The 288358-nt window shown below is 37.9% G+C and overlaps 1 protein-coding gene across 1 annotated transcript; it reads right to left on the bottom strand.

The window, feature by feature from the left end:
- Positions 1-107129: 107129 nt before the first annotated feature.
- Positions 107130-230369, bottom strand: TUSC3 (tumor suppressor candidate 3). Its single transcript, XM_054565802.1, has 10 exons — positions 230137-230369; positions 196784-196953; positions 171727-171844; positions 167395-167535; positions 164319-164459; positions 164103-164192; positions 124016-124079; positions 116417-116491; positions 114991-115081; positions 107130-108301 (listed from the first exon to the last, which is right to left on the bottom strand). The coding sequence occupies exons 1-10, from the start codon at positions 230272-230274 to the stop codon at positions 108286-108288; spliced, it is 1044 nt and encodes a 347-aa protein (XP_054421777.1). The 5' UTR covers positions 230275-230369; the 3' UTR covers positions 107130-108285.
- Positions 230370-288358: the final 57989 nt, after the last annotated feature.

Here is a 288358-nt window from a genome sequence, read left to right as displayed (position 1 = left end):
CCATCCTGCTTATCTACAGAGGATTCTCAAACCTACTTCTCACCTCCCCCCTTAAAAAGGCACCCAAAGTAAGGGAGCAATCAGTAATGCTTGTTCAAAAGGAGTTACCACCAAAGTCTCCATCAATAGACATATCCAACCTACAGGAACAAGGCTCCCAGACTAAGGAGATAATAGGCTATTTGATGCCAGAATTTCTTGCTGTATGTACTCCACCGCCAACACAAAGCCATTTTGCATAGGAGTCTGTTGTCATTATTGTAGTCAGCTTATACGATCATATTAGATTGGTTCAGAAAAGAACATATTTCTGATCTTGGGCTCGAGGAAGTATCCAATAACACCCTGTTCAGGGTTCCTCTCAGAAGACTTCTGCCATGCCTGATTTTAATTTCATGTCTTTGTAGCCAAGGACAACCTCGTTACATATTCACATTCTTTTTTTGCTATTCTGCCTGTTCCTCTGTTAAGCGTTTAGGTGGACAATTTATATCTCCTTTTCTCCTGAAGACAGCCTCTTGCACTGTGTATGGAATTCTGAACTTAATTCTACCTCTGATTTCTGAAATTCTGTGTATTCAACCCTTATTAACTCTTGCCTTGAGACAGGCTGGGTCCTAGCCTGCTCGTTGTCCAGGTAACCCTGCATGAGCTCACACAGCCGCTGTCAGATAACCCTGCCGGGTTCCACGGTCTCCTCGCTCTCTCCTCTACCATGTGACCAGAGTATCCAAGGCTGAATTAGGAAAGACATTTTGTGGTCATCCAAGGAGAAGCTGCTGGACCTAAGACCAAGTGAGAGACATCAAAGGTGTTCTTTTGTTGTGGTTATTGTTTGTTTGTTTTGAGAGAGGACAAAAGAATAGCATCATGTGGCAGCTTTTTAAACAAAACAGCACTCACACTCTGGTAAGCATTTCCTGAACGCCGTGCCCGCAGACAGGCACTTTTATTTAGGGCTGTGCTTTTGCCCAGCTCAGTGATGAAATGGCATGAAGAGAGAGCCCTGCTTTCCAGTGGGCACCTTAGAATCACCAGTGAAGCTTTTGCAAACCCCATGTGTGGCCCTTTTTCTTCTGATGCCTCGGTGAAATGGACTCAGCTCATTGTTTGAAATCCTTGCACTAAGGAAAGACTTTCACTGCTGGGACTCCACAGGGTGCCTTCACGGAGGGGAGGAAGAGCCACATGTCAAAAAGACTATTCCTGAATGTGAATCAAACAGGAATTCTTTTTCAAAAGTGCTGTAAGAAGCAAATACCCAAAGTTTATATTTTGGTATACTGGAGAGGAATAAGATAAAACCAAAAGCTTTATTACATTATTTTTCACATAAATATAATTTTCTCCCATGTTTACTTCTTTCCTAAAGCCTTAGGTACAGATAAAATATTAAACTTTCCATCTCTCTGACTTCATGGAAACACATAGGTTTCTAATAGGTGAATTGGGAGAAGCCAATCTAACGCTGAGGTGCAAGTATTATTAAAAAGGCACTCGAATCCTTGGTCCTTTCCTCCAGGGTCAAACATAAAGAGTAAAAACAATGGAATCTTTTCCCAAATAATTTCAAAATTTTATTTAAATCATGTAAGGTACGATGTTTGCACTCTGCATTTTACAAAGCCATATATCTGTTTACCCTCAAAATAAAAGGGAAAAACATCTGCACCGAGTTGTGGATTGTTAGCCTGTACAGCTTGGTAATTCATCCTGTGTGAGTCGTTCAAAGTTTTATGGATTTACGAAAAGCCAGAAATATCCATCCCGACGATTCTAGTGTGTAAATTACCTCCTGGCCACGGATTAAGTGCACTGAGAGGAGCGCTCACTCCTCTGGCCGTGAGGGTGTCATCGAGGAAATGGCTGTTCCAGCAAAATCCATACAGCACCATCGGGACCCAGAGGCAGTAGTTCCCCCACTCGGGAGACGAAGTCCCTAATAGTAATTTAGGCAGACGGTGTTGCTATTTTGCATTTTAAAATGATCCTTTAGACAATACGTGTTTGCTGCGTTTTTCTTTTCTAATTTAAATGACAGTTTAAATTTGTAGTGTCTAGTCCAAACTGGCTTAAACTGGATGTAGAAAAACATTATTTTTTCCAGTCATTAATGTCTGTTATTAAATAAATTAAAAGTCATTTGTTGGTCAAATAAATTTGGTAAACAATGTTGTAAAAAGTTAAGCAAGTCTTTTTTTAATAGGCAAATTTGTACTATGTAGTAGAGTACAATGAACAGCAATTTCAGAAATGAAATGTATTATGTTCATGTCTCAGAGATGACCAAGTTATTTTTATTCTACTTAAAAAAATGCTCATTAACACCTTGTAGAATATTAGGTCTTAGGAAACAGCTAATCTTGTCTGTTACAAAATGTTGGTATTTTCAAATCACCTTCCATTTACAAAGGACTATCACAGAGCATTAGGCAGCCTGAGAGCAAGCACAGTGCTTCCTGTTTGCATTTCTGGTCAGAGATGGAGAAATTATCCTAACAAGTCTAATGACCAGACAAAAATCTGCACAAGCAAATAGGGAAAATAGAAGGATGGACTCCTGATTCCTAATGCCCTTAAGATAATTTGGTAACATGTTGTTTAATGCTTGCCTTCTATAATTTTGTCATTACTTTATAATCATGCAAGATAAAGTATTAGAGAGCTCATTTGTCTATCTTAAGATTCTACTTTAACTTCTATTTAATAAGCTCTGCTATGTCCAAAATCATGTATTTTAAGCTTAAATGAGTAAAAGGCATGAACATGTTGGAACTTTTTAATACAGAAATTAAAATAGAATCTCGAGATAGACAAAGGAGTCTTTTAAATATTTCATTGTACACAATTATAAAATAATAAAATTAAATAAGGCAAGTATTTAAACCATAAAGGAAATAGAGAACTGTACCTGTATTTGAGGGAATGTAAGTAATTATATTGGAAAGAATACAAATTTAAAAGTATAATTGTAAAGAACTAGAAAAATAAGTTATCTTTTATCAGCAAGTGTCCATTAAATGATAATTATTTACTAAATAAATGTTTACATAATGCTTTCATGACCCACTGCATTAAGTGTTGAAGGGACATAGAAAGAGACTGATGCTAGGTTCTCCTGACTTCTTGGACCTTTTTGTTTTATAAGAAAGATGATTCATGTATGTAAATGATTAAAAATATGAAAAATTAAGTGAATCATCAGGTTAAAAATTGTGCATTGTGATTCCGGAAATGGGGGTGCCACAGCTCAGCATTGGGATAGAGGGAAAGCTGAATTTAGGCAAGGCCTCGTCATTGGCCAGACACAGAAAATGAAGAGATAGAGGTGGTGGCTTGATTTTTAAGGTGCTCTTCTATTCTCTGGAAGAGGTATCGAAATCATGTGAAATTAAGATATCTGTTGCGGTTGGGTTAAAATCTCTGAATTAAAGTGGCCCCTAAAATGCGTTTATAGTTGAAGGAAATGTGAGGTTCTTTCCAGGTAGTGTGGCCAGAGAGAGCCTCGAAGGTCAATGTAGTATTTGAACTGAGCCTCAAGGAACTCATTGCTTTGGGGTAATCAAAGAGATAGGAACAGCATGTACTCATGCAATACATTTTTTCAGTACCTACTACTTTCCTGAACTATTTATCCATAAAAATACTGAACTGAACTGTTACAACACAGTCGCTGCCTTCAAAGAATCTCTAACGTATTAGAGGAGACAGAAGTACAACTAGAGGTTGGGAAATGCACATTTATTTAAGGGAATATCAATAATTAAAGAGGAAAGAATTCAAATAAAAGAGTACAGCTATAAAAGGCTGATATAGTAAGTTGTTTCAGACTTCATATTTCACGCTAGCAAGTTTAGAATAGAGGCTCTGAGAAGCCACTAAACATTTCTGAGTAGAAAATACTGGTAAACCTAGCAGAAACCTCCCTTTTCCTTCATTAATGGAGCAGGCTCAATAGACACAGCTCAAGCAGTCATTCTATCCCCACCGCTTTAGAGATAAGTAAAACATATTCTCCATTGTCAGAGTTTACCCTTCAGTAGGGAATTGACTACATGTACACAAGAAAAGCATCAAGAAAGTTGTAAGGGCGTTGGGTATAGATGAGGTTATACTTGAGATTATATCTGAGATCAGGAAAGAGTACATGGAGGAAGTGGAGTGTGAGAAAACCAGCAGATTTCAAGTCCAAAATGAGTGTTGTAAAGAAAGTACACCAAGCAGAGTTTATTACTGAAGTAAGGGCCCAAAGGAAAACCCAGAGTAGGTTCATGGAGCCGGGCGGTGCTAGAAGACAAGACCACCAGGGGACCCTGGACTATTATTGTAAAGGACTTTGAATTTTAAGTAAGTTTGTCTTTCTTTGTGATACTCCAGCCACTGAAGTTTTGTGATTGGAAAAGAAATATTGTAAGTACGTTTAAGAAGATTAGGAAGCCTAGAAGGATTGCTGTGAGGAATAAGAGACTTAAAACATATAAAAATCTCAGAACACAGCTCTGTATGTCAGATGTGCTATATGGTATCTAAAACCTTCTTATTTTTGGAAATGTTTTTCCAAGGATGTTTTTCTGTTATTTTTTTCTCCAAACTTCCATTTGTATGTAGGAAAATTCCATTTGTTCATAGGACTATTGTATCTGTCTCAATACAAACTTTACATTTAAATCTTTAAATAGGATAGAGAACTAGATTTATTTTCTTCCACATGGAGCCCGTGTTATGTCAGTATCATCATTACACGGCCTGTTTTATTCTCTCTGAATCAATGTAATGCTATTTTCATATGTTACATTCACTTTTAGGGGGACAGGTTGAATTGTCTATTCTAGTCTGTTGATCCAGTGCTATCCCTAGGTTAATAAAATATCGATTTCACTATAGCAGATTCATAGTTCTTTCAAATATCGAGTAATGAAAGTCATTTTTACTCTTCTTTCTTTACATGGTTCCCTTCACTATGGTTGAGCATTTATCCTTTTACAGGAAATTTAAAATAGTTTTGTCCAATTCTTAATCATTTTGGAGGTATTCTAATTGAATTTGCATTAAAAATTCAGATTCATTTTAGGATAAATAACATACTATAAGATTACTATTTTGTTCTGAGAACATATATCTCTAGTCCTTTCAGAATTTTATGTCAATATTATATATATGTTACATATGTGTGTGTGTATATATATAATATTTTATATATAAAGTTATTCCTTTCTCATTCTTAGCGCTGTTTTTGGTCCCTCTAAAGATTTTTTTTCTTCATCAGGGGCAGGTGTTATTGGGGAGCTGGAGCGCACCCCAAATGTGAGAAACAGACTTGTGCCCCATCTGGTCTCAGCCACTAAGGGAGGCTTATCATAACTTGAGGCCTACAAAGTGCAGGGTCCCCTGAGTCACATGGCTCTACCCCATTGACAAGCCTCTAATGACAACATTGCTGTCAGCTAGATTTTGATGTTTAAAACCACACCAAAACTTAGAAACATAAAGCAATAACCATGTGTTTTTTTATGATTCTGTAGGTTGGCAATTTAGGCTGAATGAGCTTGGCTGACTGGTTTTTTCTGCTGGGCTCAGCTGCGCTCACACACATGACTCCAGTCACCTCGGTCCCTCTGCGTCTGGGATGTGCCTGGGGAGGAGCTGTGGGGACAGGAGCAATCGGGTGACATCTTCTCACCGCCCAGCACACTTGCTAACACTCCATTTGCCAGTGCAAATCATCGAAGTCAGACAGTAGGGCGGGCACAATCAACGAGCACAAATGGAAGGGAAACGTTTGTGGCTGATGTTACAATCAACCACAGGGTGAGCCTTTAAAGGACAGATGAGTCAGAGGACCTGCGATTTTTTTTTTTTATCTTGGTCCATAAATCTTAGAACAAATAGCCAGGACCGTTTAGGGTCTAGATGGAGAATGTGCCCTTTTGTCACCTGCAATTAGAAAAAATCAGGAAGGAGAGAAGGACTGTGTCTCAGTACAATAGAGGAGAAGCAGTGGATGAGAAAAGAGCTGTCATTATTCTCACACAGCGGTCACTATGTATGTGGAGTTCTCGAGCCTCTAGGAAAATTAGAAGAATGGGAACCACCTACTCTTTTTAATTAACTTAGTTCTTGCCTGAGTTGTTTCAGAGGGCAGGAAAATTGAAAGGGAAGAAAGCATCCTCCCTTTTTAATGACCTCATCATGGGTCTCTGCTAGATTTTAAAAGGGAAGGCCCTTTTTTAGTAGCCTCAGCTTATTTGGTAGGGGCTTAAGAGTACGTCTCTGTGGAAACTTTGATGTGCAAGGTCAGATGAAGGGCACTGCAAGGTCACTGTGGCCTATGGAATGGCACATGAATCCATGAACTGAGGATTGGCTGTTAAGGAACACACAGAAACACACCAAAAAAAATGCCCTGGAAGTATGACCAGACTTGGGGCTCATGTATTAGGATTTTTCTCAAGTCTGTTTCTCTTAATGTGTATCTCACTTCCTTTGTAACTTGATGAACAATGTTAAGAAGCAGCTCTATGTATATAGCTTAAAAATTAGACATTGTGGTTTGCTTGAAAAATGAGATCTCAAGGATTTTTAAATGGTTAATTTCTATAGGAACCGCTGTTTTACATTAATATTGTTCTATTGTTAAAAGCACACGTTGTTTAAACTTTAAGCAATTTTAATATTTGTATGTGAATATTGTGATATACATTGGACTTGACCTTCTCTCAGATAACTCCTCCACACCTACCTACCCAGACCATGTGCTTTTGATAGAGATTGCCAATCGTAGTGGTTTATCCCAGCGCCACAAGGATTGTGGCACCCAGCGGATTACCCAATCCCTATGGCTGTGTGGCAGATGGTTCAAGGAAAGATGCGTTCCAAGGAAAGAGAGTGCAAGAGTGAATAGACTGAACCTATAGGTTTCAAAACCGTGTCCTTCTGCGGTCTTACAGGGAAGCCAGGGTATGACAGTGAAGCCAGGTGGGCAGGAGCGGCAGGTGGGAGACACTGGGAAAGTCTTCAGGTTGTTTGAGTCCTTGAATCAGGGGCTTATATCCAGACCTGCCCCCCCCCCCCCCCCCCGCTTTCTCTGTGGTCTGGCTTCTGCTTAGGTAAGACATTGAACTTCCCCATTTTGCTTAATTCATTCAAGTTGCATTTCTTTCATAGACAATGGAATCGGTAGCGCAGCATATGTGCCGGTATGCTTTAAATGTGGAAAAAGAAAAAGTTATGTATTTTTACTTTGAGGGGAGCTATTAGACTGTTCTTAAACCTATTTTTTTTTATTTGGAGGTTTCCCTTTCTAAACTGGGAAAGCGCTCCTGCCCTTGACCCTTCAGGGTCCCTTCGAGAGCCACGTTGTCCACACGGAGACCTGTGGGCCCGCTCAGAGTCTACCGCTGATGAGAACCTTCTGTAATACCTGCATGCAAAGGTGCTCGTTGACTGTGACTTTATCCTTTTTGCATAAGGCTGATACACACACAGCGTTGCCTTGGTGGGAGCTTACCCCTCTGTAGGAATTGGTTTTACTTGGCAGACTTTGTTTCTAGGAGACTTTTCCTCTCCAGATATATTGAAAGGATGAAGCAATTAGTAAAATCTGCCAAAACCCGGATTACAACGACTGAAGCTTCAAAGAGGCAGGCAGGGCAGTTCGTCAAATACTTAGAACTAGTGCTTTCTGTTTGGTTCATTGTCTGCTAAACAAATTCAAATAGGTTTCATTTTTTTTTGTTCTTTAAATAAATGGCCTATTTGCTTTAGGGACTTTAATTATTCACAATTTTGAAATGTTCTCACAAGTTATTAATTGGATCATAAATGCATCAAGTTATTTTGTGGCATTAAATCTAAGTGGCTGCATATTTTATTTCTTTATTGGTTGTGCAAATACAACTGGCTCCATACAGCATATACATTCATTAAAAAATAAGTGCCTTTTCTAAAGAAAGAGAGAACAATCTCTATTAATCAATTAGTGAATAAACTCATTCCCCAGTACAAAAATAAATAAAATCGGTGCCTTTTCACTAAAGCTAAAAATACCTAAAACTTTATGTGTTTCCTGTTTAAACAGCTCTGGAACTGTAACAAAAAAAAATAGCTGGAAAATGATTTAAAAGACACGAGGTACATAGTATGGCACCATAATTGGAACGCTATCCAGGGAACACAGATTGGTGACCCGTCTGTCTTTGGGCTGTTGTGATTCGTGCGGAGCCAGATTGTATGTCAAGATATCATAGGTCTCTTGTCATTGTCTCATAGAAGTTTCTGGATACAAATTATCCATTTGTAAATTCGATGGCTTTTTGATATTAGTTGATTCTTCTTCTTTACATTCTTGAGTGGCTTTGGGGAAGTAGAGAAAATATTAAATTGAATAATAGGTATTTCTACATATGCAAAGTTCTCTGAGAAAGTATAACAAAGTTAAAATATTAATCAGGAAATACTTCAGTACTAAAACTATCCTTTTGTCCCTGGTTTGATCTATTGTTTCCAAAAGTCAGTCTTTTTTATCTTAGTAGTTCTTTTGCTTCCCCAAGGAACAATCATTTTATTTTAGGACCTCCTTTCCCAGGAGGGGAAAAACCTTTCAACTGTTTCTTAGAAGGATTCCCTGAAGGATAAGTTGGCACAAATTTGGAGCCTGCATAAAACGACGTTGCCTGCACTACCCTGGCTGTACAATGCGCAGCTTGCCACTGGGATAGCCAGGTAGGGTTAATGGAGATCTCTGTGCACTATTAAGTGCAGCAGAAGGAATTAGCATTGGCACTGCCTGAAGCAATGAGCTGAGCAATGGCACAATGAGAAAAGGAAACAGATTACAACAAAAATAGGGCTCAGACAGAAGCACCTGAAGACCCAGAAGCCATACAGGGGAAAGGAGGTATGAGAAAACTTTGTAGACAAAAACTCTAAGGCCAGTATTTGTCTTGTTTTTCTCTTTTAGTCTCTTAAGTGAATAAATTTACTTGCGGTGCTAGGAGATTTATGCCTTTGATTTCTTTGGTGTTTCAATAAGAGGGAGAATGAAAATTATTTTTTTCAGTCTTAGATGCTATAGATCTATATTTAAATGGAGTCCGTTTAGCCAATATATTGAAGGCCCTACTTGTTCAGCAGTTCAAGGATGTCTGTGCTGATATCTCTGTAGTTCCTTGGCATTGCATCATGGTCACAGAGTGGCTGCCATGACCTCAGCCATCACTCCCACATTCTAAGCTGGAAGAGAGTACATTGGAATGAGTACATTTGGAAAACTGAGGTAATTTGGGAACTTTGAAAGAAAAATAAAAGCTTTCCCAGAACTTATACTCTCTGGCGGAGTTTCACCTACATTTATTGGCCAAAATTAGGTCATATTGCAGGCCCTAGCTGAAAAAAGGCTGGAGAAGTGGGTAACCTGAATGCATGACTCCCATACTCTGAGCAGAAAAAGCAGTGTGAAAAGTAGAAATCTGCTAAGGAGTGTGCACTACAATATGTCTATCATATAACATCATATACCCATGTATATAATATATACATATATTTATCTTAAGGTAGGACGTCTTGCAATAAATTAGCATCTGCTTGATGACTAACCTTGGTCCATTTTCCTCCCAGTATTCAAGTTGGAATGTCTTTTGGGACACAAACGCATCCCTAGGCCCGGGGTGGGCCAGCGTTTCCTTTAAGGACCCTATGGTAAATAATTTAGGCTTTGCAGCCACACTGTTTCTATTGCAGCTACTCAATTCTGTTGTTGTAGCGTGAAAGCAGCCACAGAAAAATATGAATAAATGAGTGTGCTATAATCAATGAAAAAAATCTCACTTCATTAATAGAATGAGATTTGAACTTCATATAAATTTTTGTGTGTTGTAAAACATGACTCTTTTGCATTTTTCAACCATTTAAAATGTACAAACTATTCTCAAGAGAGATTTATATCTTAAAACTATCATGTGTCCCATCTGCCCTTCCAGGGCCTGGGTTCCTTCCCTCGAAGCCACTTGTTTCCCCGAAAGTGCCCTCCCTCCAGTGCCCTTCCCACTAACGCTGTAGGTATGTAAGTCCTAACATCTAGCTGCCTCTTTGAGCTACATTCTCTGTGAGCTCCAGCCTGAATAGGTGAATAACTTTTGTCTTTTTCTTGCCAACTGGCCTTTTTTTTTTTTTTTTTTCCAGTTTAATTCACAGCCCCCAACCTGAGCCTCAGAGGGGAGAGGAAGAGGTTTCCCTCCCTCACAGCCCAGGACCACAGGAACCCTCACGGAAGGGCTGTGGTGCCGAGGTCTTGTAGCTCGGGGCTCTCTCCCAGCCAATTTTAGCATAAAACACTGGTTAATTCCTATGGTGCCCATTACGCAATGTGATCAATAAAATTTTCAAGATCATAGCAGCTTAAGGCCTCTGTTTTGTGGCAGCGTGGGGTTTCACATGATCAGTCACCCTAAGTGACAAGAATCTTCTGCCAGGGTCTCTGCAGTCTTACATCTCCAGCTCTATTTTCGACACCAGAGCTGTGGTGACCTTCTAAAAAGCAAAGTGCTCTTGTGTTAATGCCTTAAATGCCGCCCCACTGCCTGGGGGAAAATATCTCCAATTTTGTGGCTAAGAGCCTCCTCAATTGGGTCTAGCCTTAGAAATCTACGGATACTGTAAATCATAATGCAATCGTAATACTGCCTTTCTTTTCCTTTTTCCTAAAGTGTAACTTCAGGGTAGAGTTCTAGAAGTGGGATTGCTGGGTCAAAGGATTTTAAATGCATCTGTGAGTTCGTGAGATGCGGCCGCCAAATTCCCTCCACAGGGTTCCCTCCCACCCGCAATAGGTGAGTGCCAGTTTCTGCACGACTTCACCATCAAAATATTTCACCAATTGTTTTTGGCAATTGGACAGGTGAGAAAATTTGTTTGTACATTTCATTTGCACTTCTATTACAAGTGAAGTTGAAAATTTTTTAACCTTTATTTTCTAATGAACAATCAGCTTGTGTTTTTGCCAATTTTCTATAAGGTTCTTAATCTTACTGATTTTTAAATATTCTTTATGTATATCAGGAATTGGCCCTTTGTCTTATAAATTTAAAATATTTTGTCCCTTTTTATTATGTATCTTTTTGACTTTATGTTGTTTTTATCATTTATCTTTTTGATTTTATGTTGTTTCCATGCAAAAAAATTTATTCAATGTGTTAAACTTATCAATCTTTTTTCTTTTTCCTGCATTTTATTCATTATTATAAATACTCTCCCACTCAAAGATTATAAAGCAATTCACTTCTACTTTCTCCCAGAACTTGCATGATTTAGTTTTTGTCATATATGTCTTTGATTCATTGGATCACATTCTATCTACTCTGTGATATAATAACCAATTTTATACTTTTCCAAATGTTTACTGAGTTTTAAAACAAAATTTTCTTAAAAGCACAGCTTTTTTCCCCAATGCATTGAGGTGCCACCTTTATCATAAAATAATTTGTCATATGCAGTAGGGTCAATTCAGAAATTTCTTTTCTGCTTCGCTGGTCTATTCATTTTCATACCAATACCAGACTGTTGGGATTATCAAGGCTTTATGTTAGGATTTACTCTCTGGCAGGGTTGATCCCCTTTGCTCTTCGTTTACAGGATTTTCCTGAGTATTTTTGCTCATCTATGTTTTGCATTTGAGTTCTAAAATTAAGTTTTTGAACCCCCCAAATAAATGTATTGATGTTTTCCTTTGGGCTATGCTGAAATGATATATTAACTAAGAAGCCATTCTATTAAAAACTTAGAACGCTTTCCATTTCTCAAGTGCACTTTTGTGGTTTTTAGTAAAACCGTTTTTCAGTTTTCCTCACATAGGTTTGCCTATTTCTTATTAAGTTTATTCCTAGATTTTTTAACTTCTTTCTTTTACAAAGGGAATTTTTGTTTTCACTGTATCTTCTGTTTAGAGTTTATGTATCAAAGGACTAGTGATTCGTGTGCAGTGACTTAAGATCCAGTTACCTTACTGAACAACTTTAATGTTTACAGAAGTTTTTCTTACTGATTCTCTTGGGACTTCTAGGTATACCTTTGTGTTATCTGCATATAGAGATAGTTTTACTTTATTTCAATTCTTATCTCCAGCTTTTTAATTTGACTACATTGTTTAATGCCTCCGATACCAGTTACATAGTGACGTAATGATACTGCCACTGCCTCCTGGTTTCCCCATTAAAGAAGATGGTGGCTTCAAGATGACATAGAGAGATAGATGACAGACAGATGGACCTACAGATGGACTGATTGATTTCAAGGTATCATCCTTTTGCTACTATTAAGTTTTCCTTTGCATGAAGGGTGGTTGAATTATATGAAATCTCTTTTTAGTATAAATGAAGAAGATCAATTCATTTATTTAGATCCATTAGTATAATAAATTCTATAATAGATTTCCTACATTTCAAACATCCTTAGATTTCTGGGATATAGCTTACATCATCATGTTCTATTTCTACCTGTCATTGAATTCTGTTTGCTAACAATCTATTTAGGGTTTTTCATCAACATCTGCAAGTGAAATGAACCCATGTCTCTTTTATGTCAGTCTTTACCAGTTTTATGAATGAGTTTTACAAAATAGAAAAGGACTAATTCTGAGCAGTGATTGTAAACTATTACAAAGCATAAGGTTCTTCTTTTGCCTTTTCTCTGATGATACGATATAGTCCCTGAGCTTCACAGGAGGGGTATATATGTCCCTTTCCCACAGTTACTAGCAAGGCATGAAGCCAACAGTGAGATCACCTACTGTTTTGCAAACCATAACAACCTGCTTTTCCTAAGTTCCCCACGTCTCAGGTGGGCCATTAGAGTTGTGCTAGTAAGAGAGGTGTGTCTCTCACAAAATAATGTCACATGATATCAAAGGCTAGAACACATTTCATTCTAAGGCAAAAATATATCCAACATCTTGTGCTTAGTTTACAGGACTGAGGGTTTGGTGTTGGCCTTGATCTTCAGATATGCTTTGGTCATTGGATCTTGTTCCCTTCTGGGGATATGGAAATGGGACAGGGATATGCCTCTGTGTTAACATCCAGAATAAAAGCAAGATATTGGGCTTTGAGGAATTAGAGCCCTTGGTAATGTCACTTAAAATACCTTCTTTTCCCTAAATTGTTGTGACAACTAAATTTACAACAGCCTTCTCACAGACGTATTATTTTATATCAGTGGATTCCTTTAGGATATTCACTGATGAAATATATAAAACCTCATGCATGTTTTATCTTATTTAAATCTTAAAAATATAAGTTTCATATAGTTTACAAATGGTGTTTCTTTCTTTTCTCATGCTGAGCTGTTTTTTCAAGAATTCTTAGTTTAAAAGCTAAGTTTATAGTAATTGACTCATTGCATTTTGTACCACAGAGACAAAATGTAACTTTATTGTTTATACAGAGCTCTTTCTCAGCTGTGCTTGTGGTTAATGTCACAAAAACTGTCTGTAGGACGATCTTATAATATTCAACGATGTTTAGTAAGTGTTCAGTTTCAAATTTTATGTGGTAATAAAATCAATGAGGTGATTTAAAGAAGCAGAATTACTACCACTAATGTTTCCAAAGTTAGATGATATTAACCACAAATTGATATCTTTTTTCATCCTCTTAATATTGGCCATATGGTCAGAGAAAACAGACTGTTTGAACAAATGTAAGAACACAGATAGATGCAGATGAAGACAGATTTAGGAACATGCCTCCTTCCCTCCAGGACTGGCTGGTGCTACTGGTTGAAACGTATGTTGCCAGGACATCCCAGGGCCATTGACTGATCCTCAAAAGAACTTTTATCACAGAAAAGGTCAGAGAGCTGAGACAAGTCGATGTATCAAAGGACGCAGACCTCTGGCTCCTCCCAAGAAGCTCAACACAGGGAAACAACAATGGAGCCCAGCACATGTTGCTGATAAAGATTATCAATTAATGTTAACTTTTGTATTGGAAGACAAAGGGGGATAAAAGGATCTGGTTGATTTCATGAAAAACAAAGTTCAGTTACTTTTTAAACAAGTTTTAGATAGGTGTTCTAGGGAGTGTTTATTCCTAATATTAGTGAAAATTTTAAACAGACCAGTATTGGTATACAAGTGCATCCTAAATATATATAAAAATAGTGAGTGTATCATTCTCTGAGATACAAGGTTGTTTTTTTTAAAGTAATGAAAATCATGTTTCTATAGTTCAATAGTTGCTTGCCTCCCTTATTTCTTTGGGTGCTTGACTCCATCCCAGAAACCCGAAGTCACCCGGGAAGGACTCGCAGCCTCTGCCTTCCCCGCTCTGCCACCCCGACTCCCTCGGCGGCAACTCTGCCACTTGAATTAGACTTCCTGTCTTCACCCTTCCATCTCAGACTTGTTTCCCGTTTAACTTCACTTCCCTCCTAACCTTTCTGATCTATCTCCTCAACTACACCCTTCCGCACGCCCTGGTTTCCCTTGCGTTTCTGCTCCCTCTCTGGCGGGAAAACCTCTCCAGCCCCAGGCCAGCCCCACCCACCTGCGCTGCCCCCTCCCCAGACCTGGACCCGAGCTCTGCTAGACAGGGAGCAATCCGAGATCAGTCCGGTCGAAGCCAGCAACTCAAATCTCAGTCATGCCTTCCTCGCAGTTTACCAATCCTCCCGTAGGTCCCTACTCAACTCTCTCTCCAAAGCGGCTATTTCAAAACTGGTCTCCTTTCCTGGGGCACTCTTCCTTTATCAACACCTCCGATTTCCTGCTGCAAAGTCTCACTTCCTGTCTCCTTCCCCTTCCTATTAAACTATATCCACAAGCATCTTTTTCTCCTTCTCTCTGGTCGTAGTGGAAGAAACAGTCCAATCCTGTCCCTGAGTTCTGGACCTTGTACTTTTCCTAACTCCTCAGAGAATTCATTCATTCTAGCATAGCCCCCCTCATATTTTTTAAAGCTCTCTACCCCAAATATCCTCAGGCCTCTCTTGTCTTAAATCATACTACTGTTACCTGATGCACACCTCACATAAGTGTCTAGGACTTTTCCTTCACTTGTCAGTAAAACAGTATCATTCTCTGCATTTCCTTACCTTCCATGTACTTAGTCTTATGCACCCACCTTTCTAGTGAGTAGCCTTTGACAAAGAAGTTATTGATTGCCTTGTTGTAAAATCCCCAAAATCCGATGAAAATCGTCCTTTTTTTATTTCTTTATAATATTTCACATCATTGATCAAATCCTTCTTAAAATACTCTATTTTGTTTCTATGAATGTATACTTGTATAGTTTTCTTCACATGTGTTGTATTGTTCCTCTTCAATCTGCTAATGATTCTTTCTCTACATGTTCTTTAAACGTGTGTGTGTGTAGGTGTGTGTATGTGTATAGAGGGTGTGTGTGTGTGTGTGTGTGTGTGTGTGTGTGTGTGTAGAGTCCTGCCCTCTGCCTTCTAGGATTCTCATTTTGTCACACTAGCTGGTGCTGCATTCTACTGTCGGATATTAGTATGTAGTTAACATTGACACAATATTTACTTCTCCATGTCTGTGCCTCCAACTCAAATATTCCTTCTGAACTTCAGCCCAATATATCCAAATATTTACTGAATATTTGTCATTATACATTTAGATAACTCAATGGCCAAAATTAGTGTCGAAATTTTACCCACCTCAAAAATTGCTGCTATTTCTTGTCTCCCTCATGTAGAAAGATACCAGCATCTACCTCAATTGCCCCAGCCAGAAACCCTGGGGTGATCTTTAATATCTCCCTTCTCCTACCACCATATTCAGTTTATGTTCATAGCCTGTTGATACCTTCTAGGAACGTCTTCATTTTGACCATTTTTCATTGTACCCACTGCCCTTGGGTGGCATGGACCCTAATACTTTCTCATCTGTAGTAAAAGAACTTCCTAGCTGGCCGCGTTGCCTCCGGTCCTGCCTCCTGTCAGTCTTATTTCTAAGATGTAAGAGGGATCAGATTTAAAACCGTTCAGTGATTCATCATTGCTGTTGGGATATAATTCAACTTTTCTAGAATGTCAGGCTTTCACTAAGCTACACGCAGTCACCAGATGTGCCCTCCTTTGCTTCTCTCTTTCTTTTTGTGCCTTCAAGCCCCTGACATGCTGTCTCCTCTGCTTTAGGCTTCTCTGCTTCTGACCGACCGTGAAGCATCAGTGTCGTCAAGTGTCACACTGTTGGTCCCCTTCTCATTTCATTCTCTCCCCCCAGCATGATCTCCTGCTGTCCCTCTCTGCTTATGACTTCCACAGCCAACAGCTCTTTCCTGAAATCCCAGGACATGTGGTCCTTTTCTATGTAGAAGTCATATACTCTTTGATGAACCACAACATCTTTAATTCAACTTCTTTAAAACTAAATTTATTATCATCCCTCATAACCCCACACTGTTTTTCTCCTAAATTCTCTATCTCAGTGAGTTTTACGTGCTCAGACACTGGAAGAAAGAAAAATAAATAAAACTTGACATTAATTTTTGGCTTTTGCCTCTCTTTCATGATCCTGTAACTTTCCTCCCAAGTCGAATCTGCTTTTCCAACTTTCTTAATATTCTTCCAATGTGCTTCTGCATTCTCTCTTTATCCATGACCTCTTCATCTAGGAGAAATATTGCTTCCAGTGTCACTACTGCTAAGCAAGTCTTCACCCGCCTGTCAAGGCAGCTTTACCGGACCATAAATCGGACAAGGTCATATTCTTTCAAGTGCACTACGCAGTGCTGAAGATAAAAGTTGGCACACAAGGCTCACGGTCCAGTCTGACTACACACATCAGACGTCACGTTTCTCCATGCTCCCCCGTTCCTCGCTCTTCAACTGTACCGTGCCACCCCCCAAAAAATGCACAGCAAATCACACCAGACTTTTCACCCACCTACTCAGAGGTCATGCTGGACTTTGTTCAAGTGTGATGTTTATGTAGCTTGCTCTGGTCTTCCACCTTTTTTTTTATCCATTAGAGTAGAAATGCAACTCAATATTTACTAACCTTTCCCAGTAACTTCACTGACTCCTGCAGCTGTACTCAGTGACATCCCATGGAATAAAATGTTCCATTTTAGTGCTCTGAGCACATTTCTAATATAATATTTGCAATAAACTTCATTGTAATTTTCTATCTCCCAACAGATGAGAAGTTTCTTGAAATTGGAGGCTTTGATTTTCAATTCAGTGTTCATGATGTCAAATTCAATGATGGGCAGGTAACAGGTACTCTATAAATGCTTAGTAAATCAAGGCAACAAATCTCCTACCAGGAAATCTAACTTTCCATACTGTGTAGAATATGAGGAAGCAGCAAAGGGACCAATGTTTTATTTGAGCCTTTGTACTATTTTCCATAGAGAAATCCAAGGCTACTATAAGAAAGTGCCACTGGTACATTTGAGATTATTTATATTTTCAATAATCTTGCATGGACTACTTTGAGTTTGAAAACTAACCTACATATGATCAATAAGAGATATAGAAGGAACAGGCCTAGAAGAAAATAGCAGATAAGATGTAGAATTCTCTCAATCAAATTCTTTCTTATTCCTAATGGGCATATTGATTCATTCATTATTTACTTATTATTGAGCACCCATTATTATAATGACTTATAACATTATTGATTCACTCATTACTGATTTATTATTGAGCACTGACTATATGCCAGGTATTGGGGTAAATTCCAGGGTCACTAAGATGAGCATGACTTGCCCACTGCCACAAAGAAATTTATAGGTGGGGAGAATGCCCTTGAAACTAAGTATTAACCAAATAAGTATGAATTAATGGAGGCATATCCTCATTCTTCACCATCTTGTGAAAGTACAGAAAAGGGAGTACGCGACGCTGAGCAGACCAAGTAGCAATTAACTGTTCATGAAGTTGCCATGAGGGAAAGGATGTGAGCTTCTTTCCTTCTGCTTTTCTCTTCATTTTTTCTGCTTTCTCTTACAGACCCACTCAGTCAACATCCCCTATTCGCTCCTAATCTTCCAGTCATGTTTATATACTTTTGAATTTGTTAATTTTGTGTTTCCTTAATTAGTTTTCAAAAACACCTTAAATACAGGATTATATTTTCATAATCCTAATACTGAATTCTGTCCCTGTGGGTGCTTAATAAATACTTATTGATGCCCTGACTTTATGTTCCTAGCATCATTAAATTGTAAAAAACAGTTTTTATGTTTAGTAATTTTCACTGTTTTATTAATTTATGAAATGATGAATTATATTGTTTCAAAAGGTTCTCTAATTTGTTTTATTTTTTTGGTACATAATTATTCATTATAAATTACTTATCTCTTCCTTCTAATTTCAATCAGTTAAGGTTTCAGTATACAAATAGTATCATCAAACATAGCTTCTTAATTTGTTTCTTATGTCAAGGTCGTAGTAAATTGCAAAAAGATTTCTTAAATCCCAACAGGCTGTCAATGTAGAATACACTGTTATACTGTAAATCTTTACCTAGTATCCCTCACAACTTAGTAGGAATGATGAATAAACCAAAATGGACCATAGCATAATAATATCTAGGAACTGGGTAGTGAGACCAGGAAGAGCCAATTCAGGTGCTAGTACTTGCCTCTTCATGAGCTTGGAAAAGTTGTAGGAATTTTCTGAGTCTCAGTTTTCTCATCTGTAAAGCAGGATCGAAGTGAGGATCAGTAAACTAGTGAGCGTGAAGCACTTAGTAAAGTACCTGGGCATACACACGTTAATAGCTCATATATTAACATACACATTGATAGTAACTATTACTATTAGTGATGTTGTTTATCAGCTATCAATATGGTATAGCAATCACTGTTAAAGAAAATATAGAAAATATGGGTTGCAAACCCAACAGCACATGTACTATTTGCCTCATCATAAAACACTACTTTCACAATTTTAGCAAGATTATTTTCATTCCTCAAAAGAAAAAGAAAACTTTTGTTGCAAAGAGAAGACAACTTTAAAGAAGAAAGCACTTTTACCAGCAAGTGAACTATTTCCTCATTTTACACATTCTTCTTCTAATGAAAGTGGAATGTGATATGTAAACTGTCATTCAACAACCTGTGAATGATTGATTTGATAACACCATATTTGATTTAATCAGAATGAAAAAAATAGACACTATCTCAACAGATCATCTCTATAATTTTAATATGTTTATAGTAATAATATCTTCATGGATTATATCATTTTATTAGGGGAAATACAGAAAATCAATTTTAATTTCTTTTTAAAATCACTTTGTGTATCAGAATAAATCCCAACTTTGTGAGTGTTTAGAGAGCTCCCTAGAAATGAGGTATGGATTTACAGCCTCGGACAGAGATTCTGGTTCCTATTAATCTTTCCGGGTTAAAATAAGAAAACCTAAGCTCTCCCCTATATGTTTTCCCTGGGGAAATTACCTTTTAAGTTCTTAAAGATTACAGTTTCTTTTTATACTTTTAAACTTTAAAAAATATTTTTATAACCTTACTGAAAGGTTTGGTCTACTGATAAAAGATATCTTTAGAGATCTCTCATAACTAGAATATTCCATACCTAGACAGAAGTGTACATTATCAGGGGTCATTCAAACTTTTATATAACAGAGTTTTATTTGTTTGTTAGGATAAAAGTCTGTTCAGAAGCTGATAACTTTTTCATATACTTCCAGAGAATAATATATAATTATGTATTTATGGCAGATTCTTCTATTTCTTGTAAGCTATTTTAACTGCATATTACCTAATCTTTAAATTAGTTAATGTGGGATAAATGGGAAGTATTTAATTTCAATAAAGGTAATTTTAATTCAGTTACATCTTTACTTTTTCAAAGAATGCATTTAGCTCTATGAGTATCTGAATTATCATTGTTAAGGGGAAAATCCTGTTCTCCATTCTTAAGTCTTCACTAAAGAAGACTTCATTCCCAAATACTTCATTCCCAAATTACCAAATCATATCTACTATCAGTGATTAGTTAAGGTCAGGGCTAAAACCTTTATTTGCTGAGTATAAAATTATAGCTGTCCTCAGGGCCAGTTCCTCTTCAGACCAACATTTGTTAAGCATTTCTTCAGCATTTTTAGAAGGGAAAAACTGAGTCCTCCTGGAGGACCGGTGGGTGGTGGAGTGAATAACTAACGATAACCACACTCATCTTCTTTGGAACCCTGGCCACTCTGATTTTGCCCCCAGGCTTGAATAAACAGCTTAGCAAAACAAGGAGAAGTAAGCAGACCCGCACCTTACAAAGTTCAGCGAATATCTACCATTGTTTGAGACTCGCCCCAGCCTCTCGATCTGCCTGTGTATGCCCTAACCAAAGCCCTGGCAGACACACCTGTTCTGTGTCCAGTCTTCAGCGGTGTTGTCTTACATCAACAATGGTCTGGTGACGCTGACAGAATGGCTCCCTGAAACGCCGCTCAGCTAGCCCATGCTGTAATCCACTCTAGCTCCCCTGCTTACTGATTTCCTTGAACTTTACTTTGCCCACTGTGACTTCTTGTCTGACAACTTCTTTTAGGCACCACTGCCACTAATTTCTATTCCCATATCCTAAGTAAAATTTTAGGCAAACACCTGCACCCCGCCCCGTCCCAGGTAGACAGTCCCCAAAGATCTGGGGTCAACTCTCTTTACTTTCTCTCTCCTTCAGTAAACCTCACCTCTTCTCCTTTCCTTGGCTGTTATCAGTGCTTCCTTGATGTGCTTAGGCTATACGCCCACTATCCATTTTTCTGCTGGATTTTCAAACTTTCATACTCAGGAATGTCTCAATTTGAACATGTCAAAAAATAAATTCATACATTTTCTTCGAAAACTTGCTTCTTGTCTTACTCTGTTTCTGTGAGCGGCATCAGCACTCCTAGCAGACTCAGACCAGGGTGGTCTCTTGCCCCACACCCACCCTCTGACCTCCCTCACCTCTCCAAGCCTGAGGCATGCCGCCTTTCAGTGCCTCTACCAGTCCTCTAGCTCAGGACTTTGTTGGATGTTTCTACTTAACGACACTGTTGTCTGAACGGCTTCCTCCTATAGTTCCTTCTAGAATGCTGCCCAGTCTCCCTAAAGTAAGGCTCTTTCAGCCATGAATTCCCTGTTGTCTACAATTAAAGTCCACATCCCATAGCATTTACATCTCGTACTTCCTTAGTGTGGCTTTACCAGGATTTGCCATGACTGCTCAATGCATGACCTAGACTGAGCTTTGGAGATATCCCTGGGGTAGACTCTGCACAGTCCCTCCCATAGACACTCTCTTGTTTATGCCGAACTCAGTAGCAGGAACACTGTCCCCATCTCTGATGCCACATCGAGGCGTTTTTTGGTTATCCTTCCTTAACTAGCTCCAGCACAGCCATTCAGTTATTCTGCAAAACCTGACCCACGACTTGGTTCATTCATGGTTCTTTACAGTTTGAATTTTTAAATGAGGGTTAATAGGTTTATTCTCTAAGACTTTAACATTCAGTGGTAGGAATTAAGAGTTTTTGGGGTTTGTTTGCCTGCACAAGGAAGAAAACTGGGAAAAGATAAAAATGTGTATTGCAGTTCTACTATGTGCCAGGCATTGTGTTCATTGCAATGAAATGTTCTGGCTCTACTGTTTGGACTTCCAAATCATTTTTAATACAATATTTTAATGATCATTATATTGATGTCGATAAATTTTATTCAAAAGTCAATTTCTAGAAATAAGCTGCATTTAGCCTAGTTAATTTTTTATTAACTGATGCAAGTTTCTCAGATTATTTTTTATTTTTTATTACCTTACTAAATTATTTATGTTAGTTTCAATTTTTCTCCACTTAAAGTTTTGAACTAATATTAGATTTTTATTCAGTTTTTTTTACCATTGAAAAATTTTAAATATTAGCATGTCTGCTATTGTATATTTTCTTTTGTAGGCATTTTCTTCCACCACGCCTTAAATCCTCTAGGTCCCACTTGGCAGGAAACGTCGCCCCGATTATTTGCTCCCTCTATCTATTTCTTATGGATAACGAATTTTAAAACTTTCATTTTTTGCCATTTTCAGTGTCATTTTGTTGATTACTGCCATTAATGATATCTATTATGATTAGAAATAACTGATCATTTTATGTATCCATTAGGTAGTGTGTGAGAAAATTGTGATCACTTTGGTGGAAGAGGGCGAAGAAGGAGAGAAGAGTTTGGGGACACTGCCACTAGCCTCAGCTCTCCCCCGAGTGTCCTGTGGCCAGCCTGACCCCCAAAGAGGCTGCCCCGATGTGCCCGTCCACTGGTCACTCCCTTCCTCTCACTGCCCACCATCACTCTTTATTTCTTTATTCCACTTTTCTATGACATTTAATATATTCTGGAATTATACCACTTACGGTTTATTTACTGTGTTTTGTCTTCCTAACTAAAATGGAAGCTTCACAAAGGCAGGAAAGATGCCTGTTTTCGTCCCCATTTATCCTCAAAGCCTAAAAAATACTTGGTGTAGAGTGATGGCTTGATAAATATTCACTCAGCTGAGTGACAGTTTGTAGCCTGCTGCTTTGATAATATAGTAACAGAACTACGTCATCACCAGGAGGCTGACAATAACAAATTAAAGAAAGTCGCTGTTGGAAGCATATGTACATTATACAGAATGTGAGCAGTTTTGCATAAAACTGCATGAGAAAATTACAAAATGAAATGCAGCGGTTATTCAGTTTTATCTCACATTCTAGAAATCTGTGGGCTTCACTGCTTTGACAAGTTCTTTGATGTAGCACATGCGGCTTCTTCTCACGGGTACTTCAGGTCCCTGCAGGTCATTCTTCCAAGTTCAGTTTTGTAATAAGATAGAGTTGGTATATGTATTTCACCTGAAATGGCGGTGATACTGAACGTAAAGGCTACTGTTTTTGTTATCTTTTCCAACAGTCAGACGCTGTGATAAGCAATTGCTGCAGCTCGAAGCCTGTTTGTTCAACATTTTTTTCTTAAGCTGTTTAGAGTGTTTTGATAAGTGCTCTAACACATCTGTCCACCTCGCAGGCCTGCTGACTGCCGTGGGGGAGGACTTGGCGAGCAGGACAGGACTCGCTCTGCCCACCAAACAGCCTTCTGAATAAGCAAAAGGTAGGCCTGTCCTCGGTGCTCCTTAAAACACATCCTATTAAAATATAGTTTAGTGAACCTAAATTGCAAATGAAAAAAAACTTTTAATCTAAAATAAAATAAAATATTAGTTTTTACCTGTTCCTCATGAACAAAAAATAAGTAGTAGTTATTTCTCTCTACCTACACCTGAGGGAATGACTCACTGGGCTTAGATCATATTTAGCCAGAAAAATGCCTTTGATGCCTCAGGAAACAGCCGGTCCCAGAGGCAGAAAAAGAGAATGAATCACGTCTCCTTGGGGAGAGGGTGGGGGGGAAGCAGGACTGATCTGGAATATGGGGAACCTTCTGAGGATTAGTTCTTTTCTTAGAAAATCATTTTATGTTCCCCATTTTGTCCTTTGCTTGTGAATTTTTTTTATATTAAAAGCTGTTTAAAGGAAATATTTTCTTTTCTTCTCTCTCTTTTTTTTTTTAACCACATGAAGATTCTATATCGCTGCCCAGAGTAGGGTGCTATTGTGTCATTAGTAGGCCGTATGAGGTCTGAATAAATAAAAGCAACAAAGCCCAAGCTATATATGAATACGTAGGCAATAATGTGCATAAACCTGCTTGCAATCAAACAAACGTAAACAGGAAATGCAGCAGGAGAGAAACCAAAGGATGCACAGGGACAGCCACTCACGGTCAGTCTGCCACCCCCTACCCCCCTCTGCCACCCCCTACCCTCCTCCGCTAGGAGCTGATGGCAGCCAGGCCCTAGAATCAGGCCATGTCTTGTGCTCAAAAAACTAAAAAGAGCTCAGGGAGAATAAAGCACTGTCTTGCAGAAAGCACACGACAGTCTACTATACTATATATAGAGCGATTTTGTTCCTAAATATATGTGGAAGGGACCTGGGACTCGGATGACAGAATGAGACGTTGAGGCCTTTGAGCCGAGGGCCCGGTGCCCCCCTGAGCCGCAGCGGCCGGTCGCCCCCAGCGCGGTGCGAGCCGGCGTGCCGCACGGGCCGCCGCGGAGTGACCGCGAGCCTCTTCTTTAAATCGAGGATTCAAAAGTGCATCCAAATCCTCGCAGGTTGTTCACCGCTTAGGAAAAGTCTAGAAAAAAAAAAAATGGATGTTTTGGGCCAAATTCCTAAAGGGTGCCAGGAGGATGAGCCCTTAGAAAACCCTGGCATCTCCGTTTTGTTACCGACACAGAATTAGCCGTTATCTTTGACATAGCGACTAAATACAAATACTTTCTGACCTGAAATGACACTTCTGGGCACGTTGATGTCCCTATAACATATTTAGTTCCATACAAGTAGGAAATAGGAGATTCTCACTGTTTCCTTCTAGGCTGAATATTTTTCCTTTATAAAAACAATAGGCTGCATTTCTCCTTTGAATTACCTAGTATTTTAATTAGAGAACCGGGGAAAGTTCTCTCTTGCTAAACCTTCCCATCCTTGTTGAAAAGTAATGACTTGTTTCAGGCTGTCAGTATAGAAATGGTATTTGCAGCTGTGCCACTCACATGGGTGGTTCTTTTTCTCTCCCTCAAAGACAGATCCTTTTTATTTTTTGCTCTTAAGTGAGCAAATTAGGAGAAAGGTAAAATGAATACATCTTCATTACTTTCCAGGAAAGAAGATTATAATGTGCTTACCTAAACTCTACCAGGCAAATTAAACAGAAAGGAAGTCCCTGATACTCCAGAGGAAGGTAGGATGACTTTGTAACCATTGAGAAGTGTCCCTTCCTGTGTAAACACTCTCACTTCACTCCTAGCCCAAATGTCAGGAGCATCTACCTTTTACATTTGAAACATCGTTCTAACTGTAGAATGGAGTGGGTTGCCTTTGAAGTCAAGTTCTTAAATGAAACTTTTCAGGCTGCTTAAAATTCTGCTTTCTCGTGATACACATGAGCTTGCTCTCTTTCCTGCAAACTTTTCTCTTCACCCACGCTTCTCTGCCCAGTATATATTAAGTCAAATAGACGCAGTTTCCTAGGGGTATTTTTATTCCAAAACTTAAACTTACATAAATAGTCTGCCTGGCAATTTTTGGCCACAGCTGGTGGTCTGAAAGCTGGTGTATGACACAGAAAACAATGTTGGTAAGGTGGCTTGGGCTGCTGCGTCACGTTCTCCCAAATGAGTTCAACACACCTTCAGTTGTTCATGGCTATTGACTATTAGCATCTGAGGAGGCACATCTAAAGGCTCTCATTGCGTAAGTTATTTTTCATTCTCTCCCTCGGCTGGACCAGGTGTACTCAGCAAAACTTAGGAGGGCAACCCTTCTTCAGAAAACCTCAAATACATACACCCTGGGTATGCCACTGACATTCACCTTCATCCTCCTTATTATATTTAATATACTCAGATAAGAAGAGAATTTAGTGGAATTCAGATGTAATACAGTATATTTCATTCCACAGGATATTTTCCCCACATGATTTATATAAAAAAGTACATTAATCATGTGGTCCTTTAAAATATAACTTTATCTGTGTTTTCTATGGATTTTTTTTAATGTTTTCCCCCATGGGCATAATCATAGGCCATTTTGACTTATGCATTATACTTATGACAACATGTATTCATAGGGTAATGCTGGCTCAATTTTTAGCAACACATTAAATTTTAGAAATTGTAAAGAAAATTTAGTGGTAACCCCCATTGTTACTACTTTGTGTATGAATTCCTAGAGGCAGAACTTGGCTCATCAAATTGTTAAATGATGACATAGTATAATGAATCAAATAAAACCATTTAATGACACTTTATTTAAAATTACTCTTTCTTAAGATCTTCAAATATTTATATATCCCAATACTATTTACCCTACAATATATGGGTTATATTTTTTCTCAAAGATTAACAAGTTTGTGGTGTCTTATCATATCAGAAAATAACTAATATTGTAATATATAAAAGGAAAAACCTTCAAACTTCATCTTTTATATTCAGCTCCCATATAGCCAGTACAAATTTACCATAAATGTCATGGTGCTCTGGTTATTAGGGCACCCTCTTCTCTCTCTCTCTCTCTCTCTCTCTCTCTCTCCGATCTAACGCTACAGTGAGAGAAGCAATGTTCGCATATAGAACACAAAGACCAGGCCCCTCCCTGCCTTTGGCCTTGTTACCTTTTCCAGATTCTTCCTTCTCTCCCACTTCACCACTGTTCACCTTGTTAACAAACACCTACCCTGCAAGTACGTGAGCTGAGGCTCCACCTCCAAGCAGCACTTCTAGTGCAGGTATTGGTCAAAACCAAGGTGTTTTTTGTTGTTTTGTTTTTTTTCTTGGTTTATTTGTCCATTACTTTGTTTTGTATTGGTACTGTGAAACTTATTTTAGACAACTTCTCTTTTATTCAACTAACAAACAATATTTGTTACAACCGTATGTTTCAGCAAGGGAGATAAATAATAAACAAGAAGTATAATAAGGAAATTATCCCACACTTTTGGAGGTAAAAAGTCCTATAGAAGAAAAGGAAAGAGAAGAGCCAATTACAGGGAATCCAGACTTCAGGGTGGGAATGTTACAGTTTTTAATAAGGTGGTGAGGGAAGGTTATAATTTTTAATAAGGTGCCCTCATATGACATTTGAGCAAAGATGTCTTCTCAATTATAATTCATCAAAGAAGGCTAATTATAAGGTATGGTAAATACCTGCAAGAAAGCAAAACTGCCCAGTCAATTATCTGGGTAAAGCTAAATTACTGAGTATTTAGTATTCAGTGTGCAAAGACCTGATTTTTTGATATAGTATTACGGGGTACCATGAAGCCATAGCTAATACGTGTACATTTTTACTTCTCAACAATCTCAATTGACTAGAGCTAGCCACACACTTATTTTTGAGGAAGATAACTCACTAAGAGAGAAGTTAATATATTGGTTACAAACTGTAAATTTGAGAACTAACTCCTTCCTTTGGTAAACTCACACATTTGAAGGACACAAGCAGAATTTTTTCCCCCCATTTTGGCCTATCTGCCTATCTCTGAACACTCCTTTTCTGTACATTTAATATGATAGAATTAACACCTTCATCTCAAACCAGCCAGATTCAATGCTTGAAACGGTTACCATGGAGAAGCTTTCCTCCAAAATTGTTTGGTTCTTCAAGTTTTCTCCAATTAAAAATTCATATATTTGCTTACACATTATATTATTTTTTAGTAAGTATATTCAGTTGAGAGGAAAATAAAATAAGTTGCTGGAAATGGGCAGGTGAAGTGAACCTATCAGCAAATACCTTTCTAGAAATGCATGCTGTTTGGGATGAGTTATCGATTTAGGCTGTAAAGAGTCTCTGGGTAGCCTGTTTGTTTCATTTCTTAGTGCTAACAGCCTCATTTGTTAGAACCAGCATGCCACTTTTAAAAATGCATTTGGAAGTGACTTTTGAACACATATCTACCAGGTCTGTAAGTGTTTGGAACATTAACTACAGAACTCATAAGTTACTATGAATAGATTTTCTCCCTTATAGAAAAAGAGTCTATGGTCATACAACAAAACAAATAAAGCTATTGAAATACTGAAATCTGTGAAAATGCAGGGATGAGATTAAAAAAAAAAAAGAATCCTTTTACTCATCAAACCAGCCAACGTCATTCTCCTTTACCTTTGGTTGCTTCAACCCTTTGTCATCATTTTTACTCCCTGGCATGCCCTGGCATGAAATCTAATAAGGTAAATTTGGATTCCATTTATTTATTACTATGATTTTGGAAACACTGAAAATCAGTAACATGATCAAGAGTAGAGAAAAATTTTTCCACCTTTTGAAGCTTTCAGTACCTGGTTTGTGGAAGCATGCCCGTGCTGCATGGTTCTGGTGCCTTACGGCGTCTTACTCTGTAACCAGGTTGTGTTGCATCTAACCACGGAATATTATTTAAGACTTCTGGGAGTTCACAGCTCATGAGAAGTCACACACTATTTCTTGAGGAATCTGTTCCCATCACAGCATGTCATGAGGCTGTTAGGCTTCCATTGTTACAATTTTTAGTAGGGTGGTAAGGGAAGGCCTCAATGAAAAATAATATTTGAGCATATATACACTTATAGGTGTTCTGGTTTTCATGGATGGGATTGGTTAACTTTAAAATAGTCTATCTGTCTTTTAAAACTGCAAGTGTTCCTGACAATCAATGTTTACTTCCTTTGTGGTATCTAAAGACATTTATAGGCAATGCCTAGTAACATTCCAGAAATATGAATTGATGTTATTTCAGCAAGTCAGTACATTTAAGTAGGGTTTAGAGTATGTGTTAAACTCAAATACGTACACTCTTCATTAAGCATACTTGATGCCTAGAACATAGGAGCCAAGAAAAGTACCTTAACCCAGGCAGTATTTTTGTCTGTCTACAAACATTTTTGCCTCTGCTCTTTTTAAGAATGGAGCCTACAATTAGCTAAAGAAAAATTGTTTAAATTCACAATCTCAGGGAACAGTATTGTTCTAAAATCTAAAGGAATAGTCTCTGAGGAGGCAAACTAAGTACTGTGTGAAGAATTTATCTCTAGGGCAAATATTTACCATTTTCAGTTCCTTACAACTTAGCCCTCACCAATGAAGTTTCCTAATACTTTCATTTATAATCCAAACGCTATTTCTGACAGCATGTCTGCTCCCTCTGACTCCCACTCATTCCTGCCTCCCCATACACTGTGGGGTCATAGGTATTAGCATGAGCCCATGCAAAGCTTTCCCTGAATGTTGGACATATTATTATTAACTTTACCTCAATGAACAGGGTCTGGCACAAATAATGCCCCTTTTTAATTACAAACTCTTGTATTACAAAATCATAAGCATGTAATTCTGTAACATAATAATATTATACTCAAGCACACCATATGACATTTTAGGTGAAATGTTCAGATTAAAACTAAAAATTATTACACCCATATTATTACCCTACCAACTACACTCAACTTGGCATTACTTGTGCCAGACCTATATGTAGAGCAAGTAGAAAAAAATTATTCCTCCCTTAGGAATTTACTGTTCTCATTAACTTTTGAGCCTTCTTCAGAGTGCATGATACGGTTCTGTTGTGAGTTTCAATGCTGTGGCTTTTTAAGAACTTAGCAGTTGGATAGTTGCTTTAGAGGTTACCAAAGCACCATCACGTATGTTTTTTGGTGTGGATCACAGCTCTGGGAAGTAAGGGAGAAACCTATTTTATAGCTGATGGAGGTGAGTAGAAGAGAAACCTCCATCCTAAGGGTAGAGTTAGCATTAAAAGCTCATCCTTTTCACTCCACATTTTAAATGCTTTTTACTACTCAATATTCTCAGTTCTGATAACATATGGCTTATTTGATACAAACCAAAAGGCATTAAATCATAGACCGCAAAACAATTAATTTTCATGGACAAAAGGTCTCAATATGTAAACTCAATTTGTCGAAATTCGTTTCCTGAAATTGTTACTCTGGGAAAAGCCTAAGGCAAGGTATAATTATTTATTTCCAGTATCTCTTTAAAGGTGTCTTACCTATCACTGTCTAATTACAGTCACTAAAAACTAAAACAAACATAATTCACACAAGGCTAAATGATAAAAGAAAATACCTTTATGCTTACATATTAAATATCTGTATTCAGATACCTGTAAATATTAAATCTGTATTCAGAAATCAGAATACTTATTCATTTATTAAACCTGGCATTAGCACACTCAATGAACCTTATTTGGTACCCTTCATATTCCTGTGCAGAAGTTTCTGGAATAATATGAAATATAAGCATATTCTCAGCTAATGCAGAGTAAAACACTGGCTGCATTCTGATGTCACAGAGATGCAGCATTACCTCTGGTTGTAAGTAACCAGGGATTAGCTGGAATAGCTATGGAGTGGAGTGAAGGATGCAGGGAAGATTGATGGTAACGCCTTTTACCTTTTATTGCTTTATTGATTTTAAATCAAACCAGTACACACCCAAACTGTGATGTGATGTCTGAGTTTAGAGGAAGCAGGATGAGTGGACCAAGGACATAATGCTAGGGAGAAGGAGAAGAAAGAGGCACCTGGGTGAATGATGGGACAGGTAAGGTTGATCGACGTGTGAAAGAACTAATCTGAGTTTATTTCTCACACCCACTCATTCCACCATTTATACCCACTCTTGCCTGAGTGAAGCTCTCAGAACCCTTATTATCCTCAGTGGGGCTCATGACCCGAAGTTTGAAAACCTATTCACAGGAATAGCCAGATGCCAATTACTACACCACATTCTTTAAATATGTTATCACATTTAATCCTCACCACAGACTTTAGCTTCGTTGTTCATGAGGGATTTGAGCCAGAGAGGAGCCCAACTTCTACCGCTCCTAAAATGAGGAGCAGGGGAATGAACCCAGAAAGTCAGCCTCCCAAGGACAGAGTTCATGACCCCTCACCGCCATGCTGCTTCTACATTCTATGAAAAGCTTAGGGCTTCTCAGAAGTAAAGGTTCCATCACCCTCTAAGCTGTACTTTCCTTGGCTGTCCTGTTCTACAAGAATTTCCCAAGACTATTAGATTTATCACTTTCTTCAGTTATAAGCGTTGAGTAATTTTACCAGGGAAATGATTTCATGTGTCTTGCAGTAAAAGCAATGTATATTTTCATCTGCTTTCATTATCAGACAGAGCTTACCATACACTAAACGCAAGCATTTTTATACTAAATGGAACCACAGAAAAATAACAAAAACAGCGTTGTTTTCATTTAATTTTCAAGAAGCAAAAATTCTCATTATTCTAAATGGCAGGGTTCTGGGATTGGGCACAAAGTATAAAGGAGACTAAAGGCACCTATTACCTTTAAATAGAAAGAGCCGTGGGTGTACAGCTTTTATTCACAACATCATCGTTCACCAAAGAGCACTGTGAATGCTGGTGACGAGCTCTGTTCATTTACTTATGAACTAACTATCTACTAATGCCAGCAAGGAGACTGGACTCACACTGGAGAGGAAAGGAGGTTGGTAAGATGGACAGGTAGTACCACTGGAGAAAATGTTGGAATGAGCAGGGTATATTTTTAACAACTCCTACCTCTAAAACTTGGACTTCTCTCGTCACTTCTGGACACAGATTTGCCAAAGAAACACAACCAGAATTCGTCAAAATAATGAGTTTGAATCATTCCATTTGGATTGGAATAGAAAAGTGGTCTCAGAGATACACATTTGAGAAAGCATTCCAGATTTTTAGATATAACTAAATTGTGCAATGGATTTAATTCAGTCAAAACTTCTCACCCCAAATTGTCTGACTAGAGGCAGGTGTGTTATATAACTGACTCACTTATCCCAAAAGTCTGGTATTGTAAGACATTTCTTCAGTGACGATTATTACCGTCGTTACCAGTTTGTCATTGATAAATTTCTATTAAATTCTCAGCATTCTAAAATATGTATATGACATCACAATATACAAGCATTTTCAATAATAGTGCTGTTATATACTTATATTTATATTTATATATCTACACTGATCAAGGTTGAAATATAACTAGGAAAAGTGAATTTTAGTACTGAACTGAGCAATAATAATATAATAGGAAAGCTCTTTAAGAAAAATTTTAAATTTTACATGTCCTTTAAAATCTAATTTGCATTGTTATTCTGAAAATTAAAATTTTATCATGTACTTTTCTTCGCTTATATCATAATGCATAGTGTACATTTCCCCCTAAAACTCTATATTCTATTTACCTCATTTCAAAGACAAACATTTTAATACAAAACTAGACTTTAAATAATAGTTTTATGCTAGAGTGCTAGCATATAAATATACTAGAGAGAATATTGATCAAAAACAAATGAATACAATCCAGTGGCAATAAAATGTCAAGAAACTGGTACCATTGAGAAATGCTTAAGGAAGGGACGAACTCATTTTTTCTCCTGGAGCCAATAAAAAGATGCAGATTTTTCAGAGGGGAATATAGTTTTCACCAAGTACTCAAAGATTGTATTATCTGTTTCTTATTTGTCAAGCAAGAGCCAGAGACTTCATAATAGGCCCAAAGAAGTGAGAGTTTCAAATTGAGAAAAATCGCAGGGAAAGGAGTTCAGACAACAGGAATTAACCAAGTACCCAAAGACCTCATAGTGACTCTGGGCCTAATTGTGACTGCCAAGGGAAAAACTGGTTTTTGAAGAGTTTCCATAGGGACCACAAGGGAAGGGAGGCGAGGGTCTCCCAGTTGGCAAAAGCAAAGGATGGGACCTGGTCACTTGAGAGACCTATCATGTGGAAAGTTTGATCTCAAAGTTTGAAGGAAAAAAGACTGTAAACCTTGGCCAAAATCTCTGAAATAAGAATCCAGTAAGATTGGAAACATCTCAACAAGTTAATTTTAACTGAAGTTAAAAATAATCCTGAATAGGAAGGAAAGACAAGAACATCTAAAATAAAATATAATTGTATAAATGTTCTCTGACAGCCTCAGATTTTTAATGAATATGGGAAAAGTTTAAAGGCAAAAGCAACAATAAATATATGCCTAGAAAAGTCATAAAATACATTGGTGCTTATTTCTGTATGGTGGAGTTTGTATGCATGTTTTAATTTCTTAGGCTTTTCAATCTAAATTCTTTTCTGCAGGGACCTACATTGGCTTTAAAACTTGGAAATTAACAATAAATATTATTTTAAAATAGAAATATGAAATCATAATGAAAGCCAAATATAGAAAAGTGGCACAAACATGTAAGAAATGTAGGAGTGTTGGTAAGATCCAATATGAATTATTTTGGTGACAGGAAGGAAGGAAAGAAGGGAGGGAAGGTGGGTGGGAAAAATTAATCATAAGCCAAAAAAGAGAGGGGGCAGGAGAGAGGGGGAGAAAGAGAGGAGAAAAAGAGAAAAAAAGAAAAAGTCTTCACAAGATTGAGAGATAGGTATTTGTTGATAGAGAAAGAGACCTACTCAGTTCTTATTTTGTGTCTCTCTGTTTTCTCCTTTATTTGTTAACATGATTGTAAGTTTAAATTATTTCTTTTTTATTAAAGTATAGTTGATACAAAATAATATATTAGTTTCAGACACACAATGTAGTGACCTGACATTTATACACCTTACAGGTGGTCTCCATGAAAAGTCCAGTAACCATCTGTCACTATTACCCTTTAATCCAAAAAAAAAATTATGGCATTAATTATATGAACAGAACATTTAGTACGTGTGAGAGGTAACAGAATTACTTTAGTTAAGAGTAAGAATTAATGAATTAACAGGCCATTTTTAACCAAATATAACTTTTGAAATTTTAGAGAGCTATGTTTAAAATAGACCTTGCTTCACACTACCTAGAGAAATATATTTGAAAACGGGCAGATGAGAAAATGTTCAGAGGAGAACCACCAAGTGGGATAAAGGTGAAAACATCCTGGGAGACAAAAATATACTTGAATTTTGATTGTTTATCCTGGAGGAGACTCAGGAAGCTACCGCCACATATTCAAAGGACTGTAAGTACAGCAAGAATCAGACTTATTTTTATCAGAAATAATAACTGAGATTAGTAGGTAGAAGCAACACAGAAGAAAAAGGAAGGAAAGTCATTGCTTAAAGAGGAAGAGTTCTTTGGTGACTTTGGAGTCACCAAAGTTTTCAACTACAGACCAAGTAACAATTGGGCAAAGGCGTTATAGAGAGTATTCAGTTCTACAGCAGATACTGCCTGGTCTGCTCATCACTGGGGTCATCAGAGGGCCTTAAAAAATGAGGCTCTTGATATTCACTCTCACCTCCACTATCAGAATTTCCAGGGGTGGGAAGTATGTACATTTAAAAGCATCCTAGGTGATTCAGATGATCATCCAGGTTTGATGAACATGAGAAGTCTCTAAGGTCTTTTTCCTGGTCTGAGATTTCATGATGAAGGCAATCAAGGTTCTTGGCTACCATTAAAGTCTGTGGCAAAAACAAGCAAACAGAAACAATCAAACCATTAACAAGAATGAAAATGGGGATGATAAACATTATTTTACATCCAAGTTATCTTACGTAAGGTTTATATGGTACACAATCATGTTTTGAGAGGTTTTTTTCAAATCTGTTTAGTAATCAAGTTTGTCATATTTATGTTTCTTGCTAGATATATATGCTGATGTATATGTAAGTATGCATTTGTACTTTGAAAATCATGTTATTTTTTTTTAACTATAAAGACTTAAGAAAAATGTTCAAAGCCTCTATTGACATCTTAAAACAAACCAGTTTTAAAATGGGTTTTGTGGTCCATATATATTATTGCATTGACACAAATGTTTATGAAATTAAATGCTCTTCCATTGGAGTAAAATAAATCTGCAGCTGTAATTTTCAGTAAGCATTCAAAACAAATTGTTATTCAGCAATTTGAAATGAAAATTGTGAAGTTCATATTTATATAAGTAGTTTCATGAAATCATGCATGTCCTTAAAAGAAAAAATAGAAGTACAATCTAAAAGTTTAGTCGGGGAGACATGTTAAACTTACTTTAGGATATGATAGTTGTTTGAAATTTTTAAAAACACATTACAATATGCATTCAGTTTCCTTTGCTTAAAAAAAAAGTTACAGAATTCCAAACTGGCCAAAGTGCTTCTTTTGGATTTGTATCCCCACAGGCAAATCAAATGGTCAAGAGATGGGACACATTTATGGAGGGAATGGTGATAATTATAAAAACAATTCAAATGAACAAAGAAAAATCTCGAGAGCCCAGTAGCAGAAAAGCCACGTCTCCAGCCATGCAGCACTGTGGATACAAAAGGGCGCACTGCGGGTCACAGAGGGAGGTGACACCTCTGATTCTCTGTGAAAGCAGCAAGAGCAGGTGTCCCTGTGGGAAAATTAAATGCCCTTAGAATATACTGATGGCAAAAATAAGCATTTCAGGATGCAGAGTCAAAGATGTGAAGTCCAGTTTTTAAGGTTTCATGTTTGAGGATTTTAGTTAAGCATGGTGAACATTTTTATGGCAGGACAATTTTTGTATTGCCAAATCAGTAACAGTTGAAGAGAAGGGAGGAGAAAGAAGCTAAGTACCTACTGTATGTACCAACAACTCAAAATAAAAATATTATCCTTATCTTACAGATGAGGAAACTGAGAACACAGCAGACTCTAGGATTTAGTTTTCAATTCAGTCATAATGTTACAGGATTCCAATGAATTTTCCATTTTATCCATCACAATGGGATCCAACATAGCTGATGGCATGTTCTAGTCCATTTTAGATTCTCGATTAGTTCAAAGCATATGTAATTATGCTATAATTTTTAATTATAAAATTGTGGACATGAACAGCTAAACTCCTGTGCAGGAGTTTCCTTATCTCCAAATCAGGATAATATACTCATGTATATAAACTTCACTGATTTTTGCAGCCTTATAAAGCATGTGTATTTATTATCATTTGTTTAGGGTAAGGATACTCACACACAAGTGTTAGCAGCTGCCCAAGTTTACTCGGCTAGAGCAGCGGACCAGGCTTTGATTTTGAAAACGCGACCCAAGACGTTGCACTGAGAGCCACGCTAATACGCTGCCTCCCGGACCCTGAACGTGCCCACGGGTGACGTAAAGAAGAGAAGCTGCTCTCGAAAGAAAGCAGCTTTTCAAAACCATTTCTAAAGAGATGATTGAGTTGAATTCAGTGGATCATATCTTATTATGTCACCTACATATATACTGTATCCATATGGACACATCATAAGACTTCTAGTGATAAACTGATAATACAGTTATAACCAGCATGTACCTTCCTTGATGTTTCTGCTGCTTCCTTCTCCCCAGCTCCCTCCCTTACAGACATCCTTTTATTCTCATTCTCCTGCTCTGACATTTTCATTCTAAATAAGTAGACATGGCAACCAAACAGCTCGGGCAGAGCTGGGGCTTCAGAAAGCCCCTTGAGGGACCACCCGCCCACAGAGCAGGAGGATTCGCATCGAGGTCGAATGGGTGCAGGTGGCCCGAAGCTGTTGCAGAGTCCAGATGGACTGGATGGCTCGCAAGTAGAAATTGATTCAAAATTTAAGATCATTGGCTCAGATAAATTATTCTGAGGCTTTATCAATAACAGAAATGACTCTATGTAGACAACTATTTTATCTCCCTTCTTTCTCCTCTGCTAATGTTAGAAGATTAGCTGTTTATGGTCTCACCTAAATGCCAGTCTGCTAGGGCAGGGTTGCCATCTATACCTACTGAACACATAGTCCCTAGCATTTCAGTGCACGTAAAGGTTCAACCAAGCATCTTTACCTGCCAAAATGTAGGACCACAGAATCACTTGAAGCATCTGTTGCTCTGTGCTTTTCTACTGAATGCAATGGGAACACTAACGGACAAATCAAACTTTTTCACAGCCAAAATAATTTTCTGGTTCTTTCCTCTGAGACTAAAGAAGAAGAATGTGTTTTACTAGTGCCACTGCGTCTTAGAGTGTGTCCCTGTCTGTGAGTGGTCCCCAAGACAAGGAGCGGGACCACGGCCTCTTTACGGCTCCGCTCGTTGCCAGCCAGGAGGCCTCCACCCTTGGACAGGAGCAGGGGCAGGAACCGCACAGATGGGAGCGGTTGCCTCCGCGGGCAGGTCCAAGGGCACCCCTGCCCTGGCTGCCGCAGAGCTCCACCCCTACCGCAAGTCGTGAGACGTCTTCTTCATACAGGCTTTGGGAGCCCAAGGGGGCCGTTGGCTCAGCAGGAGGTGTGGCTTGTGAGGGCGACTGAGCAATCCTCTGCGAATATGCAATGGAAAACTTACGTGGAACTGTAGTCTCAAAAGAAAATCTAAACAGGAACCAAGACAATGAAAATGCCTCACGTTTATTTAATCAAACCAGCCAAACTCGCTAATTCAGTGAGGAGAAAAAAAATGCAACAAAAAAGTCCAAAAAACACCTGGCATAAACAAATTTAAACACCCATAAACTGAAATTGATTGACTTAAATAGGTACCTTTTTAAATTAAGTTTGTCAAAGATCTATAAATGTGAGCTAATAGCAAAGAAATACAAAATATTATCCCACGAAAATAATTAAATGACTCACAGTGGAAATATACAACACTACCTATAAAATCTTCTCTTCAAAAGATTGAAATTGACCAAGCATTTACATCTAACAGAAATACACACAGGACAGAGGACCATGTCAAAGGAGAGCATGGAGATGAATTAGCAAAATCAAGTTGTAGGAGCTTTTCCATCTCACACTTTACAACGGGAAACCAAACCAAGCAATTTCAATGCCTAAAACTTATTTGAACAACCTATAAAAAAATCTGATTAAGACATTGGGGATATGTTGACTGGATATTTGATGCTATTAAAACAATGACTAATGTTTTAGCATGTTAATCGTTTTCTTGGCTATCTTTTACTTTTCCTCTCTGATACTGCATTTTTCATTTGGAGCATTTCCATTCGGGTTTTTAAAAGATGCATAGTTTTGATCTTTGCCAAAACTGGCCACCTGTTCACGCATGTTGTTCACTCTCTTGTTTTACCATATTTATCATTTTCAAAGACCCTCTCTGATATTTCCAACATCTGGGCCATTTTAGGTCCAGTTATGTGGACCCTGTCTTGATGGTGGTCTCTTTTGATTGCTTCTTCATGGTGCCAATGTTTTACTGTATGTCCGACCTTATGTATAAAACATCAGCAAAAACTGAAGTCAAGGCACTCACCTTGTCCTGCTAAGTGCGAGCGAAGAGGGGTGGCGTGGCAGTGAGTCCACTTCCTCTGTTGTTGAACTGGGTCTGGGATGTGTTGGTACTAATTGGATTCAGTTCATCACGGGCTTCAGATGTTTGGTGGACAGGATCAGAACTTTCCTCTTAGCAGGACTTGAAATTTAATTGTCTGGAGAGTTTTTCTCAGTTCTTTTGCCTTGCTCTCAGCCTTGAGCAGAGCCAGGGCAGTTCAGAGGGGACCCTCGCAGCACTCCTGCTCGTCCCAGCCTGTGGCGACCTGTCACTCAAGCCTCAGATGCTCCCTGCAGTCCTCCTGCCCTGCCCCCGTCCTGGGCGTGAGTACCTGATGAGGAACCATGGGCAAGAGGTGTCAGGTGAGCCTGACTCTCCTTGGCTGGAGCTTCCAGGGATTCCAAACCATCAAGCCAGATCGTATGCAGCCTTTCACAATTTAGTGAAGTCATAAGCTGATTTCTTTTCACCAAATCTGTAGTATGTTTTTTTCTTCTTTTTCCTACTGCTTTGCCAAAAATGAAAGCAACCGTGGATGTCTGGGCCCCTAGCAGGGGTCTCCAACCTGTGGGCCGCCCAACACAGAGTCATTAATTTATTTAAAACATTATGAGAATTTTTTTGTGTGTGATTACATGTTGCAATGGATTTAATGCTTGGCCCAAGACAACTCTTCTTCCAGTATGGCTCAGAGATGCCAAACGATTGGACACCCCTGCAAGGGACCATTTTAGATTTTAATGTCATTACCATTTTCTAGATTTCATTTTATTTAGGATTCCTTGCATGCTTAGATATAATTTTAATGGTTTTATAGATAATGGTGGTAGTTGTTCATTTTAGAATGAGAGACACATTGCCTTACAACTTTCTACATCTTCTGTACCAGTGGAAGTTCCCTGGTGGAATCTTTATTTGTTAGAGATAGATACTGACAGACACGTTGCTAAAATGACATGATGCCTGGGAATTACTTCCAAATAGTCCAGTGAGGCAGGAGGTGGGCGGGATGTAGATGGAACGCATGTGGCAGCTGCTGGCATCATTGTTGACCTGAGTGTTAGGGAAGTGGACGTTCATGGTACCATCCCCTCTCCTTTTTATGTCTTTGAATATAGTTTTCATAATAAATAGCTTTTTCAAAATATTTACTATAATATTTTAATACCTTGCTGCTGGTGGGTCACAAAATTATCTCTCAGTTTTCTAGTGACAAGTACGAAAATAATCTAGTCAATCACAGAATTCAAACTGTCAATATAGAAATGGCGGGGAGGGGGGTAATTTTTAGAAGTCATTCTTTGTTTTAAGTCCAGACTGAAATCTTTCCTGAGGTCCCTATAAAGGAAACACTGGGTAATTTATTTAAAAAAAAATTCTATAACAACCTCCTCTTAACAGACAAAATGATGAATTTCTCAAAACTCTTATTATAGCATTTTCCAATAAACGTAGATGACATTCCACAGAAGTATAAGTCACCAAAGGTAATTTAGCAGATGACTTGTAAATTTGCTCCACTCATCCAGATTATCTGGGAAGACATGGAAAGCTTCTTTCCTTCTAATTTTTCTCCCTGAGCTCCTAACCAGAGGCGCTTAAATATTCTTCCAGCCCTCACCTCCCCCTCAAGCGAGATGGCATCTGGGCTCAGAGAGGCAGTCTAGGTAATGCTAGGGGCAGGTAGGCAGTGCATGGGGCCTCCTGCTTTCCTGGGGCTGCCATGGGATGGCTCCTTTCTTCCTGTCCTCCGCCCTAATGTAGTTTGTTTTCTTTTCTCAGGCAGTCATGATGATTGCTTTCCAGCACCTCAGCCCCTTTACCTCTCTTGCTGGTCCTGTAGCTTGAAACCCAGCAATCTCCTCAGTCTGGCCCTGGCATTTAGTGGTCAGATCTTTTGTTTTAAGTCCTCTGACTCCATATTGCTGACATCATCTGGGAAAACCGTTGACTCATTTCTCAGCCACTCTCTACCCCATTCAAAGAGCCCAGCAGCGTTATTGCATCTCTCTGTACCCTGAACCCAGGGAGCTCCAGCTGGAGAAAAGAGGTTGGTCCCATGGCTTCACTCTGATGGAGCCCCTCCTCACACCATTCTTGCTCATGCAAAGTTATGCCGGGATTTCTAGTACCATAGACGTTCCAGGAGAAGTGAGGCAGAGTTCTCTTTGTCCTCTTCTCTGTAGACACAGCACTAGAACAGCGTTAGCACCTTCTTTCACCCTGTAATTCAACTTTGTAAGGAGGCAGAGACAAAAATCCATTCAGAGTCATTCTTTTACATTTCTCTCTTGAAGGCTTTCCAATGACCCTGGCTGGGTTTTCATTGCATTCATGACCTTAATTCATATTCTGACTCTACTCTATGATTAACTTGGAAATCCTTTGCTTTAGTTCTCCAGGCCACGGCCCAGCCATTCAGCACTGAGTTTAAATGTCCTTAAGCCGATAAGGTTGACAAAGATTATATACATTTAATGCTGAAATTCTAAAGCATTCCAAATCTTCTAGATTGATAATGAAATACAAGGTGGTCATTATAATCAATTTATTCAGCATTATAGCAGTGTTCTGAATTAATAAGGAAAGGAAAGAAAAAGTAATAAAAACATAAGATTAGAAAGAAAGGAATAAAACTGTATTGCAGATGGTATTATTGTGTATGTAGAGATTCTCTTTTGTAGAATAACTATTAGAGTTTAATAAGATTGCGGATATTAGGCTGATATACAAAAATTAATTGCATTTTTAAGTCTAGAAACAAATGGAAAATAAAATTTTTAAAAAGTGAGCATTTAAAATATTTTCAAATATATCAGTTATCAATAAATCTAAAGAAGTGTGTCAGACCTCTTTGCAAAAAAAAAACAAACTATAAAACATTGAAAGAAATTAATATTCAAATAAATTGAGGGATAGTCTATACTTTGGCATTAAAAGTCCTAATATTTAAAGATATCAATTCTCTTCCAAATGTATTTATTGCAATCCCAATTTCCAACAAGATATTAATGAAAATAGACTAGCTAGTTCTAAAAATTCTGTGAAAATGCCTGTGGCAAGAAAAGCTAACACTCTTTAAAAAGAATAACAGGGTGTACAGGTTTGTTCTACTGGATATCAAAACACAATAAAGTTACAGAAATTAATGTTGCATTGTATTGATGGACGGATGGACAATTAGACAAATTTAATAGTGATCAGAAAAAACCCTATGCAGGTATTACCAATTCACGTATGGTAAAGGGGGCACTGCAGAGCAGTAAGGTAAGAGATGTCTGTTAAATAAATGATCCTGAGATAATTCAATATTCATAAGAGGGAAATCTGCAAATCAAGTCCTATTTTGTACAGTATACTAATATCAATCCCAGGTGAATTTTTGCTCTAAATAAGCATTATGCTAAGTGAAATATTCTAGTCAGAGAAAGACAAATACTATATGATTTCACTCATGCGTAGAATCTGATGAACTGAACCAGCAGGCAAAAGAGAGACAGACTCATAAAGAGCAGAATGTCAGCTAAGGGGGTGGGGGAGGTTAGAAGGTGGAGAAATTGAGCAAAAAAGGAAAAGGACTCACGGACATGGACAATATTGGGTTGATTGTGGGGGGGGGGGAGTTTAAGGGGACTAAATAGTCATGAAAAACAATTTAAAAAAAGAAACACATCATAAAAAGATCTTCATAAAATCAGCATGTTCCTTCTCAAAAGAAAGAAAAAATCAATAAACAAAATGGAAAATACTGTTAACTTTGACATATTAAAATTACAAGTGTTTATTCATCAAAAGAGTGCGATTTAAAGGGCAAGCTACATATAACTGAAGAGTGACCTACGTCCAGGAAAAGGCAGACAACCCAATCAAAGAGGCAAAAATCCAGTCATTTAGCAGTGGGTGTCCGAACAGTCTATAACATTTGAATAGATACTCACTTTTTTAGTTACTAGGGAAATGTGTGTTGAAAGTTTAATGAGAGAGCATCATACACACATCCCTATCCAGAATTAGTAAAAAGGAAAAGAATGACAGCAACAAATGTCAACAAGGATCTGGAGCTAGTGTTAATGTCCTACATTATTGGTGGGACTATTTAAATTAGTAGGTGAATTTTACAAAGTTGTTTGGCAGTATCTACGAAAGCTGAACATATGTATAGTTTAGAACCCAACAATTCTATTTACAAGTATATATTCAGCAAACTGCATGCCTGAAAAAGAATAATAAAAATTTTCATAATAGTATTATTTGTAAGCTAAAAACAAATTGGCCAAAATGTTCCAAGAAGTTCAGACTGTATAACTGGATGAATATATTGTGCTATGTTTATCAATAGAATATTAGAAGAAAACTGTGTATGAATGAGCAAACATTACACTGAACAAAATGAAAAGCTCTCACAATTATAATATTGGGAGCAAAAGAAGCCTGCTATAAAAGCTCAAGATCTCATATTATATAATTCCATTTAAACTATAGTATTTAGTGAAAATATTTGAGATAAAGCTTCCAAGAAAAGCAAGTATTGCGGTTACCTTTATTGGAAAATAATGAGAAGTGATTGGAAAGGGGCAGGAAAGGAGTTTATTTGATGTCCACAATATTTTCTTTTTGGATCTACAGTTGTAACACAAGTGTTTGCTTTGTGGTAAACTATCGAGCAATGTGTTTTTGTTTTGTGAACTTTTCTGTATGTGAGCAATATTACACATATACCCACACAAATGATTAACAGAAAATGAAATAGTTGAATGAGTCTTTTTATTTTGATGGAGAGTTTAGTAGTGGTAAATTGAGTGGAAATAATGAAATGAAAATAACACCACCATTTGTAGAAAAGTGTATAATCAATTAGCTGGAAGTTCAATGAAAACAACAAGCAAATCTTCTTTACCATATAGACTGCAATTTAGACTTGTTCAAGTATGAACATAGCAAATGTTATAGGTTAAGCTGATGTTACATATGTTGGTTTTATATATTAAAGAAATCAATGTTATAATGAAAGCAAGTATTAAAAGAAAGGAACAGTTAGCATTTTAACTTGGAGAATAGATTCTGTGTGGCCTTCATTCAGTGAAGGCCAATCCTTTAAGTAATTGCCAGTTGAGTCAGAAAGGATGGCTCCTGAACATAAATAGAAATGTGAAGTATAAGCCCCTGTCATCTTGGAGAAAAGAAAAGAAAGGGAATCAACAGCCACCGAAGACATTCAAAAGAAATAGAAGTGTTAAATGTGACGGAGCGTGCCTGAAGATTTTAGTCTCATCCAGGCTGAGATTATTTATAACCTGTGGGCAACAACAAAAAGAAGGTGGGAGAACACAGCAATAATATATTATTTTAAAAAGGAGTTTTTCAAGCAAATCCAGAACAACTGGTCAGGAAAAACATCAAGAAGCTAAATATTTATTGAGTATCTGCTCTCTACAAAGCACTTTGCTAAATACTAATGGATGGAGGGAGGGTGTGTGTGTGTGGGGGGCGGTGTGCGTGTATGTGTGTGTGTGTGTGTGTGTGTATGAGAGAGAGAGAACATAGCACCATCATAGAAGCCAGAATACAATTTATTCTATTGTAAATATAACAGAAATGTGCTTTCCTAGGGCTTATCTGAGGTAAGCAGAGAGAATTCTTGGAGGAAGTAAGATTTTGACAGGGACTTTAAGAGAAATAGTAGAAAAGGGGCAAAGCATGCAGGCAGAGAAGCACAAAATGTACTTGGCATTCAATAAAGGACCGGTTTTGCTAGAGCGTATATTTAATCTAGGAGATTGGAGAGAGATAAGATTGGAATAGTAAACTAGGAAAATGCATGAAATGAATTTAATGTCAGTTAAGCAGTTGTAACTTCTTTCTAGAGAAAGCCACTGAAGTTTTTGAATAGAACATTTTAAAATTCTTTTTGTTTTTTTAGTACTGAGACATACTTTTTTCTCTTTCTCTTATAATTTTTAAAAGGCCATACATTTAATTATAGTTACTTATGTATAAATAGCCGTCTCATCAATCTTGACTGTGAACTCTGTAAACAGAAATCGTCTTGCATGCCATAGAACCTAGCACAAAGTCTGTCTGGTTTGTTGCAGAATAACAAAACTGGTGATTTTATAACAGTTGGCAAAGGATCTGCATACAAGGGAGCCAGTGATGGAAGTTTCTAATTTTTTTCTAAACTTGAACTAGAGTTGTAGCCATTGGAGTAAGAAGTGATAGGCACTGTGAACATAGTCAGTCAGTCCCTGTATGCATGCAGCAAGATGTGATTCCAAAATGGAGAGCTTGGAGAAAATTGCAGTATCACTACACTATGATATTTTTCTTCTGTGAAAGGCAATTTGCATTAATAATGACATACCCAAGGTATATCAATAATTGGAAAAATAATGACATATCCCTGGTGCCTAAAACAGTTCTTGGCACCAGATGGTATTCAGTAAATAGTCATGTAATGAATGAATGCATGAGCAAATGCCAATTTCATTTTTCAATATTCCTTTCCTTTTATAGCTGATCAAATTCTTCAACTAGGCATATGTCATGGCTTATTTACATTATTGTAAACCAAACCAAAGTTCAAAGAACTAATATAAACATTTCTTTCTTTTTATATAAATAAAGCATAAACATTTCTTTTTCCTTATGGAATTAAACTCCTGCAGGGCATTTAATTCCAAGAAGGACAGTGGTAGTATTTATTTTTTCCCTGAAGAGCTAGGCCCAAGCTGAGTTGACCAGGAAATAATTATTTATTCATTCTGTCTTTAGTCTGTTTGTCTCAAACAAACAAAAACTCACCTAGTTTTTAAAGGTATCTTTACTTCACCAGTAACTAATCTGCCTGAGTTGCTACTCACACTAAAGAAACCTTAGGGACAAAGTCTACTCTTAGGGAAACGTGTGACGTGTACCCACCGGAAGGGTAAAGTGGTTGACAAGGAGACTAAAGAGAATGTTGGTGATGGGCAAGTCTTCATGTTGAATGACAGAGGAGAGAGGGATGCAGGAGACATCAGAGAAGGGCCAGGTGACAGAGATAGTCTGTCAAATTGCCAGGTGACAAATTCCTGATTGCTCCTCAGTTAACATAGCCTACCCACTGAACAGGGAAGTGAGACCCAGCAGTATCTTGACCACCCACTCACCCGTTCTGGTTTAGAAAATTTTACATGCTAGGCCTTGGGAATTCAGAAGCGAACAGGACCTGACTACCATCAAGTGGCTGTCACTCTACTGGTGGGTAGCAGGCATTAAATAAAAATCAGTGTAATGCGTAATACTAGTACTACATACTGAGCAGGACACTCTGCAGAAATATATGTGGACTGCGAGTTCTGGGTGAGGAGTGAGAACACTGAGAGCATTTTACTCTCACAAACGTCTTCTGTCTGTGGCATCTAATTCTTCTCCTTCTTTAACCTGAGCTCTTTCTGAAAGCCAAAATGCTAGAGAGATATTCTAAATAGAATTTATGATAGAATATCATATTTTATGGACAATGATGAAATGTCTGGGGCATTTCGAGATCATTGATGTAATTTCCCCCAAAATTAGTGTGCCTAAAAATGCTGTGACTGGCTAATTTCTGAAGAAGCCCTGTGGATTTTTTTAGGTGCCTTACGCATAAGTAAGCAGAATAGTTTTGCAGGAAACCACACTGTTCTGCGGGCTCTGAGCGTCAAATAAGTACACAGCTCAGCAGTATGGCCGGGTATGCTGGCTGTGGCCAGGAGTGAGGTTTTCATGTACCGACTGTCATCCCAGATTCAGCTCTATCCTGACCAGCAAAACACACGGGTGGGAAGGGAGAATGGGACAGAACTAGGCCTGCACATGCATCGTTGCCTTCGAACTCCACAGTGCCTGCACAGATTTGGTGTTGTTTCCACAACACTACAGAGAGGAAAACATCATTTGAGCAATTAAGTAAATTGAAAGTGACACAGATTAAATCAGGGACAAGGCAACATTGAAATTGAAAGCAAGGGAGTCCGAGGGAAAGTCTCTTCCCGGGACCTTTGCACCACGTTGCCTCCAAAGTGGCAGTAAATCCACATGAAGAGACCGATTCTGCAATGAATCTGTGAAATCTGGTGATAAATACAGGGTCTATTATCCACGTCATTGCCAAGCTTCTACATTGCCATGTATGTGTCTAGAGAAAAACTGCTGAGTAGGCTTTCCATTTTCCAGCAACGGTATACATTTTTCGTAGTACAGCCACCCACCTATCCATGAATACCTTGAGTGTTTCATACTAATAATACACCTTTGTAGCCTAACGAAGAGTAACATGTTCCTAAATTCTTTATCAGCAATTTAGATAAGGGTTGGAAAGATGAAACACCTTGTTTGAGATGACGTAGCCCCTAAGTGACAGAACCCACAAAATGTTAGATTCCAAAGTCTTTGTTGTTTCTACTATATTACATTCTCTCATTCACTACAGCAAAAATTCTACAGTTTAAGCTGGTCATCATAAACCATAGAACTGCTAATGGCAAATAAATTTGTATGTAGTTTTGAATAGTCCTTTTATTTTCCTTCTTTAATAATGATTTGCAGTTTATACACAAAAGACAATTTATTTTGTTCTGTTCCCATCACTAATCTGAGTAGGGACCACAGATTCAAAGCTCAGCACGTTCCAAAGGGTAAATTTTGGGACTCAGAGAGGTCGATGAAAGGAAAATTTTCATCCATAGAGCAGGTCATCCATATTCAACAACATGTGGGAGAGCACGTGTCTACGGACAGCGTAGGCTGTGAAGCCAAAGGATTGTGAGCTTCTCTAGCATCCAGCTGGTCTCTGGACTGCAGCCTGCTTGGCCTCCTCCTCACATCGAAGTAGGGCAATAAATCAAACAATGTTTGCCTTTGGGTTCTCACATAGCATTAAGGAACCTGAAGTAGTTGAATAACTTCATTTCTTTGAAAATTGTTTATATTTTAAGCTTGTTCTGAAGGATTTCCTTGAGCCAGTTTCATTGAGTGCCGTCTAAGAAGCAAAGACATGAGTGCTGGGTACAGCTTTTCTCAGGGACTGCAGTGGGAGGGGCAGTTAGGGACTTCTAACTGACAAATTTGCACTGCCACCCCCGTAAGGCAGATGATGTAGAGGGCGATATAAAGATGAGGTAAATCCCAGATTAATTTTCCTCCTGCTCTATATACAAGTGCCACAGAAATGTGTGATACAATGTGTAAAACAAAGTGGGGATGTTCACAAGCTCTTCATATGCTAAAGTTTAAAGCAACCTATTTTGTTGTAAAGTGATGTTTTCTGCAATCTTTTCACTATTATATAATCATGTGATTGCTTTAACTGATGATCATAGATAGCACCTAATAAAATCAATGACTACATATACTATTTTTTGTTGTTTTAGTTCAATGAGAAAATTTGTACTAAATTTGTGCATGTGTATTTCTTTTATAAAGGTAACATTAATATGAACTATTACTCTATTAAAGAGGGACGTTTTATTCAGGAGTAGAACTATATTATATATCTTTTTTTGCTTTAGCATATTCCAACAAAAGTATTTGATGTTTTCCAATTATACTCTTATGTTTTTTAAAAAGTAATAATTTTATTCAGCTATAAATATGTATGAACACAGTTATTTATTCCTCTCTGAGAAATAGGCATAGCTATACTCTTTTTTATTTTAAGGTCCTTTGTCACATTCTTATTTTCTTACTAAAACATCTATTATTAGATGACAATTGTTTGTTAACTACTTGAGAAAAAGAAGTGAAAATATTTTAAATGAATTTATACTTTTATACCCTAAAACAAAGAGGTGACCAATTATAATTTTGCTGAGAACACCTGTTTTACTTGTTTCTCTTTTCCTTCCCCTGCCAACTCAGATCATCTTGGGCACAGTAGGCACTAAAGGGGAGTTGGCCAAAATGGAATGACATGGAGTGTTTTCTATGCAGTAGTTTGAGAGAGAATTCAGAGTCTCACATACGCTTATTATTGTTGGTCTTTTTTTCAGTGAATGTGAGCACAGACTCTTACTCAACCCCCTAGTATCCAATGACCTCAGTTTGTGAAATGTTGGCCAAGTCAGAGGTGTAGGAGGGAGTCAGTGACTCACAGAGGAGGCATCTCTCAATAAAATCCAATAAGGGCTCAGCAAGGTTTATGGAAGGTCATCTGTGTCCAGAGTTCTGCATTGAGTTTTTGTTTGTTTTTCTTGTTCATTTGTTGCTCTCAGTTTATTTAAATGGAAAAGTAGGTCTGGGGGTAAATAGAAGAGAATGACTCTTCAGCGGCCAAGAAATGTGAAGAGTGGTTGTGATAAGATAGTAAGCAAAGAGAATGATCTTCTAGCTATGTGCTATTCAGGTTGACCTTTTATTCATGAGAGTCACACTTAAGTCTGGCTTGTAAAATTGTACAATTATTATTGTCTTATTATTATAAGACAAGTCACAATATAAACTGAGTTACATGATAAACTTTAAGACAAGACAGGCCACAGAAATCAATGTGAACCAGGATGGTTAAAGTGTTTTCCATGGAGGAATGGTGTATAAATCAGGTTTTAAGTAAAAGAATTTAGTATGTGCGAACCAGGCTCAAAAGGTAGGATTTTCATGTTGTATTTGCAAGGACCGAGAATGATAAACATTGAGCTGAAATTCTGAATGTGATGGTTGTTCAAGAAAAGATAGGAAAAGTAGATTGGGGTGACACTGAAGAGAACTTTGAATGCCAAGATGATGTTTTCTTTTTTATTTGAATTTATTGGGGTACATTGGTTAATAACATGATATACCTTTCAAGTGTACAATTCTATGATATATCATCTGTATATTGTATTGTGTGTTCACACCACCCAAAGTCTAGTCTTCTATCACCGTTCATCCCCCTTTACCTTCTTCTACCTCCCCCCACCCCCTTTTCCCTCTGCTAATCAACATACTATTCTGTTGAGATGAGTATGTATGAGTGTATGAGTTTTTGTTTATTTTTGCTTAAGCCCTTCACCCATTTCATCTTGTCCCCCACCACAGCAATCAGTCTGTTCTCTGTATCTATGAGTCTGTTTCTATCTCATTTGTTTATTTTATTCATTAGAGTCCACATATATATGAAATCATATGGTATTTGTCTTTCTCTGACTGGCTTATTTCACTTAGCATAATACTCTCCAGGTCAATCTAAGATGTTGCAAAAGGTAAACTTTTCTTCTTTTTAATGGCTGAGTAGTATTCCATTGTGTAAATGCACCATGGTTGTTTTATCCACTCATCTACTAATGGGTACTTGCACTGCTTCCAAATCTTAGCTACTGCTATAAATATAGGGGTCCATATATTCTTTCAAATTAGTGCTTTGGGTTTTTTAGATATATTCCTAGAGTTGGAATTGCTGGGTCAAAAAGCAGTCCTATTTTTAATTTTTTAAGGAAACACCATACTGCTTCTCACCATAGCTATACCAATCTACATTCCCACCAATAGTGGTCAAGGGTTTCCTTTTCTCTACATCTTCTCCAATACTTGTTGTTGGTTGATATAATGATGACAGCCATTCTGGCAGGTATGAGGTGATATGTACACAAAGGAAAATAGCTGCAATTTGAAGAAATCATAAATGCACTGCCTTGAAAATATTACCTTCATTGTAATGGGTAGTCTAGATCCAAAGCAGAAGATGCTAAAAATATGTGTAATGAGGGAGTAACCAGCAAGCTAATACTGGGATGCTAACTGTAAAAATGGAGGAGAGTCAGTCCAAAGTATCAGAGAAATGTAGAAATAAGGTCAGTTTACAAATGGAGAACTGGAGTTACAACCTCACGATCTGGAGTTCAGTCCCTGGTCCAGTGGCTCACTTGCCTGTTGTTCTTGGAAAATTATTTAAAACTGCATAAGCACAGTTTGCTTATCTGTAAAATGAGAATAATGTGCACCTCACAGTTTTATGTGTGTGTGTGAAACAAAGTAACATGTTAATGATTTCTTATAGTCTCTGATCCATATTACTTATTGTATATTATCTTTATTTCCCTGGAATGTAAGATCTGCAAGTGCAGGGATTCTTATTTGCTTTCTTCACTGGTGAACAAGGCTCCCAAACCCAGAATAATGTCAGGCTCATAAGAGATTCTCAATAAATAATGAGTTGAACAAATTCTCATTATGATTTTGACACTGGGAACTAGAATTCATCAAAATAAGAAGCTGAAAGAGGGAACCATTTTCCAGCTATTCCCAGATGTTCCCAGATGATGAAACATATTTTTAGATCATTGTGAGCTGTCATTGAAGTATCAGCCTTCCACACAGCACCAACCATTGCTTTCCACATGTTATACCTGTTTACCAGAAACAGTCCGTGAATGTACCATCATTACTAACATATACATATAACCATATAACATAGTCACCCCCAAATATTTCTATAGATGTGGAATAAATTACCAGTTTTAAAATCCCCCAACTGAATGTTTGAACCTAGACCAAATGGAATATCTTTTATTGTTAAGCCTCAGAGTATGTTACATAAATCTGAAATATTTTCTATTCCTCTTGCCAATCAAAAAATAAGGAGTTAAGCTCCTACTTCATTAAAGATTGTTCTCAGCATGCAAGGGATATAGAAATACCTTTCATAATCTCTGCCTATAAAAAGCTTTCCTTTGGGGTAAAGATATAAGACTCAAAATAAAATACTAGAAGACACTCTGTGAGGTTAAGTGCTAGGTAAGTTCTAGATTTTAAAACAGGGAGTGCCTTAGAAATCAAATAATTCTTGTTTTATGGGATGTAAATTTACTCTGGAGACATTTTCTCTGCATGAACCTGAAAACCTACTCAAACCAACACACTATCCTAACTCCAAGTGGAAGAGTCTCTACTGCAAACTCACTGTTGCACACAGCAGTGAGGTGTCAGAAGAATTGGTTTCCTGGGGTTGACTACAGACAGAGAACATGCTCTACCTTTGCTTGTGGAGGTGCTAAGAATGACAGGCAGCACAAGGCCAAGGTCGGCCCTGGAAAATAAGAGGAAGTGCCCAGCACTGGCCTACAGTGAACCGTGGGCAGGGGTAAGGAAGGGAAAAGCAAGTTAACACATGTTGTCTGTCCACAGTGTCCCACTGCCTTGATGGGTATCCATAATTTGTACGTAGCAATTAATAGTTGCTGAATGAAAGAATTGATAATTGCCTTTATTTCTTGCGACCATCCTGCAAGGCATGGTTATTTCTAGCTTCAAGGATATGGAGGCTATTCAGTCAGTCAGCAAACGTTCACTCCCAGCCTGCTGAGTACCAGGTCTTAGATTTGACACATTAGTATAGAGAGGCCCCAGTACCATTTTGATTAGAAAGTAGACAAACTGGAGATTGAACTTCAGGAATTGTACATGCACTTTGCCTCTGAGTTTTATTCCTATGAATTCAGAAAAGTTAGGTAACATTTTCAAAATTGCAGGGCTTAAAAATAAAAAAGTTAGCTCTCCAAGTCAGAGCTTTAAAAAAATACTTTAAAATTCCTTTTCTTTCCATTACAACTGACCACCCACCATGTGAGAGGCCCACTGGGATGATGGTGACATCCCAGTAAAACCAGTTTGGGTTAGAAAATGCCACTGAGAAGAGTGAGAGTCAAAGGGGATAGGAGCGCAGAGCACAGAGGACACCCTACATGCAGCCTGTGTTCAGGACGATGGCCATGGGACAGCTGTTTAAGTGGACACAGACCCAAGAACTTTTGAGTGAGGGATGTGCACTCAGAGAGACAAGGTTGGAAAATGGGAAGCATCTGGGAGAAGAACGGGTAGTCCATTCCAGCAGACCGAAAAGAATTAAAGAGTAATGAACTGAATGTACCGGAGACAATGTTTTCTTTACTGCAGAATTCATGTAAAAATTCACTGCCTTCTCCCCTGTCTCATATAGTCCCTCACATGCACCCAGGAACCCAGTGGTTCACAATTCTTCCTGTGCCGTGCCCCCACCTCCAATCCCCAGCAATCTATGCAAACCCATCCAGAGAGCTCTTTGAAATCCTGGGGACAGGAGGGAGGTATGAGGGTGTATCTAAGTTCAAAACTTGTGGGCCTTATTCTGGGTTTGGTGTGGACTCAGGCTTATGCTGAGGTGTCCCCAGAATTCCTCTTATGAGTCAGGGCCTTCTCTTGTGAGTCTGAGAGTTGGGCATGTATGTGCAGTGTGGTGAGCAAGAAATGCATATTATGGTATATGTTTTCTCAGGTTTAACTTTGTGGGTATTCAGCCCATCTGCTGGAGTTGAATAAGCTTAAGTGAAGCAGTCTTTTAAAAAAAAATCCCCCAAAACCCCCCAAAACAGAGGCATGTAAACTTGTGTGGGTTATGTAAATGCAAGATTCTCAATCTTTATGCCTAAAAGAATGACCATGAAAAAGTAGAATTGTCTGGAAGCAGGCATCTCTTAAACGTGGGGACTTCAAGACTAGCCTATAATGCTGGAATATACATCTACCTGTAGTGAAACGGAAAAGCATAAAGGGCTTGTGGTTATTGTGTTCACTTTTCCAGCCTCCTAGAGCAGAAGAAAAGACTGCTCCCCACTCAGAATATGACAGCTCAGGGCTTCAAATGGATCAGTTGTTTCAAGAGATCCAATTTACTCCAAACACTCTCTGTGCCCTGAGAAAATGTGACTCAAATATAAATTGTAAAAATCACAGAACCTTAAAGTATTGTCGACTGAGAGGCAATGTTAGAGACCAGCTAGTTCAGTGGTTATTAACCTTTTGGGAGGAGAAGAGAATCTGATATAATTTAGGAACTTGTTCTCTGAAAAAGACACTGAACATAAGCATAACTAGGAAGTCTGCATACAATTTTAGGGGGTTCAGAGATTTCTTTAGTCCTGGTTACCTGAGTAAGAACTCCTGAGCTAGTGGAACCCTCAGTTAAATCAGAAGTCCGTTTTTCAAAACATCAGCGCCTCCCCCAGGGTCGCATGGCTAACTGGAGTCGGAGCAGATCAAGGACCACATAGCCCAATAATTACTCCCTCTTTGATTAGAGTTTCCATCCAAGGAACAGGAAGCCATGATCGAAGTGACTTAAGATTACCTAATAAAGTTAACCATCAAGGATTGTTCTTGCTGTTGTAATTCAACATTATGTATGACCTATTGGAACCCCTAATAGCTTTCTAGATAAATTCAACTTAAAAGAAATTTTGGATTAGGTTGTACTATTTCCATTTCACAAGGTCCATTTTATGATCTGCTGTTTTCCTTGTATTTTTTACATGTTTTCTTGTTATTTTGAAATGTCAAGATAATACATATCTTTAAAGCGTGGTATGAAAAAAAGGTAAGAGCATGCATGATCATCCCAGGGATAGTTCTGAGTATCAGGTATTCACACTGCCCAATTGTTGCTCTAAAGTAAAATGAGTTTCTAGAACAAGTAGGTTTTAGAAGATCTGAGTCAGTATTACTCTTAATGAAATTCACAGGATGGTAATCTAAAGTAGGTGTCAGGTTTTCCGATGAGGTTGGCATGCTTATCTTAATACATGCGTCTAAAGAATGACTTTCCTAAGACTAGCAAGCAACTGGAGGTTATAATGTTATATATCATTGCAATAATGGAGAATTAAATAAAATATGTGACCATTATCTCTTTATTTTAGCAACATTCATGGGCAGAAAAAAAGTCACATGGTTCTGAGTTCTGGGCATGTGGCCTTTGCCTGACTTCACCTCTGTCTTCTCAGACAGCAATTGGGTTAGTCACACCTTTTTCTGTTTGTCCCTATCATGATGGATTCTGCTACATTAGAAAAAAGAAAAAAGAGGAGAGGGGAAATCACTGTTTTTTTAGAGATAGGATAATTCAGGAAGATGATAAACTTACAGATTTACTGAAGTTGATTAAGGCATTTGAGAGGGCATACCTAGTGGATTTTCCAGAAAGTAGATGTCTCTTCTGCCTTCCAATAAACCAAAGAGATTAATTAACTAAGAACAAATACTGTAAGTAGGGCTTAAGATAGAATCACCCTAGGACTTTGTGTAGTATTTATGAGATTTGGTTAATAGTTTAGAAGAGATCTTATGGATACATCAGATAGTCAAGGTCAATGTTATGTCTCTTAAGATATTTTTGTATTCTCAATATCGAGTACAATCTTACTAATAATATATGATATATGTACATTAAGGTATGTCTGGAAAAAGTCCAGCCATTCTTAATGTAATGAGAAAAGTTTGTATGACGTTAATGTAGTATGGCAGCCAAGGAGAGTGGCCTGGAATGCACATGCACGAACAGTGACAACACCACTGTACTAGTCAGTGGGGATGGTAGATGCCATTGAGTGAACGTGTGTACTGTGTGGCCATCACATTCAAAATGACTAAATGAGTAGAGCAACAAATCTGCATCCAATTTTGCATTAAACTTGAATGCAAAACTTCCTCCGTGGAAACCATTCAGATGACTCAGAAGGCTCTTGGGGATGGTGAAATGAGTGCAGCACAAATAAAAGCTCGGCACAAATGCTGCAAAGGCGATCAGGAATCTGTTGGAAGTGATCTGTGTCCTGGAAGGTCTTCACCAAGCAGAACCCCTGACAGTGTTGAACATGCATGGGCTACAATCAACAAAGACCAGCTACAGACAGTGTGAGAACTAGAAGCTGACCTGGGGATTCCAAAAACTACTGTGTCCAAGATTTTGATGCAGGATCTTGACATGAAACAGACCATGGCAAAATCTGTTCTGCAGAACCTCCTACCAGGGCAGAAGGAACATCATGCTGCAGTTGCTAATGACTTGATTCAAACTGTTACCAGTTAACCAGATTTCCTTAAGAAGATCATAACTGGAGATGAGTAGTCGGTCTACAGCCATGGCTATGGTCTGGAAATGAAGGCCCAGTTGTCCCAATGGAGGTCGCCTGGTTCTCCACACCCGAAGAAGCTGTGGTAAAGTCACAGCAAGAACAAGTTCGTGTTTTTTGATTGGGAAGTTGTCCATCATGAGTAAATTTCCCCATGCCAAACAATTAATAAGGAGTACTACCTCAGTGTTCTTCTTTGGTTGAGAGATGGAAATGGCCACAGCTATGGGCTCTGGTGATCAGCATCTTCATCAGGACAACATGCCTGCTGATATATCACATCTCATGCAGAGTTTTTTGATGAAACATCAAATCACCCAGGTGACTCAGCTCCCCTACAGCCCAGATTGGGCACCATGCAATTTCTGGCTTTTCCACAACCTAAAATCACCTATGAAAGGGAAGAGATTTCCAACTGTCAATGAGATTCAGGAAAATATGAAGGGGTAGCTGATGGAAATTTCAACAAAAGACTTTGCAGAGTGTTTTGAACAATGGAAGAGACACTGGGAGAAGTATGTGAGGTCCCAAGGTGCCTACTTTGAAGGGGTCTGAGGTGTTATTGTCCTATGTACAATGTTTCTTGTACCTTATATCTTCTTCAGTAAATGTCTTTATTTTTCGTAGTACATGGCTATATACTTCCTGGACAGAACTCGCACGTGTATACATAACTTTGTTAAATATCTTTAAGCTATATATCTTTATATGTATAGATATAGGTATAGATGTATAGATATAGATATAGATTTGTGTTGAACTGGTGTTTCACTATGTCAAGTGACTTTTGAGAGGTGCTAAGAAAGCCCTACAGTCTAATGTATCTATTCTGTGCAGCTGCCTGGGAATCTGAGACTCCATTGCTGTAATTCATTCCTTAAGTTTTGCTTCTTGCACTTGGAGTTTTTAAAACGAACTAAATTTCAACAAAGCTCCTTATAACATGTAGTATAGTTCTGTCTTGTGCCTTCCAGAGGCCTTTGCCTTTTCCAAAGTTATTTGACCTAGAGTCTTCTCTCAAGAAACTTGTTTTTTAACTCGTGTTGCACAGAATATCCAGTAGTAATAGATACTATGACTACTTCCCACTATTATATTATGGTTTTACTGCCATAGATAAAGTCCAGGAGAGCCCTACTGTGTGTAGAAAATCCATGATGAGATACTTGAAGTAGTTAAAGAAAAGGAAAGCAAAATAGGAGGACAAGTGTCATTGTTATGCAAAGGATGGGTCACTTCTCCAAGGCTCTCTCTCCTGGACATACACCCATGTTCCTATGCTGCATCTGTTGCTAATAATGTTTATGACAAGGTGCCTTAGTGGTTATGAATATTGTTGGAAAACAATGTGACAATGTGACTATTCTCCTGTTTCTGCATGGTCAGGGCTTTCTGGTCAAAAATTACTGGCAACCTGGCTGACAGAATAAGTTTATGTCAAGAGCCCTCAAAATTCAAGACAGTTAAATACTTCAGGGAGTTGCACAGGTTCCCCATCCCTCTCTCTCAGCCATTCATTTACCATTCAAAGGGTTGTAAACACATAAGGCCTTTTTTACTTTCTTCCTAGAGAGGGTTTGTTTACAGTCAAGAGCAGTTTTTCTCCCTTCTTAGGAGAGAAAGGGGCAACCATCTAGCTCCTGTATAATCTGAGGCTCCTAACTTCTGACTGTTCTGCTGGGTGCACATCCCGCATTTGCACACAGGGCATCTGCCCTCCTTGTGTTGCTCTGAGGGGAACAAGGACATGGGAACAATGCTGAGAGCACCAGGAAGGAAACCATCATTCTGCCTCTGGTCCAGAAACCTTGTAGTTAGTGTCAGGATGAGATAAATAAATACAGACATTGTGAATTATTATTTCTTCAAATAGGTTCTTAATCCCTTGCTCTGTCTCTTTGCTTTCTGGTATCCCTATGTTGCTGATATTATGCTTCATGTTGTCCCAAAGTTCCCTTAAACTATCCTCATTTTTTAAAATTATTCTTTCTTTTTGGTGCTGTGGTTGGGTGTTTTCTGCTACCGTGTCTTCCAAATTGCTGATTCAGTCCTCTGCTTCATCCAACCTACTGTTTATTCCTTCCGGTATATTCTTCATTTCAGATACTGTATTCTTTGTTTCAGATTGGTTTTTTAAAAAATGATTTCTACATCCTTTTTCATGCTGTTGAGCATCCTTACAACCATTACTTTGAACTCTATGATAAATTGCTTGCCTCCATTTCATTTTGCTCTTTTTCTGGAGATTTCTCCTATTCTTTCATTTGGGGCCTGTTTCTTTGTCTTTCCACTTTGGATGCCCCTTTGTGCTTATTTCTATGAATTAGGTAGATCTTCTATGACTCCCAGTCTTCATATTGTGGCCTTATGTTGTAGGTGTCCTGTGGAATCCGTGGCACAGTGTCCTTGATGACCTGAGCTGGGTGCTCTGAAATGTCCCTTATGTGGGTCATGTGGGCCATTCTTTTGTAACTGAGTCTTGAATGCTGTTGGCCCATTCATGTGTGGGGTCAATCCTCAGGCTGACTGACTGTGAAGTTCAACCCCAACCATGGCAAGCGAGCTGCCGTGCAGGATGAACAACACTTATATACAAATAGGATGAGGGAAAGATTTTGGCCTTGGGTAATAAATTTATTTACTATGTATTTCCATGTAATCCATGAATTACTACAATTAGTTGGGTTAACTATGTAATCTAATCCCTAGTCCAGTCAATCGATAGAATACTGAGTTTTGGAACCATATGTCTGGACATACTAAAACTGCAGCCAACGAATTTTTAAAATTTTAAATAAGATGTAGCTCTCTGCAATTTTAAGATTTATGGTAGCTGAAGAGCAGATAAACAATACATTTGGACACTCGTTACATGGCTGTGATAATCAATGCCAAACTAGGGAACAAGTTCAGCTAATGGAAAATACAAACAGAGGTTTTAATTGGACTAAAAGGACTCCTAGTGCTGTTAATAATGGATCTTGAAACACAAAATATGGGTCCTCTAGCAACCACTTTTAACAAAACAGAGGACCAAAAAGAATTTTTTGCTTCAAGGTAATCCATATATGCATAGTGCATTTGCCATTAAATTAATGACTTTTTACTTCTTGTTTATTATATCATGAAGCTCAGGGATCTACACACATTTTTAATTATCACTTTAGCATTATAATTCAATTGGATGTATGATTAATTGTAAGACAAATCCATTACTTCTTTCAAATACTGAAATCATGAGCATGATGGGATTTTCTCTGGATAAATATGCTTAATCTATTATCACAATTTACTCTGATTCTTTTTGAGCTGGGTCGATTTTTTCATTCCAATTTTAAAAATGCTATTGAGTGTTAAATAGAAATTTATCTTAAGAGACTTCAAAATTAGAAACCAATTCTCCCTTTTTCATCTTCCAGGCCCTATTACCATTTCCTGCCTTCACTGTATTTATGTTTTTAAATAATTTCATCTATGAAATTTCTAAGCTCTTTAGTCTTAGAGTTTATCTCCTACTGAATCTCTAAGACTTTTCATTTTTTGCTTCTGTTCTACTGAATTTTGTTTTTAAGTAGAGGTTCCTACTGAATAAATGTCAACCTCCTGGAGTTGAAAATGGGTCAAAATTTGGGTCTGAATATGGAAGGCGACTTTATCACTCAAAAAACCTGGAGAGAAGTGATATAAGAAGGTTGTTCATAGTCATGATACATAGCTGAGCCTAAAGGCGGGACTCTTTTGTCATGATAATTGTGGCTATGATTAAAATTTAAATCATCTAAAATTCTGAACCACAAAATATCTGGAGTGGCTTCAAAGCACTGATAATCCAACTGGGGTGCAAAATGAATCAGAGGACACCGTTCTATGTCCCCATAAATACCCGAAAGTATGTGTCAAAGGTAAGTGATGTGCCCTGATTTTCTAAACCCAAAGCCTCTGTTTACAATAATAGACAATGAATGCTAAACCTGGTAAGATGTTTTCAAAGCACAAGCAATGGGTGTCTGTCTGTCTGTTTGTTTGTTTGTTTGTTTGGCAGACTACATTTGCAGGGGGTGATGTATAGATGAGGCAAGGGGCAGAGACAAAGACTTCATCTTCATTCACATTATAAACAACTACAGAGTTTACTGTCTCTTCAGGGAAGAAGTAATGCCTATGTAAAACTTAAACAACACAATTAATAAAGTAGAATATATTGGCACGCTTCTCACCAACACAATGAATAGAGACAATATCTTCTCTAGTCCCATGGAGCATTCCAAAACTCTTTACCATGTACTAGGTTTAAAAAAAAAAAAAAAGAACCTTCCATAAATTACAACTATTAAAAAGAACATCTGGATTCAGTAGGACAAAACTTGAAATTAACAATTAAGTATGAGGGGCATAATTAAAAAGTGCTTATAGAAATATTCATAATCCTAAATGTTAACAACAAAATAAAAATAATTAGGAAACTATTTCAAAAATTAGTATAAAAAGAAAACAAAAATAATAAATAAGTGTAAATGCAGGAATTAATGAAATAAAAAAACAAAAAAATTACCTTTTATTTTTAAAAAATCAATAAAACATTTGCACCATTATTAAAATTAGTAAAAGAAGAGAAGGGGGACATAAATTCTAGAATAATAAATGCTGCAGGGATAATAACAGGAACATGAAAGAGATCCTAAAAATCATAAAGATTTTGTCACTTATATATAAATAAGTCAAATTACCTAAGTAAAAAGGATAATTTTCTAGGGAGAAATGAATTACAAAAGTGATTTCAAAAAGGACAAGTCTTGCTCTGGCTGGTGTGGCTCAGTGGACTGAGCACCGGCCTGTGAACCAAACGGTCCCCAGTTCGATTCCCAGTCAAGGCACATGCCTGGGTTGCAGACCAGGTCCCCAGTAGGGGCCTGTGAGAGGCAACTGCACATTGATGTTTCTCTTCCTCTCTTTCTCCCTCTCTTACCCTCTCTATTAAAATAAATAAATAAAATCTTAAGAAAAGATTATCATTATTCTTTATAGAAACTTTTGAAAAGGAGAATAAATGGGCACTTGCCTAGCATAATAAAATATAGGTAAAAGATAGCACCATTCCCCCTGGAAGCAATAGCATGACAAAGATAGCTATTATGGCTACTTTATTATGGTCTATTTGTTTTGGATAAACCATGCCACAAAAGAGAAAGAAATTGGAGATAACTCAAAAGTTAAACTTACCATTATTTTTGTATACCTAAAAAACTTAGGAATCATTTTAATGTAAAGTGTACAAGGTTAATATGAAGAAGACAAAAATTATATTAATAAAAAAGGAAGATTTAAAAAATGGAAACCTATATTATGTCCTGAGATTTAAAAAAAACCTTAACATTATAAAAATTTTGATATTACACAACCTGATAAAGAAAGTGTCAAGAGAGGCTGAGGAGACCACTACAAAAATATAAATTATAAAACCATAAAAGTCAACTAAGTGTCTTATATAGAGTTTGCTAGACAAATTAAAATGAAAAGAAAAATGCAGAAATAGTTTCAGATACACATATATATATTTACTTGATAAATATGACTTTTCATACTAGAAGGGTAAAGGTGTTCCAAAACCAGCAAGTATTGTTAAGATTAGAAATCTAGGAAAATATATTAGATTTATACCTCACATTTTAAAATTACTTCTAAATAAGTTACAAATTTAAATAATTTTTTAAAACAACCAAAAAAAATTTTTTTAATTATTGGAAAATGTTTTCATAATCTCAAAGTTAAGGGCATTTTAAGTAGGGCCCAAAACCCAGGAGTATGGAAAAAAGCATTGATAACTTACATTAACATATTGACTTGTTTTGCAAAAAATTCAAATTTTGCATATCCAAGTTCATTAAAATAAAAGATAAATTAAAATAACTCAAAAATATAGTTGCAACTCACGTCACAAAAGTCTAATATAAAAAGATGTTTAACATTACACTGAATGAGGGAAATGAAATGAAACTGAGATAGCTCCCTCTCATCAGATTGGCGAAGATTGAAAAGATTGGTAGCACGTGTTTAAGAAAGGAGGAGAATGAGTCTGACTCCACACAGGACCTTAATCCAGCAATTCCACTTTAAGGACTCTATCACACATATGTGCCCAAATGTACACAAAATGACATGAATAAAGTTGATTCTTTGCAACAGCATTTCTAGCAGAAAATGATTAGAAACAACTCAAATGTTCCTTAACAGGGAACTGGTTAAACAAATTATAGTGCATACACAATGGAATTGTAGAACACACAATAGAACACTATAAAGTGATAAAATGTAGAAACAAAACATTAGGGGAAATAGTAGGTATGGGAATAATGCATAAATGAAAATTTGGGGAGAACTGATAAAAAGAGCATGAGTTAGGAGGTTGATGTGAATTCTGCTAGAGTTGGAGACATTTTGCTTTTTTGTCAACATGGGAAACATTTAAATATTTAGTGTATTCGTGTGTGTGTGTGTGTGTGTGTGTGTGTGTGTGTTTCACTGCAAACTTTTGTGTACTTGGCTTCTCTTCCTACCCCAGTGGTAAAACAAGTGGCACAAAAAAATTTAACACACAAAGGAAGAAAACCAAAACTGTTTTCAGCCTTAATAGGTTTGTTAGTCTAGCATGGTAACTATGAAGATATAAGCTGCAAGCAGTTGTTCCAGCTTCTGTCTGTGGGATCATAGGTTAACTGAAAAGTCAAATATTAAATAATACCTCCACTATGTTTTATTATATATTTTTTTATTTTTACACTTTTTAAAAACATTTTTTAATGATTTATTTATTTTTAGAGAGGGAAATGAAGGGAGAAAGAGAGGGAGAGAAACATCAGTGTGTGGTAGCATCTCTTGTGCCCCCTACCACGCCTGCAACCCAGGCATGTGCCCTGCACTGGGAATCGAACCAGCAACATTTTGGTTCACAGGCTGGTGCTCAATCCACTGAGCCACACCAGCCAGGGCTGTTTTATTATATTTTTATAAAGACAAAATATTTGTTTTCTAACGTCTCATTTTTTTTATTCAAAAGCAACAGTAAATGCATCCCTTTGGAATTTAATTTTTGTAGTAAAGGACGTATTATAAAGATATATAGTTCTAGTTTGTTAGCTAGTTAAAAGAAAGCTTGATAGCACATTTCAGCCATTGGAAAAGTCACAGGAGCAACTTGCGGAAAATTTTTTTAAAAAAAGGATTCAGTCAGCATCTCAGCATCAAAGAGCATTCTGTTAAATAGTAAAGGGAACTGGGGCATTAACTGAAAATGTCTGAGAGTGAGCGAGCACCGGCAGCTGTTCACATAAAACCCAATGGCACAAATGGCAGATCAAAAATGGTACCGAAGTCTGTAAGTTTCCTAGGGCTTCCATAACAAAGTACCACGGACTAGGTGGCTTAGAACTAAGAATTTGTCTCGTCATTCTGAGGCCAGAAGTCAAATTGCCAGCCGGCGGGGCCGTGGCCCTCGCAGCGCACTGGGGCCGAGTCTGCGGTCGGCCTCCGCCTTGTTTCCAGCAGCCTCGGGTGCACCCCCCACCCCTTGCAGAGAGACGGTCGGCTCTTCCCTGTGAGTCTCTCTGTGTCCTCTTTCCTCCGCACTTGTCAGCCTCTGTGCTCAAATTTCCTCCTTTTCACAAAGACAACAGTAAACATTGGATGATGGCTCACCCTAATGACCTCATTTTAACTTTTTTTCTTCTTTAAAAATGTTTCATTGTACTTTATTGATTTTTTCGCATTATTCTTTAGCCCCCTTACCCTCCCCCTCCCCCTGTAATTGCCAGTGTTGTCCATATGCTTTTTTCATATACTTATTTCAAAATGTATCTATGTCGTAGTATGTCATTCATTTGTTCTTTTTATTTTTTTAATTGTTCAAGTACAGTTGTCTCCATTCTCCAACCACCCCTTTCCCCCTCCCCACCCACCCCTACCTCTCACCCTCAATCCTCCGCCTCTTTGGCTTTGTCCATGGGCCCTTTATACATGTTCCTTGATGACCCTTCCCCTTCTTTCCCCCATTATCCCCCAACCTCTCTCCTCTGGTTACTGTCAGTTTGTTCTTTAATTCAATGTCTCTGGTTATATTTTGCTCGTTTGTTTGTTTTGTGATTAGGTTCCACTTATAGGTGAGATCACATGGTATTTGTCTTTCATTGCCTAGCTTATTTCATTTAGCATAATGCTCTCCTGTTCCATCCAAAACTTGATAACTCTGTAAATACCCAGTTTCCAAACAGAGTTGCATTCTGTGGTGGTGGGTGCCAGGGTTTCAGTATCACTTAGGGGATTGATTCAACCCATTATAGTCTATAGCCTACTTTCTGCGCCCCCCAATTATGTCCTTCCCACATGTAAAATGCATTCACTCCATCTCAGCAACCTGCAAAGTCCTCATCATTCCATTATCAACTCTCATCTGACTTATCAACATCATAAATTCAAAGTCCTAAATCTCATCATCTAAATCAGGGGTCCCCAGCCCCATGGCGGCAGACCTGTACTGGTTGTCCGTGGCCTGTTAGGAGTTGGGCAGTGAGGGAAGTGCTCCTAAGCGCCGCCTCCTGTTGCTGCGCACCCTCCCTCCCCACCTACCGCCAACCCCCTTTGGTGGAAAAAACTGGTCCCGGGTGCCAAAAAGGTTGGGGACCACTGATTTGGGATCCAAGGCAGGTGTGGGTGAGACTCGGAATGTGTTCATTTTGAGGCAGATAGTTAGGAGGGAACTCTGGCTTATGGAAGAACTAAGTCCAAAGACCAAATATATAAATTAGCAATGTCTCGGGGAGGCGGGGGGGGGGGGGGGGGGTGTAAAAATATCCTTTAAGTGCTGCCAGAGTGAAGCCAGAGCAACAATTTCAAGTCTAAACTCTGGAGATAAATACCTACCATTTTCTGGTTTTATGAAGGCATTTTTTAAGTGATATTGACCTAGAAACAAGAGATTATCTGTATTGCAGTCAATGAAAAAAATTTGTCTCAGTATCACCCAACGAAACCTAATTTGAACTCTTAAACACTACTCATTGAACCCTTCTTCATATCCCCTATCCCAGCTATTGCGAACTTATACCCAGTTGTCTTCAGCTGACTTATAGAGGAAATTACCCCCTCTCTTTTAAAATAGAATATATATGAATATCATGTATCACACTAGAGTTTGGTGGAATATAATTCAAAAGTGTTTTTCTGGTATATCTTAAGTAAGATGTTATTCTTCCATGAGTGATATTTTTTTCAGCCTTACATGAGTTAGAATTAAAGAATATTAGCATCACACAAGAGATCCCGTGCTCAATTTATAAGTGCTCACACTGAACCCAAAGTTGCTCCATCAGTTTTAGGATAATAGAGAGTACACTCAGGGTCTCTAATTTGCCTTCATATCAGGGAGAGACAGTAAACAGCAGCGCAATAATGTCACAAATGTGGGGAGGAATTAAAAGGGAGAGACATTATACAAATGGACAATGGGCAGACCATGTACAACAGTAGCGCTCTGACTACAAGTTTAGCCCAGAATGGTCAGGATTGATCCTGGACTTGGACTCTCTCATTTTTTTAGCCCTCACTTCCAACTCAGGACAAACAAGAGAAAGCTTGATGTTTCCCAAACCAATCATACGAGACGTGCTCTTCCTAGTTAGACCACCTCCGCGTTCCCCCTGCCAACAACTTGCAGTCAGAGCATACCCAAACTCTTCCTTCTTTTCACTAAAGCTTTCTTCTTCCTCTGCGTACCTTTGACTTTCTGCCACATGCAAGTGCTGTGGCTGACTTCTATGCTATAGCAGTCTCTGAACAGCTTCTGCTTGTTCTCATTTGAGTGGTCTTCATTTATTTTCACAGAACACTTAATCTTAAAAGCAGAGGCAAATGGCTCAGATGAAAATCCAGACCTGGATGGTTGACTCCTGAGTACCGTGGAACAGAGCTAGCCCGCCTGCATGGGAGTGGTGTTCTCTAAATAGTTCCATTGTGTTCCTATTTTGTGCACCATAGTAAAGATAGAACATCCTAATTTTCCTGTATTTTCAGGAAAGAACATACTGAAAAAGCAATTAGAGGCATTTTAAAGGCACAGAGGGTGCTAATTGGTATTTGCTTGTCAATTTGCTGTTTGGAAGATGAAGAATGATTCTGGTTGAGGTATAGCACGCTGAATCCTCATAGTGCTCAAAATCCCAATGGTTCACAGTGGCTCCACAAATTTCAAAATACCCATAGCAGCTCAAATGCCACCTTTCAGAATTACATTTTTAAGTGATCCCTAAAATTTTTAAAAAGGTGCATGGCCCCTATTTAAACTAATCAGAGTCATGTATCATGTTTATGCATTACAGACTCTGAACTCAATTCACAAGCAAACATAACCTATACCTAGAAATATACTGTGAGGAAGAAAATGTCATGCTGATGACATTTTATTAGGAGCTAAAAACTAGGTCACATAGCAAATTTCCATTTTATTGTGCTCAAGTTTGTATATGAATTTTCCCATGGAAATAAATTCATTATTTTAAGTGTGTTGAATTTTTTTCAAGAGTTAAAAAAAAAAGTTATTAGAGACTCAGTGATTGATCGCCATGAATCATTTCATTAGAATGGTTATATACTAAAGAGAATGAACTTAAGGTAAAATAGCTAAAGCCATACCAACAAAATATTTGGGTAAAATATACATAGGGGGTTCTCTCTGCCTTGTAACCTCAAAGTGTGTATCTCTTACAGCATTTGTAATACTTCAAGGTACATATTTGTGTACATGTCTTCCTTCTTTTAATAGAACTTAATTTCCTTAAGAATAAAGACAATGCCTATGAGTGCTTAAGTATCCCAGCACCTTGTTGCCAGAATAAAACATGGTAGCTGCTTAATAAGTGTGGAATAATGAATAAGTGAATGAATGAAATGGCCATTGCCTTCACTCGCTTGGCGCGGACCATAATTTCTGGCAGCAGATATCAGGAGTGCCTGAATGCGCGTAAGAGCATGGCTCCGGAATTCGGACAAAGCTGAGGTTCTAGTCAAGGGAATAGTAGCTTTGAAACTTTAAGTGAATAAACTACAAAGAGGTTAACTTTTGTCTCAGGTTTCTAGTTCATATAGGGAGAGTCAAACTCAGAGCCCAGCAAGGCAAAAAGGGTGTTCCAAGTGAATTTCACCAACAGGCACTAAAACGGTTTCATTCCAATTCAAAAGAGGCAGGAAATGCTACACCATGGGAGACTTAAGAGACTGGCTTAAATTTGTGATGGAAATGCTGTGATAATTACAGAGGAAAGATACAGGACATTGAACATCTTCAAAGATTTTATAGGGCCCCAGTGCAAAGATTGGACATATTAAGCCTATTAGTTGACACTCTTGCCTTGCTGATCAATTTAAGGTCTTTAGGAAAACATTGCTGGGTGTTAAGTACATACGCTTAGACTCTGTTTATGAACAGATGTTTAAAAGCACCTTAGTGAGGAGATGGTGGGGTGATTCATGCACCAGATAATAGTTAGACACTAATAATAAAACAGATACCTTCTACTTCTGTGATTGTTTATGTCTTTGAGACGACAGAGTGGTTCTCAATTCAGCTCCGCCATGAGTTAGGGCTACAGTGTGCTTATTGACCCTCATCTTCCTCCTCCTTCTAAAAGACAGGGTAAAACAAGCCTAGTTCTAAACTATTTTCTTGCTTTAAAATTTTAAGTAATTTGAGAAATATAACTTTATAAAATAAGAAAACATTGCTTCTTACATGTACTGTTTCTTAATGCTGTGTCAATATAGCAGGGGCATCGTATTTAGTTCTGGGTTATATTGGTTTATTTTTTAATGGAAACCACAATAATAAATAACACTGTTCAAAAATGATTTGTAATAGAAAGATTCTTCTTTACTGCTCCTATACAAAAAACAGGGGTGGTTATGTTTTAACAAGCTGAACTTTCCAGTTTCATTTTGCTCTAGGATTAGAAACATGACTTCTGCACCGCTATTTCAGATCCAATTGTTAATTTCTCTAAGTAATACAAAGTGTTTACCTACAAATTATTATTCTCTCTAAATAATAGAAATGTTACAAACATCTTACATGGAGAAATCCCAGTTTGATTAAGACTTTTTTTGTACTACAGCTATTTCCCCAAATATTCTGTAAAATCAGATTTTTATTAATCAGATACTTTAAATACATAACAGTAGCTTTTATATGGAAGAAACTACAGTAATAAATAAGAATTACCCTAAATCCTGACTACGATGCAAAATTATGGAAATTTAGAGAAGAAAAAAATGTGACCTGTCTGCTTCATGAATATTGTCTTAAAGGCACAGGATCATAAACTTTTAGAGATGAAAGCAGCTTTTGAAATTATATAGTCCAATATCCCTACTTCACAGAAGATAAAACTGAGGTCGTGGCTGCCTTAAAAAACAATAGAGGAGGAGCGAGAGAACACTGGCCTTCAGAGGAAGCGCGCGGCCTTGAAGGGGCCTCGTTCTTCAGCCGCCCTTTAGAGAGAGCTCCAGAAGCCCCGCTGCATTCACAGAGCTAATGTTAATCAGGATCACGGGCACTGCTGCGGGCTAAAGGAACTTTTAAGTCCCTGATACCATAAGCAAAAGGCCAATATGTTCATTTGGCCTAAAGATTTTTAACTATAAAGGAAATAGGAACATAACCCTGGTTGATCTGCATATCATTTTAAAAATACACCATAGACAAGTGCTCATTGAGGATGATACGACAGCAAAGGATCTTAGTGGCTGGTGACATTGAACTACAGGAATGACAAATCGGCCTATTCTGCAGGAATATATATTAAATCCACTGCAGGCTTTGTTCTAACTTGCCAACAAAACATTCTCAATAATCTCCACATAGGTACATGTAATAGTCAATACTCAGTTCTTATTTTCCTGATGTGTCTGTAGCAAATGACAGCTGATTACATCTCCTTCTTAAAATATCCTTTTCCAACAACGTTTTCCTGGTTTTCCAAACTCACAGGCGGCTTCCATCTCTGTCTCGGTTGCTGCTTCCTCATCTTACCTCTGATCCCGACACTCTGATCCCCAGAGTGTAGTCCTTGAATCTCTTGTCCTCAGTACCTACATTCCTAACCTAGGGCAGTGGTCTCCTAAGTGTGGTCCTCAGACTGGCAACATAAACAGGACCTAATTCTTTGTAAAAGACATGCAAATGGTCAATTGCACATAAGAAGCTCTGCATCATTCAATACAAGAAATGTGCAGGTTAAAACCACAACGGGGAACCATGACACACCTATTAGAAAAGCTAAAATTGCAAAGTGACCACTGCTACGGTCTGTCGGATAGGAAGCAACTGGAATTTCTCCTATACTGGCAGTAGAAAGGTAAATGGTACAGGCTTTCCAGAAAACAGTTTGGCAGTTTCTTGAAAAGTTTAACATACAACTTCTGTATGTTTTCAGCTTTTTTGCGTCAAGGAAACAAAAAGCTAATGTCCACGCATGGCTTAAATTTTTAACTCATCTCAGTGAAACCTACCCTGCCTACCTTATGTAAAATTGCAATTTTCCTCTTTCGTACAAGTCTGTCTACCACATCCATCTTACTTTATTTTCCCCAGAAATGATCTCCTTATAACATTTTTAGTGTATGTTTCCTGTCTAACTCTGCTGGAATATAAACTTTAGGAGCACAGGGATTTTTTTTACCCTGTTTTATTTATTCCTGTATCTCCAGAATCTAGAGCAGTATCTGGCATAAATACTGATATCTGGTGAATGAATAAATGTCAAAAAGTATCCAAGGAATCATGTGTCCTGAACCTGATGGCAACAAACTGACAATTTATTACTTTTTAGGCTCCCCATTTCTGGACTCCTTCTTTCTTAAACTCATGTGTGCAACACAACTGATCAGAGTTGAGCTTCCTTTGTAACAATCTTCCACTAGTTATGATTTCCGTAGACAACCTGTTAGTCGTAATGATGATTATTGCAGAGATAAGGTGATGGTAACATTCATGGCAATGAGGCTTATTAAGGGCTTACTCTGTAAGAAACATAATATTAATGCTTTATACACATTTTTCTCTTTTAATCCTTCTGACAACCCTATAAGATAATTGTTGGCTTTTTCAACACATCACAGATGAGGAAACTGGGGGACAAGGGAGCTAAATAACTTGTGCGATGTCAAACACATGGTGGCTCTGCCTGAACTAGGAACTCAGGCCCACATTCTCTAACTACTGACCCCATTGGCTTTCTACTTACATAAAGTCACATCAATTAGGCATTGTTTTTACCTATTTAACTTTCAAAAAGTAGCCTAATTTTTAAGATTATGGAGGGGATATATTGAAGGCTGTTACTATATTCTTCGGTAGGACTAACTGCCCAGAGCAGTGCATAAAGTCCCCATGGTCACACAGCTAACTGATGGCTGAGCCAGGATGGGGTCTTATGGATCCTAAGGACATCTCCTACCTATTTTCCCATGATATCACAGTGGACATAAACCATAATTTATCCAGAAAATTATAGGTTTCTGGCTAGTTGCCAGATGACTACTTAACCACTTTTGGCAAAAGACTTCTGAATAATTCTCAGTTATTCCCAGGAATCAAGGGTAGTAAGAACAGGAAGAGAACCACACTCGATTTACTAATGAGTACCTTGAGAAAAGTGGAATGATTTAACAAGTCAGATTTAAATCCGAAATGCTCTGCAGGGATTTCCTTTTCTCTGTACATATCTAATTCTATCAGAAGGCTGAGAAATTATAAATGTCATTAATACTTGCCATTTTAGAGACCTAGCATGGGCTTGAGGTAAATGAAAGGAGTTCTGACCTCTGCCATCCGTCAGGAGCTATGCCTGAGATCAGGCCAGTAGACTAACAAGAGTGTTTAGAAAAGGGAATAAATGCAAATAATACACAGGAAGGGTAGATCCCATTTCCTTTTATCATAAAAAATTCAAGAACCTAGAAAAATTCGACTCCTCTAAAATGCTCACATTTTAGACTTTTGAATCACAAGAATGTTTCAATAGTGACTCTGCCATTTGGCATCATCCTTATACAGTGGATATTCCTTTAGCATATTGCTTAGAGGCAACAGTACAAGGTTCTGTGGAATTTAGTGCACCAAACTTTTATTATCTTTCAATTCTGTATACCAACTGTGCAAAGTATTGAAAGTCATACAAATATGAGAAAAACCCAGTTACCACCCTCAAAGAGACTGTTAGCTACTGCAGGAATAGAGGTGTTAGTAGAGTCATGGTTATTATGAGAAGTTGATGAGACAGTCAAGTAGGTATTCATGTGACAGTTAAATGAGGACTAAGGCTCAGGAAAAGTTCAATATGTAAATATAAATTAGGAAGGATCTGCCTCGAGGTAACACTAGAGAAGGATGAGATTTATTAGTTACAGAGAATTCAACAGAGCCAGGAAGCAGAATGGAAAAGGAACTAGCTGTGTTTTAATGTTATAAAGTTAAAGCATAAGAAGAAAAATAAAAAGCATTTTAAATGGTGCAGAATGAACATGTGGTTGGTGTTGAATTAAAATAGTTGTTTATGTTCCGCCTACTGACATTGTATCTGGGAGAATGATAAATTACATTTAACCATGAACTTTCAGGGAACCATCAATGAATTTTGATCACGGGAGGTGAAATAAGCTCTATAATCATGAATTCTCTGAACAGTAAACCAGATAAAAGGAATGATTTTGCCCATATTGACTTGTTTTATTAAGAAAGACCAGGTGAGCATTTCACACGTTTTAAAAAAGCCCTTATCATTAAGTTGGCAATGATGCAAGAACCACAACAGTAAGTATGTGATTGTAATGAGTTGGGGCAGCAACAATTTAATTCATTTGTGTAACAGAAGCAAGGACAATGATATTTAGTTCTTAAAAGAATAAGTACAATAGTTAAATAGTTTTATCCCAGTTGCAGGTCATAATTGTGATTGTCATTCACATTTATAAACTTAGAAGCTGAAATAGTCTTATTTGTACCATTATGCTTAAATTTCCTCTTCTGATCCTCAGTGTCAATCACAGAGGATTTGGGAAATGAAAGATTTCTATACTCTTTAGACACTCATTTTTAACCACCTGTCAAATGCAAAGACTGCATGGTAAGAATAAGAATGGTGATTAGATTAAATTCAAGCGGCACAATCAACTACTCTAAGGACAGTCGATTTTGTCAATTTTGTAAAAATTAAAAATAGAGCACATATGAAGGTACTTTAAAGAGGCAACTGAAAGTACAATGATAATTTAAACAGAAAAGACAGTTCTACGGAGAAGCCTAAAGAGCTCTTTGAAAGCATTTCTATTGAAGTAGTACAGTAATATGTGAAATCTTTACATGGTGTTTGCTCTGAATATATGCTCTCTCAGTCGCTGAAAAGAATAATGAACAGCAAGGGTCGACTTTTTCACTGTATCACCCAAGGAAAGAAAACTTTTTAAAAGTTGGACTTGACAGCATCCTGTGCGACAGGATCTCATACTAAGCTCGGGCCTTCTGCTACTGAATCAACCTGGTCGGTCTCCTCTCTGATCTTCTCCAAGGTTCTAGAATTAAACCTGAAAGTGCAATTCCCCTCCCTGTCCTTCTTCGCCACCTTTATAATAGTCTCTTCAGCTCCCTCCTCCTTTCCATTCTGAGAGTCACTGGTGTGTCACAGCTTTTGACTTGACTCTCGTACTATTCTACTGACTTTCTACTCAGTAGAACCTCTACTGAGGTTCTCTACTGAGAATCTACTGAGTTTCTCTACCTGTTATCTTTGCCAGGTTTACCTTAGCACCACAGGTCAAATTCTCTGGAAGAAGAGAGAGAGTTTAGGGTCGAGATCTTTAGCAGGGACCAACACCTGTGGTTGAAGGTGTTGAGGGGATTGAAGGTCTACCTGTGAAAGAAAGGGGGAGGAAGCAGGTTTGGAGAGGAAGGAAAACTAAGATACAGCCCCGACAAAGCCTCAGCCAACTGCACATAGTCTTCCTTGCACAGGGTTGTCTCTAGCTGTGCCAGCATGGGCTTTTATCACCCCAGCCCCACCTCCCACTCCCAGGAGATCCGTGGAAAAGCCCAGTGTCGGGCAGGGAGGTGGCCCTTTGTGCTGACCAGACCTTGAAAAAGATGCTGGCTTAAAACTGGGAAGGCCACAGTCTCCACGCCTGGGCAACATTCTTGCCTGACACGTTAGCCACACTAGTCTACTAAAAAAATACATTTTAAAAATTTTGGTAGATTCAGAAACATGAATTTTGGAGGCAAGAAGACAAGTATTTGAATTCCCAAATCTTCCAGTTACTGGATGAATATTTCTGGGTGAAATATTTAATTTATCCAAGACTCCTCCTAGTCACATCTCAAAAAATGACTGCACGCACTTATTTGTGTTGTTATGGGGACATAATGAGACCAGGAAGGCAGGTTTTTTGGAATAGTGCTAAAATACAGCAGGAGTTAAATCGATGTCCCTACCCTCCTTGACTATAGTGACTCAAATATCGTCATCTGATCTCTTTTTCCTCAAAATATTATAATCTCATCCCTTTCATGACATTGCATTTTCCTGCTTCTTCTACAACTTCAGTGAATTCTTTTCTCTTACCTTCTTGCCTCCAACCTTTATTGAGCTATAATTGACATACACCATTGTATAAATTTAAGGTGTACAACACGATGATTTAATGCATTTATATGTTGTAAGGTGATTACCTACTTTTTGCTTCTTAATTGTTCACGTCTGTGTTTAAGTGTATATTTCAATTCTCCTGCTGGCAGAAATCTTCAGTCCTCAGGCCCAACTTCTTAAACTTTTGCCAGTTCAACAACGGTAGTTAAATATTGAAAATTCAAAAATCTTTACTCTTGTGATGATACCATTTGAAAATTAATAATGACAGAGGAAATGTTGAAATGCCAGTAAAGCAGTAATTTTCTTAAAATATGTTTAAGATAAGAACTAATCAAGGAAACAAAGAGAGGAACACAGAACAGGAAAGTAGTGTTGCTGCAAAAAACTGCAATATGGTCTTATCTAGAGTCAGGCCCAAGGAGGTCTTCTTTATGCATTAATTTTCTTCTCCTCCTGTCTCTTGATCTGCAAGATAAGCTGACATTAGAATGGCTAAATTGGGTCACCAGTTGCCACATACCATTATTCAAAATATTGGGTATTTTTCTAAGCTGTAAATGATGCTCATAAATATGTTTCTTGGCTAATGACTGTACAGTCCATCTCTAATGAACTTCTTATGTATAAATATTGTGATCTTTATGCATTTTAACCTAAATATGTCTTCTCAATATTTCCTATCTATTTGATAGCAAGCAATTGCCTGCATTCTTAGAACTATGTCCATTAACTACTCAATAAGAATGGACTTGACATCTTGGATTCCAGACTCTGCTTCCCCCTCAGTCCCATATAATCACCTCCTGGCTGTCATAGTCCAAAGGTTTCTCAGATTCATTATGACTCTACTCTCATTCTTGTTGACCCACCTCCAGACCAACAACTCTTTGTATTTCACTGGGTGTAACACTGAGGACCTCTCTGGCTCCTGGTTTCTATCCTTCGAAATCCTATCTAGAATCAGCCAAACCAGGAAAATCACAAACATAAATCTAACTTAAGGATCCTAGCAGTTGCCTTTTCATTGGTGTTTTATGTGTCTTTTTTTCTCCTTGAATCTCTCCTACACATTGCCATTGGTTTGAACTTCAAAAATGGAACATTTATTAGTGTCCTTCTCAAGAGTTCCCAGTAGTTGCTTTTAGCCTATTGCATTTTGTAACTTTTACTATTTTAAGGGCCTCTAAAATCTGGCTCTGTTCTAATCATTTAATAAATTTGTGTTATTTCCCCCCATAAAACCCATCTTCTTTAGGCTGCTTGTTTTCTAACACTCTCTCCGCAGCTCACCCCATAAATCATCCATGATCCTGTCCAAGGATTTACTCTGCTGTTTACCCTATTAAAATTCCCTTTTGCCTTCTGTCTATTTTATCAATTTCCTTGCAGGCTCAAGAACCCACTGCCAGTTCTTCCTCCTGTGTGATATTTAATTGATGGCTCAGGCCATATCCTCTCTGTTCTTTTTGTAGTAAGCATCTACTGATGATCTATATCCTTTTACACAGAATTAATATCCTTTTATATGTCATTCTTACCAAGTGGTCTACATCAGCAGTCTGGTAATTACAGCAGCATTTAATGTATACAAAGATAGTATCTTATTTGCTTTATATATCCATCTTATCATCAACAACTAAACATGTTATGAATAGCCAATATTTCTCACATTCCTTTTACCCTAAAAAGTACTTAGTACAGATATGACTTTAACATTAGCATTAAATATACAGAAGGCACTTAAACACTTGAGCCTGTTGGCTTTTCCATACATCCCAAGGTACTCGTTTTCTGTACAGTCAATTATATGATACCACTTACACTATGCTTTTAATCATGATATGAGGGAGCACACTTTATTGTATTCTTTCTCTCACAATAAATGTCTATGTATAAGCACCATCTAAACAGTTTGTGCTGTTGGGAATTAGCATAAAATTTCCTGTTTGGAGGGGTCCTTATATTCTAACCTTTATTGCTTATAGAAGACTGCGGTTCTCAAACATTTGCGTGCATTTAGAATCACTTTGAAGCTCGATGTAGCGCAGAAGGCTGGGCCCACCTGAGAGTTTCTGATTCAGTAAGTCTGGGATGGGGCTTGAGAATTCGCAGGTCTGACAAGCTTGCAAATGACACCACCGCCGCTACGTCCAGGACGACACTGGAAGAGCCAGTGATCTAAGAAATGAGAAACACAGGTATAGCGCCAATTTTTTTTTACCGCTGAAGGGTGTCAAAAAGGAATTTGGGAAAAATGCCAACACAAAAATGCGACAAGTAGAACAGATTTTCAAGAAAAAAACATTGCTCTCCTGTATTAAAATTCTACAACTATTAATTTTGGAATCTTTTTGCAGTCTATCCACCTACAACCAGTTAAAGGTTGGCTGTTTTCCTTATACATTGTGCTCTGTGAAGGAAGGGATGAAGTTTAGATATTGTTGTAGTCAACCTTTTCAAATAAATGAATGAATAGTTTGTTATTATAATATTTTCAAATAATTGTGCATTTCATTAAAATTTTTTCAACTTTATACATTTGATATATAGAGTACTAAAAGAAAACAAGTATTGTTTACTTGGCTTCTGTTCATAATTTAAATAGTAACACTTTCTTTTGGAGGAATAGTATATATGTGCACTACATGCACTTATTTCAGAACACACACACACACATATACACACACATATATACACAAATACATTTTAAACACACACACACACACACACATGCTCATCAGTGAAATCTATAGGAGGAAGCATAGTGTTTGGGTCAGGACTTGCCAGAGTTTGGTCTCTGAGAGATCTGAATCTAAACTCTAGCACGCTGGCTGTAGGATGTTAACCAAATTATTTCACCTCTCTCAGCTTCCATTTCTTCACCAATAAAATGTATATAATAATACCTTCTTCATAGTCTTATAAGAAATAGATGAGGTAATGTATATAAAGTACTTAGCAAGTGTCTTAAACATAGAAGATATCTGAAAAATGATCACTATATTAATTAAATAATTATATTAATATTATTATGTTATTGATTGCATTATTTTTATTGATAAGCAGTACCTATAGAAGGGTGCTTAGTAAATGTTTGGTGAGTAGTGTACAGAATAATTCATCTTACTGGAAACTTACCACATTCAATTAAAATGGATGAGACTTATACCCCCCCAAATATTAACACATATCAATAAGCTAAAAAATAATAATAAAGCCAATATCTTGACAGCATAATCACAGACACAATTTCTGTGATGGTTGTTTTTCATGTTTCAATTCATACTTATGTTTTATATGCATTTGCATTTAGTCATGCTTAATTTAATGTTTTTCCATGTGGCAGGGCTCAGTGAATGTTAATTAATTACCTACCAACGAGTTGGAACATAAAATGAGTATATTTTCTGTCTGTGTTATCTTCCAGCTCCATTTATACATTTGCTAAGTGTGTCATATTGTTATCTTCTGAGCATGCACATTTCATGACTGGGGTGTTTTGTTCTCCGGTTGGGCAGAACCAAAGTGCTAACCTGGGGGAGGCGGGGACAATTGCCCAATACCGTGAACAACCTAAATCCTGATTAGTGTTTTCACGACTGTGCTTATTCCACTACCTCATGCTTCCAAGTAACAGAGGGAGAACAGCATGACTGAGTTTTCCAAAGGTGCCTTCATTAGTAGTAGTCTGAACTGACAGAGGGTCCCCATGAGATAATGACAAGATTACATTGGAATTATAGCTGGACTTAATGTTTCTTAGAAATGGCAAGTTCCAAATGACTAGTAAGTAATTTCAGTTTCCGGCCTTCGCGTCTTGGATTTTATTCTCCAACCGAATAAAGGAGAAGAACATTTTGGAGCAGCAAAAAGAAATTAAAAAAATATACGTTTGGCCCTTCAACATGTCACGTCAGAGGGCTAGGGCTGCCTGGCACCGTGAATCTTTAGTTCTGCTGCCCGCACAACAGCCAGTCTACCCTGTGATGGCGAGTTACTTATATATCATTTGAATGGCATTGAATCACATGCCGAGTGTCAAAACACGCAGCTACTCTCTGAGGCCTTTTCATTGCGGAAAGCGCGAAATTGCAAGTGTGGGAACAAGAATGGTAAGTCACAGGCTCTAGGGGTGAGGTGTGGGTCAAAGCCTTGACCTAAAGACAGGAGCTGGACGGCTGTTAGGGGGAATCATCATATGAATTAACTCTCTGACTCGGTAGCACCAGCCAACTCCACAGACTCTCCGATAGAAGAAGCCAGCCCTCCCAGCCCTCATCGCGGGTCGCTGCAATGCCTGGGTGCTTCGAGATCTGTCTTGTCCCACAGTCTCTCCTTTTTTAATTTGTTCCCTGGATTTTCACTGTGAGAATGATTAGTGTGCCAGATGACATCAGTTGTTCATTTGCTCTCAGGAGAATAGTTAAAAATGCATGCCCTGCTCTCTTCAAGCTCCATGCCAGTTTTCTCCAGTATCTAAATCTGCTCAGAAAGTTGGGGATCTGACTCATGCTCTAGGACACAGCCAAAAGTTGAGCCTTATGGAAGCTCCTAGAGCCCTCTCTGCCGGTTATATGTGTCCATAGGCGCTGCTAACTGGGAAATGCAGTCACTCATCCTAACTGCCCTTCCTGTTCAGAGCTCCCCGGGTGCCCTGGGCAAGCTGCTGCACTGAAATGTGCATTCAGTGTATCTAATGCCCCTTCTTCCTTGTTCTGACAACTTTGCCAGATGATAAAATAAAGTTTGTCCCGTGACTTGCTATTGATGGGCCCAGGTTGGCCCCCAAAGAGCACTTTTTCCATATAAAGTGCTCTATAAGACAATTTATTCTGGAATGTTCCCTGGAAACAGTGCCAAGTTTGCTATTCTATAATTTGTAGCACTCACCTTTAAAAACATTTAGTGATACCGTCTGTAAGTTCTTTAATAAGGAGCTGAGATGTAAAGTATCTGAATCAAGCTATTTGAACTCACTGTTTAAAGGACAAGGACAAGAAAGTCAGAATGCCAAAACGAGCAGGATGTGCTGGCATTAAAAAGCATGACTGTCTAACATTTGCCCTGGGAGTAGGACTAGATCGTGCTGCAGAGGTTGCTGACAGAGCCTTCTGCTCCCAGTTCTAATTGTTCTTCCTGTGTCTCCTTTCCCTGAGTGAATTTCTCCTATATGTTGCTGTTGGTGTGAGCTTCAGATACAGCTTTTTCATACTACTGCCCCATTAAAAAATATGTAATATTCCCTAATAGTCCACTACACTTGGCAAAAGCACATCTATCTCTTTGAATGGTCTCTGAAATCTGACTCAATGTTTAATACTAAATAGTATTTCTTCTTATTTCCCCCAGAAGCTTCATCTGATTCAGGATGCTGACTTCCTTACTATCTCTCCAGAATCCACTCCCAAGAGCCCTCCATGATCATATTCCTGAATTTGCTCCTGCTCTCCTCTATGAGTCCCTTCTACCTTCTCTCTATTTATTAATATTCTATCCATTCTTCAAACTCACTTCTTCAAGAAGATTCCCTTTCTTAAAGATTCCCAATCACTTTCCTCCTGAGATGTGAATGTACAAGGCATTTACTAACAGCTTGTTATTCAACTAGTACCTTTTTACATACCGCATTACTATCTCATTATCTATATCAATAGTTATTAATTATCACAACACTTAATTGGTGTGTTTGTATAGTCTATATTTTATGAACAATTATCAACTTTATGAAGTATATGTTTTATGAAGTACATGATAACCAATTTGTGGGTAACTGACATGTCATATACAACGTATTTGTCTCATACTCAGTTACACTTAGCACCGACTTACCTTGACCGTGATTGTTAAATATAGAGTAGACACTCAATATCCACTTGGCTGCTGGGCCATTGGGTTTCCAGCACATTTCTAGGTAGTCATGAATATTTTTGAACAATTACTTATTTGACAAGATGCCCCAGTCTCAGTGTCTAATATTGGTGAATCTCTGACTCCAGAGGTCATCTGGAATCCTTGGTCTGCTCAAGGGAAGAACTTGACAAAAGGCAACTCTTTAGATAATTGAAATGAACAGAAAGTATATATATACATATATATATATATACATATATACACACACACATATATATATATATATATATTACATGGGTGTTTGTGTGTTAACATGAATGTATTCTTTTCCACTCAACTTCTTGGCAAGTAGATATTTATGGACTTGAACAAATCCTATCAATGTCCATCACTAACCAAATCCCCGGAACACTTTGGAATCAAAAGCATATTTATAAACAATGCATTGCACAGGGGTGGTTAAAAATGAGGTGTCTATATTTATGCCTTAATAGACTGAAAACTGCATCATTCTCAATTCTCCAATTTTCTACTCATATTCAAAGGTGAATTTGTTCCTGCAGAGGGTCAACTAATACAGAAATAATCATTGCTTTTAGAGGGCTTGCATCTGCACCCTTCTAGAAAAAAGATGTTTTGATCATGGAACTTTGTATGCATACCATGCACATTGTCACAGAAAGACTAAACATAACTGTAAGTCAGTCAAAAATTAAATTGAGATTTTAATCTCTTAATTCTGGCAGGAGATACCTACTGATCCTATATGAAAATGATAAGTAAATTATTTAAGTAAAGCCCCCAATTTCCAGATACTATAAGCACTATTTTCTAATATAGGACTAAAATAATACAAAAGCTTTCTACTTCCAGGCACTAAGTACTGTATGGATAGTATCTCATGCAGTCCTCACCATAACCCCATGAGGTAAATATTATTATTATTATGAGCAAACTGGGACCCAAAGAGCTTAAGTAACTTGCTCAAAATCACAAGGCAAATAATAGCAGGGCCATATGTTAAACCCAAGGAGTCTGGCTCAAGAGACATTGTGCTGTTTGCCACTTCATTATACTGCATTGACATACTACTTTGATACCTACCATTAGTGTTTAAAAACTACAGTGAATGATAAAAGCTAAGCTCTCTCTTGCCAGGGAATAAGCTGTTCTGATCTATCCCAGGAAGGTATAGAGAGCAGGTGCTCAATATCAACTTGTCAAGTTAAAATGATTCTGTTTCCCCACATATCAAATTTCAAAGATTCTATGAAAAATCATTTTTACATTTTAATCACTTTTAATATAAAAATTTAAATGTGCCCTAAAACTTACACCTCTTGCCAATTACTGTCAGTAAGAAAACAATTGGAAGGCGGTTGCTATCACTTGATACCTTTTGGTAAACTTACATAAGAATCAGCATTAGAATTTGCAGGGTGGTATCAGGGCTTGGAAGAAAACCCCAGAGACAGAAGTGATATGTTTTGTGTTTGTGGTAAGAAATGCTGCATCATCATACTCTTACTAACACAGAGGACTTGAGGTGAAAGCTATTTCAGATGAGTCAGAACCAAAATTGAAAAAAATTTTCAGGAACATTTAACCAATTTAGTTTCATTATGTTTTCCTTTGGTTCATTGTAGAATGTCGAAATCTAAGGGAACTTTTCCAACAAGTATAAAATGTAAATCCTCAGTGATATGAGAGCCCTGTGTCCTGAATTAAAGACAGCATTTTCTTCTTTCCTAACCTTGTATAAAATCACAGTGCCCCATACCTGCCGTGGGGTATTGGAATCAATGGAGTGAAACGAAACATATTTAAAATATTACCACTCACATATTACTAACAATATTTATCTGTTGATTTTTTCCCTATTGGGAGTGATTTAAATAACCACCTTTTTTTCTGTGCCCAATAAACTGCCCTTCTTGGGATCAATGGCTACTGTTGGGCATATACCCATTAATACATGTATTTTTCTTGATAAGAAGCATGGGCTGCTTTTGGCTTCCATGTTCTTAACTTAAAGAAGTAATAATGGCAGGTCTGAAGGTGATGAGGGAATAAGTAATTCTGAAAAATCTGAACTCAGGCTGGGGAGGGGCAGAAATGGCCAATAAAGGTAAAGAGAGAAAGAAAACTACTATCCCCTTGATTTTTCCGTGTCCAGCATCAAAAGCTCTCATTTATAGTAATACAATGCAGAGGAATATCAAGAAAGGCTTGGCTGTCTAAGCAGATATATCCATTTTACCCCCTACTGCTCATGATAGGAAATGTTTTCAAAATTATGCTGTTTCTGTTTATATTTTAAAACAAAATTCAGTAGGAAAATGATAATGGAGCAAAGTTTGTGAGAAGTCTGCAATACTATTAAGTTACTTAGGGAACATGTTTTACCACATCAAGGAAGCATGTAACAAAGACGGTAGGTAATTATTATGTAGTCAAATCTTTTCTAAGGCAGATCAGAAAATAAAGCAGCCATAAAATGATATGGGCTAGTTCTTTAATAATATATTGATAATCTAGTTTATGTAGGAAGCTTAAACATATCTATTTAAGCTTTTATGCCTCTGAAATTTCCTGTCAATTTTTATTTCAACCTGGTATAAAAAATATATTTTGTTGTCAGATTAAATTCTTCAGTTCATATTGCTAAATGTGACCTTTCTTATCTTTAATTAGAAATGTTTTATTTGATTTCAGAAATTATACTGCAGACCAAACAGAGTTACAGATTTTTATAGTTCTATAGAGGTTTATAAATTTATTTTACAACCTAATAACAGTAACATATTATAGCATTTCACTCTGCCTTTTATGTGTCTAATTCAGGTAGTAATTTACTAAATTTACTAAGACATATAAGTATTTCAATGCAATATTTCTCGTTAGGCTTTACTTCTTTTTCCTGGAAAAGAATGATCAAAACTAGCCACAAAAGTGCATTGCCTTAAAGAGAACTCCTATTTTCAGAAGTGAAGCACTTTTTGAACAATTTGAAAATGACTCACACCTTGCCATTTGCTGGCTGCCGTGATTATTATGACCTAAGGAGGGTGAACTTTCAGGAAAAAGGAGTGAACATCAACATTGACCTTGTTCTTTTATTTAATGGTTTTCTTTCTCCCAGCCAACATTTCTGTGAATTCTGAGCAAGGGTCACACATTTACCTGAAGATAAAGTGAATACTGCCTTTATCCAGTAATTATTTGCAGGTGACATGGTACACTCATAATCATTGCTTATGATTATAATTTTTAAAAAAAGTGAATGCTGGAATGACTACTGAGCCTGACTATAATTAGCAATTTTCTGCTACATTTAGCCAAAACCTGGGTACATGGTTACACAAATATCTTTTGGTGAAGATGTGCTTCATTTGAGCTATCTACGACTTCTGTCTGCCATCTGATTCATGTGTCTCGGGCAGAACTGCGCTGCCCCCCCCCACCCCGCCCCAGTGTGGATTACATGAGCAGGAGAGATATATTTCTGGATCAAAAAGAAGTGATATACTTGTGTCTATTCAATAGAAATAATTGTAGCCATATTTCATGTGAGGAAAAATCAGATTTTCCATGTAGATATACAAGTTTATAAAAAACAACTATTTCCAAAGATGTCTTAACACTCTCCTCATGGAAGGGATCACACAGGTATCAACCCTTGAAAGTTCCATAGATATTGTGTTTTAACTGAGGTCTCAGGCATTCCTCATTCTGCCCCTGGGTGAGGAATCTTCAGGAACATGTAGAGACAGACAAGAGTCTATGTTTAATAGCTCTGCCATTTTGAGGCTCACGTACCGTGGCCTTATCCAAAGTCCTTCTCCAAGGCACACAGCTGGTCTGCGCTGAGGTCTTAGGGCACAGATGGGAAGAAAATATGCAACATTTTCAGTGTTTTATGTTTTATTATTTCAAGAAAGGTAAAAAAAAACCAAAAACAAAAAAAAACCCGCAACTGAAAAGCAAAGAAAAAAAAAAGATCCGTGCATTGTATGGAGAAGCTGCTGTGACTGATCAAATGTGTCAAAAGTGGTCTGTGAAGTTTCTTGGTCCTATTGACATTTTGGCCAAATAGTTCTTTGCTGTGGGGCTGTCTTATGCATTGGAAGGTATTTAGCAGCACCCCTGGCCTCTACCCACTAGAAGCCCATAGCAGGAGAGAGCCAACATACTCAAAATATCCAAAGCAATGAAGTTATTGGTGAAAATGAAAAGTGTGTCTTTTATTTTATGGAAAAAACTAAATGGACTTTTTGGCCATCCCAATGAAAGCAAATCTAAGCTCAGCTGGCGATGTCTTCTCCCAGGTCCCCTGAGTCCTCAACCCCGTCCCTACCCCCTGCCATCACCTTGCTCAGAGGCGCTGCTTATTCAGCTCTGGAATAGAACTGCACTATGCATCCTACTCTCTTGCTACGAGGGCCTCCAGCTGAGAGGAAACTGCTCCCCTAGTGTTTGGAGGCCCCTTGTGGCAAATACTATCCCACTTTTTTTTTTTCTTATCAGAAGGTTCTCTCTTCACTCTCAAGTCATCTGAGGCACAGAGAGGTTTCACACTTCACAGGCAAGCACACCCGGCCTTGCACAATGTCCTCACAGCCCTCGTCACGGTTTTAACGGCTGTCTCCCTCCCTCCGGGTATGTATCCGGTTGTCTGCCTCTGATTTATCTTGCCATTTACAGACCCTGAGCCATCACAGTTACTAAAAACTACCAGACACAAAATGGACAGGACATGATGTTTTATCTCCTCATGAATGCTAGTTAATAGCAGAGTTCGATTATTGCTACAATACAGTTTGTGATGCTCTTTTATCACAAATATGATTTCCTCAGTAAACGTGCTGTCCGTAACCCTATGCATTATTGAATTCTTCTTTAAACTGTCTCTCTCACTCCCCACAACCCCGCACCACCAGGCCTTAAGTACTAAACAACAGAGTAGAAATATATCCCGGGAAAGATAAGGAACGCAACAGGCATCACACTCACCGAAGGGTTTAATGGACGGAGAGATTGATTTGCTGTCCTCATGAAATGCCTCTCTGTGCAGCAATCTGGGAGTCTGTGATGGCTTTGTGGCCCATTAGGAATAATTGTAGTTATAATTGTATTAGTAGCTGGGGGATATAGTTATATTTCCTCCCATCTTCATTTTCAGGCAACTTTGCTGTTGAGTTTTCTGCATCTGAGTTTAGGCCGTAAGCTCAGAGCACACCCTTGCCATTCTGCATTTGTGAGTGCACAGCCGTCTGTGAGACATTATTCACACACACACACACACACACACACACACACAGGCCTCCCATTCCTTCCATGCTTCTGCAAAGGAATAGGCCTTTTCTCATCATACCATTCAGTGCAAATATTTACATATATTTAAGTGTTTATTGCCCTCACCCAGGGAATGTAACCTGGAAAGGCAGAAATATCCTTACTTAAAGTGAACCCTTGTATGACTGAGCATTTCAAATCTGTGAATTGGACACATGTGCCTTGCTTGCTGTTAACTTGCCATCTGTCCTTTTTTCTCACCTATGAGCTTTCCCCCTTCATTCTGGGGCTCTCCTGGCTAGATGCTGAACACGTGAAGGATGTATCTTAAACATCTCTCAAGCCCTGGAATTTTAAAAAGACACTCCAAGCTCCTGTGGGAGTGTAAGTAAATCTGGGGGGAAAGATGTTTCCCCCGTAGAACAGAAACGAACTATGCCTTTCCTGCAACATGTACCTACAACCCTGTCTTTACAACCAGGGCCACCTGACTCGGAAGCTGTGTGAAATCAAGCTAGTCGTGTCAGGAGAGTGAGAAATACTGGAGTTAGATGCTCCTAAAAACAAGCCGTGGCCTGAGTCTAACTTGTTATTTACACTGGTATTTTGGAAGGACTAGAACTTGTTAAAAACAAGACAACAGGCCCCAAATATAGTTGCTTCTGCTAAGCCTCCCACCACCAAACTGAGACTTAATTACAGTTTTGGCTCTCCCAGAAGTGAAGCTCAGGAAATGAGGGCAAAAATGCAGATGCTCTGACTTCTGCTTTTGCTTTAAGGGACGCATTGTCTTTCACCTCTCACCTGGTTTTCGTGTCATCTACCAACATCTGTGGAACGATGGCAGGCTAACTGAGCTTGAAAGTAGGGTAACATTTGAGACCCTACTCAGTTTTTGACAGCTTGGGCAGGGATGAGGGGATGCTGACCAAGGCGCGCCTTTCTAGAAGACAAAGAACGAGGACCTCATGGGCTGATTAACCAGGTGCGATGGGAGTCCATCGGAACGGCGAGTGAACGTGCAGCCCACATCGTATGATTAACTGGGCAACACATGGCCCTTTCCCATTGTCCTTTCATGAGGGGAGGTGGCCACAGGCTGACGGTACCAGGAAGCAGGTTCAAAGGCAGCTGCCTACGCGGCGTGTGGTGGCCGATCAGGTCCTCTGCACTGTCACGAGAGGACCAAGATTCCTCGGGGCAGGCCCGAGTTTCCTGCCCCTTTCAGACGATAGCTGCAGAGGTGTATGAATGAGATGAGTATGAAAGGAGGGGCGGCTCTTTGGAGATACTGAGCTAATTGTCAGCATGTTGGCTGGTTCCTTGGGACTACGGGGGTGGAGCTCGTAAAGGAGGCAAGTCAGCAGCTGGGGCGTCTTACAGCTTAAGCCCCCTGGAGCCGATCAAGCCAACTGCAGGCCCTTTGAAAGACAACAGTATAAGGTTTGTTTGTTGTTTTTATTTTATTTTTTTATTTTTCCATGCAGATTTCAGGCAGATTTCTCTGAGACAATAAGACTCTTGGGGAAACAGGGAAACCAGAGACGGCACATTGACTAGTATTCTGGATCTTCCGGCCCCTGGGTGGATGCACAAGGCTGATAAAGGAGACCCCACTGGAGAAAGAGAAACTGACCCAAAGCAACTGAGATAAATTCTCGCTGGTCAACCCTACCGCCCTGGGACAGTTCCCTGGCCCTTACACTAAAATGAGACAAGGGGTTAAGAGATGTTAGCTGGGAAATAGGGCCACAGGTGTTTCCTATTAAGGAGACCCCTTTAAAAGGTTGCTGTTTTGGTGCTAAGTGTGAGTCGGTCGGAGGGTGCAAACCTCGTGGTCCTGGCAGGAAAGCAGAGTGACTGCCCTCTGAGTCAGGGGGTCCCCCAGACAAGGGAGAGGGTCTTACTGCCCAATGCAGAGAGCTGGGTGGGGTGAAACCTTCGACACTCATTTTTGCTGAACTAGAACTGCTGCTGCACTGCTCAAAAGTGAAGGTAAGTGTGAAACCTTGTTTAACAGCAGAATTTATTTCTGTCTCTTTCTGTCTCTGCTTCTGCCTCTGCCTCTTTCCACCTGTCTGCCTGTCTCTGTGTGTCTCTCTGTCTCTCTCTCCCTGTGTCTCTGTTTCTGTCTGTCTCTCTCTGGTTCTCTTTCTCCCTATCTCTGCCTTTCCCTCTTCCTTCCTCTTCCTCTACCCCCTATCCTTTACTCTTTCTCCATGCTGACCTCAGTTAAAGTAGAAAAAAATGGTTAGAGGTAGAATTGAGGTCTCCCTGTCCCAAAGTAGGAAATCAAAGACTATATCCACCCACCTGAGTATGCTTGGGAACTTTGCAAGGGGAGGAATTCAGACTTGACGGATATAGGGACCTCAGGCAATAACCTACCATGAAAGGAAAAGGTGCCTAGATTTATCTAATTGGGTTTGGAAAGAGTTCACAGTGCAGAAGAGGCCTAATGTGACCTTGTGTGCCTATTCTATGTCCTGTTAATGATTCTATATCTGAGTGCATAGTGGAAATTAATATATGCTAATGGTACTTCCCTGCCCCATAGTGCCAGGGGCAATTCTCTAGATTGAAAAGAGCCACATGTCAAGAACAGCTAGTGGAACATAAAAACTGAACCCCACCCCCACATCTTGTATCCCTGGCTGGTCTAACAGAAATAGTATAGCATCTCAGAGAGAGGAAAATTGCAGGCTCGATTAAGGGTAGTAAGACATGCAATAGCTCAACACAACAACCTTTACCCAGTCAGCAGAAAAAGCTAACAGGAGCTAGAGGTTTACTGTAGGTTATTGCCAACTGAATTCAGTTGTTTCCCCCCATTGTCTCAGCTGAGCTGCAGCAAACATCATATGAGTAGGTGAATCCATTACACAGATTGATAGCTCTTGGTGTGTCTTGTCCCCTAACTGTCTCGGCCTGGCTCACTGATGGGTTGGCTGAGCTGACACCCACTAGCGTAAGTGGGCTGCTGGGACTATTTTATCTCAGCTGCAGCTTGTAAAAAAAAAAAAAAAAAAACAACGGTGTGGCTCAGTCGGCCAGTGGACATAACTCAAGGCCACTCTTATAGCTCTGGTCACAATTGTGGGTGAACTTTGTGATATTTTTACGGATTTTTAGGCTGTTCCCGATAGCATAGCTATTTGGTATGCCACTTGGAAAACTATGTACTGGCAGATTAAATATAGCCCTTTTTGAGGTCAAGAGCTGGGCAAATAATTCATAGCTGCAGATAAAATTGTCTGGGTCACTCATGTAGATATACAGTAAGAGCCTGTTCTCTGAGAACAAATTGCAATTAAGCACCAGATTGTTACTTTTACTTCCTGGATCCATCATGATGCCAGGCGTGGTAACACATCTACCAATATAGACCTGGTACAGGACAATGGACTGTATTTCTAATGCAAATGCCACTCGTGCAGCCTGACTTATGATTCCTCCAGAAGTTTGTGTCAAGGCAACAGGTTGTGGGTCCAGCCTGCGCCTGGCTGACTGATGTCACTGAACTTTTGACCCCACTCGGGACTATTGGCCAGTGTGTTAGTGCTGTTGATACGTTTTCAGTTTGCACTGTTGCCATTCCAACCTGTTCATCTGACTCTGGGGCTTTCTGTTGGGCAGACCAATGCCACTCGGCTGGTGGTGTGAACCTGAAGGACAGCAAGCCCTCCAAAACAGGGATTGATCACATTACCCAAACTGATCTGGACATAGCTTTTACTAGCTGGCTGGGAGGCCACACCGGAGACCCTGGCACCCTTTGTGCACAGGCTGGTGTGGGTCCTACTTGGGGTGCTCTGAGTGCAAACAACACTGTCTTTCCAGAGGCACCATGTCCTCCCAGCTGTGTGCTTCTTGTGCGAACAAGCATGTCTTACCACCCTCCTGAAGACATGGAGACTCATATCCTAGAGGGAGACAGGCCAGCTCTCAGATAACCTCAGGTCTCCTCTAAAGGACCCTGCTTGGTTAACCAGGGAGCCTCCTGGAGGAGTAGCAAATACACGATTTTTATGCAAACTGCAGGCAGTTGTCTCTACACTGAGAATCGTCCAATGAGAAACGGCAACATACATCCCTGATTTTAGCTGAAGCGATGAGTGAGGCCAGTGTGGCCCTGAAGACCATTAGATCAGTGTCAGCTCACGGCCAATGTCGTCGTAATGACAGACTTGCCCGATACTTCCTGCTTGCCGACCGAGTCAGAGTCTGTGCGTGTGGTAATACATCTTTTTGTGCTTGGAGTCATGTCTCGGGCCAGGTGGAAAGGCCACGGCAAAAGCTTAGGGGGAGAGCCATCTGGCCTTCTGAGGTAAACCCTGACGGCCCACGGGGTTTGTTCAGAGGCTTGGGCCTGGGGTTGCAGAGGTCAAGGTTGAGGTCAATACTGCTACTTGGAATTCTGTTGTTGAGATTCTTGATTAAATGCTACCTAAGATGAATGTAAAAAAAAAAAAAAAAAAAAAAAAAATTGTCCCAGCCTCTGCCAGAGAGCAGAGTGATTGACATGGAAAGTTCATCAAAAGCCAGGACCGTACAGAAAGAAGGGCAGATATTGTTGGGAGATAACTAACTCCTCATGGGTCTCTCACATTTCTGTGCAAATGATGAGTAAGACACTGACTGCCTTTTATTCTGGGTTGTCTTGTAAAGGATGTTTGTATAGAAAACAGCTATGAATGGTGGATGTAGTTTCTCTTTGGAGCAAAGGGCAAGCGTATTTGTCATCCAGTGTAACAAAGGCAGTATTTCCTTTCGGAGCAAAGGTCAGACATGCTTACTGCCCATTATTAAAAACTTGGGTTCCAAAGCTTAGGGTTCTCTCCTGTAATTCCACCCAGTGCATGCACAGGAATTGTTTGGTCCTTTTTATGTTGCTCTCTCAGGATCAGAGCTCTGGAAACAAGCAGAAAAATGAAGTTGTTCTGGCTCCTGCTATTGCTGTGAGTAATAAACTGTCCTTTGTCTATGAAGAACTCTGGTATCTTCTGCCTGCATCCATGAAACTGGCAGGCTAACTTGGGAGCTTGAAAGTAAGATAAAATTTCAAATCCTTCAGTTCTTGATGGTCAATCGCAGCAAATTCAAATTAAGTGTTAGACCTATCCCTGTATTTGGGAGGCGCTCTCAACATTATATAGTAAAAATGTAACCTGATTTCCGAGTTCAAGGGAAGGGTGGAAGACCCAGTGGTCACCTCTTTAGAATGAAATTTATTAGAAAGTATAAGCGCTTTCACACTAGCTGTGTCCTTGTAGAAAAGAATTACTCTCAGAAAAGGCTGGGTCATCAGAAAAATAGGATGGGCAGGAAGCGGGGAAAAAGCCAGGAGTGAAAAGAGAGACTCTGAAATACCAAGCAACAGCCCCCGTAAGGGCCTTTAGAGAGTGGAATGCGTGTGTCCCCAAAGTGCTGTGACTGAATCCCACAGTGCACTCAGCTCCCTGTACCCAGAGGCCATCGGCAGGAGGGGAGAAAAGCCAGACCCATGGCAGGTGTCACTCGGGGACCAGGAACAAAAGTTGTCAGTTTTCTGACTCAACATCCTCAGGAGGTTGTGTTTTAAACCCATCTCTGCCTCCCGCCCTCTGCTCTAGCCACACTGGCCTTTGCTGGTTCCCTCAAACACACCAAACTTTCCCTTTCTAGGGGCCTCTGTGTGAGCTGTCCTTCTGCCTGGAATATTCATCCCCAGGATCTTTGCAAGACCAGCTTCTTCCTGCATGCACACAGCTCATTCAACAAACACTTAATGAGATCCCCTATGTGCCAGCTTTTCCACCTACATTGGGAGAATAAAGCAATAATAGATGAAAAGCAAACCAAAAACAGGAAAGTGTTTAATAAAAAATCCTGCCTTCCTAGAACTCACGCACTAGTGGTGCGTGTGAGGGCAGAGTATATGCTGTATAAATAAATGAAACATGGTGTTTCAAATGATAAATTTGAAGTGAGAAAAATAAGTCTGGCAAGAGAGAGAGTGAACAGCAAGGAAACAGTAAGGAATGAGGCCTAATGTAAAAGGGAAAAAGTCTCACAGAGCTGGCCAGCAATGGAAGGCTGTTTCTCCAAATAGTTGCTTTCACAAACCTGTCATCCAACAGGAACCAGATCAGGTGATCTCTAGTCCAGGTTCACCATTAAATCGATGCCAGGCATTCCAGTTCTGTGTGTATATATTAATGTAAAAACCAAAGAGTATGTTCCATTACGATTCTGTACGTAAATGCTAGGAATACCACTATTTACCATCACCCACAATGACATAGATAAAGGCAAACAATGTGTGTGCGTGAGTGTGTGTATGGGCCTGGGTGTAACCACACACCGTGGACCAAAACAGCTTGCATGTGATCTTTATCATTATATTAGCATCCATACCAGCAATGGACAAAGAAAGGGCAGGTAGATTTGGTGAAGCTAATTCTGCCAGTGATTCTCATAAGATAGTTCATTGAGAAAAGGTGAATTTTTTCCTATGATAAAGTCTGTTTTTTCCCTCCTCTCTTCCATTTCCCATCATCACATTTGGCCTTGAATGTTGCAACTTCCTCCATACCCGCCCCAACCCAGCCCATTCTCCACGTGGTAGTCACGGCGCTGTTTGTACAGACACACATCTGTGTGCACCGCTGCCCTGCTGAACAGCCACAATGGCTTGCTCACGGATCAGGACCAGGGCTTTGAGGCTCCTTCATGACGGGAACCCCACAGATGCCTCTGGTGACATCTCTGGCCCCTGCCCCTCTCACACATGACATCTCAGCTGTGTTGAACTAATCTCATCCTCGGATGTGCCTTGAGTGTCCTCAGGTTTGAGTTCCTGCCGGCAGTTCTCTCCTTGGAGCACTTGGGAAACTCCTGCAGCCTTTCAGGGGCCTCAAGGTGTTTAACTAGCAACTCTGCCCTGCTGGAGGCTGGGTGTCCTTCCTGAGTGCTCACACAGGCCCGCAGTTTTGTCGTTGCCATCTGCTTTGTTTTGTCCCTTGTCATTTGTAAGCTCATTAAGAGCAGGGACTGTTTTTGTTGTCATCTTTCTTGTAGCCCCAAAGCATGTGCTCGTGCTGGGCTCATGGCAAAAGTGCCCTGTGTCTTTGCTGAATAAATACACTTTCCCTCATTCTCATAGATTTAGAATTGATTGTATTTTAATTATATATCTGCCTATACAAGATAGAGTTGATACGTACACAGGTGATCTTCATTTTGTTTTTCGTTAGGGTGATTTACATTTTCAGAATGCTTTTAATTCATAAAGTTTTGTGGCCTCATTACGTTAATGGCCTTAATTAGGCATCTGTATGAAATCCCCTGTCAGTACACGTCTGAGTTGTCTCTTAAGACTGCAGGATAAAGCAAACGAGCCCACGATTCAAAGGCAGACAGTGTTATCAAAGCCACCTGGACCTAGACTATAGGATGCGCTCTATTTGGAAGTCAGTTCCCTGCGCAGAGACCTGGGCTTGGCTGTCCTTGCTCCTGTGGTGACATAAGGGATCAGATCCATTTTACAGTCTACTGAACACTGCAAAGGCCACTGAGACGCGTGTACTTTCTTCCTCTGAGCCGGTGGCAGGGGGGTCTCAGTGGAACCCGCTGTGGTGGGTATGAGTGACACAGAAAACACAGCGGGGCTTCTGCCTAAGACTCGGGGATGATGTGGGCGGTGCTCTCCGTTCACAGTGCTGGGCACGCCTGAATGGTGGCACCAGCTCTGCTTCCTTCAAATGGCAGGAGCTTTATTAAACAAGCATATGGGAAGCTAAGCCTGAGGGTAGGCATTCCTGGCAGCTGAGGCAACGGGGAGGCATTGTTTGCCAACCCCATCTGCTTGATTTTCCTAATAATCTAACACCTGCCAATGAGACTCATCTTGTTTCCCCCAATGGTGGAGAACTGTAGAAACACCCACAGCTTCTTCCAAGCACCTTGGTCTCCTGAGGAGAAGATGGGCTTTCCAGCTTACCTGTTTGCCCTGAAATGGTGGGGATGCTCCTTCTCTCAGCGACATCATCACGGCCACTAGGTCCTGCTTCCTGAAAGCCTTCTGCGTCCTCGGCTCACTCTGCAATGAGAGGCTGATGCAATCGCGGGTGTCTGAGACAGACAAATCTCTCACTCGGTAGACAGGGAGCCTGGATAAAGCCCTGCTCCTCTACTCACCAGCTTTAAAATTTTATTCAGAGATAGGTACTTGCCTCCCCTTCAAGAAGGGGCGAATGCCTGTTTTCCAATGTAAAGTGATCATGGCTCAGTTTAGTGAAGTGTCTAGTTTAGATTACTTAGACTTAGTTTTGTTAGTTTTGACCAAGTTCTTTCAAATTAGAATTTTCTCCCCAATATTGGTGGCTGGTTTACAAAGGTCCACACAGCCGTCGTTTGCTATAGCCCTGGTCATATCGTTTTGTTCTACCCTAGTCTCACCTCTGACTCATTTCTAGTGTGGTTTGAGTGTATTAGTGTGTGTATTTGTGAAGACTAAGGGAATTAGAAATGCATCATGCATTTTTTTCCCCCTCTATTCGATCTCCCTGATCAATTCTAGGTTAACAAAAGGGAAGCAATCATTGTTTTTATGAATCCTTGTGATAAAACAAGAATCACCAATTTTCTTTTCTTTTGAGTACTTCCTCTTTATCCTTCTTAAAAATGTCATATTCGTTTATCTTTTATCTTTCATCTTAAAGAATCTATAGGGGCCTGTACAGAATCACATTATGCCTTTAAGATGCATATTTTCAATTTATAAATATTTGAAGGGATACCATTAGGGAACTTACTACTTCATTAAGGTAGAGTTATAAGTTCTGAGTAAGTTTTAGTTTTGTTTCCAAAGGTAGTTCATGTTTATAAAGCCTCACTGGAAGCTTGCTAAAAAGTGGCACAAAGATGTATGCACAGAGAAATATTTCAGGCATGGTATAAATAAGACACGGATATTTTTCAATTCAGGATTTCTTTTTATTTTATTGTTCAGTTGTCTCCATTTTCCCACCACCCCTTTCCCCTGCCCCACCCACCCCCACCTCCCACCCTCAATCCTTCCCCCCTTTGGCTTTGTCCATGGGCTCTTCATACATGTTCCTCGACGACCCTTACATAGCATGAGAATAACTTGGAAAGTATTAGATAAATGTGCTGTGAAAATACCAGGGAGAAGATTTAAAATAAATCAATATCATTTTCCAATATAAATTCAGAAGTCCAAATATTGAATGTATTTACTAATACATTAAAATTTCCTGGACGCTTACTTTGAATCCTAAGGAAAAGCAACACTAGAGCTAGAAGGGAGCTTAGCTGTTATGCACTGAATCTTTCCTCGCACAGATTGAACCAATGGCTTTGCAAATGGCTATGTGACTTTTCCCAAGGTCATGTGTCTGGTGATGGCAGAAGTATGATTAAAGTGTTAAAGTTTCTAATCTAGAACTAAAGTAGTGGTGGTGGTGGCTTTTTTTTTTTTTATTATTATTTTCAAGATATTGTCCAGTAAAACACACTGAGAATTTTGAAATATTCCCTTAATAGGTTTTCTTTGCATACAGGTTTTGTTACTCTGTGTACTTGGCTGTAATAATAATACACACATAATTTGTGTATTTTAATAATTTCTCACCTAACAGTTACGTGAACATATTTCACATATCCTATATGGCATTGTGAAGTTTTCTCTTTTCCAATGAAATACACATTTTGATAGGCATTATAAAAGTAATACGAATGTACATTGAAGAAAATCGGGTAGGATACCCACCAAACTGTCAACAAAGCTTCCTTGGTGAAGTGGAGCGATGCACAGAGAGGACTTAACTCCCCGTTCTAAGTTCCTCTGCTTTCACTGGACTTTACTTGAAAATATACTACTTTTGCAAAGAGAAAAATATTTAGCTAGGTAAATAGATGAAAATTCTTTTCCTTGCAACAATTTCAGCCAATTTAAAAATGGATTCCACTAAACATTATCAACTATTTAGTATGTATACACCATCCCAGACCTTTGAAAAATATATTTAGGCATAACATTTCAGTTGTTAGTTTAGATAACTAGAAGAGTATGCCAAAAACATATTCAAACAATGAACAATGGTATAAAAACTGCTAAGTCTCTCCTTCTCCTGTAAACCCTGAGTCCCACGTGTCATTCCCATAGGCAAATACTTCAATCATTGCTTGTTGAATTGTTATTTTTTGATTAACGCCATGTTTTTAAATGAGTTTTTTTTAGTTTCTATTTCTTGGTTGGTCAACTTGAAGGAAGTAGTCGGCAAAACAACCTTTGCCTCATCCCAACTGGCTCTGCTCTTGTTTATCTGTTAATAACATCCCAATGGCTTTGTCTTATAGAAATCCAGTTTTAAAAATTCTCTGCTGTTGATGGCTTTTTTTTTTGTTTTGTTATGAAGCCTGTCTCAGGCTGTTTGTTTGTTTGTTTATGTTTGCATATAACGAACTGTTAATGTTTCCCTGAGCGGTGGGTGTGGAAAACACAAGTGTTTAGCCCACCATCTCGGCGCTCACGGCTTTCCACGTCGACTGCCCCTTTGTTTTGTGTTTTGTTTCTCTGAATTGCCTCACCACTGCCATCTCCTCTTAATCCTGTGTCCTACCTTAATCATGTCTCCTTTCATCTTATTTTACACTGCTCTGGGCCTAATGTTTTTGTTGTTGTTGTCTACATTTAATTGAAAACACAAAGCAGCTGTAGTTTTCCCATTTTACACTTAACTACTTAGCTTATTGGCCACTACAGCAGGTCCTCAAATAATGTCATTTCATTTTGCTATAACCTTGATGAGACAAACACACAAAAAAACCAAAACGGGCTCCCGGCCCTGGCATCTGGCTGCATGAAATCTGTGCAGGCTTTCTCCAGGGTCCCAAAGATGCACGCGTGAGGCAAACCGGCATGTCTCCATTGTCCTGGTCTAAGTGTGAGTATGAGCGTGAGCGTGAGCGTGAGCGTGAGCGTGCTCTGCGATGGGGTCCTGCCCAGGGCGGGGGCCTGTCTTGCGCCCTGAGCTTCCTGGATGGGCTCTGGCTACTCCCAGTCCCGAACCGGAATAGCGGATTAGAAACTAATTCTTACTTGTTATTAATCTTTCTTAAGTGTATTTATAGCTCACATTTATGTCAATGTTTAATAGGAGAAGTATTTTGGGTCTTTATAAGAAGTATGGTGATGTTTCTCTGACCAGAAATGTGCCATAGGAACTTAACTCTTGTTTCTGTCAATCAGCCTGTGGTAAAGTCCATGTCATTATACATCGTTTTGCTTAACATCACAGCTTCCAAGAAGCTATGGATAACATTGAGGACTTAACTACATAGCATCATGATTCAATTAATAAATCAATGACGTTTTGACTGAACTTTGGGGCATTTGTGCAGATCTTTGGACAAATTCCTTGAGTGTGTCAGGAGTCTTGTTAGCATTCATCCTGAAGAACACCGTGAGGACTTTTATTGCCACTCTTAAATTCCAGAAGATCCACTGACACGTCACAGAAATACTGGATTTGCTGTGCAAGAATGTGCATTACTACTTCCACTTTTTCACATCCCTGATCTCTGTTTCACAATTTTTCTAGGAGATGCTGATGTTCCAGGCTCCAAGCGGCTTATGCCTGTTGGGGTAGGGAGAGCGGCAGAAGCCTGATGCTGATGGAAAGCTATGGAAACGAAAGGTCCATCTGTTTCTTTAAACTATTCCAGAAAGGTCTGAACCCAACACCTGAGATACAAACTCTTGGACCTATGGGGAGAGTATGACTTTCAAAGTAAAGTTGGTCCCCACTAAAAACTTGCTTTCAGGTCAGGTGTAAATAGAGATAGGAGACCAAAGAAGCATGCATTCACACTCATTTTTTTTAAAAGATGAAAAGCAAACTTTATTTGAAAAAAACTAAGATTATATTTATTATGTGGACTAGAAAAGACTGGAAAGAATAATTAGAAAGGAATAATGTTTTCTTCCTTCCCATTGAGAGCAAAGATAAGAGAAATTGTCTTAGAGAATGAAATATTTTCATTAAATATTACAACATACTTTTTGATGTGTGGCTTTTGTTGCAACTTTTAAATATATAGTGACTTTTCACAGAACGTCTTTATAAATAGGTAAGTTATGAATTTGGCATCTAAATATCGATAATTATACCTTATGTAAACTAGTATTCTCAATGTTCCAATGTCCTTTCACTTTTTTTATGATAAATATACTATTTGAAGACTGTTTTTTCTTTGAGAATATGGTATAATTTTTTATTAGTGTGTGTAACAGAAGCTATTCATAGTCTCTCTGATATTTCTTCTCTTTATTAAATTACTAGTCACTACTCACTAAATAATAGAAATCAGGGTTCTTTTGACAGTGCATGTTCTAATTTCTACTCAATTTCTAGGATTGCTACCCAATTTTCCCCCCATCTTTTCCACAGTCCAACATATAGCCTCTATTCAAGGTTCCGGTTTCTCATGTTAGAATGATACAATACATGGGCTTTCCCATGATTCCATGGATCACAGTGTTTCTGGCTAATCTGAAACAGTGTACCATTACTCTTTTGCTAGAAGTATTGGGAAAAAAAGACAATGCTGAAGGTAGACTTCTAGTACTTTTCCAGGATGTATATGGAATAAGTGAAACACAATACCCCAGCTTCAGCCCTAATACTGAAGTACTTTATTAAAGTTAAGCTTATGTGGAGATGACATTATAGCAAATTAAAGAGCTGTTAATGTTTAATAATTTTCAAATAGAATTAATGTAAACTCAGAAAGACAGAAACTTTAAATGCCTCATTCTGTAGTCATTGTTCTATATCTAACAATTCAAGCCAGAATGACTTACATCAAGAGTTTCTTTACTGTTTATTCCCAGATAATCACATTAGACTGTTCGTGGCCAGTTACAGCCCCCTTTCTATAAGAAAAAGGGCACATTTGGAAGAAAGTATTGATATTTTTGGAAATATACACTCCCCTTAGTGGGTATAAAATGTAGGTATTTCAGATAAATGGCATAAGCAACCTTTTATACTGTGCTCAGTATGGCGATAAATGTTGGCTCCAGGATAAAAGAAGAAGGATGCTTGCATTTTAAAATCTTTGTTAATAGCTGTCTTCTTTGAGTCAAGCTTGAATTTAGTCCCTTGGCATAGTGCATGCTGATTGGTCAATTATATCTAATCTTAGAGCCCCAAGATCTCTGCTTCATCTTCTCATCTGTGTTGTTCCCAGGACCCTAAAAAGACACCATTTAGGGGGAAAATGGTTTTTGCTACTGGTAACATCTTCTCTTTCTCACTTTAGGTCATTGTTACCTTAATGTTAATTATAGTTACCAGAATAAGTGTAGTAAATCAGGCCCTTGTGGCGGTCAGGTGGGAAAAGCAAGTCCTAATTCTATAGCTGGGAGCAAGGGCGGCGTTGGCTGGATTTTGTGCCTGAGGGTCTGGGCTCTCAGTCTGGTGTGAAGGCTTGCTGGGATTGGTAGCGGCAGGGAGCGAGAAATGGAGACGTTCTTCAATGCCCTTTTCATTTCAAAGCTCTACACACAGATTACTTGATCCTTTCTAATCTGGTCCATCTATACTTGAAGTTATGCTAATTCCTTCAAGAGACTGACAAAACTGTTTATCAATAGCCTTAGTTTTTAAGAGCCGTGCCTTTACACTTTTTGTGTTTGTGTATCCGTGATATTTTAAAAGCGAATTTCAAAGACAAGAAAACAGGATGGATTGTTAATAGCTAATGGGTATCACAGTCCATTAATTGAGATTTTGCCTTATCAACAGAGAAAAAACTCTCAGGATCCAATGAGATAACTTATGTATAAACACTTCAAAAAGTAGAAGTGTCATGTCAAAAGGAAGTACTATTTCTATACTTTGTACCTGCTTGAGTCCTGGGACTGTTTTTCCTCTTCGTGCCCACTAATATCTAGCAGGGTGCAAAACTGAATTATACAAGTTTTTATTTAAGCAGCATGCATAGAGAGGTACATCTTCTCTCCACTGGCACCAACACATGATAAAATTGAATCTCCCTTTATGGGTAGTGAGGACGGAGGTTAAGGAAATGTGGACTATAGGAAAGTCACAGAAGCAACTTTTTCTTCATCTTTGGGGGCATGGTAATACCTCTTACCCCCCAAAAAGTGGGTGAAAGTAATCATGAAACTTTGAATTTTCTGGGGTGTTGGTATACTTTTTGAGTTGTTATTCTGTTATGACTGAAAGTTGGAGATTTTAAGCAAAGTTGACTTACCCTTTATTTGACATATTCCATTTGTTTACAAGACAGGGTCAGAAAGTCTCTGCTTTTGTGCCTTCTATTATTCTAAGACTCTAGCTAGAAAAAGTTTGTAAGACTTTAAACAAATACATAAAATATATGAGGTCTGTCCAGAAAAAGCCCAGCCATTGTTAATGTAATGAGAATGGTTTGCGTGGCACTGATGTACCCTGGCAGCCAAAGAGAACTGGACTGGACTGTGCTTGTGTGAACAATGACGGCTTCACTGGACTAGTCACTGGGGGCTGTAGGCGCCATTGAGGGAGCATGTGTGCTGCGCGGCCATCGCGTTGAAAATGACTGAGCGAGTAGAGCAACCACTCTGCATCAAATTTTGCATTAAGCTTGAGCATTCCTCCACAGAAACTATTTGGGCAATTCAGAAGGCTGCAGCTATGGGCAACGGGTGATTGGCAGCCTCATCACAACAGTGTGCCCACACATGCATCACATTTTGTGCAGAGATTTTTTGGTGAAATATCAAATCATCCTGGTGACCCAGCCCCCCTGCAGCCCAGATTGGGCACCCTGTGACTTCTGGCTTTTCCCAAAACTAAAATCACCTTTGAGAGGGAAGAGATTTCAGACTGTCAATGAGATTCAGGAAACTATGAAAGGGCAGCTGAGGGTGACAGGGAGAACTGCGTGAGGTCCCAAGGTGCCTGCTGTGAAGGGGACTGAGGCGCCACTGTGCTATGTACAGTGTTTCCTGTGTCTTGTATCATCAGTAAATGTCTCTATTTTTTATAACGCATGGCTGGATACCTTCTGGACAGACCTCGTATTTTATAGATTTCACACCCAGCCAGCAGCAGGTATGGTGTCACTGCTTTATTGTAAAGGCAGACACAGTGACACCCAGAAGTTAAATATTTTTATAATAAACATGCAAATATAAATGTTATGTTTAACTAAAACTTCAGCCTCATTTGTTTTCCATGTTACTTTCATGTAATAGTAGAAGTTTTGATCTTACAGGGATGTATAGAATCTTATTGTAAATAACATGCCAAGTGGTATCTTCCAGTAGCCCAAGAAACCAATAAAATGTAATTTGCAATGGTAGAATATAAAATAATTTATGAAAAAGTATTTAAATTATTATATTGCTCATTGCCAATTATTGACAATAGGGATGAGACAGGAATATTACTAAAAATCCCTCTAATGTAAAAATTTACTTGAAATTCTAGTGCAGTGATACTATATTTTAATACTTCTTAAACACTAAATAATGGTAATACAGAGAAGGTTAAAAAATTGTGTTGAAACACACATATATATATATAACTATACATGGGCAAACAGGAACTCTAAATCATACATTTTGAGGTACAGTAGGACTGAACTTTGAAAAGAGCATATTGACAAATCAAGTATTGCAAAGATGCTTCAAAATAGTATTCCCTATGTATCAAGCAACAGCCTTCTCTCCCAGGAATGGTAGGCCATGTGCTCACATTTTTAGGATATTCATTCTTTCATAATGGAAACTAAAATTATGCTAAATATAGAAATGCCTTCTTCCCTAAGGGAGTCATAGAGAAAAGTATAGCTACATGATCATAAGTAAAAAGTAGGCACCATAAATTTTAAAAAATAAAATTAAAATAAGGGCGAATCTTGTTTTATTATCAGCAAAAAAAAGCTGCCGGCATCAAAGCAATCACCAGCTAAAGTCTTCTGCAGGGCAACTGCCGTTCCGTAGTGATGAGCTAAGAGCGCTTTACCATTCAGAAACCACAATGCATTTGAAAAGCAGGGAATGAGATGAGCACATCTTTTCTGTATCTAAACACTATACTCTAAAATGGGAAAACCAATAATCAACCTCATTTCCCATCATTTAATTTGGTTTCCTTTTTCTGCATTGGTTTATCTTGATTCCGGCCCGTTTGCTCTTTCCTTACTACTCAACCTCTTTACTCCTGCACAAAGGCAGGACACAACAGGGAAAAGGCCCATTCAGGAGTCGTGCCTCCCTCCTTCAAGGGACTGAAATGTTGCCTTTTCACCATTATAGATATTTAGATATTTATACATACAGATGTATGCACGTGTCTGTAAGTGTCCATAGTTTGGCATGATGTACCTAATTCAGGCTCCAGAAGTCCAGATGGCAGGACCACGCCTTCTTCAATAACATTGGTTACAGGGTGCCAAAATATTTTAGATAGCTCTATGTATAATTTCTTGGTGGTGGTGGTAGTAAAATAAATATAAAATGCATCATTTTAACAATTTTATTCAATATAATTCAGCAACATTAAGTACATTTACAATGTTATGCAACAATCAAAACTACCTAGTTCCAGAATATTTTCTTCACCCCAAAAGAAAACCCTGAACCCATTAAGTCGTCGTTTCTCATCCTTCTTTTCCCCTCAGCCTCTGGCAATCACTAATCTGTTTTCCATATCTATGGATTTTCTTCTTTGGGCATTTCATATAAATGAAATCATACAATGGGAGGCTTTTTTGCCTGGCTCCTTTCACCTAGTGTAATGTGTTCCAGGTTCACACATGCTATACATGTATCAGCAATTTATTCCTTTTTTATGGCTGAATAACATTTCATTTAAGCATTCATCAGTTGATAGTCATTTGAGTTGTCCCACCTGTTGGTGACTGTGGATAGTACTGCTATGTACATTTAAGTATATGTTTTGTTTGACTACCTATCTTCAATTCTTTGGGACATATACCTAGGAATGGAATTGCTAGATCATATGGTGATTACATGTTTAATTCACTGAGAAACAAACTGTCTTCAAAGCAGTTTATTTATTTGATATTCCCACCAACAATTTGTTTAAGAGTTCCTTTTCCCCCCACATCCTAGGCAAAACTTGCTATTTTCCTTTTTAAATGATGGGCATTCTGGGGGCATGAAGTGGTATCTCATTGTGATGTTTGATGAGCATTTCCCTAATAACTAAGGACACTGAACATCTTTTCACCTGTTGGCCATTTGTCTATCTTTGCCATAATATCTACTCAAGTCCTTAGCCCACTGTATTAGTTTCCTAATCCTACTGCAACAAAGTACCACAAAGGTACCACTGAAATACATGGCTACAATGTTTCTGAGGGTGGAAGTCCAAAGTCAACCTGTTGGCAGGGCCATGTGCCCTCTGAAATCTTCAAGGGAACCCTTCCTTGGCTTTTCTGATTCTCGTGTTTTGCTGGTAATCTTTGGGGTTCCATAGCATGTATTATAGATATATCATGGCAAATCTCTCTTCCTATAAGCTCTTCCCTGCATCTGTCCTCATGTGGCTGCATTTGTATAAGGACATGGGTCATACTGGATTTGGGCCCACCTTATTCCAGTATGATCTCACCTCCACTAATTACATCTGCGACAACTCTTTCCAAATAAGCCATTTGGAGGTCCTGGGATTAGGACTTCAACATACCTTCTTTGGAGAACATACAATTCAAGCCGTTGTGTCCATTTTTAAATTAGGACTTTGTCTTTTTGTTGATGGTGTGTACAACTTTTTATATTCTGGATATGAGATCCTTGTCATAGTGGATTTGGAAATATTTTCTATTTTCTCTATTATCAATTTCTTGATAACGTCCTTTGATGTACAAGTTTTTAATTTTGATGAAGTCCAATTTATTTTCTTTCGTTGCTTGTGTTTCTGATGTCATGTCTAAGAAAAAATTACCAAATCCAAGGTCACGAAGAATTATGCATATGTTTCCTTCCATTAATACATAAATCTATGTATTTATCCTTACGCCAGTACCTCTGTTTGGTACCTAGTAGTTGTCTTTACCAATGGTTCTTTTCTGTAGCATTGCAGCAAGTTTTAAACTTGGGACATGTGAGCCTTCCAAGCATGTTCCTCATTTTCAATATTGTTTTCACTCTTCAGGGTCCCTTCCAATTCTATCCTACTCTCTCCTGGTTTGCAAGATTTCTGCTGAGAAATCCACTTAGAGCCTTATGGAGTTTCCTGTATGCGATGAGTTTAGTTTGCTGCTTTCAAGAATCTGTCTTGGGTTTTGACAGTTTTGTAACATTCCAGCTTAATGAACACCTCTTCAGGTCGAATCTGGGGACTTAAAAGCTTCATGAAGTTAGATATTCAAATTGCTTCTAAACTGGGGAAGTTTTCAGTCCTTATTTCTTTAAATGAGCTTTCTGCCTCTTTGTTTCTTCTTCTGAAATACCCATAAGTTGTTTTGCTTGATAGTTCCACAATCCACAGACTTTCTTCACATTCATTCTTTTTTATTTTATGACTGCGTAATTTGAAGTGATTCATCTTTGAGTTCAGATTCTTCTGCTTGACCTAGTCTGTTGTCGACGTTGTCTATTCCCCCCCCCCCCCTTTTTTCCCCATTCATTCATTGTATTCTTCCACTCTAGAATTTAGGTTTAGTTCTTTTTTTGTGATTTCTCTCTCTGTTGAACTTCTCATTTTTCACTTACTGTTTTCCTGATTTCATTGAGTTGACTATTTGTGTTCTCCTGTACCTCTTTGAAGGTCCTTAATACAATTATTATGATTCTTTGTCAGGCAATTTAAAATTCACTGGAAAATTGTGTTCCTTCACATTGTTTCCTTGCTATTTTGCATTCCTTGCAGTCACGTTGCTGTTTTGCTTTTAAACCTGTATTTATATCCTCTATTCTCTACTGGGAGGCTTTGAGAAATACTTTAACTCAGCCCTGTTCGGGATTCTTAGGCTTTCTCAATACTATTTCTATGGATGCACCTGTTCCACACTTTTTGTTCCCTCTTGAGGGTGATGTTAAGATTTTTCTACCTTCACTCAATCCTTCAAAGCCAGGCTGTGTGCTGGGAGCCTTACATTTGCTTTCCTCGGGGCTGCGCCCTGAAATGCTCATGCTTGTGTGCTTTCTTCAAATCCTGCAGGCAGGCCAGCTTTGCTCATGGCTCACCAGCTCTCTAAAAAGAGGCAGCTGGCCAGCGAGGGGTGCTGGTGTTGCACGGGTGCAGCAAGCGGTGTGCTGGTGGTTCGATGAGGTACCGTTGGGAAAGTCTCGTGAGATGTCTGAGCGGCTGATGAGCAGGCCTGCTCACGGAGTCTGTGACTTGGTTAGTAAGATCTGCGTCCTTTTGATTTCGAAGTTACGTCCACTCCACTTTCAGCCTCTCCCCACCCCTCAGCCTCACAGATCACTTCCGTATTTTGGATGAGGCAAGAAAAACGGAGCTTCCTTAGCAGTGTCCTGTATAGTTTTGGAAACTGGGCACTCACTTATTACTCTACTCTCACCTTCTTCCACGGGAGAAAATGTGGGATTTGGGTGTTTCTCTTGGCCATGCACTCTGCTGCCTAGTGAGGGAGGTGGCACAGGCAAAGGGAAACAGTTTCTCTTACCCTCTTCAATGTGTTCAATTTTGAATTTCAGCTTCAAGAGTGTTGTGGAACCTTTTTTCTGTTGGGGAACAATCGTAGAAACGCCTGTTCCACCATCCTGTTGGCGTTATTTCCTCTTCGTTTCTTCATGTGGTTTTGAGTTCTTATCTAGTGTCCTTTCATTTCAGCTTGAATAACTTTTTCAGTATCTACTGTAGGCAGGTTTACTAGAACTATATCTTTATCCTTTTGTTTGGGAGGGTCTTAATTTATCCTTCAGATTTGAAGGATAGTTTTGCCAGACACAGAATTCTTGGTTGACAGTTACTGAGTACTTTAAAAATGCCTTCCTGCCTAATGAACAGTCAGTTATTAATCTTACTGAGGACCCATTTACATATCAAAGTACTTCTCTCTAGCTGCTTTTAAGTCTTTTTCTTTCAAGTTTCATTATGATTTGTCTCAGTGTAGAGCTTTCCCACTGTATGCTACTTTTTGTTGAGCTTCTTGCATATTAGATTCATGTCTTTCTTCAAATACAAAGTATTCAGACATCATTTCTCCAAATATTCTGTCGTTTTCTCTGTCTCCTACACTCTGGGAATCCCACTGCCATGTACTGTGTGCTTGTGGTGCGTGACAAGTCTCTTAGGTTCTGTTCATTCTTCCTTGTTTCCTTTTGTCTCCTCAGACGATACCAGTTCGACTGACCTAAGCTCAAGTTCTCTGACTCCTTCTTTTGCCTCTCCTGCTCTTGGTCCCTTTAGTGAAATTTTCATTTCTATGATCTTGTTCAACTTCAGAATTTGTATGTGACTCCTTTATCTATCATTCCTATTTATTGATATCCTATAATTGGCAAGAATTGTCTGTTTCCTTTAGTTGTTTGTCTACAGTTTTCTTCAATTCTGAGTATATTAAATATACACTATCTAGTCCACTGTCTGTGCCTCCTCGAGAAGGGTTTCTGTTCATTTCTTTCTTTCCTGTGAGTGGGTGACACTTCGTTTCTTTGAATTCTTCATATGTTGCTCCCGTTTCTTTAAACTGGCCCTTCTGAATATTGTGGCAACTCGGAAAATTGAATTCTGCTCTCTCTCCAGTTAGCTTTTGTTGCTTGTTTTGGGTTGCAGTCATTTGATGATTCTTCAACTGCTTGTAAAAACTCTATTATTCGTCATGTGTGATCTATAAAATTTCTGTTATCATTAGTTTAGTGGGCACCCAGTGATTTGACAGAACTTTCCTTAAATCCATGGATGCAAAAAGAAAAAACTAAAACGAAAGAAAACGCTCTCCCAATTGGCTCTGTGTGGGGCACTTCTTTAAAACTTATCCATGGCATTTACAGCGCTGCCTTAGTCTTTGCTTCCTGCCTGGGCTGGGTGTCAAGATCAGCAAGGCAGTAAAAGCTTACGGTCTCCTCAGGTCTTCCTGAGCTGCATCCTGCCCTGGGTATGGGTGTGTCCTTCTAGATTCCTTAGACTACATAGGAGCTTTCCAAAGCCCTTGTTCACCAAAGCATTTCACTCCCCAGCTTTCCCTTCCAGGTCTTAGTTGCCTGTTTGTTCCAATTGTTACCTTGCGCCCCAGGCACTGGCGTGCTCATTTACTGTTTGGTATTTTAGAGAAACACACGCTCTGCACAACCACTTTCCCAGCCTCCTGAGTCAGGTGAAATACAGGCAAGCCCCTTGCACCAGTCGTCCTGGGAATCTCCAGACAGGTCAGGACCAGCACGATTCCATGGGAAGGAGGTGCATTCTGCTCCCTCTAGAACTGGGCACCTGCGCCAGTAACAGACTGCCGGCTTTCCAAACCGCCACTGACCAGGGAGGAGGGGAAGGAAAGTTAGATAAAATGCCATCAAGCTATACTGCCAGGTTTCAGTTACCTTTCTATTGCTGAAGGATTCACTTGGTTGCTGTAAAACTTGCACTATTTTCCAGAACAAAACTGATTCTGACAGTTTTGGCTAGTTTGCTTTTTTCAAGTGTTTATACGGGGGGGGGGGGGTCCCCATAGTTCCTCACTCTACAATTTTCATTGACCCATGGGCATGGTTTATATACACTGACACTTAGGTGAATGTGACACTTTCCTTTTGTAGTATGAATGTGTGATGCTTTGTTAAAACTGTGTACATACTTAAGGCTCTCTAGTTACATCATATAAACATCTGTATATATTTCAGGAATTTAAAGATTAATAAAAGGAATATACAAAATTTATGTTAGATGTTCATGAATTAAAATGAGAGAATTTAGGGGCTAATATGGACATACTAGTATTCTTTGAGTGTGATTAGCTACTATGCTAACCCTTTCCTACTGATAGAAAAAACTACTGGAAGCTGTATTATTGGTCTGACCAAGTACAGCTTCTTGCTGGAGGATGAAAAAGATTCTGTTTTCGTATTTTAAACTTAATGAGCTCTGTGGACTCTGAGGGACATTAAGTCTTAAAGAATTCATTCAAATGTTTTGTCCCTGGATGCTCTAGCTAATATGTTCACCCCATCACGACTCCTTCATAAAACACAATGTTTCATGTCACTGATATCAAAACAGTATGTCATGCCTTAATTTAGAATAACCACTCCCTTCCCAACTTAGGATGGTCCTCGTAATAGCAAGGAATCCTTGTCAATCTCTGGTTACAAAATCTAATCTCCCCAAATCACCATGCTTGCTGACAAGGGATATTACTTTATGTGCAAAAGAAAATTACAGTGAACATACAACACTATTGGGCTTACTCATGTGAATACCTAATGCAAGGAACAGTGTGCTGAGCAAAATGCAACATGTTATTGATCAGATGTTATTATAGAATGAAACTCCTTTGGATGGAATTTTATATTAGGATTTTTCTCTCCAACTTAGAAAAGTAATTTTTTTAAAGTAAACATATAATCAGTTTTTAAAGGAGTCTTTAATATAGTGAATGTGATTAAAAAGTGACTTTGGAAGATATAGCATATCACATACAAATTAATTTTTCAATTTAAATTGTTTGGCAAAAGTAAAGACATGATATGTTATTTATGAGATTTTGCACATTACATCCTGAAAGCTAACTACATATAAGCCAAATGCTGGTTTTTGGAGATTTGCCTATAGAGCTTACCAATAATGGCTAATCTGGAAGCAGCTTATTTCCCTCTAGAATCACTTCCCTAACATTATTATTGCCTATAGAAAATCAGTAGCTTCTTAAACTATAGAATTCTGAAAATATTGTTTTTACAGTGGCAGATATTTAATGTTCAGAGGAAATTATATAATTTAGGCTAGAAAACTTCTAATATGCAATAAGGAAGGTCTTTTTACCTGGGTCACACTGAAAATGGACTTTGTTCATAATTAAACACTATTAAGCTTTATAGAGAGATTAAATGTGTTAGTATCATTTAGTCAATTGCACACTAACTGGAAGATAAGAATTTTAAGCTTTAAGAGGACAAACACAAGTGATTTTAATTAATGTTTATTATTTGTAAAATTCGGCCTCAAAATCCAATTGTAAAGTCTGTTCTGAATGAACTTCAGGACGTGAAAATACTCGATGGATTAAGGTTTACAGGTCAAGTGCTACCTAGGGGTTAGGCAGTAAACAAATGATTATGATCACTCATTGCTCTTCCATAAACACCATGCCAATACTAAATACTAATTTTTGAACAGGAGCTAAGGAAATTAACGATTTTTAATACTAGATTTGGGGATACAGAGGTTTAATGTAGTTCTGAATTTTAAGTACCTTCACTATTGAGTATTGTCACATTTTGGAAGGTGGGTTTCCTCCTGCCAGCACATGTATTTCCCGGGGATTTAACGTACTCTGCCCGGTAGGCTTTTATGTTTTCCATTCTTTATTGAATTTCACAGGGTACAAAATAAATAAATTCAGTGGATGTACACTGGTTTCTGTTTGAGAATATAGCTAACAAAGTTGTTCATGGTCTATTATTTGGTTCCTAATGAAAGTTAGGTAACAAAGCTATAAGAGGAGAAACAAAAAGCTTACTGAACTGACTGTTTCTCAAGCCTTCTTCGGGTAGCACCACAGAAATAAAAATTCAGGTTTGAGAGTTTAAAAGCCTAGCTACAAGCTCTACTGTTTAATTCTTTTTGGTTTTTAGCTTATAGTGCTTATTTGTCAGACAAAATTTACATTTCCTGTCTAATTTACAGGATTGTTGTGAAGAAAAAAATACCATAACATATGCCAAAGTGCTTTATAAACAGAAACAGGATATGCAAACATAATAATGGTTAGACTCCTGTATTTGGTGTTCAAGAAAGCTTCACTGCGTCACTCATTCGAATTAGGAACGGCAAGCTTCTTCCATAGAATGCCAGGAAAAATGGCCGTGGTGAGCTAGTTTTGTGGTTGGTAGGTTGTTAAGTCTGGATTCTTGGGTGGCACTTCCAAAGCTGGAGAGGAATTAATTCCTTGTTCTGGGGTACCATTTTCATTGCCTGATGCCTTTGAGGCACATTGATTTAGTCATGTTTGCTGTAGATTTATAAACTGGAAAAAAATCTCCCTTTCCCTGGTTAGGTATCCAAGCTGCAGGTACTATTCAGCCAGCTCCCTGTCCTATACACCTTTATCTAGTTATGATTTGTAAGACCGAAACACTAACTGCGAACACACATGGCCTTTACACTGACACCGCAATGAATACAATTTCTGAGAACATGACATATTTTCATGCATATACATTATCTCTGTACAGCCCTAGGAATTTATTAACATACATTTCTTAGTTTTTCCTTACTGACATTGTGGTTTTCTTTACTTATAAATGAACAATTCTAAAGCATGAATTGATATTGTCATTTATTTCAATCCTATAGCACACACTGAATATGATATGCTTGAAAAATGCATCAATGTTTCCTTTGTTCTTTCCAGTGCTGATATTACATTTAAAACATCCATTTCTATAAATTAAATTGACTAGGAAATCTCACATTTAAAAAATTATACAACAATAAGCTAGAATATCACAATCGACATGGGAATGAACCGAAGAATTCATAGTGTGTCATGAACACTTTATCTTCATGGTAAACCTTCACTTTATGGAACTCCCACTTGGCTTCATTTAATTAAAAAGCTGAAAAAGAAAGAAAATTATATATGCGGAAGAAAAAACAGTATGTTGTTTAGTCAGTTCTAAATTAGCATGTATAAATATAACAAAGATGTCATAATTGTTATTAATTCTCTAATATTTATGTCAAGGTAATTTCTCTGAACTAGTCCCTATAATGGGAGTGTTGAGTACAGGTCGAGGTGGGCAAAGATGCCGTAAGACCTTGAACTTATGGTAGCTGAGTTTGGGTAAAACACCCCATTCTTGTGAGCCACTCTCCTTGCTGGCTAGACCAAGAGTTAAATCAGCATTTAAACTGGCAATGTAGGGAAATAAAGGGAATGCATTAAAATAAATATATCAAGCAGGTAATTGCTATGTTCTAATGGAAATATTTTCTCTCATCATTTAATTTGTAATTCATTTATTAATATAAACACTTGGTCATTTTTATTAAATTTACAATTTCATTATATTGACTAAACACAGTATGTATACAAAAATCGTAATAAAAGTATCATCAGATTCTGATGAAACAACACAAATAAATGCTTGTACATACAGAAATAAAAGATAACGATTATTTTTCTTTTTGAACTTCCCCAAGCAAAACTTTAATGTAGAAGAGAAATGCATTTAAGTTTGTAAAATAGTTTTTGTTTGCTATTTGTACCTTTCCACTACCATATGGCAACTTTTTAAGTCTTGACAACTTGACTTTGTAGGACAATCAAGAGACAAACCAATTTGCAACTGAATATTAAAACAAAAATTAATGGTTAATATAGTTGAAAAGCTATGCAGTTAGTAAATTTAATACTCAGGTGTTTAAGTTACAACATCCTAGGCATAAATGCTTTGTTTTTCTGAACCTCGGTTTCCTCATTAGTGAAAAGAATGATTGTTTTGGATGATTCTCTCAAGTTCCAGTGCTAACGTTTATCATCTTGGTGAGACTATATGCTAAAAGGAAATATATATTCTAAAATATTTTATTATAAAACATGATATAAATGTGTTATATATTTTAAACATATAAAATATAAATATATAAAATATAAAGTCTGCAATGCAAATGAAAGTCATTGTTTATCTGTGTCTGAGAAATTATTAAAAGAGAGAAATCATGTGCTGAGATTTAGAAGCAACAAGACATCGCTTCAAGACAAGTGCCGACGGAAGGACTGCAGGGGAATTGATCTCCAGGAGAGGGGTTGGCAGTGAGCTTCACGAGAGCATTGAGCGCCAGTTGCTGTTCAATTCCCAAATCCTTAACAACACTGACAGCAAGGCAGCTAGATCTGTGATGTGCAAATGAACTTTTTGGCATTTTCTGTCTTCAGTAACCAGCTGGCTCTGAAGATAAAGCTAACTGAAGAATAAGGGGTAATGAAAAGAAAATTTGATCATAAAATATTTTCAACTGTAATTAAAATTGGGAAAACTATAACTTAAACTGAGGATTTGTAGTTTTTTATTTTATTTTATTTTTGTTTTAAAGGCCAGGTCTGAACGTTTCAAGCTATGGAGCAATAAAGACCACCTTTCATCATTGCTAAAAATATTACCAAGACAAAAGCAAAAATAGTTATATGACCCTCTGTGATCTTCCTAACTTTGTGGGGTGCTAGGAAGGTTAAAAGGTTCTGTGGTTTTTAGGTGTTGCTACATTCAGAACACCTTTTCTTAACATCGTATTTTCTTAATATTAAAATAGCCTGAACTGTTTAGCTGGCATGCCCTTTGTTCATCCAAAGGGTCTTTCTAAACTGAAATAATTTTTTTAAAGCTGTTAGAGAATCCCATTTGTATTTTATTATGAAATGACAAATACGTACTTAGTCTTAGACTCACCCTTGTATTAATTGTCCTATAATAAAAGGATAAATCTAACAGTGTTTCTTATTCTATTTAAATTTTTTTTTGATAAAAAGAAGTATAAAAACTTCTTGACAAGTGTTTGTTCAAGATATTGGGAAGGCTTGAATCACAAGTGTCAAAAATGTTTTGTTAGTTAAAATGTTTTTTTGGAAAAGTATGAACTATTATTCTCTAGGTAATGATTCAGTAGTTCATGTTTGACTTTTATTTCCATTACATAAATATTATATGTCCAATGTGTGTTCCATTATGAATGTTTTATGTTGACTCTATCACTCAAGAGAACAGTCTCTTGTTTCTGTCTATCAGGTTCTGACATATTTTTTTTCAACTTTCCCATTTACTTGTCTAATAATTTTAATGTATAATCTAACAGTTCTCATAGATTTATGCTTCTAACAGTGTTTAGGTACTATCTTTCTTAATAATGCTTACCATAAAAACATAATACAATGCTTTTTTTGTCATACTCAAAAACTGTTAAGAATACTAAAAACTGACTGCATCCCTCTTATTTGGAATGTGCCCTTCAGTGTCGCCGTCTGTCTCACCAGAGAGAGGCACTACGCTGGGTGCCACTGTCCACTTCTGTGTGGACTCCTCCCCACCCTCTGTCACGATCTCGTCGCAGTCCGGGACAGAGTACACTTGCACAGCACTGACTGATGGCTGGTATATTCTGGGGGGAACACGTGCGTGGTCAGGTTTAATTCGGGTAGCAATGTAAGATGGAAGCCACTTGGCAAGGGTAGTGAATTGTCCACAGGGAGATTAGACAGCAGTCCAAACCAGCCAAATATGCCCAGAAGCTCCCCCTTCTCCAGGCCTAAAAGGGATCCAACTATTCCCTTCTAGTTTGCATAGCTTAATTATTGATGCGGAGAGGCACTATGTATACAAGGAAGGAATGGAATGAGGATCTCAAAATGCTCCTCTTTTTAAGTCCGGCTCTCTCCTAGTTTCTCCCCGCAAGAGCACACATTCAGGGCTTAGATGAAAGTGTAGCCCTTGACTTGCTGAGGAGCAGTATTCTGAAAGTTCATTAGCAAGGTTATTATTTGAAATTGAAAATAAGTTTTTCTAGAGAACATTATGTAAAATGATAGTTCTTTTCTCAAATTCAGGCCCAAAATAGTTAGTTTCAAGCAGTGTTCCACAAAAACGTATTGGCCATATATTTGCAGAAGAGCACTGTGCGGAGAAGGGCGCTGCACAAACTGGAATGGCTGAACACCGTGGCCCTTGCGCCTCTTTTCCAGAGGAGGGAAGGGCATGGACACAATTCAGAAGAACACAGTAGTGACATACTTGATATGGTGGCAAGTCCACGTGTTCCAGGAGTCCAAAACATAAGCAAAGCACAACTCTGACACTGAGGAAAAATAAAATGCACAGAAAGCAGCCCAGGCCAAAGGGGCTGACTGAAGGAAGGTGCCAAGGTATGAGAATTTACAAGGGGGCTCACGTGGCCAAACCAGCAGTCGGCTTCAAGAGGCCAGGGAGTAACAATTTTAAACTTTGTGAGCCATAGCCTGTCAAAACCAGTTAGCTGTTTTCGTGCAAAAGTAGCTACAGACAATACACAAGTGAATCTGCCTGAGCACCAATAAAACTTAGCTCGCGGACCCTGAATTTTACGTAAACTTCACATGTCACAAAATATTTTTTTTCAATGACTTAAAATGGTCAAAACTACTCTGTTTTTGTGGTACTCAAGTGGGCAGTGGTCTGGACTGGCCTCTGCAGTTGCTGTGGACCCTGCACGAAGCCAGAGAGCACATTTGAGGCTGCACCGTAAGAAACAAGAGACAGATGGAACCAAAGTTTTAAAAAAATAAATAAAATTAAAGGGACTTATACAAAGGTTATTATTACATAGCTAGTAAAATCATATTGTAGAATATGCTCATGTTATGTGAAAGAAAAAAGAGCTTATAAAATACGTATGGTATAATCCTTTCCTAGGTTCAAAATAAATACAAGCCTACATGCCGACATTGATAATCTGGGTATTTGGATTACGAAAATTTTATTTTCTTCATCTTGTTGATCTGTATCTTCTAGAAGGAACGTGTGTTAACTTTTCCCTCTTCTTTATTGTTAGCCATCAATAGACAGTGATGAAGAAGCAACACAATGTGCGTATGTTAAAATAGCCGTGCATGACTCCGGAATGAGGGCTGGCTCACGGGAGACACTGGCTGCAGCTAGGGAGCTGGGTCAGGAGGTGAGGTGCTGGCAGGAATGAGATATTGGGCACATCGGTTACGACAGCAGCAGTGAGGACAGAAAGGGATGAGGCCACCGTGGCTCCAAGGTTTCTATCTTCTGAGAATAATGTGTCTTAGGGAAAATGGGGAGAAAAGGAAAAACATGTGTGGAAGCAGAGGTGAGGTTGGTTTTGGATGTGGTACAAGGTCAGAATCTGCCAGGCGTACTGGACTGAGAAGTAATTGGAAAGGAAAAAGGAAGGCAGGAGAGTGTGGTGCTACAAGATCCCCGGTTGTCACGTTGGAGGCACGGGTCCACTCCAATGCTGCAAAGGTTGGGTGGGGAGCAGAATGAGGAGCCCTCTGCATGTGCTTACGGAGTGGTCGCTGGAGACTCGCGTTACAGGGAAAAGCACGTTTTTCCTTTTCTCTTTCCGTGAAATACCTGAAAAGGTACTGAAGAGCGGTCTGTGTTTTATTTTTGTTTTTACTCATCTACAATTACTTATTCTTTCTGTTCCTGCCGTGCTCCACACCAGCACGAGCGCAGTGCTCTTGGGTGACTGAATACTGTCTGACTGGGCACTGGTTAAGTTCTTGACTGACATTTTCAGCTGCATACAATTCTTCTGTGTACGGTTTTAACTTCTTGTGGTGGAGACGTAAGGGCGCTCTGTCACGCAGAAATCATTTATGCAATTCAGGGGCAGCAGCCTGGATTTTATTTTGGCATCCAAAAAAAGTGCAGAAGGGAGGGAGGAAAAGCTTGGCTTCCTTTCTCACAGCACAGATAAGCTGCTAGCTGAATTCTCACTGCCGCCTCACTGCCTTGTAGTCAGTGGGACTCAATGGTTCCCTGTTCTCGGGATTTGTTAACCTTTACTCCATGTTCATAAGTGGTCTAAGGGGATGCAAGGCTGTTAGCCAGACCTCTTTAGCCAAAAGCTCTGGGCTCTCTTCTTTGTAATAGAAGGTTACTGAACCCAGAGAAGTCTTCAAGTTGAAAGAAAATGATCATAAAAAAATAAAGCCCAAAGAAATTCAGGACTTTATTAGAAGTAGGGAGAGCTCTTTAGCAATGCAACCCTTTTTATCACCTACAGTTACATAGGGTAACTGATGTCAAGTCTGCCAGCTGCCAGGGCTGCTTCCGTACACCGTCTACACAGAGAGGAACGCTTAGGACAAGTTTTGATAACATGATTATGAATAAGTAGGCATGGTCAGAAACGGGATGCCACGTCTGGGGGAGAAAGAACAACACAGCTGGTATGTGTGGGGTAAGGCTGAGAAAGAGGTGAAGGTCAAGAACTCTTAGAGCTGCCCTGCCTTCTGTGGGTTGCTAAGTGGTGGACACTCTGCCAGAGTAAGGCAGGCGTATCTCCACGACAGAAATGACCATTCAGAGCTCGCTTTGACATATGTGCCTGCTCCGACTATGTGTTTTGAAGTTTGAGGGCTTGAAACGTGCAGTGCAAAAATCAAATAAAACCCTGGGTTCTGAATTTTCTATAAAAATTACTTTGGATTTATAGATTTCTGAAATTATCAAATGCTTATTTAAAAAATAGTACACATTTAGAACACTTGTATTTTGTTTTATTATTCTGGATGTTGAAGTTTACTTTGTTTGTTATGGGAAAAGGAATTTGACTACAGCTTTCCTAGGCAGAATTAAATATATTCCTAGCAATAGTTCTAGTGCTGCTTTCTTCCCTAAAGTAGTAAAATGCAGAAGTAACCAAAAGGAATTGTTTTGTTTGGAGTGAAGGGCATGTACATGTATACAAATGTTACTGTTTAAAAAAATACTTTATTTGTCATATGGTTACTCCATGCATCTATGTCTGTAGCTGGAATTTTTATCTGCGGAATTCTACCTGCCACACCTAAGTACTAACTGAGTAAGACTGGAATATGCGATCTCACAGTTAAAAGCTGCTTTGCACTTGTAAAACTCACTGGCTATAAGCTTGTACTTATGAGGTAAATACAGTCATTTGAAAGACGAGGAAAACTGAGGCTCAGAGTAGATTAAAAGACTTGCCTGAGGTTACAGTTTTAAAGGGCCACGGTCCAAGTCACATCTTCTCACTCAAAGTCCAGATCACTTTCCAAACACCGTAATGAAATGCAACAATATGGAAAAATGGTCCTTAAGATTCAATTTCCACGTGCACATTATTATTACAAGACTTAGCAGTGTATCCTTTATCTAGACGAAGTCAGGGGAGAGACAATGGTGCCTTCAGAGAACTCCAGCTCTGCTAAAAACCATCTCTAAATCTCTGGTCCTTTACTTCAGTTTTCAAGGCTAAAGCTCAGCATGAGAAAACCCCAGGGACACCCTCATCTGGGATGCGCAGTGCGGGCTGATCGCACACTGTCTCTATAGCCTCTAAGGTAAAACTATCCTCTGCCTGGGAACGGGGACCATGTCTTGCATCTCCTTTGTATAATCCATGCTGAACACTGCAGGTGCTCTAAACTGGCTTAACTGATATTACAATCTCTGGGCAAATGAATTAGTGACATCACATCAATCCTTAAATACAGATTACCGTCTGTTCATTCTATTAGTTAAAAATGAAAATAGTCATGTTAGTATAATGATATTACCTATATGGATAGCCGTGGTACTTGGAGCGAAATATTGAAAGTAGGAAACTGAAGAAGAAGACCACCAGGCCTAATCCCACTAGGCAAATTACTAGGACGAGACAGAAAATGCTGTTAGTATCTAGACACATGCAACCCAAATGTCTGTATTTTTAAAATGCATTAAAGTGATTACAGTATTACTTACAGTTAATAGTTCATGGCACACACAGATACAAATCAGATAATCCAAAATATAATGTATTTATTATTTTCTAAATTCTTCTCATTTAACTATAGCATTTAAGGCCCTCTGTACTTTCCTAACCTGTCTCTTCATGGAATATTTTTCCCATGTGTTTCTCCTCTTTCCTACCAAAATTGGTTACTTTCCAAAAAAAAAGTTGTTGGTCCCCCCTACCCCAAAACTCCTTAAGAGGAAGAATTTCATCAAGGGATAAAACAGTTAACCTGCTCAGAAACATAATGTTGGAACATGGTGGAATTGTCAGTCTTGGACTACCACTGCAAAAGGCAAAGACCCCGGAAAAAGGTAGCATCAAGAAATGCTTCCTTTTAAGATGTGAATAAAAAGAGGTTTGGAGGTAACTGGAAAGTACAGTCACACCTAAGTACTCATCAGATTTTGATGAGGAAAAATGCTTCATCAATCCGTGCTTGCTTGCCACTTGTGGTACTTACTTGTTGGAACTTGTACGAGATATGACGCCACCCTGCAAGATGAAATGCTTCAACAATCGTCACTTGCCTGCCACTCCTCGGAATGAATTACCGAGGCACTCGTGAAATGTGGTGAAACCCTCAAGCACCAAGCCATGAAGCATTTTCTCTCGCAGGGCGGTGTGGGACTCACACGAGTTCTAGCAAGGGCAGTGGGTCCCCAGCAAGCGCGGAGTGCTGAGGCTCTTTTTCTCATGAAAATGCAACAAGTACAGGGTTTGATGAGTTCTGAAGCCAACGAGTACCAAGCTATGACTGTATTTCAGTGTACAAATGTATGAAAAAGTTCCCCTCAGTCCAGTCTTTGAATCCATACCTGATTCTTGCAGCATAGAGGACCTATCATTTGACAACAAACTCCCCAGGACTCCCCCCTCAGAATTCCCCTTCACCCCGTAGGGTAGCTGTTACTGCAGAGACAGCTTCAGGAGAGGTGGGCCCCAGCACCCCGGGCGGGGCGCAGAGCGGCTCTCCTTTCTATGCCATTCCACAGAAAATCACCCAATCCCATTCTGAAAGAAATATATTTTTAATTATTTGCACACATCTAAGAAATAGAAGAAAGTAAAGAAACACGGTGATCTTCCTCAAACCAGAACATTTCTTTAGAAGTTTATGTTTACAAAGGACTTTTATATTTCCCATTTGATTTAAATGAATTTTAAGTCAGAAACAAAATTACAAAAACGTCAACCCAGAGACTTACTCCGTCTTTTTCCAACATCTCCTTTGGACGTGGCCGCTTCATTTAGAAGAACCATCCCCATGGTGATAGCAGCATCTATGGCCATTGTCAAGGAAATAGTAGAAATACATGCACATAAAATCTCTTAAGTTTCCTGGATCTGAACACAGTGTATTCTGTTCCAGAAGAGTTGACTTAAAATGCACACAGAGGTAAAAATAATTTATTCTCTTCATACTGTTTTTATGCTTTATAGTATAGTTTGAAATCTGACAATGGGATACCTCTGACTTTGTTGTCTTTCTCTAGGATTGCTGTGTCAATACTTGGGGTCTTTTGCAGCTCTGTATGGGACTTTGGAATTTCTTCTTTTCTTTCTGTAAAGAATGCATTTCGTGTATTTTGATGGTACTTGCACTGATTCTGTAGATGGCTTTTGGACGGATAGCATTTTAACAATATTAATTCCTTCAATCTATGAACAAGGAATGTTTCTCCATTTGTGTTGCCTTCAATTTCATATGGACCTTTCACTTTCTTGGTTAAATTTATTACTAACCTTTATATTGCTTTTGATCCCATTGTGGATGAGGCAATTTTCTTTTCCTCAGCTGTTTTATCAGTAGTGTATAGAAAGGCAACTCAGTACACATCCTGCAACTTTGCTGAAATCATTGATTGGTTCCAAGTTTTTTGGTTGAATCTTTGAGATTTTCTGCATATAGGATATCAATGGAAAATTGTAACAAATTTACTTCTTTCTTTCCAATTTGGATGCTTTTTTATTTCTTTGTCTTACCTAATTGTTCTATCTAGGACTTCCAGTATTATACTAAATGAGAGTGGTGAGAACGGGCATCCTTGTCTTTGTTCCTGATCTTAGAGGAAAAGATTTCAGTTTTTCTCTTTCAATTTTTCTACACTGTTAGCTCTGGGTTTCTCATATATGGACCTTATGGACCTTACTATGTTAAATATGTTCTGACTATAGCCAGTCTAATGAGGGTTTTTATCATGAAAGGATGTATTTTTGTTCCTTTTTTCTGCACCTACTAATATAACCATGTTTTTTCTTTCATTTTATTAATGTTATATATTACATTTATTGATTTCCATGTGTTGAACCATGCTTGCATCCTAGGGACAAATCTTACCTGGTCATGATGTATGATCCTTTTTATGTGTTCTTAAATTTGGTTTGCTAATCTTTTCTTGAGAATTTTTGCACCTATATACATCAGTGATATTGGTCTATAATTTTCTTGTGATGGCCCTATATAATTTTGGTAGCAGGGTAATGCTGGCCTTGCAGAATGAGTTTGGAAGTGTTCCTTACTCCTCAGGATTTTGGAAGAATTTGAGAAGGACCGGTTTTAATTCTTTAAAGTTTTAGTAAATTCTCCGGTGAAGCCATCTGGTCCTGGGATTTCCTGTGTTTGGAAGGTTTTTGGTTACAGATTGAGTATCTTTACTCATTATTGGTCTATTTAGATTTTTTTTTTCTTCCTGATTCAGTTTTGGTAGGTGTGCATTTCCAGCAATGTATCAATTTCTTCTAGGTTATATCATTTGTTGGCATATAAGTATTAATAGAAGTGTCTTATCCTATGCATTTCTGTAATATCAGTTAAGTCTTTTTTTTTTTTTTTGGTTTGTTAGTCTAGCTGAATGTTTGTCAATTTTGTTTATCTTTTTTTTAAAGAACTAGCTCTTAGGCTCTGACCAGTGTGGCTCAGTTGGTTGGAGCATCATCCCTTAAACGGAAGGGTCACAGGTTCGATTTCTGTTCACCACACATACTTAGGTTGAGCAGTTGGTTCTGGCTGGGGAGTATACGAGAGGCAACCAATCAATGTTTCCTTCGCTTTCTCTCCCCGCTCCCTTTCACTTTCTCTCAAAATCAATAAGCACGTCATTGGGTGAGGTTAAAAAAGACAGCTGATCTAATTTCGATCATCTTAAATTTGCTAAATTTTTCTAAAGGATGGTTCAATACCAACATTTTCTTGTTGATTTTCTGTCTGAAGGACCTATCCACTGCTGATGGTGGGTAGGGTCGTGAAGTCCCTACTTATAATAATAGTGCCTCTTTCTCCCAGTAGGTCAGTTAGTATTTGCTTAATATATTCAATATGCCAATGTTGGGTGTGCATATTGTGATTGGTTTATCTTCTTGCTGTATTGAACCCTTTATCATTATAGTGATTTTCTTTGTCTCTTGTTAACTGTTTTTGGCTTGAAGTCTATTTTTATCTGATCTAAGTATAATAACCCGGCTTTCTTTTGGTTTCTACCTGCTCGGAATATTCTCTCATTTTGAGCCCATGTGTATCGTTAGAGGTGAAATGAGTCTCTTGCAGCATTTAGTTGGATCCTATTTTTTTTATCTATCTGGTCACTCTGCGCCTTTTGATTGGTAAGTTAATCCATTTACACTTAGTGTGATAATTGTTATGTAAGGACTTATTACTGACGTATTATCTTCCCCCTATGATTGTTGTGTATCTCCAGTGTTTCTTTTCCCTCTGTTTCTATTTACTTTTGTAAATTTGTGGTTTTCCATGGTGTCTTGTTGAGTCTTCCTTTTTTTATATATTTCCTGTCTGTTTTTGCTTGATTTTTGTGAGGCTTACACACATCATCTCATAGATGGAGATGCTGTCAGTAGAAAAAGACTCTCTTATCTTCATTCTTTTATAAAGATTATACCCTTTTACTCCTCCCCTTTCATATTTTTGATATCACAAAATAACTTTTTTATTCTGTGAATTCCTTAACAAATTGCAGCTTTTATTATTTTAATGCTCTTTACCTTTTAGCCTTTATACTGTAAGTGGTTAATATACTATTTACACATAGTTTTCTAATTCTAGTCATCAAATATACTAGAGTTTTGTGTATTTTCATTTTGTGTGTGTGCTTTTCACTAATGAGCATTTGTTCATTTCAGCTTGAAGGACTCTTCAGCATTTCTTGTAAGGCAGGTCTAGCGGTGGTGAATTCTTTCAGCTTCTATCTGGGAGAGGCTTTATTTCTCCACATCTAAAGCATAACTTTGCTGGATAAAGTATTCTCAGATAACAATTTTTATCTTACAATACTTTGAATATGTCATTTCATTCTCTCCTAACCTGTAGAGTTTCTGCTGAGAAATCCATTGGTTGTCAAATGGGCATTTCTTTGTAGGTTACTTTATTTTCCCTGGCTGCTAAGATTTTTTTGTTTTTATCATTGATTTTTGACAGTTTCATTATGCTGTGTCTTGGAGGTCTTTATGCATTGGATTAATAAGGGATTTCTTTTAGCTTTGTAGACTTGCACATCTAGCTCCTTCCCCATGTTTGGGATGCAAGCTGAGGTCCTATGCACCTACTTTCTGATGCACAGGTGCCTGGACTTCCTGGAGGTCCCATTGTACTGCACAGATGTACTTTTGTTTGGTTAGGGATGTACGGCTGGTTGTAAATCAAAGGGGTGAGAAAAAAGGAATGACTCACACTGCCATGATAATGAGGTCACCCTGTTATCTTTTCATGTTAATGTAGCAGAACTATTAAGTCTTTTCATTTATGCATTTTGGTTATTGTTTCTAACTTATGACATTAATTCATACCCCTAAGTCTTAAGAACCCTGTCTTCTAATGTCGCTGAAGTTATGTCATCTCCTACTCAGAACACTAGCTTTCCATCTCACTCACAGTAAAAACTAAAGACCTTAAAATGGCCTCAAGGCAATGCATGATTTGCCTCCAGACCCACTGCCCGTACTTCTAGACCCTGTTTCCTCTTACTCTCATCCCTGCTATCTTCCAACAAGACGGGCCCCTCTGCCTTGAAATCTTGCACTTGATATTCCTCTGCTCGATATGCTCTTTCCACAGTGTAGAGAGTGCCAACATGAAAAGAGTGTAAGAGATGTAACTATATAGTGAATAGGCTGTAATTTTTCTGAGACTTGTTCTATTTTTCTAGGATAGTTAATGCCTACACACACACACACACACACACACACACACACACACACCCCCCCCCACTCCCCCCTGCCCTGGTCTACTCTGTGTATAATTTCTCACATTTGGATTAACATCATAGCAACATATATTTCAACTACTGTGCAGACTCCACAGTTTCTCTGCTGATCCCTCCATCATCTTATTGCTTAAAAAGTCAAAATACTGACATGATCCCACACATGAGAGAAGCTGCTATTTGTGTAAATTATATACAATACCCAGAGGCACTGGGCATCCCACTGAATTAATAACAAATCCATTTGCATTACATTATAATTCATTCTCAATTGCACATGATGTTAAGTTCACTGTTGCTCCTAGGAAGAGAATCACAATTGTCAATTTAAAGATAAATGAGAACATATGTTGAAAAATATAGTAGCACATTATACAAGACTTAAAGGATCTAAATCTAAAATTATCTTCAACTTGCATCTATTAGTAATTTTTTTCTATGTTTTTCCTTGGATAATACACATTAAAAGACACATTTTTCTCTATCACAGATTGAAAACAAATGCAGAATAAAACGCTCTTTCATAATAAATGGAAAACAAATGTTTTCTCAAGTGAAAAGGAAATGTGATCTTTATAAGAATATATGTTAAAATATCTTAAAAGTATTGCTAGTATAACCTTTGCCTTTTACTTCCAATGGATACTATCTTTGTCATCTTCTTTAGGTTCCAGAACTTCAAGGATGTGGGGAGGTATGGGACAGGTCAGAGTCTGTACAGTTTGTGGTAAAGCCAATCTAGTAACTTATGTGTCCTGTATCCACTAGCACATATAGACCCTATCTTGGTGGATTCAGAAAAGGTTCAGCAAGGTATAGGTAGATTTCCATTATCCAGCCAAGGTAACTTCTCATCAATCTCCTCTTCATAACTTGTGACTCCCTCATCTTATGGTTTTGTACCTGTTGTACCTCCTACTAGAATATTCTCTCTTACTCTCTGACAGGGAGACTTCTTTTGCTACTATATCAAACAAAATGCAGCATAAAAGTTGGTTCACCTACCCAGACTTCCAGGTGTGCTTCCCTTCCTTACTACTTCCAAGCACTAGTGCTGGCATTTGCCACACTGCACTACAATTATGTTTCCATCAGTCTACCTTCTCGCAAATAGCAAATATCTTATTTTCATAGGTAGTGAAGCATAACTGAATGAAAAATAGCATTTTATTGGGAGAAAATAAAGGATTACATAAGTTCTTCTTAGTGCACATAATTCTATGTCAAAATGTCATAATGTTTCTTATCCTTTTTTAAATATATCATATTCTGCTGTTTATAAGCTCATCCCTATTTTTGGCCCAAACTTTCAGGGGAAAAAACCTTTCATTTTAATTTAATTCAGTCTTTATTTATATTTAGGTACTGTTTTTTGTATTGTAAACGATTTTAGCATTTATTTTTGAACATATTATGATACAAGAAATCTTATGTAGCAAATAATTACAAAACACAAGAACAGATACAAGGTATTTCAGGTACTACTCATGCATAATGTGCATCCTTATTTTTCCCTCAAAAATTTGGGTAAAAAAGCACACATATACATGGCAAATGTGGTGGTTTTCTCTCACAGACCAATTAGGATTGTTCTCCATCCCAAATAAGATACTGAGAAAATAAAACACAGCTAATAGGGAGAGAAATCTTATTCTTAGTAAATATAATGATATAACTTATGACATTAAACAACTCCATCTGTTCTTCCTTAGGTTTTTTCCAACAAAATTTTGTATATAGCAATTGCTTCTAATCATTTGGCTCACTAAATTAGGAGAAAAAAACAAAACAAAACAAAAGGCAGAAATGGTCTCTAAAGAAAAAAAATCATCTAGAATTTGCTTTTTTTTGCATAAGGGAAAATATATAAACACATAAATTGCAAAAGAAAAAAAATACAGTGAGTTTAAAAACATAGCAGACTCTGCCAAAGAAAAGTAAAATCAGAAATTATTATATAATGACTCCTTTTTAACTTTTACTGATAAATTTAGTAGGTCTACCATTTTAGAAATACTTTTTTTTTCATAACTATAAGAAAATAAGAAATAAAGCAAAAAATAATTTCTGGTAACAGAGAATAGGGACTTCTAATTATTTCCTGCATTACCGTTAAAACTCTATATGGAAAATTTCATACAGTTTATGAAACTTCTTTGCTTCCTAAATCTCAGCTTCCTGTCAATGAGCCATGAAATGAAACCTTGGAGAATTCCTGCCATACAGTGGAGCTTTTGTTCCTTTTGCTAGGTATTTCTGATGTGTTTAATAGACTAGCTGCTTTGAATAAGACATGCTGTTAAAATGCTACATCATGGATTGATATAGGACAGAAAAAGGCAAAAATATATATATATATGTATATATAAATAAGAGCTAAAACGTTACCTGCAATAAATACTTTGTTTCTTACTACAGTACTTTAACACAAATGTATTTTGTTTCATAAGTACATTTTTATAATTAAAAGATAAAGTAAGAATAAATATGACCTTGCTATATTTTTTAACATGGAGTTGTTCTTATATATTTACAAATACTTCATTTTCTCACCTAAAGCCCATCCGATATGCAGAAAGTATTAATCTCTTAACCATATTTAAGCTGGAACACAGAAACCTTGCAGTTATTGACAATATTCACAAAATTTGAGGATGTTTACTCAAATATAGGTATTTCTAAATCCAACCTATAAGCCAAAGTAGAACAAAAACTAATACTCATCATAATAACTTCATAATTTTGAAGACATAAAGGATATGGATAATTAAGTGAAGGCAAGCAACAAATGGACTACGGGTATGTACAATACCACGTGTGCACTGAGCATGTGTGGTCAAGTGCGAAAGGACTAAAAGTGTTGAGAACTATTAGAGGTAAACGGTGGTTGGTGGTGTTCAGTGAGTTTCAGAGAGAGACTGCAATTAAAATGGAGTCTTATCTCTTCTCAAGCTTCATGTCCAAGGTCAAAGCTTCACACGACTCATACAAACATCACTGTTCCTCCAAAATACGGCTGTTTGTCTAAAAAGTAACTTCATTCTAATGATGTTCAGAGTTTGTTTTTAATTAGACACTTACCTCCTTGCTCTCCTGCTACCTTTTTATTGACCCTTCTACCTCTGAACCATAAGTTGGACAGTATTATTTGATTCAAAACAGTAGTCTGGCATGTTCCAAAAAGAGATTTCTAACTATCCTACCTCTCCTTCTTCTGACTGATCATAACATTTAAGGGAACCAGTACTAAAATAATGTTGTCATCTTGCTTTTAATTTTATAGGACACTTTTTTCTCCCCATTAAGATCCGATGGGAAAAGCCATAAAATTTCACAATTAAACTCTAGCTAGAGATAATCAATGAGTGCAAAAGCTACACTTTGAAATTCAATAGTCAGTAAAAAAAAAAAATTATAGCCTGTTAATGATTCAGAATAAAAACAAAAATTATAATAGGAAATAATTAGCATAGAAATTAGAAAATTTCACATAGTAAGTTTAAAACTTACTGTATATTTTCAGGAAAAAAAAATAGTAACTTGATAGCACAGGGCTTTGTGCTTTCTGGCCTGCCGGCATTCAAAGGATACTCAGCACCAGGATGATGTGTGACTCCGCCACGAACTGCGCCTGGCTGCTCCCGTGGATGTAGCTCTACAAACATGAGACAAAGGAGCAGCGTTACAATTCGAGGGGAAAAGGGACTTTTTTAAATTATATTTTGTAGTTTTGTGTCATGAAGATAAAGGAAAAAATCAATTAAACTCTATTTATAATCTTTATAACAGATGAAAATGGTGGTGTAAACTGTAGGAAGCAACTTAATATCAAAGTAAACTTCTATCTGGTTTAAAGGTTAACTATGAACACACGAAACAAGGTAATGATTTTTCCAGAGTTACTGCAAAATGTACTTGATAGCATAAGGTACAAATTAGCACAAGTAAGATTACTAATTCTTCATCCATTAAAAGAGTAAAAAAATGACCCATCAAATGTTAAATCACTCTTTTCCATATTGTCAAAATTTTTAAAATACGGAGAATAACTTTATAAATGCATTCATTTCATTAAAGCATTTTCACTGATTTAAAAAAATATAATTACTAGTACTGGTGTAGCTCATTGAGAAATGCAAGGTTTCCATATCTAATAAGAACTATATTAGTTGATGCCATATTATGGAAAATCTGACATAAATCTCCATCTAGGATGTTTTGCTTCTAAAAACCCAACTTCCACAGTATTTCGGCTGTTACTTTCTCATGAAAATAAGTTGCTTTGCAATTGCTTTAAATACAAGTCCTTTTCCATGTTTTCTGTTCATGAAAAACAATTCTGTAGAAAAAAATAACCACTATGATATAAGATTAATATCCTCAATTTTACATATGAAGAATGAAGAATAACTGTATCAGTGAGAAGGGAAGAACCACTTTGGTCTTCTCTGAATCTTCCTGTTTTTATTATTGGCGATACATAGGGATGATCCCACACATGCTTTACTGGAGAGGGTATTTAACTAAGAGTTGGAAAATTATTCCTTCTTGGCCTTAACCCTAAGTACATCACCAAATGTCTCAGATATCCAATATCCCCTCATTTATAAAATTAGGAAGATTAGCTGATTCCTAGTACTTCTTCTAAGTATATAGTCTTGTTTTGTCATTAATTCTATCTCGATACTTTCATGTAAAGCTGTTGTTTATACTCTAAACTGTCTTTGTTTCCATCTCAAATTTCTCAGTAATTTCACAGTGCAGCTGCCTCCCCCAAAGGTGTATTTAGATGTAGTCTTTAAGCACAGCTTCAAGCAAGCTAGATAAAAAATAGCTGTTTCTGGTCCATTCACATTATAATTCTGAGGAATCTTGCCACATGTTTTCTTCTGACTCTATCCATTTAAATGTCCCTATACGGAGACAAGTACAGCTTTGAAAATCATAACCTAGCCGGTAGCTAATCATTTAAGGCATTTAACATTAGTAAAGAATACAATGTAGCAAAACTAACACCAACACTATAAGCTATGCTTGATATCAATTCAAGTTTGGTTGTAAACTAAGACCTTCCAAACTAAGAAATGAAGGTTTTATTTTAATAATTGTAACAGCAAGGATAATAGCAAATAGAACCATACCAAGTACTAATAATACTATTTATCGAACACTCATTTTGTGGAAGACACTTGTAAGTTTTACATGCAATATCTCATTTAATTCTAATAATCCTACAAGGTAGGCATTTTTATTACAGACACTTTATAGATAAGGTATCTGAAGGAACTTGTCCAAGTTTTCACATTAGCACATGTGAATGCTGGGATTTGAAATTAGGTCTCTTTGACTTCAAATCCTGAGCTCTTATTCAATCTACTACCTTAATTATTGGACATTTGACTGGATGTTTCACAAATGATACCCCACTGTTGTTCTTAACAACCATATATAATAGTTATTATCATATCATCTTCCAAATGAGGAAAATGGGATTTAGAAAAATTAATTTGCTTAAGACTACACAACTAGCAGTTGGTGGAATTAGGATGAAACCTGAGTCTAACGGTGTCCAAGGTTCATGCCTTTTCTATTAATAACATCAAAAGACAAGAAGGAAATCAAGTGAAACATTTTATAAAAGCTTTTTCTGGCAATCACTTAATTACACAGTGATCATTTAAGTAATTAAAATCAACGTTCGTATGACTGAAATATCTGAACATAACAATACTTGGTATTACAACGAGATTTATATAATGACTAGAAGGCAGTTTGCCTGTATTAGAATCACAAATTTGGAGAAGCGAGAACTTCAGATATTTTCTAGGTGAGTGGTTTCAAAACTTTCAATAGAATCTTCTCTGGTCAAAGGCATCAATAGACTTCCACATTTCAAATTCCGTGGTCATGCCTCCGTCTTGACTTGATCTGGTAAAACTGCTGCATGTGATCACTCTCTCCTTTTTTTGTACTATTTCCTTCCTTTGACTTCTAAGGTGTCACTCTAGATTCTCCTACTTTGCGGGCTCCCCTCCCTCAGGACCCTCAGCTGTCCCCCTTCGTTACCCTCTCTCTAAATCCTGGAGTAGCGCAGGGCTGCGTACGCTTCAGCCCCGTCTTTACATTCAGCCTTCCCAAGTGTTCCCACCCATCCCATCATCACTTTAACTGTCATTTCCACATTGATGATTCCTACGTTTGTGTCTCCATCCCGGACCTTTAGACTTGTATACTGGTCTGTATATATCCACCTCCATTTGGTAATCTAACAGTATTCATTAATAGACTCTACTTGGAAGTGTGAAACTAAAATGGTCAAAATAAACTTTTGTTATGCACCTTCCTCCCCCCAGCCTTTCAATCCCAGAAACAGCAACTTAATTTTTCCCGTTATTTAGGCCCAAACCTTGAAATCCTTCTTGTCTCTTCTTTCTTCCCTTCCTCCCTTTCCATAGAGCCAATAGTTGAGAAAATACTGTTAACTATGTTCAGAATCCATTCTAAATTCAAGCACTTGTGACCACTCCCAGGAAGCACTAGCAGAGAATCCCGAGGGTTAGGCCAGACCTGCCCCCTGGTCCAGCAGTCACGTCTTCTCTACAGGACGGCAGTAGCCTCCTGTGTTCGCCCTGTTCTACCCAGGGCCCACCTGTCGGATTAATCCTGTTAAAGCTAATCAGATCCCACCATTACCCTAACAGAGCCCTTCAATTCTGTCTCAAATGTGTGAAGAAAACATATCATTAAATCTCTTCCAGCTGCCAGTCACAATGCCAGAGAACCTATAGATCTCCAATTAATTTAAAAATACAGCTAAGTTAAAAAAAAATTCACACTTGGTCCTTAAAGACTTATCATTTCACTATAACATGTCTATAACATTTGTGCTTTATTTCTTGCATACATGAGGCAGGGCAGAGTGAAGGCTTGTAGACAATCCTGATTCTGCTACCTGCTAGCTGTGTTATCATAAACAAATTCCTTAACCTCAATGATCTCATCTTATATGGGAACAGGAAGATATTCTCAAAATATTGTCCTAAAATTCAAAGAATGTTAAGGACCTGGTTTTCGCTATAGTAATTTTAAAAAAACCAAACAAACAAGGATAAGTCATTTGAAAGTCTCTATTCCAAGGAAACTGTTTTCTAAACATTAGATGAGCATGCTTAAATGACATTCAGAAATTCATTTTAACAGGTATATTTGGTGTGTTAAACTGGTATTTTGTAAAGACGACACTCAGGAACTTGAACTAACATTTGATTCTTGTCCATCATCTTTAGTTGTGAAAATCACCTTAAGACCAGATAGGACAACAGTGTGGTGAGTGCTGGGGAGTAGCTGGTAATGGTAATAAAAATATAATAAAGATTCTATTTTTAAAAAAGACCAGACAGTCAAAGGACTTCAGGGTTTAATACAGTATATTTCATCTAATAAATGTTTATTGGGCAATTATGTCCCAGGCACTGATTTAGGCAATGGGATCCCACATAACAAAAACAGAAAACAAACGCAAAATGCAAAAAAAACTATATTCTCATGAGTTTACACATTCAAATGTGAGAACACATTCTGTCTATCACAGTGCATCCGAGAGATTATAGGCACACACTAAAAGCTGTATGAGCAAACGCAAGAATAAAAGGATAAAGAGGCATGCCAGAGGTCTTAAGTATTAACCTTAGGAAGCTATCTTTCACTGAGGGGCCACCTGCTGCAATGACTTAATCTAATTAAGATTGACCTAAGGTCCACAATTTTAAGCTGTTTTTAAAAATTAGTATTTAACTGATACATGCACTTTCAAAATTCTTTATAGAATAAGTAATGAATTCCTTTACAGCTTTACCAGGATGTTCATTTCTATCTCTCTCTGATTTTTATTAATTCTCATAAGGAAGGTATTAATAAAATGGTAATTTAATCCTAAATATACACATATTTAACTTGCACTTATAACCACAGTGCATTTGCAGATGAGGTGACAAGCCAAGGAGAAAATCTGCATGTCCTTTGATATTGAATACATATCTATTTTTCCCATGAAGACAAATGGTTTGTTGTAAATGCTCTTCACTTAACCAGTCCATTGAACACCTCCCTAAAGCATATAAACTAAAATCAAACAAAAGAACGATTAACAAATATTAGTGTATCAGAAAATTCATTACCATGACTTACTTAAAAGCCATTTTTATACAGAAGAAAAATTAGATGACTTCAAGGTTGCATAGCATAATATAAATAATACATGAATAATACACTTAATTTCAAGTAACACACTTGAAAATAAATTAGTATATTTTGTTTACTACAATGATTCTAATACCTCTTACACAACATTATCAGAAAAGGACATGGAAATTAAGCTAAATTTAGTATGTGTCAGAAGATATAAGAAACCTCATTACCTTTACTTTATTCCTAAATTCTTGGAAGGTAAAAATCAGTCATGATGCTCTGCTTTTACAATATTATTTTAGTTGTGTTGGTAGTGAGTGATCATTAAGGAGTCCTTTTATGCACTTAACGTTCTGGAAATAATAATGGCCATTGGACCAACAGGTTGTTATCTGAGCAGGAAGCCATTGTAATGAAAAGCACACAGAAGTGCTTAAAGATCAGGAGTCTTGGTTTCTAGCGCTGATACTACACGCTGAATTTCAGAAACTAGCTGTTAATCTTGGTCAGTGTAATCATCTGGGTCTAAGTTTCCTAATCTGTGAACAAAAAACAAGGAAGTTGGTTTTATCAAGAAAACTGGGGAGTAGGACAATTTATAAAATGGATTTTAATTAAAATGGCTGAGTTGGTATGCCTATCCTGGATCTGCCACAAGTGTGACCTTGAACAAAATCATTGTAAGCGCCAAACTGTTCAGCTATATAATGAAAAAAACAATGTCAAAAGTTAATTAGATAATATACATAAAATGCTTAGTATCAGGCTGGAAACCCAAAAGCAGTCAGTAGATGTTATCTTTCGTTATTATCTAAGACTCAAATGAATTAGAACATTTTATTCTATTTTAGTCCTGTGACTCACATGTAAGCATAATGTGCACTGGTTTATGACTATAGTTAATCAATAATAGTAGACTATATGTGGTTTAAATCCTCATGTCAGTGATAATTTTTTTAAACTTCTTATTCAAATCTCTTACATACCAAGCTAATATTAAAATGATCATCTGTAAAGCAAAAGCAAGATATAAACCACCAACCTATTTGATAAACCCTAACAAAGACTGTTTTAGTTAAATGAGCTTTCAAGAAAAAATAATTACATAAGCAGAGTACAAAATATTGTTCAGTAATGTATATAAGCCAGAAAATAACTCTTTTGAAGACTATAATATACAGGATTCAGATTAGTTGTTATTTCTCCCTGTTCACTGACAAAATACATACTGGCATCTATTTTCTTTGGTATAAGTTAATAAATAAAAAAATAAATAGTGTGCTTAAATCAATTCCAGAGAGAGAGGATTTTGATCGTTCTAAAAACTATAAAATGTTTAAAAATCATTTATGACACCAAGAAAATGGTGAAGGAATAAAACTAGGATTAGATATCGTTGAGAGTTATCCAAATCACAACTTGTCTTAGTTCAAGGTCAAATCCACAAAAATGCTTCTGGACCTTTCTTTCATTTTAAAATAAATGGTTACAAAATGAACCAAGAGCTTGTCAACAGCTAAAGGAAACACTGCTGTGATTATCTTTCATCATCTACGTGAATTTTTTTCTGTCCCATCTTTTCATGCAGTTTGACTCAAATCATATAAAATGAGGGATCTGCTTTTTGTGTGTAATGGGATGACATGTACCTTTCTATCTTCCCATTTTCTTTCCTGTTCTTGCATACACCATGCAAAACCACCTCTGTAAATCCTTTCAGCCTTTTTCATCCCTTTTGTACTGCCTCCCAGTACATGGACAAGAGACACTTAAATACTTGATAAAATATATTAAGTGACAATCTCTCAATTACCTAGCATAGGAGTCTTCTAAGTATGACAACAGTAGAAAAAAGAAAACGTGATAGTTTCCTATCAACATAAAATATAGACTAGTGTATGAAAATCTTCTGTTTTCTTTTGCAACATTTCCCAAGAAGTGAAAAGGGTTGTCGCATTGCATTTATGTATTTATATTTGTATAATTTATTTTATTGTATTTTTGAATTACCATTTATCCCCCTTACACCCTCTTCTACCTCTTCCCACCCCGACCCCGACGCCGCAATCACCGCACTATTGTCCGTATCCACGAGTTCTTTTTTTTTTCTGAACCTCCACCTTTAACCTCTCCCCCAAGAGCTGTCAGCCTGCTTTTAAATAAAGTTATCTGTTCTTTGAGGTTACTGTTGACTGTTTAAGGTTTGCCAGCAGAAAAGCAACTGTTTTCCTCAGAGCCTACATAAAATAAGGGATCTGCTTTTTGTGTATAATAGGCTCAATCATTTTTTTACCGTGTCATTCTAAGTAAATAAGATGCTATTTCAAAACCTGTAAGAGAGTAGGAAGGCAGTAATGCCACCCTGGCCCTGAGCCTCCTCCGTGTGCTAAGGTACCCAGAACACTAAAATAAAATAATCTTTATTATTTCCTTTTCAGCTTCTTTCTGGGACTACTTCTGTCCAGGAAAGGATTCTTTTGAGATACACTATCTTATTTAGTGTTAAAATTAATAGAACTACTATGAGGCATCCTATGACCTTCCCACCGTGTGATGCTATAATCTTGCTTCAGATGGAACCAATCAATTGGGTGTTCATTAAAAACAAAGTGTGAGAGGAGGCAGGCGGGCGTTTATTGAGCCAATGACAAAAGGGAGCATTCCGCGTCACCACTGTTCTGCACAAAACAAGCCGAAATCCCAAGGCGGTGTGAACTCTGACATTCTCATAAAAGATTTATCTATTTCCTGTTAGTTATACATTTCCAACCCTTTCCTTTGGGATCTTCTTTTTATTCATCAACCTACATCAACTTCTCTAAGTCAGCGCTAGTTCTTGTGAGGCTGCTACGCCAAATGGTGGGTGTGATACAACTCATAAAATAGCTAGGCCACTTCCTCCTGGATTTGCCTGGAAAAGAGATATAAATAGGTATTATCTACAACCAGGTCGCAAAGACTGCCAGGGTGCTTGATTTCTCCAAAGGAGATATATACATCTAGATATCTATATCTATATCTATCTATCTATCTATCTATCTATCTATCTATCATGCTTGAAATTCCTAAGTACCTCATCAAATATCTGGCTTAATCTGAAATAGATTATAGTAGACATAGAACAGTTCTTCATGAAAACACTGATAAATCGTGTCGCTTACCAAACTCACAGTAAATTGTCTTTGTCAACTGTTAGCAACAAGACCCTGCTCTCTTGTTAACTGAAATTTTAGGGTATCTTTTTAGTCCTATTTCAACTGAACTTACCGCACTGGCCGATGTGGTGTGTGAAACCCGTATCTACCCTAGCCATAGTCTTCAATAAGTAAAAGCATCAGAAAACTGGTAGTCCAGGGTAATATAAGTGGGGAAAAAAGGAACAGTAAAACAGGACAACAGCAACCCCTCCCCCGCCCCCAACAAAAACTTCCAAGCAGTACTAAGGAAATCTTAAATAGAATATGCTAAAGTAGTTCATTATAATTGTCCCTCCTTAGAAGGTCAGCTACTGAGAACACGCAGTGCAGCGCTAGAACAGTTCCAGGGTAACATAAAACCACCTTGGGCCCCAGACGCTAGTAGGACACTTACTGACGATACACCATGTTTGAAGGGGCACCTCTTACTTTCTGAACAAAACTGAGAATATGGTCAATGACAGCGCTATTCATACATACTACACTTTCAAAATTTTAAGGAAATAAAGTCTCTTCCAAGTCTACAGCAAAGATGTAAAAGGTCCTATGCTTCACCTTCTAGGTAATCATAGTAACTAATATTTTGTTGACAACAACAGATTTCTAGACTTATTATAGATTTAATTTTATTCAGTAACAAAAGAAAACTTGAAATGCATTGTATAATTAATTACTCCCAACAGAATTTTCTTTTGTAATTTAAGTAATAAAAAGATCAAAATGAAAAGTTGTTATATTCTACAACATTTCCCATCCAACTGAATAAGCTTTTAATGTGAGGGATATTGAATATGTAAATCTATAATTCTTTAAAAGCTTTGGTAGCTGTCACAGTAGGTATATATAAAAAGGATAATGTAATCAAAATGTGTGGGGGGTTTTTTTTTCCCCTCTTTTAACTTCCAGGAAAAAAAGATGAAACATCAAGGCAGATTAATATTCTCATGTCATTATTATGAATGTAAATTTAAAATGCAAGTGCATCAACAACATAAAAACAACTAATGCAGCTTAAGATTTACATCATTCTTGGTAACAAATATAATCACTCATTTCTTACCACCCGATTTTTGCACCTATAATTTGTCTAAGAAATACGTTAGTAATGGAGTTTGTGCTCTAATCTAGCTTCGCCAATATTTGAACGATTTCCCCTATAAAGCTCTTTTTCCTCTCTGTAATTCATTTGCCTGGTACAATCATTGTTTTGTCACTTATGGAGCTATTAGGTGATAAAAAGATGTTTTCAAGCAAACTGTATGCAGTGCATTTAAACAAAAAACAAACAAGGATCACCGTTTCAAAGCATAGTCTGTCTCTAACATTTCTTTTCTTCTTTTTTTGATGTTATCTGTAAAAACGGATGTCTATATCCCCAATTCTCAGTAAATGCTTTAACAATTCTGTATCTGTAAGCATATTCACGAAGATGACAAATACCCTGGGTGGCCAGGCGGTTATTTCTTAATAATAAACCTTTTAGCACATCTGTTAGATCACTCTCTGATCATTATGTGTATGTTGTATTTATTCATGTCACTGATTCATCAATTGTAATTTAAGCAAAATATTGCTGAGTCTGAATCCCAGTACATCATGCTGAACTATCTGCTATGACAGTTTTTCTAGTCCAGTTCGTCAGATCGCTTTAGTTGACATCCTTAAAGTCTCCCTTCCATTGTCTTAAGAATGACACAAGTTCACCTAGTGCCAACTGCTTTAGAAGCCCAGTGTCATCCATTTTCTCCACGTGTCCAGGACACTGCATTCCGGTGGGCAAGTCTGGGCCATCGTTGTCTCCGAATATTTGATATCAGAGACTTCGCCTTGACATTTGATGTGAAATACAGTGCAATGGTACGATAAATGGAACCTGCCTAAGAAATAAAAGTGATGCTGATGAGGACTCAGACGTTAGACTCGCACAGCACAGCCAACAGTGATGGGTGTTATGGGTGAACCTGCTAAGCTGCCAAACATGCCATTACCTTCTTGGTGTAATTTTCCATTTCTTTCAGCTTACTATTTCAATGCTACAAATGAACAACATTCACCTTTATATTTAATCAGTATACTATCCATGTGAATCCAGGTGTATGAGAGGTATTTTGTATATAATAGGCTGATACACAACTTCTGGTTTTACTAGAAAAACTTTCTAACACCAAGCACAACAATCACCTTCTCCAGAGCACCGCACACTAACAGTTGAGAGTTCTGGTTCCTAGCCGGGCGGCTAGGCTTGGATTCTAGCTGTGTGGGACTGAGCACGCTGCTTCACCAGCTTGTACGGCTCAGTTTCCTCACCTGTGAAGCAAGGCTGTTATAATAATTTAAAGCCTTTAGAAAAGCATGACATGAAGCAAGCCTTCAGTAAGTGTTACCTATTGTTGTTGTTACATTTATATATTCCACACCTATTAATTGAATGTCTAATGGGCAGCCTTTCCAGGAACTTGAGATAAAATAGTGAACAGAGCAAATATCTCTGGCTTACAGGTTCGTGTGCGTGCTGGCAGCAGGGAGCAGGTTTAGAGAAACAAAACAATATAAACAGTGAATATACAGATAGATATGTGTATATGTGAATAATATAAAATAACTTGTACACTAAGGACATTAGGTGGCCACACTGTTTTTTTGGGAAGCACAGGTAAGGCAGAGGAGAATAAAGACCAGAACAAAGGCCTTAAGGTAGGAATGTATGCGTTCAATGAACAGTAAAGTCAATGTGTTAGCAAGGACTTAAGTTTGTACTGAGTCACATGAGACACCATAAAAGGAAGGTTTTGAGAAGAAAAGTAACATGGTCTATGCAGAGAAGAGACAATGGTGGAGCCAGGACAGAAGCAAAGAGAGAAGAGAGGTTACTACAATAATAGGGTCAGAAGACGCTGGTAGCTTAAAGTATATTGATGGCAGTTGGTAAGACGTGATCGAATCCCAGATATATTGTGAAGGAAGAACAGTATTTTTTGTTTCCTGTGTGTTTTATGCAAAAGGAGACTAACTTTATAAGTGACAGAATGTTTATTATTTTGAAGTCCAAGTTCATAGTAAATATATATTGCAATATTTATACTGATACAAATAGAGAACATTTTCATTCAATTGGAGATGCATGAGTTTAAACAAAATCTGCATAATCTTTTATATATTTAGGTTTATTAAAGTAAAGAGGTCACCAAAAGGGTAGCATGTACTTTAATTATAAAAGAAGTAGGTTACATTATTTGTCCGTGAAATTTCTATTTTCTTTTTACACTTCCTTTTTTGAAGATTCATGCTCTCATATTCAACAGCTCTTCTGTAGGAAAGGCCTATTCCCAACCAGGTTTATGTTTTCCCATCTTCCAGGGTCACTGCTAATTGGGTATTTCCACTGAAATATCCCACTTGAATGCCCCTACCACTCTGAAATCAATTTTTTTCAAATAAACGTCAATATTGTCCACAACAACTAATGTATCTTTGCCAGACTCCTGTGCTTCTGTCAATAATATAAACATTCTCCTAATCATCTAAGTTTCAACTCTGCCATCTCTGTCTACATCAATCACAAAGCCAGTGAGCACTTCCTGTTCCAGCTAAACCTTCTAAAATCACCACTTTCATGTCTGTGGCTCACAAACCTTTGAAAATTTAAAATTGCCTACAGGTCATTCAAAGCCTTTGGCAACATAAGTCAAATGATAAGTCTTTGAGTCAATCAATCCATCAATCAATAAATAAATCCAACAAATACCTACTTAGTACTAAGATTAGGAGATAATATACTCCATAGAGTGAGAAAAACAAGTAAATATAAACCATGTTTTCTTTTTTCCCCTCAAAACATAATATATGTACATGAGCTGTGGCTGGTGTGGCTCTGTGGATTGAATACTGGCCTGTGAACTGAAGGGTCATAATGTGTGTGCATGAGGAGATCTAATCACACAGGCAAAATAGTATGAAGGCACTGTGCTTACTGCTCCAGAGTTAGTAGCCCAAAGTCTGAATCTGTGCTTGAGTTGACTCCTTCAAAGATGGGAATAATAATACTAGTTTTCTTACTGGGGTCATGCTAAGGAATTGAGTATCAGAATTAATAAAATTAGCTACTAAGTTGCATGATATTTAGTAAAGACTATAATTTTGGCTATATATTTAGCTATCTGTTCACTGTGTTCCAGAGAAATATAAAAGGTGAAATTACTGAAGGCTGACATAGAAGGAAAATACTCCAAAGATGGTCAACTGTAAACAGAATATTTTAATGCAGATTTTGTTGAGATAATTCTTGGACCTGGGGAGAGGATTTTTAAACAGGTAGAATGTGAAAGGAAATAAATAGAGAATGGGAATCCTACGAGAAGGGTGTCAGGCCCTAAAATCTTAGAGCTTAAGGAGTTAAACACTGAGGAGGAACTTAGAAAGGTTTTTCAGAAGGAATCTTCAATGACTTTTTATACTGCCAAAGAGAAAGCTGGTAGGGAGGGGAGATTAAAAAAAAAGAAAAAGAAAAGGGAGAGCGAAGATACTGATAGTTTGGGGAACAATGTTTGTTATTACTGCTATACTAAAAGCAAGCCTGGATTTAGGGAAGAAAGTTTTTAACTTAGCGGACATAGGCTCAGCAAATGCTTGAGGGGCGGGTAGAGGTGGTGGATTAGTTAGACTATTAGTCACTACAGGGCAGTATGCAGTGGCTTCTGTAACGCAGGTTACAGTCCACTTCTTGATCTGGTGCTAGTTATGTAGGTGTGTTCTCATCATGAAAATTAAGATAACTAACTAATGACATGTGCAGTTTTCTAAATTCATATACTGTTTTTATAGAAAGTCCACTTAATAAGTAAATAACCTAGGAATCTTGCTACAAAGATACATTTCTGGAGTCCCGTTATCTGGAACCTGCACTGTAATAAGTACCCTGGGGATCTGTGTAGCCAATCTCCAGAACGTAACTGGAAAAACAAGTTGAGAAGTTCAAAAGTAATTTCCTTCACGCGGCCGCGATGCGCTTCCTGCCATGGACATCCCCGGGCCATTAAACAACGCTGCTGAATTGCAAGCCCCCGACTCCGGCCGCACGGCAGGCAGAGGGATCACTGATGGCAGAGCGAGGGCTCCCTTTGGGTCAGAACTCATTTCTGCTCTCGCTCTTTAGTCTATCCAGGTTTAAAAAGGCCCAGACCTTACATCAGATAACATAAGAGTGGGAAAATCATACTTCTGCCTCCCAGAGTTTATAACCTAGTTTATCTAAGCGCATGTTACCTAAAATAAAAAACAAACAAACAAAAAAATTAAGTGGTTAGCAAACAAAGCACTGTAAAAGAGCAAGAATGAAGAATTGAACGTGGTTTCTAGGAAGGTATCAAAAAAACCTAAGGTTAAGTTTCCATGGACAGAATACAAAGGAGGGAACATGCTGAAGCGGCAGGTAGGGGGACACTAACGGGAGGAACGGCAGGGGCCGTACATGGGGCTACCAGCTGAGGCTGGAAAGGGAGACTGCACTACACGGAAGGGCCCTGGGATAAAGGAGGAAAATAACTGTACCTGATTTTAATTTTATAGGCATAAGAAAGTCACAGAAGACTTTGGAACAGAAAGGACACATGACGGTGAGTAATTTCAGGAACCTGGATCCAGAAGCCATAAATTTAATGGACTGCAACGAGAGAAGGATGAAGGTGAGTCATCACGCTGTATCACAGTGACTGTGAATCTGGCCTACGTGGCTGGATAGCTCTGGGCTCCACTGCAACTCCACTTTGATCGAGCCACTTACCCCTCTGGGTCAATCTCCTCACTTCTAACGGGGGTAACAGTGACTACTTCATGCAAGGCTACTACGCAGATGGACGGAGGTAGCATGTAAGGCTCCCAACACATCAGAGGCAGTTCTTCATCCCTGGTGTCATTGCATCATCATCTACTCTCCCCATAGCTGGTGCTTTTCCTGTGCTGTTAGATATTGTGTATTTAGACGGCTTGCCTAATTTTTGTGAAGAACTAAATTCCAGTGGAGAAAATAAAGGTAAGGCACAATGAAACAAAGAAAGAAGGTATAAAATACATGCAAAAAGATGGATTAGGCAGGTCTAGTTCAATATGCCAAAGGGGACCTGGGAAATATGTGAAATAGCCAAAATGCACTAAATTCAACTTGTCTACTAATGCTTGTTGTCATCATCTCCGGCCTGGATGTGGGCAAAAGCTGCCAAATGGCTTTCCTCCCTCTAACAAAACAATGTAACTGTATATTGCTGTCAAGCTAATAGTACTAAAAGAAAACTTTTTTCCAGTGATATCCAATCAGCTAATGTGCCTGTCTGACCTTCCAAGATAGATTATGTTGGCGGTAATAGACCATTCCAAATATAATACAATCTAACATTTATCAGCCTACTCTCCTGTATAACACATGCCATTTTCATTTCCCCTTTCTCGTCTTAATGTATGATCATCTACCATTTGGAGTGCCTTCTATCCTCTTTTAAGCCAACTTAAATATGACATCATTTGAAATTAAGGACCACTTTCTCAATGAAACTTCATAGCACTCAACCCCACATAGATATTTTTCTAATCTGAAACTGAAGTATTTATAATTCAGAACTGCGAAGTTTATGCTTGCTTATATACTGATTTGGATCGTTTTCTGCTTCATTTTTTATTAGTCTCGTAACTCCAAGTGGCTTGTAAAGCTCCTGAAATAGGACTATGACTGTGCATATTAATCTCCAAAGTATATAGCATAATGCTAGACAGAAAACATCCTTACATAGCTGCTGATTATTCAAATTCTACCTACAAATTCAGTGTTACATTTTTCCTCCCCAGCCAATTTCTTAGTTGTATGGCATACGTTAATAACGTGCCCCCCAAGCCAATCTCAGTATCATCTCAGTCCTCTCTTCTTAACCCTACTCATCTCACCACGTGTGGAGGCGTACAATTACTAGTCCAGGGTCACTACCACACTTCGGGGTCAGGCACCTATCAGCTCTTGCCTCAGTCTCCCAAATAGTCTTCCTCCAATCAACAGTTTTGCGTATGACTCTCGTGATACAAATCTGCCCATGCAACGGAAAGGCTTACACACTTCTGACAGCCAAATGCCTACAGAAGAGAGTCTTAACATTTCTGAGTGGCACACAAAGATTATCCAAATCTCTGCCCCATCAACTTTCTCAGCATCATCTGAACAGTACTGAATTTACTCCATTTACTCTAAATTTATTATCCTGAACACACACTGAGTTTTCAAGCATCTACGCCTTCAGACATCTTCATTATGCTTCTTTGTCGCGTGAACTGGATTGAATAGTGTCCCTTCACAATTCATGTCCACCTAGAAACGCACAATGTGACCTTATTTGGAAATAGGGTCTTTGCAGATGTAATTCCTTAGGATTGAGATCATCCTGGATTAGGGTGGGCCCTACATCCCCTGAGAGTATGCTTGTACGAGATGGAGAAACACAGACAGGAAAATGATGGGAAGGCGGAGGCAGGGGCTGGAGTGATGCCGCTCTAAGTCATCGAACGCTGAGGACTGCCAGCAATCACAGGGGGCTGGGAGAGAGCCGTGGGATGGTATCTTGTGTTGGTAGTGCCTTCATCTGGCTGGGCTGTTAGGGTAATGGTGCCCTCATGAAGGGAGTTTCGGAGCCTTCCTTCTTCAATTTTAAAATAGTTTTGAGAAGAAAAGGTATTAATTCTTAAAGTGTTTGGTAAAATTCACATGTGAAGCCATCTAGTCCAGGGTATTTGTTTGGAGTTATTTTGATTACTGCTAAAATGTCGTTATTAGCTATTGCTTTGTTCAGCCTTCCTGATTCAGCCCTGGAAGACGGTATGTGTCTAGGAATTTATTCATTTCTTACAGGTTGTCCAAAATGCTAGCATAAAATTTTCCACAGTATTTCATAATAATTCTTTGTATTTTTGTAGTGTTGGTTGTGACTTCTCCTCTTTCACTTCTGATTTTATTTATTTGGGCTCTCTTTCCCCCTTGAAGAGTCTGATTTCAAGGTTTATCAATTTTGCTTATCTCTTCAGAAGTGAACTCTGGGTGTCACTGATCTTCCATAGTGTTTATTAGACAATTTCATTTATTTCCACTCTGATCTTTCTTATTTCCTTCCTTGTACTGACTTCGAGCTTTGTTTGCTCTTATTTATTTCCTTTAGATGTGAGATTAGATTGTTTATGTGAGATATTTCTTGTTACTCGTATTGCTACCAATTTCCCTCCTGGAATTGCTTTGGCTGTGTCCCATAGATTTTGAGCTGTGTTTACATTTTCATTTTTCTCAAGGTATCTTTCAATTTCTTCCTTGATCTTGTTATTAACCCATTCACTGCTTACTATTTAGCCTGCTATTTTAGCCTCCATGTATTTGTATGCTTTTCATTTTTCCTTTTATAATTAACTTCTAATTTCATACCTTTGTGACTGGTGATGTTTGATATGATTTGAGTCTTCTTAAATTTATTGAGACTTGTTTTGTGGCCTAATTTGTGGTTTATTCTGGGATATGTTCCATGTACATTTGAAAAGAAAGTATATTCTGCTGCTTTTAGGTGAAATGCTCTAAAAATATGGATTAAATCTGTGTATCATTAAATCCTAATATGGCATTTAAGGCCACGGTCTCCCTCTTGATTTTCTGTCTACAATCTATCCATTGTTGTCAGTGGGTGTTAAAGTCCCCCACTATGACTGTATTGCTGTTGGTCTCTCCTTTATGTCCGTCAATATTTGCTTTATATACTTAGATGCTCATATGTTGAATGCATACATGCTTACAAGGGTTATATCTTCCTGTAGAATCGATCCCGAGAGCATTATATAATATCCTTCTTTATCTCTTGTTATAGCCTTTGTCTTAAAGTTTATTTTGTTTGCTCTAAGTATTGCTACCCCATCATATTTTCCCATTTGCATGGAATATTTTTTCCTATCCCTTTACTTTCAGTCTGTGTATGTGTTTCAATCTGAAGTGAGTCTCTTAGAGGCAGCATATGTGTGAGTCTTGTTTCTTGTTTATTTTTATTTTTTTAATCCATTCAGTCACTCTACATCTTTTGATTGAAGCATTTAGTCCATTTACATTTAAAGTAATTATTGATGGTAGTTATTGCCATTTTGTTGTTTTCTAATTATTTTTGTAGTTTTCCTGTTCCTTTCTTATTCTCTTCCTCTCTTCTATGTTGATGAATTTCTATAGTGTTATTTTGGATTCCTTTCTCTACATATTAGGTAAACTGCTATCTCCCAGTCTTGGCAGGGCGGCCTTATGTAGTAGATGTCCTATGAGGCCCAGTGACATAGTCTCCCTACTCACCTGAGCCACGCGTTCCAGGAGTGCCCTCCAGTGGTATTTGAGCCTTGATTGCTTTTGGCATGTCAGCGGGTAGAACTGACCCTCAGGCTGACTGGCTGTGAGGGTTGGCAGTGTCTGTAGCAGGAAAGCTGTTATGTGGGGACTGACCCCTCTGAGCTGGAGTTAGTTTAGCAGGGCTCTGGTGACAAGTGAGTTCACCCTTTGGGTGTGTCATCTGTGGAGCTGGTTGGGCGGTGCTCTGGTGTGGTCTGAAGCTGGCGACTAGGTGTGTTGTTTCTAGAGACTCTTGGGAGGGGCTCCAGTGCAGGCCAAGGTCAGCTGATATTTGTGCCCAGTGAGGAGCTACCCAATGGGAACTACAAAGCGGTGTGTGGTTGGTTGCCACTTGTGCTGGGCTTGGAGGTGCTTGGGAGAGGCCGTGCTGTGAACCGAGGGCAGATGCCCGTTAATGTCAGGCTTCGGACCAGTTGGTGGTGGACACCACAATGTGAGCTGAGGCCAGCCGCGTGTTGTGCCTGGTCTGTAATCACTTATTTGAAGCTACATTTCAGGCTAACACTAGCCACAGCTTACACCAGGCTTGGGGCCGCCTGATGGGAGTTAAAATGCAAGCTGAGACTGGCTGCCCCTTGTGCCAGGCTTGGGGCCACTTATCAAGACGTACAGGGCCCACTGAAGCCAACTGCTGTTTCAGGCTTGTGGACCTTTAAGGCCTTTTAGCAAAGTCCACAGCATAAGCTGAGGCAGACTGCTCCTGAGGGGAAGCCACTGGAAGCGGTGGAGGCCAGGTGTGCTAGTTGGGTGGCCTGGGCTCTCAGGGAATCACCAGGGTTGGATGCAGTGTTACCTGGTTAATGGAGAGCTCAGGTTTGGTTCCCACCTGCACCTGCCATGTGGGTGGAGCATGGCCCGCCACTGGAGAGAGCCATCCCTAGAGAGAGGCATCCTGACCCCTGCTCCTCCAGCTTTCACCTGAAGCCAGTAAATTCAGGTTCTTCCCTGGTGATCTCCAACCTGGTGATCTCCAACCTGCCGCTCTTGCACTGAAGCCAGCGTGAGTGAGCGGGCGAGCCTGGCTTGGCCCCTCAAGAGAAACTGCCTGGGAATGCAGCGGCCCTCACCCTACTTTGATGCAATCCCTGCTGCTTTGCACAGCCAGGAGTTATGAGGACTCCTCTTTCCAGCACTAGTGCCGGGGGTGGGGAGCCGACTTTGGGGCTCGAACCCCTCACTCCTTAGGTGGGTCCTCTGCAGCCAAGATAGCTCTCAAGATTCTTAATCTCCACAGTAGGTGAGGGACCAACCTCTTCCACGTCTCTGCCCCTCCTACCAGTCTTGCAGCTTCTTCTTCATATCCTTGGTTATAAGAGTCCTGTTCCACTAGCCTTCGGGTGGTTCTCAATGATGGTTGTTCCATAATTTAGCTGAAATTTTGTTGTCATCGTGGGAGGGGGCGAGCATAGATTTTACTTACTCCACTATCCTGACTGGCAGCCTGCATAATTATTACTTGATTTTCAAGTTATGAAATATTTATCATTGTATTAATACCTATCCGGTATTACAGACCACATTGTAATATAAGCAACATGATTGGCTCTCCTATGAAAACACTGATAATAGTGTTATCTTTTCTCCACTCCTGCAAACATCATTTTTAGAATAAAAGCTTCTTCTACTGACATTTCAAACACTTTTTAAGTATTCACATTATGACTTCGACATTTGCTTGACTGATAAGTGCAAAATCGTAAAGTTTGAATTGAAGGGTACATTCTTAATTAGCTTACCTAAGAACCAGTATTTTAATACTTAATTGAATGCCTTTGTTAGATTATACATTATAAGAAATCTCTGTCCTGTTCCCTGTGAAAGCACCTTAAATACAACAGTATTCATAAGAAATAACATTTTCTTCTTTTTCTTAGCTTCCTAAACTGATCTACTGATAAAAAAAATACAAGGAATAACACTACTAGGCTCTAAAAAATAAGCAGCAAATTTATAAAAACACATCAAAATATACCATAAATATATGCCTCAACAGCCATTCAATACCTACTGCAAATTCAAAGGGGTGTTATGCAGGACTGTGCTAGATCAGGAGCACTGAGGCAATAAAAGGACTGTCTCTCTCTAGTTTACAGTCTAGTTCAATTAGCTACAAAACATAACTATTTCTGTTGGACTCACTATTGGAATTTGGGAGAGATTCAACCATGTACAATATGAGCATTTTAAAAAAACTGTGTTTAACTGGCATATAAAAATCTAAATTTACAACATAAAAGAAAACAGAGAGTAGAAATGGGTGCCTTGCATTTGATCTCTGTGGAGACACAGCACAGGGATTCAAGCTTTATGAGCAGGAAAGGGAACAGGGAGTTTTACCCGATTATAAATAAGACCTAGAGCGTAAAGTAGTGGGTGACAGCAGAAAGCTAACTCTGTGACATCTCCTAAACGTGACTAACAGGACACGGCTCACCTGCCATCCCTGGTGGAGGGAAGCAGTGCCAGAGGCGAGGCCCAAGGCCCTTGCCTTTCTGAGCTCTAACTACGCCAGCTCAGAGGGGACAGAAGGCAGTCTCCTGGATCAGGGCAGACTACCGATACTTAAGCAAGATTCATCTTAAAGGTAGCTTGGTAGCTCTATCATGTTACTAAAAGACTGGTTACATAAAGACTTTATTCAGTGTTTATGTTAATTAATATATATGGCATTATTGTGAGGTAATCAACTCTAATTTCATGGATATTATGTTCACCCGGATTTCTAAAAGTGGAGAATCAACAAACCAGAATCTCAGAAGTACAGCCCTGCCCCAGGGTCCAAATTGAACAATAACAAGATGGCCTCTACGCTGCCTCCTTTGCACAGCTGTTTCCAGCTTCAGAAAAGGAGGATTTGTATGGAGTTAAATGCACTGTATTTCTCCCTGCCTGACAGTTAACTACCAAAGGATACAGGCTTAGATCAGAAAAGAAGAAATCCAAAAGCTCTCTATTCATTTGAGCTTCCGCTGCCGGTATTTTTCTAATCTTTTTGGAAACCACTAACTCTTTGAGGGAGGATTACTTCAGAAATACCTCTAGCTTTTCTGTTTTCACGTGAAGTGTGGTTTTTACTTGCACATAGTCATGACAAATACTTTCTTCCACCATTCAGTTTCAGACAATACAGCTGTGAAGCAAAGAGTAGATGTTCGTTCCTAAATTAGTAAACAGGGGCAATACACTTCCAAGAATTATGCACATAATTCCGGTAGTTTTGACTCCCCTCTCTGGAATTCAGTGACCTATGATTTTCAAGTGTGTCTAGTAATGCCGAAGACACATGAACCACGAGTTTAACAGTCTTGTGTAGCTACTAGAAAACCAGAGGGAAAATTAGCTTTGTTTTAATTATTGTTGTTTATTTACTTAAGCAACATAAATTATCTAAAAATAAAAAGGTAATATTTCTCCCTGTTCAAAACAGTATTCAAACTTGAACACTGCAGTATGAAGGGCGGCGCTGACGCCCTGGAGAGCAGGACGGAGGTCGGCCACCAGGACGAGAGTAGTTCTAGATCTGCGCTGTGACTACAGTTGAAGGAACTGGAAACAGGGTGCCTCGGAAAGAGCCCAGGATGATAGCCTACCTCCAACATCTGTGCAGCTGATGTGTGGAACTTGGCGCTTGCTCTGTAAGACGCAGGGTGAGGAGAAGTACCAGTATCGTGCATTTCAAAGGAACAGTTTTCACCTCAATATAAGAAACATCTCCCCAACAAATAAAGCTAAAACTGGCTGTCTCACGAGACAAACATTTATCATCTAAATTGCTTACAAAGAGGCTCACAACTATTATTTAATACGGATGCTGTAAAAGGGTTTCTTACTTAAATAGAGGATTCTGGCCTTGATAACTTCTAGAGTTCCTTCCATCTGTAAGATCTATGAAAAGTCTTTAAAGAATAAATGCCGAAGTTCAAATATAAGCCCCATCAGGACCTGAAAACAGAATTGCTTTATTTTTCCTCCACACGCGGTACTACCAGTTCCTTCTATAACGGTCCTTTCCCTCTCATCACATGCTATTACCCTGGATGCAGCCTTAATAACTTGAAATTCATCGACAACCTTTTAACTTATCTCTGAGAACTGAGACCATCTGTGTCAACATGACTTAGTAGTTTGTTCAAGGAAATCTTTGCTTGGCAAAGATAAGATTATAAACCAAAAAAATAACCTCACTGTTTGCTTCAGGAAATTCGTACAGATCAATTTATCAGAGACAACAGTCCACACACCTGGACAAACAGCTTACTTTAAGAGTCTTGCCTCGCCGTGTCCAGCAAACTATTTGCGTCCAGTGCCCAAGATCCTATAAATATCCTCCTACTCCTGAGACACCACAAAGACTTTCTGCAGTAAATTCTAATGCATTTAGCTTTGCTTTATTAGCAAGTTGTCTGGTGAGTTCAATGTCTACGTGAGTTGTGGGGAGTTCAATGTCTATGCTGAACTGCCGTCTACCGTTTCACCCACAACACACTGATTGTACCTGCTCTAAAATTAACTTCCTTCCTAAAACATGACTTGTAATATATTGTTCATTGACTTACAATTTTCAACAGTAAAAAAATAAATAAATTTTATATATATAAAGACACTTTACAAATCATCTCCAATCTCAAAAACATTATGTTAAGTACACTACCCAGATGCATACTACGTGACTTCTTTTTGAGGCACAGGAAAATTAATCTACAGTGATTAAAATCAGAACAGCAGCTTCCTTGAGGGAGAGGCATGGAGGTAGAAAAGGGCCTGAAGGAACCCACGGGGAGTTACAAACACGAATGTCTGTACATTTTACATCCATACAATATTTTAAAAGTCCATTTAAGACTTGATTCGGAACAAGATGTTAAGTACTGACCCCAGCGCTGGGTGTCACACATAAAACAAACATAAAAGACTCTGGGAGGCAGAGAAAAAGCATACAGGCTAGGAAGCCTTAGGAACCAGGGAATAGGAAGTATAACAATGAGCTCCTTGGATTTTCTTTGCACTTTGTCTGTCCTGGGCCAAATGATCGTGGAGAAACCGGCAAGCCAGATGCATCAGTGGGCACAGATTTTTAAAATGCTCCAGCCAAAGACTGCTCTTTCTAGCTAAAGGACCAATACAAGAAAGGGGAGAAAAAAACAAAAACTTCCAGGCAAAAATTCTCTCAGGTCGCTATTTCTTCAATCCCCCCATAATTTCCTGCTGCTCATATGATGAAGAACAAATTACGAAAGAGGCTTCAAGGGCCTTCGTGGCCCAGCACCATGTTTTCTTCACAGCCTCCCGTTCAACACTCAGAGGCACAGGTCACATCCAGTAACTTTGTTTTCTGAGCAAGGCATATGGCCTTTGTTCATTCTCTCCTCTCTGTCTTGAATGTACTTTGCACTTGTCCTCTTACTGATATACTATCAGTTTGCTTACCAATCCCTCCTGAGGGACAAGGCCTTTCATTCGTCCCTGCTCTGTGCTCACACACTTGGCTTTCATCACGACTATAGCTCTTGTCACATGTAAAAGAAATGAACTGTATACTTGCTTCACTAACTAAACTGTGAAATTCATGAATGCAAGAATGAAGCCCCAAATATTGGTATAATGCCAGAGCACCAAGGAGTGAAAGGCATACAACAGTTATTCACTGAATTGAACAGAATTGGTTTGAAATGTAAATATTTCTGCTGGTGTAGCATGAGGAACTTTATTTTTTTCTGAGTCAGTGCCACTGGTTTCCCAGATTCTGACTATTTGGGTTTCACTGGATTTGGATGCTTGTACATCATCACCTGGGCTGGCCATTGGCACTGCAATTTTGGACAAGGTTATATTCAATCTCTGTAACTAATAATGGTTTCTATTCCAGTGTATGCTCTAAGTAGACTGCAAAATTAGCATATTTTTAATGTTGACTCAAATCCTGCTTATACAAAATGAGCTGGCAAGATGTTTTATATGGGTTTTTGTTGTGTGTGTAGCTCTTGCTTCTATGACATTTGTTGTAAGGACAACCACCTGGTTAAAAGCTTTACTTTTAAAGTTCTATCACAACTCTTAAATGCTCTATAAACATTGACTTAGATTTTTCCAGTGCTTTGGTTATGGCCTAATAGAAAGTCTGTTCTCTTTGTGACCTGCACTAACTCTAACAAGCCACAAGGCAGTTCAGTGGCTTGTCATTCTTGTCCAAACTTTTATAAAAGATAAAAAGTCATGCACTAAAAGATCTAAAATTCATTAGGAAACACAACCACTATTAATAATGAAGGAAACTTCATGCTGCATTTAAGTTTCTTTCTGTGGCAAGTAGCACTTTTTAAAACAGTGTTTTCTCTGCAGTATTTTTCCAGCTTTATTGAGATATAATTGGCACATAGCATTGTATAAGTTTAATATGTACAACTTGTTGATTTGATAAACATATATTGCAAAAGATTAACACTATAGTATTAGCTAACACCTCTATCCAGTCACATCATAGCCAGTCCTTTTTTATTTATCTTTGTGGTAAGAACATTTAGGATCTACTCTTTTATAAACTTTCAAGTATATAATACAGTCATCAACTATATTCACCCTGCTATAAATGATAGCCCTAAAACTTTTACATCTTATACCTGGAAGTTTGTACCCTTTGGCCAATCTCTTCCCCTAATAACCATCACTCTATTTTTCTAAGGTTTTTTGTTTTTTTTCAATTTCACTCACTCACTCACTCACACTCTGTCTTTATTTGTCTGGTGTATTTAACTAAGCATAATGCTCTCCAGGTTCATTCAAGTTGTCCAGCACGGTAGGATTTCCTTCCTTCTCATGGATGAACAATAACTGTGACTCTACCACAGGTTTTTCCTTTGTGGTAAGCATGAGGCTCACATAAAACATCACATACATATTTTTCAGTTTATTTTACATTGACAGTAATTTAACTTTGACCACATATAAAAACTTGAATCATTGACTCTCCGTTTTATGATTTTTGATGTCACCAGTTACATTATTTTGTTGTTTATCCATTAACAAATTGAAGCTATAGCTATTTTTAATACTTCTGTCCTTTAACCTTTATACTAAAATAGTTAATGCATCACATTACAAGATTAGCATATTCTGAATCTGCACACTAGGCTTACCTTTGCTGATGTTTTTTATATTTTCAGTGTTACTAATTAGGGTCAGCTTGAAGAACTCTTTTCATCATTCTGTAAGGCAGTTCTGGTGACAAAGTCCCTCAGCTGTTTATTAACGACAGTCTTTATCTCACTCTCATTTCAAAGGACAACTCTGGCGGGTAAAGGATCCTTGCTGGGCAGTCTCTTTCTTCTGTACTTGCATATATCATCCCTCTCTCTTGGCCTGCAAGGTCTTTGCTGACAAATCTGCTGTTAGCCTTCTGGGGGTTACCTAGCATGAGATTTTCTTTTCTGTTGCTTTTAAAATCCTGCCTTTCATTTCAGATATTTTATTATAATGTGTCTTAGAGATCTTTTTTATTGAAATTCTGGGGTTACTAATTAACTTCAGAACTTGTCCAAATCTCTCCCCATGTTTGGGAGGTTTTCAGCTATAATTTATTTAAATTAGCTTTCAACCCCTCCCCCTTTCCTCCTCTTTTCTTCTTCGGGGACTCTAATGATCCATCCGTTATTTTTTTGATGACGTCTCATAGGTCTTGTAGGACCCATTCTTTTTCAGTCCATTTTCATTTTGTTCCTCTGATTGGATAATTTCAATTAATCTCTTTCTAACTCACTGATTTTTGTCTCGTTGGCCCAGTCTGCTGTAAAAGTTCTCTATTCAGTTTGTTAGTTCAGCATCTTATTCTTCAGTACTGAATTTTTTTCAGAACAACTACAAAAAAGTTCTGTTCTTTCTCGGGCAGTGCCTGGGTCTCCATTTCCGTGGGGTTAGGTACAGGAGGCTTTCTGTGCTCCTTCGGTGGTACCACGCTTCCCTGACTCTTTGTGATCACCCTAGAGCTGCATGGGTGGCATAAGCGATTCAAGAAGCGGCCACTTCCCATCCAAGAACCAGGCCTGACCCTGCTTAGCTTCTGAGATCAGATGAGATCAGGGTGGACTGGCCGTAGGCCAATGCAGTATACAGATCATGTATCACAGAAATGTACACTTGAAACCATGTAATACTATGAACCATTGTCACCCCAATAAATTTAGTAAAATTTAAAAATACCTAAAAACAAACCAACAAAAAAGCAGCAGTCACTGCTTCCAGATTTACAGGCTGACTTCGGTAAGAGAAGCCACCCTGCACCTGTGGGTAGGTACACAACGGAGTCTGCTGTCACCCAGAGCCTAGTGGTCCAGGGCACACGCGTGAGGCATGTGGTGACACTAGGTCAGGGTGAGAGGAAAGGTGTGTCTGGCTCAGGCCACTGGGCTTGGCAGTCAGGCTTCACAGGCTGTCCAGGCTTGCGCCTGGTGCTGCTGAGCCCCACACCGGTGGCCAGCATGGCTCCTGGGCTCCTGGGGGCGGGAACAGGCTCAGGTGCTGCTGCCCCTCCTGTGCTGTGCCGCGGCAGAGGCCTGCAGTGGCTGCTGGTGCAGTTCCCGGGCTTTCGTGGCGTGGGCAGGGACTCAGGCTGCTGGAATCTGCTAATGCAAATGCCAGGGGGGTGAAAGCTGCCATGTTTTGTAGGGTATCCACGGTCCCCTGGGTGGGCTATTGGCTTCAACAGTGGAGAAATCAAAGCACTCTCCCTCAGAGCTGGTCTCTGTAAAGAGCAATCACCCCCACTGTGTGTCAGTTGCTAGCAGCCCCTGCTCCCCTTCTTTGACCCTTGGCTCTACACGTCTCAGCTTTGTTGGTCTGAAGGGGGTGAAACGGAAGCAACTGGTGCACAGTTCTTCAAAAGGCTGGAGGAGCTGTTTGCTCGTCCTGCTTGTTCTTCAATTTATTTATTTTATTATTTCTAAATATATTTTATTGATTATGCTATTGCAGTTGTCCCAATTCTCCCCTATTTGCCCCCCTACCTGGTACCCACCCTTTCTTCTGGCAATCCCCGCCCCTTATTTCGTGTCTATGGGCCACGCATACTGAGTTCTTTGGCTTCTCCATTTCCTATGCTGTTCTCAACATCCCACTGTCTACCCAACCTACAGATTTGTACTTTTTAATCCTTGCACCTTTCCCCCTCTTCTCCTCCTTCCCCCTCTCAAAGTGTCTGGGAAGCACTTTTAACTGCTCTTCCATTCTAAATGATAGCTTTGCTGGACAGAATAATCTAGGTTGTAGGTCCCTGCTTTTCATCACTTTGAATACTTCTTGCTAGTCCCTTCTAGCCTGCAAAGTTTCTTTTGAGAAATCAGCTGACAGTCTTATGGGAACTCCCTTGTAGGTAACTAACTTCTTTTCTCTTGCTGCTTTTAAGATTCTCTCTTTATTTTTAACTTTTGGCATTTTGATTATGATGTCTTGGTGTGGGCATCTTTGCCTCTATCTATTTTGGGACTCTCTGTGGTTCCTGGACTTGTATGCCTATTTCCTTCACAAAAGTATGGAAGTTTTCTTTCATTATTTTTTTCAAGTAAGTTTTCAATTTCCTGTCCTTTCTCTTCTTCTGGACCTTTATGATTCAAATGTTGGTACATCTGAAGTTGTCCCAGAGGCTCCTTGCCCTATCCTCATTTTTTTGGATTATTTTTTTCTATTTGCTGTTCTGATTGAATGGTTTTTATTCCTTCTGTTCCAAATCATTGATTTGATTCTTGGCTCCACTTAAGTGTTGATTTCCTATAAATTTTTCTTTATTTCACTTAGTGTAACCTTCATTTCTGCCTGGGTTTTTTAATGCTGTTGAAGTACCCAGTGAGTTCCTTGAGCAGCCTCATAACCAGTGTTTTGAATTCTGCATCTGATTTGTTGCCTATCTCCATTTTGTTTAGTTCTTTTTCTGAAGTTTTGTTCTGTTCTTTCATTTGAGCCATATTTCTTTTTCTCCTTATTTTGGCGGCCTCCTTGTTTGTTTCTATGTATTAGGTAGAGCTGCTTAGACTCCCTATCTTAGTAGTGTGGCCTATGAGAGAAAAGCTCACCTGTAAGTTGGGTGGGATGGAGCCTTAGGTACTCGCCAGGGCGGGGCAACCTGTGTGAACCAGGTGATGGAGTCTCAGATATGGTGTCACTGCTCTGTGGCTCTATGGGAGGGAGGGCTCAGAAGAGGGAAAATGGTGACCACGTGGCCTGTGGACTTTGTGTGAAAGCTGTCCCCAGGCACTCAGCCTCATGACAGACACTTCAGTTTCTCCCCATAGGCCACTGATGCCCTTCCAGCTGCTGCCCCAGAGGGAGAGTATTGGCTAAGTCCTAAGTCTGTTGTGGGCTCTTTAACAGGAGATGACTGAGAATCCTGCAGTTTCTTCCACTGCTACAACTCCCACTGGTTTTTACAGCCAGAAGTTATGGGAGCTTACCTTTCTGGCACTGGAACCCTGGACTGGGTGTTCTGGTGTGTAGCTGGGATTCCTTGCTACCAAGATATCCCTCCTGATTTTTATACACCATACCTGGGCATGGAGCCATCTGTTCTCAGTCTCCAGCCCTCCTACCTGTCTAAATAAATGTGGCTCTTTTAATTCCTTGGTTGTCCGACTAGCATACAGCTTGATTTTCTGACAATTCTGGGTGATAGTTGTTTTGTAGTTTAGTTGTAATTTTTGCTGTGGTTGTACAAGGAGGCAAGCCATGTTTACCTATGCCTCTCTTTTAACCAGAAATATATCATTCCTCTAGACCTAGCTCATCCTTTCAGTTTGCTCTTCCTTTGAGGTGATGGGAGTCCTTCCCAGAGCTGAACATTCCAGCGTAAGTGATGGGATGGCACAGGCTTAATGAAGCTATCTTCCTTCTCTTCTTTTTAATTATTCTCAGTTTTGTTTTTTGTTTTGTTTTGTTTTTGGTTCCACTCTGTTGCTAAGACTTACCAAGTGAACTCTGGAGATCTCCCAGAGCTGTTTATATTTGAGGATAGCTATCCAATCATTGATATTTTAGCAGGGACAGGAAGCCTGCATTCTCTCAGGTCACCATTTTGTACAAGTAGCACTTCTAAAAGTCCCATTAATTATTTTAGACCATTCTACCTTATTAATGATAATTTTAATTACTGATAGCTGAACACTTTAAAAAAAACAGGTTATTTGGAGTTTTATTAACATTAATAAAATAATAAAAAGAGAGAGAGGCATAAAGGTTCAAGAGTTTCTAAAACTATGGTGAATGAAAAGTGTTAGGAGAAAATGCAAAGGAAAAAACTTTCTCTAAACCAAGAATAGCTTTAGTAATAATTTAATAATCAGTAATGAAGTGTAAACTACATCTCACTGAATAGTTATTATAGCTAAATGACTGCTAGTTATATTTACAATATATTTTAATAAACTTGGTAGTTCAAAATATGTTGAAGATGATCTGTGTTTTCAGAACTTAGTACATTAACCAAGCAAACTGGAGAAAAATGCTTCTAGTTATCAAAACCTAAAATATAAGCAATATAAGAATATTATGAGGATATATCTCAAAGAAAGATATGGAAAACACTTCATTTTCACATAAAATGAGGGAATGGTACAGGGGAAGTACCTTTGATATCAAAATATATTGTCAGATTCCATAATCACTTAACAGCAAATATTATTTTGATATAATGCTTTCAAACAATTTAGGTGATACTGATATCACCATAATAATAATGCAGATATTTCTTTTTATATTTAAGGCTTGAGAGAGTTTGTGTCAATTGAACAGCTGTAGGACTCCTAAAAAACAATGGAAAGTGGTACAGCACTACGTACAGTCTTTCACATTTTCAGGTACTATTTTCTTTAAAAGCATGTACCATTCTGGTTCCATTTAACTGAGTACATGAGAATAAGCTGTAGGTGTCAATTTGCATATCCAATTAAATTGAACCAGACTGATATGTACCTTATAGAGCATAATAGTGAGATGCAATCTCATATAATGGGAAGGGCATTCCTGAAGATTTAGAGTTTACATTTTGAACTGAAACTGTAACTTAAAGATTTAATAAGTAAATTAGAAAGCAAATTTCAGGCACAATATATAGTTAGTGACTAGTTATTTCATAATGTTCCCTTTATTATTAAAATATTGTTTTCATTCTTTCAGTGAAAGAAAATGCAATACTACCTTTTAGAGCTTTTGAGAGATTCTTGCAAGAACTGATGTAGGAAACAATAATTTTATTCCTTGGCAGAAATAAAAGGTTGTTCTTCACAGTAAGTGCTTATTTGGGAGAGAATTAAAGCATTTTAGCTTTATTAACACAGCAGCTCTGCTAGTACATCTATTATAAAATTCATTTTAAGAATAAAGCTTACTTTAGAATATTATAAACTTCAACAGCTTTTTTAAAAAACTATACTTGAAGATAAAGATTGTAAGTTCTTGTGATATTTAAAAATATTTTTAAAAACATTTCATGATATAAACTCTGTATTTCAACACAACAATTTGGGGTAAATGTATATTAAATATCTTTGGATAAGCCCAAATCCTTTCAAATAGATTAAACTTTAATACATGTACTTGTAAATCTACATAGCCTTATAACGAAGGCTATAAAGATGAGGAACATTCTTATTCTGTGGTCAAGATCATTTCATTTTTATTAGTGGACATGATTATGCAAAACATATACGACATAAAACTGAAAGGAATAAATAAGACAAATAACTACCATGGCCATTCATAGCAGGAGAACATTACATTCATCCAAGGTCATAAAGAAACTACTTAATCAAAAAAGTGACACCTGAACTAAAGGAGAGAGGAAGAGGGGGTTATAATGTAGAGAAAGGAGTAATGTCACTTCAAGATTACTTATAATAAGAAATGTATTATGTGTTCACTCGATACCAAAATCAACAGAAAATAAAATACATTTGACTCATTATGCTACCTGAATACCATTCTAATACATGCTTTAGGCTATTAGCTACGACAGCGCCAGAAGTTTAATAATATTTGGGGAGAAGGAAAAAATGGATGAGAGAAAAATACAGGAAAAGGCCAAGAGATACAAAAAGACACACCTACTGTTATTTTAAGATATTCAGCATGATTGATGCAAAATAATGAGAAACTTCTCTAAGGCATACCTATTGTTTCTTTCCTTTAGGATTATTTATTATTCTGAAATTTTAGAAGTCATTTATAACTGAAGTATAATTTGGTCTACAACATGAGAAAATCATACTGTGGCTTTTTAACAGAAGAGGGGCACAGTGTATTTTGTTCTGTTTTGGTAAATATATGGGACATATAGGACAAATAGTGTCTTAAGTCTATGGGGAGAGTTCCCTAAATATATAGAAATACTAAAACATATATTTTTAAATGGCACTTACTGTTTTCCTGTTCAGTTAAATTTATTCGGGTGTCACTGGCTAATAAAATTATATAGGTTTCCAAAACAGAGAAGACTCACAGGCACGGACAGCAGCTGTACGGCGACTGCCAGAGGCGGGGGCGGGGGGTACGCGGTGATGGACACCTCAGAACTACACAACTGTATTAACCAATGTCACTCCAATGAACTCAATGAAAAAAGAAAGCTTAAAAATGCAAAAAAGCCCTCCAAAATTATACAGGTTTAAAATGTACAATTCTGATGCACCATCTGTATATTGCACTGAGTGCCCACCACCCAAAGTCAGATCTCTGTCACCATACATTTGACCCCTTTACTTCACTAAGACATATTGTAATGTAACCTAATTTTTAAATTTTACACAAGTGTTCCTATAGTTCCTAGTCTTTTAATCTAAAGATAATGAAGATAATATGAATATTAGAGTGATAATTTTTCATGTTAATTCCATCCAAATTTATGAAAACTGTAATTAAACCAATGATTACCATACCATTACAAAGACTCAAGATATAATGATGCTTGAAAAATGTGCATTGAATGAGAAATGTTTTGAGTTATTAAAATTTAAATGTTCTTTTTGAAGTTGTAGCAAACATAACTTTTAAAATGCTTTTCTAAAACTAGACTGTATATGCTTATATTGAATTATGTTAGTATAATTACATTAATTTTGATAGCAGGAGAATAATTTCCTTGGTTTTTAAACACCACAGGGTCTATTTAGTACCTTATTTTTTCAAGTGTACTAAATAATTTTCCAAAATTGAAAAAAATTTGAACAATATGATCCGGTTAACAAGTAATTTATCCCTTTCTCTGTGGGAGGGTCAATTCTTGTCTTCTTTGTTTTCCATTTTTTCCCTCTGAAATCACATTTATTCTGGATTCTCAGAGAGAATATTGAACTGTATCAGATTAAGTCTGACATATGAAAATACATTCTCATTTTCTACTTTTATAATCCCTCTGTGTATGTGCTTTCAAGGTTTTAATTACAAAGTACAAACAAACCACAGGAGGGAAAAACCGTTTTTTTTCCCAGATATACTTAACATTTTGAAATGTTGAAACTATAACCTGAGTTCCTATTTGCAAAGAAAGATTTATTTATCTATTCAGCTATTGTTGATTTAACATTTATCATGTGTAAAATGCTTTGCTGGGACGTAAGGATACAAATCCCACGGTCCTTCTCAATTAACTGCCAGGACCCTGGGTAACAACAGTTGAAAAGAAGCACAGCGGCAGTGAAGGCTGGATACAAAAACTGGTAATCAGGAAGGTCAGAGTTCAAGATCAAGAGTGGATACAAATGGTTGGCTCCCTTTTCATTTTGCTGATGTTTTCTTTCGCCGTGCAGAAGCTTCTTATTTTGATGAGGTCCCACCTGTTTATTCTTTCCTTTATGTCCCTTGCTTTAGGAGACATATCAGTGAAAAAATTGCTGCGTGGGATATCTGAGAGTTTCCTGCCAATGTTCTCCTCTAGGACTTTGATGGTGTTGCGACTTATATTTAAGTCTTTTATCCATCTTGAGTTTATTTTTGTGTATGGTGTCAGCTGATGATCCAATTTCAATTTTTTGCATGTAGCCATCCAGCTCTCCCAACACCATTTGTTGAAGAGGCTGTTATTGCTCCATTTTATGCTTCTGCCCCCTTTGTCAAATATTAGATGTCCATAGAGACCTGGGCTTATTTCTGGGCTTTCTATTCTGTTCCGCAAGGCAAATATGGCCAGCAACACTGAAAGGAAAAGAAATCAACAGAGACAAGAGGGAAGGGGGGGGCAGGGAAAGGGAAGGGAAGAGGAAAGTCAAGGAACATATAGCAAGGACTCATGGACAAAACCAAAGGGGAAGAGCTGAGGGAGGGAAGGTGGGAGGGGGCAAGGGAAAGGGGGGGGGGGAAGGCAGAGACAAATGTATTTAAAAAGTAAATAAAAAAAAAAAAAAAAAAGAATAAAAATTCTAAAAGAAAAAAAAAAAAAAAAGACTATCTACTATGTGATTTTACTCACATGACATTCTAGAAAAGGCACAACTGGAGTGATAGAAAGGAAACTTTCCGGGGTGATGAAAATGTCCTGTCTTACAGGACTGCATACATTTGTTAAAACACATTAAACCGAACACAAAAAATGGGTGAATTTTTTTTTGTATGTAAATTATACCTCAATAAAGCAGATTTTAAAAATAAGAAAAAAAAAAAAAAAAAAAAAAAAGAGTGGATACAATTCACTGTGAAGAGGGAGGTCAAGGACATCAAAACCAGATGGAGATAAGGCACAGAGCAGCGGCAACATGCAGGAAATAAAGGCAAGGAGTTTTGCCAAAGGCCAACGGGACAGACAAAATATATAGGCCAAAACGAGTAAAAGGATCAGGCAAAACTTGCAAGAGGTATGATCAGAGTCACAGCAACAAAGTAACCACGGTACTGAAACAAATTCCTAAGACAATTCCAGCCTCTAACTCCACCCAACGACTGAGAGGTAGGCAAATCCCTCTCCTCTCCACTAGCCCATGAGCTCCATGATAAAATATCTGGGCTACTCTGGCAAATATGGCGCCCGGAATTCAATGGGCTCTCAGCAAACATTTGTTGTGGATGGGAAAATAATGAATAAATTAAAGGGCAGAATTTCAATTACAAACTCTACCATAAGCTTTCTGCATATCGTTAGTGTATTAATTATTCTGATTTTTTTGTTTAAAATTTTTGTTATATGTTCATAGTCTCTTTGCTGGTAGTATGAAGACTACAATGAAAGCAGTGAACATTCCTATAAATATTTTTATACAGATAATTATATTTAGCTTAAATAAGCCTATATAATTTTCAACTTATGACCAAAACATGTCCCCCAAAGAACCAGCACATGCAAAACCCCAAGGCATGAAAGTGTAAGCCTGTCATGGCTTCCCAAAACAGAAAAAGTGCTTTGTAAATGACTAATTCCAGATTCCGCTGCAAGCCATTCCGCAACAAAATGCTTTTGTACTGCACGTAGGACTCAGCTCTTAGCTTTATTAACGACTGGACTATAATGCAGCGAATACTTTTGGGTTATATTTGGTAAACCCACAGCCAATCCTCAGACATCAGATAAAATCCAAATATTTTTTAAAAAGTATTTATGTTGGGAGTTGTAACCTAAGAATAAGCTTTAGCTCATTAAATGCATTTTATTTAAAATGCTGTTTTTGTAACAACAGGAAATGTCTTTATGGCCCCTGTCACCATACAGTTGTGGGGTTTCCCTTTAGCTACACATTAATGACTGCCTTTCTGATGACTTTCATGCTGCTAAGTGGACCATTAGGCCTTGTGCCATTACATAGCATCTTAACAGTGACAAATAAACTTGCAAATCAGCAGAGCACCACGCTGCCTGTGCTATTAGTTCTTTTACCTTCTCTGTGTTAACTTACCATTTTAAGTTTAATGCAGTGGAACTTACTCTGGGAGCATTTTTAGATTCATCTAGACATGTTTTATTCCACAATTAATATATGAAAATGTGAAGTCACCAACATTACAAATATGTATAATATTTTAAAAACAATTGGCTAAATGAAGACCTGGCAACATCCCCCACAGTCTTAGTAACCCTACCTGATCCAGTTAGGTCGGTCCAGCTAGGAAACAGAACTATTCGAGCTACAATCGGTGGTTCAGAGACGACACAGGCCCATTATATACCAACTGATTCTGTTGATGGCCAAAAACAATGACCCGCTCTGACCAGCGTTTCCCTGGGTGCACACTATGGATTATAAGGTGAATGGGCAGTAGGGACGAATAGCTCAGAGGACTGCAATGCATACCATTTCTGGAAAATACAAATCAAACACAGGCCCTTTCGATAGAACATCAGTAACAAGCCTACTATAAGAAAACACATTATCTGTTTATATATGTGAGAACTGTTAAAATGTGTAATAAGGATAAGCTCATTTCTGATGGATAGAGATACTCTTAAATATGTACACATTTTTACACGTTTCCTTAAGGACTGTTTACAAGACGTATATCATATTGGCCTAAAAATCACCCACAATTAGTGGGACATTTTGAGTGCTATTTGTTGCTATTTCTTTCAGAGCATGGTACCTGAAAAACACCAATTCAAAAGTAGGTGTCCTCATGATTTCTTCCCTCTGCTGTGGAATCTACCAGAAGAGACTAAGCCTGGCACGCCAGCGGACGGTGCCGCAGACACTGCCTGTGAGCGCCCTGCCCGCGCCCCCGGCCCCCTCGCCCGCCGTGCACGCCGGCCCGCGCCCCACACCCAGCGCGGCCTGGCGGGGCCCTTCCACAGCTGCAGCCCGCCGGCCTGGGGAAGCCACGCCTCTCCTAGGGAAGGAGCACTCGGCAAGTGGCTGGCGGGAGCTGGTGTATAAGCACCTCAGTTCCCCGCGCCACCTGTATTCTGCAGGGGCTCCCGGAGGTCCCACAGCAGCAACTGCCATCACTTACGACTGCCTTCCCTTTCTGGACTGTTTCCCATGTACATTTCACATTTCCTTCTCCTTTGACATAAACTCCTTTCCTGTAAATCCTTGTTTGTGGTTTGGAAAAGAACCTAAATGAAGGGTCATCAAGGAACATGTATAAAGGACCCATGGCCAAAGCAAAAGCGGGGAAGGACTGAGGGTGGGAAATGAGGGTGGGTGGGGCAGGGGAAAGTGGTGGCGGGAAAAGGGAGACAACTGTACTTGAACAACAGTAAAAAAAAAAAAAAAAAATAGGACCTAAACTAAGACTTTCAAAAGTGCTTAAACATACATTATCATATTTTATCTCATAAACAACTGCAGGCGAAGAAAAGCAGTATTAGACTCATTTTATAGAGTAACAGAGAGACTAACTTCCCTGACATCACATAACTGGTAAGAGGCAGAACTTAGAAAGAACTCAACCCTGTCTGCTTTCTCTGTTTCTCTTTGCCTGAACACTTCAGGAAAAAGGCTCTTTTTCACTTGCTCTTATGTAAACCTCTTTTAAAACATATAAAATGTCGCAGATTAAATCATGTTTACTAAGGTATATTAAAGCAATTATATCCAAACCATTTACACACCAATCATATTTACTTATGGCATTCAATATATACAACCATTCTAAACATTAAACAACAGGTCACTGTGAGCCTTTGAGTATATATGCTAGATGGGATGGTTTCCTTGGCTGCAAAATACCTATGACAAAATTATACCTGAGGTTCTCCACAGCTCAATACCAAGGCTTCTCATTTTTAACACTAGCATTTTGTGCCTGATGGCTCTTTGTCGGGTGGCTGTCCTTTGCACTGCAGGATGTTTAGCAGCATCCCTGGCCTCTGCCACCAGCTGTCAGTAGTGGGTATATGCCCCACCGTTGTGACAGCCAGAAATGAATCCAGAAACTACAAACTGTGCCAGGGAAGTGGGGTAGAATTCATGCTTGGTTGTATGACATGAGTTTTAGAGCCAAAACATCCCTTCATGTCTTCATGAAAGACAGCTAACCTGTAAGGGCACTAAAGTTGAATGTGCATGGGAACAGAAACCAGTTATATCTACCTTGATATTTCACAAATGCAGAAAAGATGTACCTTAGTGTTACTGGGTCCAAAGTTACTAGTGTGGGAGAATAACAGTGGCTGTGAATTTTATGCTTCTGAAACATCACTTAATGTTGTTACGTGGAAAGAACTCAGGCTTTTCATGTTTTAGCCCAACGGTGGGATCTATGACCAGCTTGTATTCCCCAACAGCAGTGGCCTGATAGAGCCACAATGGCATGAGGCAGAACATACAGACTCCAGTGATGGGAAAAGCGAGATGCTGTATGAAGTAAAATGGTATTTCTGGGGAGTAAAATAGATGTAAGCATACTAGTGAAAACTTAAAATCAACTTTGATGTTCACAAGCACAAAAACTGTGCACCAATGTCCTAGTCAATTGATCTGATGTTAATGGAAGTTCTGTACTTTGGCACTTGGGCTTAATAGCTTTACTTTGTAATTGCGTTGCCTGTTTTGCATTTTGATGACTCTCTATGAGTGTTCTAACAAGAAGGAAGGCAGAGGTGTATCAGGCATCTGTGGTCTGCCACCACCTCAACCCTTAAAAATCTCTCTTCACTTCTGTTTGGCTGCCGTTTTTTATATATCTTGGGAATGTTTATGTTAGAAGCATTCTCTTTGTTAAACTGTGTTTACATATATAATATTTGCTTAATGTAAGAAAAGACCTCTCAATTTTCAGTGACCATTTAAGCTTTCTGTTTATATTTTGGATGTCTAGCCTGGTTTTTTAATGTTCTGCATTTCATACTTGTTTATATATGTACAGCTTAATGCAACAGCATTCTCTCACCAATTAGCTATAAACAGGCAGTTTGCTTAACTATATAATAAGCTCTCTCCCCTTGATGATGTGGTGGCTTTCATCGGTACCTAATTTTTTATAATTTTCTAAATTTCCATAATGAGTACTTATTAATTTTATAATCAGAAAGTAAATTGTAAAAGCAGAAGTTGAAAAAGTCAAAGTGTCATATTTCAAAGAATATTTGGAAGAATCAAGTACTGGAGAAAAACAGATAATAGAAAAATACATCCCAGGACTACACCTAGCCAGACCTATCTTTAGGGCCTTACTAAGCCTTACCCATATTAATTAAAAAGAATTTTTTGTCAAGATTACAGAGATTTCATGGTCTTTCACCCCAACTTAATTAGTCAATCTCTATACAGATAATAGTAGGTTTCACTTATGATTTATATATTTAAGACTCTTAGATTTCTTAGAATGTCTATCAAAATTTTAAAATGGATTTTAACATCAAGATTTAAACATTAACCACTGTTACTAACAACATCTATGTCTAAACTTTGTATTTCACAATAATTTAGTCTAATTATCATCAACTTAGTCCTCAAATGACTCTTAATCGTGCTACCTTATACAACATTCTAATCTCACCTTTACTACTTTCTCTTGGATTATTACTTTTCCTCATCTGTAAAATTTTATTCTATACCACTGAAAGAGTTATATAAATAAACTCATTAGAGTTATTTTCTGAAACATAAATCCTACATGAGAATTTCTTGAGAAATATATACAGTTTAAAATATAAAAAAAGTTACCAAAGAAGGATAGTGTTACTTTTCAAGTTATAGCTTGAAATTTAAACACATGTATTACAAATGTTGTATGTTATATACAGTTTAAAATATAAAAAAAGTTACCAAAGAAGGATAGTGTTACTTTTCAAGTTATAGCTTGAAATTTAAACACATATATTACAAATGTTAGAAAACATTCACTATTATCATTCTATTGGACAATCATTCTTCAAAGTAAAAATCCCAAACTAGTAACCATTTCATTTGACAAAGCAAAGTTCATCTTCTATTTTGTTCCAGTAATATAAAAAATTATGCAAATCAACTCATTAAAACAAAACTTATACCACAATTTCCTATTTCAATGTATACTGACATTATGCATATAAAAAAGGAAGAAGTTTTGCTAAAATATGTTAAAAGGCAAAACAAGGAAAGAGTTCTATACTAATGGGCAAAGTTCTTCATTTCCAAGGTGCTATATAGGCAGCTTTAAGGCCCTGTCTATCCTGCTCAGTAATTAATGTCTCACATAAACCTAAAGTTGTATCCACATCTCTTTGGCCAAAAGTATACTCATGTTGTCCTTGTAGCAAGAAGTTCCTGTATTTCCAAGACCTTTATGATTTTTTTCCTTCAATTCCTAATACTCTATTCAAATATATGGAGGTGAAGAGTTTAGGACAAAATTTATCTTTTAAATACTTTTGTTATAGATGTAAATGTCATCATTTCTATTACTTTTGATTAAGATATTGAAAAGCTAAAAGTTTTCCCCTTTTGAAAGTACAGAAAAATATGTTTTACATGTGTGTTGTCTGGGCATCACAGTAGCTTTTCCTAAAGGCCATGCCAGTCTCTACAAGCAAAATGAGAATGTATTTGTGGGATGCCTTGAAGGTAAGGTAATAATTTATTGCTCAGTAATGGCTTCTAATATTTTATAATTTAATTCCAAATATTAAAGTCACTCAAGTTACTCCTCTCTCTAATGACAGATTTCAAAAATATACACAAATAGCAAAAATCATGTTGGAATTACTATGGCAGTTAATTACCCAAACAGTCCCATGTTGTCTCCATACCTCTGTCACCTACAGAGAAATCTGAAAATGGTCACAACGACATGAGACTAAATTATTATGTAGTATCGATGACTATAACTCTGATGATTTGCAACAAGTCCCTAAAGCCTGTTTGGGTATTTTGGGGAACATACAAAGAATAACTTGAATTATACCCCTATATTATAGTTCTGAAAAGAAGTTTAGAGAAAGTCACAATGTAGGAAAATGAAATACTCATAATTTGTTAGCTTTAACATTAGAAATATTTAAAGTACTACAAGCAATGAAGATTTTTTAAAAAAACTTGTAAGCTTACATTATATACATTTATATTTGTAGAAAATTTGTAACATTATTTTACTCTTCTCAGAACTGTAGTTTTAGAAATTAGCAATTATTATTGTAGGTGTGATAGTGGTATCGTGGGTATGACTTTTAAAAAAGACCTTATATCTTTAGAAACATCTAGTGAAATATTTATGTGTGAAATGAAATGACATTTCAAAAGAATCCACCAGTAGGTAAAGAGCCTTGGGTGGGAGAACAGATGAAATTCTATCAGTCATGAGCTGGTAATCGATTAAGTTTGGTGATGGGTACACAATGGACATCATTACACTATTCTCTCAAAATCTGTCTATTTTCCAAAAGAAAAAAGGCACAGTTTCAAATGGTTATTAATCTTCACCAACCTAAGACTCAAGCTTCAATGACAGTATTTTGAAAATTGATCTATTACAATATTTCCCGCGGACCAAAAAAGGGAAGACAACAAACTAAGTTATGTGAAGTCAGTAGCAGTTACAAATGTGAACTCTGATAGTGATTTAACTACACATCAATTTCCCTTTTAATTTTGTGGCAAACAGTTCCTAGAATTCTAAAACAATGACTGCTAGAGTTCTTAATAATGTTTTAATTCACCTCTTCTGAAGTAAATTTAATCTACCATTGATGGGACACTGGCTACAAACTATTTCTATTTTCTCTTGCGACATATATTATTACCATAGCAGTCTATTCAAAATTGAAAAAAGTTTATGCATATAAATTTGATGTTGTAGGTACACTGAATTTTTTAATCAAAACTAAAGCAGTACTCACAGTAATACACACACACACACACACACACACACACACGTATGGATTATATAGCAGAGGTAGTAAATGAGAAGAGAAAGAACACAGATTTACATACACAATCCTTTCTTACTAAATAAGCATACTATCTGGTTCCTACATAAAGCAGAGCTGAAGTTCAGAATAGTGATGCTTAGGACATGCACCTACCACTTGTCCATTGTGTGGGTTCTTATGAGCATATGGAGGTCCACGGATATGATTCCACATCTGACCAGAAGTCATAGCAAAGACTATACACTGAAAGACAGGGTGCAACACGTTTCCATTGTAGTAATAATCTGGTGCATTTTGTTAATTTATACAATGCTATTTTACAAAAAAAAAAAAAAAAGGAAAAACAAGTGATACAATGTGATAACATACCAGTGACACCATGGCCCAACCAGTCTTGTTATAGATGAACTCCAGGTTGTTCCTCCTTAAATAGAGCAAACCACCGACAAGTGACACTAAGAGGGCCAAAGCAATGGTGCCAGAGTAATTAGGTGGTCTGAAGACGCGAATCTGCAAAAATGCAGTGAAAACTTTAAGTGAAAGAAAAATATTAATTTTTTTCTCTTGACCATATTCTAAGTCCTTCCAAACTTCAATGCAAATATTTAGGAAGAGGATACCTGTTCATACCTGGTATTAACATACCTTTTAATCTTTATAAGTCAAAAATATATACCTTAAAACATCATGGCTATGTAAAAGCCTGTTCTTCATTTTAGGTGAATACAGATAAATATACGCAAAACCACCCTGTATGCCACCCAGAGCTGTTCTGATTAATCCATGGAACATAGGATCATCTAGTAAAGGGGAAAGGTGAGATAGGGTATAGTATTTGTATTATTTCAAATCGGGGTTTTCTGTAAAAGGCTTCTTACAAACAGCTTTATTGAGATATAATCCACATACCACACAGTTCACTGTTCCAACTGTATAATTCAGTGGTTTTAGCACATTCACGGACATTGCAACAATCACCGCAGTCAGTATCAAAAAATGTGAATTGCTTCAAAAGGAAGGCCCATACCCTTTAGCATTCACTCCCTTATTCCTTTTACCATCTTGCCCTAAGCAACCACTAATGTCCTTTCTGTCTCTATAGATTTACCGATTCTCGACTTTCATATAGTATGTGGCCTTTTGTAACTGGCTTCTTTCCCTTAGCACAATGTTTTCAAGGTTCATCCTTATTGTTGCATGTGTCAATACTTTGCTTCTTTTCATGAGTGAATACTGCACTGTATGCATACACCACATTTTATTTACCCATTAATCAGCTGATGGTCATTGGGTCTTTTCTACTTTATGGCTCTTTTGAATGATGCCGCCATTAATGTTCTTATAGATTTTTGTGTGGGCATATGTTTCCCTTTCTCTTGGGTATGTGTGTAGGAGCAGAATTTCCGGGTCACACGGTAACTCTATGTTGAGTCGTTTGCCGAACAGCCAAGCTGTCCTGCAAAGTGGCAGCACTGTTTTGCATTGCCACCAGTAGCGTGTGAGGGTTCCAGTTTCCCCACTTCCTTGCCAGCATATATTATCTCACTGGTTTTAGCCACCCTTGTGTGTGAAGTGCTATCTCATTCTGGTTTGAATTGCACTGCCCCGATGACTAATGATGTCGAGCATCTTTTCATGCACTCATTGGACATTTGTACACTTTCCTTGTAGAAATGTTTACTCAGATCCTTTACCCATTTTCAATTAAGTGATCTTTATATTACTGAGTTTTATATAAAATATAAATATATATATAAAATACTTTGATAAAGGAGGCACAAACCTACAATGGAAAAAGGAAAGCCTCTTCAATAAGTGGTGCTGGCGGAATTTGAAAGCCACATGCAAAAGAATGAAACTAGACTGCTGACACCATACATGGAAATTAACTCAAATATAAGCCCGGAAACAATAAAATGCATAGGAGAAAACATAGGTACTAAACTTATGGACCTTGGTCACAGAGGTGTTTTTGTGAACTTGACCCCAAATGCAAGGGAAGTAAAGGCAAAAAGTAATGAATGACAATGACGACAACAAAAACCATTCCAATTAAAAATGCGAAGGGGACCTAAACAGACACTTTTCCTCAGAAGACATAGAGATGGCCGGCAGATGCTCAACACTCCCGATGAAAAGATGCTCAACTTCACCAGCTATAAGGGAAATGAAAATCAAAACCTCACTGAGATACCACTTCACCCGTTAGAATGGCTGTTATCAAGACAAGAAATAACAAGTGTTGGAAAGGATGTCAAGAAAATGAGACCCTTGTTCATTGCTGGTGAGAATGTAAACTGATGCAACCTCCGTGGAAAGCAGTCCAGAGGTTCTTAAAACATTAAGAATAGAGTTACCATGTGACATAGCAATCCCTCTTCTGGGTATCTACCTGAAAAAAATTTGAAAGCACTTATTCATAAAGATATATGCACCCCTATGTTGACTGGCATAATTCACAATAGCAAAGCCATGGAAACAACCTAAGTGTCCTTCAGCTGATGATAGGATAAACTGAACATGGTACATATATACAATGGAATACTACTTAGTCATAAAAAAGGATTAAATATTGCCATTTGCAACAAATGGATGGATCTTAAGAGTATGATGGTAAGTAAAATAAGTCAACGGAAAAGGACAGAGCCATATAATTTAACTCATATGTGGAATATAAAACAGAAAGGAACAAACAAATAAACTCATAGACACACACAACAGTACGGTTGTTACCAGAAGGGCTGTAGGGGTAGGATGAAGGGGGTCAAGAGGGTCATTTATAAGGTGACAGAAGGGGACCAGACTGTGGATGGTGAGCACAAAATGCAATATACAATTGATGTTATAAAATTGTACACCTAAAACTTATATAAGTTTATTAACCAATGTTACTCCAGAAAATCTAATTTTAAAAAAGAATAAAGTGATTTCCTCCTTAAAAAAAGTCTATGGCTAAGTAATTTCAATCATCTTCAATTATATTCTTAAGATAAATTCCACAAAGACATGATGAATAGTTACACTGTTTTATCATGCCAAGAACAGTATATGCGGCATTTTCCCAGATAGCTCATGAAAAGAAGGTGTTATCTCATTTTTTACTTGCCCAAAGACAGATAAAACTTATACATCTTGCTTTTTAATTGTAATTCTTTGATTGTTAATACCACTGAGAAATAGTCAGTATATTTTTTAGCCTCTGAAATTACTTTGTGCCTAACTCACATACTGTTTAATGGTTCTTAAAATATCATTGTTCTAAAAACCATTTAAATTCACCTAACTCAGTCAGTCTAGCTTACACCATATAGCTATCAGGCAGTTTTCTCTAAGCAAGGAAAAATGCTGCATAGAGAAATTTTAAAAATCCCGTGGCCTTATTGCAATGCTCTAACAAACCAAGCTAATTAGCCTATTATTAAAACTGCGGGGAATAAAAACATACATGAACATCCGTTCTGTCAGCAATCCACTTCGCTAGTTGTTCAGCTGCAAATCCAATTCTTTGAAGGTCAAAAGTATCAGCTCTCTTAGGTCTGCCTTTTGGAGGAAAATGCATGAACGTAGGAGCAGAGTTCATGTTGAGCTGTAAAACACAAGGCAAAAAAAAAAAAAAAAAAAAAAATGCTAAGTATAACACCAGCCCAGCAATCTTTTTATATCACTAATCTAACATTTCATTTTTTTCTGCATGAATTTTGGAAAGGTAGCATTTATTATGAAAACCCAAGTGGCTTTCCAGGACTTAGTTACTGTTTTATTCACCTTATTGCACTACTGAATAAAAAAGAACTTATAAATTTGGCTGTTTGCTGACCCGTCACATTTGACATACATCACTCATTTTCTCAGCTGTATCCTCTGTATTTTATCAGCCATTTCATTCTTTTTCTATCTTGAAGTCTATAATTAGGGTAAAGAATGAAGTAATTTAAAGTGCAAAATAGAAATATTGTAATTTGTCAGTGCATGGACTATTCCACTTCTTGAGCAGTTATTAAAGAAAAAGTATTGGCATTTAATGAATACAAATATATGATGGACTTAATTTCAAACAAATTGTAAGTAGATTGACGTCTCTGTTAATCTGGAAAAACTGTTTAAAAATGATGATGGACTATAACAGATAGCAATATTTTTGCCCTAAACAACTTGAATTTGCCCATCTGTTGCAGAAATTCACAATGATAATCTTCTGTTCAATTATCTATCAAACTGTCTTGAAATCGTTATCTCTCACTTTTATTTTCTAAAGGTAATTTCTATTTGAAAGGTGTATGAATAGAATGCCAGCATAGTAGAAATGGTGCTTATTAACGATGTAACATCTAAAAACAAATATTAGACTAACTGGCATTGAGGAGTAAACTGCAAAAATAAACTTCTTGGCTGCCCAGGAATTATGAAATTAAAAGCCAAAACATTTTTGGCCCTGACTTGAAATATAGTATTGCATTTCCTACAGAAAGCAAAATCAAATCAACATGTGTTAGACCACAGTTGACATTAAATACAGATAGAGCGGTACCCGTAGTGGGCCTGCATGTTATGAACATTTTAACATCTGTTAAGTGAACGAAAGTCACCAGTCCCTTTCTCCCCGTGTTCCCTTCCCCCCTGACTTTGTTCATGTGTGATTCCTTGGTAGACAGATGCACCAGAGAGAGCTACAGCCAACGTGTAAATATAAGATTTCAAGGGAAGAAGTCCCTGCAGTGGAACAATCAGAAAACCCATACAAGGTTTAACATCCTAGAATTTTAGAGTTAAAAAAATCATATAATTCAGCTTTCATCTTAATTAAAATGTACACATTCCCAAGGGTCCAACAAAGCAGGGGGCAACGCAGGCCTATTTCTAGTCCAGAGCTCCTTGCCCCACACCACGTTCACGAGCTCCCCAGCCTGGTGTCTGATACTCAGCCTCAGCCATCACACGGGAGTCACAGATAATTGAAGTTACTTGCCCAACGAGTCCCCAGTGTGGCAGGAATCGCCGCATTTCTGCACTTGTTATTAACATTGTATTTTGACTCCACGGTATTGCTGACAATGCTTTAAAATATCAGTTTAGAGGGAGTACTTGGACAAAGTGTGACTCGGTAGTTAATGAGAGAGAAAACATAAGAATTAAAAATCTTCTGGTGGGTCTCAAGTAAAACAGTATATATATACTTCTCCATTTTTTGTGGATTTTAATTCCCCATAAAAATCATTAACTGCTATCGCTTTTATGCATTTCTGCATTTAAAAATGAAAACTCTTATTGCTAAGCTGCAGGCTAGGTTTTGGAAAAAACAAAGCAGTTCTATATCCATAATTCTGCTGAATCAAAATTAACCTGAGGAAATTTTTCAATTAAAAACAAACTTGACTTTAACTCTCGCATCTATGCCAAACTTCAGAAAGTGTTTAAAGCGCTGAAAAGATTTCAGCAGTTACACCTAGCAATACAGCTATATGGCCATACCCTGGCAGCCCGGTCAGTATGAGCACACAGATAGGGCTCCTTGGTCCCACAGCTTTGTTCTGTTTAATCTGAACTAACTGCCGATATTTTAAAGACGGGGGAATTTCACGTAGAAACTCCTATTTGGATCTCTTCTTGAAAAACAGATCTATCTACCTGTGGCTTGCATTTCCTCAGTCTAGAGCAGAGCTGTGCCTCACGGAGGTCAAGCTCGTCACTCCAGGTTGCGGCAGTTCGCCACCCACACCATAGTGTGTCCTCAACAGTGAGACGGAGTATCAGTTGCATGGCGTTTTACTGATTTTATTTTGTAGTTAGAAGAAAAGTGAAATATAAGTGGTTCCATTAAAGATTTATTTTCTTAAAAAACCAACAAAGATGTTGTTGTAATAAATATAGATGAGAGACTATTTACTTGTGCAAGTGAAGAACTAAATGTGTTTAGCACACTAAGCATGCACATAATAAAAATACCATAACAGAATGAAACTAATCCAACCTACTTTCTCCCATCCAAGTACTAACAAGGCCCGACCCTGCTTAGCTTCCGAGATCAGACGAGATCGGGCGTGTTCAGGGTGGTATGGCCATAGACTACTTTATTTAGTTTACAACCTGGTCAGGACAAGTCAGGACAGACATTGGGCTTGAAGCTTCTGCTCTAGATCTGGGTCACTATTTCTTAATGTGGCAGAGAGGATTCATAAACATACATACATATATGCATTATATATTTATATAATGGATAGAACTTGCATCTGGTGATCTCTATGTCCAATTCTGAGATTCTATAGCGATTTATAAATTACAGGAAAGAATATTTGGTTCTTATAGTACTGTAATTTTCCTTTATGAAGTTATTTGAAGCTACATATTTGTGTATGTGTTTTTCTTTATTTTCATGGTATTATTACTGCTATCATTATGAGCACCCTAGTCTGAGCGATCCTTATGGGGAAGAATTGTGTATGCTTTTCTTGCCAATTCATTGCTCCTATAAGAGGAGGTACTCAATAATATTTGCTGAATAGATGAACAAAAATGAACACCTTCAAAATGCAAAATAAATTTTTAGAGGAAGAAATAACACTAAAAGAAAGACCAGGGATAAAGGGTACTGAAAGCAAAATAGAGTATTTATCTTATTCAACTAGAATGTGGCAAAAATGAACAAATAAGTCAATCTGGAAGCAAATAAGCAAAAATACTCACTAATGACCCATTTACAGTTTGTGAGCTAGATTCTTCACAGAACTAAATGCTTTTCCATGACCCAGTAAAGCATTATGCCAAAGACTGTCATATGTGAGAAAAAGAAAATAGACCAAGATACCCAAACGAATCACTTGTGCCTGGTACTGCAGTAAGTTCTGCATTTGAAAGGCACTGATCAAATAGTGATATGTATTATGCATGATAACATATGACTGTAAATGACAACATATCAGTCTGCTCAGGTTGCTGTAACAGAATACTACAGACGGGTAGCTTAAATGATAGAAACTTATTTCCTCACTGTTTGGGAGGCTGAGAGTCTAAGACCAAGTTCCATGAGGGTTTGTTGCTAGTTCAGACCTCTCTTCCTGGTTTGAAGATGGCCACCTTCTTGCCAGATGCCCTCACATGGCCCTCTCATGGCCCCCTGTCCTCTGTGCACATACACTTCCCGTGTCTCTTCTCAGACATCACATCTAGGAAGTGGCGTCCTCCTTCGACACCAGTTGAAGGTAGTGATTTGGGTCCTATCCTTTCAACCTCATCTAACCATAATTACCTCCTGAAGGTCCCTATTTCAAAAAAACAACAACAAAAAACCAGTCACATTGAGGTTAGGGCTCAACACATGAATTTTGGAGGGACACAATTCATTCCACAACAGAGAACAAACACTTTTTAAAAATATTTGGTATTTTATATGTAAAATTATCTGTATCTCCCATATGGGAAGAGGTAAAGGTTAAATAAAACCTTACATTGACTTTTATATAAAATTTCTGCACAATACTACCTTAAACCACATACAAATACCAAAATACATGTAAGGTTAAGGCAAGTAAACTGCTCCTGAATGCTGAAAAAAAACACTTTCTTCGCCATGCAAAAGTTAAACTGTGTTTACCCTAATCACTAATAATAAGCACTATTCAATTAAAAAATAAGAATAGCTGTATTTTAATCACATCAAATAGTTTATTAAACCTATTATTGTATTTGACTTATTCAGTAAATATTTTTATCTGACAAACCAAAAGGTATCAATATAACCAACTCTTTTAAATATATTAGAAAAATAAAATGTTCCCTTTACCTGTTGAAAAACATCTGTCCCCTCATCATAGTCCACCATACTGAAGAAGAGTTTGTTACAAAAGGCAGATGAATAGCGCCAGGAATTAGCCAGTATTTGATATTCTTCATTAGCTTGTCTGATAGGAATAACAGGGCAGAGTAGACACATATCAGTATCAAGCATTAAAAAAGCTGTTAAACATGTTAATTCTAGGGAAGGAGTTGGGCAGTTTTTATAATGGAAAGCAAACTAATAAAATTTTTAATATTTTAAATGGTTGTAGAAAATTAAAAAATGAAATATTCTATAACATGTGAAAACTATAAAATTCCAATTTTATTGTTCATAAATAAAGGTTTACTTCTACAGAGTTACAGTGATTCACTTACACTTTTTTTCTGGCTGCTATTTTGCTATATAAAAGCAGAGCTGAATGGCTGTAACTGAAATGGTATGGGCCAAAGCCCACCATGACACTTTAAATAAAAAGTTTAACAGTTCTTATTCTAGAGGATAAAATCATTTTGCAGCATCATGTAGATAAAACCCTCTGGTAATTTTTAGTAAGAGACATCGAGTTTTTTAAAGAATATCTGCAATTCAGTTTACCACAGAAACAATAATCATGAGAACATATTTTAAAACTGTAAATACAGTCATACTGCACTTTCATATAGTCCATTTATCTAAAAATACACTTACATGCAAACCTAAACCAAAATGACAGAAAGGAGCAAATGGTACAGACAAGCCCTCCTCTAAGAGAAGTATTTTCTTTTATTTTAAATTAACTTCTGTTGGATATTTTACTGGCTTTCCAGATAATAAAGCTCTATATTTAGGTGTAGGGATGGAACAGGAACAGTGAAATGGTGTTTGGAAGAACGTAAGCACAAGAGCGGCAAGAGAAAAACAGTAAGTGATTGCTAAAACATTAATAACACGACAGAGTTCTCCCATGCCATAGTAGCTGATTACTCACAGGAGTTTTGGGGAATCCCTCTCCTAAAAATGGAAGTAAATAAGAAAGTGAACTTCCACAAAAACAAAAGGATTTTAAGTAAAAGCCAGCAGATAAGAGATTTCGAGAATATCTGGAAAACAAGTTAATGTAAAAGTTTTGGTGGAGAAAGCTACACTCTCAAAGGAGACTGCAGTGCACAACAAAAAGCTAGGACAAATACTGGATCAGAAGCAACGAAGAAGCTGGATCTGAGATTTCATCTTGTGAACAAGCGAGCCTGTTACCATTTCATGCTGGCGGAAGACAAGAGACTCCTGGGTCAGAGATAAAGGACATTATTACTTCATGTTCATTTGCATCAACTCCCTGTGCCCCGAAGTCCCACAGGGTGACACAAAAGGTCCTCTGTGGCTGCCTGCACACACAACTGACTGTGTTACCAGAGAGGAATGCTAAGTTTGAGGGACTTACTGTTTTTAGAGTAAATGATAACAAACCTGCGCTGTGTTCAGTGGGAGACCTGATCTCACTCCCTAAGGCTGGTCCCTGCACACACAGCGCTCTTCATTCTTGGCGTTCCAGCAAGGATGCGCACGGATGCTCGGGGCTCACGGCACACTGCTTCTCCCAAATGCATTCATACACACACACAAAGAACATTGTCACGCAAAAGGGAACAAAGCGAAAAGAAGAGAGCACTTATAAATTTTAAATGTGAGTGTTCAAATTATATCAATACCAGAAGATAGAGTTCAATAAAATTCACATAACAAAAAATGACATAGAAGGATTATATTGGTGGCAAGGGAGAAAAAGGGACCTAGACATTTAATTCGATAAATGAAATTTTCAAACAGAAGGAGACCCAGTGAGAGAAAAGAAACAAAGTGAAGGAAATATTTCTGGAGACAACACAATTCAAGGAGACTAAGTCTTCAAATTAAAATTACTTTCCAGGTTCTGAATATAAGGAATAGGAAAAGACAAACACCTAGATATATTGTGATATTTCAGAACATTACAGATAAAAAGATCCTAAGAGTCTTCAAAGAAAAAAATACATAACAAAGACTAACAGTGAGAACGGGACTAGATTGATTATTAGCAACACTAGATACTGGTAGATAATAGAACAGTTCCTTCACAGTTTTGAGGGCATGTTATTTTCCAACTAGAATTTTGTATCAAGACAATCCAGTCTGAAATAAACATTTTGTAGGAAACGCAGGAATGTGAGATTACCTTATGATATAATTGATTTTGAACATTTTCTTTGCAAAGGGATAGGAGTCATACACAATGGCACTGTAGGAAAAACAAATCACCACCTACTACTTCGCAGTCAACGCTATTTATGTGGAAATAATATAAATGCTGCTTAATACCTTTCAACATTCTAAATTAACCTAATACAGAGCATAGATGTAATTATAATTACAGTATAGGATGTAAATGATAACTCTGACAATAAAGAAATGCTGTGAATAGGACTTGATAGGTAAAAAGAGGTGATGGGTAAGGGTGTACTTGCTAATCTTCATTGTATCACTTAGAGAATCAAAATATATCATTTACAGTTAATGGGCATGAAACAGAAGGGTGCTATTTACTGTTATAAAAGAAAAACTAAAAAGCTATCAAAAAGATAAGGGTTGAAGTTGAGTTAAATCCTCACCTACCATACCAAGAAATGGCAAGATCAAGTCTTTGTATGAATGAAATGAATATGAGTATGTGTGAAATAGTGTTACAAGAATAGCATTTAGAGATACGAAAAATCACCAGAAGAAGAAAATACCCCCTGGTATTTTCTTGACTGCCAGTGGCCAAGACTGGCACTGACAAGGGAGTAGGTCTGAACTTCTCTGCAAACTAATAAACCTTAAGAGAACATTGCTACCTTAAAAAATTAAATGAATGGCATTATAATTAAGAAATGGTATATTTTTACACATAAGAATATTTTACACAAAAAATATTTTAACTTTTTAAACGTAACCTATGGAAATAGCAAATTGGCAAAAACTGGCATTTTTGTGATGATATTGTAAAAAATAAAAATGCTCCATTTGGAAAAATATGCAGGAAGAATGAAATTTTAGTATTCAACATATGTGTATAGTATCTAATGGAATGACATAAAACAGAGATAATGTTGACTTCCTTTCTCCAATAATGTTAGAACCTAGCACAGACCTACTAGTCCCTACTAGGTATACATCATGCACTCATTAATTCACTCCACAAATATACATTAGTGCCAACGTGTCAGGTAATGCAGGAGTGAAGAGCATGTGCAAGGTCCCCAATCTCAAGCAGAATAAATGCCAGTGAGAAAGACAGGCCTCACAGAAGTAAGCACAAAATTGCAGAAAGTCTAAGCACTCTGAAAAACATAATAAAATGTGATAAAGAGTACTGACTTTCTTCAGATAAATTCCCAGAAGTGGAATCGCTGGGCCGTAAGGCAGTTCTATTTTTAGTTTTTTGAGGTGACTCCACACTGCTTTCCACAGTGGCTGCACCCATCTACATTCCCACCAAAAACCCCAAAACACTAATTTGAAAGAACATAAGCTCCCCTATGTTCATCGAAATGTTACTTACAATAGCCAAGATCTGATATCAGCCCAAGTGTTCATCAGTAGATGAGTGGATAAAAAAAACCTATGGTACATTTATAAAGTAGAATACTATTTGTAAAGAAAAGAAGAAAACTTTACCCGTTCCAACAGCATGGACGGACCTGGAGAACATTGTGCTAAGTGAAATAAGCCAGTCAGAGAAAGACAAATGCCGTATGATTTAACTCATATTTGGAATCTAATGAACAAACTGAACTAACAAGCAAAATAGAGACAGACTCATAGGTAGAGAACAAGCTGACAGTTCTGGGGGTGTCGTCTGGGGGGCTGCCAGGATCAAGCAAAAAAAAAAAACAAACCAAACTCATGGACACAGACAACAGAGTGGTGACTGCAGAGGCGAGGGGCTGGGTGGAGGAAGGAGGAGGTATGGGGGGATAAATGGTAATGGAAAAAATAAAATAAAAATGAACTATTAAAAAGTACTGATAAGTCAAAGGGAATGAATTCATTCTGTCTTCAAATTCTATACTCCATATCATCCAATTTTTCAGCTTAACTTCTCGGCACTTATTCTATCTGCTATTCTAAAATCCTAAAACGTTTTCCAGTGTCTGTATCATGAAGACAATGGGCAGAATAGTAGACAGTATCCTCCATATTCTGGCCACAACTTACATTTACTACCCATGTATATATGAACACCCCATACTCGAAGGGCCTCTCTGTTTTATGACATCCCGTGTTCATTCTTTAAGCATTAAAGCATTAAATCCATTGCTTAAAATGCCCTCCTGCCTTTCAAAAGCTTGCTCAAAAACCGCCTCCCCTTCTGAAGTCATTCGAATGTCTATACCTACCATCCTTGTTGAGGTGAACGTGGGAAACGGCGACTCCAATACTGCGCGGTGCTACTTATTGTATGCATGTACCTGTATTGTTTATGCACCCTATGTTTACAGACTGATTGTTCAATGGCTAGGACCCAGTACAGAATAGGCATTCAATAAAGATTTCATGATGGTGATGATGAATAATCTACTTTCCTAAATAGTCATTATTATCTTTTATATCCTAAAGCTGAATATCACTACATTAGAGACTTGGAACTCTGGGGAGTCTGGTTAAAAATCCAGTTGGTTGGATTTAAGTCCCAGGATACTGTCTCTTGTAAGACCAACTTGCTGCACTTTATTGGTAGTCTTAAAAAACAAGAAAATAGGCACTTTAAATCTAAGTATCATCACAAACGAATGCTATTTGTCAAAGGAATAATGGTCATGACTTGAAAGGTTGTAATGACTAAATCATCATCTAACTTCATGTTCTTAATGTCAATTTAATATGAAAAATAGAATCTAGATCTTAATAATGTTTATTCATCATTTTCATATGTACTGCAATAATAAAAAAAGTATACCTCACATCTCCACCTTTAAGATGCTTGTTAGAGAAAGGAATAGACACATATTAATACATAAATAAGATACAGGTATTAAAAAAAGACCACAGATCATAGGGACTACGTGGCATATAGAGGAGGCTGAGATCACAGTGGACAGATGCAGCTGGACAAAGTGTGAATGTAAAGTGTAAAAACACTCAGAAAACGATGGAAGGAGTAAAACTATAAGCAAGAAAGGACAGAAAGAGATTAAGGTAGAAAAAAACCATATAAACCAAGACCACCAAGTCTGAAGTATGTATTATGTGCTCAAATAGTAGAATATAAGTTCCATGTTAGAAAATATGGAAGAAGACTGGCAACTCTCTTCTGGAGAAAGATGAATAGGACCTTGACTTTATTCTGCAAACTGTAAAATGATGAGTGTTTTTGAAGAAAGCGAATTATGCAAAATGCTAATTAAGAAAGCTGTATCTGGCAAAACTGGCTATAATATGTTGGAGGGGGAGGAAATAAATGATTTGTACACCACTTAGAATGTTACTATAATGGTCTAGTTGGGAAAACACATGAAGATATTTAAATAGACTATAAATAAAGATATGACCTATTTCTAACATACTCTCCTTTAGAATCTAGAGGGCCAAATTAACAAGCAAAACTTTCTACACAAACTTCTTCTACTTAGGAATATATCTAGCTGGAATACAGAATTTCCAGGGAAACAAGCAAATTACTTTTCAACACAAATAAAACACTTAACAGAAAATTTAATACTAACGAGGTAAGTGGGGGCTTTCTTTTGTAGGGATGTAATTAACTAGCAATAGGATCACTGAACAGATTTGATTGTCTTTAAAAATAATTCAATGAGCCTGAAAAATTTAAATTTCAATGTTGATGACATCTATTCAGAGTATAACAGACCCATTAGAAATAATGTGCCCCAATAACCTAAACTCTGTTCTCTAAAGTTAACTCCAGTATCCTTATCCCCTCTGAGTTTAACTTTAATGGTTAGTAGGAGAGAGAAGAATCCTAGCTAGCGACAAATAAGAAACCCACGGGACCCTTGCACATGTTTAGGTCAGCTTGGACCGATGAGCAAATGCATCATTCGTGCTTAGTAGCACACTGCAGACTTCACTGTCATCTACAGTAAAACTGAAATCTGAAAATCACATATGCCCCAAACATTTCAGTCAAATAAGTTAATGTTCCAGCATTATTAATTAAAAAAAAAAAAAAAAAAAAAAAGATTTTCTGTTTGGGTAGTTCACAGGAATATGAGAGGCTTCCTCTTATGACCTTAGTGAATTGTTCTCATGTGTTCATATGCAGCCTGAAGAGGGCAGTCAAGTCGCACTGAAACATCCAGGAAGGCTTAGGCAGCAACTGCAGGCACAGTCCTGCTAGCTCTGTTCTACTAAATCTTCTCACTTTTTTATTATGGGAACAAGAAAAAAAGTACCACTTAAGCCTAATGCTATAGCTTTGATATTATAATAATTTGTAAAGGTTATGTAAAACTAAAAGGGATTAATAGCTCATTTGTAGTTGTATATATTTAATACATTCCCATGATGAATGTAATTTTTATCTATAATGCCCTTGAAAAGACTTTTGAAAAATACAGTTTACCTTTCTCATGTTAATCAAACTTCCTATAAAGTAACAGATTTATATCAAAATTCTAAAGTATGCTTTTTATACATATATATATATAAAAATATATAAAGTGGCCAAAAAATTTGACTTTTAAGTAAAAAAATGACACATTTTTCATTTTCACCAAAACTTTACTGAACAATGTATCTACTGTTTTGTTCCACTATCTTCTGCCATCTTTCAGACAACTTCATAATTTCATCTTCCCAAAACTTTTTCTTTTTGAGCAAAGAACTGTTCTAGGTGCCCTTTGCAGTCTTCCAGGAAATTGAAATATTTTCCCTTAAGAGAATTTTGTAAAGACCTACATAAATGGAAATCCGAAGGTGCAATGACTGGTGAATGCAGCGCATGAATTAGAGCTCCCCAGCCAAGCTTATAACCATTTTTGCCTGGTCATCAAAGAAACATGAGTTCTTGCCTTATCCGGATGGAAGATTATGTGTTTTCTGTTGACTAATTCCAGATGCTTTTTGTTGAGTGCTGCCCTCAGTCGCTCTATATGAAAACAGTTCTTGTTGGAATTCATTGTTTGGTTTTCCAGAAGAAGCTCATAATAGAGGACTCCCTTCCAACCCAACCATGTACACAGTATCACCTTCTTTGGGTGAAGACCAGCCTTTGGTGTGGTTGGTGATAGTGCATTTCACTGCCCCACGATCTCTTCCATTCCACACTATTGTAAAGTATCCACTCTTCATTACAATGTGTTTTAAAAACTGAATGTTTTCATTACATTTAAGCAGAGAATCACATGCAGAAACATGGTCAAGACACTTTTTACTTGCTTAACTTCTGGGGAACCCAAACATCAAAGTGATTAATATAACCAAGATGGTGCGAGTGATATTCAAGGCTTGATTTGGATATTTTGAGTACGTCAGCTATCTCCTGTGTGGTATAATGTTGATTGTTCTCAATGTCTTGATTTGATCATTGTCAACTTCAACTGGTCTATCTCACCGTGGAGCATCGTCCAGCGAGAAATCGTCAGCAGGAAACTTTACAAACCACTTCTGACACGTTCAATCAGTCACAGTACCTTCTACGTACACTGCACAAATCTTCTTTCGCATTTCAATTGTATTTTTACCTTTCTTGAAATAATAAAGCATAATTTGCCAAAAATTGTTTATTTTCCTCCATCTTCAATATTAAAATGGCTACATAAAAATTCCCCAATTTTGATAAGTTTTTTTAAATGCACAGTGATATGACAGCTGTCACAATACAATCTAATAAAATTGTTTCAAATGAAGTTAAAGGCAAGCCATCTTATGAAAACATCTTAAACACAACCAGAGTCATCTTACAAAAAATCCTGAATGAACATTTTGGCCAACCCAATATATTGCCTTATGATTCCAAAGCATGTCTTCATGAAACCTCACTTTAAACAATTTCTTCATGAAACCTCACTTTAAACAATTTCTGTAGATGGTAGACTGTGTGTGTGTGTGTGTGTGTGTGTGTGTGTGTGTGTGTGTGTAGAGAAAGAGAGAGATCTACTATGAGCAGAACCAGCTATTACTTATGAAGAGAAAAACAAACAAACTGGTAAACAGAACCCTACAGACAGATTTTAACTGAGTGCTTTCTCTCCGGTTGTGGTACACATCCCCAGGGCCCTACTGAATACAATGAAATATAAAAATAGAGGCAATGCCTCTGAAGAGCTGAGAGAGCAACAGCTGACTACCATGCTGTAACTGACTCTGCGTAATTCACTACCTGGTCAGATAAGTTAAACAGGTCGTCTGTGCTCACTGTGCTCTATGTTTCCTATGCATCTATGTGTTCCTTTCTCAGACCTAAGCACATACCTTTCCTGGGAAAACAACTCTAACATAAAATGCGTGGTTCAAATACATTATCTTAAAGGAAAAAATGTATATGAATATGAGATATTAAATTGTGTATAACATGCGTAGTTTCAATTCAGTTCATGAGTCAATAGAATTTTTGTTCTCTTAAAAAACATGGTAACACCAACATAAAAATGCTTAAAGATTGTATGCTAAAAATATTGATATACAATATAGTAAACAAACTTACTCATCCACTGTTCATTTGGCAAATTTTCGTATCTACTCTATATATACTATAAATACAAGGATTATAGAATGTATTTGATGAATATTTGTGGAGCTAACAAAGAATTAATGGGTGAATGAATAAATGGATAAATCAATACAGTGTTTAGAAAGGGTAAAAGGTAGCAGAAAGACACAGGCCCTTGACTTAATATACATCAATCCATTAGGGAAACATTTATAATGTTAAATAATGAAAACAAAACAACAAATGAACAAGTTCAAAACAATATACATCTTGTTCATGATAACTATGCCCAGGAATTGTCATGATATTCAAAAATATTTGTTGAATAAATGAATTAATGCATTTATCATGAAACCTGACAAGTCAAAATATAGAAAAGCATTAACTCATACCTTAAATTCTGCAGGATTACTCAACAATTCTATGCTTTAGCTTCTGTGGTAAAGAGCTTATAGGGAACTTTGTTGTAATGAATCAAGAAGGCACACACAAGATTTAAAACTATCCCATGAGATGGAGAATGGGTATTTGCTGCTTAACTGAAAGCATCACCATCATCATAACATTTACTTAAGTTCATTCACTGTGTGCCAAGAACCCTTTAATCTACACTTATTTAATCTTCACAAAGCATAAGGCTATGTATAAGAGGAACTAGTTCTATCCGTTTCATATGAGTCCAGAAGTTAATCCACTTGTCTCTAATCTGTGGCCAGCAATTACTGGAGAGAGCAGAATTCAAACTCAGATAATAAGAGGTATGTTTTAACTTTATGTACACCTATGGTTATACATAAAGATATGAATACAAACTCGACTAAAATGTCCCCAGACCACCTGCATCACAAATCATCTGGAATATGTTTTAAGACTTCAGTTTTTTAGAGCAGTATTAGGTTTATGACAAAATATGAGGAAGGAACAGAGATTCTCCATGTACCCCATCCCCTCTCATGCAAAGCCTCTCCCCTTGTCAACGTTACTCCCAAGAAGAGAGGTTTTTTTTGTTTTGGGGTTTTTTTTAACCAAGAATGAGCTTACATTGACACATCATACCACCCAAAGCCAACTTTACCTTAGAGTTCTCTCTTGACGTAGATTCTACGGGTTTGTACTAGGTTATAATGACATATACCCACCATTATAAGGTCTATGGAGTATTTTCACTGTCCTAAAAATTGCTCTCTGCACTGCTGTGAATCTCTCACCACTGGATCCTGACAACCACTGATCTACATTGTCTCCCTAGGTCCACTTCTTTTTTCAGAAAGTCATACAGCTGGCACCATATAATATGTAGCCTTTTCACTGGCTACTTTCACTTAGTAATATGCACTTAAGGTTATTGCAATGTCTTTTCATGATTTGATACTAATTTCTTTATAGCACTGAATAGTATTCCATTGTTTCGATGCACTGCAGTTTATCCCTTCACCTACTAAGGAACTTCTTGGTTGCTTCTGAGTTTTGGCCAATTATGAGTGAAACTACTATAAAAATCAGTGGGAAGTTATTGTGTGGACATAAGTTTTCAATTCTTTGGAAAAATAAGAAGCTGAGTGACTGCAGGATCATATGGCAAGAGTGTATTTAGTTTTGTAACTGTCTTCCAAAAAGACTGTATCATTCTGCATTTCCACCAGCAATGTGTGAGAGTTCCTGTTGCTCCACATCCTTGTCAGGATTTGGTACTATTGTCTTTGTTTTGGGTTTTGGCCATTCTTATAGGTGTGTAGTGATACCTCACTGTCATTTTCATTTGTACTTCCCTGATGACATATAATGTGGAGCATCTTTTCATATGCTGATTTTCCATCTTTATATCTTCTTTGGAGAGGGGTCTGTTAGGATCTTTGGCCCTTTTTTAAAAAAATTGGGTTGTTTGTGTTTTATTGTTGAATTTTAAGAGCTCTTTGTATATTTTGGATGATGGTCCTTTATCAGATGGGTCTTTTGCAAATATATTCTCCCAGCCTGTCTCTTTTCTTCTAATTCTCTTGAGACTGGCTTTTGTGGAGCAGAAATTTTTCATTACATGAAGTCCAGCTTATCAATTATTTTTTTCAAGGACTGTGGGGTTTTTGTTGTTGTTGTTGCATCTAAAAAAACATCACCATGGCCAACGGCATCTAGGTTTCCACCTTTGTTACCTTCTAGGCATTTTATAGTCTTGCATTTTATATTAGGTCTATGATCTATTTTGACTTAATTTTTGCAAAGGGTGTAAGATTCCTTTTCTGACATGTGGATGTCTAGTAGTTCCAGCACCACTTGTTGAAGAGACTACTTTTGCTCCACTGGTTTGCCTTTGTTCCTTTGTGCTGTCTTTGCTTCTTTTTCAAAGATCAGTTCACTATATTTATGGAGATCTATTTCTGGGCTCACTGTTCTGTTCCATTGATCTATTCATCTATTCTTTCAACAGTACCACACTCTTGATTACTCCAGCTTTATAGTAATTCTTAAAGTCGGGTATCATCAGTTCTCCAGTTTTGTTCGTCTTCAATATTGTGTTGGCTATTTTGGGTATTTTGCCTCTCTCCAGGAATGTTAGAAGCAGTCTGTCTGTATCCATAAAATAACTTGCTAGGATTTTGTTTGGGACTGTACTGAACCTATAGACCGAGTTGGGAAGAACTGACATCTTGGCAGTATTGAACATGGAATAACTCTCTGTTTACTTAGTTCTTTGATTTCATTCATTGGTTTTGTAATTTTTTCCTAATATGAATCTTTTACATATTTTGCTAGAGTTATACTTCAGTATTTCATTTTTGGAGCTTCTGATGTAAATAGTATTGTGTTACTAACTTTATCTTGTTCTTTTGTTGTATTTTTGTGTTTTTATGTGTGTCTGTCTGGCATTTATCCTGCTTGGGTGGTGATCTCTGAGCTTTCTCAACCTGTGATTTGGTATCTGACATTAATTTGGAAAAATCTCAGTCATTATTGATTCAAATATTTATTCTGCTCCTTTCTTCTCCTTCTGGTATTACCATTATGTGTGTGTTAAAACTTTTGTATCTGTCCTACAGCCCTTGAATATTCTGGGGTGTTTTTTTTTTTTCTGTCTTTGTTCTCTTTGCTTTTCACATTTCAAGGATTCTACTGATGTATCCCCTAGCTCAGGGATTCCTTCCTCAGCCATGCTCATCTACTAGTAAGTTCCTCAAAGGCATTCTTTTCTGTTACATGTTTCTGTCTTTAGCATTTCTTTTGGTTCTTTCTTAGGACTTCCATCTCTCTGGTTCTATTGTCCATCTGTCCTTGAATGCTGTTTACTTTCTCCATTGGAGTGTTTAGTATATTAATCATAGTTATTTTCAATTCCTGTTCTAATAATTCCACCATTCCTGCCATATCTGGTTCTAATGCTTGCTCTGTCTCTTAAGATTGATTTTTTTTGCCTTTTGATATGTCTTGTACTTTTTTCTTGCCAGACATGATAGGTCAGAGGAAAAGAGACCCCTATAAACAGGCCATCGGTGATAGAGTGGTGAGATAGGAGGAAGGGGCAGTGCTCTCCTGCGCTGTGATTAGGTCTCAGGCTTTTGGTGAGCCTATGCCTTGGGGCTGTGAACTTCACAGCTGTTTCTCACTTTTGTCCTCCTCCTTTAGGAGGGACAGAAGTGGGCTGGAGTGGGGGTATTTCCTTTCCCCTGCATGGAGAACCCAGTCGGGTAGAGTTAGGTATTTTCCTTTCTCAGTCGGTTAGGCTCTGATTAATACCCCCTCACACTGGGGTCTGGGTTACTATTTCCCCTGAAGACAAGCCTTATTATTAAGAACAGTACCCTGTTGGGTTTCAAAATGGTTCCTTTCCCCTGCAAGGATTTTTCTCTGATATTTACTGCAGGAATCTGATCCAGCTCCTGGGGTGGATTTCACCACATTACAGGGGCTCTTCATGATTGGGTCGCCCTCAAGTTTTTCACTCTAAGAGTTGTCCACACAGAGCGTCCAGCAATTTATCAATTCCAGTTCTGGTTTTCCCACCCCAGTTCTGGTTCCCGCAGCGGTTTCTGCTTGTGAGTCTCTGTCTGGTACATGTGACCCCTGTATTCTCTGTCCTCCCCAAACTGGATCTCTATGGGTCCAGAAAGAGTTAGTTTTTTGGTCTGTTCAATACTTTGCTTGTTCTTAGGATGGAGTGGCAACTTCTAAACAAGTGTGTTCATTATATGCAGAACTGGACAGAAAGTGAGTTATTTTTTTAAAATACAAATCCATGAACATATATCATGCTAAATTAGGCCCTTCTAAGGATAACAATATATGTTGTATCAGCTTTCCAAGTAAATTTTAGACACACAAAAATATGAAAATAGCTGGAATAAATGAATACTAGGAAAAATGGAAAGGCTTCTCAGATGAAGTAATCTCATCTGATTTTGTGTATTTCCCCCCAAATTAAACACATTAGTCTATGTTCAGAAAGGAAAAAAAAATGTACAAAAGCACAGTAATTTTCTGTAAAACAAAACAAATATAAAAATCATAAAACTCTCAGCATAACTTCCAAATGCCATACTACACTTATTATTAGCTTTTGTCCAGGGAGAAAGAACCCACGTGGCATTTGAAATCTGGACTCTGTTCTGGCACTGCACTCGGTGCGTAAACTCGGGAAAGTCACCCATAGTTTCCATTTGTTTTTCCCTTTGTGGCGTGACAATACTACTAATTGCTCTCTCGCTGATTTCTGAGGTTAAAAGAAGGAGGTATATGCCTTTCTAAGGAGACCAACCTCAGGTCTGCTATGTTAACTTATTTCATCACTGTTTCATGACAGTTACTGTCATCTGATAAATAAAAGAAGTCAGTCATGTTCTCACTGGACTTTACAGTCCGCAAAGGCAAAAAAAGGGCCAATCGGAAGCTGTTTTACCCGACAGAGTAGTGGACTGTATGAATTCTTTCCCATGAGACCAAGCCTCCTGTGCACCTAAGAGAAATTATCTAGGGAAAAAATCTGGTGCCGTGATAAACACGAAACCTTACTTAATATGTTAAATGATTAACAAGTAGGCTTACAGGTGTGAGGACATGGAAAGCAGAGTTTATTCTTGTATTATTATTTATAAGTTATTGTGTTATTTTCCATATGAACAACTATAAACCTACTTTTACTTCATCCTGTACTGTAAAATCAGGGCTATTAAGGCAAGTGCTTAAAAATAACATGAATGTTACTAGATTTTGTGAACATACCTTTATCTACATAATATTCCTAGCTTCGAGGAAAAATGTAGAAACCTTTATCTTTAGTTTGAATGCTTGAGAATAGCTATCAAGACTCTACATTCTAAAGTAATTATATTGTTTCTGTTATAATCTTTATAAATAATGAGGGTTTAGAGAAATAAAATGCTATGTTAGAGTCTATTTGCTTCTGTAACTGTAACAGCAACTTTTCAATGTGTTTTTCTCCAATCTGTAGTGTTCACCTTCATTTCATTCAATGAAATCCTAGTAAGCACATGGACATTGCAAAGCCCTGGCCTGCATGTGACTGAGCACCAACATGTCATCATTATCCTCATATTAGTATAATAGTTTTCCCTTCAAAGAACTTTCTAAATTATGGTCAGACTACAAATTTTCCTACTAAGATTAAACCTCTACCAGAAAAATTATTGGGTTTCTGTAGAATAATGACAACCAACTAATAGTCTCTTTAAACTATGCAGGTCTACAAGAACAAACAAAACTACTCATGCCTATCACATAACTAGGATTAAAACAGTAATACAGAAGGTAAAAGTATATAAAAGTGGAAAAATTATCTGTAACTTCAGAAACCCATGCAAGAGCAAGAAGGTAGGTGGAAATTATGGAAAAGGAAAAGAGGACAAGAGAAATCCTAGCAGAAGTGGAATACGAGAGGGTTAAAATCGCCTCAGAAAGAAAAGCTCTCACCTGAATTGGGATACAATGAGAAGAGGTCTGAGACTTGGCGGACTGAGGATAGCTGCTACTGGCCAATACACACGAAGGCGCTTGGAGGTACATGGAACAAACAAGGCAGTCTTTGTGGGGAGAGGAAGAGAAATGAAAGAGGCAGAAATGCAGGCCTAGGAGACCTGATGGTACAGTGAAAGGGGAGGAGCCAGGCATGGAAAGTACAGGATCTATGGAAACATAAAACCGTCTCAGAATCAAACAGCACTAATGGAAGGGAGGAAGCGGCCTCCTGTGTTCAACCTACTCCACTTTACACACAGAAAACAATAGCTGAATTTAAAAACTACTCAGCTACTTAAAAGTCTAACCAGCACCTCAGCGTATAAACTACTATTTCTGGTCTAGGAAAGAAAAAAAAAAATGAAAGAACAGTAAATAACCAGGAATATTTATCCAAAGCTTCTACGAGGAGAAAATAAAAGAATCAAAATTCTTCGACTGATGAAAAATTTTCCTAACATACAACCATAGAAAAGAAAAATAAAAAATATTCCAACTTGAATTATTATTAAACAAGCATTTGATGACAAAAATCATCTCAAACTCAAAGTAGAAGTGAGGAATATACAGAAAGATATTATGTGAAAGTTGACAAAGACTCAGGAAACCCACAGAAGGAAAAAACAAAACAAAGCAAAAACCAAATCCCTGCAGAAATGGACACTGAATTATGGGTGCTCAAAGAATACAGATAACTAAAAATATAATAGAGCACACTAAGAAAAAAAATTAAAAACAGGTAGGAAAAAAGGTTAAAAGAAGGAAAAAGGGGTGATAGAAAAGATAGACAAGAAAGATTAAACACATGGAGGACTGGAACCCTATAACAGGAAAACAAAACAATGAAACCGAACTGATATTTTAAACTATGCACCACAAAACATTCTGGAAATAAAACAAGACCTATATCTACATATCAAAAAGGCCCACAGCATACCTGGAGAAGACGACCCAAAATAGTCAACTCTGAGACACAGTGTAGTAAAATTGTTAGACTTTAATGAAAAATATATTTTGCCCCCTAGGCAACAAGACAAATGACATGCACAGTAAAAAAATGAAGTGGGCATCAATTTCTCAAGAGCACCGCAGAACACTCGGTGAGGCAATGCGAGCACACTCAGAAGGCTCAGCGTCTCCAGCAGTTGAAGAAAAACTGCTATGTCTTCAGCCTCCACCACCAAAATGAAGGCTTACAATCTTAGTGGGCTCTTTAAATACTGAGGTAAGTGTATCCCCTAGATTGAGCATTCTTCTTAGACATTTTATACGGAGTAACTCACAATTCAGAGGCCTCTGAGCAGGGATCAACCCAGCAGGCTGTGTGGGGTGTGTTGAGCAAGCTCCAGCTTACTGCCTACCTTTGGGGTCATAAAAACCTAATGATCCATTCAAATTGCAAGTCCTTTGACTGATAACATTGCTGATTGGAAACTACAGGAGGGGAGCATGAGTTGTCTCCACTTACCCACGGTCACCTGAATTTCAGACATGCCACCCATCTGACATGGCCCTCAAGTACAAGTAAATGCCTGATTTCCCTATTTTGGGACTGGTCGACTTGGAACCGACAGGTAATACAAAGAGAAGGCTCTAACAGGCCTTGCTTGTCAAAAATGTCAAATTCAGGAGTGCAGCTGACCTGGCCATGGCAGCCTGTTAGATATGCATAGAAAAGATATACACAGTAACCTTTTAGGGGGAACCTTATCTCCCGTCAGTAACTGAAAGGAAGCCAGTGGCTCAACGTGGCCCTCCTTTCACAGAGGCCATCCTAAATGCCCAGGCCTGGTTCACCGCTGACTCTACTAAGTAGAAATCCGATGGTGTCTGATGGGCCGCTGGGGTGGTTCAGCCTCCGAAACGCTGCGTGAAATCAAAGCAGATGCCCTGCTCTGCGTGGTGGGCAGGGCTCAAGGCAGTCCTCTTATTTCCGACCAGGATACCCTCTGACAAACATTAACTACAGTTTTGGTGACTTTTTCCAATGGCCTAACCATACAAGAGGAGTCCCCCCTAAAAATGGAATTTATTTATAAAAAATTCTATATTTATTCTTACATGTTTAAACTTCAGTCACCTGCAAAGTATTCTCCATTTGATGCACTATACCTATTGAGACTTTTTCTCCATTGCTCAGGACAGCTTTTGAACTAGTCTATTTTGGTGCCCTTTAGTGATTCTGCCATTTTTTGTTTCACCTCTTCCATAATGGGCAAAATGTTTCCCTATGAGGGCTTTTCTCAGCCGGGGAAATAAAAAAAAATGTCGCTCAAGGTGAGATTAGGTTAATAGGGAGGGTGGGGCATGGGGGTCATACCGTTTCTGGTCAGAAACTGCTCAACACTCAGCGAGCGCAGTGTGGGCAGGTGCACTTGTAAATCACCCATCATGAAATGGGCAAATGCGTTGTCTTCCAAAAAAATTCAATGAAATTGATCACAGCCTCTCACAATAACGCCAGCTGGTACACTGATACAGATGGGTTTCAAAAACACAAAACACTCACCTAGCAGGGGAATATAATTCTGGGTTTTTTTCCTGGGCCCCCCATCCTCATATGGTCTGCAACTTGGAAGAATATATGGCCTAGAAGGTTAGAGATACCCCTCTTTGAGGGCGCTGCTCTTTATGAAATAAATAATGTCTGCCAAGTGGTCATTAATGGGTCACTAAAGTAGATGCCAACAGGAAAGACGCACCATCTGATGAGATCAACTGGAATCAAGCTGCTGACAGCGCCAGCCTTGCCCAGACCACCACCGCTGCTACCTGCCTCCACCGCTGTAACCGACATCGCGAGGCATCCACCACCATGGACTGAGCACGATTTCAAGCAGAAGCTGCAGTGCAAATTGGACTTGGGGCTCTTAGCAAAACGCGGCCTGTCTATTTTGTGGAGGAGGCCACGTTAGTCAGAGGACCGGCCCCAGCCATGTTTAGTAAACGGGCTGTATTAGCCTATGACCTCCACTCAGGGCGACCACTGGCCCCTAGCACTGTGGCACCTTTTCAGACCATGACGTCACTGTTGTCGGCTTAGGATATCTGGTGAAGCCAGAAGGTAAAAACTAATGGAAGCGTGTCATCACAGGTCAAATCAAGGGCACCTAGAACAACGAAGGATAATCATAATAATGGATCAGCGAATAAAAATAAGAATCTTTGAGTTGAGATACTATACCTCTGAAGCGTAGCTTTTCCTACTTTACTTTTTCCTTTTGAGTATCTCAAGGCATTAATGTAGAAGGAATGACAGAATTTTTAAAAAATCATCCCTTCACAATCACCAGTATCTAGTTCAGGCACAGATTATCCGCAGATGCTACAATCACCAGCTAAACAGTAATGAGAAACGGCACAGTCACATGATCTAAGTACCCCACTCCCCATCCAGTCACCTCCACCAATTACTTAGTACATGGGAAGAACGGCATGCTTAAACAGTACGGAGATGCGGTGATCATCACCCTAATGAGGTGATCGGTTTCATCACTGGTATTCGAAGAAACTAACACGACGTGCCTCTTGATATAATGCAAGTAGAAGTACACAAATAATTGCAATAGTACTCCTGCAAAGAGTAGTAACTGAATTTAATCATGAGGAAAAAAATAACAGACGAATCCAGGGCACGGGACCCTAAACAAGGCAACTGACTTGCATTCTTTTTTTAAAAAGGCAGCTGATGTTAAAAGTGTGGACATTTTATAGATTGAAAGAAACTAAATAGGCATAATAACCAAATACAATTTATGAACTTTGACAAGATTCCACATAGGGGCAAAAGGCTATAAAAGACATTTTGGAAACAAATGTGAAATTTAAATATGGGCAGTAAAGGTTTTATTAGAGTAATGTTAATTCACTTAAAAATGATAATGATGTTCTGATTACACAAGAATTTCCTTTTCTCAAATGATATTTATGATGTCCAACAAGTTATTTGTACATTTGCTGATATGTGACTCATTTTTGATGTATACTTAGAAAAATCAAATGTGGCAAAATGTTAGTAATTACTGAATTTTGGTAAAGGTTCCTTGTTCTACTGTGTATTTTCTATAGTTTGAAATTAAAAAGACGGGAGACTCAGCTGGACTTTATATACAAATAATACAGAAAACAGAAAGAGCTCAGAGACTACTATAATGCAATAAAGATAACGAAAGGTCACTGAACACAGTAAAAGAGTTGGGATTATCCAATCTCAGCAAGAGACTAGGAAGAAATTTTATACAGTAAAGTAACATCATATGCCTTCAGCTGAAAAAATAATAAACTTGATGGAGCTCAGCAATAACCCTAGAACATCCTTTATATTAAACCGGCCATTGATTCAATCAAGCCTGAAACAGTCCTCATGCATCAGCCAAACCAGACAAGGAGTGTGTGAATGCCAAGAGAGTTTGCCAGTCTTTGATAAAGAAGTGAAATCCTTTGTTCATGTAGCCAGGCATACTAGGGTGACAATAATTAAGGCCACAGAGAAATATTATCTAAGGAACAGAGGAAATGATAAGGCCTGTAGTCCCCAAACCATTTACCAAGCACTTACAAGAGCATTAAGTGATGTACAAGGGTAATTTTATCTATACATGATTTTCACCTTATGTGCTCACTTTAAAATCAAATCTCATAAGAGATGTGACCTCGCTTTAATGAAACAAAAGGCTGCTGAGCGCTTTCCCACCCAGCTCCTCTGCCAGCCATCTCCCACTTACCAGCTCCTGTTACGAGATGCTACTCTGAATGAAAGCCTTTCCTACTAATGGGTTTAATAAACGCTGGCTGATGGATCCCTGCCCTAAAAGATTAATAATCTTAATTAGAAACATGAAAGCAAAATGCAAATTACAGTTCACAGGGTAAAGGCAATGATGAATGTGTACACTTAATGAAAGCATTAAACTCTATTACCTCTGGAGTCACAAATCCCAACCCTGACGGATATTAGCTGTATGACTTTGGATGAGTCGTAGAATCTCTCAACTTTGATATTCTCATCTATAAAATGGATTTTTTTCAGACTTAATCTTTATAGTAGTGAAAATGACATGAGCGTGTATATATATATCATATATGTGTCATATATATTAATATGTATGACAACATAGGACTTCCAATAGTTTACGAATAGTAAACAATTTTATCTAGAGAAGGAAGGATGTTAGTTAACATGTAATATGTCGATGTACTAATTTATTCACACTCCCTTTTAAAATACTTTTATATGTATAATTACTAATTTTTTCATTTATTTTAAGTCTAATAATATATTCATCTCCAAGCCCTCACTAAAACTTCAGTTACACATGTATCCTGCTTGATTCTACATGGACTTTTTTATTTTCCTTCACCTGGGCTTTTTTTTCTTACACTTATTGATCCAGAGTAATAACCTTCGAAGAAGATACTTTGTTCTTAGAATTTTTTGTGACTTCTTGAAAAGATGAGTAACATTATGGCAGAATATATCTGAAAGGTTTAGCAATTATGGGTAATATTTCCTTTTGTACAATCTGATAAAGGAAGTTGAAGTTAACACGTATGGAAGGGAGGTGAGAATTGTATTGAGTAGTCTTAATTAACAACTTTATTTGGCCCAGGAGTTTGATGTTAGCACTTAAGAAGGTGAGAATTAAATTCTCAAATTTGTGAGTAAACTGACTGTGTGAAGGAAGAGCCGAACGATCTGCTAAGAGCCCTTACAAGGAAGCCAATAGCTCATTCACCAACCTAAAAGCAAGTGAAGAATCGAAGCGTGAGGTAACTGTAGAAGAAACTGTCTAAAAGGAAAATGCAGAAAGTCTCAGAAACAAAAGCCCTAAGATTTTAAAATTATAGCTATGAACTTTACAACGATTCTACAGAATTATAAAAATTATTGCAGCTTTATTAAAAAATGGCCCAAAATTCCACTAACACAGAAGGACCTAGAATTCAATTCATGTTTAGGAAGCGGACGAGGGGGGAGGTATGGCTGCTTATGACAGGGTGTCTTTCTTCATTTAGAATACAATAAAATTATTGGAATAACTTTTCCCAACACTCTTTACCTTTCCTTAGTTGGGCTCTTTCTGACCCACTCCACCCACTACCCCACAGGGCGCAGCGCTCTCTTGCTCCGTAACAGATGCCAGACCACTGCTCATCCAGTGATTTCACAAACCCTCCTTTGAGATTTATGTTACTCTGTGACATAAACTTACCATCCCCAGCTAACAAACTCCAAGGCACCCCTCCGCTGGCGCCCTTACTTTCCCTCCTCTCCAACCCCTCTGTTGTCCTGAGTCACCCCAGCATACATACATGATTTGACCCAGACACTGCCACAGCCTCATGGTTCCTCAAGCTTCTCCATAACATCAACAATCACCTTGTATATATTTCAGTAAATTCTTTATCAGGTAAACCCTTTATGACAACTTCCTAATTTTCAACCCCATCTATTCTTACACAAAATCTGTTCTTCACTCCTGTGAAGATATAGCTGAACTATAGCACACCTAGTTTATCAGCTGTTGCCTGGCTTCCTTTCACCCCCTCTCCAACGTTGGGCCTATAGTTACACATCTCAAACATGTTCTCTCACTAGCACTCTTGAAGCATCTGCCTAATCCATGAACCAAATATGTGAACACCTAAAGATGGTGTTCTTGCTCCTAAACTGCTTAGTACTGGGGCAGAAAATGACTTAATTCTGCAGATTCCTCACGAAGAAGTTGGGTATTATAGTTTCAAAATGGATCCTCAATGCTACATGATCATTCAACTAATCCTCCCATTCCCACTGCTCCTCAAGGAAAACAAATACAAAATATGACTCATGAACCTGCTTCTTACTTGCCCTTTTTCAATACTGGTTGCGCGCCAGAATTACCTAGATCACAGTTTTGTAAATGTCACTGCCTGGGGCCCATCCCAAAACAATCAAATGAGAATGTCTGGGTACAGGAACCACACAGTTGCTCTAGACTTTTCATTCCCTTCTAAAGCTTCACCTGCGCTTTCTCTTTTCTCTCAACAACTCACCACCACCTCGACCCATCAATTATGTTAACTTTTCCTAATAACTTCAATCATTTTTCCTCATAAATCTAAAACCGTTCTAAAATATATATTTGTATTACAAGATAGGCTATAGTAAGCAAACAAAGGTTATTTTGAGCTAAGTGTTATTTTAAAAATTAAGGATCCACATTTAACAATTCATTTAACAACATAATGCTTTAAGTAAAATATTACCTAAAGGATATATTACTTAATAGTATGTTATGGTTAATGTTATCAATAATACAATTATATGTAACTGTGAAATAAATATTTAGATAATAAAGTATTTCTAAACTATACCTGCCAGAAATACAATGACCAAATAAATATATTTCTTCATATAGTGGTGAATATAGGGAATCAATGTATTCAATTTTTTGGAGCCAGCAAATTACTTTCCTAAAGTATATATGGTATTATAGCACACAAAGACATTCTGCATTTTTAGAGGAGTCTGAACTCTTACACCAAAATGTCAATTGAGGTGGAATTTTTGCCTGCGTAGGGCTTCACAGCATCCCTGAAGCTATGTATATATCCTCCCCATCCGTTGCGCTAGTCCAGTTCTGGCCAGTCTTAAAGCTCGCTTGCGTACGGGTCCTCAAATTTGATAGACGGGGAACTCGGAATCATCTGAAGTGCTGTTTTTCAAAACACTTTTGTTCCCCATCTTCTCCACCCACTTTTATCCATGCACCAATATAGACTCATTATTACATTGTGATAAGGTCCTTCTTAAAAATTTCAAAACACTGGGATTCCCTTTCTGCAAGGTCATATGAACAAACCGGTTTATTTTATTTTTTTGTCTTTTTTTCACTGACCCACATTACTAATAAATTCAGTTTCCACTGGAGTTCCAAATGAGTTAGAAGTCTAAATAAAGTCTGCATATGAATATACAACGTGCACAGTTTGGATGTGGAGCCATCACACAAAAAAGCAATGTTCTTGAAAACAGTGGTCAAGGTCAGCCCAGAAGAAACAGATAACCTGAGATGTCCTCAACCACTGAGGAATTGGAATGTGTAATTTAAAGTCTCCTGAAAACAAATCGCAGGCCCAAAGGGTTTTATCAGAGAATGCTATCAAACATTTAAAGAAGCAGTAAAACAATCTTCTAAAATTGTGTAATTTTTTGCAATCTCTTCCAGAAAAATAAATGAGGAGGGAACATTTCCCAACTCACTTTATGAGGTCAGTATTACTCAGACACCAAAAGAAGACAAAGCTGCATAAAAATGATATAAAAGTGGTACAGATCAAAATCTATCATAAACTTAGATGCAAAATTTTTCAATAAAATAATTAACAAATAGAATCCAGCATTGCATGAAAAGAATGCAATACCACAATTAAGGGGAATGCATTCCAAATCGTAAGACAGGTCTGACATCTGAAAATCAATCAATATACTCCACCGTATCAGCAGACTAAAGCAGCAAAATTGTATCAATTCACACCAAAAAAACAAAAACTGACAAAATCCAACACTCATTGAGGATAGAAACTCTCAGCAAACTATGAATAAAGAATTTCCTCAACTATAGCAAACTATAAAGAATTTCCTAAGAAAAGGCATCTATAAACATCTTACTGCTATATCATACTTGATGAAAGACTAAATGCTTTCTCCCAAAGATCAGATCAAAATGTAAATCATAATACTTTTTGAAAAAAACATAGAAAAAGATTTGGGGATCTAGGGCTAGACAAAGAGTTCTTCAATTTGAAAAAGAAAAGTGAGAACTTTAAAAGGAGAAATTGATAAATTGGACCTCATGAAAATTAAAATCTGCAAAGGACCCCATTATGAGTATGAAAACAAAGGCATGGACTAGAAGAAAATATTTGAAAACCGTGTATCTGACAAAGAACTAGAATCTACAATACAGAAAAGCCTCTCAAAACTCAGTAAAAAAACTTCCAATTAGAAATTGGCAAAAGACATGAACAGATATTTTACTGAAGAGGATATATAATGACAATTAAACATGGGAAACAATGTTCAACAAGAGAAATAAGCACTTAAAAAGACGTTCAATACCATTAGTCATTAGAGAAATGCAAAATAAAACCATGATGAGGGAGCACCCCATCCTATCAAAATGGCTAAAATAAAATAGTAACACCACTAAATGCTGGTGAGGATACGGACAAACTACCTCACACACTGCTGGTGGAAATGCAGAATACACAGCCACGCTGGAAAGCATTTAGACAGTTTCTTATGAGGCTGAACATGCAACCACCATACAACCCAAGCACCACACTCTCTGGTATTTATCCCAGAGAAACAAAACCTTAAGTTCACACAAAAACCTGTACAAGAAATGCCAGCAGTTGTATTTGTAATAGCCAAAAACAAGAAAAAACATTGATATCCTTTAACAGATGAATGGCTGAATAAACTGTGGTGCATGCATACCATGGAATATTACTCAGTAATAAAAAAGAATAAACTGTTGATAAATGCAACTACTTAGATCGATTTGAGGAAATTAAAAGAAGCAAATAAAAGCAAAACTGCAAAGGTCCTACGCTATATGATTCCATTTACATAACAATCTTGACAAAATACAGAAATGGAGAACTAATTCTGGAGGTAGAAGTGGAATGGATATAGGAGGTGGCAATAAAGGAACACAGGAAAGATTCTCATGGGGATGGAACATTTCTGGTGCTTTGACTATATTAATACCAACGCCCTGCTTGTGACAATGCAGTACAGTTTTGCAAGATATTACCACTGTAGGGCAATAGGTAAAAGGTATATGACTTGTCTGTATTATTTCTTACAATTGCATGTGAACCTACAATTATCTCAAAAAAATTTTAAAAGGTTTAAATAAAATACAACATGTGCTATATACATATTATATTTTTACTTGTCCAAAATTTCCTTTAGTATCTTTCTACTAACAAATATGCTATGCATTCCAGATTGCATGAAAACGAAATGGACTTCCCCAGTAAGCAGGCCCTCTCTATTAGACTGTAAAAATACATTATGTCTAAAGGGGTTACCTCACTGTCTACAAGATACAATTAGATGAACTACCAGGCAATATTCAAACCAAATCCTATGACATTCTTACCTTTGTATAGGACATAAAGGTAACAAATATTTTTTTTGTAATTTGATGTGGAATTTGTCAATAAATATTTTATACAATAAAATAATATTGACCTATCAATGCCATTTTCTAAAATACAATGATTTTTAGCTCACTTTTAAGTGCTCATAGTTATATGTGACTACAAGATTGAATGACTGTTTAATTCTGTTATGTATACTTATAAAATCATATAAAATGAATATGTAAGCATATGGGGTAACAGTTTTTAAAAATGTTCAGGTGCAACAGTTACCTGCACACAGAGCACTGCCGCTGAGGCTGAAGAGCGGTGAACATGACAATCATAGAGTAGTTTCGAGGTGGCGCCTTTATAAACTTTCGGAATTTATCACCATTCATTCGGAAGATTGAGCGCCGAGAACTCCATTCCATCAGTTGTTCTACTTTTTCAGCTAAAAGATTCTGCAATGAAACATAGGAATTTAAATTTTCACAGGGTTAAAGTCCTTCAGTTTGTATTTCATATAAACAGAATTTCGGTTAAAAGTTCTTGTTTTGGTAAATACATTGTTAATTGACCTTCTATGCAGAGAATACTTCATTTTACTTTTCTTAATGATTGCAAAGATTTATAAAACAGGTATCGAAGGTAAAATAGACTTTCACCTCCAGAAAGATGGAACAGACATGCTTGCTCTTCCCTAATTCTCCCACTAAAGACAGACGAATTTTGGTAATTATTTAAAAAACAAGCATAAGGCATGAAAACAGGGAAATGAGGAGGAGGCCAGACTAGGGATCTCGGGACCTGAGGAATATACCACAGCAGTGAGGTCCCTGGGTTTTCTTTTGGCCGCATCCGCCCCAGACTGGTTGCTGGAGAGTCGTGAATCCAAGAATTCCAATGCATACAGACAAAAACAAACAAAGAAAACAAGAAAAACCCGGTTTCTCTTTACAAAAGAAGAGAAAAAGCGGATAAAAAAATAACTACTCTACTTTAGCTAGACACCAGGTCCCACCACCATCGAGAGCAAAGGCTGAACTTGACCTTAAACTGCCCTCTAAGTTTTAACATGAGACACAACAGGGAGGAATCTCATAAATAAAAAGCGAGGGAAAGAAACGTATGCACAGTGTGCTATATGGTTCTTTTTACATTAAAGTCAAAAGAGGAGAAATTAATCTGTACTTGAAATCAGGATGTACACAAACATAGAAAATGGAATATTATTCAGTGTCCAAGGAGAAAGGAAACCTGCCATTTGTAACAATATGAGTGAACCTTGAAAATATTACGCCAAGAGAAATAAGCAAGACACAGAAAGACAAACGTGTCATGATCTCATTTACATGTGGAATCTGAAAAGAAAAAAAGAAAAAGAAAAAATAGTCAAATTCATAGGAAAAGAAAGTAGAATGGAGATCACCAAAAAGCTGTGGGGTGGGCGAACGGGGAGATGCTAATCAGAGGATACACGCTTCCAGTTACCAAGTGAGTAAGTTCTGGAAACATAATCTACAGCATGGTGACAATAATAATAAACATGTATTACACACTTAAAATTTGCCAATGGAATAGTATTCTCTAGTATTCACACATTTAAAAAAGGTAACTATGGGAGGTGGCAGGCATGTTGATTAGTTGCATTGTGGTAATCATTTCACAATGTATACGTATATGAAAGCATCACATTGTATACCTTAAATAAAACATTTTTATTTGTCAAAAATAAGTAAACTTTATTTAATAAAAAATTAAAACATTAGGGGCTAAAGGACTTAGCCCTTAAGACCTTAGCCCCTAATGTTTTAGAAAGATCTCTCTAGTTGCACGGTTGAGAATGAATTGCAGGAGAGTGTGGATAAAGAAGACGGTTAGAGAGGCAGGAGAGGTCAGCTTAAAATGACAAGAGCAGAGGAGAAGCAAAGAGATATGAGAGATAAGTAGGCATTCTAATCAACAGGACTTCGTGATCACACAAGAGTGAGATGGAGGAAGGAGTCAAAAATGACATTAAAGTTCTTGCTTTGAGCATCTGAGTGAAAAGCTTTCTCACTCACTAAGACAAGGAAACACAAGTAGAAGAACAAGTTTGTAAGAGACTGAGTTCAGTTTTGAATATGTTGATGTGATGTATGTACCTGCCTACTATCTAAGGGCATGGACTTGGGGTCTGTTTGTTTACTCCTACACACCTGATGCCTAAAATAGGCACTAGCACACAGCATACATCAATCAGTACTTGCAGAATTGACAAATTATAGCATGCTGACTTTTTGAAAAGTAGTATTCAAAAAGTACATTGACTTTTTTAAAATTTTCAATTACAGTTGACACTCAATATTCTATTATTTTCAGGTGTACAGCATAGTGGTTAGATATAAAACTCATAAGGTGATACCCCAGTAAGTCCAGTAGCCACCTGGCACCATACATAGTTACCAGAGTATTACTGACTATATTCCCTATGCTGTACTTTATGTTTCCTTCTGTGAATATTCTGTAACTACCCATTGGTGCTTTTTGATCACTTTATCTTTTTGCCCAGCCACCAACCTCACTCCTATCTGGCAAACATCATTTGTTCTCTGTGTCTATGAGTCTGCTTTGTTTGGTTTTGCTTTTTGGATTCCACATATAAGTGAAATCATACGGTATTTGTCTTTCTCTGTCTGCCTTATTTTACTTAGCAGAATTCCTTCTAGGTCCACCCATGTCATTGCAAATGGTAAAGTTTCATTCTTTGTATGGCCAAGTAATGTTCCACTGCATATATGTACATTTTCTTTATCCAATTGTCTATTGATAGATACTTATGTTGCTTTCATATCTTAGCTATTGTAAATAATGCTGCAATGAGCATAAGGGTACATATGTTTTTTTCAAATTAGTTTTGGATTTATACAGACAGATACCCAGAAGTGGAATCACTGGGTCATATAGCAGTTCCATTTTTAAATTTTTGAGGGAACTCCATACCGTTTTCCACAGTGGCTGTACCAATCTGTAATCCCACCAACAAATCATGAGGGTTCCCTTTTCTCCACCCTTACTGACACTTGTTTGTTGATTTATGGGTGATAGCCACTCTTGACAGCTATGAGGTGATACCTCATTATGGTTTTAATTTGCATTTCTCTGATCATCAGTGTCACTGAGCATCTTTTCATATATCTATTGGCCATCTGTATGTTCTATTTGGGTAAATGTCTACTCAGGGCCTCTGCCCATTTTTTTAATTCGGTTGTTTGGTGTTAAGTTGTATGAGTCCTTAATAAAGTTTGGATATCAACCCTTTATCAGATACATCATTGGTAGGTTGTCTTTTTGTTTTGTCGATGGTTTCCTTTGCTATGCAAAAACTTTTCAGTTTAATGTAGTCCCGTTTATTTTTCCCTTGCCCAAAGAGCTATATCATAGATATAGATATGATAATATCTATCTGTGTATTCATATACTTACATACATATACATATATACATATACATACATACATATACATATGCATACACTCATACATATATATATATATATGAACAATACTACTAAGAGCAATGTCAAAGAGTTTACTGCCTATGTTTTCTTTTAGGAGTTTTATGATTTCAGGTCTCACATTTAAGTCTTTAATGGATTTTATTTTTGTATATGGTATAAGAAAGTGGTCTAGCCTCATTGTTTTGCATGTCATCTGTCCAGTTTTCACACATTAACTAAAGACACTGTCTTTACCCCATTGTATATTCTTGCCTCCTTTGTCACAGATTATTTAACCATCTAGGTAGGGGTTTTATTTCTGGGCTCTCTATTCTGTTCCATTGATCTACTCAACATGACAAAGACCATATACGACAGATCCACAGCTACCATCATACTCAACAGTGAACAGCTAAAAACATTTTCCTTAAGATCAGGAATAAAGCAAGGATGTCCACTATCATTCCTTTTATTCAACACAGTCCTAGACACAGAATTCAGACAAGAAGTAAAAAGGATTCAAACTAGAAAGAAAGAAGTAAAACTTGTCATTATTTGCAGATGACATGATACTGCATATAAGGAGCTCTGAAGATTCCAAAAAAAAAAAAAACTACTAGAGCTAATAAATTCAGTAAAGTAACAGGATACGAAATATTCAGAAATCAGTTGAATTTTTATATACCAATAATGAACTATGAGAAATAAACAACCCCATTTGCAGTTATATAAAAAAAAAAGTACTGAGGAATAAATTTAAACAAGTAGGTAAAAGACCTGTACAGTACTGAGAAAATTGTAAGATTCCTCATATATCTTATAACTGGAATGGGAGTACCTAAGAATCAGTATTTTTTTAAGTGTATTTCTTGCACAGTTCTAACATGAAGACCAATTTGAGAAATGGCTGCTTTATTGAATCTCAGAAACATGGCACTTTTTTCATATCAGCAGGCCTAGCACAGAAGAAACACCTACCTCACCTCTCTTGCAGTGTCACTTCTGAGTGAATTCATCTTGTCCCAGTGAAGCCAACTCAGGCAAGGATTCGTTCATAAAGCTCCCCACAGACTGGCAGTTTCTCCTTTGGAAAAACTCTACGAAACCACGTACCACATTTATTACATCACACAGTTGCCTCTCCTTACACATTTTCAGTCCCTCAAGGGCAAAGAAATGTCTTCTGAACTTTGTAACCCCAGGTTCTTGAAAAGTCCAAAGGACATAATAGATCCTGAAGCTGTATATAAGTGAAGCAGGAATTCTGCTACCCTTACATTAGAAATTTTTAACTAAAAATTAAATTTTTAATTTTAGGGCATATTTCTAAATTCTCTCTACAAGAAGCCATATAAAGATAAGTGAAAACCAAAGATATTTCCAATTTCACTCTAGTAGTTTTAACATATTTAAATTTACTTTAAAATCACTAAAACAGATTGGTATTCTATAAACAAATGTCAGAGGCAAATTTCTAGGAATTTAATTTTTATATACAAATTTGTAAACTTCTAAAATGGAAATCAATCAAGAAAGAAAATACTTCTACTTTCTCTTTTTTTCAGGTGTATTCATTTCTGAAACTTTCCTATACTACACTAGGTTATTTACTGTTATTCACTTTCCACCCATAAGGAGCAAAGTGATCAGTACTTATATCTCTTGCCTCAAGCAACTCTCCCTTGCTTTAGAGTCAACAATCCAAGAGTCAGAAGTACCTGAAATTGCTATAAGATATATGGCTTTGACTCATTATTTTAGAACTCTCTCATCTGGGCACACTAAAAAACATTAATAAGTCATTGTTAGCTGCATTATTTCTGAATTTTCTCATCTTTGAATACCAAAGAAACATTAGAAGGTATACAATACTCCACGTTAACTACATCAATGGTCTTTATAAGCGAAGAAAACAATAAACCTATTGAAGCCAAATTAAAACTTCTGCCTTCCCACCTTGCTGATGTTAATATATCATCACTGATATATTATTATATCAATAATGATATCAATGACAATCAGCCATGTCCATTACAGAAATCATAAAAATTAAGTTTATTTTTAAAAGGTAGCACTATCATCCATACCTTAATGTGAGGCTTATAATCAACAAAAAGAAATATTTAATGAGAACTTCCTATAGTGTCAGGTACTATACTGGGCATACAACATGCCAGGTGCCAATAAACACTCCTATTACACAGAGGGAAAAAACAAACTCAAGTTCAGAGAACCTAAATTACTTACTCAAGATCAAATTAATAAGTGGTTAAGTAGGGATGCAAACTCAGTTTTTCTATTGTTAATTCCTATGCTGTTTTCTCCATGCAATGGTGCATGTATATGTGTGCTATACATGTTTGTATGTGATATTGCTCTCTATACTCCACCCCCCATACACAGTCTTAAAAAAAACAACAACCTGGGAAACCATTTAAACAAAAGTAGACTCTTCTATACAGTGAGACAATGCATTATAAAAGTTCCTCTAATTTAATTCCCCGGCTAGGCCTACAAAGTAATTCTGTATAAGCAGGCATCATTTATGGTAAAAACTAGGTCAGATAAGCAAATTAACAAGTAGTTTCCAGTTGCTTAAAGGTTTTAATATACAAAAGCATATTTTAAAAGTGCCAATATACTTGAAGAACATAATAGCAAAATAGTGAGTATTAAAAATAAATTTACGACACATAGTGAAAGAGAGTCAAGTGCCAGATTCTCTATTTAGGTAGTAGAGCAGAAGTAATCTGAAGAGCTATGTACAGGGCGGGGGAGGGGGGGCAGGTAGTCTAGGCAGGGAGGTTTTCATGGCTGACTCACACTTTCAGGAACATTTCCTATAAAGAAGGTTGAGCTAATCCTCCAAGGAAGATGTTACAAGTGATACTCAGTAAGGAAATCTGATTAGTGTGACTTCTGTGATCTAAGAATCGCAGGTTAGCCAATCTCTACATAGGGTTTATTCCATTGTTACTATTGCATTTCTCTATGACACACTATTGCCTTGTTTTAGGACAAGGTTGAGTGCATTTGTCCCTTCAAAATATTTCCGTTTTCAAGGTCATTTATACTCCTCTCTGTTGGGACTTTTTTCCTTCCTGCCACCATTCACTTCTTCAGAGCTACTTTCAAGACTTCCCCATCTTCTCTGTTTCGTTGTCCCCTTTTGGTCTCTGTAGTAATAATCATGAATCTTAATTCCTTGTTTCCACTGGCGAATAAAACAAGTTTAAAAAAATCATTCCCAAGTCTGTGTATTTCAGGGAACACAGAAACATTAATAGGATGGACTATAATGAAGCCTTTAAAAACTAAGAAAGTACCATATGTCTATTTTAAAACTGAAAAAGAATTTGACAGCTGAAGTTCAAATGATGATTCTGTATTTACATGCAATGTGACCTGATTAAATTATTTAGAGATGAGTTCCTTTATCTCTAAATTTGAACGATCTCACGATGTTGGTAAAATTAAGCAAATGAATGTACGGGAAACTCGTAGCATATCATCCTGCAAAGGTCAGGCACTCGCATTTTGTTCCCTTCTCTGCAGGTCAGTTTCTATCAGCAGCAATCAGGCTGCTAAAGGAACATCTACAGTGAGAATATTTTTCATCTCATTAGTATCTTTACATCTTAGGGCTACCAAATGTTTTCTCAGTACGTATTACATGACAAGCACTGTGCTAAATTTATAAAGAAGCATTGCAGATTACTAATTACATGACAAACATTGTGTTAAATTTATGGAACATGTAAGAGGAAGGAGTACAGCAGATCCTGCTCACGAGGCCTTATGGCAAGACATAGCAGTAAAAATATTACTGATATTGATGTTATGGTTGTGACTTTGCTGGTAAGTGGCTTAGTGCCAACTCAGGACAGAATGGCATAAAAAAAATCTCATTTCTGTGAACACTAACTCGTTGGTAATGGCTAATTTAGATTTAGCACAGAGAAAGCCTAGACTGGTGCTATGTAAAGAGTGTGTGAACAGTTGGATTTTGTCTGCTATTGGCACAAGGCTGGGAAATAGGAACACGGGTGTCATAAATCTACTGTATCAGAAAAGGGAAAAGAAACCTAATACTTAAAATCTTCAAGAAGAAACCCTGTCGTTACCTGTTACATTGTAAAAAGCAAGGGCTAGCAGGTCCCACATATTAATGAAGTTAAGACAGTGAGTCATATCAAATATAGGTGCCCCGCCGTCTTATATTTTTATCTTAATGTTTTTATGAAAGCTCAATTTTTTAACATGCTCAGTATCACTTTTTTCAAATATCATACTTCAGTGTAAAAAAAAAAAAGGAACAGAATGATACTCTGAGATGAAAAAGCAAATGGAACTTATTCCTACATTTTCCTTTGTCCATCTTTAAGGAACTTATGCCCCACTAGTTTGGGATATTTTTTATTCTATATCTAGAATCATCTGCTCCCACTTTTTTTTTCAGTTTGCTACTTTATTCTTTACTTTGAGAGGCAATAAACTCACTCATCTACTTCCTTCAGACTTATTTCAGGACCTATACTGTAGAACTATCTTCTGGATTGGTTCAGTTTGGGGGCCTAAGAAATATTGTCTATCTCCCAATGATTTTCAGTTTTTAGTCCGTATTTACTGTCCAATGAACCATCTCCTTTAGGTATTGTATCTGGAAACAAGTAAGATATAACTTTATTATTGCATATAGCTCAGATGGCACCCATATAAAACAATTACATGGTGGACACTGTTGTCATCCTTTACAGTTCTTCACTTTAAACTCCCTAAGAAACTGATGATATGGTGTGAATTTTCTAAATGCTGTCCAAGGGGGATTCATTACTGTATATATACCGCCATACGTGGGAGTGTTTATAATATGGTTATGTTTGTGTTTTTACTTAAGCTGATCATTAATTTTTTTTTTAATTTTGGGTTTTTTTTTTTAAGGAGTTTTTATTGTTGTTCAAGTACAGTTGTCTCCACTTTCCCCTGCCCCAACCCACCCCCACCTCCCACCCTCAATCCTACTCCCCTTTGGCTTTGTCCAAGGCCCTTTATACATGTTCCCTGGTTTGACCCTACTCCTTCTTTCCCCCGTATCCCCTTTCCCTTCCCCTACGGTTACTGTCAGTTTATTCTTTATTTCAGTGTCTCTGGCTGAAAGCTCAATTTTAAGGCAATTCACTATAATAACCAAATTGGTCCTCAACATATGATATTACTCAAATTTTCTCAATTCATTTTTTTGACAAACCAATTCAAAAATGGGATGGCCATTTGTGTGCTGTGTACCATTCCCTCAGGTACTGGCTATCATCAAAACACCCACAAAATAATTTGTTTACAGTAATTCAGAGGATGCAGGTTTGGAATGAGAACAAGGAGTACCTGTTGAAGGTAGCTCTTGATGACACATAGAAACTTCATGGCCCTTTCCATTTCCCTTGTATTTTATAGGAGTCTTTATTTTTCAAAACTTTACTATCTAAGAGGTCCACGCAAAGCCCACCAATAAATCAAAGAGAAGTAGCCAAGTGCATGCTGTTTTGCATTTGGGAAAAAAACTTATCTTCAATTCCTGAAATTATTTGACCCTGAAAATCCTTACTCATTTTCCTTAATATTATATAATTCTACTCAAATTTGAATAAAATATAAAGGAAATTTAATGCCTTCAGAAGCCAAAATACCACAGATTCCAATGAACATCACCCAATAAACATTTTTTAAAAAGTTCTATAAAGATCACCAATAGCCTTAAGAGCACTTGTAAGACCACAGTGAACTACACAATAGGGAAATAGACTATTTTGATGAAAAATATAAAGTGCATACAGTACACATGGCATAAAGAGGGCAAAGATTCAAACAAGTAGTTTAATGAGTTAAAAACTCAGCAAATTATGGTATCTCTGCAGGAGATATAACACTCTATTGGAAAATCTCAACTACCATTATTTCAAAGGCAAAAAAGTAAGAGATTCAAAGTACTTTAAATAAATCATACTGAAAGTTTTTGATGTATTTAATATCAAGTTCTTTAAAATTTAAGGATGGAGTAGTGGAAAACCTCAGACCAATTCCATCTCAGAGAACATGCTAAAGATAACCTGGTCTGTGTTAAGTACATCAAAGGGAATCCAGCATTCTATGACAGATACAACCATATCTAAAAGCAAGTATACAAGGATAGTCTTATACACATTTTTTAAGCCCAACGTGTCAAAGAAAGTAGTACCTAATTCAACTTACATCTAAATGAAAAATGTAGACAAAGTTATTTGAGAAAACTTATTCAAATGTTCAATTGTGGTTTTTTTTAGAAAGGAGAAACCTTCAATCGATGGTGCTACAATATTCAGTTAAGTGAACTATTGCCAGAGAAACAGTAAAAATGTGTCCAGTAACACTCATGTAATTAGTGACTTTTATCAACCTGAACTTGCCTCAGAAAATTTCCTTGAAGAAATATCCACATTTTGGGTATTTTGTATCCCTCGAAGCACCCTGAACACAGCTAGCTCCTGACAGGCCCTTTTTTTAAAGTATCTAACTTCAGTTTGTCATAGACCATTCACTGGTTCAAAAATGGAAAGCGTATTATAAAGAAAGCAACTGTTTCCTAAACTTGTGTATTTACAGTATGCATAACTGGTATTTTATATATATAGGATATATCATTGAACTCAAGAATTACTGTGGCAAAATTTAAAACTAATAATTCAAGAATGTAGTACTAATTTAGCTATTTATGATTTAATTTATAAAAAAGCAGTGCATTTACATAAACACATTAATATAAATTTGCATTGAAAAATACCAGAATTCTTGCTCCATAAGAACCTTAATACTCCCATGGCAGTAAGAAATTTTAAGAATCCCAATGTTAAATGCTCTTATACCTTAATTTTATTAGAGAAACATACCATATTTTGAAAACTCTGGATTTGACACTAGTAGTAATAACAAAACTAGATTAATCAATGTATAAAATTATATAAATTCAGGTATATCCAGATATAAATCTCATCCCCAAAATGTAAGGCCCTACACAAAAATATTGATACAAAATACATTAAACTGATTATACTGCTTAATTTATTAACCATGCCTTTTAAAATATACCCTAAAAATTTCAAAAAATATAAGCATAGTTATATAGTTAACAGCAATAAAAATAAAAATAGAGCATATTAAAACAATGAAATACCAGAGACTAAAATCACACATATGTGGTACCCAGTGAAAAAATTCTACCATAACATTTAAGTGAAAAGACAGAATGGAAGGTTAACTATAACTACACTAAAGTATATCTAAAGATAAATCATGAAGCCATCTAATCAGTCAAAAATGAGTGTTTTTTTTCTAGAATTGGGAGTTATTGTTTTACTTTTTACTAAAAACTGAAGACAGTGTTTTGTTTTGTTTTGGGGTCTTTCTAAAAAATCACATGGGTTGTCTTTGTGACTGTTTATCACTGTAAAATTGCTTCAGTATAATACCCTGTCAGGAAACAGCATCATTAGAATTTTGATCGCTGAAGGATCAAAATATGAAGTCATTTTCAAAAGGGACAGTCATAGAAGAGGCTAAATAAGCACCCCGTTCTTATTCCATTGCATTCATTGCTGTCCCTATCTTTCTTGAACTCTGTATCTTTCTGTTGGATATTTATTCGTGTATAAATAAATATCACATTTTAAAACAGGGACCAGTTACCAAGAATCACGGCAGCTGTGAAGAGCAGAAAAGAAAATCTTCTTGCAGCTGCACACAGCCATCTGGCCTCACTCCCTCGAGAGCACAGTCCCAGGCAAGATAGCCATTACCTTATCAGTGAGGACAGCAGACACCTGTTGCAACAATGCATTGTATCACTGAATAGTCTGCACTGCCCTAGAAGGCAGGCTTGTATAGGACTCTTCGCTATTAATAGCAACATACTATGAGTTACAGCTAAAGAAAACTTTTTACATAAAGACGAAAACATCAACTATTTATAAATTTCAAAATTGAGAACTATCTTAGCAAGTTTATTCTTAAGTCACATAAACTGATCAGTGAATTCTGTGATGTTTAATGATTAAAACTAAGAAAAATTAAATGGACTCCAACAGAAAGCCAAGAGCAAAGCTTTAAATGTACTTAAAATGTTTTTCAAAGCCTTTCCTCAACCTAAATTCAACCTACCAATTTACTTCTTAATGGCAGGGGTCAAATATTTTGGGTAGAGCAAAAGATTTGCTCTGGTTATTGTGTATAAAAGGTACTGTATAAAAGGTATTAAAACTATCACAGCTTCCTATTAACTCAAATTTGTATTACCAGCAAAGGCCCAAAGATTCTGAGTCCCCAATCTCCAAAGAAACTTCTTACGTGGGCTTTATGTAGAAACTGTTGAGTAACATTAGAGAAGATAATCCTAACTTCACACCAGCCTCCATGATAGAATGAGATGCCCCACTATTATTCCATTTATCCCTTTAATATCAAGAACATATCATATTGAAATATACTGTTTTATTAAAAGTACAAAAGTAATGGAAGGTAGCAAAGCAAGCAAAAAAATTAATGAACTCCAACCAAGAGATAAATGAAAATAAAGAACTCAGAAAAGGAGAAGCTGTTAGTAAACTTCCATTTTATTGGAAATGTAGAAATAGAATTAGCAGAACACTCTCACAGCTGACATGGTGCTTGGTCCAGACCCCTTCCCCATCCACTTGCAGCAGAATTACTCTTTTAAAAACATTTGCTATTATGATCAGACATAGCAGCCCAGGGTAAAAATTTATCATTCAAACTTGGAAGTAGTGTGTTTTATAAGGTCCCATGTTTAGTGCTAATATTGATTTGGTAAAAATATTATAAACATGTTTTGCTTCATTTAACTCACAAATATGTTATATTAAAAATACCACTCTAAAATGTTAAGGAACACAATATGGATATACACTGGTATAATCTTTCAAAGTCACCCAAATAATACATATAAAATTTTAATGTGTGTACCCTTTAGAATAGCAATGACATTTCCAACAACTTTTCCTGAAAAAATGATCAGTCAAAGCACTGTGATTATGCAAAAGGATATTCACTGCACCACTGTTTGTAATTGCAAAGATCTGTTAATTTTGTATGTGCTTATAAAAAGAATATTGGTTCGATCAGAATATGGCATAGAACTCTATTATAGCCATTAACAGGATGAGACAGACTCACCTAAGAGGATAGTCACAATGTACCTTTCAGTAATTGAAAGGGTTACTGATCAGAATACTGTTTAAAGTACTAATTCACATTTCAAAATACATGTGTGTGACTATTTGCTCAACTTATTTTACATACATGCTAAGCATCTTCAAGGATAGACAGCAAACTGATAATGGTTTATTTCTAGAGGAGAAGATTACGGGGTATGTTCATTTCTACTCTATAAATTTCTACATTGTTTGAAATTTTTACCGTATTACTTAACACACAACAGAACAGCAGTTACTGTCCCCTAGAAAGAGACAGTAAAAGAGACATCCAAAAACAGTAGCCAGGGACAAGGTACTGTGATCCAAGAAGAAAGGCTGAATGCAGCCAGGAGGACCATCGGTGACTGTGTGCCCCTGTGCTGTTCCCGTACTGATCTTCCCACCTACTGATTGATTCTCCTCTTTTGAAATCAGCACTCACTTCACTTCAATTTAATCCTTACTTTTGGTCAGTTGGTATTTGAGAAAATGAGGATGTTTCATTCCAACTTGCAGTTAACCACTACATTTATCTTTACCGATTAACACCTTAGATCATTTCAGAAAAATTACCTAGAATATGTATCAAAAGTTCTTCAATAACCAGGGATTTATGTATTTCTTTATTAAGAAACTGAAGAAAGCAATCCCAGAAATCTCAAATCTAATTTAGTGAGTCATTAGCGAAAAGAGACACAAGAAACCATAATAAGCCATGTTCCTGGGTCTAGCAAAATACAGTTTTGAGCTTTTCTGGTGATAAAGAGGCCAGAAATGGACTAATTATTTCAGAGAAACTCAATCATAAACTCAATGGAGTTGCCACTCTGCTACGATAAACATCAAGCACTACTCAAAGGCTTATTTTTACAATCTGGATATAAGAGCAAACAGAAACAAATCCTAATGTCTAGCGCCCTCTTACAATATCATAATGAAACTTCTATATCAAAATTTTATTTTTAAAATCTATGCCTGTTAACACCTAGAAACATAATTCAAGGCTGATAGAGTCTCAGTTACGGCACTCGTCTTGTGGCTCTGCGGCAGGAGAGCTCCGAAAAGGAACAGAGGACCCTGCCCCCATTTCTTCTGGACACGATGGACAGCAGAAGATGGCAGGAGATGAAAAGGAGAGCCCAGGTCTCAGCAGCAGCAACAGAGGCAGGAACCTCCCACCTTGATGCCAGGCATTTTGGTTCCTCTCTGCGAACCGCTGGTGCCCTCCAACCTGCTATCCCGGTTCTGGAGCTCAGATGGAGCGAATCTGAATAAACCCGTTCATGGGTTCTTTAAGGGTAACTGCTTGGGACTCCAGCTATTTCTTCTACCGACTCAATGCCTGCTCGTTTTTGCAGGCAGAAGTTGTGGGGACTTATCTTCCTGGAACTGGAACCCTGGATTATGGGGCTGGGACTCCTGACTCCTGAGATTTCCCTTCTGAATTTTTATCCACCATATGTGGATACGGGACCTGCCTGTTCCACACCTCCACCCCTCCTGCCAGTCTGGATGGCCGTGGTTTCTTTAATTCTGTAGTTGTCAGACTTCTGTTCAACTTGGTTTCTGATGGTTCTGAGTGATGGTTGTTTTATCATTCAGTTTTAATTCTGATGTGGTTGTGCAAGGAGGTGAGCAGTGTTTACCTGTGCTTCCATCTTGCCTGGGAGTCCACCGGTTCCAGTTTTTATGGGTCCAATTAATCTACTATGTATTAATCTTTGATTTGGTGCCCAGGGAAGTGGGTTTTGGTGTCTTTGGAGGACGGGGTTGTAGCACTGGCTTCCCTCGGAGTACAAACTCCAGGTGCTCTTGCTCCTTCCTCTGCTGTGGCTTCCAATTTGGTAAGAGATTCGTTAAGCTGCTTCTGCTGGTCAGCAAGTCCATGAGGAGTCTCTGGCTCTCTGATATCTCGCCTATGGATTCCTCAGAACCCTCCCTCTGTATTGCCACCTCCAAGGCCAGGGCTCTCCTTCTCACCTCCTGTCTTCTCCTGTTTTCTACCATGTTTGTAGCACAGCTCTTCTTTTTTAAAGATGCTGCCCTTATTGCATCCAACATCTCCTTCATCTCAGATGCCATTATTTCGTTCTCCAGCTGAATTGGTCTCACGTGTGTGGGAACTAGTTGCTGTCTCTTCCGCGGGCTCTTACGGTAGTTGTTCCGCAGATTTTCAGTTTTGATGGCTGGGTCTGCCCGACTGGCTTTAGATTCAAACAGGACAGGTAAATCATCCTTGAAAACCACCGCCCGTGTCCCTACTCCTTTCCCTTGCTCTGTTGCTTCCCCTGCCTTTTCTGCAGCCCTGCTGTTGCCTTTGTTGGTTTCTCTGGTTCCAGAGCATTTATTGCAGGCAGATGTGCTGTTGTATGAAAACGAGTATCCTCTGCAAAATGGCGCTTGGAGTTCGGGTCTTCCTTTTCCAGGTTACTGGAGGTGACATGCCACAAAGAGGTGGTGTCAGGGGCCTGCCAGTCACTCACCCGACGGACCCTTTTGGCCCATGTTCCAGATGTCAGTGATCTGGGCACAAGCGGAGCCTGCCGCACACTCCAGCAGGCCTGCTCCTGTTGGTCGCTGAGCAGCCCGGTCCTGCCTGGGGTGGCCTTGGGTGGCACCACGCTGCGGGCTGGGCCCCCAAGAGGCACCTGGGTCACGGATGGCACACTGGTCCCCAGAGGCACTGATGTTCTTGGTGGTGCTGGTCGAGACAGTGTTGGTCTCGTGGTGCCAGTCTAAACGGTGTTGGTCTGGGTGGTGGAGCCCCAGCACACTGGTCTCCGGGCACCCAGATCCCTGCTCAGCTGACACTCGCGGCTGTCCTCAGGAGGCCCTTTCCTACTACAAGGAGCTCTGGCCCCTCACAGCCCTGCTGGCCTGGTTGCCTTCTCTCCACCACTGTCTTGGGTTGGCTCCCAGGAATGGTCAGCGCTGAAGGATATCTCCACATCTCTTCACTCTCTCCTCTCCACCCTTTCCCAGCTGGGAATGAGGAACCTGGCAGGTCGGCCTCTCCTTTAGAGCCAGGGCTTCATTGTGACCCGGTTGCATTCTGACTCAGGCAGAGGGGGCAGAGCCAGTTGAGGTCATAAGTCAGCCTTGGCCCCAGGGTGTGTGTTAGTGTTGGGGACATTTTTCTTGAAACAAAACATATTCTGAAGTTCCTATGATGGGACTGGTGCCATTAGTCAGCTCCTGTAGCTGGGCCTTGAGTTCCAAGTTCACATGCAGCTCAAGGGAAGCCCAGGAGATTCTGGACTCCAACCGGACATTGGGCTTTATGATCTAGGCACTGGATCTTAGCTTTCTCATGCCTGGCCTCATTCTTGCTTTCTTCTCCCCTTCTATAGCAGCATATTCCATGGCTTTCCACACCACTCAAATGCTCTCTTTCCTCTATATTTATTTATTTAGTTATTAGTTGTTTTCTTCTTTTAAATATATTTTATCAACTATAGCGTTACAGTTGTCCTATGTTTCCCCCTTTGCCCCCCTCCACTCCCCCCAGCAATCGCCCCCACTTAGTCCATGTCACTGGGCCACGCATATAAAGAAATCACCCATGATGAAATGGGCAAATGCGTGGAGTCTTCAAAAAAAATTCACTGAAGTTGAATGCAGCCTCTCACAACAATGCCAACTGGTACACGGCTACTAAAGGGATCCTAGCTCACCTAGTTGGGGCCGCCTGTAGTATGGAAGGCCTGCACTCCAGAAAGTAATTCTATTTTTTTAATTATATCTTATTGATTACACTATTATAGTTGCTCCCATTTTTCCCCTGTGCCCCCTCCACCCTGCATACTGCACTCCCTCAGGCTATCCCCACACCATTGTTCATGTCCATGGGCTCTGCCTGTGAGGCTACTGGCTACTCTATTTTTTACTGTTCATAGTTTTGATCTTTTTCTTAAATATCTTTAACATTTCATATAATAATGATTTGATGATGATGAACTCAGTTTAGTTTTTTCTTGTCTGGGAAGCTCTTCATATGCCTTTTGATTCTAAATGGTATTTTTGCTGGGTAGAGCAACGTCTGCCTTCCATTGAGTATCAGCTGTGCGGGGTCAGGGTGGTGGTGCTCTGCCGTGGTGTGTGGCTGTCCACTGGGTGCACTGGCTCTGGGGTTTCCCTGATGTGCAGCCCCATGTTGTGTTCTGCCTGGGAACACCCTGCAGGAGCTATAAAGCAATCCAAGTCATGAGAAGCAAAGGCCTGCAACCAAGACTGCTCTGCCCAGCAAGGCTCTCAACTAAAATGGAAGGTGAGACCAGGAGTTTCCCAGACAAAAGAAGGCTAAGGAAACACACCTCCACCAAAGCAGCCCTGCAGAGTCAGCTAAAGGGACTGCTTTAAGAAGATGAAGAAAAAAAGAGAGAGAGGAACACAGGTATGAAGAAGGAAAATGAATAAGTACCTATCAATAATAATTTTAAATGTAAATGGATTAAATGTTCCGATCAAAATACATAGGGTAGCTGAATGAATAAGAAAACATGGCCCACACATATGCTGCCTACAAGAGACCCACCTCAGAACAAAAGACCTACATAGACTGAAAGTAAAGGGACAGAAAAAATATTCCAAGCAAATGGACAGGAAAAAAAAGAGCTTGGGTAGAAATACTTATAGCAGACAAAATGGATTTCAAAACAAAAGCCATAAAAAGAGACACTGAAAGACACTTCATAATACTCAAAAGAAGAATCCATAAAGAAGATATAAACGTTCTAAACCTATATGCACCCAACATAGGAGCACCCAAATATATAAAGAAAATCTTGGAGGACTTCAAGAAAGACACAGACAGCAACACACTAGTAGGGGATTTTAACACCCCACTGTCAATAATGAATAGATCTTCCAAACAAAATATCAACAAGGATATTGTGGAACTGAATGATGCATTAGATCAAATGGACTTAACTGATATATCAGTATATCAGTTACATACTGATATATATATAATCAGATACATACATACATATATACATATATACATACATACATATATAAAACCTTTCATCCCAAAGAAGCAAAATACATATTCTTTTCAAATGCACATGGAACATTTTCAAAGATAGACCACATGATAGGACACAAAACAAGCCTCAACAAATTCAAGAAAACTGAAATCATAACAAGCATTTTCTTGGACCACAAGAGCTTGAAACTAGAAACCAATCTCAAGGAAAAAACTCAAAAACATTCAAACTTGTAAGGACTGAATAGCATGCTATTAAACAATGAATGGGTCAATAATGAGATGGAAGAAAAAATTGAAAAGTTTCTGGAAGCAAATGAAAATGAACACAGAACAGTCCAAAACCTATGGGACAGAGCAAAGACAGTCCTAAGAGGGAAGCTGATAGCAATACAGGCCTACCTAAAAAAGCTAGAAACATTTCAAATAACCAGCCTAACCTTACTTCTACACGAACTGGAGAAACAGCAACAAACAAAGCCCAGAGCGAGTAGAAGGAAGGAAATAACCACAATCAGAGCAGAAATGAATGACACAGAGACTAAAAGAACAATTCAAAGGATCAATAAATCGAGGAGCTGGTTCTTTGAAAAGATAAAACAAAATCGACAAACCTTTAAAAGCAGACTCATCAAGAAAAAAAGGGACAGGACACGAATAATATCAGAAATGGAAGAGAAATTACAACTGATACCACAGAAATACAAAGGATTTTAAGAAACTACTATGAACAAATATCTGACAAGAAATTTGAAAACCTGGGTGAAATGGACAAATTCCTAGAAAAATATAATCTTCCAAAACTGAATGAAGCAGCAGCAGAAAGCCTGAACAGAGCATAGAAAATTCACACAGCAGCTACAGGTACACATGGGAAAAGTAGAGAGGAGGGCACATCAAACTAGACTCCCTCAGATCAACCCTGATACTCAGTGGAGAGAGAGATTTCACAGGCACGCCAACCACATCCCAGCTAATCTGGTTTCAGAACATGCCACATCACCTTAAAATTGAATTTTTACACTATGTTAATAATATTGTCAATAGTTTGGAAGCCACTGGAATTGGAGAATGGAAAAGACCTAAAATTAGGAAGAAAAAAAATTTAAAAAAGCTCAGATTCTTCCCCAAGTAGTTCATGGTATTTTTAGGTCACTTCGCCTCCCATATATTAATTTCATCACCGGTCAGATGCGTAATGCCATGATCTCTACAGCGGCTTCCAGAGTCCGGATTTACACGATGGCTGTGAGAGGAGTTTGGCAGGCTCTCTTCCTCAGCAAAATAGAATGAAACTGGTAAAAATGACCAAAAGCAATACTTTCTACTCTTTGGAACCTAAGGGCATACAAAAAACAAACAAACTGAGAAGCATTTATGTGAGAAAATTCACTAGATCTTGGTAAGAACAGCAGGAACATGCGGCATTTACACCAGAAATGCTGGGCTGCAGAAGTCCCATTCTGGGCGGATGAGTCTGAGACGAAAGAGGACAAGGCCCCTTCCTGGCCCAGCCCCTGCTCACAGTGCCAAAGGCAGGGGCTCCACACTCTGAAGGGCAAGCCGGGAAGACTGGGGGTTCCCATTCCCTCTAACTCCTAGGCCTCGAGAACAGGCCACCCCCTCCCCGAGGCCCAGCTCCAGGGCAGTTCACCAAAGGCTGTGTCAGGAAGAGAAGCAAGACAGAAGAACCAGCGACTCCGCAGCACTGCCTGAGGCGTTTTGTAAGAAGTTATATTGGCAAGCAACTGGATTTTAAAAAATAAGGCACTAGAAGCAGCCAGAAAAACAAAGCTCTAGTCCTGAATTTAACGGAGGGATCCAGGGAAAAAGACAGCCAAAGAGCCCTGCAAAGGTCACACCGCACCGCCTGGTGGTCTGCAACACCACAGGGCTCAGGAGCACCCAGAGGCATCGCTTGCCAGCGGCTACCCCCGGGCCCAGTGCGGGGCAGACGGGAAAACTCCCTCTGAACTTTGAAGACATCGCTCCAGCCACACACAGATGGTTGGCAGGGGTGGAAGACCTAGTGGGTCAGCGCTCTTAACCACCACCTCTGACCAAAAGCGCATTCCTAGGAAGCCAGGCTTACAAATAAAAGCAAGGAGGAAACAAAACTAAGCATTATAATCAGAGGGTGGTCACTGCAGGAAAAATAGACTCCAGAGAATTAATCCAGGCGAGACACTGAACAAATGTTAGAAAAAAATGTAAAAGAACAGTGATGATCTGGAGAATGGGGATGGCTAAACTATCAAACGTCTGGTGTTCAACAATAAAAAAAGTATGAAAACAACAAAAGGACGTGAAGAGACACAGAAAAGTATAATCTTTTCCTGCAGAAAATAAAAAAGCAGGTGAGAAAAACTACCTGTGTATGGGTCCAGCTATTGGACCTACAGATGTCAACGTAGCTATTATAAATTTGTCCAAAGAACTGGAAACACCAGGTTCGAAGAATTAAAGAAAAGGGGAATGACAATAGTTCATCAAACAGAATATAGAGACATGCTATAGGATATAACTAAATGAAAATTAGAAAGTTCAAAACATCCCTTCTACCTTAAAAATAGCTAAGCAGTTGTAAACTGTCCTGAGATGGCTAATATCAAATATTATGTTGATTATTAACTCTAGGATCCACAGTGTAAGATGGTAAATTTGCTTTTTAAAAATAGCTAAACCAAAATATACCACTTACATTGTCCTTAAGAAATAACATGATCATGCTGGTTGCATTAGATATGCTTGGAACAGTCCTAGTTTGTTCCTATTGCCATGCGGTAATTATTATCAGCATCCCCTTTTTTTCCCCAAATATTTTCCAATTCTGATGATCAATTAATTACTGGGTCACCTAGCTATATGTATCTTTACAAGTTTTGTATAGCATCTTTAATGTTTAATCTCTTTAAACTTTCATTATTTGCCAATTTGAAGATGTTAGTAAGAATTTTTGGAAACAATGTAAAATTGTAGATATTCAAAGTGGTCAAATGCCCTTCCTTATAGCATGAAGGTATCCTCAACCTATTTGGGTGCACGAGTAATAAAGTGTTGGAAAACAACAAAAAGAATTTATAAAAACTGATTTAAATCTCAGTCTTCAAGGAAAACAAATCTGATTTAGCTCCCTTTTCACAACCTAATATAAAAAGCAATGAATTTCCTAATTACCTAGAAAAAGGAAGTCGGTCCATTGACTAATGAACTTATAATTTAGTCTCTCACAATTAAGCAAGCAAGAGTTCTGAACACATCATTCAAAAACTCTGATTTGTTGCTTTAATGCAAACTTTTATTTAGGAAAATTAAAAAGACAATTTTTGTGCTAAGAAGCTTCAAATAAATCCAGAGTATATTCATAGTTTTAAATTTCAACAAGAATACTAAGATCAGTCTCAGAATCTGAAATTGGTACTCTTACTCAGTTGCCATTGTATTCATTTGCAATTAGTACATATTTTAATATATAAATCATAAATTTCTGATTCATTTTTATAACCCTCTCCTAGATTTAAAATTCACATTATCCGAAGATATTACAGTGTCTTTTAAAAGTCCAAAACATGTATCATTTCTACCAAAAATATAAATGATATATTTGTAAAAGAAGTATATCTCAAAGGAATTTTGAAATAAAATACATACTATCCTCCTAATTAATGAAACAATATATGTACACACATACATTATATATTTAATTTCTTAATACTTCCATTAGTTTCCATGAAGAGATTCCATTTCACTGGGAAAAGTGACAATTTTAAGTAATCGTTTCAAAATAAATCAAATTATTACAGCTTAGTATTTCAATACCACCGCACTGGCCAGTTTACAAGAGAGCCTCAGTCCTTTCTAAAACAAAGCATTGAGAATCAAACACAAAAAAGTGAACTTTACAAAAAGTCCTATTATTTCCTAATACAGAAGATATACAAAAATATGTATATACAAAAATATGAATATATACACAATTATTCAATTGATTGAATGCCCCATAACATGTCTATTTTAAATGACATTTAATGTATTTAGTATATTTTAAAGATTGCTAATTGCTTTTGATGATTAAACTTACAATATAAAATTTTTCTAAAGAATAAATTTAAAAAATTAAATAAGAACTAAGTACTCAGCAGGAAAAAAAAAAGAAACCCCAAAAGTCAGATCACCTTTGCTCCTTCAAAAAAATCTTAAAAGGATAGTTAGTCCCACGGCAGGAGCCGTTCCTCACAACTGGAAGGCACCAGACACGCTTGTTAGGTTCTAATTGTCTGGTCCCTGTAAATGTTTTCTGAGTGATTTACACCTCCATGAAAACCATTTGAACACAAAGTGTAACGTCTGGCTTACAATGTTTTATTGACCTACTTCTCTAAGGTGGTTGCAGGAGACTGCATATTTGTGTCACCCCCAAACACTCACATGTTGGAATCCTAGCTCCCAAGGTGATGGCACTGGGAGGGAAGCGGTCACCAGGGGGAACCCAATGATTGAAGGCCCTGTGAAAAGGACCCCGCAGAGATCCCCTGCCCTTCAAGCGCCAGGTGAGGATGAGATGAGAAGTCAGCCATCTGCAGCCCCGCAGAGGACCTTTGCCAGAACCCGACCATGGCGACACCGACTGGACTCCCCGCCTCCAGAAGTGTGAGAAACCAGTTTCAGTGGTTTTTAAGCCACCCCGCCTCCGGTACTTTGATATAGGAGCCCACACTGACTGGGACCACGCTATAACCCTCCCCCCAATTCTCAAGAGAAATGAGACAGCAAACGCTAGTTACAAAATGAGCTCTAGCTCTTATGGAAACAACTGTGACTAAAAACCCTAAAGTAAGCTTTGTGATGCAGAGTTATCAGAAAAAAAAATGATCAACATATAAGTTACTCTCATGGGGTTAAGAGGTAGCTGAACGGTTTATTAAACCACATCTATTTTCCAGGCCTACCGTGACCTACCTGCTAAAATAGGAGAAGTGCCTAAAATTTTAAGAAAGGACCCAAGCCAAAAAGACCGTCTGATGAACTCTGGCTGCCCCGGGGAAGAAATGAAGGCAAGAAGACAGCAAAGCACAGAGGGAAACAAGTGGAACGCTAGCAAGAGAATGAGCTTCCTATGCAGTTACCCATACTCATTCCATGTGCTTATGCTTATACTGCTATCATAGCTGTATCCTTTTGGTACCAACGAGGAGAAATGCAACGGGTAAATCCCTAGAGATCTCCATGGTGGAGGTGGAGGATGGAGGGAGGGAGGGAGGGAGGGAGCTATCCAGTGAGCGCACAAAAACTGACAAAGAGACCAAAAGGTGGATTAAGGCTCTGAAGATCTGAATGCCAGTTAGGCTCCCTTAACAGGAAAATGCTGAATTTCTCAGCTAAGCCTGATAAGGGATTTAAAAAAAATGGACAGGAAGAACTTCCAGGATCAAAATATCACCCCAATATGGTAATGGAAGGAGCTAAAATTACCTAAGGAATAGGACTGGCTTAGCCAGCATCTTCATACTGAACCTGTACTATAAAGATAAGTGTGTATTTCGCCAATTTGAATTTGTTTATATACTTTAAATCCTGAATTATCTTCTTAATCAAAGCTGAAAGAAATGACAAATGGCTTTCATATTTATCACAACCCCTTTAATTAAAAATGACAGAAGACTAACTGTCAGCCTGGGTGAAGGAGAACTGTGTCAGAACACACAACGAGGCAGGGTGGGGCGGACCTGGTTTCAGAGATAACTGGATCCCAGAACCCGGTGTTGTCAGTGCTCCCTCCAGCCGCAGATGCTCCAGGAGGACAACAGGTTTTATATGTTTTGTTTTCTGCATTGGTGTCACCTAGAACAAAGGCTAACACAAAGTCAGTACTCAAATATTTATTCAATCAATGAAAATCTCTTCTTTGTTTATCTGCTTAGCTTCTGCACATCAGAGTTTTTCATGCCAAAAGTGATAGGCAACCTTCCAATTTCACATGCCAGTTAGCAAGGTAACCTTGCTGCTAGTTCCACTTAAAAAACCCTGGGGAACGACTCAAGTCACTTGCCCAATCCTGTGCCAAATATGACAAATATGACAAGTGGGATGTGGAGTGTGACTAACCCGGCCTGGTAATATACTTACCTACATGGTCATAAAGGAGGGACTGTTAGGAGGAAAACAAAAAAGAGGGGAAGGAGGGGAGGCCCACTGAGGGCACAAGTAATCACTGCTGCATCCATATGTAACATGACCTTCCTTACCAGCAACCCAAACACACCCAAGCCATTCAACGCAGCAATTTCATAGCAGTTTTCAGTGCTGTGTACACCACGGGAGGTCCTCCTTGCCTAAGTATTCAATATGTGCACATGAAAAATACAAACGTGTAGAGAGGCAAAAAAGCTATTTATGGTATATTCGCTAATGTCCAACCACTTGCAAAAGTAGTCCCTAAGCCAACATCCATGCTTATCTGACTCAACCATCTATCCCAACACACACGGTCACACTATGTTTTGTAATCTGACTGCAATGTTGTAAATGGCGAAGGATTTCATCAAGTTGATTTTTAAAAACTGTCCCAGGAGAACTACTCAAATTATATGGAAAACCAATGGCCAATAAGAATCTGTAAGAATTATTACAATTAACTTGTGAAAAGAGAAAAACAAAATGGCATTAGGTACTTCAAAAAAGAATGACATAAATTTCAAAGAACTGAAAGATGACCCTGAGAAAACTGGTAACCCTAAAAATATTTTTGTAAAAATGATCTCCAGAATCATGCCACAAAAGTCAAGGATTAACTGAAGATGTCCAACATGCTAGCATATAATTTTATTGAGAAAAATCACACCAAAAAAATCAGCACTTATTCGTTTGGTATTCATTCTAACAGATCATGACTACTTGCAATTAAAAGTTAAACCTCAGCATGTGACCAACTGAATGAATTTTCATGGTTTTGATTTAATTTTATATAGATAACCTCAGAGCTTTTTTTCACTTTAATGAACTGTTCATCATTTTAACTAGATTTATAAACTGGCCTCTTTCCAAGTACTATTTCATTTCAGTTACGAGAGGACCTTGTATATTTAAGAAATGTTTGCTGCTACTCTAAATCTTAAGCAAATATTTAAAGTAAGCACATAATCTAGGCAAGACACTGGACTAAGTTCTACAGATTTGAAGATGAATAATATAAAGGACATTACGCTAGTATATGATAGGATAAAACTGTGCTATGAAACACCAGGAGAGTGATCAATGGTGGCTAAGTATAAACACAATGAGAATTATTTTTAATTGAAAAAATATTAACATTAGTGTTCTTTCGAAAATAAAGCTTCCCCTACTGCCATGAGTTGCTTTCAACTCTTTCATTAAAATAAATATGATGTTGACGGTCCAAAGCCGTCTTTCAACTAGCTCCACTCCAGTTTCTTTAACTGACAAAAGTATTGTGACCCAGGAAGATGGAGTGGCTTAACCAAGAGGACAGAATCCAGAATTTAAAAAGGTGTGACTAGAGCTTTTGTTATGGATTTCCAACTGACTGCACCATCGTCTTGGCCAAGAACAGATTCAATGGAAGCCCCTGCTGGTAGCCATTACTCCGTGAAGATCAAAAGAGAACACAATCTAAGTGAAAACAAAGTATGGTACATGCTACATCTTTCAGGAATAGGTACCTTCTGGGAGGCGAGGTAAACAAGCTCACATGCTGAGAACACTTGATGGAAAGAGAAAACTGAAGAGTCAGAAGTCTGAGATACAGCTCTTTCCCTCACCAACGGTGTCACCTGGCACAAAAATCTGTGAACCTAGTTAGGTTCTCTCATCTTGGCATGGTAACAACAGCACTTGTTCAAAATAAGTCTATGAAAAATAAATGAGGTGATGCTGTGGTTTTAAAGCCATGTCCCTCAAGACACCAGCCACTGAGAGTTGCGTCTGAGCTCCCAATACACTTTACATCTGATGAAGAGAGACAGGTGGGTAATCAAGCCTCTGCATCCGATATGAGAGAAGGCTATGCTAATTAAGGAACAGCTACTGAACTCCATGCTGTAATCTGGACCTTGCAAAAAGTGTATTACAAGAGCACACTGTTCTGCATCTGCAAACAGTACCATCATCTGGTAACACAGTCCAGAGAAGCAACCGAGAATGCAAACCAGTGAGTTAATTCAGAGACTGAGATAGTGAGTTTTTAATAAATGATGGGCAAAATGTTAGGAGCTTGTTTTCCTTGTACAATATATTCCTAACTATAAATACAAGGAAAACGCATTGCTCTAAATCAGGCGTGTTTAAGTACACAAAAGCGGACGGGCTCTGTTTTAGTATTTAGTTTAACATCTCTATTATTAAGAATAAACCAGGCTCCAGTACTGTAGCATCAAACAGAGCCCCCAGCTTCAGTGACCTCTAGCCATACAACAGTCCAGGGAAGAATTCAGGACAGGAGAGACTCTCCTCCACACCTGGGCTCTGCCATCGGCCACACACAGCTTTCCGGTCACTCTTTACAGCACCAGTTATACAAAAAGCGCTTTCATCATTCAGGGTTCAGTCAGGGAAACAGAATGTGTTCCACCTTCCAAATAGGAAGGTACTGAAAAGAGGAAATTGGGAGCAGCGGACAGCATCATGCAGGGGCTCAGGAACAGCCACGGTAAGCGGGGCAGCCACCCGCAACCTCAGTGTGCGGCACCGAAGTGGAGTTCCTCAGGAGCTCTCGTGAAGTGAAGTGTCCACCAGGTCTCGGGCTACATCAATTGTGCAGTGGTGGCAGCCTAAACAATGCCCCGCCCGCAACATGTTCAAATCCCAATCTCCAGAAACTTGGAGCATACTACCTCACATGCTAAAACTATAGATGTGACTGAATAAAGGACCTTGAAATGAGGAGATTACCCTGCATTAGCCAACTGGGCCCAAATAACCATCAGGATTTTGTAAGAGGGAGGCAAGAGGATCAGTAAATAGGAGACGGGAGGACCAAGCAAGGAATCGGAAGCCGAAAAAGACAAGGAAATGGGATCTCTCCTCAGAGCTCCCACAAGGAAGCAGCCTTGCAGACACCCTGACTTGAGCCCAATGAGGCTGACGTTGGGCTTTTGGTCTCCAGAACTGCAACATAATAAATGTGTCATTTTAAGCCAGTAAGTCTGTGAAAACAGCAACAGAAAACTAATACAGCGGGGTCTCCTGAATCTACCTCCGCTGCTTCTGAGGACAGCAGCTTTCTCCTTTTCTCCCCCCGAACCTTGGCGGCACATGAGCGCAGACCCTCACAGGGAAGCCTGTGATGTAACCAGTGCAGAGGAGCCCCCTGGGCAGGGGGTAGCAGACAGTCACCACAAGCGTAGGGCAAATCTTTATGGGCCAGGCTAAAGATGACTCATGTCACTTCCAGTCACATTCCATTGCCCAGAACTTTGTCGCATGCACCTACATAAGTGTAGAGGACAGTAGAAATGCGGTCTAGCTGGTGTGTATTTAGAACAACTGATGTGGTAAACAACTCTGGTACACCATCTAAGACTTTAGAAAAAAATAAAATCTGGTAAAAATATTAAAGCCACGGCAGGAAAGCAATAGAAGTAGCTCTCTAAAAGCTATTGACAAATATGTTCATCACGGTGCATGCACAAGCAAAAGTGGCTTTTAAAAAGATGTATCTTTCAAACCACTCTAGGATAATGCCATGTAAAGTGTCAATTTTATTAAGGCATTATCTTTAACTCTTACACAATTCAGACTTAGTAATGAGAATGTAGACAATAATTCCGTAATTTACTTTTTATAATACCAGTTGGAAGCTGAATGAAGGTAAGGTGCTACTATGAATATTTCAAATGAGATAAGAATCACTTTTTTAAAAAAACTTTCGCTGAGAAATGCTAAAAACAATAAGGCTGTCTCAACTTGGGTTATCTTCTTAATATTCTCCATAGTATTAATAAGCATAATTTGGAAATGCAGGTTCCATTGCTATGAGGTTTACAAAGACCCGTAAAAAATGAAAAAACACCTGAACTTAATACTCAAAATAATTAATTTTCCTACTTTGAAACCACAAGTATCTGATAGAAGAACAGCGGTTTCCTACAATGGGCAGGGGGTGGGGAGCATTTCTATAAACTTTTTAATTCCTTCTTACGTTTTAATTGTTAGTTTCCTCTATGAAATGGAAACATCTATTATTCTTCCAAACTTCTTTATCAGTTTAACTGGTATTCTCAGGCAACAAGATGCAAGAACTACCTAAAATAATTCATATCAATTCTAACTACTTATTTTTGTAACTTTGCTCAGGATTATGCAATTTCAGAATGAAAAGCTTTATACGCTGATTATCATACCTGTTTATGTTGATTTTATAAGCCATTATTTCAATGTATATAAAAATTCCCAAAGTGTAAACTGACCCACTTGAGTAGGCAGAATTCTGACATAATCCCCAGTGACCAACACCCTTGGACAAGCCTCTCGCCAGGAGCACAGACAAGTCTGTAAAAGAGATGGAACGGCATTCCCGCAATTACGTTACCTTCTGTGCCAAAGATCAGCAGGTGCCAAAGACCTGCAGATGTCAAGTCCCTAACCAGTGAACGCTGAGTTACTCAAAAGGGAGATTATACAGGGTGGGCCAAACCTAATCAGCATTTTTGAAGCCAGTGTCAGAGAGATGATCCTGCTGGCCTGGAAGAAAGCAAGTATGTAACAACCCTGTTTGAAACTGCCACGGAGGGACCCACAGGGCTGGGACCTACGGGCGGGCGGCTCAAAGGGCCCAGAGAACAGAGCCAGCAGGAAAATAAGACACGTGGTCCTAAGACTGCCTGAAACTAAATTCTGCCAGCAATCTGAAGGAGCTGCAAAGAGGGCCTAGAGATCCGAATGAGAACGCAGCCCAGCCACACCCTCCTTTCAGCCCTGTGAGATCCTGAACAGGAAACCCAGCTATGCCATGCTTCCACCCTAGAGAAACTATGAGATGAAAAATGGGTGTTAAGCCACTAAATCGGCAGTAATTTGTCATGCATTGATAGAAAACTAACATAGAACCCATGCACCCGAATAAATTCAATGAAGAAAAAGGCAGTGCCAGTTGGGTAGTTATTAAAAAGAGAAAAGGGACAAAGAAAAACTAAAGCTAACATACAAACCATCTTTGCATTTATATCCCATTTCTTAATAAGAGTGATGGAAAGACAATTTGTGAAGCAGTTCTAATACTAGCTATACCATACTCTCTAAGGGATAAGGTTATTTTAGGCCAGGGCATTTTATATACAATCTGCAAATGACAGTATCTCAGAAGGAATCCCAGAGACAACAGCGGTGAGTAAATCCCTGCAGTATTTAACCTCAGGCAGTAATTCTGTAATGCTGGGAAGAGTTTTTATCTCCAAAAATCCCTGAAGACAGATTCCTGCCTAGTTGGCACTGCTGCTGTTTTTCCAGTTCCTTCTTCGGGATGAAAGCTTCCTGAAAAATTGATTTATTACTTCTATTTGTTAATGGCTTTGACCATTTATATTCACAAATCATACAGTATTGGTATACTTTAAATCACAGAGCCATAAAGTATTATAAATTCACATTGGCGTATATGTCATAAAATTATCCACAGCTGAAACAGTCCATATGAAATTTAGCTAATATTGGCACTGTTAAAACAAAAGAATGCAATTTGTAAAATATCAAATGTTACCATATTTCTACAAGATCAATTTAAACAGAAGCAATATTCCATACATCTAGGAAATACTGCAAAAACGAAAAAGTTTATCTGATTCATAAAAATGTCATAACGTCAGAAAATTGGTTTGAAACCTTGAAAGTAAGATATAAGAAAAAATGAAGGTTACTGTTAACTGCCTAATAATTTCTTATTTTAAGACCTACAATACCGTCACCAAATCAAAGGAAAAGGCTTCTGTAAAATTTTCAAAATCCCAGCTTTGGGTCCTTACATCTTGCATATCTGTGATGCGTTTTGTTCCCGTAACTACTTTGTCAGACCCTAGAGCTACTAGAATGGAAACCATTCATTCTTTACTCTCACTCAGCGACGAGAGTAAAGTTAGCACCCCGAGTTCTGTATCCTGCTTCTTTGAGTCATACTTTAAAAATATAACATTATCTACCATGTTCAGACACTGTCATCTAATGAACTCTTGGTCACTAACCTTCACCCTCCCATTATTCTGAGTATTGAGTAAAGTCCACCCAGATGATCTCACACCCTACCCTTGTACTTCCGTATCTCCGTCACTTCCAATAGGAAACCTCAACGCCACTTCAGCCACCCACCACCAAGGTCTCAGATCTTCTGACAATAGACACAAATTCACGTAATTGCTGTAAACAAATAAGCTCAGAAATCCAGCTATGTGAGGGCAGAGGAGGAGTCCCCCATTCAAAAATGGGAGGATGGGGAACACTGCATAAGCTGACACTGAGGGAAGCAAGTACCAGAGGTGACACATAAAACTGGAAGAGTTACACCAAGGCTCACTCAGGAGAAGCACTAAATCGCATGCAAAGAACTTTGGATATTACATCCTACAGGCAGTTCAGCCATATTTAAACAGTACCCCTCAAAGCGGCATTGGTCAGAGAACTCTAGGGGAATATCTTTCACTGGAGTGGGGGAATGAGCAGTGAAAAAAAGTCACAACTGAATAAAGGCTTAAGACTAAGTGAATGGTGCCCAAATTTTTGGTTTTGACAAATAGATGGAAATGATCTAGTTAATATCAGGAACTGTAGGAGGCATGGTTTATGGGGGGGTCGGGGGGGACATGGAACAGAAACTTACTTTCATACTTTCTTAATCCATGTAGCTAATCATTTCTTGAAGAATGGAAAAATTATTATACCATAATAGCTGCTTTTGATGATGGCAAAGTCAGTTAAGTCTCCTGGAAACAATCACAGAATTTGAGCTCTTCCTCTATTATCAGAAGTGGCCATTACAGATTAAAACAACTCTCAATGGAGATGATGAGGTGATGTGTTAAAGATGTAAGAAATAGAGACACTATCAAAATAAAGAAAACCCCATAATGTACTAGAAGAGAAATGATATACTATTGTACTAGGAGGCTAGTCTCCCACAAAATCATGTTGACAACATGAGTGAGGATTAGTTTTTAATTACTGTATTCAATGTAATTAGGAAAGCGACTATAAAAAATCTCTAGTTAATTTTCTTTGCCTATTCACTTAACTATTTCCCTTGACTATGTTTTCAGAGAATATAACTAATTATTTTTCAATGAATGAAAATATCTTCATTAAGAAACAGAACATACATACATACATACAAAAATCCATAAATACCACCAATTCTTCCATGATGCAAAATCTCCTACTGAGAAGTTCTCAAACAATGAAAGCTTGGGATTCTCAGTGTTTCATCATAAAATAAGTAATAATTTATTCCAACTATATAATTTACAATGATCAAAAAGTCAGTTTATTTAGCAAAAAAATCAGTTTAAAAATTATCAAATTTTAGGATCTCATCAGCTTGTATAATGCTTTCATTAAATGAGGAACATATAACAAATCCAATTACTAAATCATCATGTTCTAGACATTTGCACTCAGCATTTTACATACACACTCTTATTTAATTCCAGCAACAACCCTGAGATGTAGGTATTATACCTGTATTTTAAAACAAACTAAAATTCAAGGAAGGCAAGTGGTTTGTCTGAAGTCGTACAATTAGGGGGTATGTTGCAATTGAACCATTTGTCTGACTCAACAACCGATAGTGGTAACTATACTCGTTACAACGATTATTTCCTTACAGGCAACTAAGATCCAGTCTTGATTCCAGGCTCAACTTTAGACTTCGATTTGTCTTCCCCAGAATGAAGGAATACATCATTCATACCAAAACTACCTGGTACTTAAGTCAGAAATACATATTGTAGTAAATTAAGTTCCAACTGCTATGCCTTTTGGCTCAGTGGCTTTAAATCCTATACCGGGCATGCGTTTCCAGAGTCAGCAAAGAAAGAAGCCACATAGGGTCAAAACAGTCCTGGACCACCCCTAGAAAGGTACCACATTGGTGAGCAACCTCTTCCCATTTCCAATGAAGAATATTTTCTTTGTCCACTATGAAGAGATCACAGTTTTTGAACTGAGTTGAGTACTAGAGAGAGAACTGAACAAGATTTCAAAGATATGCATGTTCATTGAGTAAACTAGTAAAACATCAACTATTTAAGTTGTCATTTTGCTCTTCTTTCTTCCTTAAAGAAAATTGGTGTATTCTGCAATACCACCATATAATACAGACATACCTCAGAGATATTGATGGTTAGGCTCCAGGCCACCTCAATAAAGCGAGTCCTAAACTTTTTGCTGGTGGAGGGGCTTGCCTTCAATTCATAAAAAATGCAACATCTCTGAAGTGCAATGAAATGAGGTATGCCTGTATTAGGCGCTCCTGTTTAAAAGAAAGAAAAGCAGTTTTGGAAGACGATCTTTTTTAGTGCTCGACAATTTTATCCTTAATTTTTCATTAAAAACATTTTAATGGAAACATTATCGTAATTTATAATTATACTAGATTAACAAACGTTTTCACAAAAGTAGTCACAACTGGAGATGCTAAGATGCTTTACAGATACACACTTTTTAGACTTTTTAGTTTTTTCTTTCAACTGAAAGCTGCTGCGATGAGAGTGATCTTTCGAGGAGATAAAACAATTTCCATGGGGCCCCTCATCATTTTGTTTATTGCTGTCTGCTGACAATCCACACAAAAAACTACTTGTTAATCGCCTCCCTTTCTTAAGAAAAACTATGAAATCTAAAACTCTTGAAACATCGTATATAAATACCAAATGCTAGAATACAGGTCTTTAATTTGTATTTGTAAATATAGTTTTAATTTAACAATGATTCTTTTCTAAACCTCTTACCCGAACTCCATCAGGAATTTTGTGTGGCCCACTTTCATGTTAAAATAAAAAAGGTAAAGGGAAGAAGGTAATATTGAGTTGAGTTGTTTCAGACAAGTCAAGAGAAAGAGAATCGGCATCATCATCTATGTGAGGCTGCTTTTTCACTCTACCCAGATAGCAAGAAGGTCATGGCAATATTTTAACGCCGAATTAGATTTTGAGTCATGTGTAAAATCTTCACCAGGAAAAACCATCTTGACTTTCTAAGAAAACATTCTTACTACAATTATGTAGAATTAGAAATCTGACGTTTCCAAAATAAATATTTTTCTGATCCTGCTAGATCGAATGACTGACTACCCAAGATAAGGACGGATTACTGAAATTCACAAATAACTCTCCAGCTACTTCAATAGAATCAGTTACTTCAGCCCTGGGCTTCATGAAATTTAATTGAGGACAGACTGAAATCAAGTGATTGGCCCTTTACAAATAAATCTGCATAACTTAATGTGAGGTTACTCTCACAATCACACATTGAGTTCGACATGAAAAAAATAAACATACAGCTATAAAATGTATAATTAAGAATACAGAATAACACACATTCTCAATATGCTCTGTTGCCTCTTGAGAGGGGTAATGACGGGAGCATAAGCGTAAGGCACAAACAGTTCTGTAGGGGTGCTATTTCTAGAGGATATTTTCACATCCAGCACCCTAAAGTGAATCAAGGGCCCAAGGTTCCGCTCCAACTTAGACTCAAAAGCGCCTGAGGTGTGAAAGGTATGAGATGCTGAAGCGTGTAGCCAACGCAAGCTTCGTTGGTTTTCTGGGAAAGCATAAGGCTAACATCACCTCCAAGATCGTGGGGCCCAAATCCCCGCCCACTCGGCTCCCGCCCCGAGGCCGTCAACGCCCACGCCCACACCGGGCGGCAGGCTGCCTAGCAACGCGGCCCGCCGCAGCACGCCCCAGCCCGCAGGGAAAGGCCAAGGGGATTCATTCTACCTCCTTTTTCTTCTGTCCTCCCCCGAGCTGAATGCACAGGAGCAGCAGGAGGAGAAGAAAGGGAAAGCTCCCGGTGGGCAGGTACCGCAGCCGCCGCCCCGCCTGCCTCCGGCGTGAAGGAGCGCCCCTGGCACCCATCGCCGCAGGGCAGTGTCTCCTCCACGCTCGGTAACCGTGCGCGCCCAGCTCCTACCGGCGCCCTACACCTGCCAGACCAGCCGGCCGGAGCGCCCTGCCTGTGCCCTCGTGGGTGGCTGCGGCTTCGCCAGGCACCCGTGCGGCGGTCGCGGGCGAGGAGGAGGAAACTGACAGAGCATCCGGTTCACGGGGAGAGGGGACCTGGAAAGGCCCGGGATGGGGCAGGAAGTGGGCGTGGCGAGGGAGCGGGACTCCGCGCACCGCCCTCTCCGCGCGTGTGTTCCCGAGACCCGCGCTACAGGGGCGCTTGGTTCTCTTGCTGGCTGACGTGAACCCAAGGCTACCGTGTTACTGAAGCCAATACTAGGTCCTAGGAATATGCGAGGGCCTGTGCATCCACCACTACCTGAAACCACAGGCAGACATGTCTCATTGGATGGTGCAGAAGAGCTTTGAGGATTTAGTAAGGATGTGGCCATACTAGCCAACCGCAACCTCCGTTCTCATTGGTATATTTTAGGGACATAGCAGTAGCTCACATACCCAGCCCTCTGAAGCCCCCTAACATAATCCGGAGAACCTGTAGGCGTAATAGCCGCCCAAGACTTCACAGCTGTTCCTTGCAGCCGCAGTGGAGGAGCCAACCTGCAAACCACTTCGTTGATTCGTTTGGTCATTCACTCAGCATTCATGGAGCGTCGAAGTGCAAAGCACTGTACTAGACAGTTTGAATGCAAAAATGAATAGGACTTAATTCGCTTTCTGCTCTCTGAACATTTCAAGAACAATAGCAATAAACTGTTGGTTGACTATTTGATGTAGGCCAAGTACTGTTCTAGTGCTTCGTATATACACTTTTATTCTCTCTCAAGATATTTTCAATTGGATCAGGAATACATTTGATAGTCTGATGAAGCCTGTTGACCCAGTATGAAAATAATACTTCTAAATGCATAAGTTAAATACATAGCAATACAAAGGAGTCAGCTATTATTAAATACCATTATCAAAATTCAAAAATTCACCTCCTTCCACCTAGTCAACCAACATTAGTTTTTGGGAAATACTGGAAAATAATGTAGATGTGAGAACATTCATACTTCATTGTGTGAGTAAGATTTATCAAGAAGCACAATTATGAAACACTTGCCCAACTGTGGCATGAGGGCTGTAGATCAATTGTGGAATCATATGCAACCTAGCAACCTATTGCCATATGCAATCTACTGCCATATCTAATTGCAATTTTAATAGATATTGAAGTAGTGATGATAATATTTTGAAATATCTGCTACCATTATGCCGTAACATGAATAAATCTGTCATTTCTACAAGAAACAAAACTGTATGCAATAATACCATGTTTTGTTGCCTGCCTTCATGATTGAAGAAAAGATTTCCAAGATAGGGTAAGAGGAAAAAAAAGATTTTTTTTTCAGTTGAGGGTTCACAGAGGCTCCGAAATTTCGTGAACTCCAGACCAACAACCCCTGTTGCACAACTACCCTATCAGATAAGTCCTATTATGGCAATATTTGAATAAAGAAATTGTGGCCAGAAGATCTAACTGAAAATCATGTAACTAGAAAAGATCAGAGCAGGAATTTGAAGGTTGGCAGTCTAACCCCATAGTCATTCTTATATACCATTCAATGCCACCTTTGTCAAAGGAATTTACAAATAAATCTCTTTATCTCCTAGGCTTTTGATTTCCCATTCGTGTGAGCATTTTTGCCCTTAGCAGTTATCACTCCCAAAATAATAGCTCCTTGCTTTTTCCCTTGAGACTTGTGAAAGTGGCCTCAAATTTTCTCTATTGGAAACAAGAGTAAATGTGAGGGAGGGAGAAGAAGGAGGGGGGCAGGGGAAAGTGGTGGGGGGGAAGGCAGAGACAAGGGTATTTGGAAAAATAAATGTTTTTAAAAAAAGAGTAAATGTATGATCTATATCAACTAAACATCTTCACTGAGGTATATTCACAATAATCAAAATTTATCATCAGCTCCTTTCTCTCCCGAACTGGTCTTACCAGTAATTTCTTTGTTGTAGATAATGGTACCACCATCCCACTCCCAATGTTCAGAGCCACAGGGCTGCCTTCCATTTTCCCCATTCTCTGCGACCATGCGGCCATCTCTGTTCAATTTCCAGCTGGATCCCAGCTAAGGTCGGGGGCCAGTTGCCAGAACCAAGTAAGTGATTAGAGGGATGGGAGTTTCAGTCCCACTCCCTGACCTCCAGGGAGGTAAGGGGGCAGCAGGTCAATTCAGTTGCCAATGCCCAATAATTTAATCAATCGTGGCTACGCAATGAAGCCCCCATAAAAATGTAAAAGAGTTTCTGAGTTGGTAAACACATGGAGAATCCAGGAAAAGGACACTTGGAGGAAGCATAAAAGCTCTGCATCCCTTGCCCTATACCTTACCCTATGAATCTCCTCCATCTGCCTGTTCCTGAGTTGTATCCTTTTATGATAAATTGGCAATCTAGTAAGTAAAATTCTGCTTTGAGTTCTGTAAGCCACTCTAGCAAATCCGTTGAATCCAAGGAGAAGTTTGTTAGGACCTCCAATCTATTGACAGTTGGTCAGAAACACAAGGAGTGTGGATTTACAAGAACTTTCGTGTCACAACCTGGGGACTCAACATTTGGATTTTTGCAGTCCGAGCTCTGAAGTTGTTTTCAAGTCTTAATATTTTGCCCTTTTGGGCTCTAAAACCACCTGCAGAGCAAGCAGTCTCCCAGTGCTGAGTGTACTGTTTGATAAATTGCACCCACTGTGTGGTTGATAAACAATACCCCTTGTATTGGAACTGCTCAGTCAAAAGCCATTGTTCTGTGCCCCTGAACAGACACTAAGACTTTGAGAAATGCTTAATTACATGTTATGCATTGTTCTTAACACTGCAATTTCATTTGCCCCGCCAATCAGAAAATGAATAATGTAAGTTTATAACCTCATTTCCCTGGCAGCCCTTCTCTTTAATCATCATCATCTGCAACTTATGCCTTTTAAAATCCCTACCTCCCCACTCCTGTCCCCATGTGGGAACATGTCCTTGGGTCATTCTCCAATTTGCAAATCATACTTTACAAAGTGATCCCCGCAACATTTCCGGTAACCACCTGGCACCATGCGCAGTTATTACAGTATTATTAACTATATTTCCTATGCTGTATTTTCCCCCTTCATGACTATATTGTAACCGCCAATCTGTACTTCTTAATCCCTTCACCTGTTTAACCCTGCCCTCTGCCCAGCCCCTCCCGTCTGGCAACAATCCCTTTGTTCTACATATCAGTTTTTGTTTGTTTATTTTTTCTGTTTTGAACGTTCATTTGCTTTTTAGATTCCACAAATAAATGAATTAATATGGTATTTGTTTCTTTCTGTCTGGTTTATTTCGCTTAGCATAATACCCTCTAGGTTTATCCATGTTGTTGCAAATGGTAAGATTTCATTGTTTTTTTATGGCTGAGCAATATTTCACTGTATGTATGTACCACACCTTCTTTACCACTCAGGTTGCTTCCATAGTGTGGCTATTGGAAATAATGCTGCAATGAGCACGGTGTTTGTCTACTCCAGATATTCCCAGAGTGCACCATACCAACAAAAACGATTTTCCCAATCTGTCACTTTGCAAAATTTCTCAAGCACCAGAAAAAGAGAGGACCAGAAATAGAAAAATAAGAAGTAAGTAGCCACTTCAGACAAATATTAAATTATCATTGTAAAGTGCCTATTATCTCCTATCTGCAAGGAGAAGAGACAATATTTAGATATAGGAAAACACATTTTGACATGTGTACATACAGAAGAGACAGTCCTTGATAATTTTATCAAGCCATAAAATTTAAAAGCCAGGATTTATTGAACCCTGAAGTATATAAATGAAATGAAAGAGGGGTCTTCTAATGAAATAAAATAATCTGCTGTAGATCAGGCAATTTCTTCATTAATGCCTTCTCCTTTCGTTCCAAAGGAGCTATCAAATAAACATTTCGCTAGCATTGAAATTTCCCCCAGTAGTCACTGCAATTTCAAATTATCTCTGGAGAATGTCACCAGAGCGTAAGTATCCATCAGATTTAAAAAACAGTAAGGAAATAGGGTTTGCGCCTGAGAGAGGTGCAGTATTAGGTTGAGAAGTTCCCATGGGAACACCAGCAGTCAGTAAGGCTGGTACTTGTGCAAAATTGTGTCTCTGGGACTTGCTCTGATCAGGGACCAGACAACCCCCCTGATCTGAGCAGATGAAACAAAATAAATCATTTCTCACCAGACTGAGGGAAAACTCATTTTGAAATGGTGACCAAAGGCACTTTTACCCCAAAAACATCAGTGGGAGGACACCTTCTGAATCCCTCCTTCCTCAGCACTGGCCCAAGGATAGACTGCCCAGGTCTATTTCTGTCCCCTCCTTACAGACCGTTCTTCATGGAGACTAAAAAGGCAGCTCATAGTGTTAAGGGAGAAACTTGGTTCTTCTTACCAACACAGTAAAGAATTACAGATCAGCAAGCCTATTAGCATGCAAGCAAAGTTTATTAGTGCCAAGTTCTCATGAAAGAGAATGGGCCTAGCTAAAGTGGGGGGTGAGAGGCAAGAGCGTGGGTGGCAAAAGCAAGGGTGGCAAGAGGCATCCGCCTTTTGTTCTGAGGCCTTACATAGTTGGCGGGATGGGGGTGACGGTGTTACATGTTGATTGGTGGGTAAAAGCGGTGCCAGCCTCCCCTGGGGGGTGTGACTACCCAAATGTAGGTATATGTGGGGTTTCTTTCCCAGATAGTGGAAACAGTACATAGAATTTCAAGGACACCTGCTCCTGCCTTTTAGGCCATGAGATGCTTAGGACACCCGGCAATCTTAGTAAGATTGTTACGGAAAGAAGCCCAGTCTCAAGGACTCTTCCCATCTCCTGTACTATTACAGTTTTGCTTGTAGTGTTCCAAATGCCTGGCAGTCTTATCAGTCCAGAATCAGGACTGCTGGGTCAATGGGTGAGACATGTATTCCTTTGCTTCTAGCCTCTTGTTTTTTTTAGATTTTTTTAGTTTTTTGTTAGATTGTAATGGTGAGGGCTCTGCCTTTATTTCCCCTTTGGCTGCTCATTCCTAGCTGCTAGCTAACAACAGAAATAAATGCTACAAAGCCCAAAACACAGTTCACCGAGAAACAATATACATCTGAGCATATGACTTAAAAATCCCAAAATAATGTATTCCTAAGTTAATAAATGAAACAAAATAAACCTAATGCTGAACCACCACAATGAAATGTCAATCAGAGCTCAGTTCAGAGTAAAATTAACCTCCCATCCATGGCCAGGGTGGAGATTTCAAGGGTCCCCAGTATGTCCATTACTAAGCCTAGTGCCCTGCCTTAATAGAAAGGGTGTCTACTGGGCCTTGGTGGAACCTTCATTTCTATCACTATCCTCCAACCAGAGAACACACCTGAAGGCTTGTGTTCAATCTTTTTGGGAGGATTCAAGAAAGAGTGGTTTTGCTCTGGATTGTGAGCCGTCAGAAGCAAGGAAAGTTCCATGGTAGGTTATCTTAATAATTTTTGTCTAGAAGGTTAGAAGAACAAAGTAGAGCTAAAGATGAAATTAATCAAAAAAGAAGCAGTTGTTTTGTTAGCCAGGAAAGGCGGATGTTTGGTCATCTTCATGGTTTGTGTGCTGCTATTCTTCTTGTCTTTCCTGTGACAGATTATGGAAGGGAATTGCTTTTGTCTTGCTCAGTCACCGTCGCAGAGTGGACTTGTCTGATGTTCACGTTCTGTGAAATCTTTTCTATTCAACAGAGAAATACTAAGCCCTGTTGTAAGGGCCAGATCAGCTCCAAGCTGACTGACGCCAGGAGCTGATTTGTTCTTTCTCATTCTGAGCAAAATTATCTTAATTTTCTAATAAAAAAAATCATAGGCTTTTTATAAGGATTAAAATGAACAAAACTTGTAAGGGAATTACTACAAAGCTCAAAATATATATACTCAATAAATATTTGATAGCGTTATGATGATCATTTTCCATTACATTGAAAATATGTCTGTTTCCCTCCTGCTGAGGACACTTTGAGGACAGGGACTGGGCTTTATTTGTATTCCCTGCAACAATTTGTGCTCCCTATACCAATACTACAAAAAGTAGTGTTTGGGGACATGGCTCTGGAGTTGGACTCTTGGCTGTGCCTCTTAACTAGCAGAGTTATCAAAGGCAGACTATATTGCCTCTCTGTGTCTCCGTTTCTTTATGTGTAAAATAAGGGTCATAATAGCACCATGAAGATGAAATATCAAATACATGCAGAGTATTTAGAGCAGCGCTTAACACATTGTAAATGCTATTTATTAACCCCATTGTGGTCAGAGGTGCTGAATAAATATTTAACCAAATCTGAACACTCAGGTAAATACAGGAGTAGGGGCAAAGGAGATGATATGCATAGTTCTTATCTAAGAAACATGCATAGATATTTAGCATGCTCTTTGGAGGGTCTCTAGCTTCTGTGTGGAGAATGGACCACTCAGCAAAAGGATATGAGCAGAGGTTCAACCCATGTCCTACTAATGTATGTGATGCAGAACAGGAGCATAAAAATGTTTGCCCCAGGGCTATTATACAGAGGCTCATGTAGATTGTACAGAGTTTGGAAACCAAAGGTTGGAAATATTAGGTATTTATATTTAACACTAGTGGCTTTTCTCATTTCCCTAAACATAATAATTTGTTAGACAGTATATCTAAGTAATTTTAGTATATTTCAAACAATTGGATGTTTAAACCAAGTTTTCTGTAGAGTGTTTCCTAGAAATATTCCAGAATAAAAGTGATTTCATATATTATTTTAAATTGTATCTTAATAAATAATAAAAAGCTGAAATATTGAAGTATCTATGTAATCAACAGGAATTAAATCATCATTATTTTTAATCCTCACCTGAGGATATGTTTATTGATTTTAGAGAGAGAGGAAGGGGGAGAGAGAGAGAGAGAAAAACATCAATATGAGAGAGAAACATTGATCAGTTGCCTCCTATAGGCACCCCAACCGGGAATGAACCTGCTTGTAGGTGCTCTGACCAGGGATCAAACTCTCAACCTTTTGGTATATGGGAAATCTCTCCAACCGACTGAGCTACCCGGCCGAGGCTAAATTAGTTTTATAAATATCATTAGACCTCGACCTAAAACCAATTCCCATAGCATTAAATTAAAATATTCCTTTTTACTCATATAATTTATGAGCATTTATACAAATTCATTGCATATGATATTTTCATTACTGTTTGATTTCTGCCCTAGAACTTTTATCAAAGCCGATTTAAATTAATACTTAAAACACGGTATAACGGAATAGTCTAGTAAATGAGTTATGAAATGTAATCATAGTATTAAAGAGCACACACCTGTGCAATTCCATTTTAGAGTTCACATTTGCATTTGGGTTGTTTTCAGAATGATCTCCAGCACGTGATTTGATTACGTTGAACATTTGGTATCTACAACCGCATTTGCCTTATTTCTTCACCATATTCCATGTACCTGGAGATGCCAGTGCAACATACGTTAGGGTCAAAAATATCATTTCAGAGAGCTGTTGGTACGTTAACTGAGGGGAACCTGGGCAAAGGCATTATTTTCTTAAATCCTTGTATATTAGATGCTCTAAGGTGAAAGTCTAAAACCTGGTTGCTTTTTGGCAGAGTGCAGCCTGAGTTTTCTAGACACATGGAGAGCATTTATCTTAGAAATTATATAGAAGGAAGGTAGGGATATGGACAAATGATTGACACTGTTTAATTCAAGCAATCTGTAGCAATTTCTTTAAAAAAGGAGAAGACTCCAAGAGGGTCACAGAAGTGTAGAGTGAGTATCTCTGAGAGTCTTGAAATAATTAAAGTGTTCTACAGAGCCAGGAAAACATTGGAAAGGAAGCTGTGCAGCCAGGTGAGCAGAAGAGATAATTTCACTCTCCTTATTATGCCAAACAGATTGTCTGAGGTTGGACAGATGTGAGTTTGCTGCAGCATACTTAACAGTAGTATTTTGATTTGTGGTTCTCATCGCTTAAAAGTGCTGTAATTCGTTAGGGTAAAGTGAATAATTTAACTTACTTTTTACTTCCTTTCAATTATCTCCTCTTTTGAATTATGTGTGTGTGAGTGTGTGTATGGTTAAATTAAACTTTTAAAATTAATGAGTAAACAATATGCTGAATCTCCAAATACATAGCTCTCTTCCTTTTTCTTATACTCACCAAGTAAGGTGTCTTATATGCTTGTATTCATATGCCAATATTGTATTTTACTGAAAAAAATGTTCATTTGAACATTGTCATTTTCAGGGAAAGAAATGATGAGACTCTTTTTTTTAATACCACAAATGCTGAGTCGAGTAGTATGAGCTTTTTTTTTCCATATTAACCAGAGTATTACACTGAATTTATAATCAGTCATTAAGTTTTATTGGTAGAATATTATAACATATTCAGTTGGTTTCCTGAAAGAGTTCATCATATATTCCAGGAACTAAATTAGTTATTAAGAAATATGTCAAAGGATATTTCTCTGGGCTAAGAGCAGGACTTACCAAGAAGTTCTAAATATAAGTACCGCAATTTATTAGTCAATTGGATTTAATATACAATGATTTTATTACTAAAACTTATTTTACTCATTAAAATTACATATAAATTATTATTAGGTGCAAAAAGGGGAATGTATAAAGAATATTTTTTTTAAATTAGTAGGAAAGCACTTTAAGTCAGGCATTTATTTTATCCAATGACACTGAAGCTGTTGCTCATAATGGGTGCTTAGTGAGTCATAGAGTGCCAGTCCAACTGAGAATAAAGCAATTTTAAATCAACAAGACCTGTATTCTCTTTATCATTTAGTGAGCAAGCCGATAGTGTATATCAGTCTGCAAATTGTAGTAAACGTGTAGTAAACTTGGCATGATTAAAAATCGAGGATTCATCAGTTATTCAAGTTCTTTCATACTCTTTGCTTATGAATTCACACAATTAAAAACTCTAATATAATAAATATACTTAATATTTAAATTACACCAAGTAGCATTTAGTAGTTATGATCCAAAAGCCTCTTCAACATCCAATGGTGATTTATTATCATTACCGGTATTTTATCTGTACTTCTAATCCCTGCTGTGTGCCCTGATACCCTTAATGCTCCCCAATCGGTCAGCCTTCAAACCCTCAAACTCTAGCCCTGGTCCTTCTCATTTTGTACATGGACTCCTTTCTATGTAACACTCCTACCATTTCTCTCTGCGTAGAATCTAATGCACCACCGAGAGGAAATTCACCTTTATGTCATCATTCTGCTTGAAAACCTTCACTGGCTCACGAAAGCCAATGATTACATTGAAACTCCCTTGGTCCTGGGTTCTAGCCTTCCTCTTTCTTAACCGCCTCTTGTTAACTTTCCTAAGTACTCTGTTGCCACTTGCTCTCCCATTATGGCCCAACTGACCCCGTCTCACTACCCCCACGCTCCGTGTTTTGCCTAGTGTCTTTGCTCTTTCTTGCTCCCTGTCTTAGGCCCGTAGGCCCTGCAATGCTGAATTCCCCCTTTATCATTTATGACCCAGTGCAAGGTCCTGTTTCTCCAACAAGTCTTCCCAGAATCCTTCCATCCACCATGAGCTGTCTTTCTGGGTTCTTTGCCTAGTCCTATCATTAGACAATTAGTGATATGATGCAGCCATTCTTAAACATTTTGAACTCAGACCCCTTTACACTCTTGAAAATCATTGAGGACCCAAAGAGCTTTTGTTTATGTGGGCTATACCTGTCAATATTTGCCATAGTATACATTAAAACGGAGGGGAAACATTATACAATGTATATAAAAATAATAAGTTCATTGCTTGATAATGTAAATATCATTTTTATTTTTTTTAAATTTTAGTTAAGAGAATGACCTTTTTACATTTTTACCAATCTCATTCATGTCTGACCTAACAGAAGGCAGGTATATATTCATATTGTTTTTGCATTTAATCTGTTACACATCATAATTTCTAGGAAACTCCATGTTCACTTGTCAGAGAACGACAGTGAAAAGAGTTTACCATGGAATAAACTGTGGATTTGGGAATCTAAAAAGGAGTTTATTTGGTTTATTTATATCTTTATTTACTTGTAAAAAAAATAAAAGAAACAGAGAAGTTACATACGGTTACAATTATTCAAGCACAGATTATCCTATTTGTGGCTTTAAATCAACACTTCACAATGCCTATTCTTAATTGAAAAAAAAATATTTTAATATCAGCATAAACAAAAGCCTCTGAGTTTACATAAAGGTACAATACTATTTTTGTTATAAGTCCATAATATACTCCAAATTCAAAGGTAAATAATTTTAGGAATTACTTAAGTCACAACTAATATCCTTTCTATTAGAAATGATAACTATAATGTAGTCTATTGATTGTCCCAATTGTTCACTAATATGGCTGGATAGTTATAGCTTTATTGGAAGATACTGTTTGTAGTAGCCCTGACTGCTGTGGCTCCGTGGGTTGCGTGTCGTCCTGCAAACCAAAAGTTTACCAGTCTGAGTCCTTGGTCAGGGCACGTGCTTGGGTTTCCAGCCAAGTCCCTGGCTGGGGGCACGTGAGAGGCAATCAATCAATAGTTCTCACACATCAATGTTTCTCTCCTTCTCTTCCTCCCCCCTTTTCCCTCTCTCTAAAAATAAATACATAAAATCTTTTTTAAAAGATATTTATAATAGGCTTACCCTTTTTGACAGTGGTAATTAACTTCTATTTAACATTACTACTTTCAAGAACATAAAATTATGTACGTGGTCTGATCACAGCACTTAATATACACAAAGAAAAAAAGTGATTTCATTAAAGTGTTAGGATTATGGACTAGGTTACTCCTCTACTAACAATATATTTTAAAAAGTTCTTTTAAGTCAATTATTTGGGAAGTTGGCAAGGCATTTATTATCTAATCAACAATTAGTTAGCACGCTACTATAGGAAACATGGCACATTGATGGGTAATGTTAGTATTTAAAATAATTAAAATTAATAAGCCTAGCCCTCAAAAAGCTTACTTTTTTTTTTTTTTGGAAAGACGAAGCAAGCACTCCTGGAAGTCATATGAAGAGTAAGAAATAACACAAGAAATACAGGCTCTGCTTTAGCAATCATTTTCATCATTTTATTGTAAATATTGGCTTAGTTTTACTCTCTTCCAACAAGACCCTAAGAGCAGGAATTTTGACTTTATCCATTTCTACAGCTCCTAGGCCTATCACATAGTAAAATTTTCCTGTATTTTAAAAAAATAAATGCTAGCATTTGTGGGTCGTCTCCTGTGGGGAAACGCAACAATAGGTTGCAGGCTGGAAATGGATAGGTGGAGAGAACTACGAACGCACCATCAAAGCTGCGGAGGGGTAAACCCATGTATCTCCTCTATCATTAGTATAGCCCGTATTTCCGGGCACATGCAGTAAAACTATCATCATATGATGCAGAGGAGGGATGTTTCTTGGCATCCTGGAGGGCTCTTTTGATTTCACAGAAATTTAGATTGATGGCATTTAAATAGAAAGTAGCTAAGAGTAGCCAAGAATCATCTTAGAACTATATTAGCCACCGGACCAAGGGATTTGCATGACCTATCTCACTTGTAAATGAGGCAATGAAGGCTTTCAGACGTTTCACGTCTTGCTCAAGGTCATAATGTTGTTAAGTGGTACAGCTAGAAGTAAAATCCAGTTTTACTGTGACATTAGCCTCCGTCTTCATGATGTCAAAGATAGTTAAATACGTCTCTCTACTTACAAAATCAGGAATCCTTATTGACAGAGAACATACCTTGTTTTCTTTGGTCTCTCTCTTGGTGTTTCCATAGTGCCCTGCAGAAAGAGAGTGTTTGTTCAATTTGGATTCCCCCAGAACATGATTAACAAATATATTTTGTGGCTAGGGAAAAAGAGGAGATGAAAAGAGAGCAAAATGAGAGGTAAATTGGAAGGATAGAATTTAAGAATTCGTAGTCTAAATCTCATTAGGTACAATGGGTAGGGGAGGAGAGAGAGGAGGTGAGCTCAAAGACAACGCCAGTGAAGTGGCCATTTTTAAAGCCCACCAGTGAGCATACAGTCTCCTAATTTTTTTATCCATAGATAACCCAGGATCTCCTCTGAGGTATATCAAGAGTTATAGTAGCTATAACCACATGCCAAGACTATTTTTTTCCATATTGAATACGACAGCGAAAGAATGAGAGGATTTTTATGCATAGAAGTATTTAAAATAGAATAAATATCCAGCTGCCTTGGATGGTAGATAGAGACCTTTCTACAACTCTAAGACTATCGAGTCTATGATAACTCAAGGTGCTATAATTTACGAATAACAAACTAATTGAAATCCTGTATACCTACCACACAGGAAAGAACTATGACAAATGGTAATTATATAACATATACCTCTGGGACTAATAGCAGAAGATATTACTGTCTTTACAATATTTAATAAGTTTCAATTATGGCTTTATCTCCAAAGAGAGTTTTAAAACTATCCTAAAATTAGCCAAATAAGAGAATAAAATGCAATCATTATTCTCACAGTGATGACTCCTCCATCATGCTCCACCAATTTAATTAAAAGATGGGTGATAAATTTTATGTCAGCAGATGTGTATATGAGAGTGAGCAGGGAGCCAAATCAATGAGCCAAAATACAGGACTACACAACACTGTTGTAATAATGTCTTTGTTGTATAAGCAAATGCTATTTTATGTCTTATTTGCATACAGAGATTTCATTTATTGATTCAATTTTAGGATAGTCTTGTAGTGTTATGGGCATAATTCAATAAACAATTTCAAATACAGAGGAGAGAACAATATAATTTAGATTGATTCTATTTTTATTTTGTAAAATGGAATTATTTCTTCATATTTACATGCAAATGTGAGCATAAAACATGTTTAATTTTATGAAAAAGATGACAGATTATTAGCACTGCTAACATACTCTTTTAAGTATATACTAACAGTACCCTGAAATAAAACTTTAGTGATACAAAGCCGCTTTTAGTCCCATATTTTTCTCTCAAATTTCAAATGCACTGTTGTGACTGGTGGCCATTCCTAAAAATATGTAGTTTATTTAATCTCTTTACAAATCTGTATAAAAAAAGAAAAAAGATATACATATTATGAAAACTGAGAGCATCTTTTGATAAGAAGTGACTTGATAATATCCTAATCCAATTCAATTGATTAAAAAGAAAATTCTTCTGTGTAATATATGTGTGTGTACATATACTCATATAATATCATATATATAAGATACAATATTATATCTATATATTAATATATTCTAATAATATTCCATTATATTAATTGATGTATTTGTATTATATATTTCCTCCATTACAGAGAATAAATAAAGGTCTGAAAGGGACCTGATTAAAATATAAGTTTTTCCTATTTCTTTTTTTTCCTGTTCATTTAATTCTATTTTTTCTGAATAACACACTGTAAGGATAAAATCATAAAATGTATAATTTGAGACTGTTGTAAATATAAGAGCCAGCAAACTAAAAGCTTATATTACTGTGTAAAATACTTTCTTCTAAAGGATAAAAAGTAATGATTATAAAATACTAAACAAGTCATAAAATCGGAAAAGGGAAATTTTAAGAAATAGCACAAAATATATGCTAAGTGGAAGGAGCTAGACATAAAAAGCAACATATTGTGTGATTCCAAGTATATGAAATCTGCAGGCTAAGTACTCAGACTGAAAGTAGATCCGTGGTTATCAGAGGGCAGAGAAAAGGGAGAGTAGAAAAAGGTTGCTAATACCTGCAAGTTCTTTTTTATAGAGTCATGAAAATGTTTTAGAATTAGTTGTGATGGTAGCAAACTTTACAAACTTATTAAAACCATTAAACTGTATACTTTAAAAGGATTCGTTTTATTGCATATGGATTGTGTACCAATTAAAAATAAAAATAATTTAAAACTGTAATATTACTCTTTTATTTCAAGATGACACACATCCACTATTATGTACAATATTGGTGGAAATCTGTTACTTATGTTTCAGAGGAAAAAAAGAACAATCAAACAAGCACAAAACTTGGAAACATATAATTGAGGTGAAATATTTATGATATAGCTCATACTTAACAATTATTTAATGTGATATTTACCAACTCTTTAATATGCACTACAAATTGAAATACAAGGAAAGTCTCCCTTTGAGGTATATATTGTTGAATTTAATGATTTTGTCAGAAAGTACATTTATCCAATAATTGCGTGCATACCTTAAATGTGAATGTTGTGGGGTTTGTTTGTTTGTTTGGTTTTTATATCTCCTACTAAATATTAGGAAGATCTCACAATCCTTAGAGTTTTTGTTATTCACCTTAGCCTTCATGTGTGTTTATGAATATGATGTGTGTGTGTGTAAAAATATATATAACCGTGCTTGACTGGGTGTACATGTGTGATTGGCAATAGAGTCGGGAGGAGTGGTGTGGAGGTCAGATTGATGGGTTTGATGGGCGCAGGGGATACTGTATTAGTAGAAAGAGTTTCGAGTTCTTATTTTAGTTTTGGGAATAACTTTTTAGGACTTACAGAAATCAATTTACTTCTTTGTTCCCCAGTTTCTTCATCTATAAAATAATGAGACTGGATTAAGGTAAATTATAGCAAATAGGTATAATCTCAAGTGACAACTCTGAGCTACTGACAGAGATTCCCTGGAGTTCTTTGTTTGGAAAGTGCAGGCTCCCCAGGAAAGGCTACGTATTAGCTAGTGACCGTGCTCACTGTTAGAAGGGAAGGATGGAATCTAAGCACTGGTACCATGAACTAGAGGAATTTTAGAGGACTTCATAGTTCTAACATTCAATTATATTTCATTAAGATTTTTGCCCACTGGACCTAAAATTCAACCAATTGTACTAAAAAGAGCATTAAATTAGTCATGTAACTCTTTGAAATTAAACTTAAATAATATGAACAATCTAACATTATACCCTACTGTTAAAACCATAGACTCATTTGGAAATACATTCTTTGTAATGGATAATGCCTTTTTTAATATTTTGTGTGGTTGTCTATTACTCATCATTTTTATTATTCAACAAACATTGGGCAAATAGTGAATGACCTTTTATATGTCATAGGATTAGTTGTTCAAATATAACCTGTCTGAAGATGAAGCATTTTTGCCTTCTGGTTAATGGTAGAGTGAATGTGAGAGAAATTTCAAATCTTTCAGCTCCGGTTTATAAACCTACTCCCTTTAATTAAGAAAAGTAATCTGCATGGTAACAGAGACCCAAACCATTTTGGAGAAAAATAATCACCTGCCATAGTACCAAGCTGCAATGTATGTATCAAAAAAAAAAAAAATACAAAGAGCCCAAACTGTAATGTGTTATAAATGAATAATGCCAGGAACATAATGAGAAGCAAAGGAAGCTAGTGAAAAAAATGAAGTTGTCAGTAATTAAGGTCAGGTGAGAACATAGACACATTTTAATATCTTGCTTTAAGACGTTGAAATGAATTCTATATGTTGGTTGGCCATGCATTCCTCTGTAATTGTCTTAATGGTCATTACATGCTGAGTATATCAAGGACAAAATATAGGAAATATATATCAATTCTAATATCAGTGAAGCATTGCTGATACACAAGGTGAGGATGAATCAAATTCAGTTAACTCAACCATGAAAGTCATTAGCAGTAAGTAACTATAAAAATCTGTACTAACCTGGTCTCTTTATATACTCCTCCAAAGTCCCCTAAACCTTCTTAGGATGCTTTTACAAACTAGAAAATTTTGGGAAAGTACTAAGAACATAATAAAATGATTTGAAGAATAAATTTCTTGTATAACATTCTGTATAAATTTTTGTGTCTGGAAATGCTTGATTAATAAAAACTCCATCACCATCTTACTATAGGTTGATGTTTGGACAACTTGCAAAATTTATTTTCAAATTTAACAACTAATGATGATCCCAGGAAAATGGAACAATTGGACACTTGCTAGAGTCAGGAAGACTAAATATTCATACTAAATATGAGAGGGTAGAACTTGAGTAAAATATACATCTATTTTATTCATCAATCTTCCTTAAATTAGTCCGTCATCCAGAGGTCTTATTCCTCAATAGGACTGAGGATTCCTCAATCCTATTTCCTCAAAAGTTATAGGATTCCTCAAAAGTTAGGAAAAAAAAAAACACGTAAGTGTGTTTTTCCTTGGCAGTATTTTTATCTCTTGGTAGCTGATAGAGTTGGATTAAAAAATAAAACAAAACAAGAAAGTTGTCCTTCAAAAAACAGTAAGGTAGAAATTGACAAGACCATCCTAAATTTCATGCGGAAATGCAAGAGACCCTAAATAGTGAAAACAATGTTTAAAAGGAAGAATGAAGTCAGCAGACTCACACTCTGATTTTAGAACTTCCTACAAAGCTACAGTAATCAAGACAGTGTCCTCTTGGCCATTAGACTCCCCATGGGGAATAAAATGGATTCCAGACATAAACCCCACATCTGCTGACCCCTGACTTACAAACTATAATTATATACTACTATTATCATTTATGGAGTATTCATTATATGCCAGACATTGAGCTAGAATATTTATGTGTTTTCTTCTTATCATAACCATACCCATGCTGGGAAGCTGTTATTACACCCATTTTATGGACAAGAAATTTGAGGCTGAGAGAGTTTAATCAAAACCAGTAGCAAGTGGCTGAGTCATAATTCTGAATCCAAGTACACCTGACTCTAAAGTGTGATTCCAATGAAATATGTGATGAATTATGAGGGGGTACCCCCCCAGTAAAACAGAATTATATTCTGGAGTGTGGTACCCTCGTAGTATAGGCTTCTCCTTCTTGGTCAGTGTTCTAGGAACCCATCTATAGCAGTGTAACAACTGGTATTATTGCGAGAGGCTGCGTTCAGCTTCAGTGAATTTTTTTTGGAAAACTCCACACATTTGCCCATTCCATGATGGGTGATTTACAAGTATACCTGCCCACACTGCACTGAGTGTTCAGCAGTTTTTGGCCAAAAACAGCATGATCCCTGTTCCCCACCCTCCCTATACACCCAGTCTTGCTCCGGGTGATCTTTCTTTGTTTCCTGAGATGAAGAAAGTCCTCAAAGGGAAACATTTTGCTCATGTGAAAGAAGTGAAACAACAAGTGGCAGATGCACTAAAAGGCCTCAAAATTGACTACTTTAAACACTGTTCTGAGCAGTGGAAAGCATCTTGATAGGTGTATTGCATCAAATGGAGACTACTTTGACAATGACTGGAGTTTAAACATGTAAGGATAAATACACAATGTTTTATAAATAAATTCCATTTTTGGGGTCCCCGCTTGCTTGTCTTTATAAAATAAATAAAATAAAGTGGATGTTGAAAAATATTACTAACACCAAGCAATGATAATTAAAAAGCTGTTTAATGAACAAGTGCAGTAAGCTATTCCACACCATTAATCAAAAGGCACTGGGATGCTGCACCTCGGGTGTGCGTGGCTAAGAGCCCAGCACGGTGGAGCAGCGTCCTGCCTTGTGAGATTATAAACTGAGCCTGAATTTCAGATTTCACTATCTTCTACTTCTGTCCTTTATTGTTAATATATTTAAAGATATTATAGCATCCAAAGGAATATGCTTTATTTTGCATGCTTTGTAATGAGGAAAAATTGGGGGCGGGGGCGGGGCGGGATGTCCGCTATAATAATTTTCTTGCTCAACTTGCTCTTGGCTCACTGTTATGAGAAAAGTTTCTAAAATACCAAAATAGATGACTACAACAGATGTAAGTGTTATTGTGAAAGAAAACGTCTCCTTTGTCAGCTTAGGCCTAGCGACTCTTTGATCAGGCCCGATATGCGAGAGCAAAGCACATCTAAGGGTCTGCACCGAACGCAGCATTCCCTTAAGCGAAGTAAAGCTGCATGGAGGGGCCGTCTGCATTACATGCTATGACATTGCATTAGACCCAGTTAGATTTCAGTGTAGGTTATCACCACCAACAGAAAGCAACTTTCTCTGTTGGTGAATGTTGAGAAGTGACGATCCATGGCGGGGAGATCTGCCCTGCTGGGGTAAACAGCGCTGTGCGTCCCTAGCGCTGTAGGAGGCTGCACACAACGGAGCAGAGGATGGAAGGAAGCTCAGGGAAGAGAAGCAGGAATAGGAAGATAAACTGAGGCAGCAGGAAGGGGAAATGGAAATGAGAAAAAAGGGAACATTGGGGGCGAGACAGAGGTAGGTTTAAAAGAGAAGGGTCCTACTCAGTCGCTGCGGTGGGCTGTCGTTGCATTGGTTCCGCTGAGTCCTGTCCCCTGAGCGGGATTCCTGCTCTGTCCCAGAGCGAACCTGGTCTTGGCTGAGAATGAATTGGTGCGGGGACCTGGGAACGCAGTGCTCTCCACCGAAACTACTGGAACGTTCGTTTATGATCTGTCTCCTTTCTAAAAGGATTTAGAGCATTTAGCAATTATTATACCTAGTGCCAATAACAGAACACCAAAATTTTCTGAAAAATTCTTGAATCCAAAAATATGTTTTGCTTTTGCCCCTTGACCCAGAGCTTCACAAGGCCCTTCCTGAAAACTCTGAATGCAACCTTGTTTTAGATTAGATATTGCCTTCATGTCTTTAAATAATAATCTATAATTCTCAATCTATTTCTAACAAATTGAATTGTACCTTTTAATACTCTCTATGAATGCTAAAGAAAATAGAATTTTTTTATTTCCATCTCCCCATTAATGGCCATTATTCAAAATATTTTTTCTGAGATTTTTTTTATCCATTTCTATCACATTTGATTCCTATATTTAGACCTTAATTTCAGGGTAAATTTTTTCATAATATTTTGGGGGATTGTTTTTCCCATATCATTGTTTTGTTTTCTTCTTCTGCATATATTATAGCAGATTATTAGTGTCTATCTACTATATATAACAGTCTCCTGGGTGGTGGTGTTCTTTTCAACAAAGTATTTTGTAACTCTCTTAAACCTACTTTCCATGCTTTGACTATTTTCAATAATGAACCTGTCAATTATATTTCTTGCTTATTGTCCTCTGGAAAGAGGAGAAGAAACAGAAAGAGGAGAGGCAATAATTAATCAAATAATAGGATATATTATATCCGTGGGTCATTGATGAAAAGTACTTAGGGAGCTCCAGACTGGTGGGCTTGCTGAGAAAGTACACACATGCTATATCCTGGTACATTTTCTGAATTTCATGAGGAAATCATAACACTTTTCAGATAGTAATAAAAACATATGTACATAGGAAAAAAAGTAGACTGGCATTGGAATTCTTAGTAATAACACTGAATGCTAAGAGAACAGAAAACATCTATAGATTGTCTAAACTTACTCTAACCCCCAAATGCTCTTTCTTGTCAAAGTATCATTCATTTTTCAAAGGAAATATATTTTAGGATATACAGAGATGTAGAAATCATATCAATGTTGCACCTCATGTGAGAAAAATACTTGAGAAAGAATTCTAACCAAACATATAAATAAGAACCCCAAGACAGATGGCCCTATGAATCTCTTCCTGAGCTATATCTTTTTTTATAATGAACCAGTGATCTACTAAGTAAAATATTTCTCTGAGTTCTGTGAGCCATTCTAGCAAATTAATTGAACCCAAACAGGATGGTTTCAGTAACCTTTAATTTGTAGAGGCCAGAAGCACAGTGATAGACAGCCTGGACTTGCAACTCGCATCTGAAGTGGCAGGGGGCAGGGAGAGGCGGTCCTGTAGAACAGAGCCCTTAACCTATGGGATCCGACACTGTCTCTAGGTAGATAGGATCACAATTGAATTAAGTTATAGGATACTTGCCGGTCTCCGAGAATTGCTTGGTGCTGTATGTATGTGTTGGGGGGGGACCCCCCAACACCGTGTTGTAATTGGTGTTCAGGAACAAAAGACAGGGCCAGTTTTGTAATTTTTTAAATGTTCAAGTTTTTATTTGGTACAATGAAGACAGTAACAGTACCAATTCTGTTGGAAGGAATTAATTAAGGTAAAAATGCCTTTAAAGCTCTTAGCACAGTGAGTGGCATAGAGAAGTCAATAACCTGGCTTTTTTTTTTTTTTTTTTTTGGTCTTTATTAGTATCTATTTTTCCTTATTTCACTTAGAAAGGAAGTCTTGGATTCCTATCCTACCTTGAGGTTTTGCCTTTGGACTTCTGCATTTATCTATAGTCTCACTTAATCCTGTTGAACCATTTGACAGTTTCCTGAGGAAAAGGCCTCCATCTATAGGGTTAGTTCATTTGACCTTCTTCTCTTAGATCCTATGTGCTCCTTCCCTCACGGAGACCTTGTCAACCACCTCTCCCTCTTGTTCTCCACAGTGTCCTTCACTTCAGTTAACAGTAGATTATTAAGTTTGTCCCATTAATAACTTTTTAAATTATCCACAATATGTCCAGAACAAGTTTCAACTGAAATTTCATTATTCTAGTTCAAGTATTACCTCTTCTATTAAAATTTGTTCACCCCTTCCCCTTTCTGCCTGGCCTTATATCTCGGTGAGGAAATGCCTCCTTTTGTTCCCCTTCCGTGTTCTCACTTAAGTATAATCTCTCGCTCTCCCTCTTCCCCCCAGTAGACTGTTAACACCAAGAGTGAAAGGCTTTTATTTGTTGAAGGTCCAGCACCTATTAACTTCTCAGTACTTAGTGCTCATGAAATAATTCTGGAATTAGAATATGGGAGGTTACAGAAATTTGTCCTCATTTATATCTTTTTTTTCTTCATCTTGTTTTTGTCCTTATCAGTTCTTTTGACTTTAAAAGAGCTTTAACTTTTTAAAGAAATTGATAAAACTCAGAAAGAGCATAGTCCTAATTTTCTTTAAGTATAAAAAGTAGCTGGAATCAAAAAGATACAAGAAAAATGGATGTTTTCCCATTTGTTTTTTTTTTTTCCAGATCACCATCTGTCTGATTTTCAACAAGTATTCCACTTTCAGCTGCACAGATCTATATAAAGAGAATTTGGTAAGGCATGAACCATAAAGGGAAAATATATATATACCAAAAAACAATTCATCTTCCCAATTAAAAATGATCCTTCACAAATATAATGTAATATTCCTCATTTGACAGATTATAGGATTCATCAGTTAAAAAAATATATTTCTTCTGACCCGCTTCATGCCTGCTAAATCATATTCTTGGTAGAGAGGCCTGAAATTTCTATTTTTAGTTGAGGAAGCTTAGGACAAATAAGTTTGGGAAATACTGTGGTAAAGGAAGCCGCAGAACGGGAAGGTACAACTAGCGTGACAATGACACATGCAATAGGAGACATACCGTTGTTCACTGCTGGGGATTTTGTCAACAGGAAAAACAAAGCTCCTAAGATTGTGCACCAGCAATTAGCACTCAAATTGACTGATAAAAAAATAGACATGGTACATTAAGTACCAACTTAATAATATGTATGAAACAACTTGACTTGGCTCAATGCTGTAGTAACAGATAAAAATCCTGGTCATTGAAGAGTGTCTTCCTTCTTTCCTTCCCTCCTTTCCTCCCTCTCTCCCTTCCTTCCTTCCAACCTTCCTTCCTAGAACTGACAGTGTAGTTTAACTTACATTCATCTGGAAGAAGTATTCCTAAAATATTGTGTCATGGAACACACATGTTACAAAGGATATGAATCATAAAAGAAAACAGTTATGATATTGAGCCAGTTCTCATGCGGATAATAGAGATGATTTATTCCAACTGATAGATATTTCGTAGGCTTTGTGGATGGAGGACACACTATCATACTTTTATAATGTGGGAGGAACATTTCTAGATTCTTGACGTTTGACAATAAGATTTTTATTATTTGTTTAATGGATGTGGAGATAGTATTGTTTAGGAAGCTTCTAACACTTTTGAAATGGAAAGCACAAAAATTACAAAAAAGAAAGGCATTTCAAAAATCTAATTCAAATGTTGCTGTTAATAGAAGAATTTGGTTTGGCAAACAGGGACATGGTCCCAAAGAGCAGAAACAATATGGCAGTAATAGGAATATATTTCCTTTTCAGTAATTGAATAAACTGGTATTAATAAAAATGATGACAACTAATACTAATAAAACTTTTCATTGCTGAGTGCTTGCACCTTCTTTGTGCCAGGCATTAGATGAATTTATTTAATTCTTACAAAACCTCTATGAGGAAGTAATTCTAATGATCTTTATAACTGAGGAAACAGAAACTTATAAAATTAGAAAGCTGGTAAGTGGCAGAGTCAGCATTTGAACCAGGCAATCTGGCTCTGAGGCCCACGCTATTAACCATTACTCTGTAGGATTAAGACTTTTCTTTGTGGAAAGCATTTTGTGCCTGACTGGACTCTAGTCTGAAGTTCAGGGTAGTAGAGTGTAGAGATGCCAAAACTGATGAAGGTAGATGAATGAGGGGCAAGTTTTTGAATGTTCTAAATTTTCATAAACTGTCTCAGCCTTGAACTTGGGTGGGAGAATAAACAGGAAAACTGTTCTTGGGCATTTTAGCCATATGGAACACTTAAATTTTGTACTTTTAAACATTTCAAGCTGTTTTGTTTGTTCTGTTGTTTTTGAAATACGTTAACCAGGCCAAGGCTAGTGACCTGTTGGAAAAAAGAGAATCAAGAATCTTCAGTTCTGGCAATTGCTGAAGGCTTCATGTGCATGAATAGAGAATAAATCATAGGACTTTTGAAGTTCTAAAACTATGTTAAAATAAATTATTACTGATGCTTTATGTCCCATTCTTTGTCATTGTGGCTTAATAACAACAAAAAAACCTATTAAATGTTATTTAGTGGGGCTTTTTTGTTTGTTTTTAAAGAGAAATTTAAAAAGAATATAATCAATCCAGCAGGTTTAACTGGAACCTACACTATTTTTAATATTTCTGGAAACTGAGCAAATAATTATTTCATTTATGAACTTTCTCAGACCAACTAAAATATTGATTCCCTCTGTTTTACAGTAACAGTGGCCAATTCATGATGACCTTAAAGTTTTGATTGGCAGTTTGATCATTGATTGACTAAAAATATTCAACGCATTTGATTTTTTTAAAAATATTTTCAAAACACGATTACCACAAAGGAAAAGAATCTGTGGGACCTTTGGTGATAAATTTTGACCAAACGACATAAAAGAGAGGCTCTTGGGAAGGTTAATTATGCATTAAGTATGGACTAAGATAAAACCTGAGTTTCCTAGATCTGCTCACTTCCATCAAATTTACTCCAAACTTGTGAGTTTGAAAGTAAAACCAGCTGCTCAGTCCTCGTTGCCCCTGAAAGGTAGCTTCCAGGTATCCAAACTGCTCTCCTGCACCTCAGAGCCTGTTTTCCATGGTTGGCCTGGAGTTTACCAGGACCAATCTCGTTATATCCTATTATCCTTATTTATGTGGCTTTAATAAGCACTAATACCTTGTGTCACCTTCCACACAAGACATCTTCCTTTCACCCTCTTGCTCTCGAGGAAGCCTGGCTTTCCCTTAAGCATCTTGCTTCCCCCACAGCTCTCTCAGGGCGTCACATGGTTGTTTCCAGCTGGGTCCGCTCAGCTAACCTGGAACCATGGTTTTCAGAATTCATTCCACGCAAGGCTCTGGGTGAAAATTGGCTACAACAGAAATTTGCAAGAGATTTGGAAAACAGAGTGAAGTGGCAGCCCTTGTGTTCTGCAGGTCGGCGACGTGGGCCAGCCAAACCGCCCCCGTGCTCTCCCGTCACCTTGTTCACGGGCAGCAGCAGATTGAACCCTCCCTTGCCTTCCCCAATACCTGCCCAATCACCTCCTTCCATTTCTCCACGTTCTGTGCCAGGTGGGTTTGATGCTAGATGAGAAAAGTCCCTGCTTTCTTCCGCACCTGCGTCAGGTTAGCTGAGCGGACCCAGCTGGAAACAACCATGTGACGCCCTGAGAGAGCTGTAGGGGAAGCAAGATGCTTAAGGGAAAGCCAGGCTTCCTCGAGAGCAAGAGGGTGAAAGGAAGATGTCTTGTGTGGAAGGTGACACAAGATATTAGTGCTTATTAAAGTCACCTGCGTTGTCAATGTTGGAGGTGATAAGTGGGTGTCGAGGGAACAGAGGGTATATGCAAGGGGGTAATGATGGTGAGGGCCAGGTAATTTAAGGGGGGCAGGGAAGAGGGAGAGGGCATTATGGAGGTGAGGAAGAGTAAATGCGGGCAGCATTAATAAACTGTGTGTCTTAATAAAAATCCAAGGGATGTGTCAGTGAGGATATGAAAAAATGTATTGACATGAGGTAGTGATTGGAGGGTGAGATGTACAAAATTAAGATTTTAGACGTGGGTGGATTCTGTTGTTGGTAATAATACGGCTACGGCTAACTTGTGGGAATGAGTGGTTAAAATGAGTTAGGAAACAAAATCATTCAAGGGAATGGTTTCAAAATGCAGGGTGCCAGAAATATTATCTATAAAGGTTTTAAAGTTACCAAACTTAATATTTGATTGTAAATCATGTTGAGTGATAGGATGCAGGTGCAAAAGAATATATCCTGTGTGGTTCTGTCTAGATGAACTTCAGGAACAGGCCAAGCTAATCCAATGTGAAAGAAACCCAAACAGCTCGTGCCTTGCGTGTGCAGGGGCGGGCAGTGGAGACTTCACTGGGACTGGGCGCAGGAGAATTTTCTGGGATAATTGAAAAGTTCTATATCTGATTTAGTAAGGATGACATGAATGTACCCATCTGAGAAAACGCATTTGACTGCATACTTCAGTTTTTGCATTTTTGTTATATAGAAAGTATGCCTCAATAAGGAAACTATATTTAAAAAAATATTTAAAGAATTTTAGACATGAAAAAGGAGACAGATAGGAAAGAGAGGGAGGGTGGAGGGAGAGAGGCTGGCTTGGCCCTGGAGAGGTTGACAGCGAGCCAGCAGTTAAAGTATCAAGATGAAAGCTACCATGGAAAGCAGTGGGTGATACACTCTCATGATGAGACTTGAAACTGAGATGTGGGCAGAGGTTAGTTAGGGAAGGGCAGGGAGAGTAATTTGGAAGCAGCAGTGAGAAATAAGGAAAACATCTAGCCGACTGGCAGGCCCAGTTTTGAAGGTCTTTGGGGAAAAATAAAGGGCCACGTGTATCATCTGAGGTTCAATTAGGTAAACAGAAACGCTATGAGTGGTAGGGATTAAAGGAATTTATTATATGGATTGGACCTCACACATTTGCAGGAACTGGTAAAGTAGTCTATGGAAGACTAGTCTCTGGATCTGAGGGTGCCTAAGTGTCACTATAGGTCAACAGCGCCAACAATTTGGTGGAAAATCTTGAAGACGTGGGGAATAAAACAAGCAAAACTGAAATGTATAAGGATGGACTGAAATGTGTGTATTTTTCATTGTTTGAAATCTTGACAATGCAGGTGATCTGCAAAAAAAGATGAGAAAACCTAAAACACTGTTTATTTTCAACTATCCATTCAATCCACACCTGCACTTGTGCAACTAATCAAGGCTGGGGGAAAAAACCCCCCAAAAAACAAACAAAAACAACACCCCATGCTGAGTGATTTAACATCATGGCTAGAAGCCTCAATTGGATTCCTTCGCAACCATACTACAGCTTTCTGGTGCATGCCCTCTACCACTCTCCTAGAATACTATTTTAAACCTACTCCTCTCTCCTCCAGTCTTGAACACTTTCTTGTTTTCACTTTAAAGTTTTGCCCTAGCTTCCTACTTCACTGAGAAAATCGAAACAATCAAAAGGAGCTTGCATGACTCACCAGCCCATCTGTTCATTTATGTAATCTGTATTCTTCTGATCTCTTTCCTCTGGAAGCTGTAATCTTCAGGGTGAAACCTACTTTCATACAAATCTCATCCCGTTTCTTTACTCCAAAGCCCCATTTTAGGTTTTGCAACCCCTTTTCCAAAGTCTCAATTTTTCCGTCTTTAATAGGTCATTGTCATCAGCCTACAAACATGCTTTTGTCTCTTCCATCTTAAAAAACAAACAAACTTGTCTTAAGCACATTTCCCTTCCAGCGATCTGCCCTCCATTGGAGCAAAACTCTTCAAAAAACATTGTTTATAATCATTGTCTCTAGTTCCTGCCCTCTCTTCCTTTTAGAACTTCACTCCAATTAGGCTTTAAATTCTGTCACTCCAATGAATTGCTCTTGTCAAGGTATGAGAGGCATTCCTTCTAGTTCTATAGTGTTTTTATGAGTTTTGTGAAAAGAAACTCTGATTCCCTTTGCTCTAGGATATCTTAAGGATGTTTTTGTGACAAACAATCTAGGAAGATAAAAATAGTGTCTCATTCTGGGACAAAAGTCAAACATCATAAGCGTTTAAATAGCTTAAGCTTAGGGACTTCTAAAAGGTTTGTGTGTGGGGGCAGTTTCCATCTTACCTCCATTTAATTCACCAGTTTGGTGCTGATGCAACAACCAGGAGGATCCTAGAACATGGTGACCCTTGACTGAATCAAAAAGAACCTCAATGGCATTTGCTATGCCACATGTGCTCTATTTTTGCCAGAAGAGATTAATATGGCCTCAGGTACATGGTAGGCAGCCATTGATTTGATGAATAAGTTAATTTGCGTTCTTATCTAAAAAGAGGGTCAGAAACAGTTTGCATTTACACAGAAAGAAAAGTAGTATATATGTCAGTTTTGCTATTGGACTATATTATATGTCTCATCCTCTGTCACAATATGGTATAACCCACAAAGGTCTGTTTTGTCTGGGCGTTCTGCATGATGTCGCATTCAGACTGGGTAGATAGAACATTGGTCTATGATAAAATGTTGATCACACAGGATGTGCAAAAGTTGGCTAGAGTGCCGGAAGATGGTCAGAGGTAAATTCTGTGAAGATTTACAAGCCTGCTTTGGCAGTAAAAGTTTTTAGGGGTCCAGTGATCAGGGGTATACGTAAATATCTTATCAAAGGCAAGGAACAAATCACTGCCATTTTCATCTTCCCTTATGGCAAAGGAAAGCCATGTAGACCTCTTTGGGCTCTTGCAGCATATCTCACACCTGGGAATAACCGTCCGAGCCATACGTAATCCAGATAATACCAAATGCTGCCAGATTTGGCATTAGCTTTGCCTACCATTTGTCCCCTTCTGCAGATCCAGACTGTGTTACAATCTTTCCTTCTACTTGGGCCATATGACTCTGAAGACCCCATGATATTTAGTCATATCAGTGGTGGGAAAATACACTCTCCATATGGGAGATTCACAATTTAGGTGGTTAGGTTTCTATAGCAAAGTCATGACATTTTCAGCAGACAGATACACATTTTTGAAAGGCAGCTTCTCAGCCTGCTGCTGAGTGCTGGTAGAGATGCAGGGCCCGACCATGAGGTACTGCATGGGCAAAAAGTGCCCCCTAAAAGGTACACACAAAATTTCAGTAGATGTAATTAATTAAAGATCTTGAGATAGGGAGATTATTCTAGATTATTTGTCTGGGATTTAAATACAGTCACATGCATCTTTATAAAAGGGAGGCAGAGAAAAAGATTTGATACAGACAATGAGGAGGAGATAGTGCAACCATGGAGGCAGATTGGAGTGAAGCAGCCATAAACCAAGGAATGATGGCAGCCACCAGAAGCTGGAAGTGGCAAGAAATGGGTTCTTCCCTAGAGCCTGTTGAGAGAGTCTAGTCTTACCCTCTACTTGATGTTGGCCCAGGGACCCTGATTTTGGACTTCTGACTCCAAAAGTGTAACAGAATAAATATGTGTTCTTTAAGCCACCAAATTCATGGTAATTTGTAATTAGCGCACTAATAGAGATACTAAGAGACCCTGTAGCAATAAGTACTAATTATGAGTGAGTCTGTCAGGCACACCAAGTGATAATGTTGGTCAGGCCACTGTGATATGGAAGTGACACATCTGGGCTCCAGCGTGAGGAGGAACAACGGGCCCAAAAGCAAGTATCCCAGACCCCAATGTCATCTGCTACTGTGGGACCCGCATCTCTTCTTTAGCTTATATCTATAGACAAATGGAGGATCTACGGCTGAGCCTGAGTCTGGGTTCACAGAGTTTGGTTTCCCTGCTTAGGAAACAGGTCTGGGCTAAAGATATGTGGGCTAAAGACATAAGTAAATGGGCAGAGGGTGTGAATATTTGTATCACATGCTAACACCTTCCAGTGAGCATTCATCAGGGAGGAGGAACGAACTTGACAAAAAGATTTGGATAATTGGCATTAGACAGGCTCTGTCATTAGTCTTCCCCATGCCGGTACAATGGCATGTAAATGAAGTGGTCATGGGGGCTGAGATGGAGGAGGGGAAGGATCAGTATTAGTTTTGGTTTTGAGACCAGCTACAGTGGCGGAGGTTGTAGTTGTTCCACTGAGCTTTTCCCTGTAGAAGAGCAGCTCATTGGATCCTTGAAGGAGCTGTGTGTCACGCAGAATGTGCGTGAACTGTGGCTCCAAGTGGAACAAGCACAGGGCTCAGTAGACACTGTGGTGTGCTGCCCTTCAGTGAAGTGCTGTTCTTCTAGCTGCTGAAAAGCTGATGGGAATGCCTTCATCAGACAGGTCTCCTCAGCAATCGCCTTGCCCCCGGGAAACCTCTCTGTCCACTATCAGGAACCATCCTGATTACCCCACATACAATGACTGCTCTCAGGTGGACTTGAGTCTACTCAGAAGGGAACTTCTAGCTCAGGAGTCCCTCGGGGCATTAGCTTAGGCTCTCATTTGTCCTCCATCAGAGCGTCAGAGCTCAGCTGCTTTCTCTGTTCATTCTTGCCTCTTCTTCTCTCTTCCACAGGGGCCCCTTAGTAAACATCTTACATGCTAAATGCCACCTGAATGCCTGCTTTCCAGAAAAGCTAATCTGTCACATATATTTTTAAATAGTCCTTGATTTAAAAAGTGGTAAAAAGTAATATAAATTCGGTAACTGAATAAATTTGTTTTCTTAGTCATACAAATATGAAAATCAGTGCACATATGTTTATGACATATTACTTGTTCAGGCTTTGTCAAGAATATGAGTTTGAGAACAGCTTGCGGTAAATCTTTAGTCCAGTAGAGATATTCTGCCCATGAGTTGGAAATCGTTGGACTATTTGTTATTGAGGTATCTTACCTAGGATTCCTGGCACATAGTTTTATTACCTGTTAGATAAAGCATTGCTCCATGTCACTCACACTATTTCGATAGTAGACTCCACATGACATACACACACTATGAAGGAATTCAGGTCTAAAATGAATCGACTGTATTTAGCACACTGAAGGGCCAACGGAGACGACACAGCCTCATGGAAACTCGAGGACAGCAGCCACAGCAGAGAGGAGAGCAGCTGGTAGAGCAGCAGGCTGGTATGGTGGGCCTATTCTTGCACAAAGATTTCAAGTATGTTACGAGTCTAAAGAGAAGGAAGTACAAATAATACCATGTTGTGCAAATAGCAGCTGGACTTGTAAATCAAAGGGCAAATTTTATGTGCACAACTCACTAAAGTGGCTATAGGATACTTAATGCCTTTTGCAGTAAAAACCATTAGCATAGCCCTTCGCCCATGAAGAAGGGGGTATTTAGACATTCTTAGATTATAATTGGCTAACTGATTACTAAAAAGGAACATATACCTTTTATAGTCTAGATGTAAAATTAATTCAAGTTTTATCTGTTGTGTTCACGTTCTTGACTTGGTAGGCTTTCAAAATATAGCACCTTCTTTTTCTAACTGAATAATGCAGTTTCTGAAAGAAAAAACAAAGTTTTATATTTATTTTTAAATTTATTATACCTTCATAATGCTGTCCCAGTACCAAGAGTTCAATTAATATTTAGCAATTAATTTCTTAAGGTGATGTTTAAAAGTTGGATTCATACAGTATAGTAAAGTAGTACAGTATGTGGAGTCAGACCAGGGTAGAATTTTAGCTCTTTGATTCAATGTATGAGTTTGGATAAATCATTTAACCACTCTAATTCTTATTTTTTTAAAATAATACCTACCCCACATAACTTTTATGAGGATTAAAGATTATATTTATGAAGCACCAAGCACCATACATGCAACACAGTAGGGTTCAACAAATGGTAGTTTTATCAGTTTTATAACTTTTATCAGTTTTGTCATTTTTACAATGTAGCATAGCACTACTAGACAATCCACTCCCTTGTTTTTGCATACTTTGTGTATTTTTTATATATAAGAGGATAAAACTTAACATGGACATCATTAAATGATATATTAAAAATTACTTAATTTGTGTCTGAAGTAACCTGCAAAGTCACTCCATCAAGTCCCCTATTCAATGTGTTGTCTGTGATATTCCTAGTACCACTAGTTTCTGGTTGAACACTTCCAGATATAGGACACCTACTTGCCTCAATCTTCAGCTTGGGACAGCTCTTAACATTAGAATATTTAATCTCTAAGGTAAAACAAATTAGGAAGCTCTTTATATTTTTCCCACTGGCTCTCATCTTATCTTCTGGAATTGTAGAGAGAAGCCTCTATTACATACAAGATCATTAAATAATGAAATGGAAATGCTACTAATACTAAAAAGCTAATGTTAACTGCCACATTAATATTATTGATATGAGGGATGGACTTCAAAGACTCAGCTTTCCTTAAGTTAATGCTAACTCCTTTTGCCTTCATATTGTCCCTCTACCCAAATAGGATTGGCTACTCACTAACATATTGAAAGGAGTAGATACCAAGGCAAAGAATGTGGTTTTAAAGATAATACCTTTGGAAAATGATAGCTTGATCATTTAATGATTTTTAAAGTCAATATTTTCAGGATAGTTGGACAAAAATCAAGTAGTAGAAAATAGGTCGGATCATTAAAGGCAGAAAGATATGAAACAAACCAAGAGGGTTAAAATTAGGAAAAATATTCCTCGAATATAATAGGCAATGAAGAAAAGAGTGTTATTGCTCTGCCAGAGAAGGAGAAAAAATGAACAACATACAGTGGTAAACCCACTAAAGATTTTCAATTTATACATCCCTGTCCCTTCAGATAAGATATACGTTAGATGATTGGCTGAATCATCCCATTATGTTCAAAGATGCAAGATTGAAGCTATTAAGAAAACATATAGAATATCTGAATACCATACTTAAGGAACTGCCAATATTTTGCATTGCTATTATCTTCAATTTTTAAGAAAAGGAATATAGGATAAATTCCTGAAAATTAGTGAAAGAAAAATAATGTTTATCTTAGAGAATGTAGAAGAGGAAGAGAGGAATATTCTTGGAAATTTAAGAATGATCAATCTAAAGAATGTGAAAGCCAAGTACAGGAGTCCTTGCTTTGTGTAGTTCAGAGATACACAAATATCAGCACATTTTAGTTAAATAATACCTGTCCCACAAAGGCATGGTTCACAGTTCCAGTACCATTATACGTTAACCCAAATAAACACATAAAGTATAAACTTAGCTGCTAGCTCTTTGGTCCACAAATTACTACATAAATAATAGATGTGCAGCATGATCAATGACCAATTACATCACTTCTTTCAAAGCCTGTGAGTTATTGATTACTATGCATCTGTTATTCAGTTTACACACAGACAGCGAAGTGTGTACCTGTGTTGCTTCTTTGTCTCCCAGTGGGAAACCCACACTGAAACATAGTGATTTAAAGGGAATTAATCAGTGAAGAGGGAAATGCAGCAAAGAAACAAAAAGTGACAACACTGACAGTGACGTTCTAATTGAACATTAGAATGTGAGGTAGAGAAGAAAGAGCTGGGAACAGGAATGTTGACATTGAGCTTCCCTGAAGACTAGATATGCACAGCCAGGGAGGTTTCTGAAGGTGAACTTACAGATGCAAAGGAGGAACAGGGTTGTGACAAAAGAAATAAAACTGTCCTAGAGGAAGTGATACTGGCAATTTCTGTACTTTCAAGGGGTTCTGGGAGATATTTTCTGACACTCAAAGTGCAGAAAGTAAATAAAGTAGCTAACCCAAACTTAGTACAGAGTAATATGATTCACCAAGGAGTAGAAAAGGTGCTCACGCCGTATTATACACTGTACTGGGAAAAGAAAGCAAGCAATGTTCAAATTATTCCTAAGTTTTTCCGCAAAGAAATAAGACGGTTTACTTCTCAATATTCTAATATTTTACATGAGGTACAAAAAATTTATTTACTAGTTTTCATTTCTCTATTGATTTATAACCACAATAAGAGCTTTTAATATTTTGAAAAGAAAATGTTGAAGGTCACCGAACAATCATGTTTTTTTCCCAATCATGTATTAAGATTGCTTTGCACAGCTTCAGCTCACACAGACATTTTTACGATCTGCACCGCCATGCAAAGCAAGCACTGTCGGCATTAAGCTCTGGTTTGCGTGTACTAGGAGAATATAGCACATTGCCAAATTATTTTTTATAGAGCAAGATGCTCTTAATTAATTTTACAAAAGTAAATCTATGTCCTCCTAAAGAGTGAGAAAACGACAGATATGTTAGATCTCATTTTAGATGTACCTCACATCAATAACTCATATGGGATTGTTGAGCATTAACTGCATGTCTTCTAATGTGCTAGAAAATGTGAAGAAAACAGAAGCATTTGCTTCAGTAGCTTTATAAAATAATCATAAATCTAAATGAGCACAAATGAGGCAACTAGAGAACAATTAGGTATTGGATTTTATTCATTCCTGATAAGGAGAGATTAATGTGATTATAGGTTTCTGGGGGAATTGGCCTTAGGGCATAGTGGAGATTTGAGTTAAAATGTGAATCATGAGAAGCATTTGAAAAAGTGGAGAGGATTATTCGAGAAATGAGATGCTTACATCAGCACAAGATCATAAGTGGCCTTTGTCTCTGTTCATGTATCTGATATTCCTAGGGTGTGGAGTATCAGAGGAGTTGGCCAGAATATGCAAATAAATATTGGGGAGTGCACAGACAAAGGAGAGCATAGGTCCTCTAGAGCCAAATGTGTAACCCTGTGCAGGTTAGTGCTAGGTCAGATCAAAGAAAGGACAAGATAGAATGTCAGAAAATAGAGGGTGAACTTACCTTACCAAGGACCACGCAAAGCAGAGACTGGGTTCAAAAGGCTAGAAAGACAGTCAAGAATTCCAAGGATAGCATGAACTTTAAGAACACTATTTTTGAACATGGCTTATATTTGCCTCCATCAGGAAATAATGTATTTCTTTTTAAGAAGACATCCACTTACAATTTCCAGTTGTATTTAGCCTGTGACCTGCAGATGGCAGCATTGCACTCGTTCACTTAAATGGGGGTTAAGATGAGTGGGATAAGAGCTGTTGATAGAGCGTTGGCAACAGCACAAGAAAAATGACTGTACTCTTGAAAAATGGATGGGATAAGACCATCTCCAAATGATAGCTCGTAGGAGGTGATACACAATTTCCTAATTAATGGGAAGAGTGTCAAAGATAGTTCATCTAATATATTAGGACTACAAGTAGGTCTGAACAAATCTGACTTTTTAAAATCATGAATAAGATGTATAAAATAACAAGGTAACTACGTAAACTTACTAGAGGCACAATAATGGAAAAGAGAAAAAGAATAAAAAGGGGTATGTTGTAAAGAGATCAAGGAATGGAGACTTTTCTTACAATGCTTGTCTGCAGTAGAAAAATCTTTAAAGAACATGAATTAAATTAAACAAAAGCTGATGACAAAGAACAGATAAGACATGGCCCCAAATAAGGAATCATAAATAAAAATGGGGTTTCGCTGTATGGGCTACAAAAAAATAGAACACAAAAGGTAATCGGACATAATATGACATAATTTTCCAGACATAGAACGCAGCTTCCAGAGGGCATCATTCATACCAGTAAAAAATATTGTCATTGATATGTATCCTAGTAAGTAACTGGACACTTACGATAATGAAAGACTTCTTTGGGACTGTAGGAAATAACAAAAAGTCACCTCCAAGCAGTGAAAATCAAACTGACCTCAGACTTTTTCACAGTAGCATTCACCGCAAGAAGGAAATGAAGCAAAGACCACATAAGAAAGAAAGAAAATCTGACCATACAATAAGTAAAAATGCAAGAAGCAGATTTTCTTGAACATGAAAGATCTCAGGTAACAGATCATGGACAGCTCCCCCCCACCGCTGCCCTCCTTAAAAAACAAACAACAACAAAAAAGTACTTGATGGTAAAACTCCCAGCCAACCAAGAGAATTCAGAAATGGAAAGTTTGTTGCAAAGGGCTAGTAGAGAACATTGGACTCATTTAAATCAAATGTAAACTTAAACAATTAGAAAGTTTTTGGTTTCATAAGCACATAGAAACATTAAAAATCTCACTAAAGTAGACATAATATAATATACATGATAGGTTGGTAGGAGAGAAAATAAGGAGAACACCTGACAATGCAAATCATCTCTTTTATAGCAGAAAGATAATCCACAGGTAGTTAAAAATTATAATGGTTTCCTTTATGCTTAACCTTAAAGGTATTTTTAAAAAAGAACTAATAATTCATGCTGTATCAGAACATTTATCTGAAATTTAAAAATATATTCAGTTATACCCTGTTCGTCTTTTGTCTAACACAATTAACAACAAAAATTAATAGGAGTTACCTTAAAAAGAACATAATATTATATTAAAATATTCTCCTCATGTCATACTTTACTTTTCTTCTCCTTTTTTTCCCTGTTCTATATATGTGAGGAGAGAAATATTTTGTATGTTTTGCAAATGATTAGGTAGTTTTTAATCTGTGAGTGTCTGTAGTTTTCAATGATTTTTTTCCCACCTAGAATTTTTATGTAGTTTGAATTTCTGTATTTTGTTCAGATATTAGTTTAATTTATTCAGTCATTACTTAAAGTGATGTGTACTCAATGTACAATTTTGGAACATATAAGAAAGTTGAAAAAGGAGGGAAAAAACCACTTAGCCTAACATACAATGACACTGCAATTAAAATTGTGCTTCGTGGATTTTTCCATTATTTTCCTATTCCTAAAAATTTCTTACATATAAATTTGTGAATATATTGCTTTACTCCACCACAGAATTAATTTTCCATGCTATTATAAACACATTATAAACATCCTTTAAATTGACTATGTAATATTTCATTGAATATATATGTCATAATTTAGATTAAGTATACCTCATACCGTTTTTCAATTATGTAAACAGCCTTAAACATGCTGTAGTAGCTCATACATATGAATACTGGAACAGTGACTAGCATGCTGATATTCAACCTCTTTTTTAATTATATTAAGTTTTAAACATGAAGTCACCAGTAGAAGCTATAATTTGTTTTCTTCATGTGTCTTGAAGAATGAGGACATGGAGAATGAGGTTGAGTGTACAAGATTTCTGGATTTAAAATGAACCATCTAATTTATAAAACTTCATATATCCATTTCATTAATCAAAAAATAATTTAATTTCCTATTTTCAAAGCCAATATAAGCAAAATGGGAACTAAGCACTCATTTTTTTCCCTACAGTATAAAGAACTATGAAGGATTTAATAGTACATCAATCATGTGTACATACATATATATTCATCAGAATAAGCTGTATACTATAGGGACTAATGATCCCACACATATCAACAGAGATATATCTCCTGCTTACCATCGATATTCATTGAAGGTAAGATTCAGATATGCTCAATGTCATCCTTATTTTGGATGTCATAGAAGGCTTTATCTATGACACTGACCAGGGAAAAGATCCCGTGAGCCACAAGGTGGCTTTTGAAAGTTCTGCTTCTATTTCCCACCAAGGACTAAGAGGCAGGGATGTATAAAGATAATCTCCCCATAGGGAAGGGAATCAAAGTGAGGCAAGTGGATTATTTGGCTAGAAAACTAGTTCAGTCATGTGGACTGAATTGTGTCCAGTTCATATGTAGAAGAACTAACCCCAAATACCTTAGAATGTGACTGTATTTGGAGACAGGGCCTTTAAAAGGATAATTAAATGAGGCCATATGAGGGTGTTCTAATTCAATATGACAGGTGTCTTTTTGAAAGGAGGAGATGAGAACATACCTGGGGACACTGGGGCCATGTGTGCATAGAGAAATAGCCATGGAAAGAGGGAGTCAGAGGCTGGCCGTCTATAAGCCATGGAAAGAGGCCTGAGAAGAAACCAACCCTGCCAACATCTTGACCTTGGGCTTCTAGCCTGTGAGAAAGTAAATTTCTGTTATTTTACTACTCATTTTGTTTTGACAAGCCTAGCTGACTAAGACAAGCATAGCATTTCTTCATGAAAATGTCTATGGATATTTCACTGATTTGTTGAGCATTATGGAATCCAACTGGGAAATAAGCAAGAAAGATAAAAACAAGAAAAAAAAGTATATAGGAGGAAAGCAAGGAGATAATTGAGCCAATACCTTATCTGTGATCTAGAATTCTTTGACTGTTTATACGAAAACACCGTATGTGTATGCAAAAATATATTTCTAACTACACTTTTTTCTTTATAAGTTGTTCTGTATGAAAAGTGTGGTAAATTTTCCAAGTTAGTTATCTGATAACAAGTCATTATTTGCAGAATTAAACTGTCTTGACAATGAAGGTTTGATGTTAAGTCATAGGCAAAGTTTCTGGAGTATCCATTCTAGAAAACTTAAAAAAAATAAAGAGGATGGGAGATATAATGTCATAGAAAACTAGACAGAGGCACATTTACCCTCTGGTCAATGAAATTAGAAAATTAGAAAGTTCCAATATTTGAGCACAGTATAGAATAATTTTTTTGGTAAATAACATTTTAAAAATATAAGTGAGTTCACTCTTAAACCTTAATATCTGAGGATTTACTAGCTTTGGTAATATAGCTATTGTGTTTCTTAGAGGGAAAAAAATCACTTTAATAAATAAAAAGACCATAGTGTTAAAATCAAAATGCCCTCTAAACCTCTGAACTATACAAAATGAATAAGGTATACATAGAATACAAAGAAACACAATTCATTGGAAATAAGATACACATTTTGGGTGACAAATGTATTTCCTAGAATTTACTATAGATTTTTAAATGACAATAATCTGCTCACTCTTCACATTGAATTAGATATTACTAATGGTTTCTCTTTTTCTTTAAATTAATATTTTTCTTACAGAAGAGCATAAAACCTATCTGAAAAATCACACAATTACTTAGTCATTCCTTGGGTAGAGGCTGCACTTTGGTGTGTTAAAAAAATTCACTTTTTTGAAAATGGAGTTTCTAAGTAGGGACAAATAAAAATCATAGGAATAATTTTAAAGAAGTCTTTGAAATCTTGATGTACAGAAAGCCAAGAAATATCTCATTATGTTGTTAAAGTTCCAGAAGTTCTGTTCTACTGAGCTCTAAATGTTCATCAAACTGAGTTATCCTTGTTAGAACAATCTAATTAGAAAGGAATCTATTCTGGAATCACTTAAATCTATCAGGGGAAGAGGATTAATGCAGCTATATCATCTAGACTTTCAGAGTGCATACATCCTATTAATGCTAATTATGTTTATAAAATGCAAATTACTTACTTCCCTTTGCTCTGTGTATTTATGTTAATGTGCACAATTTAAACTAAGGCAAAAAAAAACACCCCACTTAAGCTGATAATCTTCATATAAAACTAAAATGATTAGTTTATTTAAAAAACTGGCTATTGTAATAGTATGAGTCCCAAGGTACTCTAAAATGTTAATTTTCCAGTTTATTTATTTATACTTTTTCCTTCAACTCAGTAGAAATAAAAGTATCTGTACAGGGTTAACCAGTTTCTGATCTCAAAGTTTATCTTGGGGAATTTAAAAATTGCTTTTGGGATCCGTCTAAGAGGCTGAGAGATCAACAGAAAACTGGCAGATGAGAAGAATAATATTGGTACTAATTAACGGACTCCAAAGACGATACTACTTACAAATGATCTCAAATGCTGCTTTAACTGTGTAAGCCCCGTGCAAAGGACGTAGGGAATTGTGTGAGTACTAGCTCTATTGCTGGGGACAGACTGATTTAGATTCTGGTCTTAGCTCTGCCCTTTACAAGTTCTATAACTTTAGGCAAGTTTCTTAACATTTCTAAGCTCATCTATAAAATGAACCTCGTAATCATAGAAACCATTTAGGGTTATTGTGAAGACCAAATAGGATAATTTAAGCCTGCAGGGCTTAGTGCAGTTCCTGTCAATGGAATAATTGCTCCATAAAATTAACTGTTATAATCATGTAGCATCAAATCACGTATAAAAGGGACACCTATAAAAATGGTTGTTGGATTGTAGCAGTTGCTGATTATCAAAACGTTTAAGTAGGTGATAGCAAAATCAAGTAAATGAGTCCCTCCATCAATACGTGTCACCAAAGAGAGGGGTGGCTTGAGGATAAGTGAAGAACTCCTTCGTTGTCAGAGGCAAGTAAACACTGCTAATGGCAGCTGTAGAGAAGCGTGTTGGCCCGCTCTGCGCTGGAGTGGCAGGGGCCTGGGCGGCGAGTGCGCGTGAGCACAAACGAAGGCTCTGAGCACGGAGACGATCCCGAGGTCGAAACTGTGGACACGTATTTCCTGGTTACTTCACTTATTTTTAAAATGCATTCTCTTATTTCCTTGAACGTTCAATTTAAAGGTTTTCTACCATGACAAAACAAATGCAAACATTTATCTGTTAAAAATCATCACCCAACCCTGCCGGCTATAAAATTCCATGTTATGGTCTGTTTTCCCAATAATGAAGTTAAATTCCAGGATGCGTGGCGCTTTCTGTATCTGTTCTATCCATTGAAATTAGGTAACCTTGCTCAGTAAAACTGGGGTTCTCACTTGCTCTGTGGATCCGTATCTCCCAACCAAGGCTTTGAGTGCAATGCCAACAAGACTTCAACTGGAGGAACACATTCATATGAAGCCACCTTTGTTCTAGAATGCTTTTATGTGACACTTTGTCTGTTTCTTTCTTTATCTTGGCCAAAGAACCAGAAAAATGGCCACTGAAAGTGAAGAGTGTGGGCATAAAGCCTATCATTTTCTCTCATTTTTTTTGTGACCTGTGTGGTATTGCCCCAGGAACAAATCTGAGAGAGAGAGAGAAAGAGAGAGAGAAAGTGTGTGTGTGTGTGGCTTTCTGTCACTTTTTTCTTTCTTTTCTGTTGCTGTTTTGCCCCTGCAGTGGCTGTAGTCACACCGAACTGTACTCGGAAGCATGAGCAGCTAAAGTTCTGATGGAAACCCCATTTCTTGGCTGAAGTCTAGGGAAAGAGGCTGCTGAGAGCCAGGGTGTGAGTATAGCCTTTGAGGTAGAGAAGGGTTGTCCTAGCTCTGGATTTAACTAGCACAGGTTTCAGAAGACAGATCCACAGGATGAACCCAAAGCAACATAGAAAAAGCACTGAAACTTGAACTACAGGAAGAGTCCTGAACTACCGCCTTAGTGGCACATCAGCGAGAGGGCCCAGAATTGTCACAGAAGGGTTTCGAAAATAGAATGGGTATTTTAGCCATTGCCACAGGAGATAAGGTAGAACTTGTGAAAGTGAAGCTAAAGTGACTTGACTTCCTGCTAGAATATGAGTGGTATAATTCCACAGAGGATTTTACTAGGACCAGGGACTCACAATATATAATAGTATTCAAAATGCTCAGGATACAATCTAAAATTACTCAATATAAAAAGAACAAGAGAAATGTGGCCAGTTCTCAGCGGAAAAGGCAATAAACCTTTTCTAATCCTAAAATGACTTATTTGCTAACTTATCACATGACTTGACAACAGAACAATATGTTCCAATGAGATAAAGGTAAAGACATAGAGAAAAAAAGACATTTTCAGGAAATAAAGAGAAACAATGAGAAGAATCAAAAGAAAAAATACAACAGAGAAAAATACTAAACAATACAAGAATGTCTTAAAATAGCAGCATTGGAATCACAGAGGTAAGACTGGTGAGGTAAAATTATTGGGAGAAATAATGGCTAAAAGTTCCCAAATTTGTTAATAAAAAACATAAATTTATAGGTTAGAGATGTTCAAGATATGCCAAATAGGATAAATCCCCCAGAAAACTAGGGTCAGACTCATCCTAGTCAAACTGATAAGAAAACAAAGATAAAGGAAAAAACCTGACAGCATAAATAGAAAAATGACACATTATTTATAGGGAAATAATGACTTGAATGCCTCTAACTTTGGTAATCATGGACGTCAGAAGGCAGGATAAACACGTTATTCTTGATGACTTACACTCCTTTTTGCAATAATCAATAAAATAAGCAGACAGAAAATCAGTAAGAATATATAAGACCCAAACAACCCTAGCAATGAATTTTCTCTATTCAGCATTTATAAGATTCTCCACCCAATATAATTACTGAATTTTACTTCATCAAAATTTTTAAAAATGTATATGTAAGAGTCACTGTCAAGAGAATAAAAGACAATCCATGGACCAAGAGAAAACATTTGCAAATGATATATTTGGCAAAGTACTTATATCCAGAATATATAAAGAACTCTTAAATCTCAATAATAAGAAACCAGGCAATCAATTTTTAAAAAAGGGCAAAAGATTTGAATAGGTACTCCACCAGAGAAGACACACAATCGGCAAACAAGCATGTGCAAGGATGCTTTCTATCAGTAGTCACTGGGAAATATGAATTAAAACCATAAGGAAATATAATTTCATGCCTATTAGAACAGCAAAACCAAGCAAGCAAACAGCAACAAACAACAGCAAACCCCTGTGAAGACCAAGTCTTGGCAGGGGTGAGGAGTAACTAGAACTCTAACGCTTTCTGTGTGGCTGCGGGGCCTTCGGGGGCCCACATGCACATGCATGACCAAAGTCACTGCCTGCAGAGTCACAGGTAAATGTAAATTCCTGATGTGACCCCCCCACTGGCCCTTGTGATCGGCAGTGCCCCCCTCCCCGCCCCCGCCTTCCTCAGGGTCTTTCTCTGGGTGCTTCTCAGAGAAGACGCACACAGAGCTTACCTAAACCTCTGCTCCTTTTGGTGTAGATTGACCAGTCCAGCCACAGCGTAGAAATCCCAAATCTCTCCACCCTCGCACCCAAATAAAGGCACAAGCCTGGGCTTCTCAGCTTGCACCTCACACGACAAGACAGGTTGTGACTATTTTGAATGTGTTTTTGTCCTTAATGTAAGGAATGGCCAGACAGAAACAAAATTCAGAACCTCACGTCACTTGCACCAGTGATTTATCTATAGCAATATAAATACATGGATGTAAGTATGATATTGAACCTTTAGCTCAACCTCCTGGATGACAAAGTTTTATAAATTTATTTTATGTTCATTTTTGTGGCCAATTATTTTTGGCCTGAAAATCTTTCACCATCTTTTAGGCTTTAAGTCACAGAAATGACCTGAAACAGACATTTTGGAAGTTCACATAAAAATACAAATCAAGTTTTAGGCATAAGTTAGAGAGACTTTTATTTTGATTTCCCTATGTGATATTTGAAGCAGCTTAATTCCACTCTGGAAAATTCCTCCCAGATATTCCCACTAGAAATATACCAAAGAAATGTTCTCAGCTAAGAATGATTTTATATATTTCACAGGTATTATTGAAGAATTAAAAAAATTTTCACTATGATTATAACTTGATTCAATAGGGTAGCCTATTAATTTTTTCTTGTGCATATAGCCAGAAGATACTGAATTATGTGACTGAATTATGATATTAAATCAGTGGCACTGGAAAGAAATTTCACAGTTATAAATTTATAACACTATAATTCATGAAGTCTTTTATGAGAATGTACACTTCCTCCCTAAAAATTTGAGTAAAATTAATATATTTTTCCCTTAGAAGTGAAGAAAAGATTTAATGAGAAGACATACATAGAAAATATATTTTTCCAGGAACAATAAAAATTCTTTTAGGATAGCATTTTTCATTTTGGAATTGCCAGGAAATGCAAATAATAGCAATTTTTATAATGAATGAGAACTGGGAAGCAATTTTTTGCAAATTATTTTATATCCATTTCTCGATAAAACCGACAATGTGATATTGTGGAAAGACTATGCCTGGAGGGTAATGAAATCTTGAGTTCCATTTCCTGCTATGTCATTCTCTAGCATTATCCAACTAGAGTTTCTTAGCTTGTTAAATATTGATTATGCCCTATGTAAAATGGGAATAATGAAAAATATATCTAATTTGTTTATAGCTATTAAATGGATTAAATGAGATGTTTGCATAACACCTGCATGTAACAAGTGCTCCAAAATACGTCCAGTTTTTTTTTAGACACCGGCAAGAGTTGACTGGGGAATTCGGTCTCATGATCCATTCTCCAAATAAATAAATTCTTACTCTATCCTTTTTGCATTTTTATAGTTTCATACTTTTATTGTGACATAGAAAAAGATATTTTGGTACTGGAGTAATTTCAGTCTAGAATAAAAGTTTTATTTCCTTTAGGACATTTATTCCAATATATGTTGAAAAATGAAACAGTTGTGTACAGATTGGAGCGCAGGTGGCGTGAGGCCACGTCACACCAATTAAGTCATATTTGGTATCAGTGGCTGTCAACCTGTTTTACTGTTTTCTTTATTTTTAAAACAACTTTACTGAGTTATAATTTGCATAGGACACAGCCACTTTAATTATACAGTCCCAGTTTTGACATGTATATACCATGTTAAGACCTGCAATAATCCAACATTCGAAATGTAGAATATTTCCATAACCCCCAAATTTCTCTTTTTTTTAGTCAGTCCCTCCCCCCTTTTATGACCCTGTCTTAGAAGTCATACAGGTCATTTCTGCCGCATATTATTAACTGAGACAGTTACAGGGAAGGAACATAGGTCACTGCTGGATGGAACTGTGCTAATGTCAGATTGTAATAGGAGCATGCGAGGTCCAGTGCATATTGGTTCAGTCATCTTTGTGAAATACAATCTGCTACAGATTGGAATTTCAGCTTCAACCCACACTGAGCATACACCATGCCCCAGGCTTGCCTCTGCTTTGCTGTTTGGTTTCAACTAACTTGATCTGCAAAATAACCTTGTAATCTAGATATTATTTCCTCCATTTTATGCAGAGAAAACTGGGATTAAGAGAAATTGATTAATCTTTCTGAGCTCTTCACATAAACTGTATGGAGCATAGAGAATGAGGCTGTAGGTTAAATATGAGGTTAAACTCTGGTTCCACTATTTATTCGCTGCGTGATTGAAAGCAGAAGAACAATTAGCTACCAAACTCCCAGGACTTTTAGCAAGATATCATATTTTGTATTAATAAACTGAATCATTTATGTTGTGCTTCATTTGGTCAATGTCCTTCACTTCATTCATACCTGTAAACAGAGAACCATGATGGTAGGTGAAATGCCAACATCTAAGAAGAGGTACAGTCTGAAGTATAACCCTGATCTTTGCTCTTTATAAAAAGCAATTTATTGGGAGGGCAATATATTTTTACTTTTTGTTATTTTCCATCTTGCTATTAGTTCAATAAATCTTTTTCCGTTAAGCAAATTAGAATTTATAGCAATGTTGATACACTGTTAAACAAGTTGCCACTTAAAATTAATGAAGGAATACAGAAAATGTGCCAATTAAAATAATATTTGTTTGATGTAGTTCCATTCATTTATTTTTTCTTTTTCTTTTACCTCCCCTGCCTTTAGGATCAAGTTCACAAAAACCCCTTTCAGACCAATGCCCATAAGTTTAGTGTCTATATTTTCTTTTATGTATTTTATTGTTTCAGGCCTTATATTCAAGTCTTTAATCTCTTTTAAGTTGACTTTTGTCTATGGTGTCAGATAGCAGTCTAATTTCATCCTTTTGCATGTGGCTTTCCCATTTTCCCAATACTGTTTAACTAAAAAGCTTCTGCACAGCAGAAGAAACCATCAACAAAACAAAAAAGCAATCAATTGATTGGGAGAAGATATTTTCAAATGATACGTTTGATAAATAGCGAACATTCAAAATATATAAATAACTTAGCAAAACAAAAACAGTCTGACAAAAAAAATGGGCAGAGGACCTGAATAGATACTTTTCCAGGGAAGACAAGTAAATGGCCAACAAATATATGAAAAGATGTTCTGTATCACTGGTTATAAGGGAAATGCAAATCAAAGCCATACTGAGATACCACCTGACACTGGTTAGAATGGGTATTATCAACAGGACAAGAAATGAGTAGTGCCGAAGAAATGTGGAGAAAAATGAACCCCATTCACTGCTGGTGGGAAAGTAAAATGGTGCAACCACCATAGAAAACAGTATGGAGGTCTCAAAAAAATTAAGACTAGAGTCACCACATGACCCAGCAAACCCTCTTTTGGTATCTACCTGAAAATTTGAAAACACTTATCTGTAAAGATATATGTACTCGGAGTTCATTGCAGCATTATTCACAATAGCCAAGACAAGGAAACAACCAAATGTCCTTTGATGGATGACTGGATAAAGGATATGTGGTCCATACATATAATAGAATACTATTCAGTCCTAAAAATGATGAAATATTGCCATTTTTGACAACATCTTGGGAGAATTATGCTAAGTGATCTAAGTCAGACAGAAAACTACAAGGAGAGTACAATTTTACTCATATGCAGAATATAAATTAAAAAATAAAAAATGAAGAAATTAAATAAACACACAAAAAACCGAAGTTGTGGATACAGACAACAGAATGATGGTTTCCAGAGGGGCCGGGGGTGGGGCGTGGCAAGAGGAAAAAGAGGGCCAAGGATCAAGTACAAGGACGCAGAAAGAGACCAGACCCACAGTGTACAGATGCCATATTATAAAGTTGTGCACCGAAAGTTTATACGTTATCAACCGTGGGCCCCCATATATTTAATCAATCAATAAAACACACTTGAAAAAATTTTTTTGCCATTATTTAAAAGTTTGAAGGCAAATTAACCTTTTGAGATGAAATATAAAAATTATCTCTAACATGCTGAGTCCTGAAAAGTTCTGTTTGCTTTAAAATGCTACACCAATCGTTATACCATTGTAATGATATTAATTACATGAACAAAGAATAGAAGATCATTTCAAAGTTCAAAGGGCAAAACTTTTCTACCAGTTGACGTGCATCATTGATTTCATCAGGTAAAACGGTCAAAGAGAAGGGCAGCTCGTGGCCATTCGGTCCAGGCAGCACATGCTTCCGTCCCCTACATTTCTAAGCAGATTTTGTTGTTTTCAAATGTACCTGGCACATTTCTTAATTCATAAGATACTTTATTGTTTTCCAATGCGACCAGCGTGTTTCTTAAAATCATTAAAAAATTTACGATTTTAATCTGTGGCAATGCTTAGAGCTCAACTATTTCAGTTTGAAGGGTGTAGCAATAATAAAGATTTTTAACTTTCCCTCACACTATTTTAGAATTCTGGAAGCATTAAGAAAATGCAGTGTAGATGAAATACACTAGGACAATCATCTTATATTAAGATCTAAAGCTCTACCTAGATATGAAAAAGCATATGAATGTATAGCTAAAAGCAAAACTGACTTTGAGATAACAGAAAGAGGCATCGCGTCTCTCTCTGTCCCCTGAGTCATCCCTCTGGGCAGTCCCAGAAAGCAATCACCTTGTTTTTTCATGAAAACCAGTACCCATATCTCTAATTTCATGGTTTGTCCTGCAGTCATATCTTCAAGAACTCGGGGGAGAACATCTTCCTTGCATACTAATCTTTTTAACTCAAGTCTACTGAGGCATAAAATAAATGCACTCTATTCAGGAAGCAGGATAATTCCAACTTGAAAAATTAATGTCCAAACGGTGGTATGAGAAGGAGACAGAGTAATGGCTTTGCAACCAGCTAGATCTTTGTTTTAAATACTCTACCTGTTACTGGCAAGTGGTTCAATTTTTCTGAATATCAGCTTTCTCATTTGTAAGCTGGGGTTGCTGCTTGGACTGGAGACACTGCATGCGACATGCCGGCTCAGTGTCTGGAACAGTCCCAGGGACGTACTAAGTCCAGTTATTATTTCTGCTGATGATCTCAGGAATCTGAAGTAGGCCAGTCGATGAGATATTTTTGGTGCTCCTACAAAACACTTAAAGGCCAGTCTACTTAGGCATTTCATGAGACCACCTTGATTAAATGCTGTGCTTTCCATCAGTGATGCTCTCAGCAAATTAAGTACTTTCTAGGTGCCAGGCGTGATCTTCTTTATAATAACGATCCTTGACTTCAGTATAGGGTGTCATCATTCTCAAATGGCATTGAAAAACATTACATTGTGTGATTTTCTCTTGGCGATCCCAGAACTTAGGCAGAGCAGACGTTATCATCCCCATTTCAAAGATGATCAAATTGAGTACAGTGGCCAGGGTCCTGGCAAGAACCGTATGGCTCGTTCAATTTCGGTAACGTGAAGAGGGTGTAATAAACACACTACTTAACAACTCCATGGTCTGTTACATGTACCCTAGAGCTAGTGACAAAAGAAGCTTTTGGTCCCCTCTGGCCTGAAGGGGCAAAAAGGGATGGTAGAGGGTTCCCTGAACCCAGACAGGGAGGGATACCTGATAGACTGCGACTTGCTTTAGGAACACAGCCAGTCCCTGAAGACTCAGCAGGAATGAAGCCAGAGGAATAAGTATCTGACCATTCTCTGTTTCCCTTTGGCCTATTGTCATTGCTCCCATAAGCTAATTTCAATTGGAAGCCGGGGCTTAAGGAAGCCCACGAACGTAGCCTGTGACAGTCATCGCATTAAGGTACAGAACAGAGTGGTGAGGGACCAGTAGGTATGGAAGGCAGCTAGAAAGGATCCAGAACACTGTTTCAACAATACTAGAAGATTTGGGCTGCAATTATAAAAACGTGGGAGTGAACTGGACCTCAGATACTTTAGATTATATAGACCAGTTCCTTTATTCTCAAAACACATCATGTTATCTCCCTTTATCTTACTAAGTATCCCCCTCATATACTTGTTCCTTTTAGTGAGTCTTTGTTAGTTTCTGTCTTGTACTATCCTGCCACTATACAAATCTGTCTCCTCCCAACACATTCAACCAGGAAGCTACTTCATTAGCAGTAAGGAGCTTTCTTTTTAATCATTATATCATTTTTTTTTCATTAAAAATAATAGGATAGATGCTAGTTGCCTTAATTATTCATTAATCTATTCATTCAATTGTTCATTGAACAACTCTATGGAAAGTGCCTACTATGTACCAGGAGCAGGGGTTAGTAAAAGCAGACATGGTGCCTGCCCTCATGGTCCTGTTAGACTGTCATTGGATGATCACGCTAATTTAGGCATAAAGTCTCAAGCTGAATAAAAGGAACATTTGCCTGATTATGACAGTGGTTTTTACGGACAGCTTCCTGGAGGAAGTCATGCTTCACCCGAGACCTGAAAGGTGAGCGGGTAGGGCGGAGACTTTGGTAGACAGTGGGAACAAGATGCGCAAAGACCCTGAGGCTGGAGGGAGCATGGCGTAGCCAATAAAATAAAGCCTATATAGGAGGGGCATGGAGAGGAAAAAGAGAGACGTGGCATATGTAGCCCCAAGGAAAAGACCAAAATCTGTCTTGGATTTTTGTATTTTTCCCAAGAGCAATGAAGAAAAATTGAAGGATTTAGAGGAGGAAAAAACATAACTAAATTTTTATTTTATTTTATTATTATTTTTTTTATAATTAATGTATTTTTATTTTTATTTTATTTTTTTTTAATTAATTTATTTACTTTTTAAATACATTTGTCTCTGCCTTCCCCCCCCCCTTTCCCTTGCCCCCTCCCACCTTCCCTCCCTCAGCTCTTCCCCTTTGGTTTTGTCCATGAGTCCTTGCTATATGTTCCTTGACTTTCCCCTTCCCTTCCCTTTCCCTGCCCCCCCCTTCATTAAATTTTTATTTTAATGAAAGTCACTGATATTGCAGTGTTGGAGGAAGAGTCCAGAGGGGATTCAAAGAAAGTGAGAGTAATGCTGTTGAAGAAATTGAGTTGCAGTTCTTTTTCTTATAGAATGAACTTCCTATAGAATGAAATAACCGTCCCTTTGTCGATTGCTTGCTCTGTGAAGAACATATTTCCATGCACTTGCCAGTTTGTGTGTGTGTGAAGTTATCTAAAACAGACACCCTGATTTTCTTTAGGAAACTATGTCTTTTTCATTCTAAGCCTGGTGACTAGGGGAGACCTGGGTTCGTCTCAGCTCCTGAGGTGCCCCTGTGCCCTAGGCCTGGACAAGCAGGATACTGGGACAGTTTGCAGGGACTATTGAGAAGAGAGAGAGAGACGACTTGTGATGGATACATTGATAAGTACCAGCCAGCAGCTGGAGATGCTAGCAACTGCCACCACAAGTGAAGAGCTTGCTTGAGGACACACCCAACAAAGAGGGAGGTGATGCCAAGTTAGGCTGATGCATTGATTTTCTGATAATTTATTTGAGTCTGTGGTCTTATAGGTGCTTGGGGCAAAGTCCACTTCAGGAATTATGTGTGCTCCTAAATTCCCCATTATTCCCAATTTCAGTTTGGTTTCTCACTTGAAACCATAAGTGAAATAATAAATAAATAAGTCTAAATCACAAATCAAGTGAGATCTGTTATTATATTGCTATAGAAATTACATTTACTGAATTCCAAAGAATTGTTTAACCCTAACTAGTATTAGTTATGTTCGAGTAGGAGTAGCACAGACATTTGAACAGAAAGAAACTATACTCCTAGGCATAGAGAATTGTTACAAAGCATATAGTAAGCTGTGTTGGGAATTAACAAAAAGATAAATGTGAGGCAGAGTCTCTGAACAATATTAAGAATACCTTGTGTTCCTTGCTAAGCATGCCTACCAACAAAAATTATTCAGGAGGGAATAAATGTAACTATTATCTAAGTTTAAAGTACTTGAATATTATTACAGAGAACATGGGGAATATATTGAAGCAGTAATGTGAGCTTCTAGGACTTGTCCTGTGCGGTCCATAGTGAATGGCTCGGCAAGAGCGGATGATTTAGAGCCTCTTGATTATGCCTCTCTACGTGAACTGTAGAGCAAACAAAGGGTACTAATAGTACCAACTATACCAATGGGTGTTATATTCATTTTTATGATCTGAAAGCAGAGCCCTAGGAGAAATGTCTATCCAGTGCTCTTCCCCCAAACAGCTGTTGTTTTTCTGAGAGTTTAGTTTTTGTCTTGTGGGCACTTGAATTGATGCGGTTTCTCTAGAAAAAGTTTAGTACAAGAACTAACATCAAACTATTGAGTATGTATGTCCAACAGACACATATACATATGTATATGGGTATGATATATTCACATGTATACATATATATGATTTTAATATTCTATCTCCACCTAAATGTATACTGTCTATACCATTAATACTGTCATATTATATTTACAGTTTTCAGTTACATGAATTATTTTTGCATAAAAATAATTAAAAGTGACTTGAGGAAGTATTTTAAGTTGTAAAGGATTGTTTTATTTGGTAAGCTAGAGGAGAGAGTGAAGAGTATAACAAAGTGTAAACTATTATTAGAAATGATTTAAGATAGTGAGTGCATTTTGAGCCCTGAGTTCCCATTCCTCTCTCTATTTCAAATCCCGATGAAAGAAACATGGCACTCAGTGCAAGCCTGGTGCCTTCTAATAAAACTAGTAAAGTTCTATCAGAAGAAGGAATCGGACTATCCGTTCTCAGTGGGTTATTTGTTTACCTTCTTACTGAACAGCCCTAAAAGTGTAGCACAGGATGAGCATGTACGCCACTGGGAAGTAAGACTGATACATCCCCCGACGCCACGATGTGGACGGGAGCGATAATGCCCCGAGTGGCAGGCTTGCGCCGTGACGACGCTTGGGTCAGGGTCTCAGGGCTCTCCACCGAGCCCCCACTGAGGGTGCCCCATGGCTTGCTGAGCCTGATTTACGGAGGACGCCCCATCCTTGCTTGTGACCCAGCTCCTCATCCTCCATCCTTGATAGCTAAGTCCCTGGTCTGCCTTTAGTAAGAAACCTGTGAAACCAGTTTAGCATGAATCCTACTGTTCTTGGTGTCTCCTCCTAGTAATTTTTCATTCTCAGGACCGTTTGGTCTGTTTCTGGGTTATAAATCCCCAGCTGTCTTTGCTATGTTCCATGTGGAGCTCAGTTCCCAACTGAAGTCTCTCTCCTTAGATGCAGCAATTTGAATAAAATGTCTCTGGACATTGTTATCAATTTTCTGGTGTTAAATTTTTCTTACTTTAGGAAGCAAATAATTGATGTGATCATACTTACACACATGCACACACAGCCTATTCAGGCTAGAGCATGTGACAAATTGCATCTTTGCTTTATGAAATAGATGACTTGAAAAGAAAAAAAAACCAATTATTCATGAAACACGTTGAAGAACAGTGAGGCACACTTTATCCAGGAGGACTATTGCAACATTGAGCTCGAATGCAAAAACTGTAAGGAAAACTGGAAATTTATACCCAGGGAACCTGGTGTGTGTGTGGAGGAGGGGCGAGGTTAGTGGATAGAAAATTACTCAGAGGAAAGACCAGGGGTAAGGTGGGATTCTAGATGAGCTAACCTAACAGAATTTTTGCTGCAGACAAGCCAGGGCGATCAGACATCACCTGGGGGTTGGTGGAAGATGAGGAATGTGATAGGGTCGTCAGATATGTATTTTGAGAGCCCAGGGATCTCGCTAAACTGACTTTGCAGGATTTCTGCTAAAACTGAATGATGCAGAGGTGAACACAAAGGCCCCAAAGCAGGGCCTGGTTGAGACGAGCTCCGAGGAGACTCTCTAGAGTTTGGCCATGGAGAGGATCTTTGTCTAAACCACCCAAACATCAGTTCTCCTACTCAGAAATTTAAAATTTATTATACGTAGAGAGAGAGATAAACGTTTTCCTATATCCTTAACATAATATCCAGCAAGGCAGGAGGTACCATTTCTTCTGCACCTCATCTCCTCATTTGTTAGTTTCCTTCTTCACCTGAGGCAAAATGCAAAATCCCAGCAAAGGACTGGAAAGGAAGCAGGGGTGCAGTGCTGGTGGAGAACATTCTGGGATGATTAGACCCAGGAGAACGAGGGGCTGGGAGACTTATTTTTTCTTACACTATGTCATTTGAGGTTCCAGAGAACACAGCAGTAGAGGAAAGAAGTAGATCAACAGGGGAAAGCTTATTAGATACAAGAAGTTTGACACAACGCTATGATCATCAACAGTGTTCTAACTGCAGATCTGGGGGTAGAAAGGAGGAAGAAGGAAGGACGAAAATGAAATGACTCCAAGGTCTTTTCATCTCAGGGATGAGTGTGAATAAAAACAAAGGGTAGGCTATTAAAATAACTTCACAATAAGGAGTCAGAAATCTCTCCTGCTGGGTAAAAGCAAAACTCGAAGTGATCCATTCAACAATCTATTAAAAAAATCCCAGCAAAATGTTTGGAACAATCTACACAATAAAGGAAAAAGGGCAACGGTTCCCATGGAGAAAACACACTAAGATGAAAAGTGAACAAAATGGAAGTGTAGGTAACAGAATTGGACAAAAAAGGAGGTAAATGAAGCAAAGTGAAGATTAGAAATAAATGAAAACGTAACATTAAAATGGAGATTCACACTGACAGTGAGGAATGAAAATGCTTCTGAAGAAAAATCAAAATAGGGATGTGGAGAGCAACTTCTTTACTCTTTCCTAAGTGCAGAGGATGACACATAAAATTGAAATAATGAGATAAGATGACAGAGAATGGAAGGTTCATGTGCATACCAGATGTTCCTAAATTTAGTTCAAGACAAAGTAGGGAGAGGAATCTCAAGAACATCTGTCCTAGTCTGCCGGGACCGTCAGGGTTGATTTCTTGAGAGGCCTCTCCCTTACCGACAGCTGCCTTCTCGCCGTGTCCTCAAGTGACCTCACTGCGGGCACGTGGAAAAAGAGTCTCTGCACTGTCTTCCTCTTAGAAGGGCACCAGGCCTATGTTTTAAAGTCTCACCCTTAGGACCTCATTGAACCTCCCTTTTCTCCATAAGAACCTTATTTCCTAATAGAGTCGCAATGGAGGTCAGGAGCCCAACAATCTGAATTTAGGAGGGGGACACAATGCAGCCTATAACAGCATCCATTCAGGGGAAAAAAAAACCCAAAACATGTTTTAGGAAAAAAAAAAAGTGTAAAACAACTAGTATCCCAGTTCAAGGATGCGACCTTAAAATCCAGACGACACTTCAGCAAGATCTCAGGAATTTTAATGGTACAATGTTGTAACTCAATTTATATACATGTTAGTAATTCAGTTGTTAGAAAAATAGAGACAAAAATTAAAAATGAAAACACATGGATGAGAAAGATTTGACATTAATGAAGATTAAAGACACAAATTTAAATTACTGTTATATAGTTCATAAAAATAAGAATACATATTCAAAAGTATTTTAGGAAGAAATTTAAAGTGTAATCAAATATTTCTAAATTGAAATGCTCAAAACCTAAAAGGTTGGTGGCTAAGAAGCAATGAAAAGAAGTAATAAAAGTGCACTAAATGCCTTGTTTAAAATAGATTTGACTCAAAGATTCTTTGTCACTTTTGACACTCTTGACACCAACTTGCTTCAGAAATATAGGCTAATGATAACCTTTGAAAAACATAAAGGTAATTATGTCACTTGTTCAGTTATTTTCATTTTTCCTACAGAGGGGACGTTATATCCACCTCCCTGCAGGAAATCAAGTGTACGTGATGTAAAATGTCAAGAGATGTTACCAACAAAAGAAATGGTAAGATGTAGTGTTCAAGAACATACAAAATCAGAGGCAGTCTCATGTTATTTATGTAAGATAATGTGTAATCCCCCCCAAAAGCCCTAAAGGATACAGAGCTGTATCGTTCAACATGGTAGGCACTGGATACTTTTGGGTAATTAAATTAAAAATAATTTAATTAATTAAGATTAAAAGTGAAGTTCCTTAGTCACACTAGCAACATTTCAAGTGATTGATGGCCCTGTGTGGCTAGTGGCTACTGTGCTGTACAGCACAGATAGAGAACATTTCTATCCTGGCAGGAAATTCCGGTGCACAGTGCTATTCTGAAGGGTTAACTAATATTGATACAAGGTAAAATGTACCAGTAAGAATCACCTTTGGAGCCTTGTCCTATTTCACAGATGGACCCACTTCATCTTTCGAATGTTCTCCTATTTGAAGAAAATAGTAGGGCAGATGTGAAAAAAATATATGTAGAAGAGTATTTATTACAGTGTTATTTGCTATATTGAAATATTTGAGACAATGTTTTGCCCAATAATATAACAGTGTTGGTTAAATAAATAATGTATCCAACACTATTAGGTAAGCATTAAAATGCGATTTAGACTTTTTAATTGAATTGAAAAGATATTTATGATCCATTTTTTTAAAAAAAGAAAACAATAGTGCTAAAATGGATGTGCCACATAATTTTACATATATATGTATACTCATAAAGAAAGGCTTGGAAGAATTTACTCTTAACATTTATCTCTGAATACTGCAATTTTAAATTCTGTGTGTGTGTGCATCTCTTGCTACTATTCCTTCTTTTCTTCACAAGGATCAGGTTTCACTTGTGTGACAAGCTTAAAAACTGTTATTAAAAGGAAAGGTGGAACAGACTGATAGCCGTAGGAAAGGAGTGGGAGGGGAAGATAGTGGGAGGGAGGGGAAGGGTCTAGTTCCAGAACACATATGAACGACGCATGGACGTGGGCAACGGGGAGGGGATTGACTTTGGCTCGAGGGATGAGCTGGGCGGAGGGAGGCAAAAGGGAAAAATCGGGACAACTGTAATAGAATAAACAATTTAAAAAGGTTTAGAAAACTGCTGCCCTATGTGTATTTGGTCCATACGTTCTTTGGGAACTAAGTATTTATGGGGCTGATTCTTTGTTCTACTTAAGAGATGCTCTTTTCAAAACACACAGTGAATGGATTCATATGGACAGAGCCTCAATAACCCCAACGTTCTCTCAGTCACCGACCTTAATTACATAAAAACAGAAAGGGACTCTGAATGACTGTTTTAAGAAGAAAAGAAACTTACTAAAAGGATTGGGTAGATCATAGAAGTCCTAGGGCACTGGGAAAACCGGGCTTCGAGGCTCCAGAGCCAGAAGAAATTTGGAAAAGCCCATTGTTACGACCCTGCTGAGTTCCAGACAAGCGGCTCGCTGGGCTGGCCCCTGGCCCGTGAGCCAGACACCTCGGCAGCCATCACCACTCCTGTCCGAGAACTGCCGCTGCCCCCGAGGACACACCGCAGACCCCTGTCTTGGACATCGCTAGCTCTTGCTTCAAAATCCGACTGGTGCCTTTGGGTCAGGGGCCTGTGTTCTAGCTGCCAAGGGAGGCTGGAGGGGCAAAGACATGGCATTATCAGCTTTTACAACGCGAGGTGTTTCTAGATTCTGGGCAGCTCTGAAGGGGTGCTGATGTTTCCCAGAATTCAACAGGGTGAACTATGACAGCACTATTGTCACATCGTCTACCTCCTTCTAATTCCTTCAAGTGCCTGTAGCAACTGTGATGCGGATTTAACAGTAACAGTCGTTCGTATGAATTTAACCGTGAAATTATTGAGGGCTTGCTATACGTGTTAAAAACACTCTTTAACAATTATGATATGAATTTAAGGGGAACAGCAGTTTGCAATTGTGATATGAATTTAATGGTAACGGTAGTTTGTATGAATTGAACCATGAAACTATTGAGGGTGTGCTCTACGTGTCAAAAACAGTTTTTAAAATGTTTTAACTATAATAGCACATTTAATTTCTACAAACAACCATATCAAATGGTTATTGTTAGTATCCCCATATATTTAGCCACAGAGACGTTATAAAAATTGACTGGGGTCGCAGAACCAATGAGCCATGTGATAAAGATTTTAATCCAGGACATTTGGTTGCAGAGCTCAGACTCAGAACTCTGTGCCAGGTGGTCTTCCGTATCTTGAAATAAGACTTTTGTGGTGGCAGTGGTAGATGTATGAATATTCACTGTTAACCAGCTTCATTAGAATATCCTTCTATGTCAGTAATAAAGAAGTGGGGAAAATTACCATTTTGCCCTCAGTGAAGCTGCTCTGTCTCAGCCTGCTCACAGTGAGCCTGGAGATGTTTTCTGTTTGTTTTGGTTTATCCCTTACATGAGGCTCATATGCATGCAAAATGTCAGGGACTTTATCCAGGAAAGAAAATACTTGTCAACAAGAGAACGTCTCCTTGGCTGACATTATTTTGACTTGCACTTCTTTCCATACCTATTTTAAAATGTTTTCATTTTTGGTATAAATACTGCATTTCTCAAGGCCACAAAAGAAATTTGGATGAACCTGTAAGTTAAATATCAGAAGATCCTTTAATGAAAGCAAAGAGCAACTGATTGCTAATTCCTTTAATTAAATGAATATGGAAATGACCCTTTTTTCCTCCAGAGTAACAGTTTACCACTTGTAGGTGATATTTACTTAATTTTTACAACTTTCCCAGACTTTAAGAGAAGACAAAACATACTAGTATGATTCCTTTTCAAACAAGGGTACTAAGGTACACTGATGAACTATGTAACTAGAGTCTGTGGCTAGCATAGACTGTCAGTACAGATAGGCTGGTGATTTTAGCACGTAGACATGGGTGATCTGGTCCATGGGTGACCCCTTTGCTCTCTGTAAAGGTCAGCGCACGGCTTATATAAGGGACTGGGACATGGTTTTGAAGAACGTCTACCCGTGTCACCTCACGTTAGAGTAGTACAGTGATGATTATTACTTATCAAATTATTTGAAATTTTAATAATGCCCCCCAAACAATGAAATCAATAGGCTGTACTTTCCCAGTCATTAAAAAGTACATTGACTAAGTCTCTATATTTATTAAATGATCATTTAAATCTCAATGGGAGTGCCTGTTTACATTTATGGCATCACTGAAATAACAAGTAGCTACTTTCCTGTCAGCATCTTTCATGAAAAAGTGATTTTCCATCAGACTTTTCACTTGTCAACTTGTGCAAATTGATGTGATGCAAGTGCCCCAAAGCACGTTAACAAATTGCTGTCTTTTCCTGACCAGCTGCAGTTTCATTAGCTGTGACGGCCACATCTTCAACACAAGCATGAATGCATGGATTTCCTGAATAGCCAAGAAGTAGACAGACAGGCTTGAAATATATTTATAGAACATTCTACTGGAGGTAATCACTAGGGATGTTATAAAATTACACAGAGGACTACTTCTCAGGTATAGGGTAACTATTACCGATGTGTTGCCTATGGGTTGTGTATAGATTATATTGAGCTAAAGGAATCTATTTTGTCTTGCCAGATTTTTCTGTCAGGAATTGACGCTCCAGTGAGCTTTCAGCTAGCTATTCGTTTCTACCAAGAACACAACTTTCTTTGGCTAACGATTCATTTTTTGGGGGGGTTCCTTTTACTTGATAAAATCAGTCAAGTATTGCTGTAAGTCAGATGGAGCCCCCTATTGTGTATGTATCATGTAACCACAAATATTTTGAGAAAGAGGTTTTAAATTTGCCTGCCCAATTCTCATAGCTAAGTAGGCTGAAATGCCTTAGCTTAAGTCCTAAACTTTGTCAGCATATGATTTAATCAATAATTTAAATAAGTGTGTTGATTGGCTTGTGTGTACTTTTCATACTAAATATAAACTGTTTCTGTATCATTTCCAAGTTTACATAAAGTATATCAATTTAAAATTTTAGAATATTCTGTTAGCATCTCTTATTGGCTCCTTTCATCAAGATGAATTCTGGGGGAATTAAAGATAAAAAAGACCAAGAAAACTGGGAAACTCTTAGGGCAATGGGGAGGGGCAGGGCGTTAGGAAATAATTGGGTGAGGTAAATAGCTTTGACCTGGGCAGGAGACAGCTCCAAAGGGTTATGGCAGAAGGAGTGAAGGAGACTTTTATTGGAGTTCTCCTCTTGCTTATTCCCACCATTGCCTTGAGATACACAGCTGAGAATGAAAACCCCAGAAAAATATGTGCATATGAACTGATCTCGAGCACTTACTTTTCCATCCCTTCTCCTCCAAAGGGCTAACAAAGTGTAATCTAAGGAGCATCTAATGTGGCTTCTCTTTGGAAAGTGAAGAGTAAAACATAATATGAAGATATGTTTTGTAGACTGAGAGCTGGTGACTGGTTTTTGATGCCTGGGTTCCTTCATCATAGGGCTTACACGTCAAAATGACAAGATATTATAGGAACAAAACTGTTTAGAAGAGGAAAAAGGCTTATTATGGATTTCTTTTAGAAGGCATATCAGAAAGACAGACCAAGAATATACAACTAGTCTAATGAAATGTTCTAATCATTAGTAGGAAGAGATTAGTAATATGTCTATCAACAAGAAAACTTGAGAAAAGACTATGTGAAATATTAGGAATATTTTTGAAAGAATGAGAATATAAGAAAAAAAATAATGCATTAGAAGTCCATATTAAGGAAATCTTCTAGAATAGAAGTTGGCAATTTTTTTTTTCTGTACATAGACAAATAGATTCTAGGTCTTGTGACTCATACATGGTCTTTGTCACAATATGATTTAAAATGTATAAACCAGTCTTAGCCTCTGGTCATAAAAACTAGCATTCAGGCCAATTTGGCCCTTAAGTTTGCTGAGAAGAAGAAGAGCAAATTGAGTAGAAAACATGAAAGACCATTCTAAAATATGCATGAAAATGTAAAGGAATAATAATAGTCAGGAAACTACAGAAGAATAAGAGCAGAGAGGAAGATTTACCAAATTGGCTATTATGAAGTTAAAGTAATTAAGAAAAAGTGGGGATTTTTTTGGGGGGGTGGATAGAATAACAGTTTCCTATGGAATAGAATAGAGAGCTTAGAAATAGTCATTTATTTGAACTTTGATATAGACAGAGGTAGGGAGAACAGGAACTCTTC

Source organism: Pteronotus mesoamericanus, unplaced genomic scaffold (assembly GCF_021234165.1).
Source record: "Pteronotus mesoamericanus isolate MK-2021 breed Mesoamerican mustached bat unplaced genomic scaffold, CSHL_Meso_final contig_169, whole genome shotgun sequence".
Classification (NCBI taxonomy): Eukaryota; Metazoa; Chordata; class Mammalia; order Chiroptera; family Mormoopidae; genus Pteronotus; species Pteronotus mesoamericanus.
Note: the sequence above shows the minus strand (reverse complement) of the source record. Positions and strands in the feature narration are given on the sequence as shown.

What these genes read in the sequence shown, in the direction of transcription:
- TUSC3 (XM_054565802.1), bottom strand. Translation starts at nt 230,274, where the DNA reads ATGGGTGCCAGGGGCGCTCCTTCACGCCGGAGGCAGGCGGGGCGGCGG. An exon ending in GAGGACAGAAGAAAAAGGAG is followed by an intron (nt 196,954 to 230,136) that starts GTAGAATGAATC and finishes GTTTCATTGCAG; the next exon opens with AATCTTTTAGCTGAAAAAGT. An exon ending in ACACATCATCCTGGTGCTGA is followed by an intron (nt 116,492 to 124,015) that starts GTATCCTTTGAA and finishes CAATGGCCATAG; the next exon opens with ATGCTGCTATCACCATGGGG.